This window comes from Eleginops maclovinus, chromosome 22 (assembly GCF_036324505.1).
Source record: "Eleginops maclovinus isolate JMC-PN-2008 ecotype Puerto Natales chromosome 22, JC_Emac_rtc_rv5, whole genome shotgun sequence".
Classification (NCBI taxonomy): domain Eukaryota; kingdom Metazoa; phylum Chordata; class Actinopteri; order Perciformes; family Eleginopidae; genus Eleginops; species Eleginops maclovinus.
In genome coordinates, this window is record NC_086370.1 from 14,928,382 (window position 1) to 15,192,871 (window position 264,490).

A 264,490-nucleotide genomic window follows, 5' to 3' on the forward strand; every position below is an offset into this window, starting at 1 on the left:
AGGCTGACAAAGATTAGCAGTTTAAAAGCCGCTCATTGATGCTCTGATTTATTTGATCGTCGGACATTTAGACCTACACTGTTCTGTCTGGTAGATCCTCCTGCAACTCATGCCCACTCCATTTTCTCCTTTTCAATGGTGTGTTTGTCGTGATTTATAACACTGTTACTTCAGTGCCAGCAAGAATGAATGATGAAAATCTCGATGAGGAGGATAGAGAGAGGCTGGTGAGGGAGGGAGGGCCAATTATCTTATTGTTTAACCCACTCAAGGTAGAAGCCCATCAATCTGAAACCACTTGCTCTAATGACTCATGTTCAGCCTTTATAAAAGTTTAATTGGCTCGTATAATTAAGACTGAAGGGAAAGACATATGTGATGTTTCTAGGAGGGGAAAAAATTACCTGTCTAGAGAAAGATATGCAGGGACTATGGTTTAAAGTATCCTGATGATAAAAAATGTTGTTATAAAGAAACATAAAAAGGCACTAACAGAATATTTGTTTGCTCATCTATCAAGAAAAATAAATCTAAAAATAGTATGAAGTTCGATCTTTGTTCACCTTTCTCTCTCCCTGAGCTGCTGTGTTGGGACTTTACCTGGGTGCACCAGGCTGCTCAGTGCCAACAAGAAGTACCACCTGACACTAGGGGGGCGTGTCAAATCATCCACGCACTCGGTTCCGTCAACTTCAATATTACCTGTCCTACTTAGACTCTCCGGCGATGACAAAAAGGGTGAAGTCAGTCTAAGGTAAATGTAAATTATAGAAATAAAACGTATGTCTGACATTTTTAACTGTCCTATTTCCTGTCATACTGCGCGTTTCCAATGTCAGAGACGAGGTGGAGATTATGAGGATTTAATGTTGACGTCAAGGGATTAGGGAAACTGTAACAGACTCACAATGGCATAGGCAATGTTGTGGCAGTGATGTCGGCGTTGTAGCCTGAAGGAGCCTGTAAAAGCATCCTGCAGGAGAAGGTGAGGAAGTTATAGCTGCGGGTAGACACTGCAGACATCGTCATACTTTCAGCGCGTACGTGCTTTTCTGCTGCTGCAGAGATTTTGCCCAGAAATAAACGGTGTTACGCAGTCATATTTTGTGTTGCAGAGGTGTTAGCCCAGAAGCCTATAGAATACCCTAAAGGTAACATTGCATCGATCGGAGGAAATCCCATCAAAAATTGCAATGGGCATTTCATTAATGAGCAGTCTGCGCAAAGTCTCCGAACAGTGCGTCATTTTATCATACAATCCTTTACTCAGAGATGGTTTGGGATAAATCATCAAACCGAATCTTGCACACATTGTCTGAGTTATTATAAATGATTGACAATCAAAATACCGAGATGTGTCATTGTTGAACTCTTAACCACATGAACATGTTTGTTTTTTTTAAACTTTCTTTCTAGTCATGAGTCAGTTTCGGGCGTTAGCGGGTGTGCTGAGGGGTGGGAGTGTTGGAGGGATTCAGTGGCTGCGAGCCTGTGGAGGGGCCCCGGCCAGGCGCTGGGTCGATCCCAGGAGAAACTGCTCCTCTGGGGCCGCGCCGGTCCTCTCATCGGTGGCGGGTAGCTCCAGCTATATGGAGGAGATGTACTTTGCCTGGCTGGAAGATCATAGAAATGTCCATGAGGTAATATTTGCAACACTTCTTCCCACATTATTTGATAACAGAACAAAATATGATATTAAGTTATTTGGCCTTCTAATGGAAATTTGCAGCGGGATCAATGTCCAGCTTGTCCAGCACATCTGGAAATCGAGTTGGTGTAGCAGCTAAAGTTCAATTAACAACTGTCATGGTTGGTATATAGGACGTATAATAAATGTGCACTAGGTTCTATTGGTAACTCAATTTACTAGTGCATGTGCTGTAGCTGAAATGTCTAGCCTTTGACTGTCCTGTAATCCCCAAAACTAGCAGTCAGGGATATTTGGTCCATGTTGTTGATGGACACTCTTGTTGAATCTCTGTCTTCTAGTCCTGGGATGCATTCTTCCGTAACATGCAGGCTTCCAGTCCACCTGGTGAGGCGGTGGAGAGACGCCCCTCCGCTCTGCTCGAGGGTCGAGTGCTGTCCCACTCAGCAAACATGGCCCAGAAAGTGGTGGAGGACCACCTGGCCGTGCACACTCTCATTAGAGCCTACCAGGTACTCCAACCATACTGCCCAGCTGTGACCCAAACACACACACAAACATCAGCTACGGTGTTGCATAATGGGGATTTATGTTGTTCACAAATGAAAGGATTAATCATATATCTCATGGGCATCTATCCCATCGTAATGCAATTCTGTGTACAGAATTAAGATGTCATCCTCGAGTCAACTGACTGACTATTTGTAACTTCGACATGTGTGTGAAAAACACATCAAACAAAATCCTCTTGACTTCACCGAAACAGATGCAACTGGCATTGAAAGCTGTTTATACTGCCTGTCCTCGTATTAAAAGGAATATACAATTTGTTTGTCGCTGCACGAGGTTATGCAAATTGCAAGATTAAGTCCAACCTACTTACCCTTTCTGCTACTTGAAAACTGGAAATATCAAAGAGACTACTTAAACAAAACAGGTGCTAACATTTCCCCTCGCCCTTAAATTAATTCGAGGAACTATCCGAGGGATTTATTAAATTCCGTCTTTTGGCAAAGGCGTCACTTTTATTCCCAGCGTGTTGCAATCCTAGTGGGAACCTGTGTGTGTGTGTGTGTGTGTGTGTGTGTGTGTGTGTGTGTGTGTGTGTGTGTGTGTGTGTGTGTGTGTGTGTGTGTGTGTGTGTGTGTGTGTGTGTGTGTGTACAAAGACATAAAAGCAGTCCCATCGGGCTCTGTTCTCAGAGAGGTTGACCTATAACTGAGTGTTAGCTTATTCTCCAGCTGTTCACACTCAGTCCCTTGCCAAATCTAATTTTTCCTACCTGTCACTTTCTATTGTTTACCTGATACTTCTCACCCCTTTTTTTTTTCTTCACATATTTGTCCGTCTCTCTGTGTAGATTCGTGGTCACCATGTAGCACAGTTAGACCCTTTGGGAATCCTAGATGCTGATCTGGACTCCTTTGTTCCCTCCGACTTGATCACCACCATCGATAAATTAGGTGAGCCTTAAAACCTGTGTGATCATCCCAAACACATCACACTTCACAAACAACTACTGCATTTTTATTGTAAAAGAAAGACATTTCAGCATGTCTTGAGTCCATTATCGCCATGGCTTTCAATTATTTAGTTAGTTTCATTACCATAGGTTCCATTAAACCCAAATATGTTTCAGCAATACATATCAAAATTCAATGTCTTTCATCTAATTGCCAAGACCACTGTAATTATGCATTGACTTTTTTAGACTGTATATACAATATAGAGCTCTTTAATTTACCCCTCTCTCCCAGCAAAAGGAATATGGAGTTTACCCATGGGCAATAAATGCAGATTAGATGCCTACTATAGAAGTACTTCTTTATAATTACCTATAAGATTCTTGTCATGCTTATTCTTTCATTATCAACATATTATTTTCTCATTGGTGGGTTTACTTCAACTGCTTCATTTGTGTCATAATGAAAACATCTGTTTTGTATTATGTTTTGTTTAATAACATTTATTTATCCCTTTGAGGGTTTGTACAGTACATGCATGTGCATACTGTACATACACACATTATACACTCAGGGTTGCATTATTTATCAGACCCAAGATTGTAAGTGGTATTCAGTGTAAAAGGCCCTATCACGTTCTCCGCCGAGTCTGTATACGGGTTGTTCGGCTTAATGCTGTCATTAATCTCAGAACGAGCCCTTGTCATTCTCCATTTAATTTAGTGGACTGAGCATTGGTTAATGCGGGACGGCCACAGAAAGCGATCGAAGTCTACAGTCATAGCTAGTAAAGAGGAGACAGAGAGACGTTGTTTCTGCTGTTATCAGAGATCAGTGCATGTCAGGACATAGTGTTGCATTATGTATTGTCACCAGGGCTATAGCTCCCTAATGAAAGCTAATGATTGGTCAGCTGATGGTACATGAGTCTATTCTTGGCCCCCTTTGTCTTTGCTGTGTTCCTAATATGATTTGCACCTGTCTCCTCTTATGTTGCTTGAGATCTTGAGCTTGACCAGCTCTCTCAGGTGGGTTTTGTCAGCTCTGAAATGTATGCGGCGCCATCAATACTGAAGCTATATCACCACCTATCCTGCTAGTGTAGAACAAATGCATCCTTTTTTTTTATGAACCAAACCTTATTCTTCACAGTTTTAGCCATCAAATCCAAATGTACTTATTATATCAAACCTAAAGTTAATTGCATGCTTACATTTCCAGGAGGCACCATTTTCTTACTCACTAGAAAACCAGACAATAATTCTCTTCATAATCCATTAATCTGTCGGATATTATGTTTTTCAATCAATGCATTAAGCATTTAAGCTAAAATGTCTGAGAGTTGCTAAAAATGACCATTTCCCCGAGGTGACATCTAAAGATTGCCTGTTTCGCTGACCAATAGTTTGAAAACCTCAAAAGTGATTCAATTCCAGCAGATATTCAATCACACATACTATTACACATACTCATATTTGTTTGGTGACTTATGTGATTAGTGTTAATAGTTATTTAATAATAACATTTTATCTTTTTAGTATTTATCGGCTCAGATTTTTGCTGCCTTCACATGATATTACAGGAAATTGAAGGACTTCAGGTATTAACAATTAAAGGAATAGCATTTTTGTGGTATGTATTTGTGTTATGAATGTTAATTTGTGTAATGAAATGATTTGTTCTGTGTGTTGGGTTTGAAGCTTATGATTTTCCTGGACCCTATTGAATTGCATTAGAATGGCGCTGCCTCCTCTCTCGCCTTCACAGTGTGATACTGCACAAAAACATGATCACAATTGATATGCATGAATACATAAAACACCTCTAACTATAAATAATTGTATCTATAACTTGGGAGGGAGAATGTTTTTGTTAGGACATGGAATATGCGCTCGGGACAATCTTTCGTTCTGTCTCTAGAGTCTTCAACAAAGCTGTGTTTCCTGTGGTGTTATCGTAGGTTTCTACAGTCTTGATGAGTCTGATTTGGACAGGAGCTTTCAGCTGCCCTCCACCACCTTCATCGGAGGAGAAGACACCACTCTTCCTCTTAGAGAAATCATACGCAGACTAGAGGTACTTTATTTGTGTTTGGACATGTGTGTAATGATTTGAACACTGTACCATGATTTATGTTTTGCATGTCTTCTTTTTCAGGCATCCTACTGTGGTCACATAGGAATCGAATTTATGTTCATCAACAACGTGAACCAGTGTCAGTGGATCCGTCAGAAATTTGAAACCCCGGGAATAATGCAGTTCACTAAACTTGAGAAGAGGACTTTGCTAGCCCGCCTGATCAGATCCACACGGTCAGCAATGAATTAACATCTACTGACTTGCAATGACAGCACTATATTTCACTTTTAGTTATCGCTCACATCAGAGCCTCACAAACATAAACTCTTGTACATGCATATATTTAAATATATAAACACCCTATCCTTCATATGAGCTAATTTTCCTCTTTGATAAACGATCCTAGAATTCATCTGTCTAGTGTTAGTGTGCATGTTCCTTGCACTGTTGTCATTCCTAATTAACACACACACACAAACACAAACACTGCAAAATGCTCTGGTATATATTCTTAAAAAGTGTTGTTCCGCAGATGATTTACTGTAATGGAGTTTTCGTTATCATCATTATCAGCCAGTAAAGTGTAATTCTGTATCATCAATTGTGTAAAAAAAAAAAACAATAGCGCTGCATGTGAACTTTTTTTTGTTTAAAGGTTTGAGGACTTCCTGGCCAGAAAATGGTCTTCAGAAAAGCGTTTTGGTCTGGAGGGCTGTGAAGTGCTCATCCCGGCTTTAAAATCCATGATTGACACGTCGAGCGCTGCCGGCATCGACAGTGTGATCATGGGGATGCCTCATAGGTACTACTGTCTTTTACATATGTCCTCACCTCTAGGCTGAATATATGCAAACAGCTGATTCTACTTCCTCCATGTCTGACATAGGGGTCGACTGAATGTGCTGGCCAATGTGATTCGTAAGGAACTGGATCAGATCTTCTGTCAGTTTGACCCCAAGTTAGAGGCTTCTGATGAGGTGAGGGTACTATCAGAGAAAAGCCCTTTAGAGATGCTGTACAACTGATGCTTTAAAGGTCCCCTATTATGCAAAATGCACTTTTTGATGTCTTTTATACATAAATATTTCTCCCCGGTGTGTGAGTAGACTCACAAAGTGTCGGAAAATACGACCCTCTCTCTTTTCCTCTTACTAACATCTCTAAAAATGGGGGTACAAACGAGCTGATCCAGATTTGCTGGCGATATGATATCATAACCGAAATGTGGGCTGGCTTTACATTGAACTCCTTGCAACGTCCCACCCACGTGACACGTCCCAACCTACCGTCCCCCATATACAGTCACGAGCTGAATCCCCTCGAGCAGCACCTCTGTGTGTCTCCTTTATTCAGCAGGATGTCTGCACGAAGGACTTAGAGTAAAGTTGTTATATATATATATTACATATAATGTCTCTGTTCTAGCGGTAAACACTGAGAAAGTGTTTCAGAAATAATGCTTGATATGGTTTTGAACATAATATGGGGTTGAATCAAAGCAGTATTTAGTTAAGTATCTCTGTTAGAAACTTCTCATGCATGGCGCTGCAAAGGGGCGTGGCCAGCTTCAGGTCAGCTCAAATTTAAAGCGACAGTCACAGAATCAGCACTTCAGGAACAGGGCTGAAATAGAGGGGTCTGAGGCATGGCTACAATGGGTGATCTGTTTGGTATTTTGAGCAAAACACTTAACAGACAAGTTTTGTATAGATATTGCCCTACAATATATTGTTCAAATATAGCATAATAGGATACCTTTAATCTCGTCACCTGTAGGGGTCAGGGGATGTCAAATACCACCTTGGGATGTACCACGAGAGGATTAACCGTGAGACGGACAAGAACATCACACTGTCACTTATGGCAAACCCCTCCCACCTGGAAGCCGTGGATCCTGTGGTTCAGGGCAAGGCCAAAGCCGAGCAGTTCTACAGAGGAGACACTCAGGGAAAGAAGGCAAGTCATGTGGTACCAGGTGCACACTAGCTTATATTGTGGCTTGTTCTATAAATGATGATGTTGTTTTTCCAGGTGATGTCCATCTTGATTCACGGTGATGCTGCTTTTGCTGGACAAGGAGTTGTCTATGAGACTATTCACCTGAGCGAGCTCCCCTCTTACACCACACATGGTACGATCCATGTGGTGGTCAACAACCAGGTATTTGACAGTTTGATGTCACCGCAGCATTGAACATCACACATTTACCATTGCCAGGATGTATATCATTTTGTAATTCACTAACATGGTATGGCGGAAATACTAATAATCGTGTTAATACTAATGATCTTGGTGTTATATTGTTATACTTTTTTTTATCACTTCTGCAACCATTTATAATGATAACTGGGCTGGTCGATTATTTACCATCATCTGTCAACTTTAGAATTTTAAAATTGTTTTACACAATTAATACTTAATTTATACATCATTTATTTACCAATCAAGAACACTGACAACATTATTTGTTGTATATTTAGTTTTAGATTTGTTAAAGAGTTTACCTTTTTACTTTTTATGCTGGAAAACAATGTTTAACTATAATCAATCAATCATAGCAGATTATTTGTATATACTTTAAAACATGTATCAAAGGGAGTTTTCCAATTTTACACATAAAAGTATTTTATTTCAGAAGCATGTGATTGTTTTTCTCTCAGATTGGCTTCACCACAGACCCTCGAGTGGCCCGCTCCTCGCCCTACCCCACCGATGTGGCTCGGGTTGTCAATGCTCCCATCTTCCATGTGAATGCAGATGACCCTGAGGCTGTCATGTATGTTTGCCGGGTGGCTGCAGAGTGGAGGGCCACCTTCAACAAGGATGTCGTCATTGACCTGGTTAGTCACAGCCAAGTCTTAAAGCGACAGTTCATCCCAAATTAAAAAGTACATATATTCCTCTTGCCTGCACTGATATGTATATCTACAATGTTTTGGCCTGAGTTGCCAAGTGTTGGTGATATCGGCCATAGAGATGTCTGCCTTCTTTCCAAAATATTGAAAAGATTGTGAGAATTGTCATGTAGGAAATATTTTATTTCAACTGAACTACAGAACCAGCAAGGTCTTTGGGTCATTTTGAGTATCTTGGTCTGGATTTCTCTTATTTTTTCTAATGACTTTTTGGCCACTTTGAGCATCGCAAGCACAGTGCCATCTTGTTCCAGAGAAGGTTCTAGAGAAGGGAAAGAAGAGGTCATCTCTACGGCTAATATCTATGTATTTATCTTTCTATTTATGAATAAGTTAATTAATTTGTACGTTGAACTACAGGTAAGAGAATAAATAAGTATTTTTGTTTTTGGGTTGAGTTGTCCATTTAAAAGACTAACAGGAAACACAATTTTAAATTCACACTTCTACGTAACTTCTGTGTGTATTATCAGGTTTGTTACCGGCGATTTGGACATAATGAGATGGACGAGCCCATGTTCACTCAGCCACTGATGTACAAACAGATCCGTCGGCAGGAGCATGTGCTAAAGAAATACTCAGACCGGCTCATTGCGGAGGGAGTGGTGACTCTGCAAGAATATGAGGTTTGTCATCTAATGCTGTTTGCGCTTGTTAAATATACTGTATATTGGAAGCTGCTACTGTATGCTGTTTTATTTGGTATCCCCATCCGCTGGAGGATGTACATTAAATCACACTATGATATTACCTTAGCCTTCAAGTAAATATGTTGCCCCAGCACTGCTGTGTTTGAGTTTCAATTTACTGCCTCAGTTCAATCACCAAGCCTCACAATCCCTCAGATAGAGTATATATTGCTCAATGAAGTTGAAGTATACCTCAGATTTCGGCACCATTCTACGGAATTGCTCAAGTTCTTCATCCAAAACAGAAATTTTGATTGTAACATCCATTGTGAACATTTTTTTTTTATACCACATGTCAGAAATGTCTTCCAGTTTTTGATGGACATTGTTTTCCGTTGTGTGGCTGCTGTATGGACTCTCGCAAAAGCCTCATCTGTAATACAGCAAGGCAGAACCATTACTTCTGGAGGAGACCCTATCCTTTAATAGCTTTCTTTCCTTGTGACAATACAGTATTGGTTAGTTAGCTGTAGTCCTTTATTTGTACAAAACAAACTCTGGGTCATTTAAATTGCAGGAGTTTTAATTTTCCCTGCTGCACATTCCCAAATGTGATTGCAGGAAGAAGTCGCGAAATATGACAAGATATGTGAAGAGGCATACGCCAGCTCCAAGGATGAAAAGATTTTAAACATCCGACACTGGCTTGACTCCCCGTGGCCAGGTAAAGGGTCTGTTTGCAATCAAGTCATTTAAGGTAAAAAACATATGAATTACCTTTGCTGTGAATACTTTCTGTCCCTATTTTGCAGCTGTCTTTCTCTCTCTGTAGATTTCTTCACAGCAGAAGGAGAGCCCAGGAGCATGAGCAGCGTCCCCACAGGACTAAAGGAGGAGGTCTTGCAGCACATTGGCCAGACAGCCAGCTCTGTGCCCCTGGATGACTTTAAGATCCATCCTGGTCAGTTTAGTTGCTTTTGCTGGAGAATAAAGCAGAGTTACGAGCTTGTTGTCACAATAAAGCTGATGATTGTAGTCCTATTGATATGCTGTGCAACATATCTATGACAGAAGAGCACACTTTACTGCAGCTTTTAGTATAAATGCTGCTTTAAAACACATAAACCTGTGCCACAAATATTACATTTGTTGTCTACAGGGATGATATTAAGTCAATTAAAGCCGCTCATCAGTAAACACAACAGCAGCAGTATGGCCTTCAAAGCTGCTTTGGTGCACACTATAACACTTAGAACTGTCACAATGTTTTTTTAAAAGTTATTTACAACACAGCATTTCAGTCCATTACAATTTACAGTCCCATCCCCAGCGATTCTAAGATATCACTTTTTATTTTTGTTGCTGTGTGTTTGTGTGTTCCCCAGGTGTGTCCCGTATCCTGCGTGGCCGAGCTGACCTGGTGAAGAATCGGCAGATGGACTGGGCTCTAGGAGAATACATGGCCTTTGGTTCCCTTCTCAAAGATGGCATACATGTTCGACTCAGTGGGCAGGATGTAGAGCGGGGCACCTTTAGGTGAGTCCACGTCAACACAACTACAAATAAATGTTGCCTCTGAAAAGCATCTTTTTTAAACCATCTTGTATTAATGCTCTCAAAGGAGCTCCTTCTGTTAGCACGGTGTAGTATCAAGTAGTAGTGTTAAATATGCATCTTGTTTAGCGAGTGGATTTTAAGAATAGTGATTTTGACATCTTCCTTTTTATGGCTTGGGAGTCTTTATTAGTCCTCCACTCGCTGAATAAACTCACCTACTAAGTTTTTCATGTCACTAATTAGCTTTATTTTTCCTTATAATTATCTTTTTGGTGCTATTAGAATTCAAACGCTAATAAACTTTAAACACACTCATATAAACCCCAACCCATATCCTGTCCAATATTATTTTTTTTACAGTTTTTTTACAGTCCTTTTCCATACATTTTTCATATTTTGATATACATTAAATTACATTATTGTTAAACATCCTAAATATCATCGTCTTAATTGATATTGCCCCAGAATGTAATAAAATGAGATAAAATAGGGACATTTGTTGAATCAGTCAGGGTCAGCCGGCCTGACCTGGGATAACATTAGGTAGGAAACAGCCACCTAATGATAGTGAATTAAGCAATAGGGGGGTGGGCGTGGCACAGGGAGTCTGACAGACCAAAGACGTCAGCGTAGTCTCCTGGGAGCCGTGAAGCCCACATGGTGTTGTCATGGTTTGGAGGGACGAGTGACACATGAACAAAACCAGCTCCCCCTTTTGCTGTGCCTGTCTCATCTGTCCCCTATCATTTCTCCACCAGCCCATCTTCACTGACACCAGCCCCCTCCGTCTTTGCTCACAACGACAAACAGTATATCACACTAACTAACCAGAGGCTACAGTGCTTTTTCTTTTGCCTCACATTTACCTCTGACATGTCCTTCTACCAATCTGCTGTCCCCTTCAGCGGGTTAATTTGCCTGGTTGAAAAATTACACCCACCCTACATCTCTGTATCACCTGTATTTAAATCCCCTTCTATGTGAGTTTGTATTATTTGTGTTTCTCATTATACTTCAGCTATACTTTACACCCTTTAGCAGCCCCTTTTTCTTTCCACCTATTTTATTTATTTTATCCCCCACTACTCTGTTTCCCTTCACAGTTCTTAGGAGCTGAGCATATTGGCATGTTGCAGTCGAGTGGTCCTGCTTGCATTTCTATGATGTACGTAGCAGCGTTCACTAATGGTTTCAGTCGTCGTGTTTGGGAGGCGTTGCGCTGCGTCGTGCACCCCTTTCCCTGCCTAATGGGGCCCCCAGGCAGAGCGTGTGTTTGTGTGTGTGTGTGTTTTTGTGTGTCAAATGAATAGAAATATAAAGCTGGGCAGGCGGTTTATGAGGCAATCCTAAAGAAAGACTTCATTCTTGTGAGGTTTTTGGATCCTCTTTGGTTTATGTTTGTGTGGTTCAAGAAAATGAAAAGTGAACTATGTGTTTCACCTGAATTAATGCGGGATGCTCTGGATTTTATTCGTTCATCAAAGGATTTCTTGAAGTGAAAGTGTATATACAAATGTGGGGCAAGGATAAAAAAAACGTTTCCATACATTATGCCCTCATTAGTTCTTAATTATGGATTATATTATTCAAAGGCCTCAAATCACGAGTGTTTGACTCTGTTATGTCACCGTTGTTGGTACCGTCAGAGTCTCATTTCCAAGACCTACAGAAGACCTACTGAAATCAGGAGACCAAAAGTTGAGAAGTGGGTTTTAGATTGCTCAAACCAGGTTTGCATTAGTTACGGCATTAGAAATCAGGGCTCTGGAGAACATCCAATCCAAGGCTGCACTAAAGCAACACATGAAGCAGGCCACCTATCAGGCCGATGTGTGCAGCAAAGCTTTAATACCTGACCCTGAGATGTCAAGCCATTCTGACTAGGGCTGGGGGAAGGAAGCGAAAGAATGGCACCCAATGTAAATGTTTTTAAATAAATGATTATTGACCAGGTGTACCACCTTTTCATACCTGCGAAAAAATGTGAAAAGTGTTTCCAACTGAAACATGTTTAAGGAAACATTGGAGTTTAAAGTTTCATGCTTTAGTAGTACAATACACAATACCTTCCATATACTACATTATCTTTTCTACTTGTAGTCTTCTTGTTGGTAATATATCACATTTTAGATTATGATCAATAGATTTCCTTCAGTTCTTCAACCTGACTCTTACATAACTGTTCAAACTGTGTTCGTGTGTGTGTGTGTGTGTGTGTGTGTGTGTGTGTGTGTGTGTGTGTGTGTGTGTGTGTGTGTGTGTGTGTGTGTGTGTGTGTGTGTGTGTGTGTGTGTGTGTGTGTGTGTGTGTGTGTGTGTGTGTGTGTGTGTGTGTGTGTGTGTGTGTGTGTGTGTGTGTGGAAGTCATTAAAGTGATGTTAAAGGGGTTTAAGTGATTGTCTGATCGTGCTGGTTTTGAAGGCTGATTCCTGCACTACGAGCGAGTACACTGCTAGAGCTTGTTAATGCTTGCCTCTTTGCGCCCATCAACTCTTGTTGGGCCTCATACTGACTGAAGATGAGGAGAGGGGAGAGTACTCTTCATGCAGAGCCTTTATGGGCCGGAACAAAGGCTCCAGTGTATGTATCCTACTGTACAAAGAAATCCCTTTTAACTGGTTTTTTCAGGAGTCAATACTATGATTTGCTTTTGCTGAGATTACACAACAAACTTTACACGAACCCTCCTCGCACACAGTGACTACCTTAGGACATAGAAATAAATTAAGGAAGAATTATAAATAATTAAAGTAAGCTTTCCCATGAGATGCTATCTGTACCACACCAGCTATATGCATGTTATTACAGCACAAAGACACCTTTACAGTATCTTACAGATAGGAACAATAGCAGCACATTACCGATTAAAACTTTATGAACATCCTCTGGGTGAATGCTTTTGCAAAACATGGCTGATCTGTTACTGATACTTATTTATAGTCTTAATTGAAGGGAGGAAGTACAAATGGGTGACAGAGGTCAGTTACGAAGAGCATTGTGAACCTTCTATTCTTTGTTTTTGACTAAACATACAAAAGATATGTCAATGTAATTCTACTAGTTCAATATTAATACAGTCCGTTAATGTGACAATCCAAACAAATAGTAGAGTAGTTTTAGTTAAGGATACCACCATCACCACACCTTACTCATTTTATTGTGAGCATCTTGGCTCAAATCACAGCTGTGTACAGTTGCGTGGCAGCTATAGTCTTGTTCCTAAATGCCTCTTTCAGTAGTGCCTCTGCCCCTCTTATGTTTTGCAGTCACCGTCATCATGTTCTCCATGACCAAGAGGTGGACAAACGTATCTGTGTTCCTATGAATCACCTGTGGGCCGACCAGGCTCCTTACACTGTCTGCAATAGCTCCTTATCTGAGTACGGAGTGCTAGGTAAGACTGAAGCCAACCCCTGCAGCCACACAGCATGCTTTAGTTCATTTTGTAGCTCCATGCAATGATGACTGTGACTTTAGGTTTTGAGCTCGGCTTTGCCATGGCCAGTCCGAATGCTCTGATCCTCTGGGAGGCCCAGTTTGGAGACTTCAACAACACAGCCCAGTGTATCATTGACCAGTTCATCAGCCCAGGCCAGGCCAAGTGGGTCCGCAACAATGGAATTGTCCTACTGCTGCCACATGGGATGGAGGGAATGGTGAGAATGGGAAATAAACCAACTTACATTTATCCATTCTACAGTATTGCAAGATGAATTGGTGGGATTTCTTTTTTTCATTTTGTCATTATGTGTCTTTCTCTTCTGTCCATAGGGTCCAGAACATTCATCAGCTCGCCCTGAACGCTTCCTACAAATGAGCAAAGATGATCCTGATCACTTTCCTGTATGTACAATTAACATTAGGGTGCAATTGGTTATCGAGAACATCATTACATTACTTAGAATCTCTAAGCCGCCACAAAGAGCGCTTCATTCACAGTGGGCTGCAATTAACATCTAATAGTTTCCTGTTTTAGTGGCTATACAGCTCCCATGACCACTTAAGAGATGAATTTTCTTGGGCTGAAAGTCTCTTCATTATGGCCTCCAAAAGAGTTGCTATTCAGCAGTAACTCAGGCCCCAAGGGTGCCCTGGCATGAAGGAGCATTACAGGAGGGAATCACAGCGGGCTGTATCAGCAGAAGCTCCCCAGATTCATCTCCAAATGGGATATTGATCAAACTATAAGTGGGAGCATACTATTGGATTAACATTGAGCTTGTGAGTGTGTGAGAGGGATACAGTGCGCTGATGTGATGCATGATTTGCCTAATTATGAGAAAAAACATTACCTCAAACCACACTACGACTCTTTTCCTTTTATTTTGCCTGCAAGTTAAATGTCTGTTTTCAGAAAAATAACAAGTATAGGTCCTTGGTCATCCATTGTCTTCCTTTTTTTTCAAACGCAGGAGTTTAGTGGAGATTTTGAGGTCCAGCAACTGTACGACTGTAACTGGATTGTGGTCAACTGCTCCACGCCTGCAAACTACTGTCACGTGCTCAGACGGCAGATTCTGCTGCCATTCAGAAAACCGGTAAAGTCTAACATCGTTTTTGTTTTATTTAATGTGTGTCTCACCTAGCTCTAGTTTATTCTGTCATGAAATAATTGATTTTACATTTAAAATGTTGCATTGATTGCATTTAAGTCACTCACATACAGTAAGCCTAATACTGGAAACATCCAGATGTTCTATTGATGACGGATTGCTGTTGTTAGAAGACATTTCCTTTATTTAGAAAACTCAAAGTTGTCTTTGTCTTCCTTGTGGATAACAGTGTCATATTTGTAATTGGAACAAAATCAAACTCAAATAACATCAAAAGCTTAAACTGGGATTATGTCTTCAGGTTGCTTCATCATCAAGCTGTCAAATTAACTATGTTGTTATACAATACTGTCTCACAATTATGCAATTATTATTAAGTTTGCAGAAAGATGACAACCTTTGAAAACATGTGTCTACTCGTTTACAGCACCAATAAAGCTCTGTTAGAAATGTATTAGTAATTCAACACCTCTAAAGTAGAACTAGTTTCAGTATAAAGTTTTGGGTTTAAAGCATTTCTGCTTTTTTCAGTCTCTCACAGTTTTCAGCCACAGTGAATGTCCTAACTGATCCCCTGTCGCACATAAATGCAATGCTTTGCGAAGCATGAGAAAATGACTTTGAGAGCAAATTAGCGAGGGCCTTTAGGGAATAATGTTGTTTGTTTTTTTATGAAAAACTTTGGATTTGGTCGGCTAAGCACAAAGGGTTTTATTTATTTGATTGTTAAAGAAATGTTTTGTTTTCCCAATGCTGATGTTGCAAGCTTTATGGTGGAAACACTTAGCGTGAAAAGAGATAAAAACGTTTATCTCTGGAGTTTTTTCAACGCGCACAATGGAGCTACGGATGATAAAATCAATCTGTTGTTTTTGTCATTGACAGAAACCTTTTTATTTTTTGTCCAAAGCTGATCATTTTCACTCCTAAGTCCCTGCTGAGGCAACCTGATGCAAGGTCAAGTTTTGAAGACCTTGCTGAAGGTAAGGTTTTCATTTATTTCTGTAAACTTTGACATAAATACGAGGTTGATGGACTCCATAGTAACCTGTCATATTTGATGTCTGCAGGTACTCAATTCAAGAGGGTGATCCCAGATGTTGGCCCTGCGAGTCAAAACCCAGCCAAGGTGAAGAGGGTGATCTTCTGCACTGGCAAAGTCTACTATGAACTGGCTAGAGAGAGGAAACAGCAAAAACTGGAGAAAGACATCGCCATCATCAGACTTGAACAGGTTTCATTTCTTTCCTGTCTGTACCAGCAATTAACTGCATTTTGAAATGTGAGTCATGCATTGTTGCAATTCATTCTTTGACCACCCCCTTAGATCTCTCCATTCCCGTTTGACCTGGTCAGAACTGAAGCAGAGAAATATGGAAACGCTGAGCTGGTCTGGTGTCAGGAGGAGCACAAGAACATGGGTTACTATGATTACGTCCGACCACGTTTCCTCACAGTGGCGGCTAACAGGAGGCCCATTTGGTAAGAGCTTGTGTCAATTGAGATCTGATTTGTTCACAAGAGAGTCAAATGTAAAGATTGTTTTCAAGGGCCAGGTGACAAAACCTTCGGTGTTTGTTTCAGGTATGTGGGACGGGACCCTGCAGCTGCTCCTGCGACAGGAAACAAGTTCACCCACTTTAATGAGCTGAAGAGGTTCATGGACACAGCTTTCAACCTGAACGCCTTCCACGGGAAGGACTTGTAATTAAGAACTGAAGAACAAGAACCAGACGTGCTGTTTCGTCATCAATCAGCATAGTTTATTTATGAAGTTTTGATGTTGCAAATTGGCACATTTTAAAACAGTTTTAGCTTTGTGACAATCTGGAGCATAGCCTAGTGCAGGGGTGTCCAAACTACGGCCCGGGGGCCAAATACAGCCCGTGGCCATTTTGAATCGGCCCTCAGTCAATTAAGAAAGTATAATGAAATATGGCCCACAAATTAAACTTGTGCTTGTCTTATACTGTCCCGTCTTAAATATATATGTAAACAGATATTACACAGTAGTATTCATGTGTTAATAAGCCCACTTTTTAAATGAATTCAGTCAATTAAAGATGAAAACATTTTCAAACTAATCTTTGTTGATAAGAAAAAAGCTCAATAACTTATTTAAATAAAAAGCAGGAAATATACTCTTCCTATTTCCTCTTCTAAGCAATGAGTGGCTTCTGTGGGAGGGAGGAGCTGCCAACTAAATAAATTAAACCCTACGGAGAGCTGTGATGTAGGCTTTTCTTAAAGCATTTTCAAGTATAAAGCTTAATTTACCTACATTTGATTGGTTTTTCTAACTTCTAACTTAACTTATGAGGCATATACTGTACCTCACCTTTAGTGAGGGGCCCAGCCCTTCATCTTTTTTTCTGTATGTGGCCCTTGGTGAAAAAAGTTTGGACACCCCTGGCCTAGTGTATATGGTAAACATGATTTTAACCTCTGATAATCTACGGATGCTTCGGCAACCTAACTGACTTATGCTTGGATCAGACTGCACAACTGCTATTTTCAGAACCTTCAACAACTTTTATGGGAGAAGACTTTTGAAAGCACAACAATACACACACATACACACACTAGTCTTCCCAGGGCTCTGAGAGAATAGTAAATGCAGATTGTCTTGTGACACAAAATAGCACAAACAAATTGTTGTAGCCTAGCCCCATGTCAAAGGAAATGTAGTCATCCTTTTTTGAGATGTCCCAACTCACCCTTTATCCTCCTTCATCCTTAAACTATCAGTTAGGAAAATGAAAACATCCACATACTGTATGACCTCTTTTCATTTAGATCAGGCCATTTACAGACCAAAATCATGTAGTCTGAGGAGTTTTCAACGCAGGACCTATAAGATAAACCTGACACCAAGATTTGCAACCTCTAAATAGTGCTTTATTTCCAAAGAAAAGAAAATATTACACACAAACATTAAATATCAGTCACAAAATTGTCACCTAGTTGTGTGATAAAGAAGCAAAAGTACACTCTTTGATCCCCTAATAACATTCACACACCAACATTTAGATTTGTAAATCTCTGTTGTGGGAGTAGCTTTAGTACTGTAGATACCTCCATTGCTTCCATGCTGAATCCTACTTGTAATAAATAGTATAGATTTGTAATTGTATTTATTTTTGTAGATAATTAGAAGAAGCTAAGCAAACAAAACAGTCACTCGTGTTTTTAAACTCGGAATGTCGAATACATATCAAAGGTATGAAAAGTATTTTGAAATTTAACGCGTCAGTAGTTTTAGTGCCTGTATTTCCTTTGATTACCTTAGCTGTTAGTGAAGGAGTGTGTATTTATTGTCACACTTCACTTCACCAGGAGACATGAGCCAGCTGGCAGAGACTTGCAGCCATGTTTTCTACTTAGGACATAAGGCTCAGCTCCGTCTTTGGTGGCTGAGGAAGGCACACACACATAAAACCACAGCAAAGCTTTGATCATTTGAAAGCAATATTGACACTTGTTGTCTCATTAAAATCCCCAGGCATTCAACATAATTGGTATTTGTTACCACTGTTCTTAGAAATGTTCCTGTTTAACTGTACTGTAGCTTACCCTTTCCACTTCCAGCTGGGAGATTTTACAATAAACCATGCACAAACATAATTCTACATATCAATGATTTAAAAAGAGGGTTTGTGTGTGTTTTTAATAAAAGTACAGCTTCCAATATATTAGTGTGGGTATTTAAAGAAACGCAAACACTTATGCTGGGAATGATCAAATATGCATTTAAGTTTATTAACATTGTTTGATCATGTTTTGGTTGCAGATGATGCTAGACAGTTTAAAATGGTTTACAGCAAGGAATATCACACTCTCTTTATTACAAATGAAAATGTGAATTCATAAGCATTAAGTAACCCTTTCCTCATTTTAATAATCTCAAAGACTTTGCTTCTACATATTCTGCTGATATTAAGAGTCAATTTGCTTTATAACCATCCTCTATTTGTGAAAAGGTAATCATATTTTAATATTTTATTTCCCTGTGGTAATTTGTCACTTGTGGCCACAGTAGCTGTTGTTCCTGTTACATGAGGGCACACATTTTTTATTGGGGCCCTGTTGGCCACCAATGCCACCCCTGTCTCCTTCCCATGTGATCATTAAGTAGCGTGCAAACAGTGGACTACTTAAACCATATTCATTATTTCCCCAGAAATGAAAAGGTAAACCTATGCTGGAATTACTGTATATAACCAGCATTTTTTTTGACACCGTTTGTGTCAATAATAATTGAAGATTCAAATAAATAAATAAACCTATAATATGGACCAGATGACAGACTTAGGTTAGAAAATACTGGCTACTAATGCAGGTCACACATTCCCTGACAACAACTGACAGTAAATGTGCAATGTTAAAGGGCCAAGTAACCTTGTCAATAACGCCCCTTGCATTGACATTAATTCAAAAATAAAAAAGCAACATGGATTTTTATTTACAAAGTAAGCTAACATTAGTCCAACAAGACTGGGTTTTTGAATGATAAACTTGTAAACATGCACATGAGAGTTTATACATTTTGAATTCGTGTTATCTTCAGTTAGCGTTCTCTACAGCAGTAACAGCTTCTTGACAAACAGGGTCCAGTTTTCCATCTCCACCTTCGGGTTGAAAGCAAAAACAGGTTTCCAGACAGTGACATCACAATGACGTAAGCTTAACACCCCCCTGCTTCACGTCAAAGCTAACTGAACTCACCAAACTCGAGCTGCTTTGTATTACAGCTGAAGACCACCTCCCCGTTGACCACGAGCTCCACCGTGTTCCACTCCCGCGTGTCTTCCAAGACGCACTGGTGCCCGCGCGCTGTCAGAGCGGCTGCGAACATATGGGACGGACATTTTTGACCTTAGCTGAATCAGTCAAGACGGCACACAAACTGTCCTAATTAGAATACTAAAGAAACATACCCAGGATACCCTGCAGACGGAAGCGCCTGTGAGCTACCACTCCATTTGATTCATAAGGTCCGTGGCACAGCGTCACTCGTGCGATCTTTGGCATTGTTTGTTGTGGTCACCCGGGTAACTGTCACACACCTGTTGCTAACGTGGCCTCCTCTATGAAATTAGTCCAGCAATCCCAATTGCCCCACTTGGTAAAAAGAAATCTCACTTGTTAAGACTATGTGATCTGAAAGTAAGCTTCTCCTTTACTTCTTTAAACGACTAAAACGATCCTATCATAATCTCATTATCTCAAATATCACCTTTTGAAATTTGTTCAATTTGAAAGCAGAGAACCGCAAGAATCGGATTGTATTTTTTAAATGACAACAAATGTCATAATGTGCTTATTTCACTGAAAGGGGGTTGTAATGATTATTTTCAATTCACCTTATCATACATTTGTCTTGGAACTATCATCAGAATAGATTATTTAAAACTCAAAGCAAAACAAACATAAGCATTTTGTTGTTCTTTAATATTTAACAACATACCTCATAAATACAATAATCTCTTACAATAAACACAGTGATCACCTCTGGTTAGTAAGTTTCACATACTTACTTTTAAAACGTACATTTACACTTTGTAACATTAGTTTATTTCATACAAAAATAAATAACTGAATTTATATATTATGCTCATACATTTAAAAATACACACTTATGGTCACATTTAACATTCTTTTATAAGATAATCAGAATCCCTTCAAATTATTTTAATAAATTGATAATTATTGTGTAACACAAACTATCAAATGTCTTGTGTGTCTCTAGCAGCATGCCATATGTACGTTTAAATAGTGAGACATCAGCCATTGACCATAAAACACTGACTACTTTTGCTCATTACCTAATAATTACAAATAAATTACATTTTCTTTGGCAAATAATTTAGTGCAAAACAACAACACAATCTCACAATTTTAAGTTCACACGAAGGCATGTTGACAGACATTTAAATGACTGCTGTATGTTTTTGTGTGTGACAACAGCAGAAAACAACATATATATAAACAAACATCTCTAATATTCCCTAAGAAAAAGTTGATTAGATTATCATCAGCACTTAATACATTTTACATCACACAACAAAACAGCTTTACATAACACTTTGTATCACAGTTACAGTGCATTTTGTAAATGACTTGTGGAATACATTGTGGCAGCACCAAATTCGACAACTCTTTTTACTGCCGGTGACTGTTTCCTATGATTTACTTCCGTTCTTCAAAGCTTGTGTCTCCGCCTGTGACATCACAGGTGGAGTTTGGGTTTGAACCTCCACTTTAGTCTGGTTTGGCTTCCTCAGCACAACCTGTGGCAGTGTTTGCTGAGTCTCGGTGTTATCCGCTGGTCCCTGCGGTGTTTTCCTTTGCCAGTTTGTTTCTGTTTGTGTGTGTGTCTCTAGAGTCTGACCCTGTTCTTTCTGCGTTACATCAGAGCTGGAGTTACATTTATTGCACAGATCCCTTATGTCCATGAGTCCCTCAACCAGACACTTGACAAATTCTGCTGAACATGTCAGTGCGCTGTCGAGGAAACTGGACACTGAGAAGATAATGTGGTCTGACTGAGGGTTGTAGCACGCTCCATATCCATTTGGAAGCACGGGTCCGTAGCAGCAGAACATCTCAACGGTAGTAGGAACCTGAGGGGAGAGTGAATTCTTCACTACTGACAGTTTCAACAGTGTGAAAACTGCTGTAGATGGAAAGCTTGAGATAAGACGATTGAGGGTTGTGTTGTAAAATGTAAGTTTAAGTAATTATTTTGAGCAAAATGCTAAAAATGTCATGCTTCCATGTTATCCAATGTGATGGTTGGAAGTTTTTTTCTTTCCTTACATTATAGAACGTTAAATATTTTGGTTCTGTGCTGATCGACAGAAAATGGCAATAATCATTAGTTGCAGCCCAACTTTATTTGAACCCTCTTTGTTCCTATATGCCCACTCACATGTTCTGTTATAATGCTTACATTTCTACAACAAGCTGAGAAAATTGACTCGAATAGACTTTCAAAAAGAATTTTTGCAAAGCCACACTGGACATTATAGACTGTATTCACTAGCAGAACAGTACTCCTTTAAACTGAACTTCAGATTAAGATTGGTGTAATGTACCTTTTAATACATTTTGCAAATATAGCTTCAGTTTAACGTTTTAAAATCAGGAGGCAATACCTGACTTGTAGAGAGAATGAACTGATTACTGATGAGAAAGGCTTCATCTTTGAAAATCTCCGGCTTCTCCATCTTCAGTTCATGGGCAAGTTCACGTAGTCCTAATAGGTGATTGTCTATTCCCATCCCTGTAATGGACTGAAAAGAAAAATGAAACCATATGTTATTGTGTTTACTTTACTGTCAACCTTGTGATATAAGTTTGAATCAGGCGAGAGAATATAGTCACCTGAATGGTATACTTAGTCTGCGTGGTTATAGCACTGCGTAACATCTCCATCTTTTCTTTATCCTGTAAGTGCAAACAACCGAGAATCAATTGCTAGATTATTGAATCCTTTTATTCACATAGAAGAAAGTAAAAAAATCAAGCAAGGCTCTAATAAGCAAATACTTCCTTATTTCATTATACAGCGTTATTCATTTGAATTGGACTGTATGACTGTATCTTACACTTGTGTACAGTTTCCCATCAGTCATTGCTTTGACAAAGGTCAGGGCTTCTGGTGTGGCAGAGCGAATGTTGTCCACCCTGCCCTGCTTGAACCGGCGTATAGAAGCACTCTCATAGGTCGACACAGGTCTGCCGTGACATCTAGAGCAACACACAAAGGGAAAGCCTTTTAGCTGCAAGCCTGGGTTAAAGTAAGGATCAGAAATCACTCATGTTATAATCATCTTCCACTTACCTGTAGTAGGCTAACTGAAGAGCAACCTGGATGTAGGCGTCAGGACTCATTTTCTGCTTCTTGATAAACTCTTTCCCATAATCACAGAATTTGTGGACATTCATATCGAGATGTTTCACCTGCCTGAGCACATAAGGGGAAACCCTGCTATGAGATGAAAGGATTTATTCATGTTTTGATTGAACAGGAGTCGGAGTAAACCCAGACCTCTGTAGTTTGTCAGCAGAAGAGGAGAGGAGTTTGTGAATCTCTGGAGAACATTTCCAGCGGAGTCTGCGGGGTGCAGGCAGCTCGCTCACACTTGCAGCTCTGACCAGCTTTGATGGGCTGCCAATCCTGACAACACATAGGAACATTATGTCAGCTGGCTAGTTTTCTAGGATGGTATTCAATGGATTTTTTAAGCATATGGCAACAAATATTTCATGCTTTGCATTTCATTTCTTACATATATTTGAGTAGATACTCGGTGCACTGCACAAGGACAATTCCCTCAAATGCTGAGTGTTCACACACGACTCCACAGCAGCCGTCAGCTCCTACAACAAACTGATACAGCCATGCTGTTGTCAGTGGGATTTATTTGAGTTGAAGCAAAATGCAAAAGCAAGATTTAATTCATAGACCGTATCAGTTACATCTCTTATATGTCTTCAACTACATGTCTTCCATATGTTACACCCTGCAGTGAAGGAGCCATTTGGAAATGACCCCTCCAATTCATTCAAGTGATCTGAATTCTTTATCAAAACATCTCCATCAAAGTTCATGCTAATGACACCATGCTGATGGCTTGTTATCCAATGGGGACGTCCACCCTCAGTCAGAAGTTCCTTAAATAATAAATATGTATTTGGCATGAGATTGCTAATTACAACCACTAGGACTGTCAAGGACAACCATTTATTTGTTCAGTTATTTCATTTTCTCAATAAATAGGAAGATATAGTAGCCCTAAAATATCTAAATTCCTTTTATACTCAGTTGTTTATTTTTTCTCAACTTTCTAACATGTTCCCTATATAAGTTCAGGCCAGACTGAGTGGAACAAGTCAAGGAGACAAACAATGATTTTGCCTTACTTCCTAATTGTTCTCACTCACCTGCATGGGCTTGTCATACCAGCGGTTGCCCCCATTCTTGGCCACTCCTCCACCGTGCAGCATCAACATTGCCCGTGTGGTGTCACTTAGCTCGGGCCCAGAGGGGTCATCAAGACAGACCAGGCACATACAACGCTCAATCATGTCCAGAGAGTCCCTGTTGGTAGACTCTGAAGCAAAATACAGGGTGAAAAGAATACATTTGTGGTGGCAAATAGACTTGGAAACATTGAGAGCCAATTGACTTTAAAGGGTCTCAAACCTCTCATTAGTTCACTGCGAGCCTGAGCCCACTCTGTCCGTCCATCTGAAGTGAGGAGACCAATGGGTGGGAGATGTTCTTCTTCGCTGTCAGTCATCCTGGTGATCTTCTCCAGCTGAGTCAGGAGGTCTCTCTCGTTCAGCCGGCGGAAGTTGATCACCACATCCAGAACAAAGAACTGGACAGAGACCAGCCTTATAAATGCACTCGTCCTTAAGGTATTACTTTTAATATTAACTCAGAATCTGGAAAAGGCTGTTTCCTTAATACAGTTTTTTTACAACTTAAGTCTCATTTATTGTTGTTTTGACCATCATCATAAACATGTCGTTAAAAAGCCAAGAGGCTGACTGAAATGCAAATGTCAAACATGTTCTTGATAAATAACAAAGAGTGCTTTTCAGCGGGTTGTGCTTGTTAATCACTCATTGGGTGATAAGTAAGCATGGTGCCCAGTTTACAGTACCATCTGATACATTGAGTGATGATCAGTTCTGTTGTGCTGTAACACGGCTCACTCAAACTGCTGTTTCCGAAGTCAACCATGTATTTTAATGCTTAACTGAGGAGACACAGATGAGGGATCCTGAAAGTGTTGAGCTTACATGTCAACTGAATAATCTCCTTGATGCTGATGATGATGATGAGGATGCCCCTGAAGAAGCTAATAATTTACTACTCTATGACAATTTAGGATTTGTTTTCACTGGGTCTGACCTGGTTTTTACAAGCCACAATGATGTGTTCAGGTTCTGGCATCACGCTACTCTCCTGGGCCACCAGCGTGTCCCTCTCAGTTCCCGGCAGGCGGTAGGAAGTGAAGAGGCGATAATACTGCTCCATACACAAAGGGGTTCCTGCCAGCTGGCCGCGCGCGTAGTCCACAGGTAGGGAACGACTGCACGCAAACACTTTGTCAAGCCTTTTATTTACACGTGAATTGTAAGTGAAGACTCTATTCATTTGAGCTCTGATTGTACATTAACTTACGAGTCAAGAAGAGTCTTGTACTCAAGAACTCCAGAAATCAAGTGTGCCGCAAACCTGAGAAAGGAGGATGTTACCTTGTGAAATTCTTTCCGTAAACACACACTTATTGTACTTGGTCACTCCCTCTCATGCTCTCTGTACTTGTGGTAATAAGTCCCTGCATTTAGCCTTGTTCTTGTGTAGTTTTATTACACTTAAAACTATAAACAACACAAGTCCCAGAACCAGAACCAAACCAAGCTTTCAATGTCTGTTAACCTTGCTACCACTAGCCAGGTCTCAGCCCTCAAGGTGTTTTGGGTAATGACCCTATCTGTCAATGTGTAGCAAGGTAGTGTTCAAGTGAGTATAATCAATCAAAGCTGGTCTCTGAGTAATTCATATAGTTCGCTTGCACTTCTCAAATATGCGTGCCGTAGCAATCAAAAATTGCCTGTCAAGAAGTAACTTTTACATGATGACTCACAAGAGACAATACATTTCTAACTGCTGTCCTGTGATGTTTCTCTCATGATTCATTTGTTTCAGTCGTGCTGTGTCTCAAACCTTAAAGAGTCGATGGGAGCCCTGAAGTGCTGCTGTGGGAAGACCATCACAGGACTGGAGTTGACGGGCAAAGCCAGTCTGTTATTCAGGTACATGTCATTTAACCAGTACTCATACACCTGCAGACAGACATAAAGGGATTCAACTCTATCAGGTAATAGGGATTTAAAAGTTGAAGTAAGATAAATAAAGGTAAAAACACAATATTGGATGTGGCTTTCAGGTTGAAATGTATTGATAAGTCATCACAAAGGTTGTACACAAACCATACTTTTATTTATAGATACACAAAATACAGCTTATTTGCTCATATTTTAAAATATCAATATATCAAAAAGGCCAAATATGAACTATAACAAGACTGTCGCTCATTACACTTGGTGTCACCAGTTGAAAACAGTTCTAGGATTTATAAAAACGTTCTCACTTAATTGTTGTAGATTTTTGATCAAATCATTTTATTTACCCAGTTTGCCTTGTTCTCCCTTCTCTCCATGAGTTTGCTCTGAAGTAGCTCCCCCATTCCTCCTGGGGCTCCAAACTGCTTCACTACATTTTGGGTCTTGTTGAACTGTTCCTCTGTGAGCAAGTGCTTCATGCAGCTCAGGTACATGTCCAGTGTGTCTTTCAGAGCAGGCAGTGGCAGCTTAGGAAGACCCTGAGCAGTGTGTGGCATTTACAGCTCAAGGTTTTTATTTTATTTGGGACAACATATCAACATTCATCAATGTAAAACTCTGTAGTCCATTCTGCCACATGCATTATATAAATCTATCAAGAATATACTTTAAACAAATGATAATTCAGTGTTGAGTTGTAGAGAACAAATGATTGCCCACATTGTAAATCATTCTTTTCACTTGACTCAGAATAAGAGAATAATTCATTAAAATGTCAAATAATCATTCATTGATTGTTACATTCATTTCTATATCTTAATTGGTATCCTTTAAATTAATTTAGATTTGTTTAGCTCCTTATTGATTGTCAAACATTATTTCTGTCATGCATATTGCAGTTTAATGACTCTTAATCCTAATATACAGTATAAATCAAATATATATTTACATCTCCCCCTCCTGAATCCCTTGAGGGCTCTTGGTCCAAAACTGGCATCTTGGCAGTGCAGAGAGACAGACTCTGTGTCCACAAATAAAATGGTATCAGCATCAAACTCCAGCAGGTGTAATTGGTCTTAATCAGTCTCCATTCCAGAGCAGTCAAATAAAATCACTGTCATGACTAAAACAAATATGAATGGACACTTTGGAAGATGTCACCATCTTATTTTTTTTCTAAAACTTCAGCATTTGATGTTTTACAAGCGTTCATAAATATCCTAGCAATAACACATTAATACAAATGGAATAAACCAAAGCATCAAAAACGAAATGTTTTACTCACCAGAAAGATAAAACAATCCGTCCTGGTACTCAAGCAAGGAGTTTAGGATTATGCAGCTAGACTTGCATCCATTTCTGGCGGAAATACTTTTAAATGTCACATCTTTTGTCCTTTTATAATTTTGAGCATCTATCTATCCAGCATGGCACGAGCGCAACTCCCTCGCTGGCTCAGGAGAGATGCTGAGAGGGTATACCTCACCCTCCTGGCTGCCAGGCTCCTCCCAGAAGTCCTGCGATTCGCCGATAAGTTTATTTGGCACTTCACATCTTCACCCCACCTTATTTAGACACCGACTGTGCGCCTCGGATGCTCACATGCTGCAGAAGAACTGTTATGTGTTTTGTGCTGTCTTCCTCCTTTTTGAATTTCAACACTTTCAGTCGAGCTGTTTTCGGAGTATGATTCCACCTCACTGCATTTGACTGGCTTTTCGTATTTCGTATTATCTACAAAGATTTGCAGTTTTTCCACGAGCGTAGCTGTTAGATTTAAATAAAAATATAACCGTAAGGATTATACTTATTATAATCTGTTACAAACCATTTTTTTGTCAGGAAAAGTTACCTTCTCTATAATGGATTCATTTACTACTAAAAAACTTTAGAACTACCTCAGTGTAGGCCTTAACACGTTTTAAATATTATATTCTATAGTGCTTTAAAGTGTGCTTCAAGGCCAACATCCAGTAAAAAACGTTATGAATATAACCATCATTCAAAAGTAACATCATATTATCATTTTGGTGTCCTCATAATTCAAAGGAACTAAATGTGTCGTGCACCAGAATACGTGTAATTTAATTAGGGTAAATGAATAATTGCCTAAATAAATCATTTCCATAAACGGTACCATTCACATAATATTGATTTAATTATGTACATGAATATACATGTATATACATTTTCAGATCACACAAAGAGGCTATGCATTCCAGAAGTACATCATCCAAAACAAACTAAAATGATTAGACAACAACACGCAGACTTCATTTCATCTGTTGTATCTTTCCAATTTCGTCGTGTGACACAGTATTGCATATTGAGTTTAGCAGCACAACTCTGGCAAAAATAAATACATTTCACATTGACAGACGCATACAGTACAGTTGTTCTTTTGTTAAAATACATTTACACATAATCCCTGAATATGAGCAAGATTCTGATACAGTGATAAATACTGGTAATGAATTGACATTTATCTCAACAAATCTTTCACAATACTCCCACTTTAAGACGAACAAACGCCAGCGAGCGCCTTTCTACTGCAAAAGCTTGAAGCTACTTGATTTGACAATACCCGGAGGAATTGACACCAGAAGCAGTACATAATTTATGTCGTTACACAATCCGAATCGTGTTATGTAAGTGATTGGATTGGACGGGATGCACACAACTTTACATTGGCACTTTGATAGTTTTACACCCAGTTAAAGGTCTTTTACGCATACTCTCCTCCTGAGGATTCCTCCTCTGAATATGACCGTTGGGCAAAGGTTTCAATGCCACCCTCGTCGATCGTTGTACACAAACCCTTTTTCTTCTTTTCTCGTTGCTCCATCTTAATCGTATCATACAGTCCTGTTGGGCCATCCTCCAGGAGCATGTTTCGCTCTGAGAAAGATGGCTTCATTTTTGTCACGTTTTTCAGCAGAAGGAGCGCTGGTGCGTAAAGTACATTAGCGAGGCCCATGCCTAAATTGAGCTGCACAAAGCCCAGGTCGTGTACTATCTGGCCAGCCACCACGGGCCCTAGGGCATAGGCCACGCAGTAAGAGATGTCAGCGATGGCGTACACACTGCCATACACTGACACGTGTCGCACATCCACCAGAAAAGCCAATGTTGGCAGTAGCGCCGTGTCCACGAAGGCGATGCCAAAACAGATTCCGCACAGCGGGAACATGAGCTGTCCAAAGGTTTTACAGGCTGGTACCGTGCAGGAGCTTGCACCTATGAACACCATACCTATAGCCCCGTAAAACCACTGGAGGTGAGGGTATTTGGCTGCCAATTTGACAGTGAGGAATACACCTAAAACATGAGGGAAGAAGGCAGGGAACCATGCCAGGCCAATCTCCCACTGACTGGAATGCATGGTTTCCTCCATCCAGTTAGCGATAGTGGGCTCAAGGAAGGCGAGGGGGATGTTACAAACTATCAGAGCACCAGCTACTACAGCTATATAAGGATCAACCATCAGTTTATGCATGGGGGTGCCCACTGGCATGTTTTCTCTCTCTCGGTTAGAGAAGGGTTTCAGCACAGTTAGGCACAGTATGCCATCGGTGAGGCAGATGCAGGCCAGAATCAGGAAGGGAACCCTCTTCCCTGCAAACTCGTAGAGGACCCCTCCAAAGGGGGGCGCCGCCAGACTCCCAAAAGAAATAAAAGCTAAGGCGATACCCAGCGCTTTGCTCCTCTCTGCCTCCTCTGTGTACCTGTCTGCGATCAGAGCGATCCCCGCGGTGTCTGCGAAAGCCGAGCCGAGGCCCTGCATGCTCCGCGCCAGGAACAGAGTCGCGTAATTATCAGCGAAGGCAAAAGTAACAGTGGACAGGAACATGACATTAAGACCGATGAAGAGTGGAATTTCATACCCCACCCTGTCTATAAACGTGCCACTTAACGGGTTCACCAGGAGCTGCAGGATTGCCTTGGAGGCAAACAGAACACCAATCTGTAGGTCGAAGTTTCCCTTTGCTGTTTTGTGCATGGTGCTGTTAGTGAAGTTGGAGTGCGGTGCAATGGCCTCGGCATGATCCGCTGCTTTCTGTAGCCCTTCAAGGTAATCGGGTATAATTGGCACAATTACCATATACAGCATATTGTCTAACAAAAGTGCAACGCAGACTATTACTAAAATAATCCTTTTCTGCCGAACTGGATCTTGGATAACGTTGCCCAGTTGTTGAGTTCTTTCGCTCATCTGGGACAGTTTGGAGGCGGCAGATTGAGCCAAATTAGTGGCGTGTCCCTCTTTGGTCTCCTCCGGCTCCATGATTTTTTCCCTTTCTGTCTCAAGTCTTGTCTTTTGAGAAAGAAAATCGGCTTTCCCCGGTTGATTTGTTTATTAAATTACGCACGCTTGGCACATCTGTTCTGTCTGTTTTTTAATTTTCTTTTCCAGCACCAAAAGCCCTACTAATGAGCTAGATAACTTCCTTCTGCTTTACCTCTTCTCTGTCCCTTGCGCCGTCCGTCATCGCATGCGCTTTTCCACTTCCGTGACTCGGACTCGTTTTATCCCCGACGTCCCTAGTTGCTTCATTGTCTCATATCCCGTCATTCAGGTGACGCGCTGGTCCCGGGCAGCACTCACAGGTTGGGGATTCACCTACAGCTCACTGTGCCGGCTCCATCAGCTTGTTTGAGGTCCCTCTGCTGCGCCCCTTCGGTTCCCAGCTGTCTCCAGTCACCTGTAACACTGTGAGCTAAGTCATCATTTCACATCAACCGGACTGGTTTTGTCGGCCGTGGAAAGAATACACACTGCAGTTTGTTGACTCCCATAGGTGGCCCCCTCCCCCCTCCCATATTCGCCGATGGCTGTGACGCACAGTCTTGCTGCTCTCCTGAAGATATTTTATGTTAATTAAATACAAAATCCCCATTGCGCACTGCTGTCCAGTGAGTTGCTTTAAGACAGACCCAAAGATGCCCGATCTATTTGTTTAATACCCTTAATTTTACATTTTACTCATGTGCAATTTGATAGTTTGAATCTAATAGCCTATCTATACAAACACATATATAACTCTGGCATTCCACTCAATAACAGAAACCTTTAGTGGTCAACTTTACTTCCGAATCAACACAAAAAAACAATACATTCAGAGTTCCCCGTTTCTTGATAAGCAGAAAACTGATTCAGCACCACATCCAGTGGACAGCTCCACACCGGCTGTCAATGAAAGGGTTTAAACTTTAAAAGGATAACAATATAATGTCTATTCATTCTTCGTTCTACTGCTTTTTCATTGAAACAACCGTTTACTGTAGTTTGTTTCTTAAAGAGTGTTTATAAGAAAGCAGGCAGTTTAGGTGAGTTTAGGTTCAAGCCTGTTGAAGTGTAACTGAGCAAAGCAACCCCCCCCCCCCCCCCTCTATTTCTTTCTATTTCTCTTTTCGTCCAGCTCCCTCTCTAACTGCCCTTAAAACAGGGAAAATGCTATTTCTTCATGATGAGTTCTTCACGAACTGTATTGAAAGATCTGACAAAAAGTGTTGTACTGACTGGATTTCATCCTTATCTTATCATCGGGTCTACTTCAACATATTTTCGATCTTTAGCGCCAATCTCTCGGCCCATTGAATTGAAAATGTGCAGTTTACATTCTACATTTAAGCTTTTCCTTTTGGTCTGTGGCACAAATGGAGCTTTTAAAAGAATTCTGCAAAAAACCAAGATTCAATACACATCTTTGTTGTTACATCTAGAGATACAGATCCATCGCTGCTATCATATTCAAAGGAACCTTCAATAGATTGGTTCCGCTTTTTAACCGGCACTGCACGAGTGAGGTGTGGGTTTAAATGTAGCTCGACATCGCCATCTTCTGGTACAGAAAAGCTTCAGCAGCAGCTATCACCTCATTTATTGTACACTGTGAACGCAATCTTCTAATGGGGATAACAAATATGATTTCAAATTCAGATTAACCTCGTGAGATCGTTTTCTTGAATCACTCATCTGATTAGAGTCAACTATTTGTATATTTTAATTTTAAAAACTGATCTTGATGATGATGAGGGAACCTTACTGTACCAGACTTTCCCTAAATGTTGTATTCTATGTCTGAATATAGGAAAACTGATCAATCGTTGCCAAAAATATTTCACAGTGATTGATTTTATGAATGTTTTCAAGATGGAGAGGGTCAGCCTACATGTGAATAAAAAGAGCTTTAGCTTATTAATGAACCCAGCATTTGTGAACTGATCCCTTAGGTTTCAGTCACTCTGCTTTAATTACCAGTCAAAATGTTTTTCGTGTTGCTGTTTCCTCATTCAGCCAGTAGATGTCCTCATATCCCTATACATTTTCACAAAAAACTGTTAAGGGACTTCTTATCTGATTTGCAACTCTTTTTTTTAATCCTGTATAAAAAGTATAAACTGTTGACATTACACTGTTGATACTCGTTATCTTGTGCAGAGGCTTATTTCATCAGCTAGCCTCCTACACCTCAATGCTGCATTCACAAGCGCCTTTCAAAAAACAATTTCTACTGCAAGATACAATACCTTTAATCCAGGAAAGCATTCATCAAAGTAGAAGCTCATCATTAAAGTGGCCAATGTCCTTAAAGCATCATGTTTTTTTGTAAATTGTATTGTCTGATGTTTTACATTTTTTTCACCATAGTTCTTCCTTAGTGTTAGTAACAGCAAGTCATTTCTATGCCGGACTAGCAATTCCCAAACTTTTTTAGCTTGTGGACCTTTATAATTAATAATTATAAAAGTCATCAAGGTTCAAGGGTGTTTATTATCAGATGCACAGTAGCTACAGTGAAGTTATGGCAATGAAAATCTTAGTTCCCAAGCTCCTCCAACAATGCAACATATTATAAAAGGACATAAGACAAAATAATACAAATAAAACAAAAATAATAGTGCAAAATTAGTAGTTTAAATTACAGTAAAATAGTGCAGGTATGTTGTTGGACCAGTCTATAAGTAGTGCAGATGAAATATATACATGTCAGAAAAATAAATAAACATAATAAGCTAAGTTATGCATGGAATGTTGAAAATAATCATGAGGAGTAATGGCTTCCTCATGGCAAGAATGTTAAGCAATTCAATGAGAAGGAATATTCCCCCCCCCCCCAATTGTTTATATTTCAAGGTATTTTGAGCTCTCTAGAGTGAAGATATTTCGTAGGTGTAAATAAACTTACCATCATTTAAATGAATCTTTTTCTATTTATTCTCCCTTTAGTAATCAGCAGGCCCTTAAGACAATCAATAGAATAAAGTAACTAATCACAGTTTTAAAACAGATACACACTCAGATGTGAGAGGCAAGTGAAGGGATTAAAGACTGAAGTTATAACATGGAACAACCATGAACAGGGATCAGGAATACAAGATTCCAAGCACCTTTCCTCATTTGTACACAGAAAACACACTTAACACTGAATATTAAACCCAGGAAATAGCACGAGTTTGCCACTGAAGTAAGAAAAACAGACAGTCAGATAATTGTATAGAGTTAGGAGTCGGAGCTTAAAGCGGCTCTACATTTCCAATGTTTTTGAAACAAATCAGAGAACTCCAGCCATTAGTCATCCACTTGGAGCTTTGTTTGACGTAGACGGGCTAAATCTAGGTAATACATGTTAGGAATGTGACCAAAAAGGGGCTCAGAAATATTTTCAGGAGTATTTTTAGATAACATGTTACGTCACATAAGGGAAAGAACAGCTTTGATAATCACATTTATTTCCCTCAGAAAATACGGGTTCACACCAAGTCTCTTGGTGCTTCATTTCCTGCTCTCTCTCTCTCTCACACACACACACACACACACACACACACACACGCACACACACACACACACACACACACACACACACACACACACACACACACACACACACACACACACACACACACACACACACACACACACACACACACACACACACACACACACACACACACACACACAGATACGACCACAACTAACTTTGTTTAGTTGTTTTTTTATGGGGGGGGAGAGCTTTCTGTTTGTAATTCTGTGTACTCTCCACTGCTGTCAAGGGCGGAGTCATCAGCGTCCTCCTAACTGGATTGGCTGTGTTAGGGGATCAACATTTTTTGCTGTTTTCCCAGTGATTTTGCTCTGATCTGGTTTGAAAGTGGCTCAGGAGATTCAAGATCACCATGTAATCTTTTGCAGTTGCCAAAGTATTATTCTGAACAGCAGTACAAAATCCTAAACCTCTGCCACATAATGCAAACAAAATGAACCTGGTGAACCTGGATTATTATTAATTTTTGGCCGAAACTGAAATGTTTAAATGTTTGGAAAGAATAGATTGGATAAACCTTCATAGAATAAAGTTGCCTGTTGTAGCAGGTAAACAGAAAAGCCAGACAGACACATGTATAAAAGGGTTCAAAAGTAAATTCCTCAATTATCAATGTTCACATGTTTTTTGATTTCTGATTTTACTTCCTCACATAAATACAGCAATTACCCAGTGGCCTAACAAATTAATTACAGATAAAAGCCCCACATCAAAAAGGTAAACAAGATGACAAAGTTGTTGGCAGGGCAGAATAAAAGTTACATTTTTAGGAAGAGAGGAGTTATGGCTTCCCTTCTGGATAAAATCTACAGAAATATTTCTTGCAAATTAACCAGTTAAAGAAAGAAGGTAGGAAATTAGAGAGAAAGGAAGAAGAAAAGAGGAAAGAAAGGAGAAAAGTAAAAAGGATGGAACGAAATGGGCTTAGTTTACATCTTAGATTATTATGTTTAGGGATGCAATGTCAGTATTTTGGTCAGGACTGAAATATCTTTGCAATGAGGTTTAGTACACACATTCCGTTAGCGTTGGTTGCGATACACTAAAATAGTGATCAAGTCTGGTAAACAGCATGTTAGTATTGTCATTGTCAAAATATTAGCATGCCGACATTAAACTGAAGCTGAATCTCTCTGATCTGAAAGCATGACCAGGCCATTATAACCTGATAAATGAAACAGTATTTTAGGATTGTCATATGTTATTATACAATCAGGCATTGCAAAGAAATCAGTACAACCATCAGATAATTAAAGTAGATTACAGAAAAGTTGTTATAGTGCAACTTTGTTTTACTTTTCCAACTATGGTCACCAATGTATGAGCATTCAGTTGGAGTGCAGAGGAAATTGTAAACCAAAAGAGAGGAGGGTCTTTAAACAGTCAAATCTTTGAAGCATTTATAAGTGTCCTTTATGGAATCTCAACAGCTTACCATATATGGAAATTTTAGCAATAAAGAATTACATATATACTCTACATTTAAAAAATAAGTACAGTAAATTGATAACATCCTTCATTTATGGATTAAAAGCAACATCATCCCCATGCGTGAAATCTATTCATTTAATTTCATTTAATCAAAACAGGGCAGCTACAGCCAATGCTGACTGGGGGGTTTTGTAATTGACAAAAGAGGAGAAACGTATGTGAGTATAACATCCCTGCATACACACAGAGAAGTCACATTCAGTTTTAGAAGCCATATCGTAAGAAAACTGCACCTCCAAGCATCTGATATGAAGGAAACAGTGAACAGCATTAAACATGTTTGGATAGATTTTTGCAATGAATTAACCTTAACATCATGAATTCAAAAGTAGAGATGATGATGATCCATCAATGACATTCATGGCTGCAAGACATCCCGTGTGTGTGTGTGTGTGTGTGTGTGTGTGTGTGTGTGTGTGTGTGTGTGAGTTAGGCTGTGACTAGTGTAAAGTGCTCACAATATTGTCCACCCTACACTGGTCAAAGTGAGCTGTTTAATGAATTGAAACAGTGATTTCCAAAGGGCAGTGACGCACAGCTCCGCTTTAATCCAGATCACACTGAAACGCTAATCCTGTAAAAATACTGTGTCTTTAAAACAAATATGTTTTTCACCCTTATATGCAGTGTCTTCGGGGTGTATTTCATTGTTGTATTCGGATTGGATGTGTATATAATGTGTATGTTACATGTCTATTTGTCTCATGTAAATCACGCTGTGTAGAAATGGTGTGATTTCTCAAATTCAATGAATTGATTGGAGGAGCAGCTGTGGTCAGCATTACCACTGATTGTGATGTGGCTGCTCATCAATATCACGCATTTTGGTGTATGCAGTCGCATGTGTCCAGAGTTATATAACTGGCTCCACATCTGACAGTCAATCTGTGGGTTATCAGAGGCCCCAGACTGACATTTCACCTTGTGTTAGCTTGGCAAAACCTGAGGTCAATCAGGAGGTGTTGGAGACAGTGTCTGAGTCTGACAGAGATTGTGAGTCAAAGGGAACGGTGTTGATTTGGCTAAAAATGATACGCTTCAGGCCTGACTCTTTTTTGTTTCACCTCTCATTGAATAGCAAAAAGGATTCTGCACAAGTAGGATGAGGCTGGTTTGTGAAAGTGTGAGCTACAATGCTGTTGTTTTTTTAACTTGCACTAATTTATAGACTTACATCTTTTAAAACGTAGCATAAACATTGCATGTTAAGTCATCTTTCTGACGACAGAAAGTTGTAGTTTCATATTATAGATAACTATAAAACATTAGTGAAATAAATGTAAATAACATTTTCTAAATAATGACTCACCCATGGTTGATGAGTGTTGAGCATGCTAAACTAAGATTCCAATCTTCACACCTCCTGAGCATTAGCAGGCTACTTGATTGATGTAAGCTTAAGAACAGCCTCAGCATTAGCCGCTTGCAAAGACTGTGGACTTGCTTGAAATAGAAGAAAAGGATTAATTCCTGGCTTCTGGAGGCTTTTTTTAATTCAACATATGGGTTTGTGTTCGTGTTTACAGAAAATGCAAGCAAACATCTTTACTTTGGTTATTAGGAGCGCCTCACCAAGTGAGAACACCTTTTCAAATGTTCACATTTAAAACACAAAGAGCATGAAAAGCCAAATATTAAAGAAATGTTAAAACACAGAAATGTAAAATGTAAAGAGTTTGCAGCCCTGATTTGAAGTTCTAGCTTTATTGTCAAAGTGTACAATTAAATATGGTCTTTATACAACTACACTTAGTTCATCCAGAAGCAGCGGCTGTTTAACAGAAAGGTAACACAGCGTAACTTTATATTAGTTCAAAAGTGAACTGCTTGTTATCTTCTCCCAGCGTCAGTTGATTCCATTTGTCTACGATTGATAATTCATTTTCTTATGGCAAGGTTGATTCAGGGAACATTTACACAAAATCACATGATCTGTGGCTTGATTTTGATCGGGGCTACCAGTGTTATCTTGTGTTGCAGCCATCCTTATCTGCCTCTATACCATTTTTAGTTGTTTGCTCCCTCATTTCTCAGGAAAATGCTGATTCATATAACTTTCTGTTTCTTTCTGGAACAGTCTTCACTCACTGTGGTTTTCTCTTTTCTCCTGCACTCGTGGTCATGGTGCTGTGTAATCCTTTCAAAATCCCATATGAAAACTTCATTGGTTGACCAGACATAATCCTCAGTGGACCCTAAGTACCTGAATATGTTTGATTGTAAGAGAGGGAGAGAAAAAAAAAAGCTAACTGTGGTCTGCTGCCAGACATTGGGATTGAAACTATGATATAATCCAGCAGTAGACGTAAATCTCTGGCCATGTGCAGTTTAAATAATTAATCTGTGAGCATCATCTATGACGTTGAAAAATCTGTATTCAATACTAATAAACCAAGGACAGAACAAGTATTTTTTATTACAGGAAAGCGTTTACTTTTTTTTGTTGTTCATTGCATAATGTTCCTTGAATCTCTAAAAATCCCTTTATGTTGGCACAGCTGATCATATTGGCCTGCAGCGGTTTAGGAAGTAGGGTCAAACTAACTCGTCCCACCAGATGACAGCTCCATATGTCCGTCAGTGTCTGGGGATGTTCCCATCATAAAGGATCTGATGGAAGTTTTATATTTATTATAATGACAACAATCTGCTGATGGTGGATGCGTGACGCACATTTAATTCTTTTGCCAAGAGAAATACATGACATGTGAAATGTCTAATCCGTGACGTCTTCCCTGCAGATGATAGAATTAGCTGGAACAAATGAGAGCGACACTGATAGCAACCGAGTTGGGTTTGCCTGCTGCACATCTCTGCATTATTATGCAACAACCTGCTCCACGGACAGGCTGGCATCAATTAATCTGCTTAGAAACTCCAACTGGGGCTTCTAATGTATGTTGTGACCTCTGGGTGTTATCTTTAACTTGCATGTGGAAAGTCTATGTAATTGCACTGACACACGTCAAGTGGTGGAAAAAAACTCTTCAATCAAGCAAAAGTAGTGCGGAGACACGATGTTACACGTAAGTGTAATGCATTCAAAATGTACTGTGACAATAACTTATAATATAAGTGAAGGCTTACAGTACTCAATATACAGAATGGCCATTGTAAAATACTCAATGTACAGATTGGCCCTGGTATAAATTCAATACATAAAATCAATACTTGCACTGCATGCAGTATCATTTTAACTGCCACTGTGGGTAGTTTAAAGCCAAAACTTGTTTAGTAATGGTGGGTTTGTATTGTGTTTTCACTCATAATAATACAGAAAAAAACATACAAGGCAATTACTCCAGACCTCCTTTATTTATAATCCAAAAAATCCTGGATATTTGACAATGTGTATTTGTTCAAGGTTAATCAAACATCACAGCAATTGGGAAAAATAAGATAAGTGAAACATTGAGCAATGTAGAATATTGTATTTCTGGGCTCCGAACATCTGGTGTTCACCACTCACAAATATATAAGTATTTCAAAGCACGACCCACTTTTTAATTTAAACTAGAGTGTTCAGTTGTGAATGGGCCTGTTTGTGCTTCTGAGAATTTCAATGACCTTGCTGTGTCATTGTATAGTAGGTATCCATATGTTTAAAAGATGTCCACCTTCCACTTAGGTTATGATACAGGTCTAATAAGTCAGTCATATGTTGGTAACACTCCTTTTTACTCCATCACGAAAAACATAGGCTGAATTCAAACAAAATCACTAGAGTGGAACGCATGGTTTTTGAAACCTACTGTAGGAATATTGATTATATAATAACCAGTAAGTTATTGTGTATCGTCTAACACTGTGGTTGAACGATACATAAAAAAAAAACATTTGAGTAATGCTGTTTTCAACATATGGTTTAAAAGGAAACATATATTTGAAGGACATTTTTTAATTTTATTTATTATTATTTATGATTTGCAAACATTTAATATAATGAAGCCTCGGGCATGGACGGGATTTCAATAACATGAAGGAGCCACCATAGCTTGTTAAAAACAAGAATCATACATTTTAAATGATTAATTAAACGGCAATAATTAATTTCAACTCCTCTTATTTCTCAATTTAAATATTACACAGACTTCTGTCTTTATTTTATATGTAAATCCGCAGGCCAGAAGCATGTCCAGTTAATCTAAAGCCATCTACTAATCTCCAACTGGTTGTGGGGGCTGTGTATTGAAGAATGGTCCTCTTGTTTAGAGGATTAGTGCAGTTCTACTCTGGATACAAAGGTCACTCGCGTCCACACATCCCATAAAGAGAGGCATGCACACACTTTCAGATTTCCTTGACAGGCGCAATAAACAAGGAAGGACGCCTTCCTGACTGTCAGGCCCAGAGAGATGAAGGGTTTTAAATCTGACACACACTCCGTTAGCTAATATCTGTTTGTTTGGTTTGAAGCTGTTAAGACTACCATCTTTATCTTTTAAATCAATTATTAGAATATTTGGACATCATGAATGACATCGGTTTAAAGAATTTGTTGAGAGGAACCCAAAATGGAAATCATCCATATTTAATAAGAGAAATCTAATCAAATCATATGTAAAACCGAGAAAAAATAGGAAAGATTGTGTGTTTGTTACAGAAGCAGCCAAGTCCAATCTTTTATGTTGCGTTTACATACTATAATGAAATGATGCTGCAATTAGAAGTCCTTCTAAAGAGCAACGGTTGTCATTTTTGTATCACTTTTTAGCAACTCAATAGGCCTATTCATATGTTTGTTTGACAAAATGTACCTGACACACCTGTAGAAACAAAAGACAACTTATCCTGGACAGATTTGAAAAAAGGAAAAAGGCCACCACTGTTCAAGACACAGCACATGCACACACACTCACAAACAGAAACAAAGGTACCTGCTAGAAATCACCAGGACAATAAGTGTATGTATTTTTACATGCTTAGTTTATTTGGACTTGTTCTCAATTTGAGGAACTTCAATCTTTTCCCCAGTGAGGAACTGCCAGATTCCTCCTCTGTAGTTCTCATTTCCCAAAGCATACAGGAAGGCATTGAAGATGGGAGAGGTCTTTGCCAGAATGGGAGCCATCTGCACAGAGAGGGGTGAGTTAGCAAGTGATAAAGCAGAACAGTTTGTTCAGCTAATTATTTAACACCACTGTGTGTAAAATCTTATGAGTATAATGATAATATATACATTCAAAGAACTATTTTATTTTAGAAAAACAGGTCTATTCCTTTGGGAATTGGTGCACTCTGTGTTTTGGAAGAGACAGCTGCATGCAATGATTTCTGCCACTTACCAAAGTGAGAAATCATAAATTCTACACGTGGGATTTACATTTTTAAGATACTTTCTCTGTATGTGTGTCTCTAGTGGAGGGTTTTTGTCTATTGGCTGTCCTTACCATCCTGAGCTTGGGGGAGACCAGGTTGGCGTTCTCCACAGCGGCGTAGAAAGCCAGGGCGCCATAGGGGCACCAGCAGAACAGCATGGTCTTGAGAGGAGTGTTGGGGTTGAACTACAGAGGGTCAAGGATAGAGAGAGAGTAGCAGAGCAGAAGGGATACAAATGAATGTAGTTCAGTCAGACAACTCATGTGTTTCATTTAATATGTTTATTAGAAGCAGTATATAGATTGAGTTTGGTGTCTAGGCTTGGGCCTCATCACTCCACATATTTGCATAGAACAGGGAGTGATGATTAGATAACTATCCCCGAGCCTACAGGTGGAAGCTGGGTGGAAGCTGGGGTGGTGGTGGGGCAGGTAAACGGCAGCCACGAAAGCAGCAGCAGCACAGCATTAGCCATGCGGATGGAGGCAGATCCGGTAGCTTAAATAGTGTGACTAACAAAGGACGCTGCATTTGGTTGGTTGTAAGAGCGGCAGGGGGCGTTGTGCGCTAAGGTATCATTGGTGCTCGAGTTGACTGCCTGAACTAGCTCGCAGGCTTCGCCCCCTTTACCAATCAACCATAAGCAGTGAAGGAGACAAAAATGCCTCGAGTCATGAGGTGCAGTCACACGCCTGGGATAATGTCTGGGAGAGAAGCAGTGTCTGTGCTAAGACCATTCATGCTCGGCTATAAAAAAAAACCTACTAGTGAGTAAAGGGGCAGTCTGAGGGTCAAGGAGGCTAAATTCTGAGTCCAAATGAACACATTCAGTCTCAATTTAACCCCTAAAATATAGGTTCCCTTTTCAAGTAGCTTTGAAGTTGGACATTCTTTTTAATTGAATCCACACATATATGTTGTTCCAGCTTGTTTCAGCTCTGCTTTGAAGTGATATGATCTTTAGACTAAGTTAAATATTCCACACACAGCTTCTGGTTTTGAGTATTCACCAGAAAAGCCAGTTAGAGAAGCATTTGAAGATATTTAAAAAGCATCAGACCCAACTTCTCACCAACAGACAAGCTTTTCATAGCATATTGTGTGGCTATATTCTACATAATTATATTGCTCTCGTGGAGAGCTTGGTGTCTGAACTCCGGAGTCAGTGAGCGTGTGATGGAAGTGTTTCCAGCCAACTCAGATGACTGTTAGTAATGGGCTTATGCAACATAAAGTGAGGCAACCTGATTTAGCCCCTGAGGAACTCCATTATTGAACTCGCCATTCACAGATACATTGTTCTTTCACCACGCACCAGCTACTGTCCGCATTCCCTACTGAAGCACCCAGTCTTCCCCCAGGGGCAATGACCTATATATGTTACTGCCTGCATGCTCCCCATTCACTGTCTGTTTTGTCACTCTGAATATGCCCGCGTATTGCTTCCTATGCTTGCATACACATTTTTAAAGCAAATTTCATACACCTTTCATATATTTGAACTGTTGATTTGTAAAGAAAAAAATTAACTCAAGCTATCCAATAAATGCACTGCAGCAGAAGTACATTATAGAGTAATGCGGTTGAGAGAAGAAAGGATGATGAAAAAAAGACTCAATTTAAGTAACTAAGTCAAGTACTTGATTAAATGCACAAACTTATATTCCACAACTGCTGATGGATGCTTTCAAAGCAGGATTCCTCTTTATGTTAATTGCATATTTGTTAGGATTTGTGCAACTGCTCTCATACTTACAACTATACGTGTCTTGGTCTTTATAGATATTTCTGAATTCCTCTGCATCAAGAATGTGTTTGATATTGATTTCGGAGCAACCTAAGCAAAACCGGTTTGTCTCCAGTTGACAACATACAATATGTTTGTGTGTGTCACTTTATTTTTCTGATCCTAAGTGGTTGGAGTTGTTGAATTTAGTCTGGCTGGTTGTTGTTTTTTTCTACTTACCCTGGGGTTGCCAGTCTTCTTGAATTTCTGTGCAATGGACTGGTAAGAGGACATGACAACAAACACCTGGATAGCCATGTTAAAGATGGACATTGGGATCAAGTAGGACACGTAGTTTCTGTTGAGATAAAAATGCACAAACGGCTGTAAAAGAAATGACTCCCAGTGAGGCACAGAGAATACATTGACTTCTATTTTAATTGTGTTTGCATTGTGAAGTGTGTGTGTGTGTGTGTGTGTGTGTGTGTGTGTGTGTGTGTGTGTGTGTGTGTGTGTGTGTGTGTGTGTGTGTGTGTGTGTGTGTGTGTGTGTGTGTGTGTGTGTGTGTGTGTGTGTGTGTGTGTGTGTGTGTGTGTGTGTGTGTGTGTGTTTACAACACCTGTCTCCTTTAGTGTAGTCCAGGGTGCAGCAGGTCCTGAGGGGCTCGTAGTCATACTCTCCCCAGCCAATGAGGGGCATAGCAGACCAGAAGGCAGTGAAGAGCCAGACAAACACAGCCAGAGTGATGGCGCTGCTCCACTGCAGCTTTGTCCCTGATAAGAACAAGATCAAAACATTCACCACTACTGTTTCTAAAACCTCCAACAAAGATCACGCTATTTCCAAAGTGATGTGCTTGTATATGGTAAAACCGGAGTAACTAGCTCTCCAATTAGCATGGTAAATGGATTATACTGCCGACCCTATGTTGGGCTACATTCTTTTTCTCTTATATTCTGCAAATAACGATGACTCAAAAATAGCAAGAGAGCTGTTTTTTTATGTATCACCATGAAAAGATATTACTTTCTTCTCAACATCATGCCTTCCAGGTCGCAGTTTTACAAATATGTTATTATCTGTTATAACAATGTTTGTTATTTAAAGGATATTTGGTCATTATTTTTGACAGGGTGGGAGAATGGCCTATGGCAAATTAAAAGACAACTGGCAGCTTATTGACCAGCTGGCCTCTGTAGAATAGCAGGAGGTCTTAAGATCAGCTGGAGACCAAGAACAATAACCTGCTACTTGAATGTTGTGTGAGTGTGTGTGTGTGTGTGTGTGTGTGTGTGTGTGTGTGTGTGTGTGTGTGTGTGTGTGTGTGTGTGTGCCTGTGTGAGAGCCTGTGCTTCAGGAGGGGGAGGGAAATTATGTATTTCCTACAGGGTAGGGGACATAGCAGACATAGCAGATGTTGACCTACTGGTGCAGTACTGGTGGTATCTGTCCCAGGCGATGGCAGCCATGAAGTGGATGCTAGAGAGAGCTGTGATGAAGCCATGGAAACCGTGAGTCTGGCATCCCTCGGAGCCATATGGCCAGTACCTTGAGTCAGAGGTGTTCAGAAAATGATGAATCCATTAGTGAAAAAATACACACAAAGCACTCATAGAAATAATGATTTATGAAAACAATTAAATTACTAATTTCAGACTATGGGTCTATAATACAAATAATATAAATAACAATAATCGGTTTTATAATCCTTAGACCCATAAAAACTGAGAGCAGCATCTCATCTCGTTATTCCAGTTTGAAAATCCCCTGCAGCTCACATTATGACACAGGACTTAGCCTTCATTGACCACTCCCCCTCCACTTTACAGCCCTGATTGTTCCTCCCTGTATCGATTTTACAGATGCGTGTGCATTAATCATATTGTGGACAGCTAGCCAAGAATTATATCCACATCACAATTCATTTGGCCACATTTAGTCAGACCTTGGCTTTTATTATGAAAGGGGTGGTTACATCACTCACCTTAGGAAGCTGGAGAAAGCGGCGATGCTGGCGTTCATAGAGATGCCAATATCAGCCATCGCTAAGCTGAACACAAGGAAATTGCTGGGGGTCCTGAGCTCTCTTACTTTCAAGAAAGCAACGATTGTCACCGCATTTAGCAAGAAGCCCAGCATGCCTTTGAGGAAACACAAATAAACAATCATGAATGAAGGCAGTGTGTGGCGATAGATGGAAATCAGTGCGCGCACACACACAGATGCTTTCTGCGGAACATGAAGCATCGTGATATTTCATAAACATGCTGTCTGTAAACATCGCAGTCATGTCTTTGTTTACACATTATATGTGAATTAATTTGCAAGTTTAGAGAAAAACAGACCCTGCCTCCCACAACAATAGCTACACTATCAGTGCCCGGGTGGCGCCAGGTCCTTTCATAGGTTAATGCCTCACAGCAGGAGCAGGCTCGCATTATTTTGGCTCTACTCCAGCACAAAACAAAATTACTCACCCTCCACCAGCAGACAGGTTCCCAGGGAGAACACATCAAAGTCGGAGAAGCCCTCCGGTAAAGGGTACGACGAGACCATCCTGAAGCCGAATTGACACAACAAAGTAGGTACAGCTGTCACAGACTTTTCACTACTCCCAACCCGGTCGTTTACGATGTGCCTCAGTGTAGCTGAAGGAGCCTGCTTTTAAAGGGGCATTTCACGTGAAAAGCATGCACTTTATTATGTAAAGCCCCCCACTCTTTTTCGCCCCAATCCGTGCAGGAATGTCTTAATGAACATAACCACACAAACTGCAACCCTTAATGCGTATTTGACCACCGCAATATAAGCCCTCAATTAGTTACACAACAAGCCTTTGTATCCTCGCGTCCCGGTGAGGATGCAGCCGCTGCTGATGTCAAAGGACTGACGACGCGTTTGATGCAGCCCACATATCTGCGTCGCTTTAAGGAGACACAACAGGTGTCTGCAGAGCCCCAGCCTCCTGCCAATCAAAGCTACACCCACAGTAAGGAAGATAACAAAACCTTCCAACCACAAACGATTCTCTCCACTAAGCAATAACAAAAACAACCCCATTATTTTTAGAATTCCATGTTTCTTGCCAGAGATTGTGTTTAATTCATTTTGATTTATTGATTTATAATTTCAAGCACATTCAGTTTATTCTCAGTTTGTATTTTATATGATGTATTTGATGCATTTCAATTCATTATAGTAACTGTCCATTCCCTGATTGATGACACAAAGTGATTATTGAGACCACGCAGAGGATCCATGTAAGTACTGTTGATCTGTATCTTCATTAATCCTTTGTCCCATATGGCAGGACTCTCCCATGGACTAGTGGATATAAAACGGGACACGTAAGCAGTGGTTTTGTGGACATATTTTAGTTTTTTGTAGGGAATATGACTTTTGAGAGAGACTCAGACTCAGACTGACCTCAAAGGATTAAACAAACGTGGCATCTGCCTTAAAAAATAGATGACAAAAAGTAATTGCCCTTTTTTTTACTCTAGACACAACATGTGTCAACAGAGAGAGTTTCGTGGGTGATAAGAGGAAAATATGTGACGTAAAATAAAAGGCTTTGTTCCTGTTCAGATTTATGTGAATGACATGAAATCCAGCCATCATCCTCAGCCTTCATGGATTTATCATGCTTTTCAGGCCATAGGGATGTAGGGGGCACAATCATGACTTTGTGTTGCTCAAAATGTTCCAGTCCCAGGATTATAAGATCAAAAATCTTAGAAATATATAAGAAAATGTGTGAAAAGTCCTTTCAGCATAATGGTCAACATTGAATATAGCCTACCCTGTTTCCCATAAAGTTGTAATTCAATATTTGTTACCTATTCTCATGAAATGATTGTGACAATGTGATTTATTTTTGATAGATACAGATTGTATCTCCTCAAAACTCTATTGATCAATCTCTTCCAAACATATCACCATCAAAAAAAGAACTAAGAATAAAAAAAAGGGATGTGTCTGAAAACAAAATGATTTCATCTTTATTTGTAACAGTTGATATATATGTTTATATATTTTTTTGAAAACTTTATATCCTGTTGTAAAGTAAATGGCTCTGAACAAATGCTCCTGAAGTCCTTATGCCCTTAGTTGACCGTAACATGAGTTTAAGTGTGCAAGGGTCACATAAAAGCGGTTGGCTATTTTTGGTCAGAATTTGTTATTTTAAAGTCACATAAAAAAAACTCCATCATAAAATTTAATGTTTAATTAAACTAAAACAAAATGGTAAAGAAATGTTGCAACAAAAAAGTAACTGAAATAAAATGTGGATGTTTTTTTCATGTCGTTTTTCTGCTGAAAGTGGTCATACATCAGTTAAGCAAACTCTAAATTTGTATTTTGACAACTGACTTTATTCATTAAGTACTGATATTAAATGATAGCTCAATGTTCCCAAACCCCATTCATTAAAATGCTACTTATGGGTTCTTTGTCGATTTTTTGCACCCTAAGAATGACATTGCTGCTCAAACTAAGTCCATTCTTCTGGTTCATACGATGTAAAGGGCAGCTTTATTTAAGGCCTTCAGCAAATAAGATTAACTACTTGTAGTGCAATATGGAATGTTTCGAACATGATTGCCCAACACCTTCAGCCTCAGTACAGACATGCACCATTGTAAAACCAGTCATAATGAGTAACCTGTGACTCAGTGGGATATAACTTAAGAGGTTAAATGCAAAAAATCTTAAATGTAGGGCAAATACCAAGTCAGTTACTTTTACTATCTCTATTGATATATGATTACCAATCAATAGGATTTATTCATCTCTATCAACCTTTTTTTAAATAAAACCTTTGAACTGGGTCTGTAGTAAATGTGAGATGTAAAGCGAGTTTTTGCTGCCAAGTTGTTCACACACAATAAAGGCCTGGCTTTCGTCATCTCTTACGGACAGAGTTGGCACGCTTTTCAGTGCTAACAAAGTGTAACACTGAACTCCCAGCGCGATGAAATGCCAAGGGGAACACAGATCTTGTGCCAAATAACTTATGCAGTATTTAGCTTTATTGCAAAAGAAAAGCTTTACAGTTGGAGGTATTATCCTCTCGTACTCTGGGACTATGACATCGGTTACTAAAGTTACTCAATCGGATTTAACATACATTCCTTTCTATTTCAGTATCTTTCTTGCGACATATTACGTTCATTTAGAAAACCTTTCTCTGTTTCCTGTTACTGAATTCCCAGGTAAAAAAGGATTCTTCAGACCACTTAATATAAGAAATGAGTATTACACAGTAGATATAGACAATTAGGGTGCTTAAGAATATTTTTGTAATAACGATGTACTTGTTCTATTGTACTTCTCTTGATCAAAATCTTATTGAAGCTTCTTTAAACTATAACTAATAATACACTTATAATATATCACAAATATTTATGATACAGTACCAATGTGTGAATAATACATTTCAAATTTATTTTATTGGGATTGGCATGACTTTCAAGAACACCTCAAATAACAATACAAAACAAGAACATTAAACAGAAAAAAAAGTGTAAAGCAAGAGCATTAAGAAGTGTAGTTGAAACGAGCATCGATATATATTAAGATATTTGAATTATTTTAAGAAAAAAGTTCTACTTATATTTAAGGGCATCTTAATGGTTTCTCACAGTCAAGTACATTTAGTTGTGGTTTGGTTGATTGTGAATGGCAGGTATGTAATAATGAAATAATTTGATGCACTTTTGCTAATTTCTAGTCTAGTAACTTAGGCCCCAGCAGCAGGGTCCTACTTTGCATGAAACATATTACTTAAGATAAATCAAAGTATCTAAATCTGCGTTCTAAAGTTAGCAGTTTTATTTGCTTTTTTAAAAAATAAAAATATCAGAAGTTCTCTAAAAAAAGAAAAAAGGATGGATTAAGACAATGTTGAGTGAGCATCTGTCGAGTGCAAAAGCTCCAAGGTAGGAGCCACAGGCTGTGTTCTAGGGGCCACCTTGTGGTAAAACACAGCGCTGCCCATTTACAGATTAACAGTCACGGCAGGGCTCAAATGAACAAACTACATTGGAGGGAAATAAAAAATCCAAACATCACAGTGGATTATGACCATTTCGGAAGTGTCTTTCTGTGATAATAAATAGGGACGTCTCTGCGCAGCCTATCGGATTCAGGGATGCAATACGCATCCAAATGAAAAGAACGCCAGTCCTTTCGCTAATCCTTGTCTATCCTTTTTATCTCGGGACTCATAGCAGTCGGATCACTATGGGACAGCGAAGCGGTGGGACAAAGCGATGCGGATGATATTCCTGTAAATGAGAGAAAAAAATCCAGTCTGTTTGACTTCAGTGGGCGCAAACTGGGCGCATGTAGGTAAACTGCGTATGCGTAAAAGAGGGCCAAAATGTTCCTCTTCCTGCTCCTGGGGCTCTACATGGCCACAGGTGAGCTTCTCTCCCCAGTGAGCTCCTGCCCGTCGCAGTGCAGCTGTTTTTACCACAACTTGAGTGATGGATCAAAGGCCAGGTAAGTAGGATGTCCAGATGCACATTATTTTAAATCAAGAACATACACAACAAGCAGTTGTTCTGTTTCTTTTTTGCGCACAAACGCATCTTTTAAATAGACAGGTATACTCATATGATGCCAGATGCTTGCAAAGAGCTGAACACGTGTTCAAAAGATAATTCAGGGAGTGCATGTCGGTCCAATTTTATTTAATGCAGGATTATCTCTGAAAGGCTCTTTCAACCTCCCCATCTATGCGTTTTTTTGCGAGTTCGGATGGCTTTGGAAATCTTTTTTTCAAGAACGATTAGCCACACATTAATTTGCTAGTGAATTTGACACTGTTGTCTCCCCTATATTTTAACATTATTTAATATAATACTTCAATGCAAGTTTCCAACTTTGTAGTTATTGCTCACATAATTATATGTGCAATTTGCTCGGTGTTATCTGGAAGTCTACACAAATTAACATATGTCTGTCTCTCTTTAAGGAGTGTGATCTGCAATGATCCCGAGATATCTCTTGTGCCTGTTGGGTTTCCTATTGACACGTCCAAACTGCGCATTGAGAAGACGGCAATCCAGCGGATACCGAGCGAAGCCTTCAACTACCTCTCCAGTCTGGAATTCCTGTGGATGTCTTTCAACACGCTGTCCGCCTTGAGCCCAGACAGTTTCCGGGGACTGCTCAACTTGGAAGAGCTTCGTCTGGACGGGAATGCCCTCACCGCCTTTCCCTGGGAATCTCTGATGGACATGCCCAGTCTCAGACTTCTCGATTTGCACAACAACCAGCTCACTTCTCTGCCAGCGGAGGCCACCACTTACATCAAGAACCTCACCTACCTGGATATGTCCAGCAACAGCCTGCTGACCCTGCCGGCAGAGGTGCTTTCTACCTGGCTCGTAGCAAAACCTGTTCAAGGGCCAGAGAGCTCCAAGATGATACTAGGTAAGGACTTCAGTGATGATGTATGCACGTCTCAATTTAAAATACGATAGTTCACTTTCATCACTCCGCGTAAAGGAAGAGTGTTAATTAATTTTGCGCCGAGCATCAATCTTGAATGGCAGCTGAAAAAAAACAGTTGCTAAGCAACACGTCGTTTGATGTATGGTTGGTCGTAGTTAATTTAAAATTCTCCATTAATATTTGAAAGCATGTTTTGGAAAACCATTTTAGACATTCTACATTAAGGACCAAAGTAGCACTTTATTTTAACAAACTGTTTTTAGGTCGTATATATTAGGTACACAATATTTTATTTCATGGTTGTAAATTAATGTATTGTAAATAATTATGAGTATGGACACCCATACATGGAAGCTTGTTTAAATGAAATTAATAAACAGCATTATAGTAAAAAAAAAAGTGTAATAATTAAACATACAAGAGAAGTCATAATTGCTGACAAATACTGTAAAAGTTAATTTTACATACCATTGCTCATCTTCTGTGTTTATCCAATTCTCATATGCAGAAAAGTCAGGAAAGAAGTTTGAAAGGACGGCTAACCTGTCCTTGATCACAAGACCATCATCATCATCATCATCATCATCATCATCATCATCATCATCATCATCATCATCATCATCATCATCATTGCCGTTGTAGTTTATGAATTAAATGTTAATCCTCTTACAGGATTAGCATCCTAACATCCACACCGGCCATCTGCAGGCTGCTCTATCACTTTGCTCACAGCTGGACGCTGGTCTTCCTTGTAGCCTCACATGTACCTTCACCCTCAGGTCTCCACGACAACCCCTGGGTGTGTGACTGTCGGCTCTACGACCTGATCCAGTTCCAGAAGTCTCCCACTCTTTCGGTGGCTTTCATTGACACAAGGCTTCGGTGTTCAGCTCCAGAGAGTGTATCCGGGGTTTTGTTCAGTGACGCAGAGCTTCGGCGCTGTCAGCTCCCACGTATACACACAGCTGTGGCACGAGTCCGGAGTGCTGTTGGGAACAATGTCCTGCTGCGCTGTGGGACCATTGGGGTCCCTATCCCAGACCTAACATGGCGCAAGGCAGATGGGAGGCAACTTAATGGAACAGGTGAGTCAGCAGGTCTTGGACTATCAGGGTCTCTCTCTGTATTGTGTTGAGATAAGAGGCCTTTGTCAGCACTGTAGTGCTGTTGTTAATTAAACAGAAAGCAACCAGTGGAGATAGTAAGGTTGTATGTCTGACTGACAGCTGTGGCTTCAACAGTGAGTTATGCAACACTGCCTGTGACCATTGCTTCATTTTCGCATCAATGAAAGGGGCTGTTTCATATAAAAGCAACGTCATATCTTATTTCTTTATCATACGTTATCCATTTGAAACCATTGTGTGACAATACTATTTTCCCCTGTCTGTCATCGCAGTCCAGCAGGAGACTTCAAAAGAGGGAATCACTTGGTCCATCCTCAGTGTCCCTGCTGTATCCTATCGGGATTCTGGGAAATACATCTGCAAGGCCACTAACTATGCTGGAAATGCTGAAGCTGTCATTTCTCTCGTTGTCTCTAACTCACCAAAACCAGAGGGGAACCAAACCAGCAATGACAAGAAAGCCAAAGTCAAGAAACCCAACCCTGTGGGCAAAGCTGCATACCAGGAGAAACTGGTGGCCAGATATGTGGTTCCAACCTCCACACCTTCAACCCTGCCTGCCCTGGATCCAGGCCTTCCACCTGGACTTGGTCCTGATCCGGGACTAGCCAGTTACAGCCTAGCTGACAGAGCCACCCTTGGGCCTGCCACCTCCTCCAACCCAGATGCACTTTTGGATCTGGAGAAGACTAATCTAAGCAATCTGGCAGCCAACACGTCATCACTGCAGCAGGACCCTGACAGGGTGGTCCGCTCAGTAAAGGTGGTGGGGGACACAGACAATACAATTTATTTGAACTGGAGAGCCCCCAAGGCCAAGAACACAACAGCATTTAGTGTGCTGTATGCTGTGTTTGGAGAGAGGGACATGAGGAAGATCAATGTTGGGGCAGGGCAAAACCGTGTAACCATCGAAGGCCTGGTGCCAAGAACCAAGTACATTGCTTGTGTTTGTGTGAGGGGGCTGATCCCCAAGAAGGAGCAGTGTGTCATATTTTCCACTGATGAAGCAGCCAGTGCAACTGGGACCCAGAGACTGATTAATGTGATTGTGATCACGGTGGCCTGTATCATCGCAGTCCCGCTCACTGTCATCGTCTGCTGCGGGGCTCTGAAGAGACGCATTCAAAAGTACTGGGGAAAGAAAACCAAGGACATACAAGATTCATATGTGACCTTTGAAACACTTTCGCCTGGTACGAAGGCCAAAGGGCTTGAGGGCGAATATTTGAACAGACAGAACCCAGAGGAATCCAATAGGCTTCTGTCAGCCCGATCCAGCCTGGACTCTGAGGCCACGGCTAAGATAGAGGGACAACCTAATGAGTACTTCTGCTGACGTCATGCTCCAGCTCCAGCACCTGCGCCACGCCATCTTCCTCGCACTCACCCGCTTCCACGTGCCAGTCTGACCCCTAATTCCCATTCACATCCCCATACACAAAACGATCCCCATTCCCATCCCCATCCCAAACCTGACAGCCAAACCGATCCTTATCCTCATCCACATACGCAAACCGATCCGCATCCCCATGCTCATTCTCATTCCCATCATCATCCACATCATCATCCCTATCACCATCACCACCCTCATCACCACCCCCATCTCCATCAACATCCATATCCACATCACTGCCCATGCTCTCGCCCTCAACAACATCCTGACGTCAGTCCCCCTCCAACGCGCTCCCATACGCCGACACCTTGGGATTCCCCCCCACCTGTCCCTCCTCGCTGGATCATGCCACCAACTCCGCCGCCACAGAGAACCAACTTCTATCAAAGGACTTTCGCACGATGCACTATAATGGAAATATCAGTTTAGAGGAATATGTAACACTTTAATCAACTCTAAGAAAATCATGTTTCATACATATCAAAGTGAAACTCACTGGACTGTCCAACAAGTATCCAAACATTAATGGCAAAACAACATGCAAACACACTCATTTTTCAAAATGATTAATTCGCCTGTAAGAGAAAACTAAAGTTAAAAGAGCATAACAATCATTGTAAAACTATGTTTTATCTCACTTTCATGGCTCAGCAAAGAAACCTCTGCAACTTGATCTGACATAAAGGGAATGCACCGGTAGAAAATCTATTGTTTATATCATATATGTATGTGTATTTTTTGTATATAATGTACTGGATGATGTACACTTACATATACAGTTATGTCTGTGCCTCTGTATATATCTGTCATATGTTCTCAGAGAAGATATACACATAGGCATGGTTCAACACTCTGGCGTATGGAGAGAAGCTGGAGCTGGAGAGAAGTACAGAAAGGACTGAACAATGACACAATGTAAATATGGTGGAAATTATGAAAAATGTAATGTTTAAAGACAATCTAATTCCTTTCAGTGAGACACATACTGAAATATCTCCTGTTTTGTGCCACCTAGAGGCATCATTACCCTTTTAAATGTAGATCTATTTATTCCAATGATATTATTTGATTATAGTTGAATAAACTTTTATATATACATATCCAGTTAGTGGTACTGTGTGTTTTTATATCTCCCACCTCAACATATTAATACATCTTTATTTGTACATTATTTTACAGTAATATTAATCAATTTGGTTCAAGGGTTTTCCTGCAATGATATGAAAAGCGTGCTAAATGATGCTCTTTATTAAGCTGATCAAACACATTTCCAGGAATCATTTCAGAATTTAAAAACTTTGGATCAGTTTTTGTCTCTTTTAGGGATTTGTTTGTCGTAATGACTTCACTAATCTTAATGAATCATTTGCTTATATTTTATAAAATTGAAATAAGACTCTGATACAATCAGCTTTTGAACAACTCCTCCAGATATGTACTTTTAGCTCTTTTATTTATAACACTATCAAATTAACCTGTTATTTTGGGGTTCAAACCAAAAACTGATTTATTGAAAAACCTGGTTACTTAAACACTCTTTATTAAGGTTGATTTGCCAGAAAGTGCCTTATATACAAAGTGTGTCAGACCTGCTTACACTGGCATGCATGTCTCACCAAGGAATTAGATGCCACTTGTTTAGTTAGGCGGTCTGTCAGGGATTAAGCTTAGCAGGCTTCACTCGGCAGCCACACTCGACATGTCTTGAGCACGAATGTAACCCTAAATTTAAGGATTTCTCTCGGACTATGGACATAATTTGTTACCTGCTAGTTATAGCTGTGCTTAGCATCAAGGCGCATGAAACTTATGCTCAATGTTTACGCGGATGCAGCTGTGTAGAAGACCGTCATGGAAGGTAAGTGTTGTAGCTTCAGCAAGGCTCAGGTATTTTTAACCCAACTGTGTCAGTAGGTGACGGCAGGGCAATTAAAAGACATATGGTTATGCAAAAACTGCGTATAAAAGTAAGCTACAGGGGCTTTATTGAAGCTGTAATTTGTGGTGTTAGAAAATGTCAGGTTTATAAAGCATTAGGCAACCTTTAAAATCTTCCCCTTAATCACAGGTCGCTCATATGTATGGAGGAGAGCGCGTTTGGTGCCATACCAGAGAACCTTCCAGATGATATGACCAAGATCCGAATAGAAAAATGTCACTTGACTGAAATACCCAGAGGGGCATTCTCAAACACGCCTGCATTAGAGAACCTGTGGTTGAACTTCAATGACATCACAGTGATAAACTCAAAGAGTCTGGAGGGTTTGGGGAACTTGACCGAGCTCCGTCTGCAGGGGAACAAGCTCCGCTCAGTACCATGGACAGCGTTCGAGGACACGCCGGGTCTGAAGATCCTGGACCTGAAGCACAATCAGCTGGATGTCCTGCCGGAGCATGCCTTAAAATATTTGCCGGGTCTGACTTACTTAGACTTATCTTTCAATCGGCTTACGGTCATATCGAAGGAGGTTTTTCAAAACTGGCCTCTCTATCAAAAACTACAGAGCACGGAGGAGCGGGATGCGAGTGCTTTAGGGCCGAACATCGTGCTCGCTCTGCACGACAACGCATGGCTGTGCGATTGCCGCCTGAAGGGCTTTGTGGAGTTCATAAAGTCTCTGAGCCCCCCGATTATATTGATGAACTCCTACTTGACCTGTTCAGGTCCGGACTTTAGGGAGGGAAAATTCTTCCATGAGGTCGAGCTGAAGGCGTGCGTGAGGCCCATCGTCACCACCCCGTCCTCCAACATCAGGCTACCTCAGGGGACCAACCTCACCCTGCGCTGCCTCGCCAAGGCCAGGCCAGACCCTGCAGTGTGGTGGACATATGGTCTGAAGATAATCAGAGGATTTCATGGTGAGGGTGTGATGTGCACGATATATTATCCACACATCCAGAGCGATATATTTTGCTGAATTAGTTACTTTAACACTTTTTAATCGCAGACCTCATAACCCCTCTTTAAGATGAGGAGAGCTAAATCTGGATATTGGCCCAATGCGATATAATCACCCCTGATTCGCAATCTGCACAACACCATCAGTTATGATTAAGAGTGTTGGGAGATTATAGTGTGCTGTAGCCTACCTAATGTCAGCTCTGCAATTAAATGAATATCTGCGTCATTAGACCTTTAGAGTGGAGTGCTTACTGCAGACTGACTGCCAGTATCCAGTTCATTATTAACAAACAGCAACCAGGCTGCTGCTGCCACTACAGACCCTGCTATGTCACTAACTGTGTTGCAGACACACAGCTCAACTTTATAACACGTGGATACAAGTCTTAAGATAATTTACTAAATGAGCTGAGTTTTATTATTTAAGCATCTATGTCCTTTAATTTAACAATTGTTATCATTGTTTTACCCCCAGAGTCTCAGGAACGAGTGGATGAAGAAACCATCAGATCCCTCCTTTTGATCCCATCCCTCCATAAAACTGATCGTGGTGTCTACACCTGCAATGCTATCAACTTCATTGGAAACTCCTCTGTCACCATCTTCCTGGACGTCCCCTCTCAAGATGGCTCCCAGTCATCACTCCTCCCTGGAAACCCTGCTCCACCTGCGGCTGGTGATGAAAATGTCTACATTGACATCCGTATTGCCAAACAGACAGTACGTGGTATCACCATCGAGTGGCACGCTGCTTTAGACCACCCAACTGAAACCTGGTTCACCATCCACTTTGGCCGCACAGGTACTGATAAGAAGGAGATGATCTACATTGGCCCTGGGATTCATTCATACTCTGTCTCTGATCTGATGCCTGCAACCAAATATGACATCTGTGTAACCCTTAAGAACCAGGCACCCCGTCCCGGGCAGTGCATTGTGTTTGTTACAGGAAGTGACATTACTGAAATGGAACAGAGGGAGAAGCTGATTCATATAGTGGTGATAGTTTTAGCCATGGTGCTGGCTGTGCCTATAGGTATGTATGCCTGCACCACTGATGGTAAGTGTTCCCGACTGGAGGACATCATGGAGTCCTGGAAGAACAGGCGGAGGGAAGGCAACTCATCTGGGATGGAGCGAGAGAGGCAGGGCACCTTCGACAGCCTGCAGGCCGCCAGCGACGAGGGCTTGGTCAATAAAGAATCCAGCGAAGACAAGAAGGTGAGGAGGAGGTCAGAAGACAGGCAGCATAAAGGCAAAGCTGACCACACCAGAGTCACAGCGGAACTTTATTAAATTACTACCAACAAGGCAAAACTAATAACTGACCTTGCAATAGACCAATGTTTTACTGTGCATCAATTTTTTTGGGAAAGTCAAATATAAAAGTATATATTCTATATACATATCGTACAATATTCGGCAGAATGACCATGTTCTATTCCTTGGTTTTAATATCATCTCTTCCTTTGTTTTAGGCCGAGAAGAGCTTTCAAAGATGTGAATGATGGCCGTTATGTCGTGAGTGTAATTCAAGGACTTTCCCCACGGTTTGCAAACGATTTCCTGTCTGAAATACATTGTTTTGTCAGACATGTTTCATTGTTATTTACTGTAAATGACACATTTAAAACTGCTGCTTTATATGAAACCTTTGTGATTGTTTTGATTGGAAGAAAGCTCGTATTTGCTTCTCCCAAATACAATTTTTTATTTTAGCAGTGCATACATTATCTTATTGTAAATTGTCTTACCACTTTAATAATATGTCATCCATTTATGTATGTGATGTCAAACATATTTTATTTACGCATTTTTTTTTGGTCCAATATTGTTGATTAAGTTGCCATTTTTGTACTGTTACATGATCTGGAACAAAGAAATCGATTACATTTTAAATCTATTGTTGATGTAATTTGGTAAATAAACAATATGAAATGTTCCAAGCTTCTTATTCTAAATGAAATTCTTCATATTTGTTCATAGTCAAGTTAAAAGGGTAACATTGCATTAGAATGAAATTGATTTTAATTCACTTTGATTCAGTCCAAAAACGGGTGCTAAGTACAACATTTGTTACTGACCTTGAACTGCAGTTACACAAGGAGACCAGTCAGAAGAAACAAACATCATTTACATAGTATTATAGTAAGCTAGTAACTCAAGAGATAGCCACTTGATTTGACTCACTCATGAAGTGCAAGCCTCAAAAAAACAAGCAGCTCTGCACAGAATCAGGAAATCATTAGATGAAGTTGTTGTTCAAGACAAACTGTAACTGTAAAATTTCATTAACATATGTTTAATCCTCTCTGCGTCACAGTACATTTACATCACAATTCCTCGTCTCCCCCATCTGCAAATACCCGACACGGCAGCCACACATGATCTGTGCTGACCATCCCTGACAGATGGCACGTTGGATATGCCTTGGCCAATGGCATTGTTCATTTGACATTAATACCCAAACTCTGGCATCCTCTCCAATATCCCCTCCTGCCGCCACTTTATGAGCATATGAGCCCCAGCCTCCATCTCCATTTGTTGTCTGCTCTGATGCAAGCAGTTCGTCTCTGCCGGAACCCGTTTCTATTGACTCAATGTTTTAAGCAACTGGGCCACAGACATATCTGCGTCCTGTCTTGTTCAAACCTGTTTCTACCATTTGGATGCATAGATGCTGCTTTTTCTAATCCTTATGCATTTTGTATGACACAAGACAATATGGATTTGATAATATCCGCTATTTCATCTAAGAAAATAATGGATGAATTAGATCTTTGTTTATCTTTTCTTTATTTTCAAATGTAAAAGCAAGCAATGCAATATTTAAACACTACACTACATAAAAGACGCAGATCTCCTGGGTAGCAGTGTGCAAAGATATTGAGTTTATGCTGGACATGTGTGCTCATTTACTTTTTAAAACCTCTGTTGCTCAAAACACATACCAGGGTTTTTGAAGCTTTTGCATGGCTATCTTTCATTCTAAAGCATCTATGCTCTTTGCAACTTTTAACTCCGTAATCCTCTATCAAATAGCCCAGTAATCCTGGCTGCCTCTTACATGGCACAACGCATGATCATTTGGGCTGCTTTTCATATTCACTCATTTCATTTCAGAGCAATAACAGCTGGCAACACTGAGAACTTGTTGTCTCAATCTGTGTGACAATTTCGAAGCAAACTAATTGAGTTTGGTTGCTCAAGAATATTTAAGACTGTACTTACCTGAAAAAGCAGCACATGTGTATTGAGTCAGATCTAACTGAGTTAAGAAGCTGTTTTTACTTGGTCAAATAAAAAAATGATAATCCTAAGAGTTCGCTCTGCGTCATCATGATCATGTGAGATGTGCCAGCAGAGGCTGCAGAAAGTTCAACATCTTGTCCGTTCAAACGTAATCAGGGCAGATTGACTCTTGGTTCTTCGCCATCATTACAATATTGTAGAAAGATGAACAAGTTGTTCCTTGGATTAGAGAGGGTTATCTCAAAATGTCATGTTTTATGTAACTTTGAAATAGTGTGCGTGTTTTCTCATGATGTCTACATAAATACCCAGTGAGTTGTTCAGTGTTACTTCATAATTGATAGTGCTCACATTGATTTTGGATCTAAGAAGAGCAAAAGGGATGTAGGAGGATAATATATTGCATATTTCCAGAACATCTGGTGAGGTTTTACTAAATGCAACAGCAAAAGTAATGTGGTTGTATAAGGCCTTGTTCATGGACTCCCACAATAAGCATATTCCTGTTTGGATAAACTACTTATATTGCTAAAATGTATGCTCAAATCTCCCTAAAGACCATATAAGCTGCGGTTCAAGTCATAATCATTTCATTTGGGGATTTGGGAACTTTGATCCCAAATCTTTGCTCACACGCTTTTTATCTTTCTAATAGAAAGATAAAAAGTTTCTATTGTTCAAAGAGCTTCTCCTCTATCTCCAGAAGGAGGCAGGAGTGTATTAGCAGGCTCATTAAGGAGATTTTGGTCTTAAGATAATGGCAACAAAGCTGTCTCTGCTTTTGTTTCTCAGAGCATGAAAGGCTAAAGTGTAATGATTTCAGATCCTGGATCCAGTATGTTGTGATACTGGACAGTTGTAACTGGCTGTGACCAGACTAACACAACTTGTAAGTGAATATTTCCTCCAATACACTTCATAATAATGTGTTTTTCTTCAAAATGCAAAACCTTACTTGAATTGCTTTTGTAACTAATTACTTCCCAGCCTAATATTTTATGTACAAAGGATGGCATAATTTAAAGAAAGATCATACACTGTTTGATTAAACTAATACAAGTGTACAATGTATTGTATACAAGTACAGTTATTACAGTTATCAGTTGTTATTGTGCTAAAATCGTAATGAATTTGGCCACTTTATTTGCACTAAGGTTACTCCCACTTGGGATTTAAATGTGCTTTTTTCAAAGTTGATCTTGTAAAATTGTATTTTCATGGGATTGCTTCTTTCTCTTAAGTACACTTATCTTAACACTTATTGCACACCTGCTGGAATAACATAACAAAAAATAAACAAAGGACGTTATTTTATTTTTTGTAAAATCCTGACAGTTTTTGAAAAGCAACATTTTTTGACAAAAAATACACCGGTTGAAATAGTTAAACCACCACATATTCAGTAGTAAACAAAGACACACAGTCCTTTAAATCAAACATGTCGTGACAGCTAAAAGAAAGGGCTTTAAACAGTGCTTTACACCTGCACAGGCGGATTAAAGGTCTTCTAACATGATCACTTTGGTTCCCTTCCCTCAGGCTGAGCGCTTCAGTCAGTTCAAGTATCATTAAATCTCTTGTAAGGAGCTTGGTCGGATCCCAAATAAACAGTCTTGCTTGTTGACTTTATTCCCGACATGGGATCTGGGGTGAGGAACTTTAAGCCACTAGTGTGTCAACAAATAGATCAAAAGGTGGAATGTATCTATTTCAAAATGACAGAAACATGAACAATGAACGTTTGTAAAACATGGTCTGAATTATGAAACACATGAAGGGATTTTTTCTCTCCATCAAGTAAAATGACATTTTGATACACAAGGAAATTAGCTGTTCTTGTGTATTTTTTTTTCTTTCTGAAAACACACACACACACACACACACACACACACACACACACACACACACACACACACACACACACACACACACACACACACACACACACACACACAAAGGTCAAAGTTCATTCTTGATCTTGGAAAAATCTGTCAAATAATAACATCACATCAAGGTCCATTTACAGCTATTCTGAAGCTTATGTATGATCTATGATATGTGATCTTTATCATTCGTGAATCAAGTCTTCCCACTTGATGTCTTTTTGTCTTCGCGGCAACATGTGGAGACCTTAAAAGCACTGTGAAAAAATGCATAAAGAAAACTTTTCTACGACAACTATGATCTGCTGATGAGGATCATAAAAGCTCCAGGACAGTCGTAAGTGGACCTTGAGGTGTGACTGTTGGGTGAAGCACTTTTAATGTTTCAGCATCTTCTTCTGTTCCAATCTCATCTTGAGCTCTGAAACCAGCGCTAAGTTCACAGTGTCCTGTCTTTTCATCACTGGCTTCTTTTTAGGTTTGATTGCCACTGTTGCTGAGACTGTGGGTATCGACCAGTGCCTCTCCCCTTGGATGTATGGGGGAGGAGGAGGGGGAGGACATGGGGCACGAGGTGGCGAAGGCCAGTATCGCACAACATTACTGATGTTGTTGTTGTAGTTGACATTCTCAACAATGACCTCCGGCTCCGGCTCCGGCTCCGGCTCTTCCTCTTCTACTCTGAATTTTTCTGCAGGGTTTTCTGGTTTCTTGAAAGGGTTGCTGAGGTTCCAAGGGTCCTGTTTCCTCCGCCTCACACGCCGGTTAGGCAGAATCCGGTTGGACTTTTTGTTGCGCATAAATGTTGCAGTGGAGATGATGACTGTGACTACAACCATGAGACTAATAACACCAGCAAGCAGGCCTACGATTTGCAATGGATTGTTTCTACTCTGCATCAAAAATGATCCCAAAGGCCCCCCACTGAGTTGGGTCTGTAAAAGAGCACAAGGAGAATTCATATATGGGACTGAAATCATAGTTTGTCACACAGAGATGAACTAATTAATATTGTCCCATTTATGTTCTGTTGCTTGGCCAAAATATAATGTGTGTAAATACAGATACTGCTAACGTATTGCCATAATAGGATTCACGTTTCTTGTGAATGTCTTACAAATAATTGTACTTAAAATTAAGATTTAAGTTCTGCTTTGTCAAGACAAGATCAGAGAGGTTGACTGGTAAACCTATGGCTGAGACCATCCAGCACCTGAGAATACATGTACATGAATCGATGTGAAATCGAAAACCAGACCTTGGTTGTAGTGTCCTAATGTGAGGTCTAAATCAGGACAAAAACAAGACAAGTTGGAAAATTGCGCTCTTGTACTCTTTTACAGACACAGCCTTGTTCTACTAAAAAATCCTTTAAAAAACATCTGCTATACACTTGTTACCACGGAGTAGAGTACTGCTGTGCTGATGATCTCAAGCTTCATTTATACCACATGCCTCCTTATAATCTTTCTGATCTTGCCTTTAGACTGTACACGGGTCTTTTTCACAGAGTTCCAGTATATAACAGTTGAAATGAAGATTGTCAGTGAAATGGCGAAGGTGACAGCGGTCAAACAAATCCCAAACACAGCCCCTGGACGTTTCCTGAGGCCCAAGAAGTATGAGACAAATCTGGATTTGACCTGAAAACATTGACAATTGCATTTATGTGAGATTAAGATTTGTTCTGACAACAAATCTTTAACTGGTAATTTAGCAAACAACCTGATATACTGGGCTGTGAGAAAAGTGGCACCTATTTAAAATGCAGAACTTTATACAACTCTGTAGAATTCATCAAATTGCATTGATGTTTTAACTTACAGCTTCAGTGATGTCGATCTTGATGACCGCAGTTGTGCTGAAGGACGGCTGGCCGCGGTCCCGGGCCTGCACCACTAGCGACCAGGTGCAGTCGCTCTGCTTGGTGATGTTATGAATGATGGCCATCGACTTGATGTAGGACTTCAGCATGATCTCCCCCGTGTCAACGTTAATGTCAAAGATGTTGTTGTCTGGCTCAGCCTTCATGATGGCATACTCGATGACATTGTTTGGGATTTCTGCATCTTGGTCCACTGCCTGCATGGATACATTGCATTAAAACCAGGGAATTTACTTTATTCTTGGGTTACAATTTATCTGAGTAATTCACCAACAAGCAAATACCTCTATTCTTACTGGTGCTCCAATCACCATGGTCTTCTCAAGGAAGTTTTCATTGAATGCAGGTGGGTGGTCATTCAGGTCCAACACTGTCACAAAGATCTCAGCCAGGCTGTACTTCCCCTCAGCGTCCTCCGCCTTCACGTAGAAGTTATACTTTGACCTCACCTCCGCGTCCAGGGTCGCCCACGGCTGGGTGTAGATGATCCCAGATGCAGGCTGGATCAGGAACCTGTAAATGTGACAGGATTTTAAAGTTTATTGCAGATTTTCCATATCCATTCAATCTGCTGATGTAAACATTTTGATATAGACCCCTGTGGAGGGATGGGTAGCACTTAATTTCAAAAGCATGCATTGACTGGCACCTGTTTACATCGCTGCTCATCCCTCTACCTCCTGTCCCCTCGGAACAACTAAACAATCACTGCTCTCGACTCCACACCCACAATAACAAAACCACACTGTTATGTCTGTGTTTTTATTGAATCCTTCCTCGACTTTTATTCTAATCATTCCTGTGTTTTGTTTAGTGTCTTTGTAAAACACTTTGGTCATATTTTTAAAAAGTGCCCTGTGAATAAAATGGTTTGGTTTTTTTGGACAAAAAGCAGCTGTATTTGAAACTTGAATGCACTAGTTCATGATGATACCACTGACAAATAAATGTAGTCATTAAATATAGAAGTGTTAACATAGAGAACGGTGGGATTAGACTGTTTTTCTGACTGACTTGTTTGGTTTCCCTGCATTTGGTCTGTCACAGTGTAAGGTAGTAAGAAGTAAAGAACAGTCTATTTTCTCCTCCAATCCCATTACAGGATTAACAGAGAAAGAGGGCAAGCAGGCAAAGATCAGGACTTCGTGGATTTGTCATAGTACGCTAGAGTGTTCAAAAAGATACTATAGAAACATTAGATATTGACATTGCATGACTTTGCAGTACTAAGATATGTTGTTGCTTCATAAAAGATTTCAAAGAGGAAATTTGGACTAATCACAAGTGGCATAGTTTTAAATGCACGCACTAAGATAGAAAGGGTTCAAATCCGTCTCTTCTGCTTATTTTGGAAATCTTTTCCCTGGATGCCATGTGGCATCATATACCTCCTCTAATTCATCGCTACAGAGCTTAAAATCTGTGCTGAGAAATTCTCTCCTATTATCTACATTGCATCGCACACAGAAGGTGGTTTATTGGGAACAGCCCTGAGGGATTAAATACATCCCTAACAACACTTGTCTGTTTACGTTGCCGCTGCACTTTACAGGTTCATGTTTGCTTTGTGTTGCTGTTTATAAATCCAGGACTTTTGGACCTCTAAGAAATGCAGATGGATATATGATTTAACAAACTATCAAAGAGTGTTCAGCTTTGACTTTATACAGTGTGCAGATGACCTTTAGGATTGTATCTGAAGTGAAGAAGGCTCGCTGTGGGTCTACTGTGTGTTATTAAGAGTAAACAGTAACCTCTGAGCCTTTTTCTCAGAGGTTAGAATTCTAACTGGAAATCTAATAAAAATCGAGCTGAAAGAAAATACCAGCAAATCCTTCGAGGGACTACAGCGCTTAGGTGCAATAAACAGAACCAAGTCAGAATATGAAAAACAAGTCTGTGGTGGTATTTCTGTGCAGGTTTCAGGCACTTGTTTTTTTGGCTTTGGATGGTCGTTTCAGTATTTTTTTTAATGGTCTGTTTGTTTACTGCTGACAAATAATCAAGGTAGGTTGGTGGTTTTCCTTTAGTATGTTTAGACTGACAAAATGACTGCAAAATGTCAGATGAATAGACTCCGGGGAGGCAAAAAAAGGTGGTGAAGCACAGTGAAAACAAGGTTTGAACATAAAACTTGCATGAAATCTCACCATTGGATATTTTAATGGGTGCTGAGGTGCCTCCTGTAACTAGGGCCTATTCCTTTTTATGTCATGTATTACTCTTCTGTATACTCACAATTCAGCCCCGGATCCATAGATGGAGTACTTCACATCACCCCAAGGTCCTGAGTCTGGGTCTGTAGCCTGTGGAGGAACATAAAAGACTGATGTTAGAGAAAGAACATGTTATGAGTTTGGACTGATATTAGGTCAGGTCATCAGTAAATCTGAAATCTGAGTTTAAGAGCAATATGTGGCTCAGTGAGCTAAGACACATCCCACTAACATCTACTACGTCATACAGATAAACCACAACATATTAATATTAGATTTGTTTGGACCTCTCTACTTAAGCAGAAAGGGGAACTATCTGCTGCCATGAACTCATGAAAACAAATGATTCTGTCCTGGATTGGATGATAAGGTCGGCAGGTCATCTATAAAAATGCTTTTTTTATGTCATAGGAACATCATGATGGGTATCGGCTAATCTGTCTGTCTGTCGCAGCAGGGGTGCCTGTTCGCTGTCTCCATGTGTCCAAGGTCACTTGTTGGCTGTTCTTTTATCTGATTGAAATTGCCTGGGATCAAGGGAATGAGCCTCTGTGGTGTTCACGCAAAGGCAGGATTTATCAGCAGCTACCCTGTTGATTTGAGCCTCTGAAGGGCTGATATTATCTTTCTCTCTATCTATCTATCTATCTATCTATCTATCTATCTATCTATCTATCTATCTATCTATCTATCTATCTATCTATCTATCTATCTATCTATCTATCTATCTATCTATCTATCTATCTATCTATCTATCTATCTATCTATCTATCTATCTATCTATCTATCTATCTATCTATCTATCTATCTATCTATCTATCTATCTATCTATCTATCTATCTATCTATCTATCTATCTATCTATCTATCTATCTATCTATCTATCTATCTATCTATCTATCTATCTATCTATCTATCTATCTATCTATCTATCTATCTATCTATCTATATCTGTCAATATCTGTCTATATATATCCATCTATTTTTCCATGTTTTAAACTAGCTCTCCCTGTAACATGTTGTTCAGTTAGTTCATGTCAGTTCTGCACATATTTTTGGTGGTGCAGCTGCATGTGCTGCTAAGCTTCGGAAAATAAAATCTGGGAATTTGGTGTTACACAACAAAATGAAAGTGATAGCCATCTGGCAGCTTACCTCGCCTAGCTTTTATCTACATGTTTTCACATATTATCCCGACCCTCACCGCTCCAAAAATCTACGTTTAGGGTATTAATGGGCCTCTGGGGCATTTAGTTAAAATTCCTCTTTAGCCCAGAGTGACGTACATTGGTGTTGGCATGTATTTTTAGACAGAATAAAGAATCTCTCACCGTGACTGACACCACATTGGAGCCACCGGGTGAGTTTTCTGGTATTCTGGCGATGTAGTACTCGGAGGAGAATTTGGGAGCGTTGTCGTTCGTGTCCAAGAGATGTATGACAATGTCCGCTGTGGCACTGAACCTCTCGGGCGTATCGATCTCAACTGCAAGTAGCTAAAGAGGAGAAAGATTACAAATAACTGAATGGAAAAAGACAGACAAACAGATGCAGGTGATATGACATGTGGGCATGTGTGATTTCAATATGCTGTGGTGCAATGGGTTAACCTTGTATGTGATAAATTGGTGTTTCTCAAAGTCCATGGCAGCAGAGTCTTCTACTAAGATTGTGACCTGGGCCTCATTGAGGACAGTCTGAGGGACGACTCGCAGCATCCGTCCCGGTCCAATGAGTCTAAGATTGAATTTAGCATTCGCCCCCTGCAAGAGCACAACATAAATCATCACAATAGTCTGAAAGTTTCAGCAGTAAAAATAACTGTTATGTCATAAATGCATGGAAATATTTATAGTAATCTGCTTTTTTTTTTATAAATCTATCGAACACAAAAGGACATTTCTATTATAATCCATGTATCCATATAGTCCCTTTAATCAAAATAAAAGCTTTTGATCCATCTGTTATTATAGTAATGTATAAGAAATCATTAGGATATCAGTAGCAGCAGAAATATCGTTAGTGAAACGTGATATTGCTGGACAAAGAAAGCTCGACCTGTGTTGTAACAGTATTAAAAGAGCATTTAATGAACACCAGCCATTTAGACGAGGCTCATAGAAGGAGCAGACAGACTTGCATAATCCGACAAATGGCAGAGTTAGAGAGCCACCTTTTAATTTGTGTTGGCTTACCTTCAAATTTGTGCAATTTTAAAGGGATTGTCTGTGTTAATGGCAGGCTTAAGGTCATTTCAAACACAGAAGGCCAGACACCAGTCTGAACACAATGTCACGGTACGATGAATGTTGATCACATCAGTTTGTTATTAGATGACAATGTCATTTGGGTAAAATAAGTGTTACACAATCACTATTCTGTATTCCCATTAAACGTGGTAGCTTTCAAAGGCAGTACTAAGGTATCATGACTAATAAATACTAAATTGTATTATAATGCTTGGTAAAAGGTTACTGAAATAAGCCTCTTTTTTTCATACTTTTCAGTCAGTGTGTGTGAAAATATTAACAAAACGTTAATGGTCTTCTCACCTGATCGGAGTCGTTGACAGTGATTTTCAGCCCTCGGAGTATCTCTCCTTCGGGGGGATGCTCATACATGGTCAGCTGAAACATGTTCTGTGGGCCGCTCTCTCCGTAGAAAGTAGGCGGATTATTGTTCAGGTCCACCACACGGATCACCACCGTGGTCACCCCACTGTCCAACAGCCTGCCTTCAGGACTTACTTCTGTTGCCTTGAGACAGAGGTTAAAGGTCATGCAGATAAGCACACCGCTATATCTTAGCCTGGGGAATATTTAATCTACCTACCAGCGGTACTTTGTGAGCTACCACTTACCTTGACTTTAATGTTAAAGATCTCTCTCTTCAGATACATGGGGTGAGTAAGCAGGGTGATGCAACCGCTTGTTTTATTGATGCTAAAAACACCATCGTCACCTGCAGAGACAAACACAAGACAGTCCTATGAGCACCTTTGCCATATTTCAAACTCCTTCCAATCTTCTTTGAGTGAAATGCCTACCATTGTCAAAAGAATACTGGATTGGATTTGGGCTTCCCACATCGCCATCTTTGGCAACAACAGTGAATATTTCAGATCCCTGAAGAAAGGATCAGGAAGTTCTGTTGTTATGACTTTTTCAAAAACATACTTTTACTTTTTTTATTACTTTTTGTTTGTCAAAATGTTCTTTGAGTTATCATGGCATTTTTTGTGGCATCCTTCATAAGGAACTTAAAATACTTTTCTTCTTTGTTTCCTATCATATTGCATATCATATTATATGCAATTATACAAAACTTTTTATGGAAATGTTTATTATTTAGGCGAAGAATAACAAAGCAGGACATTTAATGAGTCACCCTGCGGCTGGTGCACAGAGTTTCAGAACATATGCCACAATAAATATAAACCTGATATTCACTGAGTCTTCAGACATTCAAATGTCATGATCCTAATTATTCCCATTGGGATGAAAATCAGAACGTCTAATCTCTTTCATAGACTGCTGTGACATTTTGGGGCTGAGGAGATAGCTGCTTTCATTTGATGTTAGGTAAGCTATTAAGAAAGCAGCATGGGTTTTACTGCAAAATGTCAGCAACTAAAGCTGTTTGATACATGATAATGCTGTCTTTCTTATGTGGACTCTTTTGTAGGTTATTACATTACTTATACTCTGAATGAAGAAATAAATTGCATTGCCTATGTTAGGTTACCATGTCTTGCAGTACTGCTATGATTTAATTTAAGAAACATGCGCCAGATATTACACAGTAAGAACATATACAAAATGTTTAAAGATTACACTATGAAAAGCTGCAATACAAACCCAAATGTTTTTAGATAAAAGTGTAAAAGTAGACGATCATTGAAGGTTGTTTTAATACTCACTGGCACTGAGATTTCATAAACATAGCCAAAATAAGGTGTCCCTATAAAAACTGGCGGCGTGTCTTGTGCATCAATCACGTTGATCGTCAGAGTAGCAGAGGATGACATAAACTGCTCCTTGCCATTCACATTACCACCACCATCCTGAAACATAAAAAGTATTTTTCATACATTTTGACATCTCAACATAATGTATTCAGCCAGGTGTAAAGAGAAGTTTCATTTTGCAATACATTTGAATAAAGCACAAAGTCGTATTTTTGCTTTTTAATGTTTATTATTGTGTGAAATGATAGCTCTCTTTAAACTAAAATCCATGCCAAAGTTATGTTGTGTCTTTTTGAGGCCTACCAAACGTGTTGAATATATAATTGTTAAAAAAAACATTTATAAAGCTGACTTTTAAACTATTGATAAAGCTGTATTTTTAACTGAGTTTTTTAATACTTCCCATGTGTGCAATAACATAGCTACTAGCAGCCAAAGTTCCACAGGGTATTGTAGCCTACTTCTGTTTAAAATGAAAATGTAATTATTTGACGACAGAAACATTTTTATGAGTTTTGATGCACCATTTACCTTTGCAATGACAGTGACAAAGTGCGTCTTTGTTTTCTCATAGTCCAACGTTTCTCCGGATTTGATACGAAGGACACCACTATTCCTGTCCATGGCAAACAAACTGGTCTGAGGATTCTGTGACGGAGAGCAGGGCAAAAGCAGGATTTTTAAAAGCACACACATGCAGGGTTTAACAAGGTCAAATGAGTAAAAGCCTCTTGCTGAAACACCATTTACAACCACTCACGTGAGATATCATGAAAAATAATCAGATGGATGAATTAGGCCACAGCTATACAAAGTCTATAACATTGTTCATCTGGATGTAAAGAGCCCATATGCTCAAGGACAGTGCAGGCAGGTGAAAGCTGCTGTGTCCAGATGTGCACTGCCTCCCCTCGACACTGTCACTCAAGGCCAGCTGTTCTACGGTCCTAATAGTCCAAAGTGCAAACTAACATTCTCTGCCACCCCCTGCCAAAGCAGCCCTCTAAGCCTTCAATACCTGATATAAATGTGATTGTGATTTAATCCCCATCCTCAGGAACATGCACACATGGGCATCGGAAAATCCTGAACTGATGTTAACCTCGTTATCTGTACATCTATACATATTTCCGTGACAAGAAGATTAACATTAGAACTGGCCGGTTTCAGCCGATGTTTCATGTTAGAGGAGCGTTTAAAAAAATGTCTTTATGAGCTTATTTCATATTACTATTCTGTTTTAGTTTATTGCAGAAGTTAGAGAATGTGGGGTCTGTGAGGGCCGAGTACCAGGAGGAAGTAGGTGACTGAGCCTCCTGAGCCTGTGTCTCTGTCCACTGCCTCCACTTTGTAGATGGTGCTGCCAGACTCAGTTGTCTAAAACATAGAACAATAATACGGGTCACAACATATAGGGCTTAAAAAAATAATTATGCCACACATATTTATCTATTGTTTCAAAAGTATACTGTCATTTTCATTTTATGCTTCATAAAGCAAACCTAACTTACTTCCAGGACATCAATGATTGCCGGCATGTTTTGGAATTCAGGTTTTTCATCATTTGCATCCATTACAAATACTGTGACTCTTTCCACAACCTTAAAAGAGGAAAAAACAACAACCCATGAAACATGTTCAAGATTATTTTTGTTTGATTCACAAGTGATACACCAAGTCAATTATCATCACACATTCAATCAGATTTTGTTACCTTGCTTTGTCCATCTGTGATGCTGACAAGAACGTCAATAGAATCGTGTTTCTGTGAAGAGACAGTAAAACAAAATGATATGAAGAAAAGTCAAATATTAAAATGTACCCTAATGTTCCCTGGGGCCTATGTTTAGTTTACCTCTCTGTCCAGCTTTTCCACCAATGTGATGTTTCCGGTTTTGAAGTTGACCCTAAAGTATTCCTTTGACCCTGGATCAAAGGAAAGGCCATACCTCACCTCCTGGCCCTCAGGGTCTGAGCCATTGAGACAATAGATTTGTGTACCTAGAGGAAGACATCAAAATGTAAAACAAACAGCTTCGTCTGCTGACTGGTTCGAACATGTTTGGATGAGTCAAGTCCTGCCCTCAAGACAAAACAAACTGCATACGTAATTCCTTTCATTTTCTCAGTTTAATAAAACAGCCTCTAATCCACAACCAAGGATTATAGTTAGCCTATTGTTTGTGCCAAACTGCTGTGTAAAAAACTGAGACACAGCAGCCAGCAGTGTAAGTACCCTGACTGATGGAAGGTGTAGAGGGACAGCTGCAACACATAGACAGACAGAAAACTGTCCAACACATCAACAGGAGCAGATGAGCATGTAGGTGTGAGCATACAACCTACATGCCATGCAGCACCTGTTCATCTATCAAAGACTGTTTAACATGGACTCCCAGATATTGGCAACCAAAACATGCCCTTTGGATGATTGATGGTTCCCACCGTACAGAATTAGCTGTTCATGCTAAATGTCCTGCTTGGTGTGTTTGATCTTACCGACAGCCGTGTCCTCTGAGAGGCTGAACAGCGCCATGTTCCCATTGTAGCTGTAGGGTCCATTGTCGTAGAAAAAGGGAGCAAAGTCTGCTTGTGCTGAGGACAGTGAAATAAGAATACCTTAAAAAGATATAATTATTTAGATCATGGATGTTTCACTGAGACTAGAGAAGAATAAATAACATAATCTTTCTTTTACAAAATTACAGTTGAATTCACAAGTTATAAAACAAACTCCTAGTCCTTATAGTACAATCAGGGGTTTTGCTACAACAGTCTTACTTCGACGTGTATGACTAGAAGCTTTTTGCTGGCTAATGTTTGTCCAAGCAATTTAATTAGATATCTTTCCTGGTCTGTTGTCACAGGTTTCACAATGGTAACTGTTCATCAATATAGTTTTAATTTAAAAACGACTAAGTTAACTGTACTGTGCTGTCACCCCTCCTTATTAGTCACTTTGCCTGGGATTACACATGATTTACGTCAACCTCTTAAGATACCTTTCTAAACATAGACCTGTGAGCTCTTGTGGCGGAAACAATGCTACTTTAATGTGTAAAATGAAAGGCATGTAAATATTCAGATGACATTTACAGCTGAAACAAATCAGTCAACATGATAGTCAAACATAATATTAACACACACAAACAGACTCATATGAGATCAACAAACCAGGTCAGGCAATATGAACTAATCGAAAACAGACTAGATTTCAATTATAAACTGAGAAAGGTTTACATTTATCAACCTAAAGGCTGTCAAATATATCTGAACAGCATTAATAATCTGATCACAGCAGCAGGACACATTTAAACAGAGAATGAAAAGAGTAACTTACCAAAGCAGGCATGTACAAACACAAAAAGCAGTGGAAAATGTAATATCTTTACATTCTTCATCCTAAAGAATGAGGTCATTAAACCGCACCATGAAGACGGCTTCGTCGAGAGTCCTGTACATGAGATGCAGCTCTCTAGGTGTTCCAGTGCGACTGGAGAAGGCTAAAGGAAACACGCACATGCTAATCCAATGACACATCTTAAGAGTTCCTCCTGGGCCCTCTCAGGCCAACAGGGTTCCTTCAATAGACAGGAGATGGCCTTTTCTGCAGGCCAGACAAAACCAAGGTATGCAGATGATGGAGAGGTATATTTCAAATCAAATGTATCAAATGTTTTTCTTTTTATTCTTAGTACACAGAAGTTATTTAAAAAAAAAAATACATATATGAACTTTTCTCATCATGTCCTATCTAGAGAATAACGTCATGGAAGCAGTCTGTGTGTCTGAAGGTAACAAAGCTAAACAGTCAAGCTAATATGACTAAATAAATATCAAACTTTACTTTTAATGTCTATTTTACATTGAGATCCTTGCTAACAGTATGTCAACTTTGATATACTGCTTCAATTTGACAGTTTCAACAATTACAATTGAAGCACTGTGAGATTTAGCTTGTATTAAAATGTGGACAATGTCATTGTTTCACGAGATACACAGTCTATTGTGAATTTCCACTAATTATAAATAATTGAAAAATGTGTATTAAACATAAATATACAAAAATACTTTACATAAAGTGATGTGAGCAACGTAGAGGGATTAAAGTATTCAGAATCATTATTGTCATAATACACGCTGTTTTACCAATACTGTAAATGCAGCTCCATCTGTTATGCACTCCACAGCCATCTGTTGCGTTAGGTAAAAGAAAACAACTCCAGGATTTACTCAATTAAAGGAATAGCAACTAAACAGAGGATGACAGTAGATGACAGCAGTAAATGATCTGATTATAATTGTGTGGATTGATGACATGCACTGCCTTGTTTGTCATATAGGGAGTAGGAATTGTTGACTGTTAATAAGATATTACTTTTATTTTACACACATTCTCTTGAAATAAAAACCCAATGATTAACTTAATGTCGGTCTGGGTCTTTTTGAATTGTCACTAGGTCACTGGAGCTGGTTATTCTTTGTGTTTGAGAATCTAGTGTGTCAACAAATGTTGTGTAATATTTACCAAGTGGTCGTCAATTTGAAAAGGATCATCTTTCTTTAAAAAACAGACCAGCAATGGGTAAATATATGTCTTAAATTGAGGAGTAGTAACATTTTTAGAATCTTTTTTATTTACTGAGAAATAAAATAGGCGAATGCAACTGTAAGTGCCTCACATGACCTTTAACTTTGAATATATGTTAAATGAATCTATAACTAGTATTATTTTATGTCCAATATGATCTTTAGTTAAAGAAAAATAACACGTAGGCATTCTTATGTTTTAACAGATACTCTAATATAAAATCCTAACAGCTGTTGAATTTTACCCTTTTAATTCAAAAATTAAAAGTCAACAGAACCACTCTATGTTGGCTACTGTATGCACACCGTTAAAACATGTTGCGTGCAAGAGGATTTACACACATGAATAAACCTTTTACAGTTCATTCTCATACTGAAATTAAATCTACTTTGTAATCTGAGTGCTGCCGGTAAAAGTATGTAGCATGAGCTCAGTAACAGCTTGTTGCTTTGTTGTTGCATTGTGCTTTCAGGAAACTGGACATTGGCGGACAATCACCGGGTGGGAAAGGTAGACACATAATTCAAAATACAAAACTTCACTTTCAGGAACTGTAGTGTGGGATTTCAAATCAGTGACTTTTGGCAGCAGAGCCTGTACAGTGAGACATTTCAGGTTTGAAACATATTGTGTCTACTGTGCTTTTAAGTGTATCAGTTATTTTAAGCCAGTATCAAATCAGAACATGCATAACTTTCTCAGGATAGCCACTTGTCATATTCAGTCGAAAAGATCACCTGTCCGGTTACTTCTGTGTGTTGGTGGTCAAGGCTGTGGCTTCAGGTTTAATTTTCATGGTCCTGGCAGATGGCAGGCCGAAAGATTAACCCACTGTGCTCTAATCTCTCCTCATCTTGTAATGCACAGAGCCTGTCTGTTGTCACATAGACTCCATTTGACAAAAAATATAAAGCACAATTAGCACACACACTGTTGCCACAAGCACAATCAACTGTTGGAGATGAAGCATTAATATGCAATTTATGAGAGTTTTCAAAAACATTTACATTTTAACAACCGTCATAGTAAATGTGACCTTTCTTTGAAATGTTAAAACCCTCAGATGTAGGCCAGTGTTTATATTCTACAATAAAAACCTGCTACTGAAGCTTAAATGTGCAAGTGTCTTTGCAAGGATCACTGCAAAAGAATCATATGGTTAAAAGCTCACTGCTCATCTGTAGTCCTGTTCTTAGTTTCTAATCCCGTGCCTTCAATCACAGCGGCAAATGCTGACCTGTTTGTTTCTGTTGCAGACGGAGCCATTAGGCTGCCCACAGGGAAATTTCAGGGAGATGCTCATCACTTCAGCTTGCTGCTACATGTGCATCATTTGATCTGGATTATTGTGGCCAATAGAAAAAGGCTAAACTGCTTCTAAATAGACTCAGTGTAACCTGAAATGTGAATACCAGTATAGGACAGACATTGAAACCAATGCGCAATATCTCAAATGATGTTGTTCTCTTGACCATATGAGCCTCTTCAATTGTGTTCATGCTATAACATCAACGGGCTCAACATCTCAGGTCAGCCGGCATCAGTCTGCTGGTTCTTTACTGTGACTAAATCCAAACATTTCTTTAGCTGTGCTGTAAACACAATGGGATAAACTTGTGGAAGAAGCTAAAATCCGAGCTAAAAAAGCCAAAGCTTTTCATTACACACTGTGTGATATGCACTCTTAATGTTCTTCTTTAATCCTTTTTTTGTTGTTAATCTCTGTGAACATTTCAAAGCACTCTTCTTTATGTTACATGTTATTTAGCTGATGCTTTATCCGAAGTGACTTACATACACTTCAATACCAAATACTTGCCCACAGGAGCAATTTGACTTAAGTCACTTGCCCAAGAACACTTTGAAATGTTGACTGCAGCAGGTGGTGATCGAACTACCAACCGGAGGATGCTTATTTATCCAATGGGCCACATTCCCCACAAATAGTAAATTGTGAATAAAATGGCCTTTCCTTGCCTTTTGTTAAAGAATAAGTGGATGGTATAAGATAAGATTTTACATAATCTTAATAAATATATACATTAGACCATGATCTAAATGGATCATCCCTTGTTAGTTATATATGAATATATATACATAATCCAAAAAATCTTGGACACATACATATGGATGAGAACATTATAAAAATTGCAAGTTAAATAAATGAAAAGTTACAAAAAACTAAAAAAGAAGTTCAAACTAAAACTAAAAAAAAAATTGTACCATGGTCAGTTATATCATAATACAATTATGGCTGAAACGTATATGTATTCCAATAGAGAATGCTTCTTTAAGCAGCATTTGGGTATGCTGTATGTTATAAAGCTAGGAGGTTAAGGTTTAGAACACATTTTTGGCCATTCAACAAGAAGCAATGTTAAAGCGAATGCTGCAAGTAGAATTAGGTTGAACATGTGGACTACCAAATAACAGTTTTTCATTGCCGCATATCAAGAACATTTCGGATTACAAGAATCCCAAATATTCCAAAAACGTTCCTATCATATGAGGAGTAAAACCATATCAGTAAATATTTCTATATTTTGTCTCCATTTTCAAAGTGTGCAGTGCCGGTGAAATTGTCTATTATAAAATGTTTTGGATTCATAAAAAATGACAACAATGTAAGAATGCATAAAATAATATATTTATCAGGTCAAAAATAGAAAGGGGAAACTTGAATGATTTGTAGCCCACTGTGCTTGTGTCACTACAGGATCACTCTGTCTGTTAGAGCACCTGTTGTCAAGATACCCAATTCAGCTTTACCATTTTGGATTATTATTGATAATCTCTAGTGCAGTTTGCCAAGGGCAGAGGTTCGCTTTTAGTCCTGGTCCACTCTAGAACTAGGTCACTCCTTTAATCTCACCATGTAGAGTATACTGTAGGTTAACAGCCTTTTCATTTCATAAACCTCAGAGAGTGCTAGCAGAGGGAACACAGAGTCATGAATCGTGCAAAATCCCAAAAGCCATGACATACTATTTCTGCAGGATCCATCGGGGTTTGAAATGACCCCAACAGCTGCAAAGGTTGAAAGATCATTTATGACCATATGAGGGGTTGTTGTTGTTGTAGCAATATGCATAATGCACCTTAAACTAAAAAATAAACTGTGTGCAACAGTTTGATACATGTATGCAAATCAAGTCAAAAGACATATGAGCTGTAAATATGATTAAATAAAATAAAAGTGATGTAAAATTGTGAAACCAAATCTAAAAAGTGGATCTCGTAGAAATGAATGAAAATGTTTTTATACATAAGACATTATTATGTGCATTAAATGTGCATAAAGATGATGCCACACATCATGTTGGCCTCTGGTGCAGACCTTCCCTCTCTGATACGCTGATCCAGTCCTCCATATTCTTTTACACTGCTGCCACCAAGTGTTAAAACACTGCTGGTGGAGAAACACATTTTTGAAAGTTTGAAAATGTTTGGAAATGTATATTTAACTGGAACTATGTGTAGCATACGCTGACAATACAATACAATGTGTTAAAACTCACAACACACTGTGCCGCAATTGATAAGAATGTATAAACGTAACTAAGGAAACCTCCTCTAGAAGCAGCTGGCCAACTTTTAAAGGTAGCTTTCACAGTTCTACTCTTGAAAGCATCCTGACCAACTGAATGACCACAGTGGCCCTCTCTTAAACTGCTTCACAAAACTCGGTATGTGCCCAAAATATAATTAAGGACATCAGTCACACAGAACATAACCTGTTTGAGCTCCTCCCATTCATATCAGCCCATACACGCACAAACAGAAATAGAACTGTATTCTTTCCAACTGCCAGGAACCTACTGATAAATGATGTCTCCACAGTCTGAGATATACACCAGCAAAATAAGCTATTATTACTATTTGCAATATCATGTGCAATCCACATCTGAACATAGTGGTGCTCATTCATGTTTAGAGTCATTATTTTAGCTGCATTTATTTATTTATTGTATTGTATGTATTATTTTCTTATTAAAGTGTCTCTATCACTAGCTTTTAAGGGTTGTTTCATTTATTTTATTCTTATTTGTATTTTATTGATATGTAGCATCTACGGGACTAGCATACAAAATACATGTTGTGCCCTTACAATGACAATAATGTTCTTGAATCTTGAACTACAAATTAATTCCTTTTATCTTGCTTTCTTCCCTTAGAGATATTCACTTACTTGCTTGCAATATAAAGGGCAAAATGTTTGCAGTTACATTTTCAAGTTCTAACAAGGTATGAAGAATGTTATAAAGTAAAACAACTGAAAGCAAACTGAGTCAGAACCAAGATAAATAACTGAATTCAGTTACAATAGAAAACTTGTTCTTATTGTTGTTTGTAGTCTTATCATTATCTAAATGTATGAATGAGGAATGAATGGACATTGTATTATTTTATGACAATAATTCCATGATTAACAGTGTAGCCTATTGTCTGTTAAACTAAATGCTAGACTGCATACACAACATGCAATTATATGTGATTTAATGACTAAAACAGTGTGAAGAGTGGCAAGGACTTTAAATTCTGGCGGCACTTCCTGAAACAAGGGGGGGTCTTTATATGTAATTGCAGGGTGTTTTGGGGGATCACGTGACATCGCCTGTACAGGATGTCCCACGCAAAGAGAGCTGTGACGTGAAGCGTGGCTACAGTCAGCTCGCTCAAACAGTAACCTGCGGCACATGGACGAAGTTGGAGATAAAGTTTGAAGATACATTACTTTCTACACCAAACTAATTTTGAGACGAATAGGTTCTCGTATCTTTTCGAGTAGTCGGGGGAACCTTCAAAAACAACAGCAAAACACGTTTTTTTTTTCATTGATCAATATTCAATCAAAAGTTAAATGTACAAACATTCTCGCTTGCGGTCCGTTTCGCACTCCTTTATGTCGGTTTTTCTGCAAGACGTCGATGCCTGTGCGCTGCTTCTCATTCATTCGGCAAAGAAGAGCACCCCGCGCCCAACCATACAATGAAGCAGTGTGTCCTTGTCGGACACAATGCAGCAAGATGCTACGAAGCGGACGACAGTTTCTCGCAAGACTCGGGACGTTTTCGCTCGATTGCAGAAAGAGAGATCAGCTTAAGGTTTGTATATGCAACGCGAACATCACCACATTTCCTCTGGAAATGACTCAAAGCGTAACAAATAATAACCCACCAAGCCACCAGCACACGGTAAAGCTTGTAAACATCCTGCTGCCATGCATGCCCGAAACACGCTTTACATGGTGAAACATAGTATTTATTCCCTGTGTGGTCAAGCCATACAAGTGTGTGATGCGTTACCGTATGTGATGCAGGTATAATGGATATTCCAAATATGGAGACTGCCATGTAGTCCAATATAATCAATATGTGTTTGTATTGGAGATCTGAGTTGTTAGGCTTTACATTTTCTCCGATTCTGAACATTTGAAAGATTCTCGTTTCAGGGCATCATGGATAAATAATATGCAGAAGTATTCAGTAGTCTGTATTCATTCTGGCTCAGTTGTGGGGGTGTTGGAAAGGCTCCTTGAATTGGATGTCCCCTCCCCCCTAATGACTGCTATACACACACACACACACACACACACACACACACACACACACACACACACACACACACACACACACACACACACACACACACACACACACACACACACACACACACAGGGTAATTTTTCTAAATTTCCAAATGGCATCCAAACTAATATCAATCAATCACATTGAAATGAAAAACAGCACCTACGGATATTATAACGGTTTCAGTATTTGCCTGTGACAGTTAATTGTTTACACTAAAACCCCTGGATGAACAGCTTAGCATTCAGTGGGAATTTGGCTTTAAGCGTCTCCATGAGATTTTGCTTCAAGGCTTTGACGGCAGCCATTAATGTAATTTGTAGTGAGATGATAAACAGAGTGATGTGTGTTTCTGCTTGAGCAGATAGTCAGATTTGCCAAACGCTCCAGTGACTCTTGAATATGTAAAAGTGCTCAGCTCAAGTGCTTCAGCCTGACAGTTTGACGGCTATGGCGTATTAAGCTCAGATAATTGGGTGATATTTACTTACAGAGCACACAATCACTCCACAAAACGGTTTCTTTTCCCAGTAATGATATGCTTTGTAGAAATTATTCACTGTCCTGACAAAATTGTGTGTCTGTGTATGCGTTGACGGTAGGCGTGCATAGTCTACATTTCCCCGAGTCCATGGACATTTTATTCCGAATTAACAAATCTGTTGTACTGCATCATTATAAGTTATATCCAGACAGTTCATTTGTTCCTAAGTCTTTCAGTGGAGCAACACACTACATGCGGGCTGGTATAGTGACATTATTGTGGGTTGTCTTCTTTACTGATTCCCCCTTAATATTTATGAGTGCAGGTCCAATGATAGCCTATAAGTGGGCAAAGTAACACAATACCCCCAAAGGATGGTAATGATACCTCTACGTTAAATGATGTTGTAAGATTTAATTATGATACTGTCAAGCTCTGACTTGCCTTTGATCTCTTTGCTGATAAACCTTTTGCATCATCATCAAAACTCATATCCCTGCCAACATGTTGGGGCTTGTGCCTTGATAATGACTTCACAATGTGGACACACCTCTGATTACCAAAATGATACCAGAGGATCTACCTGGAAGATGGTGCAATTCAGAATCACACCCATTTCTTGAAATTGCTTCGTGTTGAAGATACAGTGGCTGTGTCCTGTGCCATGTGAAAGAGTTCCACTGTGTTGGCTGTCAGTGAAACCCGCACTGTTTACATGAACTCATCTGTCTTCTTCCTTATCCCTGACCCCAGCGCAACCAAAAATAAACACTCCTTTTAAGGGTTCTAAGAAATGAGGCGACCAAGTTGCTTGGTATAAACGGCTTAACATGATAAAAGCAAAGGATAGTTTTGAATAAACACACTAGCTGAATTTAGGTTTGTCCATCAGGGCTAAGATGGGATGTCATTTAGTTTTCTCTTTTGTATTTCTCTTTTTTATGTCTAAAGAATAATCCAACATGTGTGTTGTATGATTTCCTGAAAGTTCATGGTTTTTGTCTACCTATTCAGCTTTATACTGTATATACGTACCTATGATTACGATATATATTTAGTGTCATTATAAACCAAGAATCACATCTATTTTGCAAACTCTGCCTTTACTGAAGTGCCTTTCTTTTTGCAGAATGAAGCTTTAGCCTCTGCATGAAGAGCTATGAGCAACACACAGACTAGACCCTAGACGTCCAACTACAAAGTCAGGACTCAAGAATGAAGACCAAATATGCAATTGTCTTCATCTGTATCGTCGCCCTGGTCATCATTGAAAAGGAAAGCAACATACTATCAAGGTAAGAGAAAAAATAATCAGCAATCTGTAATGTAAGAACTTTATTGGCAACTCTAGAACTAACTGATTAACATGTTACTGCTCCCTTGTTCATTCATACAAAGGTAAAATGTAAACAATGACAAGATTACTGGGTGTTGTTCTGGGCTGTCTCTGAAACATGAGTAATAGTTGTATTACTTTTTAACAAAGCCAGGCTAACAGCTCCCACCATTTCAATTCTTTATTCTGAGCTAAGCTAACTGACCACTGCCTGTAGCTTTGTGTGAAATGACATGATAGTGATCTTCACATATACTGTAACTATCAAAAAGAAAGCAAATAAATGTACTTCCCATGATATCAAACTATTTTTTTTAAGTATGTTTAGACCAATGTTGTGATTCTCTTGCTGTGACTCAAACATACAGTAGCTTTATGTGTCAGCTATATAAACTACAAGACATATCTTCTGTGTTCATACTGCTAATTAAACCTTTCTGTCTCATCAGAGTCTCTGATAAACTGATCCAGAGGCAGGCCCCACAGCAGACCCCACAGCCTCCACTGGATTATGGAAACACAACACAAAATGGTTCCCTGATGATGCTCAAAATGCTGCTCTCTAAACTCATTGGTACAAATGGGTATAACACAAGTCTCTCTGATGATCAAGAAGAGGACGAACTAGATGATTTAGGCACGTACAGCTTCAGCGGTGGCCGTAAGCACATATTACTCTTGGCCACAACACGGACAGGTTCCTCATTTGTTGGGGAACTTTTCAACCAACACGGGGAGAACATGTTCTACCTATTTGAGCCTTTGTGGCATGTCGAGCGCATGCTGACCACGGCCTCAGAGTCAAACAACGGGACAGTGTTGTCAGGAATCTACCGGGATGTACTCCAGGGCCTCTTCCTGTGCGATTTTTCTCTCCTTGAGAAGTACATCGCCCCCCCACCTAAAGACCACGTTACCCCAGCTCTTTTTCGCAGAGAGTCAAGTTTATCGCTCTGTGAAGAATCTGTCTGCAGTCCTGTAGTCAAAGATGTTTTTGAAAGGTATTGTATATCCTCTAGATATTCACTGTTTTGGATCAAGCTTAAATTATTTGTTGAATCTTGAAAAGAAACCAAAAAATGTAACTGTAACAAAGTTGCAAAGGGGTAGGGGCAGTCGTTTTTTAAACACTAAAAAGCATTAGTTTAGTTTTACGTTTACTTTAAGATACTGTAACAAAATAAAACTTATTTCAAAGAATGTATCATCTTTTTATACTTATAATTCAGCCAAGAGAGTTCCTGCAAATTCTTAATGCTTTCTAATAATTATAAAGCATCATCCCTTGAGTATATGGACTGTTCCAGCTGTTCCTAAAGTAAACCTAGTCACCTATAATTAATCCTTACCTATTGCAACCTTATCAATTATATTTTATCACACACAAACTATATATAACATCAACCTCTTTTCTTTCTTTTTTAGGTATCACTGTAAGACTCGGCGCTGTGGGCCGCTGAACTTTACCCTGGCAACTGAATCCTGCCTTTCCAAGCAGCACCACGCCGTTAAGACTGTCCGTGTGCGCCAGCTGGACACGTTGCAGCCTTTAGTGGAAGATCGCCGTCTGGACGTGAGAGTGATCCAGCTTGTGCGAGATCCACGGGCCATCTTAGCATCCCGCATGGTGGCTTTCTCTTCAAAGTACCAGACTTGGAAGACCTGGGCGCAGGACGGCCAGGTGCCCGAAGATGACGAGGAGGTCAAGAGGCTCAAAGCAAACTGCGACCAGATTAGGATGTCAGCAGAGGTGGGACTGAGCCAACCTCGCTGGCTGAGAAGGCGCTACATGTTGGTGCGCTATGAGGATATTGCCCGCTACCCCATGCAGAAGGCAGAGGAGATGTACAGGTTCACAGGGATACCATTTAGTTCCCAAGCTCGGGAATGGATCCTGAGGAACACACAGACCATGCAGGAAGCTAGCGGGATTTATTCCACCCAGAAGAACTCATCAGAGCAGGCAGAGAAATGGAGATTCAGCATTCCCTTCACACTGGCTCAGGTAGTGCAGAGGGTGTGTGGACCCACAATGAAGCTGTTTGGGTACAGGTTTGTGGATGATGAAAAGACACTGATTAATAAGTCCATCAGTTTGCTCGAAGAAAAGCTCTTTCTTTAATCCAGAGGTCAAAATGTAGCTGAGAATCTGGAAAACACTGCATGCAATGGATGCAATAATGTCTTTTCCTGGTTTGGATCCATTGCATGGACCAAAACTAGTATGCAAAGGTGCCAGGAGACACAACATGTTTTACTGGGGACAAAAAGCTATTGACCAGAATATAATATTCACTCTCACCAATGATGTGCCTCATTGATACAAATGAAGAGTCACTTCAGAAAGAGAAATATTTATTTGTGTTCAGCGTTCGCTAATAGGCCTGGTATTTAAGCTTTACGTGGCGCTTTAAATTAAGTTTTACATTTAAAAAAAGGCTCTGATGTCAAGCCTGACTTGTAAGGGATTCTTATGTTATATGTCATTGATAGTTGATCATCTCCTAAAGTGAAATGAAGGTGGTGTGTGTTAACTTTGTGTGTGCGTCTGAAAGAGAAGATGTTTCTGTTCATAGTTGATGATGCTAGTGCTTAATTCTGTCTAGTTAAGTGTATATTTGATATATCTCAACTGATAGATCACTTTAGTTCAGACCTGGTGTGCTTTAATAGAGATTTACATATCCGACTCAGGTGAAATGAATGTGGCATTTTGTGGTGTCTTGATTGATACATCTCCGTAAAAGCACTGTGTACAAGTACAGTATGAATCTTAAATCGTATTAACCAAATGCCAGTTAAAGCAATTCAAAATATACCATAATAAAGAGGCTAATCCAGATGGATATTTAATACTCATTAGGTAAGATAAAATAAGTAGCTATATTAATATCTTACTTCATATACCAACATGTGTCTTTAACATACTGCAAGTGTTGTTTTTCCCCAAAAGCTAGTATCAACAGCAGTAATGCATTTTCCAGTGCTGCCTACTCTCCTTTAAGAACACTGTTTAGGTATTATGTAACCAAAGCAGCTTCTGCACTGATATCCTGTGTGTTCACGGACACCGGGGACATTCTTGTGCCAGGAGATGTTTTAATTACTTTACAAGTCAAAGACATAAAATCACCAGAACTTATAAAACCTGCAAAAGTCTAAATGCTTTCTCTTGAAAGTTATTAGTCGGGAGATTAATGTGTGGTAATGGCTATCATCACAACAAAAATATTAAATTGTAACTGTATTAAGGTGGCCTTTTAGTTTAAGTGAAACCCAGGTGCTGCTGTGTTAACTGTCACTCTTGATGGTATATAAAGGTATCCACTGTGACTCTAGCTCAATGGTAGCATTGTGTTCGACTTGGCTGAGGCTCGGTTGAAACTGCTGTGCTGCTCATGGAAAGGGATATGCATTAGAGGTACATATAGTAGAGGGCTTATACTAACTTACTGTTTAAGACATGAATATGAATACATTACATACACATATGTACAGACTGGCAGGCCTCAAGCTGACCAGAGTCACTACTGCAAGTTTTTTGATCAAAAGGGAACACTGTGAAGTGCAGCTGAAATAATGGACGCAGTCAGTCAACTAATTCAGATACCAAGGGAGGCATTAAAGTTATGCGTGACTGTAAAAAGTTAGGGGTTCAACCTTCATTGAATGAAAACTGTTCATGGTGAAGAAAAATATCAGAACAATAGCAGAGTATTAGAAAGTAGCAATTATGAGTTGAGTCTTAATTATTGTTCAAGCAAATCTTAACACAAGTCTGAGTATCTTAAATGAAAAGTTATGGTACACCTCTTCATCAGAGTTGTAAGTCAGAAAATAAAATGCCATATTTGAACATTTTACTTCTAAAGCTCTTAATAGCTTTTTGCATAAAGCTTGGCATCACAACTATGTGTTCAAGTGGTGTGGCTATGCAACGCTTTCATTTTACTCAAGGCCTTATTTTTGTGACTTATCAGAGCAAATCTACAGTTTCGTATGATGTCAAATGTGTGGTTTCATGTAATAACTTCCTGTTTGTGTATTACATCTAGGTCACAGTCATATTGCTGTTTTAGAAGAAACTAAGGGCTAAAGCCAGACTATGCTTAAACATCTAGAAATGTATCACACATATGTAAATGAAAGAGTTTCTAATATTGAAAAGGTGATTAAAATAATGTTCTTGTTGTAAAATGCTTTGAAGCAAGAGAGCCATCTTTATGTTCTTTGGTGTGTAATTGCTGCTTCTGTCAAATATAAGATGATTTCTCTCATTATTTTCTTCAAGGATCCAAAATAATGTTGACGATCAATCAAATGTTGCTGTTGTGTCTGCAGGCTCAGGGCAGAGGACGAGAGGTGACACTGGAAAACAAATATGTTGTAAATGTTTATGGTCTTCTTAGTCAGAGGTTAACGAGCAAGGTGAGAGGACAATCCCGGTCTGGACGTGCAGTTAGTCGCCAGTAGGCCTACAAATAAGTAACACAGTAAGTGCAATCAATTTAAGACTTACATAATGATGTGTTTTGGTTAAAGCTTTCCTCAGCATAGTTTAAAAATAAAACAAAAGGTTGCATCTACTTTTATAAGTATCCAGCAAACACACTAAAAGAGCAAAAGTAAACACACCTACAATGGTGCGAGCATGCCGGGTCTATGACATGCTAAATGTTGACATGTGCAAGGTCGACCCACCAGCTATGTTCACTGAGGAACTCAAACCTTTATTGAGGTGCGAGGCTTAATATTTCGTGTTGCTACACCCAGTGTCCATGGAGCTTTGAAATGGTAGTCATTTTTGTTTAACTATACGATTTTTCTTTATTTCTGGTCACTGCTATACTAAATAAGCCGTTTTATACGCCTATTAATTCAAGTTGTCTTTAGAAATGCACTTTTTGTTTGATAAACATAAGCTGACGTGGTTCCATTAGTGTATAAATTAACATGTATTGCAATGTATTTTGCATCCGGAAGATTTAAGTCACTCATAAATTAACGGGGATGAAACGAGCACTGATGTAGGTGGGTCTGTTGATTCCCTAGCATTCTCCAAGTCTAGCCCTACATTCAAAAGCATGCATGCGGTTGCCAGGGATCCCCAAAAGGCGGAGTTGGAGAAAAAAGGCAGAAACAGGGAGCCCATTCATGTCTGCATTCTTTCTGTCTGTTTAACGCCCCAACTGAGAGAAAGCACTTCAGTGCTCACAGCTGTTGATCAAGCTGATTTTACCCTAGATTGTTTCCCTGATGCTAAATATTCCCACAGCCAACATAGCAGATGTTGCCATCCGAAAAATGAGGGAAAGTCCTGTTGATAAGAGATGCCACGTCTGGCCCAAGTCTCAAGTTTCCTCTAGTTTTTAACCGCTAGTGTTGCTGTAGAGCACTGAGTTTTATAAGTACGTTTATAAGAAGCAAGCTTATGATTTTTTTTTAAAAAGCTCTGTGAAAGTTTTGCAAATGTTTGGATAACATGTTTGTTTGGCTCTTAGGATTAAACATATTTTTATGGAAAGAAATGACCAAACCAAGTTTGTTTACAATGAATTAACACGTCTGACCCGTGACCTTCAGTTGTAAATGTCATACTAAGTGGAAGTAGTTTGTAGGTTTCTAAATGAGGATGACTTATTTACTCATAGTGGTAAAACTTTTGACCAAAAAGCTGAACTGGTCATACCCAATTACATCCATGCATGTAATAGATTTCAACAACAAAAAATACGAAAGAGCAGCATTAAGGATGACACCACAACTTGGTTTTTCACAATGTAGAAAGAAAGTCTATAGATAATGTTAATGTAAAGGTCTCGAACATCCATAATGTATTTGTTGTACAAATACCATAACATGTGACAGAGACAAAATCACGATCACAGTTTAAAGTAGGGATTGTTTTATCAATCATTTATCGCTTCAATATATTTATACAGTCGACGCTTTAAAACATCCAATTTTGCCTACATTATTTATTAATGTGATTTCCTGTCAATTCTATGAATAGATCTTTTGCTAAATTCAACTCTCTACATCCAAATGTTTAACTCTTTATAATCTATAGTCTGTTTTTACTGTCACTAAAATGTACATGTATAAATATAGGAGGCCCTCCTCTCCATCAACTCTAATATGATCATGTGGATTATTTGTTCCTACTGACTTAACAAACCTGCCCGAATTGTCCCCATGCCATGCTTTTCTGCTATTTCGCTATTTACAACACTTTCGCGTGAACGGCCTGACGCTTGCTCTACGGACGATTTCTGCGTCTGCGCAGGCGCGTTTATAGTAGCCTAAGCGTTTCAGAAATAGTACGGTTTTTAGCGAAAATGCATGTCTTTTTGGAAGTTATAAATATACGACTGAATATATAAGGCTTGGATTGTACTGCCCGATTCGTGTGAGAGTTGATGGAAAATGGACGTTGTTTTATCAACAAGTAACCCTGATGGCATGGGAGGAAAAACAAAGTTGTCTTCAAAGCAACACTAGGTGAGTAATTGTCACGCAGATGATCATTTTAAGTGTTCTTTTAAACACCCGAAATACATTGTATTCCACCAATTTAAGTTTAAAATAGACACATGACTTCAAATCATGAATTCTGGTGTAGTTCACGCTGATTACATTATGTAATGAAAGATGGATTATTTTTACCCGAATGGATTTATCTCGTTTGAAAACACGCCAATCATTTTGTGGTTACTAAAATAGGGTTGGCCTCTTTTATGTAAAATCCTACTGGATAGTTACCTACCTGCTGCCCCCATGCTACCTAACTTTAGTTTAAGGTACAAATAGGCATTCTTTGCTTCAAGGGTGACACTGGTTTAGACCTGTCATGCCATAAAACTGCTGCACTAACAGATGCACGCAGTGGCCAATGGCCATACACATACATTCAATGACTCCACTTGTGCTGTATAAGGGAAAGGAGGGGTTGAGGAAACAGGAAACCAACTCCCCCTTATCAAGCTTTTTTGGCTCTCATCTATGTTCCTCCTCTCTTAAACATGCCCTGTCCCAACTCAGTCGTCTCACAGTAGTTGGTTTGAATAGGTAATTATTGTTTTTGGAACTTTTTTTTTTTTTTTTTTTTTTCCTTTCCATCCGAAATGGAATGTTTTTTTGTGTCTGCTTTGATACACCTTTTTTTTCTGGGATCATGACATCCACTTTCTATCTTCTAGTGTCCCACAATCCCTATGCTATTCCATTCCAGCTCTCCACCCCTCATGCAAACACACATACACCTATCTTTTCTTTGAGCACACTCCATCTCGTCTTACTGGCTGCCCCTTACTGGAAGGTAAATAAATCCTGTGGTCAGGGTGGAACACTGAATGCCCTCATATGCCTCTGGAGTCACTCTGCCTGAAAGAGGCCTTGTGTTTGCCTCTGTAAGGGGGCTCCACTCAGCCACAAGCTGCCCATGCACAGATATGCTGCCTTGGAAAAAAGGAATCCAATTTAGAAAAGCAATGTGTTGAAGTAAAACCAGAAAGCTATGCATGGACATTTACTGTACTGCTGTAGTTAAAGATACCACCTGTGACATTTAAAGTGTACACAATGTTCTACAAAAAGATGGGCTGTTGCATTCATTTCCTGTCTGTCCTGCAGAGGGCAGTAAAACCCATCTTATCGTCACTGTGTTTGTGTGTGTACGTGGGTTTTTGTCGTTTTGAGAGTGTGCACAGTGTAAAAATGCATTTATGTATGTTCTATGCATGTGAGCATATGTGCATTTGCATGTGTGTGGGGCCTCTCTCAGATGATTGCTCATATGTGCAGCTGTAATTGTGGTGGCGTTTTATCTTCCTCATTACAGGAAGTTTTCCTGCAGCTAGAGACAAAGCAGAAAATGACTCCAGCTTATGTCCGTTCTTCTCCAGTTCACTGTTGTCCTCTCTGTTCCCCTTACCACATCTTTAGAGCTCAATAGGACGGAAGTGTGAAAGATGTCCACATCAAAGAGGGTACAGGCCATCACTAATCCGCAAATAATGACAGGCAGGCAGGGCTCGACTTAACACATATGTCCCCTTACTTACTAATCTTGGACGGTATAGAGCAATCCCTCTTGAGGATCGTTGTACCACAAAGCACCTGCAAGGGCGATAAAGGCAAGTTAAAGTTATTGTGGGACTTATTTGAACATGTAAAAGATAGTCTAAAGACATACTAATATTTAACATCTTATGTGTTGTTATCATGAAGAACAGTGTAGTAATAGAAGGAATGTACATCACTACATGAGTTTCCATAGGTCTCTGATTCTGCCAAGAGAGGTGGACACCCTCTAGTGGGGAAACACCAAAACACCAATAAAAGAGCTGCAAAAATATATAACATGGCAACTTAAATATATACACACACACACACACACACACACACACACACACACACACACACACACACACACACACACACACACACACACACACACACACACACACACACACACACACACACACACACACACCTTTTAACTGACAGGTGGGCAGCCCTTGAGGCAAAATTCTTCCAGACTCACCTGTACCATTGTTTCCTGTGCTCTTCCTGTGTGAGGAGTCTGTGTTGTTTGAATACAATGGGGTCAGGGAAATCACATCACATGTCGGAAAGACACTCCATCATTGTGACAGAGAGTGGAGTGACAACAAACGGCACAGACACTCACTTCAATCCTAGCCACTTTTTTGTGTTTACTTACTGTTTTATGCCTCGAAATTACAAAGACAATTGTGTATGGACCTCGTAAAGGTCCTGGATATGTTCTTCTTTTAGACTTTGGTTTGTTTGTCTTTATAGCACTACCCTTGTGTACTAATGGCTTAGCAGATTAGTGACACAAAACATCCCCTCCATAACTTTTCTGTTGTTTATACTTACGATAACAAAGGTGTGTACTGTAGTCAGGTCATCAGTTGCACACTTTGGTCAAACTTGAAATGTAAAGAGCTATTAAGTTTAGGCATATGTCAGGCAAAATATGAAATTTACAGTACATCTGAAATAAAAATACTATACTAGGGGACAAACACATCAGAGATTGGTGCAATAAAAAACATTTATTTATTCAGTATAGTAGTATGTTCAAATAAAGTGCATATAGCAGATTTGAAAAATGATATAGATATCCATAGAAACATTAAATACTTAAACACATATATTCAGATGTATTTGATGGAAATTAATTTAAAAATCCAATGTATTAGTGGTGCACAATTGACTTGTTTCCTCATAATAAATGCATATAATGTTAACATGTATTTGTACTCTTTCACATTTAGAATTGATCAAACAGTATTCAAATGTTGTATTTTTGTCTCATTATTGTAATCCAACGTGTAACATTTTTAAAAGAACACGTAACTGATAGCAGCTTCATCCTCAACAGAAATTGATATCATATGATATTGTGCCATCCACTAAGTAATACTAAGCCCTCCTATTCACTCTTTAATCTCTCAGTGAACCTCCCAGAGTCAGCCAGGTGATGTTATACTGACATGAAACAAAAGGCAACAGTGTGCAGCTGAATGTCTTCCAGACGCCGAGCCCCATAGGAAAGGTATATCTGATGTGCCAGAGTTGGGGATTAAAAATCACTCTGGGAATGTCAGCTTTGTCAGACAATACAATCCCATCGCTTCTGCTACCTCCGTCTTCATTAAAATTGTATCATGCTACCGCCAAAACTGTTGCTTTTATCACGCTATCGCTGCCTTATCATGACATGCTATCGCTGCCTTATCATGACATGCTATCGCTGCCTTATCGTGACATGCTATCGCTGCCTTATCGTGACATGCTATCGCTGCCTTATCATGACATGCTATTGCTGCCTTATCGTGACATGCTATTCGGAAAATCATTATTAGGTTTCATGCTTTAGCAATGTAGTTGTATAAAGTTGGTTGAGGTATTGATCATCGAAACCTCTGGTCGAATGCAATAGAATAGAAATAGCATGACGTCACTTTTTCCTTTCATAATGCCTGCGCTCTTCAGTACACGTCTGTCCTGAGTGATGATGATTGTACCCCATGGTCAGCCCAGAGCGGGCCAATGCAGAAGACTCTATAGACGTCAGCGCTACCCTATACTGTGTTGTCTCCTCTGCACCCCGCTGTCAATCAGTCTGCTGGTCTAACCTTCTTGAGTTGCAAGAGCTATGGTTAGCAATTTCTACCATTATGTGTACTCCCTACATAATTCATGCCCTTTCACTATCCCATGAAGTGAACACGAGAGGGGAATCCCACCTTGCTCCAACAAAACCAAAGGGCTTGTCTTGTGGTGGGAGTGAAAAAATAATGTTGCATTTTTAATTGTCCAAACATTGGATGATTTATAATTGATGAGGGGATGATCGTAGGTGCAGGTCTGACCCTTCACCATCAAGGCAATGAAATGGTGCGGAAACTGTTGGGTCATTAGGCCTTCAGGGATCAGGTGCTCTCCTGATCCAGAGAAAAAGTATGACAAAGCAGCAGAGAGGAGATCCCATACACTGCCCAAAGTCAAGCAAGCGTTTTCCCTTCCTTCAGCTGAGTCTGTTATTGTCCTGATCTGTTATTCTGCTGAGAGATGGCGAGGTTTGTCATTGGAGAAGCATGCCCTGGTTCATCGTGGGATGAGCTAAAATGACAATGTATTTGGTTAAAATAGTAAACTGGTCTTGTGACCTGTCCTTGGATGATTAGACTATCATTTTCAAACCTCACTTTCCTTAGCAGCCTTTACGTGCAACTTTACTGAATATTTAAGTGACAAACTGCAAAAAGAAGACAAAATAATCTAAAATAGTTCCTGTCTTTGTGATTTTTAGGTCAACGCTTTAAAACGTTCATGTTTCCTCTTAGTAATTCTTAATCGCTGTGTTTTCATTTCCAGGCAGGACAGTAATGACCAATTCTGAGTGACTGACCATGGGAATGAGCACAGCCTAAATCCCTTCCATCCCCGCTACTGTGTGTGCTTGATTCCTAAACTCTACACACACACACACACACACACACACACACACACACACACACACACACACACACACACACACACACACACACACACACACACACACACACACACACACACACACACACACACACACACACACACACACACACAGGGTTACAGAGTTGAATCTGCTTTATGGTGTAGCCACCCTTTGATTCACCGCTCAATGAAACTTGTGACTGTTTTAATTAAGGGGAAAATACACTGACAGTGTAGCACACGGAAATCCGCCGCCATGCACATAAAAGCCGCTAATGCTTTTCTTCCTGTCGACGCAAGACTGGCCCCCTTTTGTCAGACTGACCATTCACATCTCATTCATTTTCCTTCCCTCTCTTTCTCTGTTCTTAAGTACGGCATCGCATGAGGTCTGTAGCTAATGACAGGAAAACATATTCAGGGCCCAGCCAGGTGAGAGAGCTCCTTGTGACCAGTTCTGATTGACGTTTTGTTAAAACACACACATTTCTTACTTTGTTTTCCGGCCATTTTGGGACAATATTGCCAAAGGGGACTCTTTATGCTGGCCAAAACGAACAACAGGGAATACTTCAGCCTCTTCTGTTGTTTGGTGTGCCTTAGGGCAGGAGGAGTTCATGTTTGCTGTCCTACAGGAAATAAATGAACTAATTGTCTATGTGTCTAATTCTATACAGTTTCACCCAGTGAGAATTTCAAGGCCACTTTGTGTATTCTCCAAACTTGTTCACTCTTTGGACGATATAGTTAAGTAATGGAAACAAATGGTACTCTCTGGTCATCAACCAGCATCCAAAACATCTGACAGCTGTCTGTGGGTTCCCATGTTAGTCACAGAGGTACAGTTCTCTGTCGTTGTGGTATTTTGACAGATGTTTCACTGAGGTTTGTGTATACTGGTGTGTGACAAGTCCTCTCTTCCTCTGGGGATCAATGTCTGTCCTGTTCTCTCGCCGATCTGATGTTTATCTGCTGGTGATCAATCACACTGTTGACAGTCTGAGGGTTAGTGTTACCATCCCCACTGCCTCTGAGTGGGTGTCTGTAGACTAATACAAGGACAGGTGATGACTAATAAGGATGCATATATTTATTAAATATATGCCAATATGTCATACATAATGCCAATTTGTGCGGTATGTGCATTGATATAGAACAACTTTTACCCAAACTTGAAACCAGCTTATTATTAATCAAAACTGAGCTTTATTTTCACATTTCACAGAATATGTGAGTTTTAGTATTGGTATAGAAATATCTATTTTTCTTTAAGTTTTTCATTAGCTTGCCCTTGTAAATTAAGCTACTAATTGGATACATATAAGTTGAGATTTAAAAACCTTTGCTATATATTATTTATCTAATGCAAAATAAAGAATCAGAAATCCTTTATTAGTCCCACAAAGGGGAAATTTACATTTTTTTTTACAGTAAAAGTGGCATAGCAGGTTAAAAAGTCATGCAATAACACAGAATAAGCTAACATATGAGTATAAATTAAACATACACAAAAGTTCAGATAAAGCTCAGGTTTATATCCTCATAAAGAACTGTTCATATAAAGAACAGGAAAGCAATATAATACTTTAATGACCAAGTTTCCCATATCCCAATCCCAGAATAAAGCCTCTCCACACTTAAAAGTGATTAATGATGACTCCCTACTCACAGCAAATGGTCAGGATTTTTTGTTCCTAATGCAGGTGTCAGTAATCCCCCTTTGCCTCTTCAAGTGATGTTTTTAGCCTGAGGAAATGCTCAAACAGATTCCTTCCTTACCGCGTAAAAACAGTGTAATCTCTCAATCCTTGACACAGCAAATAAACATTGCACAGAAAGAGAACCCGGAAACTTTATCTCTTACTTCCTTCCGCATTGTCTCGTTGACAAGTTTCAGGGGCAACATCATGGAGAAGAGAAAGAGGAGACATATTTCTTAGGTAACAAGCCCAAAGGGTCTGTGGATGGGGATTGAAGGTTAAGTGCATGTACTAATACTCACAAAAAGGACTTAACACCTTAGGATATAATGACATTGCATACAACTCTTCTTGGCCTTCCTTTTGTTTATCACTTCTTCCTTAAAAGAGAAAAATGGAAACGTTATCCTATTACAATAAGCAGTAGAACATTTGATCTGATCTGGGATGATTTCTGATAAAGTACTGAAACAAATATAAAATAATTGCTTCACTTGATAATGTGGTGATTGTACTTTTTCTGTCAAAGTAATACATCTACTTTGTAAAATTATTAATTTAATTAAACTACTATATTAGAGAGTAAGGCAAGCCAAGGAAAACTTATTTTGGGCTTCATCTGAAACCATGATGTCACTCACACCGCTGTAGCCACAGCACTTAATTGGAGGTTAATGACTTTTAACCTTTCTCATAAATTATTCCTTCAGATACCTGAACTCCCACTCCTCCAGTTGCCCACCTCTCGTCTCAATTGGTCCAGACACTTTTTTCCCAGGAGATAACCACACCAATCATTCAGGTGCAGACCTTTCCTTTGTTTTCTTTGGTAGCGTCTCAGTTGTCTGTATACTGTTTAAGTTTTCATCAGAAATGATCCCGGATCAGGTCAGATAGCAAATGTATTTTATCAACAAAAAACTAGACCATTTTAGACATATAGACCCTTTGTTTACATTGTTGTTTATGCATTTTTTTGTCCTTTGAAAGACTTTATTGTTCACTATAGGAACTGTTATAGGACCTTTTATGTCAGACAACTAGAGGGGCCACCCAGAGTTTGCACAATGAAGATTGGATAAAATCCTATCACAGTTGCTCAGCAAACTAAAAACCAAAAAGACTTATGCTCCTTATACCAAAAGACACAAATGTTTACAGCATTTATAGTCTGTCTGTTCCAGCGCTGACCTTTGATGATGGTTTGCACCCTTATCTAGTCCAACATTTCCTGTTTTACTTTCAAAGGATCCTTAATATTTCCCTTTTTATAAAAAGATAATCTAATGTGGCACCATAATGAGGTTATATTCTGCTGAACAAATCTAATTTGAGTTTTAAAAATGCTTTTTATCTTTTTAATGAAACTCATAAATGCAAAGATTACATTGGGGAAGTGGGGGAAATAGATTTACAATATATTTCATGTTAATTATAATTCCATTTTAGAAAGACATTATAGCTCAACTAGCTAACATTGTATTACCTTCACCATTACATTCCTGATTTAATTTCTTAATGGGAGGTTATTATTTTGTACAATTGCAAAGCCATTGACATTTAATTTCAGGTAAGCATATCCACAAATCTTTTTACCATGATGCGATATTTGATAAGAGACAAATACATAATCTTTGGCTCATGCCCAGGAGGCAGTATTGGCTCTACATAATCCAAGTAATGCATATTAACCTTTGTAGTTGTAGTGGTTTAATGCTTAAAGATTTCTTCAAGAATCAAATGAAAATAGTTGTTCAGCTTAAAATACAAATTGAACTGTGAAGAGAGGTGTGCAACAAGCCCAAGGGTATTTCTGCTTTTTTTCCCTTATATATAACGTGTAAACAAGATTCTTTAGCTCTGCTGCAAATAAACACAGATTGGTGTTCAACAGACAAAGCATGGAGCAGTTTTGATAAAGACACGACAGATCCAGAGGCCCGAGATCAGCAGCACTAATGGGATTAGATCTGCTGCGCACACCACCGAACTGACAAAGCCCAAGAACTACACTTTTACCCCAAATCAAAAATAAACCATTATTGTCATAAAATAATTTAATAATTGTAATGTAATTGCCAAGAGTCATTTAAATAGATCACATTTAAAAGTCTGGCTTTTATTTCTTAGAGGACTTTTTAATTCTCCTTTTTCAGTCCACCCCTAAGGGGCAGCAGAGGCCTGCATTTACCAGAGGCAGGTCATCTTTGAGCAATGACTGTCAAGTGGGACCTTCTCATTTCCACAGACCAAGAAAACACCAGCAAGGAACAAAAGTCAACAGACAAGTCAACTAAAAGACAAGTCAACTTAAAAAAGTACGGAAATCTGTAACACCTATTTTAAAAGGACCTTGTTTTTAAAATAACACTTTTTCTTTTCTTCTGATAAGCACATTCATATTTATTAGAGCAAACTAAGTTAAACAGAAGAAGCAGCAAAGGTACGTCTTGAGGGAGAAACAAATCCTATTCTCTCTGATACACACACACACACACACACACACACACACACACACACACACACACACACACACACACACACACACACACACACACACACACACACGCGCGCTTCACTTTGTGAGCTCCTTTTCCTTCTTTCAGCAAACAGGTTGATACGATGAGACAGAGCTGCTGGGTGGGCCCTCGGTTCAAGGCTATCAAGTGAAGTGTTCTTTGATAAAGAGAAAAAAAATGAAATGAGCTAAACATTTTAGTGATAAGTGAAAAACATAGCTGGGGCAGATCTCTGAATCAGGCTGTGGGATGCGACAGAGATTAATAAAGAGTGCAGGTCTGAGAAGGCAGAGGGTGACGCTAAGGTTAGCTGGGGGGCCAGACAGCGCTAGATGAAAGTGGGAACTCTCTCCCACAGCTGTCAGCAGTTTTTAATGCAAACGTTGCTATTGATTGGCAGAGCTGGCCAGGTTCTACCAGACTTTTCTGGTTTCCCAATGTTGGATGGATTGTGTGGTATGAAGAGTCCGGTATCAGGTTTGTCATCTTGAGAATGTACTTAAACTTAAACTGGAGTTATATTACTGCTTACTCAAATGAATTGTATCATCATGCTTTTAATTTTATCGAATGAGTCATGTGTTTGTTTTATTTGTGGATGAAATAATAGCGTTGTTTTCATTTTCTGAGCCCTGGAATTGTACTGTAATGGAAACTGTCTAAGGCTCCAAAGAGCAAGCGTGAGTTCGCTTAACCTATTTCAATCCATTTAAAAGTGTGTGTAATCAGCACCTTTATATTTATCTCAGATATACAAGTAAGGTCCATGTTGAATACTGTAATCTTTAGCCTTTACACAGCACTGTAATTGAATCAAGCCATGATCTTTCCTCCCTGTAGTTATTTTAAGACATGAATGACACAACAAAAATTGAAATGCACCCCTCCTCTTTCCCATTTCAACAAAAGGTCAGAAATTCAATCACCACTGCTGCTATTGCTATAATAATATATGTATGGGAAACAGCCACAGTTACTGACCGCCAAATTCTTTGGCTGCCTTTGGTCATTTTGTCTTGCCTAAGAACAGAGGCGTCTCTCACTGGAGTTATCCATTAATCCCAGGAGGCTAAGTACGAGCGTACAACACCAACAGATTCGCTCATTCTTAAAGTGTTCATTTAAATTCCCTCGTCAGCTCTGGACGTGTTCCTATTCAGACATTTATATTTATTATGACTATTCAATTATTATTTTCTTTATTTAATTTTTGATTGTTATTAAATTAATACACATTCACACATTTTTGTATGGACTAAAAAGGGTCAGTACATTTAAGCTTACCTGAAGTACTTCCATTAGAATTCGTCTTTTGTTTTTTTTAATCTATTAAATCTTAGAATTTATACTCGAGATAAAAACATGTTTATGATATAAATGGCTGTGAACTTTTTTTTTTAGCTATGCATCTATGTTAATACCCTTTGAGTCTCAGGCAGGAATTCACTGTAACTCCACCTACTGTACATCAGATAAATTGTTTTACTTTCGCAAGAAAACACAGACTAGCAAAAGTCTAATCTTGTGTTTTTCTAATACTTAGTTTTCTTTTTCTCTTCTTGTACTTTGATCAGCAATCAAAAATGTTTCATATTAAAGAATTTGGCATTCGTAAGAGAAAGTAAATAAGAAAAGTGATTCAGAAAAGTGTGAGATAAGAGAGTCAAAGAGTGGGTGTAATGTTAGCAGCGTGACACAGAGAGTACGCGAGTGGGAGAGGAAATGTGGATTGGGAGAACAAAGTGAGTGAGGTTAATTGAGGAAGTGGAGTTCAGTTGCAATAAGCAGCCTCATTAATGCATGGTCACAGCTTTCATTAAGCTGCACGAACAAGCTGTACCAATATAAAGAGGAGAGGAAGAGTTGTAAGAAGAAATTACATCAAAGTAACTAAAATACAATCAACAGATTGGAGTAAACTGAATCCCTGAGTTTTATTTACAAGGCAAGTGACAGTGAATAATACTGCATCTTAAACACAATTAAAGTAAATCTATAAATTCTAAATCAGAGCCACTAATAAATGAACTCCCTCCTAACAACTCTCCTTATGCAGAACTCTTCACTCGTAGGACACAATAATATGAAAAACAATTGTCCTTTTCGACTTCTAGTTCAAGCAGTGCACAATTTTAGCTTTTACAATACCAGTTACCCTGTTTAAAAATAGTGGAAAATGTTTCTGAAAATAATGTGAATTCAACAATTAGAGATACAGAAATGTAAAAAGAAAAATACCTACCATATATTTTGTGAATTTCATCCTTGCTTTACTTATAAACTGTCTCTTGCATATAGACAGTTTTCCTGTTGCGAAGGAGAAACAAATGTTTCCTAATGTGTTTTTTTCTCTTCAAGTGTGCTTGCTGTTTCTTGCAGGAGGCATTTCTAAACCCTTGCATCTATTACCTTTCACCGGGTACATACCTAATGCTGGAAACATTTGTCAATGTATGCAGCTGGCTGAACAGAATAGATTATTAGGAAGCGAGGGGAAAAACACACTGCTTCTCCAAACAGCACAAAGCGTGCCATACAAAGCGTGTTTCTCTACTTCAGACATAAAGATGCTACAGAAATTGTGGCGTTGTCCTTTGCCGTTATATATTATAATTCATATTCACTATTATATTAAACATTTAATTGTGGTAGTATATGTAAACCTACAGTGTATTTGCCAATCCAAATTAATTATTTACAGCTTTTAAACAGCTTACATAAAATTAAGGAAACAAGGAAAGCTACTGGACGAGAGGTTTTGTGTATGTGTGTGTGTGTGTGTGTGTGTGTGTGTGTGTGTGTGTGTGTGTGTGTGTGCAAAAGGTGCAAATGTTGTGTTGAATTTATGTGGTTTGTATTGTGGTGTTTACATCAAGCCTCATTAGGGATTTATAGCTTACGCACTGCAGCTCATTCATTCAGACATGCTGGGGTCAACACAGTGGCAAGGCATGAAACACTTATTGTAAATAATTGAAGGAGAGTACAATAATACAAATTACTGACTGCCAAATGGGCCTATAATCTGATCAGGGAAACTTTGAGGCACAATATGCAATGACTTTTTTATGGGCTAATTGAAACACTACATTTTTTGAAAATGGAAAAGAAAAGATCCCTTTAATTCATCTTAGAGACCAGTGAAGTAAATTGCAGTACAATTTGAGAAGTTAAGAAGACTATTATTTATATGTCAGCACAATAGCAGTTTAATACTAAGCAGACTCTGTCTGAATTCAAAGATACAATGGCTTGCTGTTGATGAACATAAAAAGAAGAAGGAAAAGCACATTTTCTCTCACAAGAAGCAGAATACTGCAGCGACACATGATGCAGCGATATTCTTTGTTGGATGAAACATTGAAAAGCATCTCAACCATTCTCAATGGCTCAGCCACTGGCGATAGTCCTCTATAGTAGGCTTCACGCAACTAGAATGTGCTTGGCAGTGGTAAAGAAAAACTGAAAACATCAATAGTATACTGGCCTCCTGTTGGGTCCTGTGGCCAGTGTTGTGCAAACAGCAGAAAGTTGCGGCGTGTGAAGGGTAATGGGACATCCAATGCCAGGGGACAGCAGGAGGCAGAGTCACACACCGCTGCGGAAAGAAAGATGAAGTAATCTCAGGAAACAAGTAGACACACTCCACTTCGAATTTCGCCCCAAACAAGATTAAAGTGACATTATTCTATGAGAGTGTGGCAAGAGTATTAATCTTACACATAGAGGCAGAGGCTAGACAAACACAGGCTGGCTGGTACAGTATGGGAGCACATTCATTATTTTGTCAGTGTATGTGGAAGCTCAGAAGTGTCCGAGAGCACTATCATCTCGTCTTGTGATGCACTGGGACCAATACCCTTCCTTTCTAACTACCTCGATAACACCTCTTGTGTTTGAATGTATAATCAGGAAACACTTATGTGTTTTGATGGATAGTCAACTATTTTCTATAGGTTATTCAGTATTCCAGTTGACAGAGGACAGTTAAACTCAAGTTCTTTTTTCTGACCTAACTTGAGAACTCATGTTAAAACACAGAAATAAATCAGTGTCCTGTGAGTTATTTTTACTAGTAGGTTTGGCCCGAGAACCAAGTAGTCTCCACCCATGCCATTTAGGAATTCATCAGTTTCAAATCCACTAAATGAGCGTTACATTGAGGTTTTGTTTAGAACCTGTTGCATAAATAAGCCAGTCCCTAAAACCCCACTGAGAAAGACAGAGCTTTAATGAGAGGGGTTTAAGCCCCTCCACCCATCTACTCCTCCACTCTCAGCTTGGTCTCCTAATGAGCCATCATCATGCAAAACTGCCAGCTTGATACACATTAATTGGATTTTCACTTTTTCCCCAATTAATTGACCAGCATTGTCATGTTGGCCGGCCTCCGAGGGCTTCTAGGAAAATGGGGAAGCTTCCCCTTTTTACTCTCACTGACTCTAATAGCCGCTGACTGGAAAGAGGAAGTATTTTTCTTTTCTTTTCTTCTTTACTACAGAGATCAGCTATCTCATTATAGGCTTATGACATTTGTTGGAGCCAATCCCTTTGTGCAGTGAAAACAGTTTGTGTGCTGCTCAGTTGAAGCCTTTACAGTTTGTTAACCTGCCTCTGCCAGTGCCGGGCCCCCGGGGGAAAAGCCTGATGTGCAGTGAGTGACTCAGATTCCTTGCACCCTAGAGGACAGACCACAGGGTGAGGGAGAGCAATCCCACGCCGCCTTGTTCAGCAAGCACCAAAACAAGGAATGAATGTGGCCACGGCATTTCACAACTGTTATATGATATGTTGACACATCAGTTGTTTTCTGAATGCTGCCAGGGGGCACAGTTGTTGACATGAATCCTTGCAGTTCAAACCCACTTGCGAAAGGTGCAAGTCAACTGAAATGTTAGTTACCCTATTGGATTAAAAAATAAAAATGCAAAGGCAAACGTGACCTTCGGTTAATCATCTACCCAAACTGATATTTGGAGGGCAGACTCCAGTTACCTTGTTAAGTTTGTGTCATGACTTTGGTTGTTTAAATATTAACAAAGTCTTAGTGCTGTTTACAGTTGGGCCCCATGGTGATGACACTGATAGTGGAAAGGGAAAGTATCCCTGTGGCAGTTTATTGTAATAATAGGCAATTTTTACTAAAGAAAAAGCACATTCTCCCTACAAAGACAAAGGACTTCAAACTATTTAAATGCATACACTGGAAGTAGTCACATAGTATTCCCTCTTACATTTTTACACCCTCCTGCACACCTCTTACAAATGATATCTTAGCATTTACATTTTTATCCACTTCCCATTAACATCACTGCCTAACCGACAGCAAAGGCATATTTGTGAAGAAGTCCAGACCTTTTGCAACCCTGAGAGATTAAACTCAGTGAAATGAACAGTAAAGACCAGTGAGGGCTGATTGTTAATCGGATCAACGTGTTGCCATGAAGAGGACATCCTGAGGCTGACCATAGTTTGACCACACTATAGCTCATTATGCCGGCACTGCTTTGCTCCACTGACCGGTGAGCGGCTTCAGGTCAGGATGATGTGAACCATCGATTGGTGCCTTTTGTTGATGCGATGCTTATTTATATAAACATCAGTTATGCTGTAATTGCATTTGCAAACATTGCATGCTTAATTTGTCTCAAAAGGATAAAGATCTTCCATCACAAAAAATTGAAATAAACATTATTTTGATAGAGTGAGTTTTCCATTCCGTCCAGGCAGCAAACATTTCTTTCAAAGGAATCAAATCACTCACATAATAAAATAGTGGAAATAATTAATTACGTTAGAAGTAAAAAATAAACAGGGTATTATTGTGTCTGCATTACAGGGTGGGTGACTTTTTGCATCAGTAGCTTTCAGAGAACAGTGAGTGTTATTGATCTTTCACTTCATTTTGACAATTATTTAATGTAATAGTTGTCTAAATGGGTGCAACCTGATGTTTGATCCGTTCATTCAACCTGAAATGTACAAAAACTATAGCTACAACAACAGCTCTCTGGGGTCAATGAAAGGACACTTTGTCAGCAACTCTTTTTAATGGTAACAACCTTACCTTTCCAGTTGCTGAAAATAAACCATTCCCATCAATCAATACCCTCACAGTCTGAGGAGGTTGAAGGTTAGAGGTCAAAGCTGGATGAAACCTGTGATTGGATAATCAAGGGCAATAGCTTGAATTAATTGATTTAGGGTTCAGGAAGAGGAGCGGTTTATAACCTATAATGTGTTGGTTTCCCTAACCATGAAGGGTTCCATTATTTAAGTAAGAGTGTCCATTATGTCACATTGTGGAGAAAAAATAGGCGTTTTTAATGGCATCAACATTTAATCAAGCAGAACTTCATTAATCCACATAATTAATTGAGCAGGCTTTGCTATGTTTCTTTTGCTACCTTTACTTTCTGGTCGGACGGACATGTTTCACCATTATTGTTGTCCCATCCCTCCAAGGGTTGTGAGTTAATCTGCATGACCCAGCACCTGTCACATACTAATAAACACAGAACTAATTGACTTTGTTGCCCCACTTATCAGCTGCCTCACCAGTCAAAGCAACCTTCGAGATTTTTGTTTGTTTACAGCAGGACTAACAGGTGTGTCTCATGAAGCAAGACAAATATAATTCATTATATTGGTGTTAAAGGGTCACTTTAGTGAGAACAATGTATCAGAAATAAGCTGAAATAATAAAGTACAGGTCCTAATGTGTCATATATAATGTAAATGGATGAACAGATGTCTTTTTTACTTTATAACTAGTTAGTTATATTATTTATCATGAAAAGAAACTGGGACAGTAAGTGAGAGTATGTCCAACATATACTTACTGTTGAAGTAATGTAACAGACATCGACAACAATCTTCCTAAAGAACAACCCAAGCTTTATACAAATGTATCTCAACAGAAATGAAAACTAACAAATAAAAAAACAATTATTTGAACAATTTAATATTTGAAGATCTTGAAGATCAGGAAAAGAATGAATTAAAGAGGCAAACCTCTCCTCATGTTACCTCTGCTCTAAAATTAGTGCAGGATGGCCAAGGTTTTATCAAGTGGTATTCAATATTGCTCCACAGGCATCACAATGGAGCATGTCGTTGGGGTTTTGAGTGTTTATAATATAAAATGGTAGCGAATTACGGCACTACATGTACTATTCAACATACACAATATAGTAGACCCTTAAATCCCTAAAAAACGAGGGCCTAATAGTCATCACAGTAAGTACCACAATATGGCTTTTCAAATTCAAAGCCTTTATTGTCATATTACAGCTACAGCATATTTGTCGGGATGCATTAATTGGGTCAACAAAACTATGAACTGGATGATGACCACAGGAGGACGCTGTTTATTTTCTGTTTCCCAATGACGGTAAATATGAGCTGTCATGATGAGTTGACTATCGATAGATAATAATAACGATATTTGGCAATCTTTTGAATTAGCGATTAATCCGATTACATTTTTCATGCAAAAATAGGCTTTCAAATATGGATATTTCCTGCTTTTCTCTTTTTTATTTGATATTAAACTAAACATCGAAGTGTTTTGGACCAACAACACAACACATTCAAAAACGCCACCCTGGACATAACCCTGGTAATGTTGGTAATATTTTTACATCGTGAACTTTCCCTAACCCGGTTGAAACCAAGTGCCACTGGGTTCCTGAGTGCATTCGGGGTCAAATGTTTGTCATCAAGCTGTAGAGATGGTGGCCTCCTCTGTGAGAGCGCTGAATACGCTGGCAACAAAGACAAGTGCTGACCATGTAAAACTATGGCCGAAGTGCCCTACTTATCCAGCAACACAGCAGCGGGAGAATGTGCCAGCTATATATGCAGTAACCGCATGCCACAGTGTGTACCTCCTATACACACTCTCCCTCTTTCTCCCTCTCTTTCTGTGTTTCCCTTGTTGTCTCTTCCCTTTACACACTTACGTGCACACATGCACCCGCACACACAATGGCTGTTCAAAGTTTTTCCAGGGTATTTCTCGGTTAATTAACAGATTAGTAGTGTGGGGCAGCTCTGAAGTTCAGAGGTCAAGACTAAACCCTCTAACTGGGAGGATAATCAGTGGCAGGTGGGTCCACACTTCTCCTGTTGCCCCTCACAAACCCCTCCTCTCTTGACTTGACTGGCAAAATAAGCCCCACTCTCCACCACCCCTGTAATTCTACCAATGCTCTTGACTCTGCAACTGTTAATGCACCTGAAACAGAATGAGGTGGTGTCAGGGAGAGAGCAAAAGGGCTGATGATGGGATGGAACAATGTATTAAGGGCAGGAGCAAAGGCCTGCATTGGATGTGTTTTGGAAATCTGCCATTCTCTATAGCGCACTGCCAGGACCCATATTTACAAAACTGACCAGTGGGATTCTCTGAACGCAGTTTCACTGAATAGCACATGGACTATAGGACCATAGTCCTAGTGGGTAATGCTATAAAATACAAATACAATAAGAGAAATGGTTGCAAAGAGAATGAGGGCTGGAGTCTCTCTTTTTTTTTTACCCTGTCTCCATTCACTCCTCCCATATTCCATTCCAGGTTCTGCTTGGTGGAAAACTCCATTGTGAGCTTTTGAATGGGAGACTTTGGGAGTGTCTCTCCTTCTATTAATTAGGACTGGCCAGTGTTTCCGCTCCCCTGTGAGCCCCTTCATTATTATTTCTTGACATTCTTTGGCAAAAGTTAACCCCATTCCTTTGCTCACACTTCAAAGAACTATGACAAAGACGCAGTCTCCAGAAAGAGAATGTTTAAATTGTAGGCTTTAATTTTAAGAGCATCCAAGAACTATTTAATTCAATGACAAATATATTTATTGTGATCAACCACAACAAAATAACATATGTGTCATGGTAACTCCGTAAATAGACTACTCAAATATTAATGGTGTTAATTTTCAGAAAATATTTTTTAATAGAGGGTTAAACAACAAAATGAGGACTACAGTAGTCGGAAAGCTTTACAACTTACTGAACTACATATATTTATACGCATTTATTGAAATGCCAACCTAAAATACGCCTCCCCTACATCTATGGTGAACATCAGTGAGCAAAGAAGTCCTGGGGTGCATTCTACCACTGCCCAGCGGGCATCCATTTGCTGGAAAAAAATCACTTTGCCTCATTAGCTACACACACTCTTAGTTTGTCACAATGCCTTTGCTTGAGTCCTGCTAACAGACCCCCCTCTTCTCCTTCTCTAGGTGGAGACTTCAGGGGCCAGAGGCACAGTTTGGGTGAGTGAGGCCTTTTCTTTCTACCCCTCTGCTAGCTGGTTTAAGGGTTGTAATTATCTTTTGCTGGGGGAGGCTGTAAATTGGATTAAAGTGGAGGGTCCCGGCTGAGTGGATCACCCCCACCCTTCAGCCCTTAGCTTCCCCCGCCATCTCACCACTTGGTGGGCCACACGCTGATAAAGTGCGGAAAACCGGATTTGGATTCAGCCTCAGCATTCATGGCTTCCTGCCGGAAAAAATGAAATTTTCCAACAGAAGGGGCCAGTATGCCTGTGGTATCTGTCCGTGTGGTGTATTTCATCTGGCCTCACTCTTCCAGAAACACCATTACCTACGTTATCAGTGCAAACCGACTCAGCCTGACCGGGAGCCTGGCCAACTACTATCCATATAGTCTCTGACCATTTTAGTATTGTAGCTCTCTTCAGAGCTGGCGGGATATATTGTTGTTTATTTGATTTAATTGGCAGCTATTTATTCAGGATTTTTTATAGTGTAAAATGTATGTTTCTTGATATGGCTTATGAAGACCTTGACAAATTGTGTTTCCTAAAATGTATGGTTTAAGATAAAGCAAAAAACAATATATGCAACATACATGCAGTCAACATCAAAATGTGAGGGACAAAACAAGAAAAGCAGATAGGGCGAGGATGACTTTTTGGGGTTGAAGTCGTTTTCCTGGTGATCGTAAAATTCTAATCCTGTCGAGGAATGTCTCCTGGTCTTTACGGATTGCTGGGATACTGGTGCGTGAAATGGCAAGTCTACCTTTCCAAATGATGTGAACCCTGTTTTCACTGAAAATTGCTAAAGCTTTTACAACTCATGGCAGGTGCAGCATTTGCATTGAATGGACTTGTCTGTGGAGATTGGTGCCATATCTGAAACCTGCGTGATTAGAGAAAGTTTGACTTAAATTCATTTATTTGCCCTTGCTAAATCTAACTTCATAGTAAGGACAGAACACATATAAATCCTACGGCAACCGTGAAGTCAAAAATAAATAACATTGTGGTGGTGATAATCATTTTTCTTCAAAATTTCAAGGAACATAATGCAACAAAACAAAACAGTAACACAAATGACTGCAGACAGCCTAGAAGAACAACACTTAAAAAGCCCCCAGACAATTCATATAATACAATGTGATGTGAAATGTACAAAGATTGCAGTGGTTGCATGTAATTCTCTTGAATTGCATTATATATATATACATATTTTTTTATTTAAGTCAAAGGCATGTAAAGATAAGAAAGTTATCTTGACATCCAAAACCTATAATGGATTTTCAATCAATTTACTACCAAACATTGCTGAATCAAAAATGGTTTAAATAAGCTCAACTGAAACCGGCTACAATTAGTTAAATCTTAATTCTTCATAATTAATACTGGAATAAAAAACATTTGTGCATTTGATACTTAAAATACATTTTGCAAACAATTCTTCTGCAGTTTTACTTAACTAAGACTTACATTAGTGTTGTTAACATTGTGTAATTGCTACCTTTAACTTGTAAGGGATCTGAGTATCTCTTCCACCACCAATGAGTGTGCCTATACTCATTTACACTTTATGTACAGTATATGTGACAAATAGATGTTTTCTTAGGGTGACCGTCAATGTTTGTTCTGTAGTGGCAGAAACTCACCTTTGCTTTAAGAATTACAGTAATGCATGACCAGACATTATCTCTTTCATGAACTCCAGCTATAAAATATAATCAATAACGCTTACACCGGACAAACATGTCCTCAATCTTTCTTCAGGTTAAAGGTTTATATCTCTCACTTCCAAACAAAATTTGTGAATGGAGTAAGTGAAGTAGCATAAGGTTTTCTCGGAGGTAATACCAAACTAGGTTGAGTGGTCCCCTATTGCGGGTATAATGGCCTGAAACCTGAAGAGCAATGAAAGAGAGTCTATTGAAGAGGGTTTTTCCATTCATGTAAAATGTCAATGCATTTTCCAACAGACACTTACAAGGGATCAGTGGACCCTCAAGTGTTCATGAAGAAAATAACCTTTGAATACTACACATAGATGCTGCTCGCCTGAGCCATTCTACGACCATAACACCTCTAATGATTTAACCAAATAGCTTTGGCATTTTAGGAAGATAGAGGAAACAAATTGAAGACGGGGTTCAGAATAAATAAAAACACTTGAAAACATTAGCAGCGATTCACAGTTTACTTATGCCTTCAAGCAATTTGCGTGATATGACTGAGCCAAAGGCCACACAGAGTGAAATCGAGTAAACTGTCTTGCTTCTTGGGTTTTAGTTACCAGCGTGGTGGTGTTTTTTTATAAAGAGCTAGAAAAACAGAGCTACATTTATCTGGGATGCTCTTCTTTTGATGTTTTCTCAGCCTCCCTGCCCTTGTTCTCCTTTTCCCGCTCACAGCAACAGAGATAAATGGGTGGGAGTGCTGTTGGTAGGAGATTCCTCAACACAGTGGGAGCTAAGGGCTGTCACTACGAGTGTTTCTCTAAGATATGGACTGTTTGTAGTACTCCCCACTACTTATTCATTTATTATTACACACAAGATATATGGCTGGGAAACACATCTTTATTGTTCACCACCAAAAGTTAGATATATATATTTATTTTAGTCTCTTAAGTGTGCTCATGAGATACATTCAGTGATAAATTGAACACTGCCACTGTATCTAATGACTTTGAAAGAGTCCATTTGCTATGCATTATTATGAAGAGACTTTGGCAATGAGTTGGAAAACAAAAAATGCTTTTAATTTGTAACTCATAATGGATTTGGGAACAAATAAAGTTATATTGATAGCACATTCTTAAAGTTGACAGAGTGCGATGAACTGGCTCTTTTGAAAACACTGTGTACAAAAGGACTTTGCTAATCCTGGTCTGTATGTGGATCACCCACAGTTCCTACATATTCAGACCGGATATGTGGCAGCAAATGAGGGCATTCTGCCTCTGTGTTTATTAGACAGTAGTCAGAACCTCCTTTCATCTTTAATTTCCTGCCGTGTCATCTGAAGACAAAGATCAAACAGGGGACAAAGTGACCCTCCACGCTCCAGACTCTTCTGAGGAGAGTGAAGCACCCCCACTGTTCACTCGCCCTGACCCTATCTCTCTCCACTTCCTCTTCACATACCCTCCACCACAGGCTAGCCCTTAAAAGGTAAAACTTATCAAAGCTATTTGTCCACAATGAGCCTGTTCATCCTGCGTTACTGATTAGGGATTGACTTGGGAATCATTTGTACACTGGCAACTTGATTCTGTCATTGACGGATACCGTGTCACTCCCAGAGATTTAATGTTCCGTACAAGCAACCGTGAATCTGTCACGTTGACTTAATCTGCTTTTAATTTGTATTGTGACTTCTTCTGTATATCTCTTTGGTGTTCACCCTTCAAAATGGCCATTCAGTGAGCCTCTCCTTTCTCATCAGAAAACTTTGATTGCCAATCTGTGCGATCCATGTCAATCAAACATCTGCTCCGGGTTTTGTCCACTGCTGCACCTGCTGACCTCCAAGTGACCTGCAAAATAAGCAGCGAGGCGGGAAACTACAGGAAGCAATTTACTCTCCCAAAGCTACCTTGGAATGGCTGAGCCAATCAGGGCTCAGCACAGAGTGTCCATTTTTGTGATTAAATGTACTCTAGCCCTGGCTTCTTATGTTTGATTTTCTTTCTTTTTAACTGCACCCACAGTGTTACATAGGCAAAGGGGAGGTGAAATTTCTCCCTTCCAAATGGATTGCAATTTCCCCCCATTTAGCACCTGAAGGTAATTAGCTTGAAGAGATTGCAGAGTGAGAAACACGTTCATGGAACATTAACTCTCGCACATTCTCCAGTTGCAGGGAATTAATAGGAAAGATTAAAGTTTAAAGAGAGCAAATGCCATTAGCTCACAAACCCCTTCTCAGGGGCTGCAACCAAACCATGCTAAACCAACGCTGCTTTTCAAATAGCTTTCTCCCCCCATGCCTTTTTTCCTGTTACATGCAAAGTTTCATAGGTGCATTAATGTGCACACTTTAATGTGCATGTGCTGCGTGTTGCCTGCAGCTTAATTTTGTCCTCTTCATTGAGTTTTCCTCTTGTCCTCTCAACTGCCCCACCATTATGCTAATAAGGACCCTGCTGTGCACTAAATATAGTGGCAGGCTAGAAAAATTCTAAACACATAAAATAAGTAACATCAATACAGATTTTGATCCACTATTTAAAGGCACTTTATATCTTAATGTATCAGGTCTCTTTTGCTGGGCCTTCTGGGATTTTTTAGTCTCTATATGTGTATCTAATCATTCATTTCCATCATACATAGAGTTTTTGTTCGGATATACTTTTCCCCACTTATTTGCCCATTTAGCCATTCATCCATCAATCTATCTACCTTAAGGGGATAGAGGAGGAGACGGCAATTGGCAATGAATTTTTAGAGGCCATCCCACTCACAGATTCCATCATTGCCTGAAAAATTCTGTGAGGTAAAAAAAAAATGAAATTGAGACATGGTAGAATTTATTGCCCAGAAAATTCCATTCTACTATCTGATTTGAAAAGTCCAGTCCTCCTAGCTTCAGAAAATCTATTTCCCCACATTTTAATACCCCGAGTAGCAGTCCTCATAATTCATTCGAGTGTGTTAAGCTCAGTTTTATTAGATCTGAAACAAATTTTGGTGGGGATCTTATAGGTCATTAACCATGGAGTAATTTTATCCTTGTTTCCCTAATGATGCCATAATGGTGAGTGAATTTCTTAACTAAAGACCAAAGAACATTGTGAAGGTCAGCTTCATCTGCAGGCTCCTTCAAGCGCTTCTCAGAGAGATTGGAAAAGTCGCACATTTTTGAGGAGTCATTAATAACCTTAAAGCTGAGAGCCTATTTGCGTTCTCGCTCTCTACCTTTTAATTTCCCTGCTTTTTCACATTCTCCCTCTCTCCTGCTCTCTGTCTTTTTTTCCTGGTCTTTGATTGCCCTCATGCAGAAAGGAAGGAATGCTGTGTGTATGTGAATGTGTGAATGGGTTAGTGAGAATCAAGAAAAAAAGAGAGGGAGAGCAGAAATGGTAGTGTAGTGACATACAGATCCCAGATGTGATGCTGCTATAATTTGAATTTTATGCCTTTGTTATCGCTTTAATCATTTTCTTTATTCGTTTTGTTTCAGTGGTCTGGGAGAGACACCTGATAGGGTAAACCACCTAGGGACCCATTTTTATTTGGAATGTGGTGCAAGGTCTAATTAGAATTTGAATTTTGCTGAGCCTTGAAATGGCTGGTACTTTATCCTGATCGCCTTAGATATTGTTCCAAGTCAATCATTTGTCATTGCAAAGCATGCTGGGAAGGTTTTGCTAATGAAGCCCTGGGTTTGTACGCCATTTTTTGCTACCCTGGCATTTTTGCCCATTTAGGCGGCCTGATGTAGAGACCACAGTGGTTATATATCCACGTTACGACACCAGCAGGAGCACTCTGTGGTGTGACTGCTGGTGTCACATCCGTCTGAGGTCTGCCACCTTTCAATGTCCGCACCACATGTAAAGGATTTCGGTTTTTACTGTATGCATTCTGTTTTATCTAAGAAAAATTGTATTTCTTTGTTCATATTCCACATAAAGTTGTGCAAAGTCAAAATAAAATACTTAAATATGTTAAGTTTTAATTTCACTCCCTATTAGAGGGAATTTTCCTCTTTTTACAATTACAGTTACTTTTTTTTTGAAAACTTGGGAAAAGTAAAAAAAAAAAGGTCAATAGTGGAAAGGTCACTACTTAAGATCCTTACTTAAGATCAATCAATCATGTTGTAATATTCATACTTAAAACTGATCTTAAAAAAACAACCTTATATTACCTTTATCTTCTACAATCTACAACATAAACGATGCTGCATAGACCTTAATCCACAAGTATTGATCAAATAAAAAAATGTGAAGCTGACAGGAACCACAGCTTTACTGTATAACAAGTATTTATTCTTTGGATACTTCAAAGCACATTTGTAATAAACATTAAACTAATACTAATACTTTAATACTTGTTCTTTTACTTGGTTAATATTTTAAAGGCAGGAGTTGTACTAAATCTGAATACTGCTTCCACCAATATAAGCAGAATACACAAGACTTAAAAAAAAGAAAATAGCAAAGTAGCAGACCTGAAAGCAGTTTAACGAACATTAGATATATCTTAAATATGTTGTATTTACAGAATTATAGTCACACTTAAAAACTGTTAAGTTTACACAACATGTTGAAAGACTTTTTCTGCCTCAGTGTGTGTGTGTGTGTGTGTGTGTGTGTGTGTGTGTGTGTGTGTGTCTCTCATTTAGATGGATTCCTCGCAGGGACAGGGGACTACAGGCTGTCCTGTACGTCGCTGTGTGAACAGGAAAAGGTAATGGTGTTTTGTCACAGCCTATCTGGGTTAACGTGTGTCCTCCTCTCAGGTCCCCTCCAATGCATTTTATTTCCCCAAGCGCCTCCCTTGGAGAGATTGGAGTTGACAGGCGTTAACATTTAGAAATGTACCAATAAATGGCATTCATGGGTGCTGATATGCAGTTTGCTGGTGGTATATGAAGGGCAGTGCAGCTGCTTTGTGTTGAACACTGGAATATGAACTTTAAAGTAATTATTATCTATTAATTATTATATATTTGCATTTTACTGCAGGCTTATGCATTCTGTAGGAGTTCTGTTGCTTTATCTTTTCAACAGAGTGCTTGTTATTCAGTCGTATTATAAATTGTTCTCCCTAAGATCTGCTTGAGCGGGTAGGTATCTCTCGACCACACATGGGACTAGACTTTTCTGTTAATTGTGTTTAAATCTAATTGGAACTGAAGTAAAAAGTCTGGAAAGCCTGCTTTGAACTCCTTTGAAAATAAAATAAAATTCTTCTGACAAGATGATGGATCACCTGTAAGTCTACCTGACACTGAAATTAGGGTTTTTAATGACATGCTGCCTCCTCCTAGATGTGAAATTCAAATTCCCTCCCTGGTCTCCCTCCCTGTCGTCACCTGTCCCTTTGACTCGCGTACGCCAAACACAGGCACTTTGTCTTTGTCACTGGGAGCAGGACAATGTTTTTCACCAGCAAGCTTTTGTATTAACCAATCTCATATGGAACTGAGGACATAGCTCATTGAGCACCGTGTTGTTGTTACGTGAGCGTATTTTTCCTTTCATAGGGACCAGCCACAGACTTCTTGTACCACTTTATCCCTGCTGCAGAGGCCCCCTTCTTGTTCTGTACATCATCAGAACAGAACAGATTGGAAAAATAGATTAAAATATTCTCAGTTGTTCTGTTGTATACATGCAGTATTTCCCAGTGTTAATATTTAGACATACTTTCAAATCCTAATAATTACTAGACTATTTGTTTGCTTAAAACTACACAGAGTAGATCTAGATATTTGAGATATCCTGGCACAGTGGATGACGCTGGTATGGTGTCACCTGTAATCAGGTGTGGCACCTCGCATGAAGACTCGCATCGGCTCCCTTGTCACCCCACAATGCCTTGTTTCAAAGAGGGCCACAGTAATCCATCCTGAAGCATGAAGGAAAGGCCTGGGCTGACTCTGGGACTGAGGGCAGTGAGAAGCAAATGAAAAATCAATGCTACTGTGACACATTAACTTATCCCCCAATTTCATAACTGGCATTAGGTGTCAGGAGAAATCTGTTGTGTGGAGGTGGCTGGTTGGGCCTTATTGGCTTTTCATGGCCACCGTGTGCTCTCAGCTGGCGGAGGAAGTGGGTGAAACTGGTGATTTACAGAGAAATAATAAAAGACATGAAAACTCAAGGACTTTATCAGTTGAACCTGTTGGGCTCATAGTGAGCAACATGCTGTGCAGGCTGCAAATGAAGCCATGTTTCCTTCTGCATTCATTTACATTTTTGACTTAACCCTGTTAAGTATGGCATTGTGTATTATATCATGGGGAGCCATTAAATAATTTAAAAACAGATATACCTGGAGTACATATCTAAAACATATCCTATGTATGGAACCCCAACTCATAGAGATTATGTTTATATATGTTTTTTTATTTAAGGCCCAATGCATCCAATGCAATCCTTTTTAATGTTTAACCACTATCTTTCCATAACCTTAATCTAATGGCTTCAACAGAAAATATGTAGAAAACACAAGGTGTGGTATCGTTTACGAACTGCCCCTTGATCATAGGCCCTTTTTTCCGCAACACTACTTTGAAAGCAAGAAATTCAGGTGATAGCAGGAATAACGGCGGTATTAAAAGCGCTCAGGTAACATTTGGTTTGTCTGTTCTGGGCTACTGTAGAAACATGTCGATGCAACACAGCGACTTTTTGGATGAATACCTGATCTGTATATAAAAAAGGGCTTATTCTAAGGTAACACAAATAGAACAGGTTCAGGTTAATATACTCTACACTAATAAAGCTATAGTTATGATTATTGAACTGTATTTATCCTGCTAAATCTTCCAAAAAACTACTCAAATTCCCTTTACTTTCTAGAAAACCAGGGTTGGTATATTCATTTACTTTAAAGTCTAGACATACGGTATAATATATTTTTATATATATTTTAGTTGCATTTTCATTTCAATAATCCTTGAAACTGAAACAATTGAGGAGTTTAAAGGAGAAATAAAGGAGAAATTATTTGGAAAATGACAGGTTTTATTGCTCTCTTTGCCTTTGAAGTTCCTCTTAATTCAAAATAGCCTGCCGTTCATCTGTCACATCATAACAATAATAATCTACAGCAAGTCAGTGGAAATAGTGGGGAGAAAAATAGCCTTCACTTGGCGAGCCGGCCTAATCAGTACTCTCTCTCAACTGTTAAATGTATTTAAACACTAAATTAACAACCCATAAAGGGCCTCTGGTACACTACATTCAAATTAGAGCCGGTTCTTATTTACTGCCACAGAACTGCAAAAGTGACACTTTCCCTGATCACATTAAGAAAAGCAACGGAGTGACCTTGGCGTAATGGAGGTAGATGAGATACGAGCTCCACCACCCTCATCCTCAAAAACACACAGATTCCCTGTATCCTCAGCCAGAAGGCGGGGATGAAAAAAAGAGAGAATGATAGAAAGAGGATGACTGTCCTCATCTACAGTGCCATTAAATCATCAGCTAATGGTGTTAGCATCAGTTCAGCTGCTAATGCTGAGGCGAGTCACTCAGATTTATGGGACTGACAGTTGAGAGTTGAAAAACAGAAGAAAGGCAGAAACACTCTGGGTTTTAGTTTTAGAAAAAAGCCCAGCCAGCTTTCAGTTCACCTCTAAGTTCTGTGCCGGGGGTGTTGGTGTCATCTTGTTTAGTGGGAGTTGATCGTTCACATATTTAATGCTTTAATTACACCTCAACAGCTGTGCACAGTGATTTAAGTTTATGGATGTGAAAGCTCTTAATTATGAAGCAAAACGCATAAAGTCATTTCTGATGGTGGATGCAGACAATTAAATTTATTTAAGATTTTCTGCAGCGGCGGAGTAAAATGGCTTTCTGAAAATGACCCTTACTGAAATGCACAATATGCTGTAATGGTTTCCATAATGTATGATCAGTGCGAACAGAAGGCATCAATCAGGGGGCGTCATCACAAAATAAAAAAACAAATTCTTGTTATTCATTTATAGCTTACAAAAAAACAGAGATTCTTAACAACAAAGGATATGAGACAAAATGTGAGCCTATCTCCTATCTGGATATATCTCTGGGTTTGATGAGCCCTGACAATGGGGATGCAGTACTCAGTTCTACATAGACAGAATGGACTGGCTGCTTTAGGGCGGTGGGAACAATGCATCATGTATACATGTAACATACCTATAAAATATGACCTATTATGTAAAAAAAATCTGTTTATTTTGTTCATCACTATGGCCATTGGCCACTCTAGCAAACTCGGATGAAGACTATAAAATGTGGATGAAAACATATAATAATGATTATATCAAAAATATTTAATAATACTTTCTTTTAAATGCAACACTGTCCAGCAAGAAATCGTGGGTATGTATTTCCAAATGCAGTATATAGTGAAGATCAAAAATAAGAAGGGGACAAGACAGGCTATTTGTTTATTCTTAATCCAAACCTGTAGATACAAATGCATTCAAGTAACCGGACTTCAAGACCTAGTTTAAAAACAATGAATATCATCACAGAAAACCTAGAAGCACAAAACAAGTAGAAAGGGATATATAAAACAAAGACTTGTGCATGTGGGTCAAACATGCAGAATCACACAGATGCAGGTGTCCACACACACACATGCACAAATACAATATAAAAAAACAAATCTTCTGCAGAGATTTCATGTGAGGAAATGATGTTCATTTTTGTGCTCAAACAGTATGACTGAAGTGAGGTTTGTTGAGCTCTTTGTGCAGTGCAAAAAGAGAGGGAAGATGGATTGTCACAAGCATCAAAACATCATGTATATAAACACACATACAGGCTTAATGTTCTGGCTTCAATCAAGATGACTTCTACTTGCAGGGAACACAACAGCCAGGCCAAAAAAAATGAAAGACCACCACTGACTGTAAACCCCTTCAGGATAATTCTGTTATTTGTCAGATGAGATATATTTGTCGTCTGCTGGTCACTGAGAATCGTGCACGTTAGCAGTACTGATGTGCCTCTTCAGTCAAGTTCTGCTCGCATTATTTGGCAAATTGACTCACGAGTGCCATTTGGTAACAGGAACATAATGTGGCACATTTTTCTTTCTTCCCCTCTCAGCACGCTTTATTCGCTCTCTGTTTCTGTCTTTCGGCCTCCCTTACAATCTTTTAAAGACTCGGTCCTTTTTTTCCAGTTGAGTGGTCGAGGCCTGGACTAGGACTGATGATTTCAAATAAAGTAATTCCCTTAAATGTTTTTTAAAAGCACAGAGAGCCGTGATATCATGGCCATTATTGATGACATCATTATAATGTATAGGATCTCTCAGTGAATAATAACCCATGATCTGTCATTTTTCCTCTTATTGGCACTGCAAGTTGTAAAGGTTAGGTAATTTGTTTTAATGTTTAATGTGTCAGCTGGCATTGCCATGCACTACAGTCCCGATATATTCCACACTTAAAGACATTATTGTTCCATTTTACTCCAGCTCACAATCCTGGAAAAGTACTTGTCATGAATAATCTACAAAGTCTTATTTAATTGTCTTCAGAGCTTTCTGTGGCTGATACTCTTATCTGTAGGTCAGAGTTAAAACCCAGTAACAGGAATAGATGATAGCGATATAATTGCTTATTATAAAATGGTCAAATCAGAAATTCCACATATAACCTCTATGTACAAAATGTTCCCTTTGCCAGAAACACATTTTCAGGTAATCAGTTATACATATCTTGCTGAAATCAGCCTGCAAATGTGCTTTACGGCTAAACAAATATGCAATCTTGTTGGATTTTTTTTTTTCATGTCGTTTTTTTTATTGCTATTAAACCATGAAAAATAGGTGAACAGCTATATATGAAACAAGGAACATGGCAACAGGAAAAGGCCCCACATACAAAGACATTTCTGTACAGCATATTCCCCAAAGATGAATAGCTGTTTGGTGGTATGGTCGTGCAGAACAATGAGAAGGATTTCAGGAAAATGGGCTTTGGGGTGGCATTGTACGCATACATTGTGGAGGAGGGGGGGATCAGCACGCTTGAGCGCATTTAAATTTACACAAACTCTCTAGGAATGACAGTGATAAATGTTACACTCTATTCTACAATATGTTTAATGCATAGGTCTGAGGAGTTAAGTTTTACCCTCTGGTACGAGGCTGCTGTTGTAGTTACCACTATATGTTACATCAGATTCCCTTCCATTAAAATGCCAAGTGGCACAGTGAAGACAGCAGGAGAATATGACACTGAATTTGTTTACCCGTCACCTTCCTCCATCCTTCATTTTCCCCCTCCTTTTGTGTGCATGTGTTTACGTACTTACGACTTTGTGAGCACATGTGGATAAGGTCAGGCTTGAAACACACTCTGTTTGAATAATACCAGAAATAAAGTGAAAACACTCGCCATAATTAGTCTGCCGATTAAAAGGACACACACTACATGTTCTGTGTTCTGCTTTACTGATCCAACCTCAGCAAATGCATGATGGCGCTGTAAGGATGGACTGTCAGGCTTCTGAAAAAATCTATCCTTATCACTGAAGAAATTCAACTGTGACTGGCCACATAGTGGTGCGTTTCCTGTGCTGTGCCTGTTTCTGTCGCAAAACAACCAGACCACTGCTGTTGACACACACGGAAAAATCCTTGAGCTCTCCCCCTTACTTTCTCTTCTTTTCTTTCACACACACATTCACACAACCAACTTACACGTGTGTAGATTATAAGCAAGTGTATGTTGGAGTCTCTGACCTGCGTTTGATCTCCTGTAAGAAGGGTCTGCATGAGTAGCTGAGTGTACTTCTACTGTACGTGTACCACTGTAAGCACTGATAAGATAGCAAGCTTGATCTCTCTCAAGGATAAGTGTTTTGGCTCACAGTGCACCTGGATAGACTCGGTAACACCTGAGTGGATGTTTTTAAAATGTACTGTATACGATGGTGGCACAGTATATATCAGTGAACCAACTGGGGATTATACACACACACACACACACACACACACACACACACACACACACACACACACACACACACACACACACACACACACACACACACACACACACACACACACACAAAAATACAAAAAGACATTTCATGTTCACCCTGTAGGTTTTCAAAGAGAGTCTGAGTCATAAAAAAGCCTTACTTTTTAACTAATTGTATTTTTTTCAGGCTTTTGCATTTTGTGCTGATTTTGCTCTAGTGAAAAAAGAACAATTGTTCTACTTGTAAAAACTTGTTTACTGAGCGCTTTTCATCTTTCTGTGGCTGTGTATCACAGGTATCCGGATAAACAATGTCTTTTTTGGATTTGAATTGGATCTGTGTGTTGACAATGTGCTATGACTTTTGTGACAAATGATTTTGCCTGCAGCTTCAATCAATCTGTTTATCCATTTGATTCTGAAGAATTAAAATTCCCTTTACACTCACAATATGGACCTGAAAAAAAAACCTTGTTGTTCTTTTACAAATGTTTGTTAGTAACACAAGTTTCCCTCCTCTGAACAAAACAGAATTACCAGTGAACAAGTTCAGGAGTGGGTGCACACAGCCATTATATTCTTTAGGTTTATGACCCATACAATAGCCTGGGCCAAACACAGCTCCTTGTGTTGTGTAGTAGGCCCTCTGTAAAGCCGGTAATATGTAAACAAACAAGCTCAAACTTTCTCTGATTTACAACATTAGCAGGTCTTGGCCAGGGGATCCTTCACCACCTCCAACAGGCCAAAGCCAGCCAGCAATTCCAGTCGCAGACAGCTTGAGCACTTTCGATTTTATACCTCAGCAATTTTTATAGCGTCTTTAGCTCTGCACGCACAGACCTCGCCGTATCCTCTGGAAAGAGAGAGCCTGCGAGAGGCAGAGAGGAAGAGGCAAATAACAATATTGTACACACAAAAAAAGAAACAGGTGTTGATGAAGGATGCTAAGTAGCTGGGTCATGTGACTCAAACTGTTTTGCGCTGCGATTGGACCCTGATGCAGAATGTGGTGCCGTCCTGGCTTCTGATTGAATTGGCTGATGGTACAGCACTGTCTCAGTGCTTCCCGCTCAGATTAAGTAAGGTAGAGTAGCCAAGCCTCTGAGGGTTTTAGCATCTGTGCAAGGTTGCTGTAACTGATACTGTGAAGTTATAATTAAAGGTTCCAACTGAGAGAGCCTCGCTTGATGCAGTTCACACCTTTCCTCTCTCCTTCAGGATAACTACAGGAGTAATGTGGAAGGCAGGATAGCAGCCCAAAACTGCATTTTCAGTACTAAGAGCTTGTTTGTTGCCGCACAGTTGTGAGTAAAGCACTGGGGGGAAATCATGAAGTTACAACCGGTCAATATCTGGATATATCTTCCATTCCAGGAACAATTTTATTTATATGTCTGTTGTTATTTTCAAAAGCTCTGACTCAATGACACACAGTAGAATCATACAACTGACAAGTGCCATTTTGTACCTATGATTGCCTTGTAAAACAGACGTTATTTCTCGTTATTTCTTAATTCAGACTTAAGAGTACTGATATGCACCTTTGGATCCATATTTCATTACCCTGTGAACAAGGTTAGAGCTTTCGATTGCCTCACGCTGTCTCCCATTTTTCATTTACCTGGCAGAGAATCAGATGCGACAGTTACATTTTGACAGTAGAAAAAATCTACTCTTTGCCATTAGAGCTAATGTCATGTTTCTGTGCTAATCCCTCATCATTTTTGGGCCTCATTGCCTATTTTTCTCTATGATATTAAGTATTCAAAGCTCATTTACATTCTTATTTTTCAATTTGCTGCTGCAGTAGTTTAATTTATTCCATATAATTTCTTTTTCTGAGAGGGACATTAATCATTGACTGTACGTTTTAGTGCCTCTGGGATTTTTTTAATCAATAAAATAAAGGGATAAAAGCCTTAGCAATGGGCTAGGTTACAAAGGCTGTTCAGAGGGTTTGTTTTCTTCAATTCCTATCGTTTTACCGGATCTTTATGTTTGTTCAAATTCAATTATCAGTCTTATTGCACCTTATTATTCTGTCTTGTTGATAAATGTGTCTATGTTCATTATTTGTTTTCCCCTTTCGATATTTATACATATCTAGATGTTGCGGCCTACAGAGAACTTTCCTAAAAAGTTATTTCTATTAGTCGGTCTCCGTTTTGTTTGTAAACCAGTGACAAAGGCATGTCTTAGAAATAACACTCATATCAATAAGGGCCTCCCTGTAATGCTTCTGGTAGTCCTATATTTCTGGTCTGTTAAGCTGGAGGCCTAACCACTTTCATCCTCTTTCTTCCTCCCTTTTCTTGTTGTTTCTTCATCCTTTCACATTCATTTTATGCTTGGCTATTCCGTAGGCTATCAGTGTATTAATGCCATGGCTTAAGCCAAACAGCCTCAGTGAGATAAGCCTCCGGGTCGTCATGTGGATGTTCACAGTTCATACTCCGCTTTCCCCCTTAGTTGGAAACCCCAAATCATTTAATAATATTAATCTGTTTTTCTGTGTGTGTGTGTGTCCCATTTTTGTGCATCCACATTTCTCTCATAATTTCATTTTTTAAATTCCTTTTGTCTAGAAGAGACATTGCACATCTTCATTAGTTATTGACTTGTTTGAGAGGCTTGACCTTCCAGAGGTGTGAGTGAAGTGGGGGTTTGATCGTCGGGGTCTGCAGAGATAGAGGGGGTCTGTAAACTCTGATACATAATGCTGTGGGCTATAATACTTTGTGCATGGCTGGTCGCAGGCCTGCTAATCACAAGGCAAAGACCCCACTGTCTCACTCCATAAACCTGGGCCAGTAAGAAGACAGCCATGGGGGCACAATGTCACTTGTAAATCCCAAATTAAACTCAACTGCCCAAAGCTCCCCGGCGTAAAAACACCCTCACCTCAATTCCGCCTTACCATGTCTTCCTCTCAGACTCACAGGGTGTTAAAAAACGGACCGAGCACTGATAGGTGTCTAGGTGTCAACGGTGTCAAGGTTGTGGAGTGGTCAATTTGTCCGCTTGTTGGCCACGTTTGGCTTTATGCATGTATTTCATGGCACAAAGCTCCTGCCGCAAATGTGCCCAATCCCCCACAACAGCACCTCAAAGCCTGGATTCCTGCCTGACTTGTAAAAGTTTGTGTTTACAGGAATACATTTTGGAACAGCGAAAAAATATATTTTTGGTGATTCCTTTATTGCAAACCCTCCTCGATGTTTCATAGAGTGCAAAATACATTTCTTTATATGCATAGTGGCTAGTTTGAGCTTGCTTTAGGGGAGGGGAAATGGTCTCCTTGAAGGCAATCTGTTCATTAAGATAATGTGTTAGTTCCAATTAAACTAACATTAAAACGGTCCCCATAAAGAGTTGGAGTCAGCGTTTTTCCCAACTTGCTCTTTTAATTACATCGTTCCTCTCCTGTCATTAAGGATATTAAAAATTCATTAACAAGAATAGTACTGCGTCACAGCAACAAATCAGAGAGACTCTCATCTCATGTTGTCAAAAGATTATTGCCATTAGTGATTTCATCTGAAAGGCGTTAAGTTTTCCTTAAGCGATGTTTCAGGATCAACAGGTTACTGCAGTGGTGAACTGTCAAGTTGTTAAAGCTTCACATTTATTTGAAAGGTGTTTTAATATAAGATTTAATGGAAAAAGAGGCAGACATTTAAATGATGAATGAGCTTTGGCAACATAGGGCTTTATGTGTTGTATTTATCCATTTATTAAATGTACATTTATTTGCAGCGGCATCCAGCGTCCCCTCTAATGTGATTCCATTGCCGGCTGTTATGTTTTCCGTCAGTTATATTTCTCGCTCCTAATTTGTTTTCATCAAATGTGTTTATGGCTAGCTGAAACTGTTTTACAGCTTCACTATCGAACCGTGCTGCTGCTGCAGGAAATGAGTCTGTCCATGAATAACATAAGCTCTGCCAGTGTGATCCTTGCCAGGGAAAAGAAAGGAGTAAAACTGCATCTCCTTCATATCAAAACTACAGTTTTATCCTTATGCTGCTGCACAGTTTCCAACAGATAGTATATGAAGATGACTTTCTAGTATGGTGAACACCAGTGCATAGCCAAAGTTAACTCACCTAATGATGAAGATTAAACAGAAAGAACAAACATACACACACACGGGAGATGCAGCAGGTGTTAATGTGAAAATAATTATGTGTTTGGCATGAAAATGAAGAATAATTAAATGAATAAATGTAAAACAACAGCTTTGAAATGTTTTTTTGGCACAGGAATGCTTTTTGTGTCCCAAATATTTCCCCTGTGGTATCGGTGAACACCTTCATGCAAATCTCAGTCAGTATTAAGAAAATGAAGCAGAACAACTTTAGGGAATGATCGGCAAAATGTTGTGAAACTGAAATGTATTGCACATTTTTAACATGCATGTCAGACATGGATTTTATAAAGTTCAAACACTGTCATTATAATATCGTAAGCATCATTATTCTCACTCTTTTTAGATAAAGTATCTATCAAAATACAGCTATTTATTAAAAATCTACAAATAAATCTAATTCCCCTTTCCCTTTCAATAACTTTCAAACAGCCTCTTACCGAAGCTGTTCAGATGCAGGATTAGGTTAAATGGGCTGTAAATATAAATCTAACAACTTTTTTCTAAACTCCAAAGTTAGTAAATAAGTAGTTTTAATGATGCAGTTACCGCAGGATCACAAGATGCCACATAACTTCCAAAAATAACTTTTTTTATAGGCAATTTATCAAACTTCACTGCAGGTTCAGTTGCTTTAATTAAATATGCTCATGGCCTTTTTTTTAATGAATTGGTAATATCTGATTATGATATAATGCCAATCAGTGTATTATTGAATCTACTGTTTTGGGCATATTGCTTTGTAATTTGACGTGTATTGTGTCATTTTTGTGAAATGCTATTTAAAAATAGTCCAGTTTGTTAAAGAGCATTTTCATCATGACAATTATGTCAACTATATTATATCACCCCTTGTTTTAATCAATGTAAACAGGTCATTTAAAGAAGCTTTTAGTTGTATTTGATGTCCTTTCAGCTTCAGGTTGCAATTAGTAAGTGCAGATATTTAGTAGCTTATTCAACATAGGAAATAGAAGAGGCAAGCTGCAACATATTTTAATTTAGCAATGCATAAATCTCCACTTGATACATCTTTTATTTGAACAGCTGTTACAAAAAGTATTACACAAATATTCTGCACCACCTATTAAATCAATATAAATGTTCCTGTTTGGATCATGAATGCATGTTTTCACCTAAATTAACCCTCATTACAAAACAATTGTAAGTAAAGGCTTCGGGTTTCAGGTTGAAGAAAAAAACACATTTATATTGGTAACTGACTAGCGCTTTGACCAGTGTGTGAACCCTTTTCACGTGTACACCTTGACTGAAAGCTGAGAAAAAGAAGAACATAACGTCACCACATTATTAATATTCCATTAGGAGCTGTTGTGAATTCTATCTCGGTGCAGCCACCATTGTATCATAGACCACTGAAATATTCATATCCTCCTAATTAATTGGCATCAGAGGGGTGCCTTGTTTAGTTTTTCCAGTACTACAACAGTAAAGTAAACCAGAGATTAGACTGAGTATTCACCACAGCAGGGGATTAGTATTAAGTTATGGAATAAATAGAAACACTCTCTATAAATATCTATAATCACCTTGATTATATCATAGATACAATAAATGCCACTGTATAAAAGTAGGATTTTATTATTATGGCCAGGTTAGCATGTTTTCCCCAAACAAAAACATACCACACACCCACAAGTGCAGTTATTGAATTGCGTTACGTTGCCCTGTGGGGCGCCCATTACTCACTCTGGCTAATCTGTAATGACTGGCTATCACCAACCAGCCGAGCCCAAATGGACTCTCTCATTGATTATACTTAACAAACAAAAAAATCCAGTGGTCCAGCACAATACTGATTATGAGAAACTATCTTCAAAGCCCCTTTCACTTCTCTCCAATATCACTCACTCTATAATCCCACTTATGCATTTCAGCACACCCTTTCTCCCCCACAAGAATATGCTATTGATCAGGCCTGTCTGTGTGCACATATGTGTGTTTGTATGTACGTTTTTACAGCTCTGAGCCTGTTTTTAAATACTGGCCCTGCTCTTATTGGCTTCGGTCTGGAGACCCATATCCCAGCTGTGTTGGAGATCCATCAACCCTGACAGGTCTATTGTACTACCACTCTTCACAGACTCTGACCAATTACTCACACTAAGATATCACTTTCAATTGGAAATACATTCATGAGCAAGGATAGAAGTGGATTTGAAACAACTGCTGCAACTAAGGACGCATATCATGCTGCTAATTTAAGTTTTTTTCGCATCCAAAAATGTATCAATACATCTTTAAAAAAAACGGGAGATTTGAGAGTTACCTTCACATTTTTATATATTTAACCCATTTTGCATTACTATGTCTTGAAACTGCAGTTTATTCCGTTTGTGTGCAAGTGGAGAAACATGTAGGGCTGTGAGAAGGTGGACAACATTTTTTATTTAAAAATTCTTTGTGTAGCCAATTTCACAATAAAGCCGGTTCAGGGTTGCACAAGGCCAAAGCCTAGCACGTATTGGGCAAGAAGCCAGAGTACAGCAGGGACACGGTATCACAATGCAAATGCATTGAGGATCTTTACTGTAAATGGATTCATAATTTGAACATTTTACGGTTTATTCCACCTGTTTTTCCAAAGGTCATCCAAGTACTAACATTTTCATTACAAATTATTATGACTGAATACAGCTCCCATTATTTCTATTAACCCTGATTACAGTACATGTCACTTCAATAAAAGATTGCTATTAAGTGGCTTCAGTGTGAATGACTGGGTTGGCTATCTAAGTATATAGCATTTAATGTACTGTTATCATTTCTATATTAATTATTTTCACGGGACGAGGCTCCTAATTTCTATGCTTATTCAGGGACACCATCTAAACACAGATCTTGAAATCTTGCTTAAGAACAAATTATTGTCTTCCTGCGCAATATTTTTCTTTAGTGGCTATGAATCAAAGAGACAAGCCCACTCCACAACCAAACACATAAACTGGTTCTTGATGGTCCTCGGAGGCATGAGGATTCAGAATTCCAGAAATGAATGGGTATTTGAATGATTGCTGCTGTGACAGGCTTGCTGTGATAGAATAACACATTCTGTTGAACAAATAGGCCCTTGAGTGCCGGCTGGTCCCAGGGGTCTGTCTATAGCCCCGAGGCTAAGGCTTTCACAGAGATGGGCTGCTCACAGCATGGCCGTACTCTGACAAACACTGACTGTTTCTGTAATGCTCTCTGTGTATTTTGTGCGGGCAAATTGTTAAAATACTGTGCTGTACATGCACATAGGGACTTTGTTGGTGTGGGCATGCTGGGTGAGTTTAAACTGTACCTACAGTCAAAGTGGAGACAAAAAATATGCAGAAAAGGAGAGAGTGGTCTAACAGTAAAATATATTACTGAACGTTTGGTCTACTTTCTCTCTCCAACATAAAATACTATATCAAGTATATTGTATAAGTATACTATAAGAAGATATTGCGTTAATAGTCCAAATAAAACGTAGTTTAGTTTAATTTTGTTGAATCTAAACTATATTGTACAAAAACATCTGTCTTTTTTGGGCAGAATCAAAATCCGAACTCTCCTGTTTACCTTGTTGCAGCAGTATGTCAGAAAACGCTCCGGCGGAGGTAAAAGCAGTGGCGCTCAGCGTTGTTCACTGGTGCCTTACGAGACATGTTGCTGGTGTTGTAATGGCATGAATCCTACACTGCAGCCCGGCAGACCCACACAGCACGCTCTTTGATGATGTCACAGGGTTAGATAGGCGCCATTGTAGATTTGGGCTTCCAGAGAGCCACTACACACTGTTCTAGCATCTGTTGAAAAAGAAACACCCTCCCTGGTCCCTTTGACACAGCTTTTTTTAAAGGAGAGCTGGACAAAAGCCACAGTTTCTTCTGTGATATCCTGTTAAGGCTGTTCTGGAGCCAGCCAAGCATGGCCTTCCTTCACAGAGCTGGGGCAACATCATTCAGCTTCCTCCGTGTGATCCAAGGCACACAACAAACCCTGTGGTCCACAGCTCAGTGGCCAAGGAAAAAGACCCGTCACACAATGTCTTTTACCCATACGCACATTCAGAGGCATGCACATTATGCATCACCCCCATTTGGACATAAACAGCAAAGCGCATGCGTGCACACAGAGAGGGCAAGTTAAGTTTAGTTTTGTAAAATTGCTCTTAGTTATAACTTTTTATCTTATCTTTTAGCTATCTTCCTTCTTCTGGTTAACTGAACTTTTCCTTCATTCACACTGGTTCATCACCAATGACAGACAAACCTATAACCTGACGATTATGATCTGCAACAATAACAACAGACTTACAATATTTTGTTGCATTGTTCTCACATTGAGCAAAGGTCTTTGTGCCATATGCTAACAGCCACTCCAATAGACCCTCTGTTTCCACTGCGCTCAATTAGACCAGTGCTAACTCTGTATAATTAACACCCCCAACAGAGTAATCAAACTGAATCTAAATTATTGTCAATGGTGACGTCTTGAGGAGAGGGTTTGAGTGGTGGGGGTAGACAGAATACAGAAAGCACATCTCAGGGGTAAACATGATAGAATTACAAAATGAGCAGCTTGCAAACTGTCTCAGCTTTGATGAAGAAACGTTTAATTATCCCCCTGGTGGAAAAGGTCCCCTATTGTCTAAAGCTAATTTGTCCCTTTTGGCTACTTCCCTACCCCAGAGGCCTGTCTGTCTCAGGTTACCCCCCTCCTCCTCCCTACCAGCCCACTGCCACCCTGGGTATCCGCATCTCCCAGCTCCAAAGACAACCACAACCCTGAGTTAGGTCCAGACAGTATTTTGTTTGTTAAGTGTAGCCCAAAGATCTGGGCCCTTGGGAAAAGATGAAAGGACGAGTGCCGCCTCCCTCTCAGGGAAAGGATCAAGCAGGTCAATTTCCTCTGACTTTGTCCTGTCTTGGAGTTTGTATTCCCTCAGTCCACAAAGGCCACCATTGGACTGCACCGGAGGCTCACTCTCTCTCCGCTGCCCTGTCTCTGCCCCCATTTGATTCACAGAATAATAGATGGCAATGCATGCCTCCTAAGCACAACTCCTTTTTAAAAAGTGAAACAAGAGATAACACTCCCTAGAAAGGAAAGGACATCTAAACAGAAACAGATACTGTATAATTTAACACAAAGTTCTTGTGGGACATTGTAAAAACAAGATTATTGTAAGAGAAAACAATCGTTTCTTTTCTCTTTGAGTCATAGCTAAAATGTTTTACTATTTTATTTCAAACCATCAGTGCTGCTCCTTTTTCCTATTTAGCCCCGAACAATTTCTCATGCTTTCTAGATAATACAATTAAATACATTCACATTAGGCCTGACATTGGATCCAGTTCACATTTAAATGCAATTTAAAAGGGGCATACATTTGCATAGTGAATTAAAATTAACACCTAATTATGCAAATAAATTATCAAATGCGACAGGGGATGGTTTTCAATTCAGTTAATATCTCATTTTGTGAGACAATAGTTACTTGATAGTCCAAACAGCAACGCGCCCATTTGGCTGCAGAGCCATACTATGGTGTTAAATATTCAGGTGGTATTTAATTACAAAAAAATATAAGCTCATAAATTACAAGCATTGCTTCTTAAATACACTTAGATAAATTCTCCTCCCCCGGGAATTAGGTTTCCTTTATGCACCCTCCTTAATTCATTTTGAATGAGGCCTTTGAAAGAAACCAGTGTGTGCTGCCACTGGAGTGAATGGATACTAAAATATGGCAGTAATGTAACAGAAATTAGTTTGAATTGTCAGTCCTGCACTTTGTACTGTGGTTATAAAAGTTGTACACTTTTCAATCAGGATCAGGCATTAAGGTATCATTTGTATTCTTTTTCTGATTTTTGCCCACAGATAATCACTTTCATTTCATTATGAAAGCAAACCAATTGGCAATGACTGAATGGTTAAGCAACATTTGTAAGAATTTTAAAGTTGGTAAACATCTTTTAAATATTAATTATCTGAGAGGAGGAGACGCAGAAGCCCAATTCCCAAAAGAGCACCGCTCTGATGAACATCATCTGAAACAAAATGAGAAACTCTGCAGCCAAACTGAACAAACAAATCCCCACCATCATACCCAATCTGACACACAGCAAGCACAGAGGGTCAGCCCTGATAAGAAATCCTGTACTTTACATGAATACATAATGGGGGGGGAGCTCTTTCTTTGACGGATGATGCCTCCAGCAGGAGTCGTCCGTTATACAGGAAGCAGTAAAAGTGTCAAGAGCAAAAATCTTTAGTAATCTATAGTTTTGCCAGAAAAACTGTCATGTTCATGATTTTTAATTAGTAGCCATTTAAAGCTACACTATTAAAACCAAAGATGCATCTCTTTGGTAGGTGGTTTTTATGTTGAGGACGTCTGTTGGTGGTTTGGTTTAATTAAAAATCCCATAAGGATAAGTATGACTTTTAAAGGATAGCAAGGGGAGAAAATATAACTTTCGCTCAAGCTGATCCTCCAGATTTCCTCCATCAAAGTATGGGAGATGAAGTGCAGTGGGTTAATGAACTGGTCAAACATGACATTTGCTTCAGCATTAATTAACATAGTTGTTAAACGAGGGTTGAGCTGAGACGGCAAGAGAAAAAGACTCATAAAGAAATGTGCGGTCCTCTGACTGTGTTTACTCTCGTGATTCTCGAGATTGCTCTGTTTGAAAGTTCAATAAAAGCTGCTTTGCATTTTCTATTTTCTGAATGCACCTCACACACTGCCAATTTATTTGTTTTCTCACAAAAACCAATCCCCTTTATCAGGCACAAACATGTTCCTCCACTATGACTGATCCACATATCAGAAATAATCAAATTTGGAGAAAAACCTTGAAGCAGGATTCACAGCAGAGGATGAAATACATTTGGGAAAAAGAAAGAATAAGATGAGATTTGCAGTGAAAAATTACAATAATTCAATAACAATAATGTTTTCCAGTCTCCATTGTGAATGATTTGCTCTTCCGTCATTATTGCATCATAAGAAGACCTTTATGAATCAAAAAGGTTGATAAGGCAATAATCTATACAGCTTCAGGGTCAGGATTGGGTGTTCTAAAGTCTTCTCACCCCTCCAAGAAATGTTGGGCAGTGGCGACCAACACAATAATTATATGCGTTTATTAAACCTCTCCTTTATATTGTTATTTATATTTTATCTGCCTTAAAGCTGCTCAAAATAACAAAATAAATATTTTCGTGAAAACAGCAAGAAAAAAAAATGCATTTCTATAAAATGTAAACACATTCAAGTCCCTAAAAAATGTCACATTCACGGACGAAAGAACCCTGCAAACCATAAAAATGTATTTATCATTTTAAATATTTACCGCTGACAGTTAAGCAGGTATCCAAACACAGATCTGCACATTGTTTTAAAGTTCCCCCCATGATGCGACTACCATCACACAGCCAGGCAGAGCATGGAGGGGAGGTGGTGGATGAAACAGGTGGAAGGTAATGAAGAGTATCACGGGGTAATTGATGACCCTTCCTCAGCATTAGGGATATTGTTCCAAGGCTTAATCTTTGTCATCAAAGAGAGACGGAGACAGAGGGAGAGAGATTGTGTGAATGAGATGGAGGATGGAGAGCAAGAGGCTTACTGTGTAAACTTTCTCTCTCTCTTTCTCTCTCTCCTGTGGGTCAAGTAAACAGCCTTTCGCGGGGACAGCTCAGGGGCCGGTGTCTGACCAGCCAGGCTGAAAATGGCCCTTGTCCATTCCTGCCATGTAGCATTTCTTTTCCCAGCTGTTTGTCCTTTGTCATGGACACAGCTTGTAATAAGAAGAGCCAACATATTTATGGAGTGGCCGACCTCGCTGGTACACAGGTCTTTTATCTGTCGGGCACAAAACAGCTTTGTTACTCTTTAACAATTCACAAACCCCGCACAGTGGTGGAGAGGATCGAGTTTGAAGGGTGTTTAGGAGCGTGCACGTACTGCAGGCTGGTTTATGGTATGCGTTTGTTTGGCAGCAAGAACATAGAAGAGAAAGATACATTTCTTCGTCTTGTATTTTTCGCTTTAAACTCTGACTCGCCTCTGACCTTGGGGCCAATTAGGCAGTTCATGGCGAGTGATTTGTTTTTCTGTGTGCGGTAGCCGTCCACTCAGCAACATTTATGAGTGATTAGTTAAGCTTCGCCTGAGCTCTATGAAGAACCTGCGAGGAGTGACAAAGCAACATTCAGATGGCTCTAGTAAGGGGAGTCCAGGGTAGGCTTAGGAGTGAACTTTGGTAGAAAAAGAAATGAATGATGAAACGAACAAAGGAGTCCTTTGACACGTATGTGTGTGTGTGTGTGTGTGTGTGTGTGTGTGTGTGTGTGTGTGTGTGTGTGTGTGTGTGTGTGTGTGTGTGTGTGTGTGTGTGTGTGTGTGTGTGTGTGTGTGTGTGTGTGTGTGTGTGTGTGTGTGTGTGTGTGTGTGTGTGTGTGTGTGTGTTTCAAGAGGCACACAGGGGATTCCCATTTAAGCCAGTCAGCGGTAGGTTAACAAGATACATTGTGACTGCAAACAGTTGTGGAAGAAGTACTCAGATCACCAGTAAAAGCCCTGCATTCAAAATCCCATTTATGCAGAAACATACATACTAAGTGATCTAAGTGAAAAAAGTTAAAGTCATTCTTAAATTATTGATGCTGATGCTTTAATTTTGAGAGGAACATTGGATTTTACTAGCTGGTAAAGGTCGAGCTAGCCTAGTACTTTATGTATTGTCCATTTGTTTCCAACGCTGAACGTCATGTTTAATGGGAAATGTCTATTTGGGAGGACTCTGAAACAAGGGGTTCAGCCCGGCAATCTTTTTTGTACGGAGTCCTTATATCAGTACAATATTTCCTTTTCAAGTGTAGTGCTAAAAAGTGTCATAAATTGGAAATACTTTAGAACCTCAAAATTGGATTTATGTATAATCTTTGAGTGGATTAAGACTGCCTGTAAATCTAGAAAAACGTAGCTGCCTTGGGTTCTTCTCCTTGGTCAAAACAAAACATTAAATCAGTATTTATCTGAAGATTTCCCCCATACTTCATTCGGGCTATTACATGAAGGCTATAATGCAAAAAAAAAACAAATGTGATGCATTCCCCTCATATCTTTAAATTATACTTGATGTGTGTTACATCTCAATCCCAGTACTTTTATGAAGGTTAAAGAGTGAGAATGTGACCTCCTTAATCAATTAATAGTTCACATCACATAATGGCAGTTGAGTGTAATGAATACTGTTAAATAGCCTAAATGCATTTTAATCCTCTCCATCAAAGCATGATTACAAAGGACGGGTATATCAAGTGGTCCTTTCATTTGGTTAACATGATCAAATTGACTCCTGTGTCATGAGAGATGACACCAGTAGTAATTAATTTCTCCATTAAGGGTGGCCGATGTGACAGCCATGCAAACAGAGCGGAGTGACAGGGAGGACACGATAACTTCAGCAAGCCCTACTGCAGAGGAGGAGCGTCGGGTAATCACATTATCCGTCTGCGGGGAAAGCATTGTTCATTAAAATAAAACAACACGGGCTACATTGTCTGTTGCTGCATCATCAGCATATTTGCAGATGCGGCAGATTTCATTCCGACTATGCATTTACATATAGTAATGAACTTTTTAAAATTCATTCCAAATTAGTCAAGTGAGCTATTAGAGCCCGTGGGTGTTTCCACCAGGGGTCTCATTCAGTTGTAGTTGGACAGTGTCTTTCTTTCTTCAACTATTGAGCAAATGAAACAAAGAGATTTATTACATGAAGACAAAGGTGCTGTAATGATGAGGTGTTTTTTAGATGTGCATCAGCCTTTAGCTTAGATCAGTAGGCAAATACCTGATTGGATTTAACACAAATCTTTACTTCAGTGGATTCATACACCATGATAGAATCAGATACTATAGAACTAAATTATTCTTCTCATCCCCTGCAGCTAATACTGGACTCCTTTTAATCCCTTTTTTTGGACTGCAATACTGCTTTACATTTTTCAAATCCTTTTTTGGCCGCCATCTTTAATGGATGTCACTTATAGCTATCACACAGCCTGTTAAATACCTGTGTGTTTATCAATGAATGTGTGTAAGTGTGAGGCTGCCTCTGCCTGCAGGCTGTCTGGTCGCCTACGGGGGTTTTGATAAAAAGTGAAACCAACAGTTTCTCTTCCATCAGCGAGACCCGGGGGCTTCTCCCTGGAAGGGGGTGATTGTCCAGCATTTTCACCACAATGCTGCCATATGGGGAACAGAAGGATCAGCCACTGGCACCCTGCCAGAGCAAAGGCAAACACCAATCCACATATGCATAGAAGTGGTCATTTAGAGCCACCATGTTTTACCATAACAACAGATGAAACACAGGAGTCATTTTGTTTCCTCTAAGAGGCATTGTTCCCAGGGCTCACTGCCTCTTAAGCTGGCTCCATATGAGGCAGGATAAACTTAGGGGCCCAGGCCTCGGTGTAAATAACAAAGAAAACCTCACTTACATGCCTCCTAAATCCTATCGAAAGATGAAAAGAAAGAAAAAAAAACCACTCCATTTCCTCATCTCCTGGAAATAAGATTAACACGAGACAAATGAATTTATTTAAGTGGCTGTCCATAGTGTGTGTGTGTGTGTGTGTGTGTGTGTGTGTGTGTGTGTGTGTGTGTGTGTGTGTGTGTGTGTGTGTGTGTGTGTGTGTGTGTGTGTGTGTGTGTGCTTGTGTGTGTGTGTGTGTGTGTGTGTGTGTGTGTGTGTGTGTGTGTGTGTGTGTGTGTGTGTGTGTGTGCATTGGGGCTCTATGCTTTATCATTCGGAAAACTGATGGAAATAAAAACCCAAATAACTAATACGTAACTAATAGTACGAAATGCTTCAGTTGTTTTACCGTTTTTGATATTAGGCCGCAATAATCAACAGCATGTAATCATATAAGTGAGTTTAGCAGCAATTACCCTGGCAACTGTCATGATGGCCACACACTAAATGAACGCTGTCCTAAAGGAGCTCTTGTCAAATATGATTAACTGTTGCATTTAAGAATTGTTTACAGAGTCATTTAATTGAATAACATTGTCCTAATGGCTTTGTCTGCACAAAACAGGCTTTCTTGCACACAGGATGTGAACCGAGCAGACAGCATTTAATCTTTGTACACAGGGAGGCGGGTTTCAAATGTCATCTTTTAAATATAATAATGACCAACCTTATTTTTGTGACTTTAAATTCAAAAATGTTAATTTAATGTAAGTATTTCTACTGTGCTGCCCCTTTTTAAGGTCAAAAATAATATGCAGTTCTTTTAAAAACTGAAATAAGTGCGGGTTTATAAGGCTGTGCTGAAATACAATTGATTGAATAAAAAATAGAAATAAGTTTCCTTCAAAAGTGTGTCAGGTTTGCGTTGACAAACAACTTTGTCTAAGTATGTGTCAGTGTTCTCCTTGTTGTGAGTTTCTTCATTTTATCACTGGAAGCAATGAGCCAAAAGGCCATTTCGTGCAGGTTTGCGAGTGGTTTAGTGTGTATTTCAAAGCTGGTCAGCCAGTCAGTGAGCTACTTAAGAGCAGCAATATTGTAATAATGAGTCACTGATGGGAAGGTAGCAATGGAGCTGAACTTCTCACATCTCTCTGATGCTGCCTGATTATGACTTTAGAGGAATAAATTGTAACTTCAAACAACCTCATCATTTTAACTCCTTCCGGTAGTGACTGCATTCTTTTGCTTTTTAACGTTTTTTTTTAACATAACACAACATCGATGCAATGCACATTACCTGTAGTGTTAGTCTGGGCAGAGTGATGCACCGTAAGTAAGACGGTAAATGTGAAATACCATTTTTTTCGAACACATTTTTGGGTGGAAGTCACTTAAGTAGAACAAGTAACAATGAAGAAGCTGCCTTGTGTTTTTAGTTCAACCAATAATAAAATATTTATACTATAACAAAGTCGGACATCGTCTTCTGAGGATGGTTTATCATCCCCATGTGATCAAACCCCTATTAAGCTTATTTCCTATGTGCTTTATATTCATATATTCAGTTGAATGGATTGATATGCCGACCTTTGTAATAGAAAAGGAGGATTATGGTCAAAACTGCCAGGGGTCATTTTCTCCTTCTGTAGGTTCAACCTTGATTCTTAACGTGAGGAGATCATAGTAAATCATGGCTAAGGCGTCCGCCAGCCAAGTTTATTGGATACGAAATGTAAGACTGCCAAGTTGGTGGAAGTGTTTGTCAGTGGCACGCTAATGCAGTGTGTTTAAGCCACAACCAATCTCAGTGAAATATTATACAGAGTTTTAATATCCAGAGGGTGTCGGGCTGGAGCGGGAGGCAGTCATCTGCTTCACTATAACCAAATGTTACAGTATAAAACAGCGTGTCGCGCCGCTATTTGACATGGTGGAATGAGATTAGATGGAATTCATTTCTAAGTGAGGGGAAATTACAAGCCTATTGGCAACCTCCCCACACGACGGCTGCCCCCACCAGTGGCCCAACAACGGAGGGGTAGTCGGGCATGAACAGTGACATGAACAGGGAATGACCCCACAAACCACATCCGTAGCCACCTTGAGTACGGCAGTAGGAAGCTGTGTTGTTCTAAAGGTCAGATCAGTCTGAGGTCACACAAGCGTATGTCTGCTGCTCACCGCAACACTATAGGCAAATTGGAATAATTTTTTAAGAAGGAAAATTAACTTGACTCTAAAAGCATGTTTCAATATAACAATGTGAGGACAATAAGCGAGTAAACAATAAACCATTATGAGTAAAGTAATCTTTTTTTTTTAATACATAATCCTTCCAGACAACAGAAATGCCTTCTGTTCAAGACTTTTCTGCTTTTGTTCCTATGGTGCTGTGACCAGAGAGAGGCCCTTGACATCCTGATCCTTTAACACATGTCTCGGGGCTTCCAGCACATCAGGATGACACCTCGTGAAAGGGGAACCCCACCTTTGGCTTCTCCAGGAGAACAACACGTGTCAGTGGCCCCCCGTGGGCCCTGTCAGGGGGTGAAGAGGTTAGGCGCTCTGTGCGGCCGCACACATCCCGGCCTTCTTGAAGACCACCATAATGATTGCTAATTATGCTGCCATCTGTGGGGTGGGCTGTGTTATGTAGACACCTGTTCATTAAGTAGGAGAAAGAAACTTTTCTCACAGCAGTGTATTCCACACAAAACAGTAGACTCAATAGCTTTTCTGTCTCCATGAAACAAAAGTTAAGCATTTTGAGTCTTTTAGTAAATCCAGGCTTCCACAAAAAAAACTCCAAGCTTCACATTAACCCACATCCAAATATCAATAAAACGTCCAAGCATGCAGAATTGAACTCCTCTGCACTGCTAATGATTGAATGAACTTTGTATGATACCTTTCCAGCGTAAGAAGGCATCACCAAGGTTAACCAGGCCATCGGGCAGCATTAGTAGGAGGGTGTTTGGAGGGGAAGCCAATAAAAAGCTCTCAGATATCTGCTGAGGGGGAGCACAGCCTGTCAATTCTGTGGCCCTAAGAGGTGATCTGCCATTACCGACTCAGAGACAACTAATGAGAACCATTCTGTTGCCAGCACCTTGAATAATCTGTCAATACTCATTCAGGCTATGTGGAACGTTACCTGTTTTACTTTTACTTGATGTGATAAAAGATCCTCCCTTATTTCTTGAGAATATTGGGTTGGGAATCTGTCCAGGGAACTAATAATGTAATAATAATTTAGATCCCTTGTAGCCTGAAAGCTCAAAGCCGAACTTTGATATTGAGAAAGCTTTTAAAACTGTCTCCTCCTTAAACCTCTCCAGACACATTAATCTGATCTCTATCTTTCAGTTTAAGATTTATACAAACGGATGATTTCTAAGCATCACATATTTCAACATTTTATCTGTTCAGCTCATGACTCCATTTAGCTTTAGATCCTGCGAGAGTGAGCCAGCACAGCAATCATAAAGTGAGCACCAATTAGGATGTTGACGGATTGATTTTGGAAGATAAATTTGGGATGTAAAAGGTTGACATAGCTGCTGTGTCTCTTTCACTGCGTGTGTGGCTCCCAATTAAGTGAAGAGAGGCATTTTTTCTCTCTCCAGGATCAGAGTGTCTCCCTGACAGATGAGCCACTAATGAGAGCAAATCTCACTAAATCCTCAAGAAACATGATGAATTGAATCATGTTCACCCTGTTCATTTGTCGTGTTCACAGATGAGACAAAATGCAACATTTATCTAGTCAACAAAAAGCAAATGAGTTGGTGGGTCCTTCATTGTTCTAACAGTGTCTGGCTTTTTAACATAATATTAAGCTAGGAAGACTCTGGCGCAGGTTTGCTCCTAATACTGTGTTTCTTATCCTCCTTTTCCATCCTGAAACATAGTACGGAGGTTGAAAGCAGACATATGTTAAGTCCTCAGGCCTCAATCTGTCTCCCTCCCTGATATTTAGAAGACAAATTAAGGGGGCTATCTCTCTCATTACCACACTGCAAACCACCACCATATGTATACCTATTATTAGAAAACAAGCAGAAGATGTCCTATTTTCAAATTTAAATTACAAAGTCTAACCTTAATTGGTTAGAAACGTTGCTTAGTGGCTGGTATTAAAGTTGGGCTGGGGGAGAGAATCCGACAGATGGCTTAGTCTTATGACTTGTATTAGCACCTTCGAAGTTTAATGAACTGTTAATTGCTTTTCTAATACAGAATGGGACCATTGGAATACAAGCGGTAATGCAAACAGATTAGTTTGTAGACAACAGATACACACCCGTCCTGTTCAATGTCACCTTTAAGTACCTTCAAAAACAAAAGCAAGCTAGAGGACAAACAAAGAAAACATGTTAGAGGTGATGGAGGTATATTAAAAGCCCATCATTAATCCACATACATTTGATTTATATAAACACATAGGCCTACAGTGCGTAATTGAATAATCAGACCAAAGTTGTTGACTATTTGGTTCAAAACGGTGCCTTCAATTGAGCCAATATAACAGGCATTGTAGTTCCAAGTGGCAAAAGCGGGATAATAATAAATGCTGAAAGACGGTGTAACAGAAGCACAAGTGGATAAGAGTTATGGAGTCAAAGAAGACATTAAGTCATTTTAAAAATCAATGTCTATCTTAGATCAATGTACTTTAGCTAACAGTGTCCTTCAAACGCTAATGGTAAAACCAGGTACAGCTGTAGCAGTGCCACACCTGAAGCGATGGAATTAAAAAAGGCTGTATTTTATTGTTTCTAAGTTAACTTGGTACACAGTCCTGCTCTAAGCCTTTTTATAAGACCCAAATTGTATATCATTGTTCAGAAGCTGGTTTCTAATGGATCTTGTTTGTAATGTTTGTTTACCCCATAGCCCACACTCGTGTTCCTGGGATTGTTTTTAGAGAGTATAATCTTTCTGCCTCCCTGATATAATTACAGGACTCTAAAAAATCCACATTCACGGCAGTAGTTCATCTATCTGTTTTAACTGTGCTTGTAATGTGGTGTGTGCATTGTACTTGAGCGGCCATAAATGCACTCCTACCTTCGGAGGTAGTGCTTTATTAAATTAAGCCCTCTTTAAGGTCAATATACTTCTGTAATGAGTTGTCTCTTTTGATCATCAGAGGTTATATTGTACTTTGATCCTCACTCCCTTTAATGGTGTTGGTGTGTCACAACTAAGCTAACACCAACACTGATGTTTTTCATAAGTCAGAGCAAGTAATGCTTTGCATGCTTAAAATCCATTTCCATAACTAAGTGTAATTTCCCCTCAGTTTGTTCCTGTTTAATGAGGTGAAGTCTTGTTTGTATGCCTCCCAATGTCACCAGAAAACTCATTCAAGCGGTGGTGTCAGAATTAAATCAAATTAGCATTACTACACTGCCATTTTACATCAAACCGTTGGAGTAAAAACATTTTTGCTCTAGTCAATTCTAAATAAAATTAGCTTTTGCTTTTTTTGTTACTCCTCATTTTTGTTCAAAATACTTGGAGGGGTCTTAATGACAGAATGTGTAAATGACTTGTGTAGGCGTAGTGATGCATGGGGGTGATAGAAGAGGAGAGAAAATGACCAACATTGATTTATCCTGGATGTGCTCTTGTCTGGTTGGTGCCGTCAGAACACCTCGCTGCATCCCATTCCCTCCCATTATCTCCATGCGATCACCGCAGTCCAACGAGTTTCCTACAGGGTCATAAATACTTCCCCCAGACCCCATACTGCTTCCACATCATCCTCTATATGCCGCCTAATGACAGCAAAAGACAGACAATGCATCCTCTCTCTCGTGACTACCGCGCTTCTCTCTGTTCATACACATTTTACAGTGGCTGAAGAACATATACATACACCACGAGAGGCCAGTCGCAGTGTGTCCCCCAGACTTTGCATTTAAAATGGTACATTAAAGCAACATGTCTGAAAACATAGCAAATGATTGATGTTCGTAATGACAGTGTTTTCTCAGTGTGAAAGTCATATGTGTGCTTTTCTCTACAGTTAAGGTCCCCAAGAAAAAGAAAACGTCAGAGGCCCTGAGACAAACAAAAGAATATCAAAAAACAGCGAGGATAAAATACAATGCTGTCAATCATAACAGAAATATGCATTGAGTCAAAAGCATCCAACAAGGGGACAAAGACATGTTGTCATAGACAATGCATCAAATTAATTAATTTCACGTGGTGGTCATCCAAATCAATTAGAGAGCTGCACACAAAGTGCAACTAGCTTAAACAAAGTTTTTTCCTCACAAATCCCCATCAACAGCCTATTAGAGGGAAAGCCACATTCATAACCCACTTACATATGAGTCTGCCCATTTGATTCGCTACAGCTATGAGGCCAAGTCAAGTGGGCGGTCAATTGTGTCATTGTTTACGTGTACATTAACCAGGAAACAAGTTGCTGTTTAATTTTCCTGTTCACATAAGGAAGCAGCACATACAGTACCAGACGAAACTAATGAACTTTGACTAAAATTTGGTAAGTAACTTGGCCTGACAGTCCGTCCGCCAGGGTTGCTTTCTTTCCCAGTGACGGCATTTTGTTTTGACGAAAGCCGAGCAAAGTGGTACAGACAAACAATCAGGAGGAACAAACAAGCGCAATGGCACACTATTATTCTGCCACAATAACATCCCCTACACTAGTGTTCACTAGGTGGCATGGATTTTGTTATTCCACTGACCATGTGTTGAAATAACATGACGTGAAAAATAATACCTTGTGAGAATCAGTGCTGACATTACAAGCAAGGCTTACTTAGACAGCGTAGTCTGTCTGTGTTCACAAACTTAATATCCTGTTGAAGAGTTTTATTTATTCAGTAATGCATGGCTTGATTAGACACTGCGTTTCCTAGCAACCTGGCTCTTTAATGTTACTCAACTGCTATTAAGAGAATTGCCACCCAGGCGATGGTGTTTCCACAAACTCATCCCCAAAACGTTTTTTATTGTCATTTAAAAAAAAATCTCAATGCGCAAATAAGTACAATATATTTTATGTTTATTTTTACTTGCACAAAAAGTACAATATACATTTACATTTGATTTAGTAATATATTATTCTAATAACCCATACACTATGTTTGGCAGACTATATTTAGGAACAGTCAGCTGGCAGATTGAATTGGCCACCCACAGATCCCTTGCATTGTAAAGCTGCCACATGCTCTATTAGTCCCCACTGTTTGAATGTATACATTAATGATAGCGGCACAAAATAAGACACCAAGGCCTACTCTGCGCCGTGAAATCGGAACATGAACATCCTTTGGTCTAAACAACAATATTCACACCACGCTTCACTTTACATCGTTGGAAACCATAGCATGAGTGCCAATGCGGGCTTTGATGTGATGCTGTGAGTGACTCTCCATACACGGAGAACCAGCACTTATTGTGAACTATAATATAGGACCTCTAGTTGAACATATTCTTTGTGGGGTCTCGCAGACAAGCCGTGTACTTGGGAGGGACACGAATGAGTGAACATTGCTCTATTGAGTAAGCCTCCTAATAGAACGCCGTGTTTAGGCCTGTCATTCAATTCAAAGCAGAGGAGCGTTGTGCGATGAGGAGGTTCGGTAAATGAGTATTTTAGCAGGCATAGCTAATGTCTACAAACCTGTGGTGTTTAGTTTGCTGTTAAGGATGACATTAACAGAGACACAGACCCAGGGATGCTGATCAACCCCGAGGTCCTAACACATGGGATGGTGTTTCTGGCTCATTTCCTGCACCATAATCAAGGCTTATGTACCTTTGTGTGAGATTGGATAGAAGAGTGTGTGTTTATGATATTTCAAGGCTTTTGTGTAACTGAGCTCAGCACTAGATGGCAGTTTTCTCTGTATGTCATTGTCCCTGTCTCGCTCTATGTCTGTCTTTGTCTCTTATCCTCTCTCTCTTTCTCTCACCCTCTAATGGAAGCAGGGGGGAATCAGCTAATTAAGGATGTTAATGGAACTGAGGAGTGACAAAGAGCCTGCTTGTAATTCGCATCTAAATTGTCTCTTACCTCAGCAGAAAATTTATCACAGGAGACAATGTCAACTTTTACATGGGGAGAGCCATTTGCATTTTTCAAAATTCATTACATGGGTGGCACTGCAATCATAAGCCGTGATACAGACTCCTACCCACCCTCCCTTCTGCTGCACCCACCCTACCCATTGCTACCGGGTAGAGGATAATCTGATGGGTTCCTCTTCAGTGGTCACTCAGCAGTGGTGGATGCAGGGAGGAAAGAAGGAGAGGGGCAGGGAGGAAAGAAGGAGAGGGGCAGGAGTAACAAGGAAAGAGGTGAAGAGAGTTTGTTGGATGTGGAGCATAGAGTGGTCCACCCACTTGTTTATGTGAGTGTGTGTGTGTTTGTGAGTGTGCATGTGTGCAGCAAAGCCACACCACTCTCCCGAGCGACAGAAACCTTGTTGTGATTTATGCAGCCTGAGATATGAGTGCTGGTTACGCAGTAGCAAGACATCGATCTGACAAAGCAAACCAAACAATAAAGAGGCGAGGAAGATGATGTGCCCAGTGGAGTGGAGAAATGGAGAGTGTACCTATAAGAGCTAATTATCTGAGCACATAATTCTTCAGGTTAAGACAGGAGGGCTGAGAGCTAGCCAAGACACAGCTGTCTGAGGAAAGGCTTGGCTACACAAAAGGCCTAAGGTCCAAGACGGTGGTCAAGAATAACTCAAAATGAAATTGTATACCTGTGCTGCTTGTCAATGAACTAGGCTTAAATAATATGAGTAGAATCTGGATCTATCAGTGTGCAACAAACAAAAAAAACGTATTTGTATGTTGTCTTTTATATGGTCCTTTTTCAATTAGAAGAAGAAGAAGAAGATATATTGTATTGATCCCTTACAGGGACATTTCTTTCCCCACTCTGGAGTGTTTACACACAGGGAGAATATACATGCACAAACAACCACACACATGCAGGAGAGGTGGCAGAGCAGGGAGGCTGCCAGGTACCCGGCGCCAGCGAGCAGTTTCAGGGTTTGGTGCCTTGCTCAAGGGCACCTCGGCAGTGGCTCAGCGAGTACTGGCACCTCTCTAGCTACCAGCTCACTCCATTTTTCTGGTCCAATCGGGACGTGAACCGGCGACCCTTTGGCCCCCAGTCCAAGCCCTTACAGACTAAGCCACTGCCACCCTTTTTTTCAGAAGAAGAAGAAGATTAAAAAAAAGGTACCAATGGTGAATTTACATCCATCAGTCCATGTGTTAAATCCTTTTCCGAGTCATCCTTTGTATCCATTTAATGCATTCTCTTCATATAATTGGTCAGATTTTGAAAAGAAAGTTCTGTGAAAATGTTCTCTTTTAAAATAGTTTTATGTTTGAAATTAATAGAAGGTATCCGTAATATTTGAAGAACTTGACAATTAAATTCATCATTTCTTCTAACTCGAAGTGTGTTATTTAAGCAGTAGGTTCAAAGTTCTTCCAGGAAAACTCCCAGCCTTTTTCTTCTCCAGCTGAAGAGATTATAAAGTCTTGGTCAGAGGTTATATAATAGCTGGCCCTTGGTTTTATCAGCAGTCTATTACAATCACTGAGCAAATTCACAATTCACTCTCTATAAGCTGTGAAAATAATAATGATAATATTTGCAATTATTATTCCCTATCTTGCAAACCCATTCTCTGCTTCTGTAAGCAGCGGCCCTTTAATTAGACACGAGCACACGTACACAAAGACTGGGGCGGTGGGTGCTCACTGCCATTAATAACACGATATAAAAGCAAAGCCAGACAGCCTCTGACACTTTTAGTAGTTTGGGAAACAAGATGTAATCTGCGTTTGGTGCCAGGAGCGGACCGGGGCTGTGTGTGTGTGTGAGAGAGAGGGAGTGTGGCACGTAAGTCAATGCAAACAGAGCACTGTGAGTACATCACTGATGAAGACATTATGTGTGAGTTATACTCAAACAAAGAACTGTAGGAAGAAATGTAAAGGAACCATAAGAAAGAGTAAATGAAAAATGAAATGGGCATTTGCTGTTGCCAAGGCAAGTCACTGATGTGTGTGTTATTAGTGCTGTGAATTAAAGGGGAAATTCACACATAAATGTTAATAAAAATTGTGTCGTACACCAGTAGAATTGGTCTTTTTGTTTTGGTGCTATGTGCTTCCATGTGTGTCGATTGCATTTTGTTTTATATGGCATTGTGTTATAATGCAGTATTTTGTGTTGGGCATGAGAGGACAGAGCAGAGGATGAGGTTCCGTTTAGTGGCACCCTTGGCACCCATCTAACCTTGGCATACTGCTGGGCATGCTCCACTGGCCCTGAACATGCTGAGGTTTGAATCCAGAAATGCCTTTGTGCAGCACAGGCTACCAGAGGAGATGTGGGAGGCTCCATTAATATATCCCCAACTGTATCGCATCCGTCAAGACTCCATAGCTAAACCCACAGATTAGATCTCCATTACATCTGCAATACCTGAGGAGCACATGCTTCCAAATGTGATTCATCTTCAAAAATCAGCAGTAATAAATAATAATAAAGGTCTATAACCAGTTTGCATATATCTAAATCCGTATAATAATTTACTCATTTGCGGAATCAATTGCAGTACGCTCAGTTCATGCAAGGTCAATTTGTGTCGTTGTTTTCTTGTTTGTGTGTTTGTTTGTTTAATATAAACCATGAATTCTAATTCTGGCACCACAGAATAGCCACATTAACCAGGCATGGCAGTCTGGGAAGGGGTCCAGCTGGAAGCATGCAAGGGATGCTGCTTTCCCGCAACAAAACTGGCTTCACTGGCAAGAGCTAAACAGCTTTTCATTTCCACATTATCAGTGAAAAGGAGAGAAATTGGGAATCATATTCATCTTATGGTTTATTGTAAATCATTGGACTTTCTTTTTTTTTGTTGTTGCTACCTCCCTAATAGTTGTAATTGTATATATGATTTATATGTTGGCTTTCAAAGGGTTTATCCCACCTGTGCCAGGAGTAACTGATAAGATGGGGGAGGGATTTTATGCTATATCACCAATGGAATTTAAGAGATATGATTATTTCCAAATCTTTCTTCACTATTCATCTTCTCCCCCCTCCTGTTGTTTTTTAAGCCTGGATGGTTAGTTAGTGTGTTGAATGTTTGTCTGAACTGTGGTGTCTGGGTGAGGGTTGAGTTCAGGAAAAGTGCATCAATGTGTGTGTTTGTTGTGAATCCATGGTGACCATCTCTTATATTTCACATGGCAGTCCTGCTTTTTAACCCTTCTCTGGGTGGGGAAGGGGAAACTCATGCAGAACGCACTTGAACATGACAAAAACATACCAAAGCTGCACACAAACCCACACACATGCACAAACACACCCAACCAGTATACGTGTATATATGCATTGGCTCTTTGGTTGTAAGCCCATTTTCTACACATAAACAGGAATCAAATCAAATGAACATAAAAACACGGGTGGCGATATTGTCACACGACACATGGCTGCAGTACGATTAAAATCTCCTTCCCTCCTGCCATTCCCACCATGCTGCAGAAGCATGCCGCTAATCTTTAGTCCTCTTGCCTTCATTGGCCTTTACTGTGTACAGCGGCCTTTCTCTCACACTTTCATCACAATCCCATTTCCCCCCATAGCCTGAAAGCCCCCTCTGAAACTCTACCCCGTGCTCCTCTATTCTAGCCGCCTATGATGGATGGCCGCACCTCAGGTCCTCTCAGCCTGTCCATCAAGCCCTGCGATTAAAACACTTGGAATGACCAACATTTTTCTCTCCCTCTCCCCCCCTTCAACCCCTTGTCCCCCATGCCAACCCTCCACTCTCAGGCCACCACCACTGCAGCCCTCTGCCCCCTCACCTTTCTCACCCCCCTTCCTTCCCTCCCTCCCTCCCTCCCTCCAACAGTCCTCTCCCACTTCAACTGCCCCCAGAACCCCACAATCCATCTTGTGGAGAAAAAACATCATTTATTCTGTACTTCCCAGATAATTTACTTTTTCTCTCCCTCTTTCGTTCCTCTTTTCTTTTTCCCCTCCTTTCTACAGGAATTCTCCATTTCCCTATAAAATGAAAATTCATCTGGAATTACATCTTATGTCATCATTATGTTTATTAAGCGTGGATGATGTATATGAGGAGCTGCGGCGTGCCGCTGAGTGCTTAATGATGCATAAGATTAAGCCGAGCCTCTCAGCTGTGCTGAGACTCCCCTCTGCTTCCCAGGCTGCAGACACACGCTGGGGGAACAGGCTCCAAACGGCCATCAGGTGAACAGGGGAAAAGGGAAAGACTACATCCTCTTTGTGTGTCAGCAGAGAAGGAGGGAAAGTGTGCAGTTGGTGCACAAGAGTTGTTGATAGGGGAGGATCAGAGAGTTGGCTCCGACTTCAGAGAAAGAAAAAGAGGTGGTGTTTGTATCAGTTTGTTGGGTGCAGTCAAAGCAGAATATCTGAAATCCTGTCCACACATAGTAACTACTACAGTCATTTCTGTTTTGATCAGCATCTACTCCCTGTTACCTCCCCCAATGCCTAGCTACAAAACACTGCATATCTCCTTTTTTCTTCTTTGATCTTTTTGATCTTAGTTCACACGCACATACACAGACACACATTTAGCGGATTTGTTCTTGGCCTCCCTCTAGCTTAGCAGCAGAAGCACCAGCAGTCTATGACAAAAACATTATCCTTCTGGTACTAAACAATCCAATAAACCTCTCCACGGGGAAGAACTTAACCTCTCCTCTCCTCTGATGCTGGCTTCCAGACCACGTGACTGCTGCCACAGTAAATTCAAATCATTAGTCTTCTCACTCCGCCATCACACAGGGAAGGAAAAAAATCTGCCTCTATTAGTAATGGAGACCTCGTCAGAGACCTTCCTCTGAGAGCCCTGCCTTCCCAATTCCCACAGGAAAAATCCCCAGCAAAAAACTAATTCTACTTTTAATAATCTGTCATCAGGACCAGAGGCAGTCATAAATTATGTGGGGAGCATGTGCGGGAGCAGGCCACGAGAGGGAACTCAGGGGGAGAAATCAAAGCCTGAGTTTGACAAACTTTGCTGAAGATAAATAATAACTTACAAACAGGATTAGTTGTAAAGTCATGGCTGAGTGCCCTGCCAAGCAGTTTCCCTAGCAGTCTATGCAGGATGAAGAATTTACAGACACACCTGTCATTAGCCCCCCCCCCCCCCACTCACACCTCTCTCCACACATCCCCCATCCTCTCTTTTCATTCTCACTCCCCCGGTCTCTCTCCACTGTCTCAACAGTCCTGACAGACCCCTTTTTTCTCTTGCAGCAAAAACTGTTTGTGTTTCATCATTAACCCTCTTGGTTCCCAGGGACAGGTGCAGGAGGAGTTGGTGGAGATGTAGGAGAAAAAAGAAAGGTGGTTAAGAGGCAGTATTAGCGTAGTGTGGCAGGGGAAATGGCCTCTTCCTCCACCCTTAAGTAAATAAACAGCAATAACCAATCGCATACACACAACCACCAGAGTACTAATAGCAAATGGAGCTGGGATTTACCCTGAGAAGCTGATGAGACACCATCGATTGGGATGATTGGTTTCTGGGCATCTTTGTGTGCACACAGCGTAACTGTGTCTTTATTTGTGAAAATGTCTGTAAACTGTAAGTGTGTGTGTGTGTGTGTGTGTGTGTGTGTGTGTGTGTGTGTGTGTATGTGTGTGTGTGTGTGTGTGTGTGTGTGTGTGTGTGTGTGTGTGTGTGTGTGTGTGTGTGTGTGTGTGTGTGTGTGTGTGTGTGTGTGTGTGTGCAATACTGAGTTGGCGAGTGAAGCAGCCAGTATGGGAACAGAGGGCTATGAGCCGTGGGGTTGTTCTCTCACTGTTTCCATGTCAATATTTGCTGGAACGATCAACATGCATCATAATCAACTCCCTCTATCAAACCGCGGCTAAAGGCCCATCTCCATCAGGTGACAGAGACCAGTCAGGTGATGAATCCCCCCCACAGCCAACCACGAGGGGAGGAACTGGCTGAAATGAGACAGGCATGTCCCCACAAGTCTGTGTCAAATCTCTATCGATTTAATCATCAACAGGCTCTCTTTTGGCTTACATAGCAAATGGTCACATGACTGCTGCAATAGCTAACTTTCCTAACCTAAAACAAACAGGGCATCCTGTTCTCTTGTTACTGTTCTCTTGTTACAATGCAATATAATTATTTGTGAATGTGCAGGTGCACATTTGTATTAATATACTGCAAGGCATGTTTCAGAAACATGTTTTGTTTGAGTTTTTTTTTTTTAAGGTTTTCAAAAAAGTGGCAGTATTGTATTTTTTTGTCAGCAATATAATCAAGACTGATAATTAATAGATCTCACTCACACGTATGACAGCGATATACATACACATACATAATCCTACATACATAGTCCTCTTTTCATAAAACTGCTCCTAACACTGATGTGTGCTAATCTGCTGCGGAAAAATTCCCCACTAAAAGAGTATTTTAGGACTGTGTGGGCAACATTGTATGTGTGACACACTCATGTATATATCATGTAGTTATCCAAAAAGGACAATAAGGCTTGGCAGAAGGAGCCACAAACAGGATAGGGAAGTTGATAAGCAATGAGAAATAGATTTTCTGTATTTTAGTCTCATTTTTGACATTTTTTTAATGGTTATTTCAGTGGATATGTTTACAATATTGAAAGTTTGAAATAACACCAACCTTATACTGTAATCAAAATGTATTTCACTCAGCTGCAACTGGTTTCATACCTTTTGAAAACAACCATGGGTTCGTGCTAACTTCCAAACACAACCCTAAACATTCCCGTGCTTCTGTCTCATTGAACACAACATAAAGAACGCATCTCAAGCGTGTCCCATGAAAAACCCTGAGAAAATGCAAACATGCAGTACTGGGATTTCAACCCAGCAAAGTCAAGTGCTCAATTTTCGCTCCATTCTCAGGCGATACCAAAGGAGCTCAATCATAGTGGGACAGTAATATGAATCAAGGACAGCTCACTCACTCTCAATTGCAGCTTGGTCTAACTGGGACCACGGGTAAAGCAGAAACTGGATTCTCAATTCAAATGGGAGAGCGAGTAGGCCAGCCGGACTCTCCCGCACGTCTCAGAGCTGATAGATTACCTACTGCACTAAGGACAAAGGGAATGAAGATGACTACTCTGCCAAAGCTGGCTACAGATGAGACATGCACGGCTGAATGACCATGGTACACCTCACCCATTTGTCTATGTGTTCAAGCTTTGCACTACCTATGACAAAAGAGTCAGTACACTACACTGTTGACATATAGTCTCACCTTAACATTGTAGAATATCTTGTATCAACTTTCATTTTGAGTTAGATTTGGAGCATGTTAGAGCATCCATCAACTGGATTGGCCACTTAATGTTCCATACATGCTTATATTTATTACGCAAAACGCCCTATGGGGGCATAAATCCAAATTATTGTCAGTCAATTTTGTCTCAAAAGTTAAACAATAAATCTAGGAAGAACTTTATGAAATATTTTTTGCAACTTGATCTATGTGAAGTCTAAAATATGTTCTTTTGGAAGTACTTTGTTTGACATTGGAGGCCTTCTCAGAGCATAAAGGCATATAATTCTGCGAGGTAGCAATATTTTTTTGCACTGAGTACATGATGTGCCATCCTCAGAGATTAACCTAGATGTTCTTGAGGCCAGGTTCACTTGTATCTGAGCCACAGTCGTATATTACAATGCAGCTGAGGTGGCAGTGGCAGTAACTCATTCTTTTCTATTCTACTCTGCCTCTGCATATTCCACAAAGCTCCCGCTGCTCTGCACTTAGAAGGTCACCTCTTTCATCAGCTATTCTATTTGCATTCCAAATCGTACGTACATGAAAAATGTGCCACTGAGTTTTCACGGCGGCCCTTCGAAGGCAGATTAGATAGAATTTGCCATACGAACCTTATGCATGCTAACCTTTGCAGATGGCCCCACTATTGTGGAGAAATGGATTGCCTAATAAACCATATCATCCGACATATTTGCCGCTTGGCTGACCAAATAGAGGCTGTGTTTTTTGAGCAAATTCCCTTTGTCAAATTTGTCAGTGTTCATGCTGCCGTTTTAGGTTTGGGTCACAGAGAGGAGGAGGCAGGATCTTTAGTGTATCAGGTTAAAGTGCCGAGCAATTTGGACTGTTTCTGAAGATGAGATTTTTCCACAAGATTTATTTCATCAGAGGGACATATTTCATTTGCTCTCCGTTTGTTTGTTGTATGTGTCTTATTCCCTTCTCCCCTCACATAACCTGCATTATGTGCAGTACTGTTTGACAATGATGAAGAGTTAATGGCTACTTATTCCACCAGATTAATTGAGGCAAATAAACAGTGTAGAACAATGGGTTGGCACCCTTCCTGTCTTTTGCAATATATTCAGCCATTTCTCTGTAATACATATAATACCCTTTATTTGACATATTAAATCTCCATGAAGCTATTGCTCCTACATGTCCGTCAGCCATTCTAACATTCATCTTGATCATTCATCATTGAATTCCCAACATCATTTCACTTCTATCTATAATTACCACTGGGCTAGACGGCAGTGAAGAAACAATGCTACTTCTAAACCTTGCACGGTTTTCACCAGAAATCTAATTTCACAGCGGAGCCCTAATTCATCGCTCCCAGAAAAACCTCTTTCATCAAACTTTGCATATGAGCAGCCAAGTGATGCACAGGCTCTTAACGGCATGCTTTGCCTCCTTTGGTGAGTTGGCCAACCAATCCATCTTCCTGAGTGTGCTCAGAGCCGAGGAGTGGGCAACCGATGCTCCCGTCACTGGGCTCCTGCGGGAGATGGATTGGGGCTCCATCGGCCACCTCCAGTCCGGTACCAGCCCAGTGGCACAATCTGGACCTCAGCAAGAGAGCCACGTGGTGGGCCTTGTGGGGCTCTATGAGAGGCAGGATGGAGGATGCTGTGTCTCAGTCACTCATGTAGAATCCAGATCCTCTGCTCCACAGGAGACGGAGCTGGACCTCCTGTTTGTGTATCACAGAACAGAGTGAGGGTGTCCAAGTCATTGCCTGCCCGTGCAGCTGCTAATGCCGGCATTTTATCTATGACAAAATGTCACACTATAATATGATCATCAGCAAAAGAAAAGAAAACTTACTGTCATACTGTTTAACATATTAAAAGGCAGAAATTGCAATCAACTGATTTAAAGTGTGACCTCCATCTTAAGATATGCCCTTCATTGGCTATTAGTCACTGAACTGTCTGACGGAACAACAAATACAATAAATGATGGCCCTGATTCCTCTTAATCTAATATGCCTTTTAAAATCTACATCCACCCTTAAAATAGCCTGTCCTTCAGCGAGAGGAGGAGTTTGGTTGCATCCCTTTGTATCGTTCATCATGACTGGCTTTAAAACTGAAGTGAAAGCTTCTTTTATTAATCACAAAGAACTCAAGTCAAGGCTTTTCACTCCGTCGCTTGCATCCAATTTACAGCAACGATAATTCATGCTATGCTAAACATTTCTTGTAAAATGTCACTTTGTGTTTGTAATTAATTTCTAAATTAATAAGCAAAATCTTTGAGTTATGGCATCAAACCCTTTACCTTGGTCGCTAAACAATGCATCATGGTGCCACCTGGAATGATCGAGACGATAATGAGAATGTGACTGTGGGGAAAAGAAGAGATGAACACTTCACAAACTTGGCAGCTTGTTTCATCCTAGAGTAATGCGACAAAAGTGTCGGCAAATTACAGATGATCTATCTCTCTCTTCTCTCTTATTCCCAAAACTTTGGGAGTTGCAAAAAATAACACGCCTTCACTGTCTTCTGCTGCATATTAGCACTATCACTCACTCTGTCTTCTTTATCTCACCGCTGACCAGGGTGGCCTGGTCCATAGGATTGCAAGACATGCTTCCAAGGAGGGAGCTGTGTGTTAGGTTACCTCCTATATGGGATATCATGTGTCCTTCATCTAATGCAAGCTATGGGCCCTTGATCAAAAGGAAACTAAAGAGTGGGGGGTCAAAATGAGAGGAAGAGTGTGTCTGTGCACTGAGAGCTCGGACATGAGGACCAATACACCTGTCAGATGTGAGACTAGTGCACACATTTCTCTTTATAAATCTTTACTTCAGCTTTGAAGACAAACAGAGATGCTTTGGGATGTTAAATCAAAATGCTATAATTGAATGAGTGTTTCATGTAGAGTTTTTTCATGTAGCCCATCTCCGCTCCTTCAATGTCATTGATGGCAACATCCATAACCTGTCCTCTGATATTTCATTCCCATACGGGTGCCTTGAACCCAAGATGTAATCGATACACAGACACACAAGCCTCCTGTGTTATTACAAGGGGGACAATGTCTGCTCAGCTTCCCGTGCCGTTACACAGTTCAGGCTTCCAATTAACCTGAGCGGATCCCCATGCCAATCACACAGGGCTTCTATCGACAAGCCGCATGAAAAGAATAATGTTGTTAGGATGATGTAGCTCACGGTAGGAGGGCTGCTTCTCCCCCCTCCCACTGCTGACAGGGACGAGTGTTGTAGTCATTTATCACCTCCTCTCTGGTCACTGAGGGGCCAAATGGGGCTGCACGCCTCTCACACCCTCCCTCTGCTTCATCGGACCACCATCTGAATAAGTCTGATTACAATAATAACAAACCAAGGAATAAATCTGGATTTAGTTGGGTCTGCTTTTCAACATCCACCGTCAGAGCTACATTGTTTCAAACATCAACAATATTCATCATCGTCTCGGACAAATGCAGTTTGTCTGAAGGCCCATTGTTGCTATTTACCTTCTTTTTAATTCTTTATTCTACTTGTTTCCCTTTTGTTTATCTCTTGTGTCACCTGTTTTCAACAATTACAGCTTGCTTTTTTTAATCTTGTAAACACAATCTTTCCAAATTACTCTCTCCTTGAAGTTGAGTTTTCATGGTATTTTAGACGAATGAAAGTGCAAAGACATCATACGCACATGATAACAATATAATCCACAAGTTGTGAACATACCTGTTTATTTGTCAGCAGTGACACCTTTTATAAATCCTCTGTGAAAACAGATGTGCTGTAACTGTTGGACTGGGACGGGAGATCAATCCATTCATTTTTCTCACGTCTACTGAGAGACAACATACAAATTGAGACTGTATCTAAGTTACAATAGCAGCCAAGTGTGGCCTACTAGGATTTCAGGAGTGATTGAGAGTGTGTTTAGATGCTCAGGGCCAAACTCTAAAAGCACTGTTACATTGACAAGGCCGATGTAGAGGAAGAATGCTTCTCTGCGTTTACTCCCCCTTTCTTGGGCATTGCTGCCACCGGCGACTTTGATATTGATTATTGTGAAACAAAAATCAGCTCAAGGAGCACGATCATTAAGACAAATGCAGTTCCACTCAATGCCAAACGCGAAAGGACCTGAAATTCACTGAGGTTTCTCAGAGTCACAGTTTAGATACACCAGTCCTCTACAAACTTTTCCTGTATTGTGGAGTCTATACAGACTTATAAGCTCATAAAAATATATATCCTGCATATAGTCTAATCAATTCTGTGCACTATTTGTTAGATAAAAAAAAAAAAATGCTGACATTCAAGGACTTAATCATTTTTTGAAGATGATTTCAAATCCTTTACTTGGAGAAAATGATAATATATATAGTCCTTTAAAGATGTAGTCCTGGGTTGATGATGTTTTATGAGCATAGTGTACTTAAAGTATCAAACATAAAAATACTCATAATGCTGAAAAAATCTTCAGTTGGCACATTAATGCCTGGGGACAAATCATTCCTGTCTGCTGGGGTTTAAAAGGAGGACAACCTGAAGTGGACAGTGTTAAATTGCAGTGTAATCTCAGTACATCACCACATTATGAAGAAACACTATAATATATTACAATTTTAGGACACGTGAAAAATACACTAAATCAGATGTATATGATGTACGTTATTATGAACAGCGATATTCTAAAACTTTACTCATAAGTGTGATCAATTTCTCTTGTTTAGCACAGACATAGCTCTGACTTGAGGATGTCAATGCAGATTTAATGTGGCCCCATACCTTTAAAACTTTCCATTTGTTATGTTTGGTCATCCCATTAGTTGCCATTTATTATCATTAGTGTGATAGAAGCCTCTTCCTTGCAGAAGCAGGAGGAAAAAAACCTCTACATTTTCACATTAGACAGAGCTCCACTGGTGCGTCAGATTAATGTTCCTTTCACAAAAACAGAAAAGGTAGGTGGAACATCAACTTCAGGAGCCCCACAACTATTACATTATGCTGTCTGTTTATTTGCTTATTTCCTCGATGGTTCGCTAATTTCTGTCATTTTTCTCATGATGTTTAGAATTATAGCTCGTCTTTGGTCTAAGTGCCTTTTAAGAACCTGTTATTGATGCTTTGGTTGTTTGCTGATATTGTAGAGTAAACCTTCACTTAGGATATATTTAGCCACAGGTTAAGGAGCTAGTGGGTAGCAACAATTTCATGCCCCAGATTTCAGCGAAAAACACCATTTTGCATAATAAAACGTTGTTTGTTTTAGAAAGCTTTGATTTATTTGGTAAAGATTTATGGCACATTGAATATTGGATGGAATTTGGCTATTCAACAGACGTGCCAGATTCAGTAGTTACAGAGAGGAAAGTGAAAAACTGAAAAGGAAACTGAAGAGAAAGAGGAAGTGTCCGAACAAGTTTCAAAAACATTTGATAACCATGACTGAACTGTATCCATCTTGTTGGAGAGGGCAGGTCTGGATGTGTCCGCCTCAGGTTCATGTTCCTTTCCTGCCCAGTGTGAGTGATCAGTAACACGCCCCCCCCCTCTGTCGCTGATTCGCTCTGTATTCAACGTGATTAATGTTTTTCTTAATGTACTTGTGGCAGTAATAGAAGTCTCTCACGACTAACCTTGCATAAAAATGCAAATGAATAGAGACAAACTGCGGGAAAAAAACCAATGGGCAGGGCTAAGCCTGCAAGCCTTGGGAAGTGGGTGTGCATATTTCTTTATTTCAGGTGGAACAACTTAAAATTGTAAATTAGCTGTTGTTGGGCTGGAATAATTAAAGATCATAAGATTAATTCAGGGTTTAAGAGGAAGGCCACCACAAACTAGAGCAACATGTTGGATCGAACAGTTGTCCCAAAGTCTTTCTATTTTAACAACTTTTTTTATTACATCCAGCTGGGTTACCACTTTATTTTAACCGTGAGTATTAAGTTTTTATAGGCAATAAACAATCAAATTACGTTTTAAGACCTTAAAAGGTTGTAACCATTAATAAAGGCATTGATTTATTTATAAACAACTGTAACTAATTATATTTACCATTTTTAGCAGATAATGAATCATTGTAATAATATAACACAAATAATAAATGTATTTATCAAGTATTGGTCAGTAAGTAAGCACGTAAGTGGATCTTAAGCAGGTTCTTTTGTCAAACTGCTTTCAACTATTTCCAAGATAATTATATAATAATTCATTTTAAAGCTACATTTTGGAAGTTAAAACGTCTTTGTCAGAGCATTTGATATGATAACCGATATTGTACTCAAGCTGAACATATGGTACCATTATCAGTTTAAACATGGTTTTCATGTCTCTTTATACACATCTGAATAATGATGTGCATGTTTAACAGTTGTGAAATACTTTATTATACGGTGGATTTGTAATCACTGTCTATCATTTAAAAATGTTTAATATTTCATTTAAGAAGATGCCTTTCAGCAGGAATTATAGTTGTTGATCAATACAATTACATAAAAGTGTACTCTGAATCGTTTATAAGGCACTATATACTCGTTATCAATTCTAAATATACAGCTAGTAGATATATGCCTGAAATATATAAAACTGCAGTACACTTTTACCATATTTTTTATGGTAAATTATTTAAATAAAATCCATGGTATCTACCTTTTTCAGATGGTGGATACAGCTACACTGGAGCAATTACATGGAATAATAATATTTCAGAAGTTTACTTGATTGCTGAGGCAGTCTGTTCATCAGCAAGTTTTTTTCCCCCTCTTTTATCATCATAAATAATGTTGATTAATTAGTGAGTCAAAATCACTGAGGATAATCCATGTAGAATATATCACTGTCAGGAGAACTGTTGAATATTGCATTTGCACCAGGAGCGTTTTAATTACAGAAATCTTAACATATTAATTAGGACTCGGAAAAGAAACATAGCAGTTGGAAGTAGAGACGTGAAAAATAACTTTTGGACCTTTGTAGATTTTGAATAACGACTGTTTTCCTCTCTTGAGTGCTTTTTCCTCTGCTTTTTTAGCCATGGGTTGTCTCCTATTTGAGTCAGTTATTCCATCAGTGTGCTAAAAACATGAGCTTAACCTCTGCTTTTGCATCTTTCCGGGCATCTGATCAAAAGATAATTTTAAGGATGATTTTTCTTTTGTAACAAAATCCCTATAAAAAATACCAAAACTAACAATGAATTGATATAGACATTAATAGTCCTTGGATTATAACCTGATCAACTGCATTATAGGGTTATCCAGGCTCTCCAAAACTTTTATAAACTCATAAATGAGCAACTCTTTTGCACAAGCTGACATGTTACTTCACTATGATGAACATTGGCACAGTTATTTTTTATGTATCCCACATGCACTGTGCTGCTGCTGAAAGGCTGAAAATGGCCCCCAACAAATGCACTTCGACAGTATCAGTCACTAGATGTCTATGGTGGGAATGCATAGGCATGAGGTCGAGTGCCACAAACTGAATTGTGAAGTATCAAAGCTTAAGGGGTAGGTAGGGGTAGGTTGTTTTATGGGAGTGCTAGACAATAATAAGATATAGAAAGTTGATGCTACAGAATGCAGGTTTTAATGCTGGAAGGAAATTCAATATTTAGTTATATCTTTCAATTAATTCAGAAACTCGCCTTGAGATGAATCAAATTTAGTGGCACAGTCCTCAGTAATTATTTTATTTATAATTATTTTCCAGGAGCCCAGATATTATACCTAGATTTTTTGTTCTTCTGCTAGATTAAACAACTATGTCAGTAAGGCTTTAAGATGAATGTAATAAATCAGTGAAAGTCCTTTACAGCAGGGTCCTTAAATGAAAGATATAGTCCCAACCATCTAGGTAACTGGTTAAGTCACAGTGAGGGGTTGTTTTGTAATAGGTCTGAGTTTAGTCATCTCTTCAGGCTCCAAAAAGCATGTTTTACTGCTTTATGAAGCCATGACACACTCATATCATCCTTTATGAAGCCAGGAACCAGCCTTCTAACACACAAGCCCATCAGAGCCAATCCCATCAGAAGGATGTGGGGCACAGATGAAATTGGGCTCTTTAACTCCCTGTACCGTAACATGCTAATGCAGGACAATGACTCGCTCATTGCCTGCTATTATATAGTGGAGGCCCAACATGAGGGCTGTGACAGAAAGGATTGTATGATACATGAAAATGCAGACTGGGCCTTAGAGAGTGAGTGTACAACTTTTACTGTCAAGTGTGGTGCTGTTGAGGAACATCCTTTAAAGTTGGAAATGAAGATTGATGTCTCATATTGCTATTATTAATATATTGATGGTGCTGTCAAAAACATTACACATAACATTGTTATACTCAATATTGATACATTAGCTAGAGTAATTGATGAAAATCCTGTAAAACTCCTTAATTTATTTCCCCTTACAAGCTATTTGTCTACCATCTGTTCCACTTGGAGTTCCCAAGGGATGTTTCTGATTGGTCGAAGAAATCACTGCTGATGGTAGTCCTGGGTGCTCACCAGTTCAGATTAGCCTCTTTAAAAGCATCATTCTGTGCGGAAAACATATCTTTTACAACGAACATCTTGCATTCAGAATGAAACAGAATGAAACAGTAATCAAACACTAATCAACAATATTACATGTCATTTCAGCACTTTTAAGGTGTCAAAAAACATCAGTTTTAGTGTTGGTATTTAAAGATGTAACGTTCGTATGTAAGTGTTTTGTAAAAAAACACTCATTTGATAACCTAAACTTGTTGCCCCATTCTAACACTGTAAGGGTTCAATAGAAATTCATAGACAATCACATTTCACACCAAGCAGTAAACATTTAATAAACAATGTGAAAACAAAGATACTCTCATTCAGTTTGTATTCAACATTTACATTTACATTTAATCATGCAACACATTTTGTCATGACATACAGACATTCAAATTCCAAAATATGTAAAATCCATTAAATATACATTATTTTAGCAAGATGAGTTTTTCACAATAATCATAAAAATGCTGACATTTATGTTAACTTTTGTGGACCTTGAAAATCTTATTTTAGTATAATTTTAAAATTAAAATAATTGATTTAAGTTCATATCAACCCTAGCTTACAACATTACTCACCACAATAGTTAATAAAAAGTATTTCTGTTATTTCCGTAAGACGTAGAAAAAAAAGTAGAAAAATAAAGTTATTATACTAATCAGGAAAGTTTAAAAATTGCTAGATCACGCTGTGAGTTGTTACTCTAGCAGAAACATCTGCTTTGTAAGGGAGTCTTTGGTGAAAATAAAGCGGACAATGCTGTTTAAATAGAGCAAGACAAGAGCACAGCAATGAAAACACTGGGAGGACGGTGTGTCCTTCGCGGGTTAAATTTCATGAGGTTGTGTTTCATGGTGATGGTAGGAGTTAACCAGTCACAACTCATGATGTTACAGTCAGATTCTTGGGGACAATCAGAGAGTCATAAAACATCACGATGACATTGTCTGAGTTCAATTAAGGAAAATACATTTCACACAGTTTAAGAAACCAGTTTTTGTTGACAGTGTTTGAACTAACATATTTCACTCAAACCAGAGTTAAATTAACCTTTCAAACTCTAATGATCCAAGCGCTAGAAAATATACATTAAATCTAAAATATGTATGCTTATGGGATGGGAGAAGCTGCAAAGTAGGATGGGGGGCATTTCATCTCTCCGTAATCATGAGGTTCGTTGATGTGAAATGAACTGTAGCCACTCTCCTTGACCAGTTCGCAGTGGTCAGCGGTCCACATCCAGGAGACTAGATTGGATTTATTGCTACTGGGCCAAAGGTAACAAATACATGCAGTATGAAGGCAGAGATGGATGTCATTATCACTGGATGGATTTTGTGCCCATCATGAGGGGCAATCACATGGAATAGATTGATACTGCAAGCAATACTTTTATATTAGGCTTATACATCTTAACTGGACAATTCACTAAACTGGAAGCAGTTGAACAAATTGACTCTGAATGTAAAGTAAGATGACTTCTATAAGAAATACACATTTTCTTTACATTTGTTTATGAGTTTCATACATTTCTCTCAATATCTAACTGGGAATTTGATTATCTAAGAATCAGGTCAAACTCTGACTTTTTTTAATACTCTTAAAACCATTATCGCCCAGAGGTTTCCGTTGGCCGAGGTGGAAATATTTTCATGTCATCAACAGGGTCAGCCGGAGGTTCCTGGGATTCCTCGGAGAGATGAGATGAGGTTATGAGAGGTCATGTAGAACAGCTCGGTGTGACAGCAAATCAGAGGCCACCCCTCCGGAGCAGTAACGTGAAACAAAAAGGAAACAAGGAGATCAAACACAAACACAAACCTCTGTGGGCAAAGTCCATCACATCAGAGCTTTCTGCTGCACCGGTGACTTATAGCCACATTACTTCACCGAAGATAGAACACATTTTCCACAATTGATGCTCAATAAACAATTTAATGTGAAACTGCCTGGTTTGTTTTTTAGGAATTATTCTAAATTGCCTTTACAGGCTGTCTTTATTGTGATTTTGTGTTAGGAAAATAAAGAAAGCCTACATATATATTTTAAAGTGTTTGGTAATAGATTTTTAATGTTCATTTGTCTATGCCCCGAAGGCTTGGATCTTTGACATTTGAAATAATTGTTGTTCGAAGGATCATCACCAGGGGAGGGTTGTGAATAGTGTAGGGACGATTTGAGTAAATGACTGTGTCAGCCTGTTTATTTGTAACATGATTGCCTCGGGCGCTGCCGCAGGACAGCTATTAGAGGGTCTGGCCATAAAGAGATAGAAAGAAAAGCCCAGCGATCGCCCAAAAGTTACCACTTAATGTGACAACTTATCAGACAAAAGCTCCCCACAGAGACTGAGAAAATGAGAGAGAGAGGGAGGGAGGACATCATTGCCCAAAGACAGAATTGTCGGCTAATATAATAGTACAACAAAGACTAAGAAACTGTATTATAATCACAATTATCTGAAGTGGCTCTAGTGTCAAAGATCACATGTCTATTCAGAGTCCCAAGCATCGTCCCGTATGTTTTAGCATATTGCACAAAGCTGTCCAATCCATGCTGGCCTGAGGGGGACGCAGGGAGCACAGGCCTGTATTTAATTAGATGACACTAATACCTCTCGCCTGTGGCACAACCTGAAGACTTTTTTCTGTAAGAGCTGCTAAATAAAAACTGCAGGTCCCAGTGGGCCTGAGAGGATACTTGTCATTCTCAAGATATAAACCGAACCAGAAGAAGATTTAAATAATTAGTGACAGAAATGTAAATAAATATAGGCTTGGACAAAAAATAAGTAAGTTAAGATGTGTGTTTTTAAGACAGGTGTTGACTATTTGTTGCTGTTTAATTAAAAGACATGATTTCATGTTTCATGTAAACTGCAGGTATTTTTAGTTATAGAGAAAGATGGAAAGTGTATTTTATCACCCTCTAAATTATCTAGATAATTATTCCTAGAACCTGAGGTTACAATCACTGAAAATAAGAATGGAGAAAAGGAACACTTAACACAACATATTGCTTAATGTGTATTTGTTACTGGAAAACTGTATGAGGATGCTTACTTCCCTGCAGCCACGTGCTAATTTCAACACTTTGGAAAAGTACAAAACATACATTTAAGCCTTGTTCTAGTTCAACAAAATTGCTTGTAGATTATGGATTATGTGTGCCTGCAACAATCGAAACCATTAATAGAAAACGCTGAAAGACACAGTCATGTTCAGAAAAGTGTCCTCAGAAGGCTCCCAGCATCCCAGGTCTCCACGGCGACTGGGGCCTGGCTGAAGAATGCTTGTAATCTCTTTGGCAGGGACGGATCCTGCGGCTCAGGCCGGCTGTGGAGTGGACAGTCCTATTGTCGCTTCAAACCTCAAAGGAGGAGAGGAAGACAGGAGCACAGGCAGGAGGCGGAAAAGAAAAGACTGGGAGGAAAAGGGCTCTGGAGTTAAATATAGTGCAGGGATGGATAGATTAACGGAGTTGACGGTAAGGAGCAGGTAGCATCCCACTTTAATCCTCCTCATAAAACTGAACTTTTCCTGTATCCTTGATGTCCGGGGAATCAATCTAACTACTTCAGTTATGTATCCTAAAAACGTTTGTTATTTTAAAATCACATGAGGGTGAGTTGGATTTGTTTGTATTTATTTATGAGGAAACTACTTAACATGTTCCTGTTGACTTTAAACATTAATAAGGTGACTTCTCAGTCATTCCCAAGTGGATGATAATATGGATGGGAAAAGTTTTAGTACAGAGATAGCTTGTGTGTCTGTGTGTGTGTGTGTTTGGAGGAGGCTGAGGGGGAGGGACCAAGGTTTTTTTGGGAGATTATGCTAAATCAGGGCCAGTTAGCAGAGGGGGTGGAGCAGAAGGCCAGACAAAGACAGAAGAGGATGCTGCCCCTGGCATTTAAATGGGCAAGAGGGTGAGGAATCGAAAAAGAAGAAAAGGGACGAGAAAAAAAGCAAAAAAACAAGAGCGAGAATAAGCATGGAGTTTCTCCAGCATGGCAGACACTTTTTTTTGGCTGTTCAGACAGATGCTGAGGCAGATGGTGGTGAATTAACAGAAGATGGGAGAAGAAGAAATGAGAAAGCCTAAAACGGGCCCATGGAGGGCAGACATTAAAACATTGTGTGTGTTTGTGTTGACGCTTAAGTGTGTGTGTGTGTGTGTGTGTGTGTGTGTGTGTGTGTGTGTGTGTGTGTGTGTGTGTGTGTGTGTGTGTGTGAGTGCACAGGTCCAGGGGAGAGGCTGTTAAACAGTATCTCAGCTGGGAGGACTAAAGAGGATGGGTGGAGGGATCCCAGTCAGAGATAGAGCTCGCGATAATAATCACAGGCGTGAAATTACAATGCTGATATTTGTTGCACCCCAGGGTGTGGTGTGGTGGGGCTACCGGAGCTCAGAGGGCCCACATATCACCGGAGGCCTGCGCTGGCTGACGGTCATCAATGATCAGAAGAGCGGACCCTCACACACACCTCTGAACACTAGATCCAATTCATTCAGCAGAGACGCTACTCCTGCAGTTAATGTAGAACTAAAGATAACTGGGAAATACTTTAACATTAATATGATTCATACTTTTTTCTTTTATTTGCACTTACGGTTGTTGTGGTCCCATTATTGTTACATTAATACATTTAGAATCAACATTTTCTTTATTGTATTGAATACAATGGGAACATTTAGATGGATTTTCAAACTACTGCTACACACTTATCTGTATTTGAATCTATTTAATTCCACCCAACCAAATGTTGTACTTTTTCTATTAACAAAATAGAACATTTAAAGGGATCCTCGATGAGTCTGTTGGGAGTCAGAAATCACAGCTATAGTTGTTTGATTTGGTTGCACCTGGAGAAGAACATAAGTCTCATATACTGCATATTTGAAAGAGACAATATATTATATTGAAGTGTTTTTATTTGCTGTATTGTACTAGAGTAAGATTACAAAAAACAGTGCAGTATGTTATAATGTAAACATTTTTGCAATATAAAAAATTCTGATTTGAAATTTGAAAAAGACATACCATTTAAACTGTTCTTATTTTCTGTATGCTGCGAAACAAGCGGCATGTTCATCATCTTGTTTGACAGTGAAATCGGAGGCAAAAAGGTGGCTGGACGGATGCGGCGTGAATATCAGCATGAATATCCTCTTGGCCAGGAGCCAAGCTCTGACAACATATGACACCACATTTTCTTCCATCCACTCAGTGAAGGGGGGGGGGGGGGGATAGTAGCTCATTTTCATGTCCATCATCTCCTGCTCTTGCCACTGCCTCTGTGATGCCCCCCCCCCATTTTTGGGGTGAAAGTGAAAAGTAGATGTGTTGTCAGGGCAAAACTGATAATGGCATTGGGACACAGACTGATCCCAATTGCCCTGCTTTCAGCCCCTGCCACCCTGTGCTCCCCGGCACTAAAGGGTCCACTGACAGATGGGACGGGGCATTGTGGGACAAAGTGATGAGTTGGCATAAAAGCCAACCAAATAGGCCTTTTTCTTGGCATCGAGAGCTCTGCACAAATTATTTACTGTTGTGATCATTACTGTCTGCATTGTGCCTTGCATTCATAGCAAAGGCATGGAACCCAAAAAGAACTTCAAACTTTTTTAATTACAATATTTATGTTACAAAGAACAAAACTGGGAAACCGTTTACTGATACGTTTCAAAGTTCATGAGTTCTTGTTGATGAGTCATGGCTTTCTACTCCCTTTAGTATCCTTTTTGTTTAATATGCTTCTGATTGACTGCTTATCAGCGTTGGGATACATTCAAAGCTACATTCCAAACTGAGTCTGGGACCAGAGCCAGTTGAGTACAGAACCTCTTCTCTTCCCTAATGTGTTTATTTTCTGCCATTTGTAAAGTAGCCGGGTTCCTTAAATGCATGGTGGTTATCACTTCACAGGCCCATTTCATTCAGGTAATCTTCACCTCTCAGCAGAGGGAGAGATAACTCTGGGGATCTATCACCAGAAGGAGCAAAAAGTGAGGGTCATTATAATGTCATCACAAGTTTTCCTGCCGACCCCGACGTCCCAGAGATTGAATATTGTCCTCTGGAGAGCAGACAGAGGACATGAAAGCATGAGAAGAGGGACAGTTATAGAAAGAGAACAGGACACGTTGACAGACAGGAAGTGAGAGGAGGAAAATACTTGGAAATAATAACATATTACAATAACATACCTATGCAGAACCATGTTGCAGCATTGTAACATAATGTATAAGCTGCCTGTTAGATTTATACCAGAGGGAATAGGCTGGTAAAGATGCACTTTATCTTCAGACATGAAAACAGCCCTTCTGCGTGACACAATCCCAGCAGGGGATGGTGGGAAATTGCTGTTTTTACATTTCTGTATTATTTTCCCATAAGGAATATGGATAACAAATGAAATATTCAGCCCCATTGTCTGATTTATTCCTTTTATTATCCACAAATATCAGCCCGGCAGTCAAAGGATGCCTCGGCTCATTCAGGGGGCTCTTCCCACTTGGGGCCTGACAGCCTATCAAGTCTCCTCGCATAAACAGGTCAGGATCGTGTGAGCGCTCCAATATGTTATACTTTAAGGTTGCCACCATGCACGATCACTAAACAGAAATAGAAAATTACAAAGGAAAGATTCCCAGAGGTGCTCTATGGGCCCCTCTGCAAAAAACTACACTTGAAATAAGAATAGAAATAAATGACATTAAATCCACATAAGAGCCACAGACACTTTAATAATTGGATATAAAATGTTGCTTTCAAACATGTGGTTTCTAGGCAGAAGTGTGTGATCCACCCTGCAGTAAAAGCCCCCGTGTTGTCGTAACGTCTGTTTGCAAAGCAGGAGACAGATGCCCAGTTACGGCGCAGTCGTAACACAATAAGCCTCATCAGATATTAGTAATTGACCATTAATGAACTCCCTATGATAGCCCACTAAGGAATACACACAAGGACCCTGGGGATCACGGGGCGGCGGGGGGAAAGGGCCTCATGGCATTAACATACTCCCAAGGCTACAAGAGGCTTTTAAATGGGCAATCAATAAAGAGCATTAGTTCATCATGCCCTCTGAGGGACCCTGGAGGTGTCTGTTGTGTGTTGAAAGGCAGCACAAAAAGGGGAAAGTGTGCAGTCAAGAGCCCTATTCTTTGTGAATGATGAATGTGAGAAATCCAACATGAGCTAAATGTGTTGTCCATGGATGTAATGTCTTATCATCTTATTGATCTGAGAACAAATTCCCAGCGGTGTTGTTTTTCATGCTGGTGACAATAAATATATATACTTGGCAAAACTAAAGCTTTTCACCTGGGCTGCATTTCCCAAAAGCCCCATGGTACTTTGCTACGAGGGCAAGACAACGTCAACACTTCTGTAAAACCAGGACAAGGGCATCACAAATATCATTTGACATTTACTATACATATCCCATTAGAGAGCTATGAATAAAGCTAAACCTGCACTGCACCGAGCTGTTTTATTCTTAATTTTCTCATTTGTGTTATATGGCACAATGAAATGGATATCATTACATAGAATAGCACAACGTCGTACAAATACCATGCTGTGTCCTTGAAGGCGGCATAATAAATGGTTCATCACTTGCAACCAAATGGCAAGACAGAATTTATGGCTACTCATCCCTCTCATCATCAGAGCAAAGTACTCTGTAAAAATTTCATTGTAACTTCCTGGGAAATAAATAAATTTGCCCCCTGACCTTGAGGGGAAAAAAAAACCCTTCCACCCATCCATCTAGGTGGGGGGTGACTACATCATCCCCCCTTCTCTTTCACTCACCTCAATACATCTTACCTTCTTTGGCACTGTGTCCATACATAGATATTAGGTTAAAGATAGGTGTCCCACCTTCAATTGTCTAAACCTCGACCCCCTGACATTTGTGCAGCGTCTCTTTCTGCCGTCACTGTTGAGACCCCAGCCCTCCGAGGAGTAAAGATAGACAGAAAGAGTACAGGGGGATCAGGGGGGAGGGAAAGAAGAAGAGTGAGAGTCTAAGTGTGAGGGGGTGGAGGTGAGAAATGACAGGAGAGGAATATGCAGAAAGTCTCAGTTTAAATCAAGATAAAAGACAGAAATAGAAAAATAATAGAGGGAACAAACCCCTGGCTGTCTCTAATGGAAACACATGGCTGAGGTGTTGTCAGCAGTCTGCCCGCACACACTGACATTCCTGCCTGATAATCTGGCCTGCCATAAAATTACAATAGCAAATACCCCACTGACAGAGATGCATGTCCTCCCTCTCTTGTGCCACCATAAAAATCTCCTGCCAGTGTCTCCGAACGCCACAAACTTCAATTTAAATTTACCGTGCCGCAAAAAGAGAAGTGATATGCATTCAAAGATTTTAATAACCTATTAAGTTATGACTTCAATTTCATTTTATGAATATTTTCCTTGGGAAGCGCTGCCATCACAGAAGAAAGACAGAAATTTAAAAAGATAAATAGTGCCATTAATCTATAACATTCCTCTCCATTATTCTTGAAAATGAGAAGTTATTTTTGCTCGGATTGTCAGATAATTAGCTCCTTATATTTGACTCACAAGCCAGAAAATGACCATGTTCGAGAAATTTGAAGTCTGTCATTTGGTTGAGAATAAAATCATCCTCTGTCTTAATATATTGTCTTTCTGACAAGCAGAATGTGAGGTTGATTAGGTTTCATTAGCTTTATTCATAACAACCACTGGATCAGAGGGAAGTAAGTCCTCCACGTTTAAGAGCGACTCGCTGTGAGATGGAGCAGCTGCAGAGGTCAGTAAGTCTGCTTTTGTTTTTGAAAGATTACTGCGCTATAAATTCTCAGATGTCGTTTATAACCTAACATCGTGCTTTACTTCATAAACTGGTTTTGAGCCTCAAAACTATTAAACAACTCATCACAACTCCACTTTGTAGAGGGTGAATGTGGGAGTGCAGCAGGGTATAATAGCTTTAATCTGTCTGTTGTTTGTCTCATGGGCATTAAACACCATCTTGATATGAGTGAGACTACAGTGCACACAGGAGGGGGTCCTCATAATATTTAATAGGTCATCAAAGGGAATGGGGGGTAGACTGCTGACATTTGCCTGGATAGTTAGGAGAAACCCCAGGAGTTGTCATATGACTCATTACCAGAGCACAGCCGACTTGACAGTCGGTTGCATCATCGTTCAAAGAGGCTGTCTGGCAGGAAAATCATAATCCAACGCTTATAACTGTTCAAGTCGCAATGGCCCCATTAACTAGCATGATATTTTGATTCTTGTTTCCACCCTGAAAATAGAGACCAATCAGTTAATAAAAGTCTATTACTGCCACCGTGAATGAGATAGCTGCCATTACTGTGAAAACCCTGTGAGTACAGCCATGCCTGCCACAGATATAAATACACTGTATGTATTGAAACACGCTCACAACCTCCTCGCCCACTACCTCTGGTCAAAGATTTAAAAGGGGAGCCTAAAGCTGCCGGATTTGACTTAAAGAAGAAATTAATATGGGGACTAGTCCAACTGCTGACCTCCTCAGGACTGCTGGACGGCAGGTGTCAGATGTCAGGTGAGTGAAAGTTGATGTAAACTCCAATATTTACACTTCAATAACCCTTTGATACATTTAAAGAAACACTATAATGAAAAATAAAGCTGCTGTCTTGTAAAATGCAGTTACTTAAATAGTTGTAGTTCTGACAAAGTTTAGAATTGGGGTTGCATTTAATTGAATTCAAATGATAGGTGCCCTAATAAGTTAATGTTAGCTACGTTGTGATGCAACCTTCAGTTTTGGTTTTAATATATTAAGATTTTATTTGGAAGTTTTGTTGTATTTCCTTGGTTGAGTTCACACAAATCCTTTTGAATTCCTTTGAATGGTAGAAACCAACATAAGGCATTCATTTTTCTATCAATAGCTATGCATTTAATATAACATAACATCAGGTTTGGCATGTCTCAACACAATCCCGTCTTGCTCATTTTGGGCTGCAGTGTTCTTTAATCACCACAAAGAATACTAAATCCTGTTAGTTAGCTTTTGTACAATTGCATTTTGGAGCGTTACACGAAACCTACAGGAAGAAAACATTTCAAAAGAAAAAAGTTGTCAAATCTGAGACCCCTCAAACTTTGGACAATCCCCATAGCCCTGCACAGAGTACCATTGCAGCACTTACATGCCCCTCACACATTGATTCCCCTCCCGAGGGCCCAAACCAATTTCTCTTGTTTTCAGACACTCTCCCTGCCTGAACCTGCAGTGGCCATCAAAGACATTCATCCATCCGCCCAGGATGACTATGACTGATCTAGCCACCAAACGATCAATTTGTATCCCTCTCTCTTTCTCCTTCTCTCTCTGTTGTTTTCTCTTCTCTTTCCCTCTTTGTCTCCTTCACTTCATTCTCTGGCTATTTTGTTGATGTGCTGAATATGATGAAAAAGTGAGAGTACAGATGTCTTTGACACAGTGGCATGTGAGAGTTACAATGCAATCACTATTTGACCTTGGAGAACAACTAATTCACATGTTCATCTATCTATATTTTTGACACATATAACTTTTCATTTTAGTTAGAAGCCTACAAATCATTCATGCAAACACACAATAATAAGTCTTCACTTGCAGGATTTGATTTTGCAGGCTTTGTCATTTTGAACTATACATACTAAGGCTCTACAGACAAAAACGCCCTTAAACCTACACTGTAATATATTTCAGATTGGCATTGGTACCACTTTGTTCAGTTATATGTGTCTCCTTCATTCATTTAGCTGTAATTGGACGTGATTCTCGCCCATAAATGCAGAATCCTCAGAGTCCTCCAAGGCATGCAAGGTGATGATGACAGTGTTAGAAAGAGCTGTTAATCCATCTTGTAATTGCAGCAAACAGACGGCAGGCTTGATCGTGTCTGTGAAGAGGCTGTAGAGAAACATTTGTCACCAGGCGTGAACAATAGGAGGCATTATGGTATTTCGGTGCATCTGAGAAAAAAGCGTTTGTGTGTATTTGTGGCGGTGTGCAGTGTTACTTCAAAGTCAATGGCTGGATTGCACACGTGATGCTCATTTTAGCTCGAGTATATGGCTGTGCATGTATGTTGATGCTAATGTTGTTTGTGTGTGCATGGTGGGGTGTGTGTGTATGTGTGTGTGGCGGGGGTTCTTTTTCCTTGCTATTCACAGACAATTTGTAAGGCCGGCTGTTGAAGCCAGGCCAAACCCGTGGAACAGCTGGAGCCCCTCCATGATTGATAAACGTGGCGGCGAGAACTTCATCTCCCCCTGAATGAAGACAAAGGCCCACAATGTTCAGCCAGTGTGTTACGCCTGCCTGTCGTTAAGTGCGTAGTGCAGACCTGCCCCGGTCCTCAGCTGGGGGAGTCGAGGTGCCAAGAGGGAGGTCGGGACCCAAACTAATTACCATTTTATGACAAAACGGTTCTTTTGTCGTCATTATATAATTGATTTACCTTTCAGGGGGAGATCATTATGAAGTGGCTTTGCGAGGGTGGGATGAAGAGGGCTGAAGGGGATTAGCTTCAGTTGTACATGCTCTCAATGTTATGAAGGTGGGCACAGGCATATGTATTTTCAAATATGAATACAATAATTGGAAGGTTAGAGAGATATTATGTAATGTATGAGTAGTTGAATTATGAATATTTTTAACAAATATCATAAAGGTATTCAAAAGTATGTGACACTATATCAGTTATTAAAAACAGATATAGCAGATAATCGTGAATTAATTCATATTGAAGCAGTAATCACTGACCCCATGAGTGGACATGTGCTTTGATCAGCTAGGTGCATCCACCAAGAAAATGACGGACAAATCAGCATCAATTGCACATGATTAAATATATATCACCATGTTGTATTGATCCCAGCAGATATCACCACATTTCCCAGAGACAGGTTTTAACAGAGAAACGTTCAAAGGTCCACTGCCTCAGTGTCGTAAACTTTTGCTTAGTTTGTGACCCATGCAGGACCAGGTCAGTGAGTCAAATCAGGACCAGATTTGTCAAAGTCACCATGTGGTGGTAATCGTTACACTTGGCTTTGATGAATCCCACACAAGGATCTGTTTCCTTTGACTACACATTGTGCGGTTAAATATGTGTGGTGGCATTTGGATTTTCCGGTTTTAGTCTTCTCTCCAGCTAAAGCTAGCCGGCTTTGCTGCTATTCTTGCACAGAAAACCATTACTCATACATCTATTCAATGCATTATTTGCTTGTGTGTATAAACCCCTGGTTGCAAGCATATCCTTCTGTGTAAAACAAATGATGTTTTGTGAACGTACCAACAACTTTCAGTGTTTGACTCGGAGAGCGATGTAGCCTGGGTACATCCATCCTTGACCTATTTAATGGCTGGGTTCTGTTGAAGACCCGCCGCACAAATTGAAAAGTTTTCAGTCACTAAGTGAAATGTATGGCTCTGCCTCCGGTCCAGAAAAATTGGGGATTGTTCTATTTTAATTCCAAACTCAATTCCAGACATCCTCCACACTGCGACAAAGTGGATTTCTGGCCCATCCATTGTGCCGTGTTTGTCGTCATGTCAGCTGCCAGGACACACGATGAATGAGTGAATATTGATGAACACAAAAGATGTACCAGGGCCATTTTTTCCCGTTATTGTTGGCATGGAGGTAGGGAAAAGAGGAGAGGCGCCCTTTGGAACCCTCCAGGGATTGAGGAAGCCCTCTCCATATTCAAAATATTCCCTGTGAAGTACAGAAAGAGATATCAATCTCACTTTGAGGCTCTGGGCCTTCATTTGTTTGTGAGAGATGCGGAGCGCTGCTCAGATGACTGTGCCAATTCTTCAAATCCCACTTACAGTAGGAGTTCACACACACTAAAACACACACACACACACACACACACACACACACACACACACACACACACACACACACACACACACACACACACACACACACACACACACACACACACACACACACACACACACACACACACACACACACACACACACACACACACACACACACACACACACACACACACACACACACACACACACACACACACACACTATGCACAGCAAAGCATCTGCCACTTAACTCAGCCTGTGTGTCCCAGGCGTCAGTGTCTTCAGCGCTGGAGTCTGCACTGTGCAACTCGAAGGTCTTGATTGAGGAAGCAGTCGCTGCTCTGTCGGCAGCTGAGAGTTAGGAATAAAAAATACACCATGACTGCTTGAGCAGAAGCAACAAAGTCTATATTGGATAAATGGGTTAGTTTTTCTTTGTCAATTTATGTGCAAGAAAAGGTGGGCACATGTGTATTGAAGAAAGAGGTGGTATTGTTGAGTAAAAGAATTTCAACTTGCTTAGCTGGATTATTGTTCTCCTAAAGTAGGGCTTGTTGGTCACTGACTGATTTTTACGTGTTTATAGATTAAATGACACTGCATTTCTGAACAACAGTACACCTGGATAGAGAATTGAGTATTTTTTACATTTTACTTAGATTAAAAGTAAAGGTTAGTAGATTTCCTTTCGTCTTAATATGTCTCGATATCTAAATAAAGGCATGAATCTAAGAACTTAAAATAGGTACATAGAAGAAATGGGCCAAAATTAAATGCAAATTAAAAAAAACTATAATGAATGCAACTCAAATACAGTGGAAATGTCTACGTTCTTCCAGTATAATTATACTGGGTCCTAATCATTCAAATTGAAATCATGTCTCGCCGTTTTTCTAACCATGTTTAGCCTTGCTGCCTATTTGTATAAGATGGAGGAGGTGCTTGGCCTTATTTGGAGCGGTCTGATAATCATGATCAGAGGTAAGAGAGCAATTTGAGGGAAACACGTGTTAGATTGCCACAGTGGAACATTACACTGGTGCTCTGCATGTAGATGTAAGGTTCTTAGCCACTGACAGTAAAGCAAGCAGGGCCAATAATGACTCTAAGAAGTGAAATAATTACATGCCTCCCCACAAATACAGCCATTCCTCACCTCACTGAACATCCCCTCTCTGGGTCTCTCTCTCTCATGCTGTGCTTGATGTGTCCTCATGGAGCCAACCGCACCAAATAGAATCATTGTTATCAGTTACTGATATTTAAAACATAAAACACCCTTTAAAAGTACATTTTTAGTATAACACATTAGATACAGCCGCAGAAATAATTAAGAGACCACTGCAGCATTATCTGTTCCTCTGGTTTTATTATTTATAGATATGTCTTTAAGTTAAATGTTTTTTATTATTGTATTCTATAAACTACTTTTTTTCTCTTTGTTGGAATTCAACAAACACTGGAATGGATGCCATACATAAAGATTTAAGAACAATTTGGAGTGGTCTCTTTATTTTTTCCGGAGCTGTATATGCTTTGACTTTGTTTTCTGAAAATCCCACTCTCTTCTTTCTTTCTGTCTCTATTTGACCATGTTTCCACCTTTCTTCCAAAGACGCCAGTGTGGCAGGCATCTAAACCTGGCTGTGGTTTGGTTTTAGCAAGGCAATGGGCCATGCAGGCCTTTTTTTCCCTACAGTGGGCTTCTGAGCGGAGTCTTTGCCCTCACATGTGTTCACTCGGGCCTGCTTTACCCACACTATTGATTGCAGGTGATGTTCTGGACTCAGTCCAGCTGACCTCGAAGGGGAGTCAGATACATCATTGTCCGAAGAGGAACCTCTGGAGACGGGACAGAAGCTGCACACGTGTTAAGCAGTCTGACTTTGTCCAGCTGCCGAATATGTCAACAAATGCTTTGGACACGTGTTTGAGCTGCTTAGTATGGTCCAGTAATTTCAATAGTGAACAAAAATTATTTAAGAAGCTGCACAGGCAAACATTGATGCTTCAGCTGCGATGTTTCCTGAAATCCATGCACCACATGGCACTGTTTCCTTCTGCTTGCTAATTACAAATCTTAATGTGCAATAATTTTAACATTGGGTCTAATTTGTGCATCTTTGTTTCCTACACACCTCACAGCAATTGATGGATATCCAATGAGACGCAGAGTCCCTGCCAAAGGGAGTAGTTCTGCAGCTTGTGACACATCGCTGAGGCTGGGGGGAAGTACGCCTTAAATTAATTAACATCGGACCTCTTGTAGCTGCTCACTTCTGTAAACAAACATTTTAATATGCAGTAATTAATTAAATCTGCCAAGCTTCTCTGCTCCTCCCATAGATCTCCCTTCATTCTTACTTTCTCCGTCTTGTTAAAGAGTTTATTATCTGCTGATTGAGATGAGGAGTAAATTCAGAACTTTGCCCAGCGCCATCACTCCAACACAAATATTTTTGACATTTCCAACTGCGATCTGATGTGTAATATTGTAATGCTTGTCTTCCATTCCTGCCCAGAACTCACATTACATGTAGGGTGAAAGATATAAGCAGCAAATGTTTGGCACTTGTGAGGAATGGACCAATAAATCGTACATCGCAGCAGTCCTGCCCTCTCTAATAGCTTCTGGGTTCTGGCTGTGAGAGAACAAAAAGGTACCAAAGCCTCTTGGGCTACTCTGAACGACTGCAATGAATAATGTTTGGTCTGACAGACAGTCACAAATGTGTGTGTTTGACATCCAATATACTGTACTTGTCCACTATGAGTGTGTGTCTTATTTTATGGTCCAATAAGATGTTTTCATGAGATACATTCTATTTTTCTTGTGCTTCTTTATATACCTGAAGATTAAGTTTTCAACCTTTGAACGATGCTAAGCGTTGACAGACAAGCAGCTGAATTGACTGTACTGCAACTATAATCTCGAGTAGATAAATAAAACCAGATCAATGTTAATGTGTATGATAATTCTAAAAAATAAACAAACAGGCATTGACTGGAAATTGTAGGCTGACATTAGAATACAACTGTGCCACATATCAATGGATTAAGATTTATCTGGAAAGATTTCTCATTCAAGATGAATAAATTCAAACACTTCAACAAATCCCTCAAATTATCTACAGTGGATAGTTTTGCATTTATCAGACATGGGGTAAAAAAAATAATATTGCATGAGTTTATGGAAATCCACATCAGCAGGGAATGGATGCAGACTCAAGGGGCATCACTGCACAGGTAAGCTGCTTTTGGAGGGTTCATGTAAATCCTAAAGTCCAAAAGTCAATTACTGGGGCATCTCAAGCGTGTGTTACTGAAAGACTCTGATGTTTTATTGAAGAGAGGCTTTAATTCATCAGGCTTCTCAGCTCCCTTTCATGCAGCTTGGAGAGGGAGAGCAAGGCACCTCCTTCAGATGGCCAGTGTCATATATCAGCACACACACACACACACACACACACACACACACACACACACACACACACACACACACACACACACACACACACACACACACACACACACAGAAAGAGAGAGAGAAAGAACACACACTAATGCCCAAAAACAACTCTCAGGTGGTCTGCTTCACTCCACTGACCAGACCATTACCCACTACACACACACACACACACACACACACACACACACACACACACACACACACACACACACACACACACACACACACACACATACACACACACACACACACACACACACACACACACACACACACACACACACACACACACACACACAAACACAGCCCCCTCAGTCCAGACCACACAGACTAAGCATGAAATTCATCCATGCAGCATCCATGTGCTCTTCCCGTGCAGAATTAACATTTCAAATGACAAAATGTAAATGACAAATTTCGTTTACACTAAAAAAAATGATCTCATATTGTGACCACCCACCGTTTGACAGTCACCTTTCCTGCTGCATTGCCGGGCCTTGAGATCTGTTTAAAGTGTTCTCTTTTGATTTAATTCACAACACCTTGGTAGCTCATTTCCTCACAGCTGGTTTAACGTTTTGGGAAGACGGGAGGGTTTTATTTCCAATTGCATTGTACCGCCATTCATATCTGCTGATCACACTGCGTCTCTGTGCTTTGTTCCTTCTGGAATATTCATAAATAAATACTGTTGGCATGCTGACAGTCCCATCACAACAGAACGAGCCCTCTGTCTCTAATGTCTCCACAGCTGGAATGAAGGCTCATGGTGGCATTGCCCAGAGTGAGGCAAACAGACAGCTTATTTTTCCACCGTGATTAGCCAAACTGTGCTTCTCATATACAAGTGGAAATGGGATGTGCATGAGTGTCCTCCTCTCCTCACCCTCTCTCTCTCTCTCCCTCTCTCTCCCATCTGTCAAGACAATAGATTTTAATCTTTAATCCATGAGCAGCCATTGAATACTTGAGAATTACAAATTACAGATGTTTTACTGTGTGTTTTTTCTCAGACGACACGTCCTGCCCGCTGTCGGTCGGGCCCTTTAGCTATCATGACGTTACCGCACGAAGGTGTTCACACTCTCACATTTGCCACAAACAAATGCTCACAACAGAGACAGGGAGAGAGAGAGAGAGAGAGAGAGAGAGAGAGAGAGAGAGAGAGAGACAGACAGACAGACAAACATACACACGTACTCACATTACACACCCTCATTCTGTGCCATCATGGTACCATATGACACTGTCATCATTTGGTAATTAAACCCTTGCTGGCTTTAAATATGAAAAGCTGGCAAGAGTTGATGATGATGATACTGGCTGTCGCTCAGCCCAGATTTCCAACAAACCATCCAGCCACTAGGCAGAAAACATATTGTCCTGTTGTTGTCTTAGTTTGGTCATTTCCCATTAGAATAAAATAAATCTGATATAAACAATATATTTGAAAATGAACATACTGTTTAAAGATAATACTGGTGCAGTATTTATAATATTCAGATATGTGTTAAATGTGTCTGAAAAAAAGCTAACTTCAGACCTGGTGCATGGCATGATAAATGATGGGCACAGCCAACTTACAGTGGCCTCGGAGTGAGGAGAGGGGGGTGGTGCCAGGGAGAGATGGAGGGCATGAAGGGTGAAGGAGGGAGGTTTATTTAATGTTCAGCCCATGAGCAAGTGGGACACTTTTTTTTTTTTTTTTAAGGAAAGGAGAGGAGGGGAGGAGGCAGAGGTGGCTGCATGGTGGGGGTTTGGGAGGATGCAGGGTGAAAGTGCAGGTGAGAACTTTAGCTTTGTGTGGAGGGGAGACAGGAAGAGAGGGTTTGAAGATACTTCAACATTAACCCCCCCCCCCCCACCCCCACTCCACAGCACACACACTCCCTCCCTTTCAGCCCCCTGGCAATCTTGGACAGAGTAGATAGCATTGACCAGTCTAATGGACTATGCCATAAGATCTCTCTCCCCCCACAACGCTGTTCAACCAAAATCACTCCTCTCCCTCAATTTTCAATCTGCCTCTCCTGCAAACTCCGGTCATAACCCGTAAATGTGCTGTGTGGCTCTGAGAAGAGCTTAGGTTCCATTACTGACAGCCCACACAGCTTTATGGCCATTTAAGCTTCTCGATTTGGGTTCCTCCCATTCGGATGTTCCTGCAGACCCCAGTGCATCGCCTGAACAGATAGAGGGGAAAAAACACTTATTAAGATCATTAATGTCAAGATTACCAAGGCAGACTCAGCTCTTACTGCTGGAAATGTATTTTTAATACTCATAGCAATCAACATCTACAATTTAAACACAACACCGAGTGTGTTCGCATGTGTGTATGTGTGTGTCTGTGTACCACCCTGTAAATCAAAGTTCGAAAATTAGCATAAATTAAATGTATTGGTTATTTCTTGCTTGTTGTCGATTATTTTGGAGAATTTGGATAACTACAATTCAATTAACTGTTATTTCATAGATTGATTCAAAGTAATAAAAACATTTAATTGTATAGATTATGAAATATATTTTCCATACAGGATTATACAATTTTAATTATAAATATAGATATTAATGTGCATCTTTTGGATGTTGTGCTGTTTTAAAGAAAGACAGCACTGCAATGTGCAAGGTTAGCTAATGTTTAAATGACATTTCTAAGGAATAAGTAAGGAACAAGTTCTTTTTTAAGCTGAGTGTCTCAGATATAAAGTGTGCCATAATATCCATTACAGGTCCTTGGTCCAGTGGCAGCCTTATTACCATTTCTGAACTCAAGCACTGTAAAGAGTCTTATAATACAAAATGTTTGTTAAATAGCCGATAGAGAAGCTATAATCTTTTAATGTTGAATTTTATAGCTTTACCACGCTCGGTCGTTCTTGTGGATATTGTAATATTGCATTTTTACTGGTTATTCATCTGTTAATGTTCCAGTTACTAAGTTTTATACTCTCCCTTATACTCTTTTTTGTATTCCTTCACACTGTTAAACACACAGAGAAAGTATCCTCTGTGAAGTTTATGTATCTGTGTGATATCTGACTGGACTTAATCTCTTGAGAGGAACACTTTGAGAAAAACTGTGGGCAACGGTCAAAGCATTTGATAAGGAAAAATGTGAAGAAAGTCAAAATATCAGATGTGATGACAAAGTACACTTGATCAATAATATACTATTAAGTGAATTCAGAAATGTCACTATTGTTTTTTGTATACCTCCTTCTTGCCACCACCACCACCACCTTGTGTGTGTGTGTGTGTGTGTGTGTGTGTGTGTGTGTGTGTGTGTGTGTGTGTGTGTGTGTGTGTGTGTGTGTGTGTGTGTGTGTGTGTGTGTGTGTGTGTGTGTGAGAGAGAGAGAGAGAGAAAGTGACAGAGAGCGAGAGAGGGGGAAAGAGACTCATTATAATTTAGTAAATGTTTACCAGTATTCAGTGTTGTCATAAGCCTGCCCTTGAACGTGCCTTAGCTTAGTTAACACAAGTTTATACAAATAAAGAAATCAAATGTTAATAAATCATTATCATCGAGTAGTGTTGCCGAAGCATAGTGCTACATTTTTGGAAACTTCATGACGTATGTCAATTTATTCTGTGTTATTATATCTACTAGAAAAATAATTTCATGGATGTTTTAATAATTTGTAATATAAAGCGTTTGATAGAATAACAAAGATACTCAACTACAACCCAACTCGATATATTTCCTGTATATAAACTTAGAGTTTTCAAAGACAAAACTAGGTATTTGAAATTCAATTAAATCCCGAACAGTGTGAAATAAAGTTGTGTTATTATATAAAGTTATCGATATAGCTGAAACACTGCTCCAGCTTGATTACTAAAACGCAGATTTTAAACACTATTTTAGCAAGTTTAACAGTGTTTAATTCAACACCTGCAACGCTGTTTTTTTATTTCCTTTATCAAATCCTAGTTCATTGGAGCCGGGTAGGTTCTGCTTTTTGTTGTCGCCTAAACCGTTTAGTTTTGGATGATAGGTCAAAGATTCTGACAACCAGCGGGGAGAAGCACGACGCCCAGCCGGGGAGGGAGCGCAGGAGGCCGGACAGATCTACTGGGCTGCATCGGGGAGACGCACCATTAGACAAGGGGAGAGCCATGCCTCACAGCGCTGGTCGACCAGGTAAGGGATTTCTCCGTCGCCTCATACTAATGTCACTGTTTGTTTGCATCTATACGTTGGAGCACTCTGTGGGACATAACTGCGAGGAGACTCCCTACTTGTGTCTGGATTTTATTTTATGTTTTACTTCTGAAAATCAGTCAAAGCAAAGTTTGCTTTTTCTTTCCTATTTTGCTGTAATTCCATGTTTTTGAACTTCGTATTTTTATGTCAGAAATTGCGGTAAATAAAGTATATTTTGATATTAATATTATCATAATTAATTTTCGTTGTTGAAAATAATTGCTCTTCTATTAACATCACCTAAGCTTGGGGCTGTAATTGAAAAACATAGATCACAATCTAATTCACCTTTCAATTTTGGGTTTAGATGGGAAGATCAATGGAAAACAGTTGTAATGATCTAATTAATTATGGCAAAATTAAAAGCAAGTACAAAATCAATCTGTGATGGTGTCGAGGATAGAGTCAAATTGATATCCATCTGCTCCCGTTATAAAGCACATGAATAAGCAATCTAAGGACGCAGCTGATATCCTGCAGTTTGGCATAGCCTTCCCATATGGCTGTGGGTGTCAGGAGACACCAAATCATTGTGGAGTAAAGAGACTCCCGGTAGTATGCGGATGTTTTGACTAAAAGGGAGAAAAATGATCCAAGGGAAATTTACACAGAATTACTGTAAAAAAAAAGAAGAAGAAAAGAAAGATGAAACACAAGAATCGAGAGTGAAATGCATCACATCTTGCACAGGAGAGTTTATTTAGCGTTTACATGACAGACACCTTATCTCAATATAATACTTACATTTTTGAATGGCTTAATATTCTAACTAAGGATCCCATTTGTTAAGATTTTTTTTAAAGTCTCATACTGGTGAAAAAAATACAAAAACGAAACGTTAATAGACCAACGTTCATACAGAGAGCTTGCACAGGACACTAACAAGCTTTAATATAAGATGGAACTTCATGTATCCCCGTGGGGAAATTCAGGATTACACTCTCAGAGTCATACTTTGAACATGCAGTGGGAAATATTCTAGTGGATCCCAAAGTTGGTGAGGCGAGGGGACTTTAGGGGTCATCAAACATGTTCCTATTTAAGAAAAACACTTTTTTTATATTATTGAATTGATAGTCTATGCATAGTCTGCAACTTCCACAAACAGATTTGTAAAATCAGTTCAAATTTCATTAAAAAATTTAATTATTGTGAACGGTGATCAAATGGTCCCTCAAATGAAAATATATGTGAACCTCAGCATCGTCTGAAACTCGCAGTAAAGACAGGAAGATGAAAACAGCCATATCGATTGTTGCGTTAGAGGCCATATGTTTCAAAAAACGGATGAGAAAGATTTGTTTTGTCGTCTGGAGAAATTCATCATCCCGCCCTGTCTGCTGTCTTTCCACCTAAATATTGTTATTTAAAAACAAAATCAACGGATTTTTCAATTATTATCATTATTATTACATTTACAATAGTGATAGTGTAGCCTATTTTAGAGGAAACATGAATCAGAACACATGCCTACAGCTTCGGCTGAAATACATTTTAAAAAACCTAATGTTTAGAAAGAAATGATTTTGTGATTATTCACAGTGTTAAAAAAATATAAGAATCAACTGTTTTCATGACGACTGTGCGGGGGCTCTTTATTGTATAATGCAGTCACAAAGAAATCGAAAACAATAATCGCATTAGGTCCTTGGTGGCTGGGTTTTTAAAGGGTTGAAGTCAGGACTAACAGTTTCTTAATTATCACGCCGTTTGTTTTGCTGTAGTGCTGTGACATGGGGACGTCATCGTAGCAGTGCAAGAGGTACGGGGGGCAAATCGGGGTGTTGTGGGGGAAATAGCAGCAGCTTTAGGGCAAAAGTGCACTGACGTGTGAAATTACAGCCCATGGTGCTACATATTGTACCAGAAGCTCCCCCCCCCCGCCCCCCCACCCCCCCCCCCCCCAAAAAAAAAAAGAGGAATCGTCCTCAAACTTGTCCAGAGGGCAGCTCTGGACGCAACAGAGTCCTTTTCCATAAAGACCACAACCCTTTAAATAACATTATTATTATTCATATTATCTTTCACATAATTATTATTATTTTATTTTTTTATATTATTGGTATTGTACAGATTCCTCTTTCAACAAATACATAAATGATATTGAGTAAAAGAAGATTCCAGTGTTGTACATTGTGAAGCAAGAATTGGGTTACACTATACACAGACACTATCCTGATGTATAAAGATATATTCTATGATATTTTTGCTCGAAAAATTGCAACTAAATAGCAGTAATAGACGTCCAGAAGAAACTGTAAAAATGATCACTTTTTAAGATATATGATTGAGTCTTTTTTTCTCTTTGTTTCCTCTCGGATTGAGTCCTACAGGAAGAGATTAAGAGCGCATAATACAGCTACAGTAGGTTTACCCCCCACCTTTGACCCGGCCCGGCCCGGCGCGGCAGCATCGACCTACCTGCCTGTCTGTCTGCAGGAGCACAGCGGGCTGTAACCTACTGTATGAGCGCCATCTACAGAGCGATGTTGCACACAGGCGGGGAGTGGATGATGATGGTGATGATGATGGTGGTGATGATGATGATGATGATGGCCTTCTGACTGACTCTCCCTCTGCAGGCTGCGAGCTCACCTTGCACATATCATGTCTGACCACACACGGATAAAAACAGTCAGGATAAAAAAAACTGCAGCTCTTTTAGGTGCTGCAAATTGTTTGAGCATCATTGATGAACTCACATGTAAAGACTTTTTTGTTAAGAAATGTTTTCGAAATGATTTAAGAATAGGAATTTAGGGAGATAAAGCATTGAGCAACTGCTGTAAGAACACCTTTTCAAAATAAAGATTTCTTGTCACAATTGCAAAAAAAGTTGTGATATTTGAGAGTTAACACTTTGAACCAGAGGCTCTCAAAGTGGGTTACTGGGCCTCTTCTGGTGATTGCAAAATGGAGAAAATGTTCAATGTAATATCATTTAAATTATAGGAATATTAAGATTCTTTATAATTATGATTTTTTATATATCTTTTTTAGTTTCTTCAAAATCACTTTTAAAAATTGTGCTCACATCAAAAATAATCCCACATGAATCCCAGTCCCATCAAGGGTTTCTATTGGGAGTCTTTCATATGAAAACATTATAGATACGTCGCTTTAAACAACACACAGCAGCCTGACAGTGCGTTTACCTCTCTTCAACCCCCTGCCTTTAATTTCCTTGATTCTTCACCCCAAAGTCTCATCATTTCCCATTTCGTCTCCCTCCCTTTCCTGGCTGTCGGATGCAGGGACCTCCTCATTTGAGCTGCAGGTTTTTACGTGGGCGAATCACAAAGTGTTGGAATCTATTGCCTTTGTCTGACAAGTCATCCATCTCTATGCGAGGGGATCTGTGGGATGGAGGGAGGGGGGGGGGGGGGTGATCTGTGGGACTGCAGCTTTTAGAAACAGACACACAAGGAGAGGGGTTTCATTCTCAGCCCAAAGCTTCGCTCAGGCACAGCCCATTCTGGAGGAGAGGGGGACGCACTGCTCTGTACTTCGCCGTGTCCATGTTGTTGTCATCTCCGCCCCTATCTGATTAAAGCACACAGCCCGCCTGCGCTGCACGCCGTCAGAGGAGAGGGATTTCTCGGCTGCAGACCCGCAAGCGGACCCGTGGAGACTCAGTCATACGCCTTTTTGTTTTTCCTCATGATGTCCTTAAAAGACAAACAGTGACCCGGTTTGAGTCGATGTTGCTGCGACTGGTGCGCTCTGCAGACGCGTGGGTCATGCTCTGCACCTGACAGCTCTTCAGAGAGACTTTTGAGTTTAGACTTGAACAGCAGGAAAACTTAGGATCGCCCTGAGAAGTTGTCCACTCTGCGGACTCTTCGCCCACGGACTGTTTTACGCTACTCCACATTGTAAATCTTTGTTTTGTACAGCTTTAAGCTGCATCACAGAGGCGAAACGGCGACTTCCGTCGATTACCTTTCCTTCCTTTGCTATCCAATGGATATTCACTGCAAAGCAGACCCCTTCTCGGCGATGCACCGTGAGTATATTGAACTAGTTTACACACGTTTGTGTTGTGTCCTATATTTGGAATTAATACAGTCTAAATACTGCAATTTAGGATATGTTATGTTATTTATGTTATATACACGTGATTCCAGTAAGGCTTACTATCTGCCAACGTTTTATTATTGTCTCAAACATGTTCTTTAGTTAATTCCCCCCCTAAAAATGTCAAAGACCTGCAAGAGTCACTTGCAAAAAAAATGTTGTTGTGTTATTTAGGTAGTAATACAAAAGAAAATAATACGTTGAGAAAACAAAAGAGATTGCTGCTAAAAATAATAATAATAATATAAGGATATGTCTGGCTTATTCTTCAGAGAATACGTGTCACAGGAGTTTTGTTTTTATTGTTGTTGCTAAACCTTTATAGTCAGAGATGATTGAATTGAGAACAGTTTAGCTGTTTGGAGCTACATTTTCTTTTAAGTTCTAAATAGAAACTCCACAATTTAAATACAAAGCTTTTATTGACTGTGAATTTGCAGTTGCTTCAGACAAGGGCACGTTGTGTGTAAATGGATGCAACGTGTCACTTTATTTATCTCCCACTTTAGAGTTAGGTGTTTAGGAAAAAAATTGACGCAGTTCATCCAACAGTTAATTTTCTTCATGTTTTCTTTTCCATACGATATGGGTAAAGGAGACCCGGGCTGCGTGTAAATTATTTATTCCTCCTCATTCGCACCATCCGCGTTTGTAATATGAGTTATCAAAGCTCATTTTAATTATTTACAATAATTGTGCAAGGAAAATTAAACAGGTTGAAACATAATATCTGCGACATGTGTTAGGCTGCAGTGGAGGAGGTGCTCTTGGAAAATATTGCCTATTGCCAATGCACAGGGAGAGAGGAGTTTTATTTTTATTTCTGTGGTATCCAAAGAGCTATTGAGGTGTGCGTTTATTTTTGTATATATTTTATGTTGCTTGTATTATTTAGTTTTTAATATTTTCTATATTTAAAAGCAGCACTACAATAACCTAATTTCATTTTACTCTGCTGCTATCTCTATCATTAGTACAATTATATTATTAACTTAATATTATTATGACTAGTATTATAAGTTGTAATAGTGTTTCGATTATTGTTTTATATATATATATATTTTTTTTTTATATATGTTTTGATTTATTTCAGAAATCATGCAGCAAGAAATATTGGTGTCAAAATTAAAATGGGCATTTGTGCAAGTTTTCCTCTGTATGTGTGCATGTGGATTCTTGATGTGGTTTAAATAACAAACAAAAACAACCAATACATAGAAATTAACCTACATGTTTCCACGTGAGGAGAAAGCGTGTCTCCTGCAGGTGTGTAATGTTATGCTCCCCTGTGCTGCTGTTGTGTCCCACGCAGGGCACGGCGGTGTGAACCAGCTCGGCGGGGTGTTTGTGAACGGCAGGCCCCTCCCGGACGTGGTGAGGCAGCGGATCGTGGAGCTGGCCCACCAGGGTGTCCGGCCCTGCGACATATCCAGACAGCTACGGGTCAGTCACGGCTGTGTCAGCAAAATCCTCGGCAGGTAAAAGGGGGGATCCACTACCAACAGAGCCCTATGTGTGTCAAACATCAATCTTCTATAGCCCGTATATATGCGCACCCAGCTCTATTTCAGCCTCAGCCATCGGTTATATAGGCAGGTCATTTTTTTTCTTTCTCTGTATTTGCTTGAACACAGCAGTTCTGCGTCCGAGATTTTCTGTCCATCACCTCCAGTCCTGCTAGAGAAGAGCATCATAATCATGAAATACATTTTAGGCGAGAGTTTACGCATTAAGGATAAAAAATATCACAGAGGCTGTATTAATATTATCAGTGATTACAGGTGATAAAGTAAGCGTATAAAGTAGCATGAGGTCACTTGAAAACTGTCTTATCAACTCTACAGAAACGAATGGGAATATTTCTAGCAGATTAGGAAAATAAAGCAGTCTACGTCCACTATAAACACACGTTTGAGTATCATAATCCTTAACTTTAAGCCCAATAATACACAATTTATTTTCATATATTTTTTCCATCAGTGTAAACGCTGCTCAAATCCTGATAAATTAGATATACATCATTATACATCAGAGCACAAATGCTGTGAGATAATATTTTGAAATATATTTTTTTCAGCTATCAGAAGGCATTTCAGAGGTATTTCATTTCACACACACTGAATGTTTGTCACCAACATTTACCAATAGGTCATGGTGGCATGTCGTGCATGCTACTGTAAGCTCATGGAGATTGGAAATGAGGTCTAAACTGTGCTTTTACAGCTAAACTGTCCTTTGTTCTGTCCGTCTCACTGCTTATATTGTGTGATTTTAATTACACTGCTTTTCGTTGAAAAATCCGCTCTGTTCACCTTCCAGCTGACACTCAATTAGGTCCATATAACAGCACACTTCCACACCAATTAATACATTAAATCCATCATTTAGATATTTTTTTCGCACTGTGTACTAAGGTCGGCGCAGATTTGTTTACACACAAAATACAGTCAAGCCACCTTTTCCATCCAGACAGACTCCATTCAGGACCATTCACTTTGTCCCCATGCAGGTACTACGAAACCGGCAGTATTAAACCCGGAGTCATTGGTGGCTCCAAACCTAAGGTTGCAACTCCGAAAGTGGTGGATAAAATTGCTGACTATAAGCGGCAGAACCCAACCATGTTCGCTTGGGAAATAAGGGACCGACTACTGGCTGAGGGAGTCTGCGACAACGACACCGTCCCCAGCGTTTCATCCATCAACAGGTAGGCGAAATAACCGTTTCAATTTTTGTTTGTCTTGAAAAGCATGCCGGATTGTTACAACGTGCATTTTTATTTACTTCTAAATGTGTGCATGCATGTAAGAGAAGAGTGGGGAAAATAGAAAGGATGAGGAAACAAAAAGAAAAACCCCATGCGTAAATTGGAAAAGTCCGTTTTTGAAATAAGCACACAGCTATTTTATCTATAGTCCCAGCCGAGCCTAACCGGGGTGGTCTCACAAGTGCAATTCAATCTCCTTTGCGGCCCTCTACAACACAGCCAGCACGGGAGCTAAGGCTGAGGCCACGAAGAATCACATCTGTCTCGATAAAAACCGATCAATACTGCGTAACCAGATACAAAGGCGGAGGGAAATACCCAACAAAGTCGTTCAATACGCGGACCACACTGCGACAGAGGCGGCAGCAGCTTCTTTATTGCCAACCAATTGCTCTGTTTTCCAACACAGAGGTGAATGTGTAGCGACAACAGACCAAACATTTAGCCTTATAGTGTTGTTGGACAACTCAAAAATATCTATATTTTTTAATTCGCACATTATATTATTATTTATTATTTATTAGTAGTAGTAGTAGTAGTAGTAGTAGTAGTAGTAGTAGTAGTAGTAGTAGAAGTAGTAGTAGTAGTAGTAGTAGTAGTAGTAGTAGTACTTATAATTAAAAATAATAATGACAACAATAGTATGTATTATTGCACTTAACCTTTATTTTTATATTCAGTCCATAATAACTGTAATTACAGCATGAGTAAAATGAATTCAGAATGTTACAGACCATATACAAATCCCCCTTAAACAGTGTTGATCTATGGGTAAATGGACTATAAAAGAGTTTCTGTTCCACTGAAGCAGCTAAAGCAGCAGACACCCTACACCTTCACCTTTCCACATGAAGCGGGACAGCAGTGGACAGAGTATCTTTAGACAGAGGACGCCGGTGAAAAGCCCTAGTGCATGTGTGCAAAGTGAAAAAAGCCCCATAGTGCCTGCGAGTGATGAACTTTGGTTAGGAGGCACTGTTCCAGAGAGCTGGTCATCAGCATTACATTTTAATGAGCTAAAGAGAGTCTCATAACACATCCAGCTAAATGCAGGAGATAGATGAATCTAAACAAAAAAAGAGAAAGGAATATTATAAAATCAGGCTGTCATGGAAATGATTTCAACAGGTCGTTTTAGCGCTGTTCACTTGTTGTTCCTAAAAGCAGAGGAAAATGTATTTAACTGTGTGTGGAGGATGTGTTTTATGCGTTACTATTAAAAAAACATTTCTGACCATCTGCTTGGTTTTAAGCTGTGTGGAACAGCACTATTACCAGGAATGTTGTGCTTTGAAACTAAGTTGGCCTACGAATTAATCATTAACATCAGAGCTGGTGGCAATGCATAAAACTGCTTTTTTATTCTTAAAGCATGGCCTCACAAACCTTAACTTACTAACTTACTAAGTTACTAATACATTCGTGAATTTCATCCCCTAAGACGTATATTAGCATTCAGGAAAGGTTATTGATATTTATTATTAGATATTTAATAATATATTTTTAAAATGCGGAAGATTATTTTGAAATGTATATTAAAAAAATCAAACCGATAATTTGCTATACCTATAATTTCCATGCTATTTTAAATTTCTACGGATTTTTTTTGTTTCTCGCTGTTGTTCTTAAATAAAGGGAGGATTGGGAAAGTAGTGAGGAAGAGGAATAAAGAGGCAGTCAGTGAGAGAGAAACACACAGTGCACCTCTGGTGGTCTCTGTGGTTAAGAGGCTGACCTCTGCTCTGTTGACTAAAGAGGATGTCCTGGCTTTAAACACATTTTTCCTGCATGAATTATTAAAGATTACACAGAGACTGGGTTGCACTTTGTTTTGTCACTGCAGAGAGGAGTTTCCACCCACTGTAACATGCCCAGTGGACAGAGGCGAACCCATAAGGTCCTAAGCGGCTTTCGATCATATTGATCCACATTTTCATCTTTCTTTGGGGATTCTTTCTTTTACAACACCCAAAAACCAAAGTCGTTAATTCACCCATCTAAATTGCTTATTCAATATCAACAACATAGATTTGAAACAAAGTCCTTGAATTTATGAGGCTCCCTCGAGTCATGAGGTCAGATAACTGTTGTGGTGAGATGTTAGAAATTCAAATAAAATATTGATGTGTGTTTTCTGGAGGAGGCTGGTAGCCTTTGTTGCCCTGCCTGAAGGAGAGAGTATGGAGGACACATGAGATAGTGAGGTGAATGAAAAGAGTCTGATGTACATTATTTGCCCCCGAGGAAGTTAACCTCGTAGCTGACTGATTCAGAATTGATAGCTCATTGCTGGATGCTGCATGCACATGTGAAAGTCATTCGCCTCATCTGCAGTCTGTAAAAAACTGTTTTTGTCACACCTCCCGATTGAGAGGGCTTCCATATGGGATATCTTTCTGTGCACAACACTGCCTGTTATTCAATGATCTCACGTACGCCTGTCAATCAAAAGATTACCATAGTCATGGTTTAATGTAATGCGATCTTGTTCCAAGAGCGATCGCTGAGCTTGTGTAAATCCCACTGTACCTTTACAATACCTCAATTTAACAAACGTAGCATTATGTCGTCTTTTAAGTTTTCAGTTTATTGTGATGCCTACTTTGAATTTTTAGTTATTTAATTCAAAGACCATCCTCGATTAAAATACAGCGGATGTGGCAGTGGTCTCAGGTTGGGCCAATGAGACATTATTGCTTTTCTGTCACAGATAATTTATAGATCACCATTTGCATTTGCTGTTCCTCCCTGCCATTCGCCGTCAACTTTTCTATCCCGGTGTCCCAATCAATAGGCTCTGATCCTCAGTGAGCCTGGAGGATTCCTGTGTGCTACACTGAGCAACAAAAAGACCAAAAACTACAGGAGACGCCCGAGAGGTCGTCAGAGAGAAATAAAGAGATGATTTGGAGAAGAGTGGAGATAGAAAGAAGGAAAGAAAGAGATGAGGGTTTTGAAAGACAGGTATTGTAAAGTACAGTAAAACGTAGAGCACATTGGAAAGTGAGGCAGAAATGAGAAAAGGGGATGAGGTGGTGAGGGAGAGGAGTTAAAGATCAGGTTTGAGAGATGGAGCGAGTACAGAGAGAGTGAGGAGAAAAGAGGGAGTGGGGAGCAGGAGAGGGAGATTATTAGACTTGGCCAGGTAGAGCCAGTGAAGCTGATCATTGAGGTGAATTGATGTGATTTCATGCTTTGTTTGCAAGATCATTCAGACCAAAGTGCAATGAAGACTTTCCCTCCACATCACATCTTACTGGTATGGGGACTTTATCATATTTCTAACCTCAGAATCCAGCTAGATTGAATCCACAATCTCAGGGGGCAGCCCCCATTCAGCCTCACACAGGAGTAGAGAGATTGCCCCTAAAGCCCCGAGATTGGCTATTTGTGACAGAAGCCTGAATATGAGGATACGAGCGCCCCAAACGACGGAGCACTTGTACATGCACGGGTGGAAGTGGAAGTGATGTGCCGTGTTTAAGTGTCCCGAGGCGGCCGGGCTGGTGTGAAATCTCCATGCTCTGGAAGCAGTATTGATTGATCCGTGTCTGTTGTTCACTTTACCAGGATTATCCGCACCAAAGTCCAGCAGCAATTCCACCCATCCCCTGACGGATCCGTTACGCCGCTCTCCACGCCCGGCCACACCATAGGTAAGTTTGAGTGAGGCTAGACACAGATTACTGCACAGTCACATGAGCTGCGGAAACAAGAGGAAAACTCCCAAATATAAACCCGTACATGCATTTTCAAATATATATACACCTCAACACACACATACTGTACACATACTAACTCAGCTTTCTCCATCAGTGCCCAGCACAGCCTCTCCCCCTGTGACCAGCGCCTCCAACGATCCCGTAGGTTCCTACTCCATCAACGGCATTCTGGGTATCCCTCGCTCAAATGGCGAGAAGAGGAAACGAGACGATGGTAAGGAAGACAGAACATCCCTTTGTTTTCCATCCTTTTAAATCTCTCCATCACTCGTCTCCTACTTTTTCTTTTTTCCTGTGTGTGAAGAAGATGGCATTTATGACAGCGCTGCAGCCAAGTGTGTTTCTGTGTGCTGTCTCCAGTGACTTGTTATGTTGTATATCAGGCAGGGCGAGTGTTGAAAGAGTGTTGCGATTCAATCAGCTTTTTGATGCCCTGCGTTTTACCATACGCCTACAGAGCTGCATCTCAATTTTATACCATGCTCAGACGTACTGTAGATATATCCCATATAACTGTCATACAACTCTAATCCCCCTTGGCAAGGCATCAGAGCTACTCCTCCTCTATAACGTAATAAAAAGCAGAAAGAGAAGCTCTGTTGTGAATCTGCGCCTCGATACTATCAGATAAATACTTTACAATTAATATTCCGCACTAGATACTTAGATTTATTTGTATTTTTTACTGAAGATAATCTAAAATAAGCATTAAAATGTTCTATAATAACGTTTTTTTAAGACTACCAGGGCAGGAAATGAGACTTAGATATACTCAAAGATTACGTGGAAGTGGAAGCCCTATCCGGTCCAAGCCAGAATCTCCCATTCCTAGGCGAGGCAAGGCAAGAGAGTGGACACTCACTGCCTGAGGGCTAATAGATTATCGGTTTTGCAAACAATTGGCTTTTTTAATGCCTATGAATTAACATGTCCCCGGTGGAGGCCTGAACAGGTGTAGGAACAGACTGGTGGAGGCAAGGAGGGGGCTGCATGTGTGTGTGAACATGTGTGTGTATGTGTGTGATTCTGTGATACTGTTTTGAAGTGGCTGATGGGATGTAATGGTTGAAAATGATTCCAAAGGGCACTCATCAAAACAAGCCACTTCCTTCTTTTATGTTTCTGTCTCTTTAGTTCTCTGGAGTGGCAACCACATGGATGGAAGGAAAATAGGACATTGTAAGTTGAAGTTAGACAAACTTTTGCTTTTGCTTTAGGTCAATCAGACCACAACTCTGTCTTCTCAATTACTGTTTCTGCTCTTCCAGGGTTATGCGTTTATGGGGACAAGGTGGGGAAGATTATTCCAATAAATACATGGGGGGAAATTGACAGTGGAAAATCAGGTTTTCCATGTAATGGCATGCAGTTCAATATACAGTAATGCACAGTGTAGCTTATTTAGAATTGTTAGGCAGAGATAGCATTTGATTTTACACATGATGAACACATTATTTCTTAAATAATTATAAAATGTAATTTGGCCTACAGCATGATTAATTCATCACACATAAAGGCTTACAATTTAAACTGTTCAACACAAGATTATCTACCTGAGCTTGCTAATACAGTTTCATACACAAAAAGTTACCTAGTCAGACAACTCAGTAAATACATACATGCGTAAACAGAAAAGTAATAAGTCATTACTTAAAAAAAAAAGGGGAGACCTTGTGCCGAAAATGTGTTTAATGTTGTTTAGAATATTTTACCGATGACTAAGTAGACTCTGTTGCATGTCATAGATGTTATGCTTGAATCTTCAAATGTTTGTTCTTACATCTTGATCATTTGTCCATGATGAACATGAAAAAAAGCTATGCACAGTTCTTATACTGCTGGTGTTGTGATGGTGGTGGCATGTGATCCCTGTGTGGCTGAAGTCAGCAGTTGCCCTTTGAGGAAGAAAAAGGTCCCCATTACTAGAGGGCTGTAGAGATAATGTAGTGTGACACGCGTTATGTATACGGGGTCCCCGTAAGACGAGCTTCAGGGACATAGGTGCCATAAGAGCCATTAATCTGTCCTTGTCATGTGTTATTGCAAATTAAAAGTAGCATGTTACACTGGACGGCTTCAATTGAAGATGGGGGGAGGTAAAAGAGAGAAGGTTGAGCAGCTGAATGAGAAAGTGGATTAATGAGGGGAGGAGGGCAGAAGGAGGCCCTGGCAGCCTGAAGAGAGTCCAATTTTTTTTAGGATTTGTGCATGCTTAGGTAGACACCTATCCATGGAAATGTGTGTACTGAGTGTGTTTGTTACTCCATGGCTTCAGATGCTCCTCACACAGTGAAAATAGTGACATTTAAAATAATTTGCAATTCTGCGGAGAAGCTATTAATTCACAAATTAACATCTCACCCCCCCTCCCTTCCTCTATCTTGGATGTGCAAGCTATCGAAAAGACAAAAGAAATAGCCTTAAGGGGGAAAAGAGAGAGTTTCAGCCCTATCTGAGGAGAGATTGGTTTGCATGTCTGCAAGCAGCGATACCAATTATGCCAGTGCTGGGAGAATGCGTCCCCCACACAAGCCCCCCACCCACCCACCCACCCCCCAACCTCCTCCCACCACCACCATCACCACCACCCCAACCCGAATCTATCCATAGCCAGATTTATTTGTGTATCTCATTACAGGAAATGGAATGTTGCTCCTGCCAAATGCATTAATAGTGAAGTGGGGAAATTAGCCTGTTGTACAGCATGCTCTCACTCAGTCATTTAAACCTTCGTGGAAGTGGAAGCCGAGAAAAGACAGAGAGGATTGGGTGACAACTGCTGTGGGATTGTCAAATGTGCATTACGGAGCTAGAAGTCCATGCACTCATTAAAAAAGTTTGGGCCTTCCAGTCGTTTGTCCAAATTGTTATGTAAAACATACCTGTTGGTTCTATTTTAAAAGGAAAATCTGTAAAAGTGCTGTTTTATGTAAATGCAGTGTTTTCCTAGTCTTAGCAAACAGTGACAGGTTACCTCTGCTGTACGCAGGCAGGTTGATGTGACCTAGCTGTATGTTTGTCTCATCGCTGGATGGAGCCCAGTGGAGCTCTGGGGAGGACAGGGAGCTACAGTGATAAATTAGATGGAGAAAGCAAAGGTCATAACTTGTGATTGTAGCGTGGGTGTAGGATGAGTGTAGAAGAAGCTGATGATTGTGTGAGTGGAGAGAGAAAAAATATGGCCCAGCAGGTTGTTCCTTCATGACATAAAAGAAAGATCGCACCAGGAAGCCAGAGTCATATCCAGCTTGTTCAATAGCCTAAGGAAAAATGAATAGTCACTGGTTTGATTTGTTCAAATTTGATACTTGGCCCTTTTTGGAGATCGTCCGGTGTAGATCTTTTAACACATATGACCCATTTGTGGAGTTTGAATCAGTTAGTGTATGGATTTGAACCTGGGCCTACACTGGTTGGCTAGTCAAGCCAGTCCATGACAATGAGTCAATAGAGGATCACTTTAGAAAATAAATGCATCCAGAGCGAGACAGAAATAAATGGAATCATGAGCACCATGATGGCCCTGATGGGGTGTGTGTGAGAGAGAAAAAAGCCCAGGTTTGAGAGGGGCCACAGAGCGTAACATAGAGACAAGAAGCTGTTAGGGCCCCGACAGTAGAGGAGGACACAAAAGGGTCTACATTGCATTTCACCCCCTCCTCCTTCGCTTCTCTATCTCTGTCGTTCTTTCTCTTCAACATTTCATTTCTCCTCTTATCAACCCCTTCTTCTTCCTGAGTCTAGCAGGTTAACCATTTGCATTCAGCAACATGGCTGCGTGAGACCCCACGTTTAGATGTAAACAATACACAATGAGGTCCGTCACAAAAAATATAAGGAGAGGGAATTCACTCAATGAAGAGGAATCATGTCACAGAAAAGTCAATTACGGGCAGCGATGCCCGGAATTAATGGAGCGATGCATTACTCAGCTTGAGGAGGGAGAAAAAGGCCAGAGAAAAGAGGGGATACGTTAATTGCATTTCCACAAATACTCGCCACACAGGGTGGCGACGCTAAACGACAGAGTGGTCCAGAGGAGGACAAAGAAAAACAGGAGATGGGAAGGGAGACTTGGTCAAATTGGGACTGCAAAAATACATTTCCTACCAGGTCATTTTTTACTGGAATTAGTAGGAGGAAAATTATTTAACCATATTTATGAAGAATAGAAGTTTCCTGTGATGCAGCAATATGCTTAATACATTATTGTTTAAAGACAAATTGAAATATAACATTTGCAATAGCGTCACTGCACAGACTAATCTTCCTTTGATAACATATGATAACTTTAAATTAATTTGGTTTTGTTAATATAACTAGCCATGAATCAAATAGCCAACCTTACAATTTAATACCAACTCTGATCTTCTGCCACCCTCTTATTTATGTTATAAACTCACAAACTGCTTTCTAAAAGTGCTGTACTTCTTATTTATTATAAAGTTCTGCTGTGGCCTAGATCTTAGAATTTATATAAGTAAATAAAATAACTAGAGTGCTTCAAAATACTATCAACACAGCCTTAGTGCTGGCAGTGAGTGCAAATATCAAATCAGCATCACTATGCCTGCTGACAGTCAGTACACTGGTTGGTGGTGCTAAATCGAATTAATAAAGCTCTTAAACACGCCACAACATAACAGGATCTTAACAGCCATGGCAGCATTGCTTCTTCTCCCCCTCTCTCTCCCACCCCACCCACCTCTCTCCTTTCCGCTTCAGAGGTTTCATAAATATAGCTAGCTTACAGGGAAGGAGTGTTCACCCTCTGGGTATACCAGTTTGTTTGTGCTCTCTTCTCTTTTTTTCAAGCATAACTGCATCTTTAAAAACATCAACAAATGATCCACAATTTGCGATAGCATCATTTCACCTATCAGAGCGGTTTCCCAGCGTCTGATCTAGGAAACCCAGTGTCATTGATTTACGGAGAGACACAGGCGGTGTGCAGGAATTCATTTGCCTTTTAAACAAGCCCCCACCTCTAGTCTCGCTGAGTTATCTTATCAGAGGGACAAGAGAGATGAAAGAAGGACATAAAGTGCAAACCATACCACCACAGGATGTTAACATCCCCCTTAGAGACAAAGAAAAACAGAACAGCTTTTGATAACATTGTGGTCTGTCTCACAGTAGCTATCACCATTGGTTAACGCTGAATGTGTGTGATCAAATGGCTGAAAGAGCATTTAGGGAGTGTGATTATAAGTAACAAAAGGATTATTTTATCACAGTATTGTTAGACAATGAAAGTCACACTTTCATGTCCATTGACTGAGTTTGCCTTTCCATCTGGTGGTAGTCTACTTAAACGTTGTATACATTTTTTAAATTAATGTAAAGCTTTTGGATACAGCATCCTTCTGTTCAAGCTGATCAAAGAACGTATTCACTGGAAAGTGCGTTTCCTTGATTTGTTCCTAGGGTTGATTTGTCAATGTCCCCACTGAAGAGTCTTGTTCTATCTTGGTTTTTCTCCTAACACTTTGGTGTTAAAACCAAGAGATGCAATCAGCTGGTGCTCTGGGAATGATAAGAGAATACCTGCTGAGACACCCAAAGGGGTTGAAGAAACACTGAGAAAATGAAGCCAGTCAATGAGAACACACACACACACACACACACACACACACACACACACACACACACACACACACACACACACACACACACACACACACACACACACACACACACACACACACACACACACACACACACACACACACACACACACACACACACACACACACACACACACACACACACACACTCACTGACAGTTGGGCTTCACACTCCACTTGACACGCTGACTGTCAAAGGATGAATCTGATTTATTGCTGCTATTTTATGATATATGTCAAACATGAACCTCTAATGGTGAGTTCTGAAAATAAATGATTTAGTATTATTTCCATTTTAAGGCCAAATCCTTAAGTATTTCCTCATATAAATGTAAAATGTATTCACATACCTAACTGAGAGTTAAGGATAAAAAAAAATGTGGCTTAACTGAGCATGATTAAAAAATAAGGCCTTTTTAATTCCAATGTTCTAGTATATTAAAATGTAAACACACCTTTAAAAACACCACAAAGATTGAGTTAATGTTTATTATGTTATAAGGCATGTCAATCAAGAAGCTTGTTCTTTCTTCTTTTTATTTAGGTAGTGAGGCTTTTGTTTACATGACTGGAATGCATGTCCTTTTGCAGCCAGGACAGAAGGCCTGATTAAGCGATGGAAGGTTGCTGAGTATAAGCATGCACCTCCATGGTGAATGACAAACCCTCACTATTGATCGAGCTTGGCTCTTTTCTCAGACCAGCTGATACGTGGTAATTAATGACTCCATTTTCTCCTGTACCACAAAAAACAACTGAGTTTTACAAAGCAAAACTAATTATGAAACCCTAACCCTACATTCAAGGGAGCTGTTTAAAAAAGAAGAAAAAAAGCCTGTGTTTAAAAAATTATAATTGGTTAACCGATGGTAGGAAAAACACATGTGGCAAGAGAAAAACTGATTCCTTCATAAATGTTACACAAAGCTAAAGTCAATTTATTTTAGAAGAGAAACACACATATACACACTACCTTCCATCTACACGTACACACACTCTTACCCAATTGCAGTCCTCCATTCCATTCTCCCCATGGATCTATTTCTTGGTGCGAGTCGGGTTCATCCTATGGCCTCAGCCATTGAAAAAAGGTCAAGCAGCCGAGCAGAATGGCAATAACGCCCCTGAAATGGTACCATCAGTGGAACATGATTGATCAATTGAATTCCATAGCACAGAAAAATGTGGGATTAAGTAGAGTATTATACGCACAATGAGTTGAGGCATGATGTTCATTCCAAGTTCATTTCGCCTCCCTCCTCTGCTGGCGGATCAGGCAATCAATAGCGGCCTTGCATATCATATATCACCGCTGGCTCGCCCAGGAGAGAACATAATCTGCTGCAAATTTAGAATGACAGATTTGTATGGGAGCTAAAGCCCTCATCCACTGTTGGCGGCGGGATATAGGAAGGAAGGGAGGGTGGCGGGAGGCAGGCAGTGGAGTGGAGGTTCCTGGGATGCCGGATGGAGGTTTTAGCTGCAGATTTTTTTTTTTCAGTGTTCGGGACTTGATGAGTGAACAGAGGGAGAGCTGCAGCGGCAGCGGTGGGCTCCCTGGCCGAGTTGATAGGGTCAGAGATCAGGAGAACGAGGGAAGCATAGGCTCATTTGTTTATATAGAGTGTGACTGAGTGAGGAAATGCATATGCTTGCCCTCGGCGCCCCGTCCTTATTTGGCCCCGAGTACCGTCCCCACTCCATTCGGTTTTCCAGAAGACAGGCAATATGTGGGGGATGGAGGAAGAGAAAGAGAGACAGAGAGAGGGAAGGGTAATATGTTCAGGAGGAAATAGTACAGTTAAATAATGGCCCTCCATTTCCCGCTGGCAGAATGAGAGGCTCTGTATGTAATCGCCAGCCCTACTTTCTCCTCCTGAAATACACGCTCTCCCTTACAAGTATGTATTTGCACTGAAGGTAATCCATCAATTACCATAGACCTATCACATGATGACCGTGCTGATGGTGGCCATGGGGAGAGGTGGAGGGGGGGAGGCAGGGAGCTGCTTGAGTGAGTGTGTGAGAGGGAGAGAGAGAAACAGTGAAAAACCGAGAGGGGGATAAAAAGGCAGACATGCTGGTGGGTCTCCCTGAATTTACTGCTGCTCCTCATGCCATCACTCTCACACCCGTTGAGCTAGATAAAAAGTAAAAAAATCTGCCTATGATTTTCTCTCATGGCTAGCCTGCTAGAATATCAGGTAAAAAAACAAGCTGGAGATTTTCCCTGATGCTAAATGTTGTTGCTCTTCCTTCCCCAATTCCTCTCCCTCCTTCTCTAGATGGCTCTGATGGCTCAGGCCCCGGCAGCGACTCTCAGGGCAGCGTGGAGAGTTTAAGGAAGCACCTGCGGGCAGACGCCTTCACCCAGCAGCAGCTGGAGGCCCTGGATCGTGTGTTCGAACGTCCGTCTTATCCTGATGTCTTCCCCACTTCAGAACACATCAAACCTGAACAGGTTGGCCAAACTATTTCTTACTACACTTTTGAATTTTAAGTTGTAATAAAAAAAAAAACGTACATAGATTTTGTAACATCATAAACAGATGAACTAGTGTATATACTGACACAGGTGACAAAAAGCTCTGTGCAACTTCTAGCTCAAAGCAACCTCTACAAGCTACCGCCAATAAAAGTGTATAACCTTTATTTACATTCATAAAACTCAAACAACATGAGACAATTAATTTTCCATTGGAACTCTATGAGGGTGCCCATGCAGCCTTAGCAGTGCCCTAATTGAGTTCATTTTCATCTCTGCGCGATCGCAGGGAATTACAGCGGCGATAAATCAGGGGGACAGCCCCTCAGCCTGCTATACAGCACCTAATGCAGCTAATTACCAAAGTGATTTCTACGGCAAGATCAATACCAAAACGAATTGGAAATGACTTGCAATCACAAAGAGTGGAGGAGAAGGTATTAAAAAAGCGAGAGGAAGGTGGAGGAGGGGGGAGAAAAACAGCGTCAGAATGGTCCAGAAAAATCAGTTTTAATTTAATGTAATATTAATCAGGCTGCTTTCCACTCGTTCTGTGCACCTCCTTTTTTCTCCATGCTTCCAACACCCCCTCCTTTTCTTAAACTGGTGAAAAGGTGGGATATTAGGCTATTAGGGGCTTGTCTGGTGTCTGCGTCAGGGCATTAAAAAGCCATTTTGAAGAGGCCAGGCTGAATAGGCCTCATCCCTCCCACACTTCTGGCAGCCATGTGGTCAGGTCATTCAGGCCCCTCTGTGCTTGCCACTCGCCCTCCGCCCAGCCCTGCCCGTCCCTGCCCACAGCCCATCTGCATGACAAAATGGCTCTTGTGTTACTGAGGCCCAGCGGAATAGAGAGGAACATCCAGCCTAGTGCCAGTGAACAGTTGTAAGCAGACAATTAGAGTTTATCTGAGATAGAGGCAGACAAGACTGAGGTCACCAGCTCACCCCTGTGGGACCCCGTCCCATTGAGGCAAACGGATGCACACACGCACTCTAACACAAACACTCACAGACACAAATGTGCGCACAAACACTTATCCTTTTAAAGAAGAAGAGTCCAGTCAGGAAGTGTCATCTCATTAACAAACAGGATTTATCATAGCTGCTAATGGAGTCTTAACCGGAGATGAAAGTGATAAATACTGAGGGAGTTAGTTCTAACATGAACTTTTCTCTTACAGTACAGCAGAGTATTGCAATTTAGTTTTTATAGGAATTCTTGTAAAACATGAAAGTCTGCTAGGTATGGTTGATCGTAGATGAGCAATAAAAAAACTCCAATATAAAGTAAAACGTACTAATAAAAGTATGAGAGGGGTAAAACAATACACACTATTTTACCATTTCATCAACCCAGTTTTATGTGTTCATCCTATAGGCGAAACACAAAGGTTGATTTTGAGGTTGTTCCCCCCTTTAAAAAACACACCACATGTCTCTCCTGTAACAAAGCCCTGAATGTCTCCTCCCTTGACTGGTCACAGGGATGACTGCAGTGGAGCACAAAGAGCCAGCTGACACCCCGTCCTTTCACTCCTCTCCCAATCCCTCTCTCATCCCTCTCTCCCCTTTCTGCCTTCTCCTCAGACAAGCCCTAATGCATGCATACATCATAGGTCTTGGTAAAGCATGGAGAGCGGGGTCAGGACGGGTTGGTGAAGGGGGGTTACAGAATTTAAGGGAAATATTCACAAGGAAATACAGAGAGGATCACAAGGCAGCTTCCTCAGATACACTAGGGGATTCCTTCAGACATATTCCATATAAGACTGGGAATGCTGTTTTAATGTGGACTTGCTCACATGTGGACTTGCATGCAGTGCATGAGCAAAATCTATATTATGACACCATCTGATGGAATGTGAAATAGTTTTCTATAAAAAGGGTGATTTTTTGATTGCCACCTTTAATGACATGTGCATTCCTTTACTGATGTATTTTGGCATTTGTTGTTTATTTGTCCACAGGCGAATGAATACTCACACCCATCCCTGAACGGCGGCCTGGATGACGTGAAGCCGAGCCTTTCCTCCAGTGCCAGCTCCGACCTCGCCTCCAGTGTCTCCCAGAGCTACTCTGTTGTGACAGGTATAATCTTACTCACGCTACATTGATCCCTAAAACACAGCTGCAGCAGGTTGAAAAAAATCTGCAGCCAGGTGCACAAACTTAGTGCTTGAACACAAACATAGCGTGTGCTTCCCATATTGTCATGGCATGCTCCTGTTTCCCAAAGTTTGTTTTTTTTATCCCAATTTTTCAAATTGCTATCTGACCCTGTCACTAGCCAAATGAATCCAATTCGACGTATTCCTCATCCCCAAAATATAAACAAAACCCCCGATATATTCCTATAATCACTCAAGGCCACATTTGAACTCTTCCTCAGCTATTAAATGAGAGCAGCAGGCAAATAAGGCTCTGCCTTACCTGAACTGAAAATGTAATTTCTTCAAACTTGGTCAACTTTACCTGAGCATTGTAAAAAAATCCTCTTCATATTGCATCATCATAGAGTAATGAAGATTTTGACTGCCGCTTCTTTATGGTGCTACACATTTTCCCAGCTATATTAAATTCTTATCACTGAATGAAAAAGCTCTTTCGAGCCACTTTTTGAGGCACTCTGTGTATTTATTTCTCGGAGACAGAGCGAGGCGATATATCATCTCAGCCCATTAAATCCTACAGCCCTTTCACACGCTGCTCCTAACTGGCTATTGTGTTAGCCCGGATTGGCCCGCTAACAGATTGACTGGGAGCACTTCTCATAAGAGACAGCTGCTGTTCTCGCCGCGACACGACGTTGTCATCAAAGGCTATGATAGCCTGTTGATTGACAGCGGCTGGAGTAGCACCGTGGCTGGCTGGCTGCCTCATGCTGTGGAGAGAGAGAGGAAAGGAGAGAGACCTAGATACAGTTCAGACAGTACAAAAAACTCTCAAAATTTTCCAATTCACGATCTGGCTGCTGTTTTCAATAGTGACTTCCAGTGAGCCAACAGGTAATGGCAGGTGCAGTGTATTGAATATCTAGCTATCTGTATCATATAACCCACACTGACCCACCCTGCTGCACTATGGCTCTTTTTTCTCTGCTGTCCAGGTTGATGGCCGCCTGGTTAATTGAAATGTTGTTTGAATGTGGCTGCTGAGGCTCTTTCCCAGGAGAGGTTAGGTTTACTGACTGCTTAATATGCCATTCTTTTAATAAAACACCCATAATTATGCAGTGGGCATCAGAGTCAATGAGCCCACTGTGTCTGTGTGCATCTGTAAGAAAAAAAGAGAGTAGGTAAAGAGGAGGACAGCATGATTGAAAACTGCAGTGGCCCTTCTCAAATGATCCCTCCAGTCCAGCCCCGGACCCAGACACAGAGCTACGGGAAAAGAAAGACCCCTTTTTTATTCCTGAATATGTGGGAGGTAGATTTGCCCCAGAAAGTTGGGCCTCAAGAGAAGAAAGGTGTGTTTTTGTCTTTCATGCCAGGCTCCTCCTATGAAAGCGGTCTCGCTCTGGGGAGCACACTCATAGCAGGTGGCCTTCCAGCCACCTGGGGGCCGGGGGCCTCCTAAAGCGATACATGTGAGGGCCACAGATTGCATAATCAGGAGGCGAACAAGGAAAACTTTTCTTTGTGTGGAATATGACAGCAAACTTTAGCATATTATTTTTGAGTATTTTGAGCACCAAATTAAAGTCAGAAGTAATTTCCAGTTAGCTTTTATTACTTAATTTTAACGACTATGCAAAGTAATGCATGAAGCACTTGATTGGGTGTAGGTTGTTACTGCATAATATTATTTTTTCTTCCATTAGCAAACCCTGTAAATAGGAATGTATGCCAAGGCTGAAAAATGCTAAATTACCTTCCTCACTTAGGCTGGGATCCAATTATCAATAAATTATGCTCTCACACTGGATGGAGCCACGCGATTATATTCATTCTTTAAATGTTTTCTGCTCCCAATTAAAATTCATACAGTTATTGATCTTGTTGATTTTTATGTCCTGAATTTGCATAATCTATTAAAGATGAATGATTAATGAAGTGCTCAGTTTTGCGTTCCAAGGGCGCTAGGGAAAGCAATGTCGGCCATCTTTTGTGTCCTCTGTTTATGTGTGAAAGAGACAGTTACCTAGGAAGAAGGGCGGCAGCCAAATTAGGGCACTGAAACGCACTGCTGGGATTCAGTGTGAATCACCAATCATTGACAAATGATTTTCTCCTTCCATGACAATCTTAAGATTTGAAAAAGTGTCAATAACTATTTGTATTGAAATTATTTTCTCATCTTCTCCGAAGAGAAATACAACAAACAAAGCATTTTGCAAATTTGGCAACTGTTGTGCATGTTTCTGGTGTGTACAAGCTGTGAAGAAACGTGTGTGTGTTTGTGTCCACTGGAAGAACACAGTGAACTGCTCAGTGTGTTCATGGAGAGAACAGCATGTCATGTTTAACCCCTGGTCTCTGGCTCTGGTCCAGCATTTATGTGTCTGTCCAGTTTTCTATTGATACCTGAAAATAGATGGCATCATAAAGTATCCAGCAGATTCAGTGCATATTGACTTTTAATCCGTACACAAGTTTATATTTAGAACAAATGACAGTATAAAATTGTAGCCGCATGATCACTCTCACCAGAGCCTATGGGAGGCTGGGTGTAAATGGGCACCCCTCTGTTCGGCCAACTCTAGCCGATGTGAAGATCCAATGCTTTTCCATTTCTCTCTCTCCCTATGAGTAAAACAAGACAAAACTGTACAGATGAGGTGAGAAAAAAACTCATGCTTAATTACATATTATCTCCAGCTGAAATGTACACCACACTCTGAGCTCCTTTTATAACTTGGCAGTAACAGCCATTCGCTGCTGGGTGGCAAACAACAAGCAGCCACCTAACCTGCAGAGCTTAGTGTGAGGCCTGGTGGCAAACAATGTGTCTGAGCCAATTTAAACCTGCAGCCCCGAGCTTAGAAATTAATGTTTATATCACCCCCACCAACAAAAGCACACTAACCTGAAAGCACACTTTTGATAACGTATGACCTGTCCTGAATTAAACCTGTGTATGGGGAATTTAAGCCATTTGGCCACGCTAATTACTTACTCTTTGGATGTAGCCTTTGTCAATTTTTCATTTGTTCATTTTTGGTGCCAGTGGTTTAAAACTTCCACCTCCACAATTCAAGAGAGCAAATAGTCTACTTGCTAAGATAAGTGGGTCCCTATCAAGGTAAATTTAACGTATGATTCTCTCTGGCCTCCTCTCCGGACTTCACCTACTCACACAAGACACAAATTTTGTGTGATGGTGATCGTATAGGGTTGGAAAAAGTTCTCTGCAGATTGAATGTCAGCCTTTGTAAACAAGAGTTCTTCAGTAAATGGTTTGCGCACCAAAGTTCCTTGGTGTGTGTTTAAAAATGAAATGCTCACTTGAGAGAAGGCTGTTGTTGCTATATCTGGACGCATCACTCCGAGGACCATTGTAGGTTCTTAACAGTCCATTTCTATGGTTGATGGGGTCTGTAGAAGTGGTATCAGTGTATCATTGGTGAAGCAGAGACAGCTGTTGGAGAACTCTATAGCGTCTCCACTCTCTCAGAGATGTGTTTGCTGGGGAGAAAAGTCCCCTAGGACCCTGAGTTTATCTTCCATCTCCATCATCAGGGCCTGTGATTTGACAGGCTCCCTTTACCCGGGCTCTTCCTTGTCTCCAGGACAATAAGCAACACCATGTCTGATTAGTTTCAGAGTTCAGTGGTCTTGAACGCAGCGTTTGTATCGGTTGTTGTTGCGTCGTAGCCTCTGTCTGTTTGACAACGGTTGCTCAGGCGCTGAGAAAACAGAAGCCTACAGCATGCAGGAAGTCTCTGATACAATGTTAACAGATCTTTGCTACGCTTCGTGTTTGGCACCCTAAGTCTTTCACCTAAAGTACAGAATAATGTCCCAAAGGTTAGGTAGGCCAAGCAGTTTCATACTGATATTAATATAACTGCTCCTAGGAAAAGCAAGATTCCCTTAACAAACACACAATCCACTGCTTAAAATTGTGACAAACTGTCATCGGATTATGTTCTTTAAGCCAACACTTGTTGCGCATCTCTTTTCCACCATATGTTTTGTGTTATGGTTCAGGCACGCTGTGATTGTTGTAAACATCGTAATGCAAGCTGTTCGTGAAATATAGTCCTTTTATGCAAACCCTAAAATTATTTGCCGTGTTGTCTTTTATCAATGCCCGTTTTCTTTCTTTGGAATAATTGGTAGTGTTTTTATGCACTCCGATCAAACTCAGGGTAACTTTTGAAAGCGGTTTGAACTTTAAAGATTTAAACTGAGTACATGTTAGATATAATGAACTGAAAAGCGGAACTGAGGGCCAGCCAATTGCAATCATTCCTAAATGCGGACCTTGTTTCCGATAAATTCATGACATACTTGTACAATGCATGTGACAAACTTTAGGTCCATCCAATTAAATAAAATCCCACTCATTAGAAATATTTCTGTTCATGCCAGGGTTTTGTGTGAACCATCCCTTTAATGATTTGATCGTAAGTTCAAAAATGTCCTCCATAACAATGCTATTTGTCTCAATAAGCTGAAAGTATTCTGAGTAATTGCACTACCTCTGTCTAAATCCCCATTTACAGCTGTCACAAAGACAAAGAGATTTGGAGAACTTCCTTTAGATTTCTATGGGAAAGCAGTCACTTAGGTTCCCTGGCATTAGGTTCATAGGGCTGACAGGGTTGTTTCCCCCTTCCATACAACAGCCCTTATCTTAATGAGGAATCGCAACACACAGTCCTGTTGTAAAATGACAATGATGGGGGAAGCAGCTAATGAGGCTATCATGGTGTCGGGAAAGAGCCATCTCTCCCTGTAGGCCCCAGCCAACAGAACGGGCTCAGCGGCAGACGTGGAGAGGCCGGAGACAGAGCTCACATTGATTGCATAGGTTCAAGAGGCAGAGCCGGTGAAATGAAAGATGCCAAGACTCATCAGCCAAATTAGATCAAAGTGCAGAGTTCTGAACTGTCTGCGAGACGATTGTTTGGTTATTTGTGAGAGTGATTTTGTTGTGAGAAAGCAGCCGTGAGATTATGTTGTTTGTTTTCCCCAGAACCTTTGGGAAATTTTTTAGGCATTTGAGCTTGATTGATCAGGCGCGATGTGCTGTTGCAACATTTCACTGGTGTATGTTTCCACTTAGCTGAATGAATTACTGCTGGGTGCATAACAGATTATTATTATATACTTTGTAGTTGATCAAATGGAGTGCTTATCTATTCAGAAGTCATATGAAATGTCTCGTCTTGATTTGGCAAAAGATACAAGTTAATATATAGTAGCAAATACTCTTTTACTGTTCCTCATCCTTTATTCTTCATTCATATCAGAAATCTGTAAACATATGGAGTCTGGTCTCAGTTAAATTCATTGCCCTGTTGTAGTGTTTGGTAATGCAAGATAAATCTAGAAAAACACGTATGCTACTTAGTTGGTTTGCGTTTGCATTTAGAAAAGCTATACATTCATCCCTACATCCATCTGAGTGAGTGAAGTGAATGTATGTAGAGTATGTGTGGAGTTGCATGTCTACATTATTTCTATTTTTCTTTCTTGTTTTCCACCTGGCAGACTCTCACCCATCATATCCACCTTCCATGTGTGTAAAGCGAGAGCCCCATGAGGCATCATTTGCCCCCTTCACCCCCTCCTCTGTGGGGGACTCTGCTTTCGCCGACATCTTGCCCCACCAGTCCAGCCTCTCAATGGTTGCCTCTGCTCCCAGCTACCCTGCCCATGCCCACGGCCCCCGCTACAGCCAAAATGCCAGCCAGCCTTTTATAGCAGGTACATCCTTACCCATAAGGCCCTGCAGCCAGATCAAAATCAAATCAAACTCTCTATTTTAGTTGATTCACCACTATGTTAATTTTTTTTCGATCATTTACTAAATGTAAACCAAATTGAAGCTTCCACCTCTCATGTTGCAAAGCCATCAATCCCATCATGCTTTGAGGCCTCACTGTTTTGTATACAGGAGTGAAACTGACTGTTTGCCCCTCATTAACAGCCAATGCTCTATCCCCCTCTCGGGTTAACAATGGGCCTCCAGGTCCCTTCAGCCTCGTGACAGGCCCAAGGTCTGAGGGTCCGGAGGGGGCCAAAAGGGGGGAGAAAGCTTGCAGAGGCTGAGACTTAAGGCTGATGCTGCTTTGGACCCGTATCTCGCTATCCTGTTTGCCCCTTATTCTGTCTTGCCCGGTCACGATTAATAGCACAACCAAATGTGGTTCTATGATCCTGTCACTTTCAAAAGCTTCTCAGAGTTGGTGTATTTCCTTTACAGCAGTTGTAGCATTCAGATACAATTTTTCCATAATAAAACAAATCAGTAACTTTCCTCAAAATAGCACGTATACAGACAATAATTGCCCTGTCATATGGACTGGTCTCCTGTTTGGGGGGCACCTTTCACCCCATGCATTCTCCAGCCCCTTGCAACCCCAGACTGCAACAGCTCAAATATTTGTGTTCCTTTTTATTATTTTTGAAGGATTTTACTCAAGAATATTGCAATATGGTCTTGCATACAATATGACATGAAATGGTGTTATAAAATGTGACAGCAACTGCCTTGCCATTGCTTGTTATTTTTCTTCACTATAAACTAGACTTCACTTTGGTGATGTAATAGTGATATCAAAAATCATGGCTGAAGCATTGAAGTAATTCTCCTTACAAAACCTGATGTAAATGCTCAAGCTTAACCATCAAGTAAAAACTGAATATATATTTAACTTTTCTGCATTCAAGCATCATGTAAAGAATTTCCCTCCTTTGTGGCTGCAGGTCGAGACATGGCCAGTACCACCCTACCTGGCTACCCACCTCACGTCCCCCCACTGGACAAGGCAGCTACCCCACCTCCACACTCGCTGGAATGGTTCCTGGTAGGTACCACTGCTCCCTTTTTATGATGCCATTAATTTTAATCTTACAGCTTTTATTTTCAGTAGGTAGTCCCCTTCAGTTGATCTTGGGGAGGTCACTTTAAGCTAAACAAGTAGTAACACTTCTCTGTGATGTCTCTAACAGTGTACATGTAACACACACAAAAAAAAAACATTCACTCTTTGAGTTACTGAAGAAACCTCAAGGCCTTGCTCTTGACCCATAGGATTGAAGAGAGCTTGTTATAGCTTTGTTAGACTGCGGTTAGCGTGTGGTTAGCGTCTGCGGACGAGGACATTAGATGAACTCGATAGGCGATCACCACAATCAGTGGCCGTGTGATAGGACAGTTCCTCTCAGTTACACTCCAGCTCCCAGCGCTCATTACCTCCGCCGTGTCCACACAGCGCACTCTCACCAGCCCCGTCGATAAACACTGCTTTTGCTCCTCTCCTCGCCTCCCCGGACACCCAGGGCTGCAGAGCGTATCTCTTTCCCCTCTACTTAACCTGCAGTTCAGGTTCACAGCAAACAGTTAAGGGTCAAAACACAGAGGCGTGGAGGGCCTGTAAATATTTAAATCACTATCTCTCTCAGGGATGAGCTCAAGTTACACGACCAGCAGTGGGGATGCTATAGCTGGCAGCATGTGTAGATCTCTCCTCCGAACAACTGAAAACACAATTCCTTTTATTGCTCTATCACAGTAACCAATAATCAAGCAGGCGTGCAGTATCTGCAAGTGAGCTCACTGTGAATGAGACTAGATTTGAAAGGTATACATGGATGTAAAAGCTGAAATCTAACATTACTGCTATCTTAGAGTGCTTATGGATATACTCATACTAGCACACAAGCACAAGCTGGGTTTTTAATCCAGAGGTTGCCGTTTTTTTTCATCTGGTGGGGAATGACTAAGATTTATGGACTGGTCCCAAACACTGTTAAAGCAAAGGCCATTCTTCAGCAGCTTCAAATAAAGCTTTTATAGTGTCGTAAAAGAAGGAAACCTGTGGACCCTAAGCATCACTCTCGGAAATCCCCTCAGCCTCCCGTCCTTTCCACCACGACCCGCACAGGGAGGACGAAGAGCGAATGAGAGTCTCAAAGAACCTATTAGGGATTTTTGAAGCGACGCCTCATCGCTTAAAAGTAGGGAAAAAAGCACTGAAGTCCTCACTTAACGAAAAAACAAAGGAAATCCTAAAGACTAACAAAGGATTAATAAAACAATCAATTCACCTGAAGGGCCCGAGGAGACAAGCAGTTAGGATAAAAATGCAGCATTGTCGATTGACTACATTGTCATGTACCTGGATTGTGACTTGGTGTTGGGCTTTTTTAAAAGCTTGATATTTTACGAAAGCTGTCTGTCATTTCATTTTGTTAGCACTTTGCTAATGTTTATTTTTATTGATTTGTTTTCTAGGAGGGGACTTTTCTGGAAACCCTTACTCTCATCCACAGTACACCACATACAACGAAGCGTGGCGGTTCAGCAATCCAGCATTACTAAGTAAGAAACTTTCTAACAGGCAACTTTAACATTTGTATACTATTTTTTTTTTAAAAACACTTATAAATATATCTTCAGGCTCCATGTATTCTCATGTCCTACATGATGTATGGCCTCGTGGTTTCCAACGGCTCGTTCTTCTGTTAACTTTCAGGTTCCCCTTATTATTATAGTGCCGCGTCCCGTGGCTCCGCACCACCCACTGCTGCCACGGCCTACGACCGCCACTAGTTACTACAGAGACCAGCTCAAACTGCAGGCCCAGGGCTACGGCCTCCATATTGTCCACGTCTGAGAAACACTGAGGTCAAAGGGAAGCGAGGTGGAATCCTAAAGGAAACCCTGTGACGTTACACGATGTGGAGGAGGGATCGGCCAGGTCACATCGGGGCATCTAGCCCAGCTTCAGCGTCACACACTTTGGGTCAAAATGGCCTGCGGGACGTTCAGAGCCCACCTATCATGCCCTCACTCTCTCACAGGCCGAACACTTCCAGAATGACTTTAAGAGATTATATAAATATATATATTATAAAATATAAATTGAAGAAAAACAGTGTGAAGAATACCATGTGGAAAAAAATGTTGTGGGTTTTTATTTTTGTTTCTCTGTTGCTGTTGATGTTGTTGTTGTTATTTTATTCATGGATCCTCACATTCCTTTTTTGTCATGAACTGCAGTATTTTTCTGCTCTCAAGAGAGAAGTCCAGGGGAAATAAAAAAGGTCCCATAGCTTGACGATGCAGCGTCTTGAAGCAGTGATTTGAGGGCTTTACTCTGGTGCTTTGACTACGTCTTCTGCTCCCATTTCTCCTGTCCCAGTGACGTCATCAGCTTAACACAGCATGTCCTACAACGTTTACTGACCCTAAAGACACCATTGGAAACATCACACTCCCTGTGGCAAACAATCAGATGTAAAAATGTAAATCATTTTGCAAAGTATTAAAAATGTGGTGACCACAAAATGGCCTCGCCAGAATTTGAAATACTTTAATTTATTTGTTTCCGTTACTATGTTTTATTGTCGGAAAAAGGCTTTCAAAGATTTCTTCAGAGTAGTTCTCACATTTCTCTCATTTTCGAGTCATGTCCGTGCATGATCGTCCTTTATTCTTTTTTTGCACTATACCCTCTGCTTATTTATTTTTATTTGGTACTGTCACTTAACATTACGTTTAATTAACCTTCCAATTGAAAACATAAGTAAAAACTTTTCATGTTGGTGCACAAAGCAGACAGACATCTTTTTCTGAGTAAAAGCAATGCTTTCAATTTTCTGAGGAGTTTGTAAGCCCTATCCCTATGGCTACATGAACAAATTCAATTCTCCTGGGTTATAATCCATTCAGCTTCTTAGTCGTACCACTAGATGCCTACACTGTTTAGAAAGCTGTTTGCAGTTGAGCAAACTAACTGTAAATTAGCTTCAACAATTGCCTTACAAGCCTGTTTTTTCAAAGCAAATTCATGCTTGTTCAACAAAATTAATTGCCTTTTCAAATACATATTCACCACCCTCTTTGATTTACGTTCTACTCTCCATAGGTACTGAAAGGAAAAACTGGTTCCGTTTGCTTTTTGGAAAATATTTTGTGAATGTACTACTAACTACATTTGCCAAAGACTTAGTTTGATATTTAATATTTTATTTACAGTATATGTATACATAAATAAAGCAGTATTATCTTTTAAATGAGTAGTCAACACTGAACATGTATGCCGTGACTTTTTAACGGACGAACAACATGATGCATATGACTGTAATGAAAAAGGTGAAATTCAGTTACTCAATACTCCGTCAGTTGCAACAAAATGCTGCTTTGTAGAATGATTTGTGAATAATGTGTAGACAATTCTTCTCTGTAAATAATGTCACACACACTTGCAGCATCATACTAATGTACTGACTCCCTTTGTAGATATTCAAACTGAAAAAATCATTACATTTGTGTCTAAATGTAATGTTGTGCTCTGAGGAAAGGCACGACTACTGTATGACCTGTGGCTACACATACTGTAGTAGCAGGTTCCAAATGCTAACATCACATAGGTTGTCTTTGTCATTTTATTTTGTTTTCATGATAATGTCATGATAATGTTTTATGTCACTATGCAATGAGTTTAATGGCTTTCTGTATCATCTTTTGTTGTTGGGCTCAGAATAAGTAATCCCCATGGAGAACAGCATATAAATGAACAAGAACAAAAGACCTCCAGTGTGAAATGGTTTCTCTCTCATTTCACAAATTCCCTTAAATGAGGATGCGATCAAACTGAAGTCCTTGGCAACAATCAAAGATATTGTCCTGTTTGCTGTTAGTAGATGTTGTGATCATTATGTTAATCCAAATTACAGTCATCTGTGGCTCCATGTGTAGAAACACATCCAGACTTATTACCAGTCACCCATCTCTCCTTGCTCCCTTCACTCCCTCTACCAATACAATGCTTCAGCAAAAAGGCATCCAACATGAAGTTTACTTTAATTCCACACAAGCAAATACATCATCTGGCACCGGGGTTAGCTGTCGTTGCTGAGAGCACCAGATAAAAGAGAAACTGCGGTCCTGCTCTTCAGGAGAAGCTATCCTCTACAAATTGCACTTGGGATTTGCCTATTTCTGTCTACATGTAGCTCGACATATCTGAAAATGAAACAGTGGCGCAGAGTGCAAGCCACCATCAGTCAGGCAAAGTCTTTGCTTTAGGAAGCAGAGCACCTCTAAAGGAAAGGGTCTTCTGCTGTTGTAAAGATGATACAGGAGATGTGTCATGGACATAAAAGGATTTCTGATGAAAATCTATACAGAAAGCCTTGTGGCCTCAATCATTGTTCTGTTTCAGTTCTGTTCCAATTCTTTTTGTGCACATGAGAAATAAATTCTTTTATATGTCAGTCGTTGACTTGGTGTCCCCTCATTATTAACCCCATAAGAAAATGATTCAGAGTTCAAGGTTTCCGGGGAGCATTCCTGCTGCTGGGGTATTGATGTTTGGTTTTATGAGGACTACAGAAGGCACTCATACGGGTTACAGCTCTCAAATTTGAAATACAGAAACAGATGCAGAGCACGTTGCTTGAGTGTCTATCTGTAGAAATTATATAGATTATCATTCCTGTTAAAAGTAGCCAACAGTAACAACAATGGTATTATGTTAACACATCTGTATGTGTGCGCAAGACCGATGGAAAAAGAGAACATCTTTGAAAAAAATAAAAAGGAGAGAGTAGAGGGGGAAACAAAGAAGCGGGACAGTTGGAGAGGCAGGAGAGCGTTGCCCCGGCTTTTGACTCCAGTATATTTAATGATGCATTGGTTTCAACCTGCCATACCACACTGCTGCTACCCTTTCTCCTCTTCTACCCTCTCTACTCTGGAACACACAATTGTTCTAATTCAATTTCACTGCTTCCTCTGCCTATTGTTTATTTCATGGATCCCCTGTGAAGCATCAAAAAGCTGCTGTTTCTGTCAGCCCCCTAACTGTCCTATGTGTTTGTCATTCAGGCCTTGTTAAAAGATAAAACACACACACACACATACACATACACACTTAGACTCTTTTCTCTCCCAGCTGAGAATTCCCAGTGGTAAAATTATTCCATTTAGATGGGAACTTTTTTGTCACAACCCTGTCTAAATTGGCATATCTAGCTCTCTCGTTGAAACCAATAAACTGTGAACCCGGATGCATCTGTCAGTCAAGCTCATCTTTACTTTAGCGGGCCAGATGACAACAACAGGAGAGGAGACACACACCAGCAGAATGGGGCGCACTGATTGGCTCTCATCAGTTAGACATTACGAGAAGCACCTGTCATCCTCAGGGCTTCTCAAATCCCGCTCAGAGAGGCCCTGCCATGGGGGCCAATGGGCCTCGTGCAAGATTTACTCAAACACTTCACCCTCATTGTCAACTTGGCTTGGTGATGCCCTACAGCTAGGCCTCTTTTGCCATGATTCATGTCTGTCATTGGTAATATATACAGTGAAATAAACCCATTGTACAGAGCTGGTAGATGGACACAGGCTGAAGCAATTCCTTGCAAAGTTTACGTTTTCTTCCAGACATCGAGATGTTGCACTAAATATGTATTAAATTCACTTTTTTCTAAGCATCTCTAATTAAATGAATCATCAACACCAGTGGTGGAAAATACTACTCGTGTACTTTACTGCACTATATCTCCTGTATAGATATATACAAATAATTTCTACTTTAAAAATATATATAAATGATTGGCTAATAAATACAAAACAAAACCACAAAAAGCAAAGTCTGCTATCATAGGTTTTTGTATGAATTGTAACACTTAAGGAACATTTCCCTTTTATCTTCTCAGATGCTTTAAATGATCAATTAGTAACTTTTCAAGGACCAAAGAGATCAAATCATCCCGCTATCTTTTTACTTTTTAAAATTGGCAACCACTGGACTTAAATATCAAACAGTAGGTAAAGCAGGTACAACTAGCTTCACCTTGGTCAGCTACATCAGTAAAATATCATGCACTGATGCGTTCATTGTAACAATGCAATAGGGTGACACATGAAACTTTAACCACTACTCGTAATTGGGTATTTCTTGGTTGTGTTACTTTTTCAGAGCTCAACAGGGTGTTTTCTTTCAACATAATACACAGTGACAATAAGGGTGAAAATACCTACAATTCAATATGTAACGATTTCTCTTTGTTTTAACTTCCACACCATGAGAGAGCGAGACTCCATGAATCTGGAGGTAAGACACGAGCGCGGTATTGTTCAGAGTCAAGGAGCGCTGGTGGTCTAGCAGTGACGTCCTGTCATCTGCCTGCATGGGAGCCTGTCATCAGCCTCATCATGTGGCTGTCATAGCTGATGCAGGCGAGGGGAGAGGCCAACCCTGCTGTGTCAATCAACGGGCCCTCATTAGAAGCGGCTCTAATTAGTGGCTGCACGGGTGCTGTATTGTTCACAACGTCGCCTTCGTTAACTCTGTTAATCCCAAATGGATTTAGGTTGAGAAGACGCAGCACTACAGCCATCCAGAGGTATAATGTGAAGCTACTTTGTGTGTTGAAACAAGTTATCTCTTATGTTGTTTGAATCTTCAAAGTGAATATAGATATTAAATTGCCTCTTAAGAAGCATCTGCGTTTTAATCACCCTAGCCCAAGAATGAACAGGTTTTAAATTAAAATAAAGGTTTTGTGGAAATGTCCAAGTACAAATAAATCATCATCTCATACAAAGATTATTTCAGTGTGGCAGGGGTGTCACAAAGTTCAAGCCCGGTCTCTGATCCTGATCCTGACAGAACGATGATTATGAGGTTATTTTCACTGTCGGCGGGTGAGACCATCCAGGCGACAAGAACATGACTTTGTGATGTTTGTAATGAGTGAGCATTGATTGACTCATGTTCAAGCTCAAAGGATACTCGGGCTCTGTGTGCATTCTGTACTGTAGCATAGTTCGCAATTAGATTAATGAGAAGTCGCAGAGCTGTTTGGAGAAACGCAATTGCTACGTTCCTCAACCCAGGCCTCATCTGCCAACTATATGCTATAATACCATTCCCATCCCAGTTAGATCACTCACCAGCACAGAGCAATTTCCCTTCAGGAGCTAAATTATCATTTTGAATGGCCATTGTGCGACACGTTGTGTAATTAAGCACCAACTATGCCTCGCTACCTGATTATGTCACTTTCCAAAGGGGCTTAGGAGCTGAGAGATGGTGTTTGTGTGAGTACATCAAGTGGAGGGGAGGGATTCCAGGTTTGGGAGGAAGTGTGTAAGGGAGTAACAAAAGGCCAAAATGTGTAAAATGTGGTAGCACTGACCTGCGTGCCCCCTTCACGCTGAGAGAGGGTCTCCTGTCTGACAGAAGCCCAGCCTGAGGAAGGGGGGGAGTTTGAGTCCAGACTGTTTTGATACTGTTTTGCAACAAGAGCATCCAGCCTTCTGCAGCTCCAGCAGGAGGAAGAAGATGAGGAGACAAGGTAAAGAGGGGAGAAAGAAAAGTGGGAGGCCACAATCACCAGCCCCCACCACCTCTGACTGGCTCCCCACACCGCTACATCCCCCCCAACACACACATACACACACACTCCCGGACGCCTCTACCCCCTCCCCTACCCAACACCCAGTCACTGTCAGGCCAAACACATGATGAATTGCCCTGTCAACAGAATTCATTCAGGGACCAATTAATTCAGCAGAAATGAACTAGAGCCATCAGTCGCTGAAAAACTCAGTGCAAAGAGAGCAAAGTAGCCCCACTTCAGAAAACGAGGAAGCGAGGGAGAGAGGGGAGAGAGGGGTGAGCGTAGTGGAGACGAGAGGGCAAGCAAAAGAGAGAGGGAGAAAGAAAAGGAGAGGGAGAGAGAGCGTGGTGGAAGTTAGTCTGACAGAAATTGGTCATTTAATGCTTTAGCGCACTGGAGACAGCCCCTGTCATAGACGAAGGCATGGCAGGGGCTCCCCTGGTATTTTATTTATTAATTATCCTATGCAGCGAGGGGCCTTTAACTGTCTCAGTCCAGCCCCGTCAGCCCAACTCCCTGTCATTTTCTCTCCACAAACAGATCCTTTAACACCGCACTCCAGGTTAATGGAGACAAAGCCAATATCCAACCAACCTTGCCTTCTACCCCAAATACAGTATTCATTTGTACCTTATCCAGGTAATTATGTCTTAGACGATCTCCTGAATATGTCGTTGGGATGCTAATAAACTACTTTGGAGCTGGCGTGCAGAACACGTCTGACCTTTTCAACTCACTGCTTCATGGTGGCTACGCCTCCCAAGGAGGGCAGCAATTATTTACACCTTATCGGGAACTGCATGTCATCGAGAATAAACATACTTCAAGTAATTCAATGATGGCTGCGTATTATTATCCAGCATATAAGCAAGACAAACTCATGTATCCCCTGAAATCTTTGTTGTTAAAATAAATGCTTTGCCACGTACAGCTACCTGTCAGGAGGGACTTTACTCCCAAATATTTGTCATCTCAAGGGCTTCATCTCTGTTTCCTTAGCAGTGTGGAAACAATTCAGCAGAACTGTGCTTGCCAGAAGCTGTTTTGTTGGCGGTGACAAATTAGCACTGAAGGGCGATATCAACACCAGCTAATTAAGGTGTCGTGTGATTTTGGGCTTCAGATCAAGAATCTGCTGATTCATCCCACGGGTGATTATGATGTCCATATGGTCAACGTACAGCACGGTACACAGGGAAACACTATCGGCCCGCTGCAGCAATCACTTTGCCAAAAGTTGGATCTTGTCTTTTGTGGCGGTGTTGGGTGGTGTTCATGAAGGCTCTGAATTATTAACGGCATCTTTTCTTTAAGCCCAGGATCCTCTAGTGGAAAAAAGGGGATGAAGGGCAGCTGGGAGGCTGCCTGCGACTGACTGCCCCTCTTCTCTGACAACAGGAAGTGAAATTCAACGCTATTTCCAATGTTATTCATTGATGGGCTGGTGTACCTTGGATGCCCTCTTCTTAGTGTCACCTGGTTTAAGGAATCATCACAACTCAAGCTAAATAAAATAGATAATCAATGCTTCTTCTTCATCAGATATTTTAGTGTATTTAAAGCTTGACAAACTCCAGGGTCTCTGGAGGCTAATAAACTCTCTCTCTCTCCCATTCCTCTCAATTCAGTCTTTCACTGTAGTGCTAAGCACAGTGAAAATACACCTAATAGACAACACTGGCATACAAGCCAAGTGAACCTGACAAATGGAACAGAAAAGCTAACAGAGAAGAAAGAGGTGCTTAGGCCAACTGTCACAGGTAAAGTGCTTTCCTGATTTCTGTTTACTCACCATGCTTGAAACTTGACTTGTTTTCCTGCAGCTTACTGAACAGATTCTGTCTGTGAGTCAGCTGGTTGTCAGCGTGTCTCGCGGGCAATAACGCTCATTGAGCATCAAATTTGGAAGGTGGTTCTGAAGAGCAGGCTTTTAAAAGTATGATAACTACTATAACAAACACAAATATTGGGTGAGGTATTTAAAGAGTCCTTGATTCAACGAGAAGTCTCATTCAACTTAATGTCTAACACAACCTCATCTGCCTCTCTTACCACTCTACTAAAGAACATGGAAATACGTTTTTCTTTACATAAAGTGCAAAAAAATATAAGAGAATAAGGATGGGAGACCTACAGAAATACACTGCATATGAACAGAGAGAAGATGTGCTGTAGAATATAATTAATTAAATGAGACTAATTAGGAACATGAGAGCAGGTGCCAGGCTATGAGCTGACAGGGAAGACAGCAAGACAACATGCCAGCACAAAAGAAGAAAAGCACTGCCACACACACACACACACACACACACACATGTAAGTGCACAACCAAACACACATACACACTTAATGCACACAAACACACAGCTGCGGTTATGAGGGTGTATCGTGACAGGCACGGGGACAAAACAACTTTCTGCGTTTTGTCATGTGAATCCCCGCAGGAATACTCCTGACAGGAAGCAGAGACCCAGGCACCGTGGGGGTCTCTTGCCTTTGTCTCACACACATTCTCTTTATTATTTTGTTCTGCAATGGTGGAAAGAAGTTTGCACAAGCCAAAGATTTCTCTCCCCTAATTATTTCAGCACTTGCTCCAGACTACAAGCGGTGCAAATTCACAGACTGCTTTTCTTCCACTCTTAAAGAGCTCCCAGAGCTGCCGCAACAGGGTACATTTAAATTTGATATGCTAGAGATTTTTTGGAAAAAGTCACACATTTCCAACATTTCACGTAAAGATAAAAACTCAAGCTCAACTGGAATACACTTAATGAATGTCTACACAATCATATGATACCCAGTTATTGTGCTTTGTTAATTCAACAATGTGGATAAAATACACCTAGGGCATCCATGATTTAGAACTCAATGTAACATAAGAGTTTTACCGTATGTTTGATATTACATATTGATTAATGAATAAAACCCAAACATAATCGGTACCTTAATCAATTTTGAAAATATGTTGAATTTGTCGCCCTTTGCATCCAAATTCACAAATAGTGGTGCTAGTTAGAAAAAACTAGTTCGAAAAAAAATGAATGGACAAACTTACAGCTGTAACAATTTAGCATTAAGCATTGTTCATTTTCATTCACCGGTATGCTCTTTCTTAGGAAAGAAGCTCAAGCTCTTTTTGCACTATTTTATTTATCTTATTTGCACCATGCATGTTGAGTTGTTGGAGGAGCACGCGACATAAGATTTTCATTGCCAACATGTACGCTGTATCTGCTGTGCATATGACAAATAAAACCTTGAAACCTTGAAACCTTGAAGAGAGAAAAAAGCCAACAGCGTGCAGACTGAAAATGGCTTGTACATGCTTTCACTGCATGGACTTGACAATGAGGTTAAATATATCTTTGCAAGTGCCACAAATAAAAACCTGCTCCTGCCAACTGGAAACCTGCTATATGTCAGTGTGCTGCTTGGAATCCCTTCTACACAACTTATTGTGAGGTTTACAAAGTATGCAAGCTGCTCAGGGAAACAAAGCAACACAGAGGCTTCCTGTAACTTTCCATGAACATTAGCAGCAGTTTTATTCAGGTTCAGATTACAAACATGGCATTGTAATAAGGGGATTTAGAAATCAACAATTACTTAAAGACGTCCAACTGGAAAGCAATGGTTTCCAAAGATTACCAAAATCAAATTTCCTCCTTTTTTGATGTAAGAATTAATGATAGCACAAACACCGTTGTTTTAGCTTGACTTAGACAAAGCGGGGAATCATTTTGACAGGAAGAACATGATGAAACCTCAGACTTTCCCTCCGTCAATCACAGACAAACACTCTATACCTAACTTTCTCTCTAGATAAAACAAAGCACAACAGCATTTAGAAAGCTGCGTGGTCCTGCAGCCAAGACTCTGCGAAGCGGATAGCTCAATATCTAGCCCTAGTGCGGCTTGTCAATGCAACACCAAACTCAAGACAGAGAGATGGGGGGTTGGTGTGGGGAAGGCTTTTTTAATTATCTGTGGTTGGGTCGGACTGTGCATCATCATTAGAGAGACTAAATAGCAGTGGTCACTGACTCAGGTAGTGGTAAACGGCACAATTAACAAGCTGAGGAGGGAGAACTGTATTCAATTTGAAAGCCTTCTCTCCTAATCCATCTCCAGTGATCAGCAGTGCTGCTGAGCTACGCCCTTTTACATTCAATTACATTAATCAGGTTATTACCCAGAAAAAGTCAACATTTTAATCAAGAACTGGCAAAGTAGGGCAGGACATTACACCTAGACAGGGCTAAGTGACAGTCAGAAGAGGGGAGTGATGGTATTCTACTGAACATCATCTTTTAGTGTATTTAGTATGGTCTTGATGCATTCATTTTGCTATTCAGCTGATTTTGATATGCTCCATTTTTGTCAGCATTCACCAGAATACATCTGTCGTCATGTCTACATTTGCAAAGGTCTGAATTAATCCCGTTTTTAAGTAGGTACTTCATGGTGTACAGCATACCAAGAATTCAGTCACTTTTCTGTTTTTTTTAACGCTTCTCAGCTGCAAATCCCCTGGATATAATCCTTGCAGGGGTGTTGTTAGCACAGCAGGTGTGTAAGAAGTAAAAAACACAGCTACAGGGCATCCTAATAACTATCCTCAAAATCCTTTGACACACTACACAAGCCATTATTCATATATGGATGGAAACAACTTGTCTAAATGTATGTAGAGCGGTCCGCTGTGGTCAGGTGGGGGATTATTTCATTCACTGCAGAAAAAAGCCAATTTATATGAATATGTGCTTACTTCACAACCAGTTCAAGTTGACTTTGCTGACTGATTGCTGACTGCACACACGAAGTGAATCTAATTTAGTAGAACCTCTGGCTAAGCAGTAGTTTCTGGCCCATTTTTTCCCACTAACAGGGAAGAAATCAATTCTTGGGCATCTATGACATTCAGGAGATGCTTGTCTTGTTTTTATTTGACTTATTTCCACACTTCTTTTTGCATTTTGGCTTGTTAGAAGTTCTGTGATGGCTGACCCGGGAAATGGTTTCTGATTAATGGAGGGAAATTCTTGTTGTCCACCACATAATGAGAGAAGACAGAGGTGAGAACAGCTCAATAGGAGAGATAACCACTCTTTGATCCAAACGGTCATGCAGAACCTATACTCGCTGCATCGTCAGAAAGTCTACTGTCAAGTACGTCATTTTGAAATCTCTCCTCATAAACTTTGAAATGTCTTTGAAATACTTTGTTTTACAAATTATAATACAAAAGTCTGTCTTTTGTTAATAATATACTTTGAAAATGATAGCAAACTGTCTGCCCTTTGAGCGTATTCTTTCCAGATCACAGCCGCCAGACTTTTGCAATATAATAATTGACTTCTTACACTTGATTACACACAAACAGCCAACCAGCGATATGGCATGTTCACGCATATTCAAAATATTAAACTGTCTAAGTGCCATTTCTGAATCCCCACTAACAAGACCCATCTCAACTTAAGATGTCTTGTTAAATTGAGACCTTGTTCCCCAGTGGACTTAAATGTAAAACATATCTCTACCCTTGACAAGCAATGTTAATCCATTTAGTGTAACGAACTAACATGTCCCTAATTAAAATATGCCTTTTAATGATACATACTGACATCCTGGAAAACACTGTCACGCTTCCCTCCTTTAATACAGGAATATGCTAATTGCTTCGGTAACACTGGTGTTCAAATCCCAAGGCTACGGCCACATCCTGAGGGAGTTTCTGTGTTGGGGTTCTTCAAACCTTTCCGATCACAAAAGGGGCCCCTTTAAAATACAGTTTCTTGAAGATTGGTTTGGCCAGCGAATAATGTGAGGCAGCTTCAGGGACTGACACTGTTGATTTCCATTCATTTACAGACATTCAATTTACCATCACTCTACACCCCTTCAGTCCAGCACTTGAACCTATTTGTGCTCGAGGGCAAATAGAGAGCATCAAGCTTCCACCCCATCCCATGGCAGCTCATTTAAAACAAATCAGGCTGATTGCTGAGTTGCTGCTCTCACAAGGCCCAGGTGATAAAGCAATTAAAGCCCTCTAATTCTTCGGATCGGAAAGGGCCAGCAGGTAATTAATTATATATAATGGAATCCTTTTGTTACCTCTGCTCCACATTTGATTTTTGTTTCTTGATGTGTGAGGCTGTACGTTTGAGGGCCAGTAAGGGACAGGTTCATGTGGGTGGAGTCTGCAGCCCTCAGTGGCCGTCACCCTGGATGAGTGAGGCGATGGTTAATAGGCTCTCTCTGGACAGATGAGGTCCATTAGAAGGTTAATTTAAAAATGAATAGAGGACATAGAGGGAGAAACGGAGCTAGTGACAGAGAGGGCTGAGCACATTTCACACATGGGAGCAAAAATAAAATATAGCATGAAATATTTTCTCTCTGTGAAGCAATGCTGCTAATTACGCAAGGGATAATTAAATAGCCAAAGACTCAGACGAACCATTCAACCGATTTTCACAAATGACCAAATGAAAACAAGGAAGTCCGCCCTAGACCGGTAGAACCGAACACATCCATGAGGCCATTTCTTAAACATTGAGGCATTGTTCAGATGCATGGACTGCAGCCCCTGCCTCCCAATTTCCATTTCTTTCCCCCTTGCAGAAAGGCTGAATCTGATCCGGACCCATTGGTGTGTGGATAATGAAGGGGTTACCAGGAGCTGGGAGAGGCCCTGTAATTCCTCGCACCGGGGGAGTGGGTTTTTGGGTGGGGTTTGGATGAGTACCCCTGCTCCGTGATGCATGCACTCATGTGAGCTTGTGACAGCCTTTACCCAAATCCAAGGCCAGACATAGAGGCTGCATGTATTATATAGAGATACAGTACAGGACACGGCTTCAAACATTTTATTGCTTCACAAATGTCTTTTTTTAACCCTGCACAAATGCTGTATAAGTGTTTGTATTATTTTGATCTTCTGTCTGTATTTAAAAAGGATGTAACTGGACAATCATTGCATTGATTTCAGTTGCAGCGAATTATGAATTTGTTTCTGCGTAATGAATCAAACAAATGGTAACGTCATTGAAATTAAATGATGGTTAAAAAGATGTAAATGAAATCTGAATCCCTCACGTGCTGAGCTCATCATCCTCTTTTTTCAGCAGAAGTGGGAGTAACCCAGCTTGATCTAAGGTCACAAAAATTAGCATATCATCTGGCAAAAAGGGTTAGCCAATGTGTGGGCGTCTCCCTAAGGGGGGTCACCTTAAACATCAGTGTTAAGGTACCAAGAGACCCCCTCCCACTCCAGGGTTAAGTATCCCCACTTCATTATGATAAAGATGTGAACAACTACCTAACCTACCAAACGCTGTCAATAGACATTGAGTCCTAGCTCTTTCCAGCCTCACTCGCCCCTCTCTCAGGACTCGGCATGAGCCTTCATCCATCATCTGAATACTCCAGGCCCGAATCATTGCAAATCATTATAGTAACAGTGAGAGTCCCGATGATTGGCCGCAATTGTTAGATCACAGGGATCTAAGGGGTGATCCATCACGCTGGGTGGCACGCTAACACCTCTGTGTGATGGGGTTCAGCTCAGGGGTCAGGGCCAGGTCAGCCAGAAGAGAGCCTCTCCACAGAGAATTCCTCCAACAATCCCAGTTACCTGCAGAAAGTCTCCCAAAGTGAAAGGTAAAATCATTACGATTTCCTATCGCATTACTCTATTTGCATTAGCAATGAGTACCAATATTGATTTGTCCAAATATATAAGAGATAATCCTTAGACAAACTGAATCCTTTAGTATCACTTCAGAACAGCTCTCTATGTTTCACAACGCAAGATGAGGCTGACCCTATCCGACTTGTTTCTCAAAACTGGTGCAACACAGCACAGTAACCTGAGGCTATGTGTTGTCATCCAAATGAGATAAGTTTATTTTCCCTGGACGAGCATTTGTTCCATCAGCCTGTAGGGTCGCAGACCACAGTAGGAAGCAGTGGGGAGTCCTTCTCAGCACCTGCAGCTTAAGCGAGGTGGCCCGCTAGCGAAGAAAGCTTTGGCCGCTGCCCAAATATCTGCCTGTGCCTTCTGTGCAGACGCACCAGCCTTAGGAAACCAGGAGGCAGCAATATTGTGGAACAAATGTCTCCTAATCTCAGCCTGCTGGTCTGGGGTCCTGGGTGAAGCCTCCATGTTGTGCCATCCAAACATTTAGCCTTTTAGCTCATCCTGGAGGGTGGTCACACAGGAGATCATTTATTTAAGGACAGGACACACCTACAGAAGTTTTAGAGCAGCATCACCGGGTGAGTTCTTTCATAGTGACCAACAGTCAATGGGTGCTAATTATCTATTATATATTCTTACATAATAGTGAAAAAGGAATGTAAAATTGTTTATGTGTAATAATAAAACTTACAATGACTTTATGCCCAATTATTTGACAGCAGTTACACATTGCACTTAGCATTATATATATGAAGATCTTATAAAGCATATAGGAGCAAAGCATTGTCTTGCAAATTCTTAAAGGCGGTAAGTTTGGCGTAATTAAAAGGTTTTTGTGTAGACTTGTTTTTGTAGGGGCTATTTACAAATTTCTATGGTATTAATTCACTCAAGTCATCTACTGTGAATGTCTATTCTCAAAATTGTAGAGTTAAAAAAAACATAATATACTTTAATAATAAATATAAAGCTATTTGAAACACAAATTGAGAACACCTTGATAACAACAACCCAAGCGGCAACTTAAACCTCAATTCTATCTAATATCCAGTTGCACCAGACCCAACACCAAATAATTCGGGCAACCTCGCTCAGAGCACTACATCTTCAAACTCTGCCTTGATTTAAACTCAAACCTGTAAAGTTTAGTGACTGCATCAGCAGTCCACTGACGGACTGGGCAAAACACTCAAAACTGCTTCACTAGGGTCCATTTTGAATTGTATGGCATTGCTACTAGTTTCCCAGATAAATGTTTTGTGGGTCTCCAATATTTTAGAAAGATATCGGTGTTCTTTCTTTAGTCAAGAGCATAGTGTGATCATATTAACATTCACAATGTGTATGTATTTATTTATCATCTTTTAAACTCTAAAGGTATTAAATAAACATGATATAGCTGAAGAAAATCTTTAACCATGCTGGCTTTTGAAATAAGTGATCATATAGCATTCATACATTTCTAAACTTTGAATTTATCATTTAGGGGAAGTTACGGCACGCAAAGCCAATTCCAGTCCATTCAGTCAGTGAACAAGACCTGTGTCTTTTGTTGCCTGGCACACAAGAAGTTGCCCTGTGGAGTGTGTTATTGGAAAATAATATTTGAAATTATTTTCCTGATCACTGGTTTATCTCTTGGAATTCTTCCACCTTCAGTGAAAAGTTCTGCGATTTGAGCAAAACAAACAGAAAGGCAGTCATGTACAGTGACTGGAATCTATTTTTACTGTTCCAAAAACTGACTTTCCATTTCTCATAATCAGTTCTAATAGATAACAATTAAACCTTAGAGTGCATGAAAGGGAAATAGTTTTCTGCTTTCAAATTCAGTATTCATGTTACTCAGTGTTCACTTTTTTAGTTTAGTTGCTTGGTGAAGAGAATATAAAGAGAACGGGTGAAACGGATCAAAGGACAATAAAAAGATCCAACATTTCTACTAACTGATCCTGTTAAATTTGAGTGTTCATAAAGGGCCTATATGTTTATGTGTTAACTTCAAATGAGCAGTGGATTGGGGGTGGAGAGTGTATCTATGGCAACGGTCTGGTCCCCAGCTGTCATGGTAAAGAAGAAGATGGGTGCCATGAGCGAGGAGACCACTTAACCTCAGCTGCTCCTCAGCTTATGGGAGTCAAGATGCTGCTGAAACCCTTACAGAACCTCACTTAATATGTAGACAATAACCCCCCTTCAACAGACAAAAGATGACTTCAAACCAGACTGTTAAAAAAAAAGAGAGAGAGAGAGAGCTTTACGGAGACTCGTCTTCCTTGAAGTGGAGTTCACTATCCGAAGCTCCAACACAGCAGATGGAGTGTTTAGGGGTACGAGAGGGGGGAAATTGGCAAAAACTAATTAGATCTGGTTTAACTGGAGAATCGCTTCAATCGTTAACTGTTAACTTCTGATACAGGAATGCCATTTTGCGGTTTTCCCTTTTTTAACTCTGCAGTAACCATCTGCTGGAAATACATACAAAATACACAAAATGAATACAAAACAAAACGATGCAAATCAGCAAGCATTAGTGTTTTTTCCAAACCAATAATAAAATACAGCTGCATCGGAAATAGCAAAACATTTGGTGACAACATATTGTATTTGGTATTTTTATGTGTGGTAAGGTTATGTTTCATTACTCATCACACTTAGGGTTCTGAAAATATGGTGGTCACGGTTAAAATAAAAAATAAAAAGGCAAAACGAGACTGAACAAATACATTTGGTCACATCAAAGTTGGACTGCAAGTAAAAATGATTGTCATTATCGATAAATGCAATGACTGTTTCTTGATTAATGGTTTGGTATTTAATACATCAGAAATGAGTGAATCTCAATTTCCTGATTCCAAATGTGATGTCTCCAGTCCAAACTCAAAATGTATTACATTTACGATGATTCAACAATAGGTTAAAGCAACAAATGTTTACAGTTGAGATGATAAAACCAGCTAAACTTGCCCTAAAAATGATGTTTAACTGATTACATTTCAGCTGGTTTTTATTTTCTGTTGATGAACTTATACACAAATAATGGTTTCTCCTCTAAAAATGTTACCATCAGTTCTTTCTGGTATTACTAAAACTAAAAACTGAACTAAATACAAAACAATATATATATTACATATTTCTCTCCGGCAAAAGTGTAGGTTCACAATAGTTCCACACCTTGAAACACCCCCAAAAAGTTGAATCACAACTAATCACCTCTATCTTTAACCATTGCAATGGAGCAACACTGCACTAGTGTAAGAACAATAACTACCAGAAACATTAGACCTCTGTATTTCACCACTGCTGTTCAAATAGTGAATAATTTGGGGTTCATCAACTGACAAGGTTGGACTGACAGACTTGGTTGGATGGAGGGGGAGGTGGGGGGGGGTTGGTCTGACAGGGTGTCGTCGCGGCTGTGACACGTATTGCCGGTGACAGAGGTTAGGGGGTCAGACAGGAAGGTCTGTTGTTATGAAGGGGAAGCAGGTTTCATTGTTTAGCCCTCACTCCCTCCCTTACTGCGCAGCGATGGCCTAATCAGGCTTTGTCGCCGGCCTGACATAGACAGCACAAGCTCATCTGTGTTTTCTCCTTTATCCACCATTGTGTCTTTGTCTGTCCCTGCCTCCATTTCTGTTCTTCTCTCTCTTCCCCATCGTTCTCCTTTAAGCAATCTTTCTTCCTTTTTCTTTCCTCTTTTTACATTGTAGTCTTCTTTTTCCTCTCTCCACATAAGTCGTCCCCTCCGTACACACTCCTTCTGGCTTTCTGTATGTGCATTTTTGTATGTGTTGTTGTGTGTTTTGGTGTGAGTGTGTGTGTATTTGCCTTGGGCCATCCCATGGGAGGTTTCACAGGCTTTAGAGGCCAAATGAGGTGTAAGTCTATTAAAAAGGCAGAGCGAATGTGCGGATTCCCAGCTTGGCTTGTCATTCAGGTGCAGTTAATTTCCACTTGATCAACAGTAGATGTGTTGCTGCAGTGAGTACGGGGAGTACAGGAGAGTATAGGTCAGCTTCAACACATCTACCCCCTCTCTTAGGTGAAGGGGCTTTTTATGCTCAAGCTACAGCCGTTTATGTAACACAATACTGATCACGTGTAGTGGTCTGATCTAATTCCAAACACTGTCACAAGTTTCCATATAAATTCAGAGAATGACGGATCGGTGCTGCATCTCTTTGCAGTTCATTTGCAATGGAGATTCTATTGATAACCATTCATTGGAAACAAGACAAAACAAGCATGTTTGTAGGCTACACATAGCCTGCTGATAGTGTATATTTGCCATAAAATCCCATGAAAGGACAGAGAGATTAAATAGGCCTGTTTATTCATATGAAGATGACAAATGTAGTAAGCTGGAGGAAAAGGAAAGGCTCGGAGGACACACTATTCATTATAAGAGCGCCTGTGGGTTTTCATGTTTTTATCTAAATCAGGTCCCAGTCCACACCACCAGGCTAGGCGCATGTGTTTCTGCTTAACCTACTTCAGGTGTCCAGGTAGTGTTTTGAATACATGTGCGATTTGTCCCATAAAGTACATATACAAAAACTGAAAATTCATCGATTGTACCATGGCATTAAATTATTGAGGAAATAAAAGCACTTAAAAAGTTCAGTTAAGCCCTGTAACTATTACACCAGCAGTTACAATGGTATGACTTGAAGAGAATATTTCTGCACTTTTCCTTGTAGTTTGAATCTTTACGGTTTTACGCTTTGGATAAAAGCATCAGCCAAAAGAAATGTAAGGTAAGGTAATAAACAGAGCCAACAAAATATGCTGATGACCACCTGAAAAAAAAAAAACAATAATAGAAATTTGATTATTTTAATTAGGTATGAATTATAATCAGCAACTCCTGAGAGTAGATGTAAGCAGTGTGTGTTGGGGCCAAAGTGACACGAGAGCAGCGTAACCAGAGTCTGTCAAGGATAATTACAGGTGATTGTGAGTGTAGCTTGCACTGCTAAAAAATTTAATTTGCTATTGATTTGATACTTAAATGGTCTACGTCTATTCCTATCATTATAACATGGAAGCAGGACTGCCAATACACAAAGACCACTGACTCCTCTCAGGGTGACTCCAAAAGGCTATGAGGGAGTTTTTTTATATACTCAGCAGCAAATTAATTCCAAGACTCTCACGTTGCTAAGTCACACATCCTGGTACTGTCTCTAAACGCAATGTGCCTTCATTTTTCCCTTTAAAAAGCTTAGAAAATATTCAACATTCAAAACAATACAAACACTTCTATAAATGTCATATTAATATATTGGGTATAAATGTGCAGGAGGCAGGAGACCAATACGTAAACACAATCCTAAAAGCCAGACTCATACTGTACAACTATTGAAGAGATTTACCTATGGATTATGATTTGATCTATTTTATCATCATGGAACTGTCAATGCTATCACTTAGCGGATTTACATTAACATGCACTTTAGTATCCTGACTTAGACTCTTATCCCAGCTTTGATCTTAATCAGGATAATATACGTTTACACGGAAAATGAGAAGAGGGATGTGATTGATGATATCTCTGCATACTTTTCATAATAGTATTCACGTTGAAGGTTATCAGCTATCTGAACTCTGCTGCGTTTACCACTCTGATGGATTCAGCTACTCGATCTGATCACTGCTAATTATAGACTGCAGCTGCAATACATTGTGTGCTCTTCATCGTCTAAAAGTCAGACTTTTACCAATGTTTAATCATTTCTCATGAATAAATAGGTTTTACTGACTAAGTACTTTGTTAATTCAATTGACAGTGCAACTGCAAACATGACAGACAGTGATCACATGACCTGAATAAGGAGTCCGATACATTTCTATACTGGAAAATCTGGATAAATGCTTATTCGTGTTTTTAGAACCATGATGTGCAACATAAAAATCTTGATCATAACCAGGATGCTAATTTCTAATTGCAATCTGTGTCCAAATGTATTGCCAACCCAGGCATCAACTCATACTGATTACAAAATCTATGATGTCATGTCAAGCTGACTGAGAAACACTGGTGCCTCCGGTCGCTGGTGCTTCCAATTTGATTCTTAACCTATTCCTGACAGCTTAAAGTAAAGATAGTTCCTCACTGGGAAAGAGTTTCTTACTTCTCCTGAGATAGATGTTTGTAATAAGAAGATGATTCAACTCCATCGTTCCAATAAAACAGAGCAAACTGGTTCATGAATTTAAAAGCCTCATTTTACATGGCGCTCGACAAGATTGCAAGATTTGTTGAACCGTGCGGTGATGATGAGTCGGATGTGACGGCTTACTGACATCACTGCAAAGGTAAATTCGTTTTTGAAAGTCTGCGCGTTGGTATGTTTTGATAAAGGTGGGTGGACACAAACACAGACAAGTGCCACTGCAGTCTGAGTCAGCCAGTGAGCGGTGGCTGTGAGGGGGGCTGGGGTCAGAAGCACAGCTCTGACCTCTCTGGGCCTATTTCTCTGACAGACATTTGTCACTCTGCTGAAAGATGTGTGCCGTAATAGATTATTGACCACCTCAGCAGTCCCATCACTCCACACAGGCTCAGCCACCGTTATTGCCACACAGACGAAAAGACGGAGAGCAACAGTAGGAGAAACACGGGATATGATGAAAGCTGGTACTTTAAACTCAGTCGGAGTCAGTGATATAGTCACGTGAATTATTGTGTCCTTTTTCAAACAAACAACTTAAAATCACAGTAGATGGATTTGCAGAAAGAATAGCAGATTGGTTTAAACGGGGTACAAAAGTAAGCTAGGTCTGTCTCTTTAAAAGAGGACACTGTCTCTGATGAAATAAAGGAAAAGTAGGTCTTTCCTCCATATTGTGTATTGGCACATTCTGGGCTCCTTAATTGTATGATAATTCATCTCGGAGCACTAATTTACCCCCTGCCAGTCGCTTTAAATGTTGGACCATTTTGTGAACCGGCACTCAGAATTAGAAATGAGCCGATAGCTCGAAGGACTGTGTCTTCCAGCTAAGGAGCATATTTATACCCATATTTTTAAGCGTTTTTTCAATCATTAGTGCTCTCGGCACATGAGTGCACATATGTGGTATTTTCTAATAAAAAGTCATTTTAATGGTTGATGTTTCTTGATTTGCCTCTCTTCCCTCTTCCTGAAATACTCAAACAATGATGTATGATAAATTAATGCTTTGGATTTTCACAGAAAGACTTTTATTCTGTGAAAGAAATTATTATTATATTTAAAAGCAAAAATAGTATTAAATTGCGTGCAGCAAATACTTTGTTTTCTACACTGAAACGCACACATAATGAATCCAGTCCAGCACAGTGTGATGTTTTGATGTGGCATGTTGGGTCTGCAATATGTCCCTCTCCAGCCATTCATATAATAACTACCTGCTGTTCTGATTCCTGGGCCCTGTCTCTCATGCGATCGGGGACATTTAGGCTTATTTTGCCATTGCTTATTTAGCCACGGGAGGCCTATTAATTTCAGCAGGTCCTGTCCTCTCCAGGGGCGATAGCTACTCGCAGCACACGCGTCCCATTGTTTAGATCCATTTACATCTGTGGTCAATGAATAATGACAGCTCCGATACAGCAAAACACATACTTGCACACACATGCACAGGCACACAAATAGACAAAAGATGAAAAAAGATTACCCAAATGGTGCTAATAAAAAAGGGAACATTTAAATATTTGGGCTTTCTACGCTTTATCTGTGGAGAATTATGATTAAAAGCTGCATAATGGCAAACGGAGCTGTAACTGTTCTTTGTGATTCTCCACCCCGTTAGAGATTTTGCTGGTACGTCTGTTATTTTGGCACCATCCCAACCGTATTTGACCCATTAAATTAGCCACATTGGTTGATATGGTGCCATGCTAATGTTGAGGGTTTCTCTCCATCGGGTGCACAGACTCCTGGCACCCGCTATTTCACTCTGGCTGTGCAAAAGAGGCTGTGCCACTGCTACCACACATCATAGAATATTAACCCTTTTCTGTTCCCTGGCAAATGCACCAGATGGCACAGCACAATAACAGCTGTCAATTTCAAGGCAGTGCCTCGTTGGTGGATTTTTCCCCCTTGCTCTTTGGGACGCTGGGAGGATTTTTTAAGACATAATAAGCGAACTGATGTGCTGTTTCACATCGTAATGAATCAAATGTTACAGTGGAGCAAGAAGCGTGTTTCCTCCCTGGGAAACCAAAGAGGTGTTGCAGAGTGAGTGCACAGTCATCTGCAAGACACAAACACACACACACACACACACACACACACACACACACACACACACACACACACACACACACACACACACACACACACACACACACACACACACACACACACACACACACACACACACACACACACACACACACACACACACACACACACACACAGCCGCTGATGGAGCCTTGGAAGGGATTTTGCACATTGAAATGTACGGCACCAGGTTGAGGTTTCCCCTCCTTCCACCCGAGCGATTGTAGCAGTCATGAGATGAAGTCCCTGGTGCCCCTTCAGCTGCCACTCTAGTTAAATTAAAACTGAGGCCTCCAAATACATTCCTCATTGTAGGCCTAAAGCGCAGGAAAGTTGTATTTGGCTCAAGTGGCGGCTGGGGAATTGTCCCCCTAACCCAGTCCCAGTCGCCTTATTTACATGATAAAAGCTGGAGTCAGGAAGAGCCACAGGCCCCGGGCTGGGATTTTTTTCATTTATTCATTTCTTTACCAACATCACTTCTCCTTCATCAGGGGCAAGTGACGAAATCATAGTAGCAATTTCAATTTAGTTTAACACACTCCCTGGAAAACAAAACAGGGAATTGCCTCTGTGTCTGTCATGTGTCTCGCCCTACGCCGTCCTGAGAGAGCAGGGAGTGTTTTACATAGCTCCGGCTGCCCCATCATGTTGGGATTTGCCAATAGCAGGGCTTCCCCAGTCATGTTTTGAATGGTGCCATTTCTCTAGTTCTCAAGAAGACCCAACTTACTGCAAGATTACAAGAGTTTGAAAAGAGTAAATGTATTTTTACCTGAGTTCCCTTTTCAGTGCAATCAACTGACTTTCTCCAGCTGGAGTTATGAAAGGCAGACACAGACTGTATAACTGTCACAGAGGTCATCTACCCCCCCTCCCCCCCCCCCAATACTGTGCTTTGTAACTCAATTTCCCACCTGGCTTGAGCTGAGGGCAACACGCAGAAGCCAATTCCAATAGCGACTCCCCCAAAGTGCATGTTCAATCGAGAAGTCTGCAGTTTAACCTGAACGGACTTCATCAATCGCAGAGTTGAGGTAAATCAATTTTGAATTGACTCAAGTCTCAGCGCCCTCTCGGGGTGACACCACATTGTCTATACGTGCTGGCTGTCCACACTTGACTCTGCTAAATGAATCTGACTTAATGACATCACACTGGAGCGAATAACTACCCTGCTCGCCAGATATCTTCGCACTCAATTCTTTTCTTGGAGTCTTTTTATGCTACAGGTTTCTGGCCTTGAGGCTATGAGGAGAGCAGTGCAGTCAGCAGGAAGGGAAATCCATACACATCTCCTGAGATCTCATCACACTCATCAGTGTTAGAACTCATATAATCCTGCTAATGTCTACGTGCCTGTCAATAGCAGCTCTCACTGAGACAAAAGTGTTCTAATTAGAAAATGAAAGTGCAAACACACTTAATCTGTCGGTGTGTGTGTGTGTGTGTGTGTGTGTGTGTGTGTGTGTGTGTGTGTGTGTGTGTGTGTGTGTGTGTGTGTGTGTGTGTGTGTGTGTGTGTGTGTGTGTGTGTGTGTGTGTGTGTGTGTGACAGAGGGTGAGGAAAAACAGATGATGAAAAGCTAGTTAGGTGAGGAACACACTGGAAATCACACATCATTGAATTTGCATGAGAGGATAGTCTATTTGTAATTTTCATAATTAGCAGTATACCTTTCACATCTACAAACGCCCTCTTCATATCCCCCCTGCCATTTCCCCCGAATGGTATCCTCCTCCTTTAAGATTAATTGAAGCTGGGATAAAACAAAATGGTTCCCAGGGGGTGGCCCACTGTTTGTTATTCATGTGGGTATGAAAACAGCAACAGTAAATCCTCTAAGTTGTTGTTAAGCTGGGGATATTACCATATGTGTGCCATTTCCATAGACTGACAGCTCCCTCTGGATCAACTGGGGACTATTGATCTTGCAGCACTCCATTTCAAGTTAATTGTGCTTGAAATGAGGTCCACACTCCCAGGCATACCTTTGTTTGAAAGGTGGATATTCTTTTTTTATTTGGCAGGATGTTGATATCAAAGACACAGGATATATTCTATATTTAGTTTATGTTTATCCTGCCGAAGCAGTTTCTCTCTCAGTGATTGGTCAAACAGTCAAACACTCATAATAGGCTGAAAAGTGCTAGGGTTAGTTTTAGAACGTTGTTTTGCTTGGTTGCAGTTGGACAGAATAGAGCCCCTCCTACACTGATTTCATGGTCCTATTATTTTACAAACTTTGCAATATTAATCTATGTGAACACATGCATGCAATTATTTTGGAACATAGGTTTTTGGGGGTTAATGTGTACATGCATTTATGTATAAGTGTAACAAATTGTTGTATTATATTAAAGTTTGCAGGTGTTTTTGTTATCTTTTCATCTGTCTGTCACAGAAGAAAATGTGTGGTTTCACCCCACAGCGTTTCAAGCCAAGAAAGCGGACTTTCCCACCAATTGCCTAAGAACAAACAAACACTTGAGTCAGTATTTCATCTACTCATTTGCGGCGATTATTCAGAGAAAGTGCTTTCAAAGCTGCTTATGCAAGAGTTCTACCCTGCAAACCTATGCCAGACACAGAGGAAGGTGAACCTTGCTGCTGGAAAACACAGCGAGACCACTGAAAGTTTCACAGCTTTAAGGCTACTGTATGTACAGCATAATCCTTGTCATGATCCCTGTGCAAATCGGATTAGCGTATGTGACATGTGTGTATTTTTACAGCTACTTTTGACAGCCTGGCAGGAACAGAGTGTGAGAGGTAGACTTACAAAGTACAACTTGCAAAGTACAACCTCATTAAGACAAAAGAGAAAGCAGTGATGTAAGCTCTGTTATGGCCCAAATACTGCCACTCTCACTGATTAAACCCCTCAGTCTCAACCACATCATAATCCTGCCTGGAACTCATGAAGGCCGACTCTTTAAGAGGTGAAAAAAAGGGGACACCAAATGAGTGTCAGTCCCAATCTGAAGAACATTTTGGAATATTCCCATTGCTTAGCCCTCCGGGGCAAAACAGACTGTCCTGGGATGAGAGAGGAAGAAAATGCTATCTTTCCCCAGTAATCTCTCCTATACCAATCTGACGTCCCTGTCTGCTGCTGGAACCATCTCTGTATGCAATAACAGACCACAACATATAAAAGATGTGTAATGGAGGACATTAAAGGGGCCAGTGTATAGGCAGGATTTAATTTGCATGGCAGATTAGCCTTATAGTCCCACTGGTGGGGCCACAGCCTCGGGGGCAAAGTCACCCGTTTTCAGCTTTCCTCCATTTCTTTTATTTCTTTATTAATAGGCTCTAGTCACTTCTTCTAGTCACAATTCCATTAAGTCAATTGAGTGGGCCCATATACAGTATAATCTGATTTCAAATCAGATCAAACAATTGGCTGCAGCTGCATGCTGGCTTTCCTCTTCAGGCTACCTAAAAGGTAAAGAGGGGGGATGAAGATGAGAAGGCAAAGCCGAGGGAAGAAATCTCTGAGAATCACTGAGAAGATACAAAAGAAAGTATCATGTTCTCCAAAGAAGCAGCAGTTTGTTTCAGCAAATACTTTGTTTATGTTCGAGTGACAAAGCCCTCTAGAGGCCGTAGGTATTATGACTTTAGTTTGTCAGGAGCAAAGAAGGAAAAATGGTAATGTAGTTTTAGAGCCACAGAAGAAAGGAGGTCAGGGTTGACGGATGGGTCGACAAGCCTCAGACTTTAAAGAGTTTGTTTTCCCTTTCCTTCAAATAGTCAACATTGATTTATGTTGACTATTTTCGCTGTAGTGATTTTTAACTATTATGGACAGCATTTTATGTAAAAACATAATGGATGCATTTGTCTAATCTTATAAAGTATAAAATCTTCCAAAAAGATGATTATTTTATTTTTGCCAGCCACCGAAAAATACGTAAAATGTACTGCCTGAGCATTTACAAAAGCGCAAAAATAAATAAATACATGTTACATCTTCCGGGCTACCTATTTCTGAATCCCAGAGGAAGAGGGAGAGATTGAAAAAGAGAGAGAGGGAGAAAGCACGGCTGGAGGCTTTTTGGTCTCTGCCCTCTGCGCACTGGCCTGACTGGGGCCAAGTTTCGCCTCAGTGCTCCGTCGAGCCTCAGCTTTACACAGGCATACAAATACACACACACACACACACACACACACACACACACACACACACACACACACACACACACACACACACACACACACACACACACACACACACACACACACACACACACACACACACACACACACACACACACACACACACACTCTCTCACAGCTGGGGTTACCAGTTATTAGACAGCAAGAGGAGAGAGCCAAGTACACACTTTCACAAAATCATGCATTCATAAATACATTTACACATCCTGAACTCTTCTCTCTACAACATATAAGTGAGTGACATGGAGGCGAGCGGCTTGACAGCTTGAAATGCTGCATAAAGGCCCAGCCATTATAAAGACAGGGGACTTGTAATGAGCTGCAAGGGCTTTCTGTATCCAAAATAATGGACTGTATGTGTTTATGAAAAGAGTTTGGTTTAAAAAAAGAGAATAAATTTAAACTAATGTTTGGTTGCCATCATTTATCCGAGCTGCTTATGTAAAAATCATCATCTCGGAGCGACTGCAGGGGTGTCTTCTGTTTTGACTTTGAAACTTTGCTTAAGGTATGCGAAATGCATGATATCTTGCACTATAGGTGAATCCTGTGATGTCAACCTTGAATTACATCTGTGCATCCCCACCCCAATCCACGTCTTATTAACATAGAAGGCAACAGCAGCGGCAACAATGTTTTGCTAACAGTTCATGCATTACTACTCAGGGGAGGGTTAGCAACATGCATCCCTGCATCTCAAACACACACACATGTTCCCTAGTGTGATACGGTGGGGGGAAAAAATAATAAAACAACACTGCTGATCAGAGCTGCTCAGCCCGCCTGCTCTGCACTTGGGGCCCCTGACAGAAGCAGTGATGTTCGAGATGCAGGGAGCCCTGAGTTTGTCCATCACTGATTGTTAAAAACTCCTGCTCGTCCTGCCCAGCTGCAGCTGATTTGTGCATCTTTGGATCTTGACACAGGCTCTGAACAAGCTTATTTTTACAATAAGAGATAAGTGGACACACACAAAGACAAAGGCGCACAAACACACGTGCGTGCACACAACGCAATACTCTGCAGTGCACAGGAGCTGTTGTTTAATTTGTAAAACACTGCTCGGCAAAGCCGGAGCAAAGCAGGCAATTAGAGGCTCTTCTTCCTGAGCACTTGACTGTATTCCTTTAACCTTTACACAATGATTTATGTCAAAGGATTTGTCACCTTCGCAGTGGGGCCTTCACACACAGCTTTTCAAAACACACAATAGGGGAAAGGGAGGTGAAAAAAACTTGAAATCCTCCTGTGAGGATTTGGGAACTTATATAACTCCCAATTATCAAAACTTCTTGCAGTCTTTGCAGGCCTCCCCTGTTTGTAAGACCCACAAAATATCTACAGTGCCACTGAAGAGTGTATAATGCCTGTGTGCCCACATGACTGGCGAAAACACTCCTGCTCTTTCTGCCCCGCTGAGTCCTGCTGCATAATGGGGGTCTTGAAGGCTCTGGGCTCAGAACAGGCCTGCCTAACAAAGCCTTGGTGGCTTGCAGCAGACAGGAAAGTGTGTTTGCGAGACAGTTGCCAAAAACTAATTTTCAGGAGGTTTTCTGTGGGACGCAGTGGCAGCAGCATGACAGTGTGAGGTTTAGATATATTGCTGAGCGGGGAGGGCTGGGGGTGAGATATGTAGGTCTTTTGTAAAGGTCCACAGAGTTGGTTCAAAACCAACTCTCAAAGTTCACAATTTGCTAGTTTAGAATACATTTCAAAAGTAAGTTTGGCATTTTCTTCTCTTTTGTTTGTTTCTTTGCAATTAGTACATTTCCAACACTTCATCAGCAGCAGTTTTTGGAATTAATTTCAGATTAACCACACTGAGGAATCCACTTTCACTAGACTGCCAGCTAGCCGCGTATTTATTTCACTCACTCTGTATCCATCTCTCATGAGTATTTTTTATCCTCTATCCCCTCACCGTTCACTTTCCTTTTTGCTGCACAGTAATGTACCTGTTTACCTGTTGGGTGGTCTTGAGCTGGGCTAAACTAAAGCTCCAGTCCCCGCAATCTAAGTGTAGAGTAGCTGCTAATCCGATTTCAGGAAACAGCCAAGCCCCCACCGCTCTACCCTCCAACGCACCCCCCCCTTGCGTCTCCCCATCCAGGCTTACCCCTTCTCCTCAGAGAAGGAAGGAAATAGCAGAAAAATGAGTGACAGTCAGGGAAATGGAGGGAAGGATATTTAAACAGGAGAATTTGGTAATTGGAGTATTTCTCAGCAGATATATTTGAGGACTATATAACTGGGAATCTGGCCCTTTAATAAGGTGCAACACTGAGGACATATTACCTGCTCATTGACTGGTCTCTCCTCTGAGTCCACTCTGCCCTCTCTGGTACGTTACCGGGGCCAAACATAAAGCAGTGTTTCATGGTGCTGGGGCTTATCTGGGCTCTGAAAGTATGTGAGACATGCCAGGAAACAAAGGAGCGTCTCTGCGCCCACTAGCAGGGTGAGCATATCCCTTTCACAGGCCACACATCTCCTTGGATTTACTTATTTGACAGGCTCATGGTGGTTTTCAGGGGAGAAGGTCCGCACCTGGAAAGAGTCTGACCAGCATGGACCACTGTTGCTGGGGGAGAGGCAGAAAGCCCAGTATCATAATTCATTACATTTATGCATGTTGTGTATAAATGCCATGCCTGATTTATACTTTCTAAAGGATGTGTTTTGATAAATGTCCAATGCCAATGTCAAACATATTTTCTTAAGCTTAAAAAACCACAGTCTTAAAATTATTACTTAAGAATGAAAGTGATAACAAACAACAGCTCATAACCACCAACCCGTTCTGGTTGAAATGTGTGTGGTTTTTTTAAAGATTTGAATATCAGTTATCCCTTTTTTAAATGATTATTATTCACAACTTATTACTTGTTGGAATAACTTGCTTATTTTTGAAAGGAAAGAAACTATTTAACTATCTTGAATCCTGAACATAAGATAAATTAACAATGCAATAACAAAAACACTCCAAGTTTTTACTTTAGTAAAACTACAGATTTGATGGAAAGGCCCCTTGGATTTGAACATGAATACGCATCTCCCCGCAGGAAGCATTTTGAAGTGCAGAGAATCTTATTTGCTGTTCTTAACCTAAACATGTTTTCCAGATAAAATCATAAAAAAGTCTACAAAATAATAATTATAAAAAAGAGGGAAATGGGGTAAAGCGAAAGACGTGCTGAGAAGACTCCACCTGCACTGAAGTGCAAAACTCCGTACAGAATTTGGAGTAAATCTTAGTAAACAGCACATAGTTTTCTACTTTCCACCATTCCCCAAATTGAATGGAATGCTACATGAATGTGAAATCCTTCTAGTTGAATGACCCATATACAGGTGTGAGGAAGGAAGTGGGCCAGAGTGACTGTATATTGCATGTTGAGGCTGGAGTCAGACTCTGCTTACCCTGAGGAAAGCATGGCCTCAACTGGCCAAACAGGAGCAGTACAACCAACAGCACAGCGTTCTCCTGTTCACACACACAAGGCAGTTTGAAAGGGTGCAAATCATACAAAGAAAAAATACGTAGCTTAATGTTTTTAATTGCTCAAAATGCTTATTTTGAAGCATGAAGAAAATATGATGTTATTGTAGCAGGCAGATTGCACTGTGAAGGCTCAAAAGGCAGACAATTGAGTGTCATACAACTGACACGAAGCATATTTGACACAAGGAATCCCACAACACACACGCATACACAGTGTTGTTAGAACAGCATTGTGTGTGACATGAGGCGATCGGTGTCACTGTGTCACAGCTGATCCCTGGTGTACTGTCAGACAGCAGAGACCCTCAGGGCCCCCTTTACTACTGAGAATACAAGAGTCCATACGGCATCTGTCGTGCCCACTGAAACACAAGCAAGTGTGTGTGTGTGTGTGTGTGTGTGTGTGTGTGTGTGTGTGTGTGTGTGTGTGTGTGTGTGTGTGTGTGTGTGTGTGTGTGTGTGTGTGTGTGTGTGTGTGTGTGTGTATTAGAGTATGTCATGTGTTGTGCATTTCTGATTTTGCCTCCTGAGTCATGCAAAGTTGAATTTCAATAAAAGTGCTTTTCCCATGCTGTCATCAGACCTCCAACAACCCCAACCCCCCTGCTCTTCCTAACCTGCTGGCCACCTGCCATTGTGGCTACCTAGCTGATTAGCCCCATTTTCCAGAGTTCCTCCTGTGTTTATTTGTCCCATCTTTAACGACAGGTCACCCTGGTTGCAGCCACTGATGACCTTGTTCTAGCACTCCTGACACAGTAGGATTGCTCCATAAACGGTGAGTAAAGACTGAGTGTCTGGGGGTTAAAAGCCTCCACTCTCACAGACAAAAGGTAAGTTAACAGTGACTGGTTGTGATTGTAGTAGTGCTTCTGTTCCTTCTGATACAACAGGTTCCTTTTAGGGGAGAGTGAGACTTTATTACCTGAAACACAGTTACCAAATTCTCTAAAATCAATATCATGCTATTGCTAAATGCTGGAGTTAGGATTCAACACCACTGAGGAGAACTGACTTGTTTTGTTCCTTGTTTGTTTGATAAGGCATATGTGTTGTTTGTGTTCTTGTTTTAAATGTATTTAAGTCATGTTGATGCCATTGACTCCTACTATGCATAGTCAACACAGAATGAATCCTATTGATTTTGTTGACCTGCTAACCCTAACCGTAGTGTCACCAGAAGGTTGAAATTGTTTAGCTTTCAGTGAAAAATCTTGACAAAAATGTGGTATTTTGTTATAAATGTATGTTCCCCACAGGACGAACCGTAAGTTAATTAATCAATTACTCATGCAGCACTATCATCAGATTTATGACATTAATACAACACTTATTTTATAACATTTCCATCCACCTTATGTGTACTTAGTTTTAAGTGCTAATTAGCAAGTCTTAACAGGCTAAACTTAATCAATGAATATGGTAAACATTGTACCGGTGAAACAGCATTTTAGCTCACACCAGTTTACTCAGAGCCTAAGCCTTGCAAGGCCCCTGCTAGCATGGCTGCAAACCTTCATCCCGTTTGAAAAAAATATTACTTAAATATTTGACTCTTCTGAGATCTGAGAATATAATGAGAATACACAGTAAACGGTAAATGTTGTAGGGTTAATTTATTGAATCAGCAGCATTTTGTTAAGAGTCTTCAATCTCAATGAACAAAAAAAGGCCAACCATTTATTTGTTTAACCTCTGTGTCTTCATCAGAGCGACAAAAAAAAGAGCTGATCCAACACTTCTTTAGTTGCTGTGAGGAGAAGCCTCTTGAGAAGGCACCAAGGAGCTGGGTCCACTCCCTGCGTAGACACAGACAAAATGCTCCAGATTAACTGGTTTTCTTAAAGTCTCCTCTCCGGCAAAGTTTCTTTCAGAGTCTGAGAGGCAAACAGACCCGGTGAAAGACTCACTCCCCATTAGTGGAGGTAAACTGCTCTTATGTGAGCAACCAGTTAAAGCGGGGTGGGATAAAAGGCCTCTCCATACACTTCTTCAGCCAGATTAGAGAGGTGACTCTTGTCTCGAGGATGTAGATGTTTATACGCGCAAATGCTGAGCACTCTACCACAGGAACCTAAGCAGTGTCAGCTTAACTTCAGTCATCGGGAATTGCCAAGGCCATCACCAAGTAAAAAAACTCATAATCATGTATTACATCTACATTCAAATCAACTCGAACATAGTCGTTTTATTTGTATTTTACACTGTAAAATATTAAATGGTATTTTGACCACTGCTTTAATACAAAATGTGGAAGAAAAATAGTTTAAAATAAATCGTAAATTGGCCATGAATCTCACAACTATTCAAAATCATTCTTGGAAAACAGATCAAAACTTTTTAGAAGAAATGAAAAAAAAATTGCTTAAGAGTAAACTAGACTTGATCGTTTTTTCTTCATGATATATTAATTATAGTTTTGTATAAAATCTCATGCAGTTTTTGTGGGTTGCCAAACTACTACGATGCATTTTTCCATGCCACTTCTTCACCTAAAACTCTTCCTTACTTCTTACCGAGGAGGAATGGGGTACTGCACCTAATCGCAGGCTCGTTGCTTTCTTGCCAGCTACCAGCCCCTGATTGCATTTCAGCCGAGAAGTAAATACTACATGCTCAGTTACCAGGTGAAATCAAGCAGGCAGATGTGTCTGCAGCCTCAGTAGACACTCGCTGGACCCTGCCTCTGTCTACCTGTGACACACAGCTTCTAGCCAAGTCAGCTGCTGCTGATCCATGTTGCTGAGTAGGTTTTTGTGTGTGTGTGTGTGTGTGTGTGTGTGTGTGTGTGTGTGTGTGTGTGTGTGTGTGTGTGTGTGTGTGTGTGTGTGTGTGTGTGTGTGTGTGTGTGTGTGTGTGTGTGTGTGTGTGTGTGTGTGTGAGAGAGAAAACTTAAGAAAAGGTAGGAATAATTATATGACTGAATAGATACACAATAAACAACTTTTTCTGTATTAACAAACATGGTTTACAGATCTAAGGATATGATTTGTATGTGACTTAACATACATCCTCTATTCAGGGACATCATTTCTACCCACCCTGCAGAATCCATCTGGCCTGTTTGTTATGAAAAGGGCACAAAGGTAGAGAGCAGCAGAGGTATGTTAGCCAGAGAAGGGGTGAGAATACAATAGCCCTCCTTCCAAGGGTCTGTAACCATAGACTCTAATAAAGTCACTGCCTGCAAATAAAGAGCCTCTGCGCAGCTCGCGTTACAACAACAAGGACGGCATTATACAACTCGCCTCTCGTTTTGAAGTACACCACCAAATGATAGAAAGCGACAAACACAGCACAATGCTTAATCTAATATTCATGACCCAGTCATACAGAATTTTTCTCATTTGCAAAACAGCTGATGATGAATTTATATTATTAATGCTTAATCTAGAGTTTGATACTTTCCTGTAATACTTGAAGGTTTGTTAGAACACTGTGTTTTCACTGGCTAATAGACATTCACAGACAGATAGGAAAGTGTCATTTAAAGTTTAATTAACTGACTTCTATTGAAAGTTGAAATATATGTTGATCATTAAACTACAGCATATTTTAACAAAACAATATTAAAGAAAGAGAAAAGTAATCGGATGTTTCCTTAAATGATCTTATGATATCAATGCAAATAATAATGAATGATAAAAAAATGAAATACCAATGCAAACATTCTAGTGTACAACATTATAATGTGTGATGAGATTGACTGGAAGTGACTGCTTGCCCTATTAAACACTTTACCGTGTCAATACAGCCAAAGTTAGCAGGAGCCTCTCTTTCTAAATTTCAGGCCTCCCCGTTGCTTAAGGTTGTGACCCCTCTTTTTATTTTTCCCGGGGCTGTTGGGTTAATGAAGTAACAACAAACTGGGCCTGCGGCTAATTTGGAGTGGCACTTCCTGGCCCCTCCTGTCTCCACGAAGACGTATTTCATTTTCTCTTATCTCTGCCTCGGTCATGTGGCTATCCGCATGGACGCCCATGTCTCCCCCAGTTGCACGACTAATGGAAACTTCGTTAATGTCATTAATCTGCAGACCAGGACATGAACCAAACACGTTTAACCTTTCTGGGCAGGCCTCTGCCACCGAAGCTGTAGCGAATGTCCACACACTCTGTACTTGTGGCTCAGTTTGATGTGTAACGATATGAGATTCTCTTGTCCACATCGATTTAAGCCTCAAGTGGGACTAATATGGGACTAACATCCAACATAGAAAGCCTGATACAAACTAAACCATCTAAAATGTTTTTAATTGATCTGCTGAGTCAAAGTTCTACCAGGAAAATGGTTGAAAGAGTGTTCTAAATAAACACAGAATACGTATCTTTTCTAATCAGCCTCACTTGACTAAAATGGAGTTCATAAATGACAGCACTCTTACTTCCACCATGCACACTGAAACAATGGTAATGTCAAAAGACTGATTAATGACTAATCAGGTGGCTGTGATTCATGCCTCATTCAAAGCCCTTATTCACACATTCCACCATCTCCATGAATGGACACTCTCAGACCCACATGTCATATACTTTCATTCATAAAGAAGAAAACAAGCAGAGGGGGAGAGAGGCTGAGAAAAAAAAGGGAATCTCTCTGGTAGGATGGGTAACCCAGGGGACATTTTCTTTTGTGTGGCGCTCAGCTTATGGGGCCAAATGCCAGCAGGCTTACCTCCGCACTGTCTGTCTGTGTGTCCCCCTTTCCTTTGCACACAGTAATTAGGAGGATCTTAATGGGAAGGGGGTTTATTAGTGTCTGAGGAAGGCTTTAAACGTCACTTTAATTAAGGGGGATTCGGCAGACAGCTTGTGTGGCGATGTCACCCCATTTTCAAAAATCCTTGTTTGGGCACAACAGGAAAATAGAAGTGGGTCTTTAAAAGGAAGGGAAAAAGGGCTTTCCAGAGGGAGGTAGTCTAGACCTGCGGTCAGAAACAGAATGGATAGTCTGACCCTGGCTAAGCATTAAGAAGACGGTCATTATCTGCCACGAAATTCCACATGTGTGCGTATGGGGAGAAGACAACCCCCCCACCAAAGAAAGAAAAAAATCCTCCAAACACACCCCTCGCCACTCTGAAACTGTTAAAAGATAACCTCACTGCTAAAAATTTTGGAGGGATTAATTTATTCTCAACATATCCTCTATGGCCATTCATGCAGGATATAAAATCCTAGATTATTTCCTGCTTGGTTAATCCGCATCCGGCCAGTCCCTCTCACAAAGCCATTCTAATGTTGCCATTAGTTATGCTCCTCTGGTGGCCAAAAGATTGATCCCAGAGACTTGGAATCCAATAAATGTGTACATGAATGGCAGAGGGAGATAACACGTTTCCCTCAGATAGTGCGAGGGGCTGATCCGCGCTGAAACACGATTGGGAAATGATGAATAATGTCCAAAAATTACCTTAACCTTTACCTTTTTTTAAATGCTGTGTATTATATTATTCACTCTTTTCAGAATTCAATATTAGCCACTGACATAATATTTGTTTGCAGCAGGGTTATTTTTAACACATTTTAGTTTTATGTGAAAAAATTAGGAGGAGGCCTTTCAGTCAAACCAAAAAGCGGAAACTACAAACCAAACGACCACAAAACAACATGTACTCACTCATAAAAACTGGTGTTGTCACAGCCATCATGGGGCTGTAAAAGTCGAGTGTTCCACAATAACTGCAGCTGCTGGGAGCCTGCAGAGGGGATCTGATAATGGGCCCGAGGGGAAACGACAGCGTGCTGAGGGACCAGGGATTGTCTGGAAGACAGATAAGGAGGCACAGGAACAGGTTATCAGACAGTTTATGAGGTGTCACTCTGAACAAACACTCACCTGTTCTGCAGGAAGATCATAGAATCACAAACAGGCGTCCCATTAATTCATGCAGGCATCTTGCTGTTATGGATCATTTAAATTCAGATATCTTTTACACCTTTTAAACCAGGTCTCATGAGCAATGATTTTGTTACATTTAGAATTAGAAGTATTTTACCTTAAATTTCACCACTAAAATACTTTTTAAATAAATAAATTTATGAGGAAAAACTGAAAATGTTACCAACACTAAGATATCTAATCGACATAATTAAAACTTAATACAACAGGATTTGCACTGTAACCCCATGTGACATTCCGGGTTTAGCCAATACACTGAAGAAAATGAAAAAGAAAATTGATGCTGTGCTTCAAAACAAGTAAACACAACTCAGAAAATGCTCATGGGACCCCCCAGGAAATCCAGTATGTCGACCCAGGGCTGTTTTTCTTATTGTCTAACAATGTTATAAGAAGACATGTCAAAATAAAGATATAGATAAAGAAGTCACTTCAAGAAATGTATAGATACATTGTCTAACTGGACTAGCTTGTCTAACTAGGTTAGTCAACTGTCACAAAGCACTTTAACAAATTCCTTAATTGGCATCAATCATTCAGCAATACACTGCTTTTGCTGTTGTATAAGGCCACTCAGAAATTGAAGAACATAGAAGCATAGCAAAACAATCTGTCTAAAATCTTTATAATGTTATACAACGCAATTAATTATTTTGTAATTAATTCGATTTATGCTTTGAGTGGACAATGATGTTGAGCAGTGGGAGGAAACTAGCTAAAGGAGCATTTTGACTAAAATAACTGGCAGCTGTAATGGGAGTACATAGCGCTGATTTGCCTTGTGTCTACAGGACAGGTATCTCAAAACACTTCCTGTGTAGGCAGAGAGGTATCCTCTCACCCTGGGCTATTGTGAAAGAAAATCATAATGAAAAAGCTTTTGTTTGCAATAAAAGACAGCAACCATTTATACTTCTCACTATGAATGCTCTTATTCTTGTTTAAAAGTATTTACTTTGAGTTGCTTCGTTTTAAATTACACTCACTGCTTCATTCGCTTATTCAATGCTGCAATGAGTTTTTTATTTCTAGTGCAAAAAACGCTTTTTCAACAATGAAATCACTCTAAATAATAGGAAACAATCCCAAATTCTCTTTTCCAGTGATTTTCTCCATGCATGATAACGATCACCACATCATGAATAATTAAAAGAGTGTTTTTGTTATCATCATAAAGCAGCTTGTCCCTGTAGACTATAATGTACAGGGAATGTATGCCTACTGAAATGTTAAATTGCTTAATATTGGTAAAAACTTTGTCATATCACTCACACACATTATAGTTTACTTTTACATTAAATAATGGAGTTACATGACATGCTTCAACGTGCAGACAAAGCCACTAAATCAGAGAAAAACATACTTTTCCCATAAAAAAAAACTAAACAAAAACACAGACCAACTGTAGACTGCTCAACTGCATGGGTACATCCTCCATATTTTTTATCATTATGCTTTCACCCACATAAATGATCAAAACAAATGACAATCTCTGTGCAAAGAAGAGACGGAGCCCACAAAAGGGAGGCTGACAGCCATTTCCACAACAGATGTTTTTACAGAGGGGTGTCTTCTCTCCACTGAGCAGTCTCACACATGAGAGACCCCCAAAAGCTTCAGAGAAACGTCCAGAAAACCAACATGTAAATTTGTAACTGCCATGTCTCAGACTAGCAGGCCCACGCCAATTTATTGCTTTAGGGGGGGAAAAAAACATGAAAAACAAGAAATACCCAAATATACATATCAGTACGGATGATTTAAAAAGGCGGAGGAATAGAATTAGACCTTCAATACGAGAAAAAGACAACAGACAACATCGTTATGTGTTATCACGGAAAGATAAGTCCCTATTGATCCGGGTTGTGGGCAAAGGCTGTGCTATTGACAGGAAGACAGAATATGTTGGAGGGGCAATATTTCATACATTTGGCCTGTTCACTCCATCACTGTGAGAGGGTGTTTTTCTGGGCTGTATATAATAACACGTGTGCTCTTTATTTCCTTCAGATCAATGGTAATGCGAGGGGGGCCACACAAGATGGATGCCAGGGGCAGGTTAACCTATCGACTGCTGAACAGAGATACACAGAGGAAGACAACCAAAACATTTACTGCCATGAACCTCAGCTACTTGTGTTTCGCCCTACTTATTGTACCAAAAACATGTTGCACTGCAAAACTGAAATTGAAATATTTAACGTATTTTGTTTAATTAATACATTTATTTCTAATGTAAATCTAAAAGTGTTCCTGCATTAAACATATAACAGTCTAATTTGATTTGAGAATAACTTTTGCGTCTATAACCCAACTCTCTTGGTAAGTGGAGGAAAAAGTGTCAATGCTCTGCCTGGTGACCACCTTCTGGAGACAGTACAGGAGGCAGACTGGGGCGGGGGCAGGCCGGATCTGGATCGAGTCAGAGTCGCCCTCGGACAACCAGCCAGCTATTCAAATGTTTCCTGCAAGTCACTAATGTGCAGTTCTTAATAAATTAATTAAAAAGTAGGGTGAAGTTTAAATTCAAAACATATGCCAAGTTTGATTTCACAAGTGTTTTTAATACTAATACAGTTCAATTCTATAGCACACCTTAAAAACAACGTCATCTCAAGGTGCTTCACAAGTCCATGATGGTAGAGTTAAAAATGATCTATGAAACATATTTAAAAGTAAAAAGCAGGATGTACAAAACTAGTGAAGAAATCTACAGAATACCGCTTTGAATCGAAGCTTCAAAACCAAGCAGGTTAGTGAAATTATTAGTAAGATTTGATTAAAGATGGGTAATGATTTAAAAGGAGGCCTTATATTGTAAAAGTTTCTATTAATTAAACTGTAGTGTGCTTGAATTCACTCTGTAAATGCACCTTTTGTATTGCTTTGCAACAGATATGGCAAGTGTTTAAACATTTTAACAAATTCTCTCTCCAATTAATGTGCTGATCCCATCTCATGCCGCACAGGTGATTCAACTGAAAACATCTGATGATACTGTGCCTTTCTATTGTGCATGCAATGCTATGCACTGTCTAAGAAAATACAATAAAATCTAAATATGAAGTCACTCTGGCTGAACTGCAAATCGAACGTTAATAGAATAATACTGTTCCGACAGACAGCTCCAAGCATTATTGTCTAAAGTTGGGTAAAGGGTAATTAATTTGGCAGTAAATCATTCAGTGTTTTGGTGACTCTGATGAGAATTGTAATTTTCTTTTTTTTGCTCAGACTTCCCCCCAGCCAACCCCCAGTCCCCATTGTCTGTGAAAATGGAAATCTGTGCCACCAGTACAATATCCACATTATGTGCCCTGCCTCGACATTGTTGCATGACATGCTTGATTGTACCCTGGCATATAGGAAGGGAAATGTGTAAACATACCATTAGCACATATTAACGTCTGTCCTCCGCTTACATTAAAGTGGAATTCATTAGTTCATACGTTTTTTTAATGATTTTCATCATTGTTTGAATAAAGTACCTTAAACATTTGTTGGACAGTCTTGTTTCTAAGAAGAAATGCATTTATTTATGTGCTCTGAACAAACTGAAACTGTGTATTTCAAAAGGACATTAAATACTTTTTTTTTGAAATTGTATTTAACTGTCTATTTTCACACAGATGCACAAAATAAGATATGGTTCTGTCACAGCATTTTAACTTAACCATTTTACCGGTCTGTTCCTCCCTCTACGCCAGTTTTTTGAAATAACATTGCTTCAGGCTACAGGTGCACTTTGCTCTTTGTCATTATTGGAGTTATATGACATATGTATACATGGATTTGACTTATTATGTGTTTCTATGTTGTACAATGATTATTCGGTTGAATATCTGTGTGTCTCGGTTGTTTGTTTCCGGTGAGACAAACAGCTCGAAAGAATACCTTTATGAGTGGTGCCATCTATTAAATGAAGCTGATTTCACTAGAGAATATTTTTTATATTGCAATGTCTAATTATACACTATTTAAACATGTATTGGATAAGGTCATAATTGGGTAAGGGTGCTTCAATACAGCCAATAGATGATGGCATGTACATTTACCTCTCCCCCTTAATAACTCATAGAAAAGCATAGACTACTAAGCCATTACATGATGGTCACAAAGATGTGAAGGCAAATTTGAAAAACTAACTAAACATCAATGACTGTAGTTGTTCTTAGCAAGGACCAACAGTCAAACTTTCTTCCAGAACAGCATAACACTTCATTTCTGCCAATTGCAGCTGATCAAATTTAAGTAAAAGAATACTGCACTGATGAACTCACAACCTCGCTGTATTCAATTTAAAGTGTGTTACAGATTGAATAAGTCTGGTAAAAAAAAAATCAATGTGAGTATTTCCTCCCAAGATGCTATAAACTATTGAGTATGTGACATAAGTAGCAAATCTCTGTTGTTGTTTTGTTACTAATGGAAGGTGTCAAAAGCAACCTACAGCTCCCGATAAGTTCCTGCTGTCACTAATAACTCAATGCTGCCATCTAGAGTTGGGACGCATTTTACTTTAATATAAAAGGGGGGAAAAAACATTGTCAGCCTGAGTATGTCTGACAGCGTTAGGTCTTATTTACCACTGAATGCTGCAAAAGTAAAGATTAAATATAGGATTATGGGACCAAGGGTTGCTTTTGTATAATTCATTTTTGTTCGGGGTCAAGTGTGACTCTAGCAGTTAAGAATTGGCTATATGTGTAATCAAATGTTGGCTGAAGCTTGAGTCTGTATCACTCCAAGTGTAAGCATGATGTTACAGTATGCCCCTGAGTATGTGTGTGATTGTTAGTGTGTGTTGGTTGCAGGCTCTTCTCAGTATCAGTTCTCAACACACACGGAGAAAATCGAGATGCTCTCATTTGCTGTAGATTTTACACGCTCTCCTCCGATACCTCAGCTCCACCTGTCTAGCCATGATCTCAGAGTTGAAACAGAGTTCAGCCAAGTTTAGAATTGTTCTTGCTTGTTTTATCAGCAACGTGTACCATATATCCCCCATGAAATACTACAGCCGGCAAGAGATACTGCCAAGGCAGCAGGGAAACAATTGAATGGACATTAATGATTTAAAGGTACATATCTGCTATAATACCAACACAGGCGCAGGTAACTGAGAGCAGGATCTGATGACATCATTGATGTTGCCTCAGATAACACCTTGATCATCAACTATGTATGGTTCTGGCAAAAGATATAAGATAAAGTCCAAGTGAGAGTAGACTATTTACCGGCCTAATGAAGGCTAGACCAGTGTTCAGACACTGAGTCAGGAAAGGTGGGTCACAGAAAGTTTCACGTTAAGAAGAAAATACTTTATCAAACATGTTTGCTGTTTATTCATTTAATAGCATGAAACAGATGGTAACATATTAGAGTCATTAATATATGTTTCTGTAGCAGCTTTTATTGAGAAGCAGTAGAATGTATCAAAGACTTACTCAATAGTGTAGAGATCCTTTAACCTATTGGATTTAACTTTGTTTGTTTTTGAGTCCGGCATTTTAACCAAAGCAAAGAGAAAAATAGGTTTATACTTAGATCCAGTTTTTGTTGCCCTAAAACTTCACGTACAATAGCTATGTTTTAAAGGTTTTAGCATTAAAGATTAAACTGAAATAAGGACAACTAATGCACAATTGGTAGTAAATTTGGGGATTAAAAAAAGTGTTTTAAGAGTGATAATCTTTGCAAAAAATATGAAACAAATAGCAGCAACCAAAACTTATTTACTTACCGAGTTGGTTAATTAATAAAGAGTACTTCCAAGAGCCTAATGTGACATCCTTTATTCTCAAGATCCAAAGATGTCAACTTTTTAATTAAACAAAACGGAGAATAACAAAGCAAATTTGGGGGGGGGGGGGGTTCAAATACTGTGATTAAATGAATTTTAATTGTAGTTGCTAATCATGAGTCACTCAGGAGGGTAGTCTGGTCTGTGTCAGTTGTAAAGAAGTCCTGTATAAATTGTGCAGGGAACAAAAAACATACTCTTATTAGTTAAAAACATAATTTTCAAACAATTACTAAAGAATAACTTGGCAGTTCCTCACACTCTGCTGCACAGACATTCGAACAGCTGCAGTTAACCAGGCTGTTTACAGAGGATGTGACGTGCTAGTGTTTTGAATCGTGCAGGCTAACCAGCAGCACGGATAGCCAGTAACCACCTCACTGACCAGCATCCCCTTCACACATTCGGGGGGAACTGTGAGCTTCATGTCCCTATAATATCTGCCACAGTAAGTTTAACTCGCTCCTGTATAGCGCTAATTAACCGAGGTTGGTTTAGCATGGAACGCGTTAGCTTGCAGTTGCTAACAAGAACTAGCCTTAGCAACCTACCGTTATTTACCCTACAGGAGTCAATGATGTATTGTAACCGTATTGATGAATGCACAACGATAATGTTAAGAAAATATGACAGTGAATGGAACAATTGGCTGTGTGTGGTGGATAATAACACACGCCTGCAACGGTTTAACTTTAGCAACTGATAGCTTAGCTTTTTCGTTGTTTATTAAACATTACGTTAGCTGCTAACTATCTTAAATGTCCAAGTAACGTGTGGCCAACAAAAAAAGAACACTAGGAAGGTTGCTAACCTTAAGTTACATGAGTGTGTGGTAAAAAACATGTTTGGTGTTATAAGCTACATTTATAATTATCATTGTAACGTTGGGTCACTGTCACATTAATACCTACTTTGATTTTGGAAGGCGATGAGCGGTTTCCTCGACTATTCAAATGTTTGTTGTGCTTGTTTGTGGGCCTGTCGATTTGTGTTGAGAAGAATCGAAGCCTCCAAATGAGAAGTTCAAGTAACGTTCGGTGGGTCGTAAAAGTCACTATCGCGACAGCAAGGTGTTGCAGTGGCAGCAAACTTTCATCACCAAGCTTTCTTAAGAAATGCTTTTTTAACATCTCCATGTTAAGTTTTCTGAGCTAAGCCATATTTTTTACACGTAAGATAACTGTTGTTTAAAGTTTGCTGTCAGGGCTGCTCAATGCTGGAAAGTAACTACATATGTTATACTACTTTATACTTCTGCTCTACTACATTTTGGAATCAATTGTTGGTAGTTGTTACTCTACTGCAGTTATTTTACAGATTTGTTGTACTAGTTACTTTATAACTTGATGATTTTGACACACAATAATTTGGAAAACTTTTAAAAAATATTATTATTTGGTATAGATTAAACCCTCCAACATTGTATTTAAGTAACTTAAACCACGGGTTGGATAACAGAAAATTGGCAGCAATTTTGCCAAGAAGCTTTTTGTAAAAAAAAATTAAAAAATGTAAGTTCCAGATTGAAGAAGATTTGTACTTTTACTTCTAATACTTAAGTACATTTTCCTAATCGTACCTAAATACTTTCGAGTATTTTTACTGTGTTGTATTAGTACTTTTAAGCAAAGAATCTGAATACTTTTTTCACCACTGCCACTTCTCACTATAACTGCCATGACTCTCTGTAGCCGAACTTCACCACTACTGACCCTCTATTTCTCTATTGCACAGTAGGAGAACGCAATGGACCTCCAAAAAATCATCCACAGTGCGCTGTACGAATTTATTCAGGCTTACATTCCTGATGCAGATCTCAGGTAAACAATTACCAAGCTTTGGTGACATGCTTACAAAAAAGTCAGTCTCACAATAACCCATTTTTTTTATCGCTCTATGCAGCACACTGGATGATGTTCTCCTGTCTTACATCACTGGAGTCCTGGAGGATCTGGGCTCCGAGCAGAGTATTGAGGAGAACTTAGACGTGGAGGACTTTGCAGAAATGCTAGAAGCTTACATACCTGGCTTTGCTGAAATTGACAGGTAAACAGGCGGTCACACTTTGTTCTACTACATAGCTTCAGTGTTTGTTGTTCTTACAATTATGTTTCATATTTGCAGTGTCAAAGTCTGTGAAATGATGTTCAATCTAGCTTCAAAACTGGCCACTGCTCGGACCTCAGGTATTAAAATACATATATTATGTTCAATACATGCATTACGCTTTCAGTTACAGTAATTCTAAGGTATGCTGATTTTAATGTGTTTCCTGTGAAGAAGACGTTGAGACTAAGGCAAAGACAGAAGAGATTTCATTGAAATTCACCACCCTGCCCAATGAACCTCCACCAGCAGAAACGCAGTGCCTTAAAACAGAGACAGAGGGCGCCACTGCCAAGGTAATCATTTCAGCACAATATTTCCTTTAATATAATTTAACTTGAGAGATCTACGATTGATATTGTGTGCGTTTATGTAAAGTGAAGCTTATACGTATGTGTAAATGTCCAGCAACCCGTGTCTGCATGGGAGTCCCAAGAGCAGCATCTGCTGGAAATGTTTCCAAAGTGCAGTCTGTCCGAGGCTCGCAGCGCCCTGTGTATTGCCAAAGGAGACATTGAGGAAGCTGTGCGCCTTATCATAGAGGGCGATGTCCAACTCAGCCCAAGTCCTCTTAACGTGAGTAAATGCTTCACACAGAAACACTGCCACTGTGTGTGTTAAGCTGTGTGATTTGATGGTGTTCTGTTGTTTCAGGTTAACCCCGGGAAGAGTATTTCCTCAGTGGCAGACCAAAAACTTAAAGAGAGCATCCTTGAGAAGTTAGTAAGATTACTATCGTCCTGTGGAGAGCAGAGCTGGCCTCACTTCTTTGTTTCTGTTTTTTTTACTATGTTTCTTCTCCATAGGTACATGTTGGTTGACAGGGATGAGGATAAAAAAACGCACCGGCCTTTGCCACCTAAAGAGGTACATTTTACTTTATATTTCAAATTAAACTGTATAATATATATGTTTCATGCAATAAAACCCTTATTCTGGTGGGGGTTTTTTTACAGGCGCCAAAGAAGCTAGTTCGGTACCACGGTAACCAGGTGGTAACCACAAAAGGAGAGCGCTATCAGCTTGTGAAGAAAGACGAAGAAGAGGACATGAAGAAGACGTATGTCAACCTGAAGCCCGCACGAAAGTACAGATTCCATTGATGACGAGCACGACCGTGTAAGAGCAGCTACTGACAATATTGTTTACACTTTTTTATTATTTATTAAGTTCATTTGGTCCAAGTATAGGAACATATATATTTAAGTGTGTCAGTGGCTTATTTTGAAATGGTGTTGCCATTATATGCCTTGGTTAAAACATTAATCAGTGTTTCAGTTAAGCTTTTAAAATGATGTGTGATATTTTGGTGAGGATGTTGTAACTTGTGTTCCCGTGTAACAGCCTAACCTATCTACTTGTTGCCATCTCAGCAGGTCTGATGTTGCACTGACCTTTTTATTTGTATTTTCCTTCACTCCTAATAGCTGATATAGATTCATTATCATGATGTTGTCGAGATGAATCTTTTATCAGTCCTGTAAATACGATTTTATGGTGCTGTAGAGCTTTTTGTGGACATTTCAAGTCATTGATGCCAATTTCATTTCAAATTCTATTTTTACATTGCAGAAATACAGTGCTGGGAAAAAGCTTGGTCAATCCTTGTGAGTGGGACAATTTGTTGTGCTACAAAATGTTTTTTAAATAAAGAGTATTTTCTGAAACATCTTTTTAATGAACATTTGTACAGGGACTATCTTCAGTATTCCTCACCTAGGCCATAATTTCGGTACAGTGCCGACCCAAAACAACGGCTACCTGGATGACGTTGCAAAACACATCTGGGTTTTTGATGCATTTGTTCCAGATTTGAGCAAAATTAGTCAGGAGATTAATGGCAAATGAAGTTGTGTGTTTCAGAGGCGGATGCATTCAACCTTGAATTGTCCTTGTTACAAATAGCTCTCCTGCTAGCTCGCAACAAGAGGAAGTCCTGATTAAATGGTAATTCATTTTCTAGCACAACAAATTCAATTCTCAAGAGGTGCAGAAACTGTTACAGCACTATCATATTTGGAGGACTGTGGTTGCCCGCTACATTTTAAGCGAAACATGCTGTGGAAGGACTTGATTTTGAAGTTCAATCCAATAGAATTATCTCTATTTTTAGTAAAACTGTTTAGATTTGCAAATTCTCCAGTCATGTTTTTATTGTGAAGAGGGCCGTTGTGTGCTTTAAGGGTCTGTTAACATGAGGTTGGTCCTCTATCCTTTCATCTCATTTGTGTTGTGAATTTTGCTTTGCTTGTAATTGTTGGTTGTGGACATTTTTATTAGGATTGGTTTTCTAATTGTATTCTTGTCGGTTGTATTAGGATAAATGGGTTGGTCAGGTGTTTGTTTTTTCCAAATATATACCGTTGTTTTTTTGTGTTCCACTGTAACTATTACTATAAGTATTGTTTTTGATTGGTGGTTTACTCTAGAGGTAGATGTAATGCAATTGAGTGTTGAAAAGATGTGCTGTAACTGCAGCAAACGTGTCTTTAGTAACAATATGAAGCTCTTCAGTCAGATTTTGAACACTGCACTTCGAGAGATGTCGAAGTCTAACGCACAATTTGTAGTAAATAAATACTGATTTTTGTATATTATTCAGATTGTGTTTTTTTAATTGTTCACTCATATATTTGAGTTCATAGCTTTGTGTATATAAATGATCACATCATTCAGGACTCGGTTGAAGTTTGAATACAAACTTTATTCATGGGAACAAGGAGAACACATACTATCTGTTCGAACAATAAAACCCACGCTGTCTCTATGAACCCTTATCAATCGCACCTTTAAAGCTGTTTAATACCAGAGTGAAAACAAACAAATGAGCATAAAATACAAAAAATCAAGTCATAACATTTTGTGCCATGCCATTGTTAAGCGATGCGCACACAGTAAACAGGGTTAACCAAGCAATAGAGGAGAGACGAAATATCACTCTTACTTCATAAATTCTTTTTTTAGGGAAGAAGTATTTCTTTTTTCATGATCTTGTGGTGTAAGAAAAGGATATGCACAATATTAGCAATTTAAAGGGGAATAATGAAGCCCTGAAAATGTATATATTCTTAAAATTATGGATGTTGAGTTTTTTATATTTCACTTCATTGTCAGGAGGACAAAGCTTTCTGAATATCGAGATACTGTCTCCTAAGTTGTATGTTGGTTTGGCACAATCAGCACAACACTTTTTTAATGCACATTCTTTAAACAGTTCTGAAGTGCACTTTTAACCTGGAAATAAAACAGCCATTATCCCCTTGTGCTTTTAGTCTTTTAAGTTATGTTGCATATAAGCAAGAATAAGTGCATTTCAAAGGATTGTAAACCGACAGAAATCAAAAGAGCAAGTACAGGTTTCTAAGTGGAATCAAATGTTTGTACACATCGCAAAGAGATTTCATCTTAGATCTGCTGCATTTAATACAGCATAGTGAATATTTGTAATGCAGCAGTATAGTGGATGGACCAGGTAACTAGACAACTTCACCACTAGATGGCATATTATGTTGAAATGCAAAGGCTAATACATACAGTAAGCCTATCCAAGCAGATGGCATTGCTACTTCCGTCTTTTGAAAAGAGACACAAATTAAAAATGTAAGCAGTTCAGTTTAAACACTTCTACAGTTTTAAGCTTAGTTTTGCAAGAAAACACTGCCTGCAATTACTTTTTTTTAAATGTATTCTCTGCACAATAGCTGCCCACTGCTCCTAGTACTAGGATGAGGACCAATTTCATTGTGTGTGCTCTGCTGTGTGCATGTATGTGACTAATAAAGAGGGTTTCATCCTCCGATTCTATCTATCTAACTAACATTGCAGTGTGTCTTTTATTTTTCAGTGTTCCCTCACCTATTACTGGTACTCGGAAAAACACATTCATAAAGTCAAATAAATCAAACAAGAGCATAAATTAACACAAAGCAGCATTGCTCGGCTTAAACATTTTAGCTGCAAGCAGTCACATATTCTTTCAGCTGTATATACGAGCCCCTTTTTTCCTCACACATGTTTTTTGATCATACTCTTCCCAGTTTCATGTCAGAGTTCTCATGTGTTTTATTACCGTGCCTATGCTGTCTTCACTGAAACAGAACATTCTTGTAGATCCCTTCCCAAATATCATGTAGTAAGGCGTGGAGATGGCTGGATAAATAGTTTTGAAGACCTGTCATCTTTGAAGCAAATCTGTTTTAAAGCTGTGATAAAGATGGAGAATACAATATGATCACTCCACACTTTGTAAGGTAACCCACAACTGTGTTATTATATTTGTATAAGAAAATTAATTTTGCACTATTTATTATATTCCATGACTCATCCACTAGTAATTATAGTATAGAGGTTGTTTGAAAGGTACCATCTCATACAACTTATCAACTGGGTGAGCAAAACAAAAACTTGAATTATGAGAATGCTGTAAAGACACTTTTCCACATGAACGTGTCTAGACTCAAGCCAAATTAGGCCTGCTATTCAAGGACAAAAGGCTTCTTCAAGAAGGGAAATTGTCCTTAAATTAGTAGGTTGGCACTGGGAGACCACTGTGCAATGGAGCTCCAAAGTCAGAAGGTGTTTGACGCACACAGCAATTTTACTTCCACACAGCAAACAAAAGCTGCTTTCCAAAGCAGTTTTTAGAGTGTCTCTAACTGTGATCCTGGTCATATCGCCCGTTGATCATCGTTTTCAGTAAAGGTCCAACCTAAAGAAAAACAAATGGACTCTTGGTTCAGAGAGGCTACTTCACATTGTCAGATGTATTACATGGTCCCAGAATGCATAGATTTTTCCTTTGTACTAAATCAGGTACGCCATAAATATTCACAGTAATTAGGTTGCTGGAAGGGTCAGCATGCCCCGGGGATTTCATGTAATGAATGTTAATTTCATAACAGGTGACCTAAATGTGGATCTGATTTGATGTTCTAGAAAGTGACTTTGGACCATAGTGTGTGACTTATGCAGTTGATGATAGAAAAGAGTTTGTTAAAACTATATAACAGGAGGTGCTTATACCTCGTGTGTGTCTCCAAGTGCTTCTCCCAGCATTTTCTCGATATTTCTCATGATGGCCACCTTCTGATGAGCTCGCAGAGGGTACTCTATCCTCTTTGGTGTGGAGGCCCCCTGAACAAATGAAAAAATAAGTGAGTGATCATAAAGCAACCTGTAGTGGCAAAGATAACACAGGTGTTAAAGTGACAAAGGCTCAAATATACGTACTTTGTACCAGAAGTTTACAGTTATCGTCACTCCACCATTCAACAGGGATTCAATGTGATGCCACCTGAGGAGAAGATAAATATAAACAACTTCATTAATCACACTCTGGCTGTAAGATCAACTTTTCCTGCAGTTCATCTTTCCAGTAAAGGGTATAATATAGAATTACACCAAAACCCTGCACTCACTCTGGATCCATGCTCCACATTAGCTTATGGAAACTGCATTATACAATAGTTACATTTGACTGCATAAATCTCTATCAATAAAAGCCTGAACAAAAAATGCAATAAAACCATTGAGGAATCATTTTCTAAGAGCATGTTGAGGCGTTCAAAATAACATACTGGAAACCACAGAGAGATTAAATAAACATCAGCTGGCAGTGCATCCCAGAAAGTCAAAGCTTTAGAGATAATCATCTGATGTCGAGGTGGAGCTCACTTTTCCACGAAGTAATACATCATTTCTTTAGAAAGGCCATGCAGAAGTAGATCTTACCAATACATGGGGATGTAAAGCACATCTCCGGGGCCCACAACAGTCTCATAGCCAACGACATTTTTAAAATTCGGAAACCTCTCAAAATCAGGTTTATCAAAATCAACCTGAAAATGAAAAGTACAAAAAACGTGAACAAACAATTTAAAACAAATTTGGGAAAAGCAGAAAGGAAAAGTCTCATTTTTGAATAATGTTTATCAAGTTTTATGCATTTTATTATCAATTGAAATACCACAAATTAATCTCTATTACTTTCTTCAAAGTACAGTCATTATTCTCCATGAGACTTTACTGTGAAAAATCTCTACCACTATAGATGAAGGTTACATCATAACATTTTAAATATGCTAGGTTATAAATTCACATATCATTAAACCAGAGGTTTCTGCTGCGTACTTGGCTCTGCCTGTCACAGGGGTGGTGCACAGGGTATGGGTAGAGACACTCAAACTGGTCCGGAGGGAAGAGAATGCATCTTTTATTGCCTTTGATCTGCGCAAAAAAGTTCTGCTGCTCGTCATAATGCGCTGGTGTCACATTGCCTGTGGGGAGAGAATATTAACAGAAATTATGCAGCAGACAATGTGCAACTTGTATTATGTATAGTATCCTATGAGTATATTTTTCTGTAGTAGGTTGGTCTAATAAAGGCTATTCTAAATTATTATATATATTTATAGCTCTATGGACACTTTATAGATATACAGTATATGTTCTGCAGTTGAAATGTACATATTTACTTTTTATGTATGTGTTATGACTTGTTCACAGCTGCTGTAACCGAACAATTTCCCAGATTTTGGAACAATAAAGTATATCTAATCTAATCTCACTGCCTTCCTGTAGGAACGCTTACCCTCCATGCCTATGAGCAGCAGGTTGGATGTCAGTTGTCCCCAGTTTCTCTTGGCTTGCTGCTTGTTGATCCAGTTCCAGTTGAAACCGAGGAAGTCAACAACTATCTTCTTCCCGACTGTGTCATTCAGGGTCTGCTGCAGATAAACCCTTGAAATGCATAAGAAAAAACACATGCAACATTTATGAGCCACCTTGTTTTTCTCTCTTGAGACCTGAATCAAGTCGCAATACAGCTCATTTTCACAAGTTCTCTTAAAGTGTCTGCAGGGTATAAGCTTGTTTACATGTCACTTCTATTTCAGCAGACCACATGTCTTTAAACCCTGAATAACAATATGACATTGGAGGAAGTGCACAGTAAAATTCATGACATAAGAGCCACTGTAAGCGCCAGCAAGCAAAACAGCTTTAGTAAGTGATCAGTTTGTGTGCTGCAGGGCACAGTAACAGGCTTCTTTCCCCCTGTAAATGCTTTGTCATTTGCTCCATCCTCCTGCGCCAATTTATATTCCAAAAACGCCCTTTATTGTTACGCACACATGCACCAGTCACTTTTAGTTCCTGACACTTGGCTGGCTATGCTTCAAAGCGACAACTTTGTTGTGATTAAGCATCAGCAAAGAAGTTAATATAAACAAACTGTAAATAATTCACTTGTTCTAATTAAAGTGTATAAAACTTACCTCTCCTCTCCTCCCATTTCCTCAGTTTTATGCATTTTTTCTACAAATTCAGAGAATTTCATTTCCATCCGTTGTGACTTGGGGACAAAGTTCTTAAAGTTAGCCATTTTTTTCTCGTCATAATAGAGGAATTTGTGGTTTTGTGCAGTGTAAACAGAGAAGTCGCCGTTTCCAATGTTCTCCTGGAGATAATCAATGTCCCATTTGAGTGCTGGATAGACGAGGTTTGTGTCGGTTAAAACCACTGGCTCCTGAAAACAGACAAAGAACATTTCAATGTACACACACATAATACAATAATATTCCAGAAAGCCATGTGTAGTGTATTTCATGAGATTTAGCATATACACTAGCAAATGCACTATAGAAAAATCACTGCTGTAAGGGCTGGATCACTGGTTTTCCATACTGATTTTAAAGTGACTGCTTCTTTCATTATTATGGGATTCCGGTGTGTTTGTCTAAATCTGGTTCAAACAGTTGATACATGTATACTTTTAATACAATATTGAATTATTTTAAAGTAAGAGATGTGTTACATTAATATCACCGCTTACATTTTGTAATATCACTTGTTTCATCTTGATGATGACACTTTTTTTCACAACAGTAGGCTTACTACTGATAATTATATTTATCTTTAATAAACTTCTTTGCGAAATAGGCACATATATCGCAACACCTGACGGCGTTGTCCGATACTGCAGTCTGTGGCATTGCACACACGGAGTTCCGAGGGCTACGTGACTAACTGAACGTAGACTGGTGGGCGCGCTCGCGTTGCCTCTCGCTCTCTCTCTCTCTCACACGCATGCGCGCACGCACACAAACACACACACACTCCGTATCAACCGCACTCACGCTTCCTCTCTATCTTCATCTCAACCGCTCGGTGCTTCACTTTTGCCCGAGAGCACGCGGACTCTGCGGTGTTAAAGACTTAAATAATGTTGTTCTGTTTGTAAAATCGGCATTACGTGTGTTTTGGATCAGGCTAACTAAAATGTATCATAGGTCTTGATTCTGCCTGGATACGATTGGAAGCGCACAGGAATACGTTTTATGTTTCCCAAGGGTGCAAGTGATTTTAACAGTTAACGTTATCTAATATGGCAACGTGGACGAGCCACATTTGGACACATCGGTGCTGTTCTTAAAACACTCTGGCCTGTGTAATTTGTTGTTAAATTACAACTAGACACAAACATTATTTAAAACTTAGTGTTATATAGTTATCTATTCATTCATGTTTCACAGTTATTGTTTAGAACTAACCAATGAGAGCCAAAACATTGGTTGATAAGGACCTTTTCACTTAGGGAAAACCAATCAGTGTTAAAACTGGAAAATAAGAGTGCATACATGCTTTTGGTTTTATCTGTCACTTTAACTCCTTTATAATATTAGTTCAAATTGCTCACTACTGTATAACAAAAAAATATTATTCTCCCTGACTGATTGTGTTGCCCACCCTCACATATTTTGTCTGCATATCTGCATCTGCCAGTTCATACTCATTCATTTCATTTCTAAACATCAGCCTAATGAATTCATGAAAGCACACTTTAAAACTTAAGAAATAACAATTGTTGAAATATGAATGCAAATGATGAACGTCATTGTGAAAAGAAAAACATACAATTAGGTCGAAAGCACAAATCCAGTTAAATCAGCCCAAGTTACCGGTATCAATACATAAAAACACATTTTGGAAAATACATGGACTGAATAAGTTAATGTCCTTAACGTACATATTCTGTCTTTTTGAAATTGGAAAATGTTTTTACTTCACTTGTTGTAAGTTCAAATGTGGTGCGTGGGTTTACATTTCATAAGAGTTTTGTAATTCTTGTAACCCATTTATCAAGATCTTAAAATGAATGAATGTATGAATCATCCAAAACTGAGTGAAAATACAGAAGATGGTCCATTTTGGGAAGTTTTGATGACAATTGTTTCCTATTTGTGTGTACAATATGAATCATTAGACAGAAGAGAAAGCTTCAGTTCTGATAATCTAGACAGAATCTATCTATGTTAGCATCTTTGTGCACCTGTATAAGAGACACTTTAATAAAGTCCTGGCTAATTGTTTTCATTTTTCTCAAAAAACACTTGCTTTATTCAAGTTTATAGGTTACTGCATCACAACAAACATAATTGGTTGTTAATTAATGAAAATAATAACATGATGTGCACAGCACTAGCATTCTGCAATCATGAGCCAACAACTTAATCAGAAAAGGCACCAAGATACCTGTAACACTATCAATAACTACTGTTTTTATCAGCAGTCAGCCAGCCTCAGGAAGCCTCTCCCTTTATTTTTCAATATGCTTTTTGCCACCATCATGTTATTGCCTATCTACACTTAATATGGCACCCCGATTTACCCCAAGACACCAAACTTAACTTACAATTCAACCCCATATTCAATTCCTTTTAAACAGACACAATAACAAGTCACAACACATAGTCCAGTATTGCATGTCCATGAAAGCCATGTTCTTGCCTTATCCGGAGATTTGTGTGTTGCTAACTATTGTCTTTGTTTAACAGTTATAAGCCATCCTGGGAAACGCTCCACCTGACTCTGATACTGAATAAAAAAGAATGAAATGGGAGGAAGTTTGTCACCACAAGTGAAACAAATGGTGTGTGTTCCTATTGTAAGCCTTCATGGATGTCAAGGAAGCTTTTTCACTCCTTATAAAGGCAAATAGCCTACCACTCCAAAATGTAAAGACATCATTCATACAGAGTAATACTACCTTGTACCTGTCAAGTACAGCTAGCCTCTTAGGATGATTTGTCATGTTTATGGATGAACCTACTGCTTTTTCACAAAAAAATGAGATGGGTAAGAGGAAATCAACATGAGTTCATATAGCCTACAGTTAGACTTGTGACATAACCCACTAAGCTATGGCTTTTCTGACTAAGCAACAAGAATGTCCGCTCAGCAGGTGGTTTCAGCCAGTCACACTACCTGATGTGACATTGGCAAAGGGATTACTTTTGAATTTGAAACCCCAATACGTTTTGCACTTGTGTTATGTTTCTCTCATTCCCAAACAACAAAAACCCCAAAGCAAAGTCAGGCTTAAATAATAATAAAAACAATCTATACTATATTATATGTATCCTAATTTTAACTACCCACTATCTTCCTCGTTTTCAGTGTATTGGTTTATTTTGTAAATAGAAACAGAAAATGGTTTATGGTTCACAATACTACCTGGATTTGGTTTCCTGGAATTACTCTAATAGCCTTTACTAAGTGCTCTACTCCAAAACCAGGAAAGGGTTAATACACTTGTAAATTGTATAGCAACATTTTACTTTCACATCCTCTTTATTAAAGAGATACTACACACCAAAGAATGTTTTTGACCAATAATCTGATGTTTAGGGTTTGTGCTGAAGGTTTCCCTTTGTATGCTCATGCTATAGAAAATCTGACAGATCTCTACAGTGTGTTTAAAGTTTCAGCGAGCTAACTGAGTGGCTTTACCTCATTGTTTATTAGGATCTCTGCTCTGGGGTCTGCATGAGACAGTCTGGGGATGGGCTTGGTTTGGAAAGAGTATTTTCGTAGCTGAGACTCATCCCAGTCCCGGCTCTGGACGCCAGTGAAAGCCGGTCCGCCTTCGCTGGCCGCCGGATCAGCCTCCGCGACGGACGCCGCTGCCATGGTCGCGGACAAGCGCTGGTTCCCTGCCTCTGTCCTCCTCACAATGAAACACCCACACACCTCCCTGTCTTCCGGACTCTGCCCTGCTAGGCCACAGAGACTATCATACAGGCTTTCCCATTCACCGTTACATTAATGAAGCAAAGCCGTCCTGCAGCAGCCCCTCTCCCAGGCTGTTCCGTGTAGGTGTTTACACTCCGTGTTGACAGCCAGAAAGCCAACGACGAGAATCTCAGAAATCAGGAAAACACTCAGATAGTTTTAAGCCTTTAATATGGGACAGCGACATCTAACGTACTGGATGCTAGAATGCTCATGGTGTAACACTTTCTATTCACCACCAGGGGGCACTATTGCACTAGGTTTTCTTGCAATTTTTCTGAAAATGTATGATCAAACAGAAAATATCACAAGTGATACATTAAAATTATCATAATTATGTGTTTTATATGATTCTATATTTTTTATATTGCTATATATTTACATATGATGCAATTCTATACCTCATTATGAAATGATGTGTGCAATAAGGCCATGTGTTGCCCATGCAGTGGGTATAGATATGTTTTTTTATTTGGTCTTTATATTGTTTAATTTCTCTTATAAGTTTATAATTTTTTCTCTTTTTTGGCTGCTGTAACAAAGTGCATTTCCCCCATAGGAACAATAAATGTGGTATCCCATTTCAAGTAAAAAAAAAATCAAAAAAAGTTTACTTTTCTTGAGTATTTCATTTATATGCCTCCTGCACTGCATTTCAGAGGGAGTTACTGTCATTTTTATCCCATCAAATGTATCTTACAGAAGGCTTGGTACTCGAGATGAGGGACGCCCAGTCTGCTGATTATTTTGACTGCAATAGACAGCAAAGAAAAAAGTGTCTTTAGACAAAAGATGTTATTATTTTTTAAATAAAAGGCATTGTTAAATTCCTAGCAGTGTAAACGTTGAAATCAGCTCCAATTCTAGTTGCAAGAATGTTTGAGTATCATGATGAAAATAACAATAAATATAATGACAGTGTTTTTTCTTCCAGTTTTGATGCTTTTCTGCTTCTGTTGATAATGCTTCCTTTTTTTAAAGTCTTTCGTGCAGACTACCATGCTATTTTAAATTGTGGAAGTAGTTATTTCATTTAATGAAAGATTGAGGAATAAAGTACTCTAACCTGAAGTGAAATTCAAGAGGACTTCCTTCACAGTAAGCCACAGGGGGCCCTCGTTGTACTCAACCCCACAGCACGCAGTTCACCATCCTGCCTTGTGATTACAAGACATGTCGAAAATCATCTTTAAAGCTTTGGTTTTTACTGTCAATGCGTCACAAAATCAATACAATGTGCAGGGAAATAAAGATATTTAATCATTTTTTTTGTCAGAAAAACATTTACAGCCCTAAGGAACAGTACATTACACTCAAGAGTGAAGCAACAGGCAGCGACTGAAAGTATGCATTGTAGTAGAGAAAACTGACCAAAAGTATAAGATTTACAAAACTGTTTCAATAACATTAGATTACAGCAACACTGTGATGGATAATTCCGCATGTTCGGTATTTCCGTTTATTTAGCTGATAATACATACTTTTACAAAGACAATCTCAGTCTGAATGCTTCCATCAGTGCTCATCAACATTGAGTTACAGTAGGACGCCATGATGCAGTCATGCCATCGATAAAGTTTATAAGAGGACACATTATCTTTCCATTGATCATGTTTAGAAGTCATCCCTGTAACTTTTTCTCTCTTTTTGAAAGACAAAGCAAACAGTTTTGAAATCCTGAAAGTCAATATTTACCTGTGGTCATCATTGCCTCAGCACTGAATTGATAACTCTTGATGAGATAGCAGTTCACACTGTACCTTGCTCACTGAAATGGTCAGCTGATGGAGCCTGGTTCTGTTTTCCCAATGTCATGCTGGTATTGAACTCGATGGAGTGCATCTTGTCAATCACTTTGATCATTGTCTCTCTGTGGTGTTACCATTTTTGTGATATCTTTACAAGCCATATACAGAAATGAGTTTATCTCAAAAGCATTTCCTGATTTGTTTTGTAAAAACCTGATTCATCTTCTGTTTTCTCTTCACTCAGGCTTTATCAGCAGATTTCCACTGTGGGGACTAGTTTTGGCTCCCTGGTGGGTTCCCATGCTCTGTGTTTCCTGTGCAGATCAGTGAGCTGAGCTGAGTTGATCCCCCTGATGCTCCCCTCTCCCCATTCTTTGCAGAAAGAGCCAGGAGATTGACCACCCCGGTGAGCCTCAAGAAGCTTGTATCTCAATCCTGCTGATAGCAACAAACATACACTGCCTTCTCCCCAGCAGATGGACTGCTGTCAAAACAAAGACTCTCTTGAGGAGATACTGTTACAATGAAACAGTTTCCTGATGAGTAGAAGCGTTTAATGTTTCTGGAGGTTATACTGCAAACCGACACAAAGACGCAAAATATGTAAAAACAGAGTTTTATTTCAAGAGGCCATGGAGAACGTCCCAATCATATGTATTCATCTGTGTTGGCTTTCTCTCACATTCATACTGACCCTCGCCCCTGTAGGTGTTGTAGGTCCAGAACCCCTAAGCCATAAATCCTATTAGTCAAGGATTCTCTGAAGCATTATAAGTCGTTTTCCCATCTTTTGTTGATTGTATTATCTCTTGCTACCTGAGAGAAATCTGCCTCTGTGTAATTCATACAAAAAGTTAAAAATTAAAGGAAAACATACATCCATCCACCATCATTTCAAATTGTATAATTGTTTTTAATGATGCTCATACTATAAAGTTAAGTGTACACATTTATATCAAAAATATGTGTTCCTATAAAAGTTTTAATTCATTTTTCATGCTCTATGAGAAAGCTTAAAGCCTCACTCTTCCTCTGGGGTGTCCCCTCTCCCTCCGCCACCTTCGGGCTCAAGTGTTATGGCAAATTGGACATGGCAGGGCCAGCCCTAGAGACGGAAGTTCAGACCCCTCGGTCGGAGGTCGTGTCACTCTCTGGGAAATTATGTATTATGATCAACGTTTTGTGATTTTTCACACACCATTATTACGTGTGCCCGATCCAGTTCACCTTCCTCCCTAGTGCTTGTTCATTTTAGGGGAAAAAATTGACATAATGCTGGTGATTATTAAGATGTTTGACTCAAACTGTGGCCTCTGGTTGTACAAATCTGCCAATAAAGACAAATTAAGATATTATAGTGCAGCAGGGTAAAGGGTAAGTGGCAATTTGGGCTTTATAACCATTCATTTACTCTTTCTCTTTGAAGCTGAGATATTTAGCTTCTCCAAGTCCAGCACCTGACATTAGGTCTCCAGGTTAAGCACATTATTATTTTCATGTACTGCCCACCAGAGCAATGCACTCTCTTTCATCTCCGCTGCTGATGCACAACTGATCCTGGCAGAACAAGCTAACAGTGTTCCAGGTGTGTCAAACTGCTGAACACAAAAAACAGTTAAACATGTTTTTCGGTCTGGCTTTCCCACACATTAACTGACTTGATGTGTTGGCAGTTTTTTTTCCTTTGTGTGATTTATATTTACATGTGGGTATAAGCAAGCAATTTTCTGCTGATAGTGAGCCAGAGCATGACAGCATGACTCACAAACTTAACTGCAGAAAAAACTCTAAATAAGAATGCATTCTAAACAACCAGTTTTGAATGTCTTTGTTAAGTTTAATCCAAAATGCATGGGCTAATTATAATTCTGTATTAAAAATCCTGTGAATTGACATTTTTAAGTGCCTTTTAGTACTTCCTATCACAGTAAATTGCAGAGCTTCCACAGAGCTGCCAGGCGAAGACTTGGTATGTTGGTTCTTTTGTTGGTGACAGGGCTTTCTTGCATGCCAGGCAGAGCAATCCGGCAAGCCCACAGGGGTCATCAGAGGAGGGAGGAGTTTCGATTATGATCATTATTTGGTAAATAAGATGTCAACAAGGTGTTTCCTTGACACTTTATTAAGTAAAAGGAGGAAGGTGCAGAAATGAACGCCCCCTTCTCAATGGGAACTCTAATCTCCTCTTTCATGTCTCATCTCGTCTGAAGGGTTACGGCTTCAGCTGCCATGTGCTAGTCTGCCTGGGCCTGGCACTTCTTACTTGCAGGTGGGGTGAGTCTCCTGGCAAGCATGTGTTTATAAAACCCACTTGTTTGGGCACAATACTTGAACTAACTTCTTTTGAGAAAACAGTGTGAATCTGTGCAAAGCCTTTTCCCAAAGTCCTTTAGAAGGCGACAGCCCATTGAGAGTAGAGAAGAAGGGATTACCTTCCTCGACAGTGGTGCATTTCCGAGAGAGCTGATTAGCTCTGCATTCATTGTTAAATCGAGCAAAGGAAGGCCCTAGAGGAGTGAAAGG

The 264,490-nt window shown here is 40.0% G+C and overlaps 12 protein-coding genes and 1 long non-coding RNA gene across 22 annotated transcripts; 7 read left to right on the forward strand and 6 right to left on the reverse strand.

The window, feature by feature from the left end:
• Positions 1-726: 726 nt before the first annotated feature.
• On the forward strand, positions 727-18,966 carry ogdhl (oxoglutarate dehydrogenase L). Of its 4 annotated transcripts, none has more exons than XM_063875559.1 (23): positions 727-985; positions 1,417-1,640; positions 1,990-2,160; positions 3,009-3,111; positions 5,072-5,187; positions 5,269-5,423; positions 5,846-5,992; positions 6,077-6,167; positions 6,967-7,146; positions 7,222-7,350; positions 7,851-8,030; positions 8,579-8,731; positions 9,356-9,458; positions 9,567-9,695; positions 10,120-10,270; positions 13,557-13,684; positions 13,768-13,946; positions 14,062-14,133; positions 14,703-14,828; positions 15,754-15,826; positions 15,914-16,077; positions 16,171-16,325; positions 16,428-18,966. In XM_063875559.1, exons 2-23 carry the CDS (start codon positions 1,419-1,421, stop codon positions 16,549-16,551), a joined length of 3,051 nt encoding a protein of 1,016 aa, XP_063731629.1. In that variant the 5' UTR covers positions 727-985; positions 1,417-1,418; the 3' UTR covers positions 16,552-18,966. The 4 variants fall into 4 exon arrangements, with proteins under 4 accessions (XP_063731629.1, XP_063731628.1, XP_063731630.1 ...); XM_063875560.1 differs by having other exon boundaries at positions 731-754; XM_063875562.1 differs by having other exon boundaries at positions 731-754; positions 2,020-2,160.
• On the reverse strand, positions 18,345-20,022 carry c22h10orf53 (chromosome 22 C10orf53 homolog). The gene is made up of 3 exons (XM_063875563.1): positions 19,781-20,022; positions 19,569-19,688; positions 18,345-19,471 (listed from the first exon to the last, which is right to left on the reverse strand). Exons 1-3 carry the CDS (start codon positions 19,872-19,874, stop codon positions 19,407-19,409), a joined length of 279 nt encoding a protein of 92 aa, XP_063731633.1. The 5' UTR covers positions 19,875-20,022; the 3' UTR covers positions 18,345-19,406.
• A 339-nt stretch (positions 20,023-20,361) lies between these two features.
• Positions 20,362-27,147, reverse strand: chata (choline O-acetyltransferase a). Its single transcript, XM_063875230.1, has 15 exons — positions 26,995-27,147; positions 26,659-26,730; positions 26,057-26,248; positions 25,591-25,709; positions 25,045-25,098; positions 24,772-24,952; positions 24,055-24,232; positions 23,793-23,962; positions 23,138-23,238; positions 22,897-23,025; positions 22,690-22,812; positions 22,454-22,595; positions 22,230-22,292; positions 22,001-22,138; positions 20,362-21,466 (listed from the first exon to the last, which is right to left on the reverse strand). Exons 2-15 carry the CDS (start codon positions 26,704-26,706, stop codon positions 21,026-21,028), a joined length of 2,079 nt encoding a protein of 692 aa, XP_063731300.1. The 5' UTR covers positions 26,707-26,730; positions 26,995-27,147; the 3' UTR covers positions 20,362-21,025.
• A 774-nt stretch (positions 27,148-27,921) lies between these two features.
• slc18a3a (solute carrier family 18 member 3a) lies at positions 27,922-30,417 on the reverse strand. Its single transcript, XM_063875234.1, has one exon. It carries the CDS (start codon positions 29,992-29,994, stop codon positions 28,435-28,437), a length of 1,560 nt encoding a protein of 519 aa, XP_063731304.1. The 5' UTR covers positions 29,995-30,417; the 3' UTR covers positions 27,922-28,434.
• Positions 30,418-39,931: 9,514 nt separating this feature from the next.
• On the reverse strand, positions 39,932-44,957 carry rgra (retinal G protein coupled receptor a). Its single transcript, XM_063875272.1, has 7 exons — positions 44,549-44,957; positions 44,056-44,212; positions 43,498-43,619; positions 42,691-42,844; positions 42,312-42,429; positions 40,417-40,530; positions 39,932-40,097 (listed from the first exon to the last, which is right to left on the reverse strand). The coding sequence occupies exons 1-7, from the start codon at positions 44,625-44,627 to the stop codon at positions 39,954-39,956; spliced, it is 888 nt and encodes a 295-aa protein (XP_063731342.1). The 5' UTR covers positions 44,628-44,957; the 3' UTR covers positions 39,932-39,953.
• Positions 44,958-48,153: 3,196 nt separating this feature from the next.
• Positions 48,154-52,451, forward strand: lrit1a (leucine-rich repeat, immunoglobulin-like and transmembrane domains 1a). 2 transcript variants are annotated; one of them, XM_063875171.1, is made up of 4 exons: positions 48,154-48,578; positions 49,054-49,514; positions 50,315-50,620; positions 50,935-52,451. In XM_063875171.1, the coding sequence occupies exons 1-4, from the start codon at positions 48,457-48,459 to the stop codon at positions 51,999-52,001; spliced, it is 1,956 nt and encodes a 651-aa protein (XP_063731241.1). In that variant the 5' UTR covers positions 48,154-48,456; the 3' UTR covers positions 52,002-52,451. The 2 variants fall into 2 exon arrangements, with proteins under 2 accessions (XP_063731241.1, XP_063731242.1); XM_063875172.1 differs by having other exon boundaries at positions 48,154-48,496.
• A 1,280-nt stretch (positions 52,452-53,731) lies between these two features.
• On the forward strand, positions 53,732-57,006 carry lrit2 (leucine-rich repeat, immunoglobulin-like and transmembrane domains 2). Of its 2 annotated transcripts, XM_063875361.1 has the most exons (4): positions 53,732-53,916; positions 54,127-54,917; positions 55,436-56,181; positions 56,439-57,006. In XM_063875361.1, exons 1-4 carry the CDS (start codon positions 53,807-53,809, stop codon positions 56,466-56,468), a joined length of 1,677 nt encoding a protein of 558 aa, XP_063731431.1. In that variant the 5' UTR covers positions 53,732-53,806; the 3' UTR covers positions 56,469-57,006. The 2 variants fall into 2 exon arrangements, with proteins under 2 accessions (XP_063731431.1, XP_063731430.1); XM_063875360.1 differs by having other exon boundaries at positions 55,436-57,006.
• Positions 57,007-59,505: 2,499 nt separating this feature from the next.
• Positions 59,506-71,644, reverse strand: cdhr1a (cadherin-related family member 1a). Of its 2 annotated transcripts, none has more exons than XM_063874155.1 (17): positions 71,503-71,644; positions 70,662-70,757; positions 70,018-70,163; positions 69,877-69,927; positions 69,674-69,763; positions 69,453-69,539; positions 68,694-68,810; positions 68,115-68,258; positions 67,242-67,320; positions 67,056-67,156; positions 66,748-66,951; positions 65,806-65,958; positions 65,527-65,691; positions 64,219-64,286; positions 62,265-62,493; positions 61,920-62,177; positions 59,506-61,030 (listed from the first exon to the last, which is right to left on the reverse strand). In XM_063874155.1, the coding sequence occupies exons 1-17, from the start codon at positions 71,579-71,581 to the stop codon at positions 60,473-60,475; spliced, it is 2,625 nt and encodes an 874-aa protein (XP_063730225.1). In that variant the 5' UTR covers positions 71,582-71,644; the 3' UTR covers positions 59,506-60,472. The 2 variants fall into 2 exon arrangements, with proteins under 2 accessions (XP_063730225.1, XP_063730226.1); XM_063874156.1 differs by having other exon boundaries at positions 60,794-61,738.
• A 5,781-nt stretch (positions 71,645-77,425) lies between these two features.
• chst3a (carbohydrate (chondroitin 6) sulfotransferase 3a) lies at positions 77,426-84,360 on the forward strand. The gene is made up of 4 exons (XM_063874157.1): positions 77,426-77,858; positions 79,955-80,120; positions 80,611-81,162; positions 81,587-84,360. Exons 2-4 carry the CDS (start codon positions 80,041-80,043, stop codon positions 82,281-82,283), a joined length of 1,329 nt encoding a protein of 442 aa, XP_063730227.1. The 5' UTR covers positions 77,426-77,858; positions 79,955-80,040; the 3' UTR covers positions 82,284-84,360.
• A 2,075-nt stretch (positions 84,361-86,435) lies between these two features.
• Positions 86,436-157,692, forward strand: LOC134858417 (uncharacterized). Its single transcript, XR_010164958.1, has 3 exons — positions 86,436-86,662; positions 104,639-104,671; positions 157,559-157,692. It is a non-coding gene; the product is annotated as an uncharacterized LOC134858417 (long non-coding RNA).
• Positions 157,693-181,810: 24,118 nt separating this feature from the next.
• Positions 181,811-208,530, forward strand: pax2a (paired box 2a). Its single transcript, XM_063875642.1, is given in 11 exon segments — positions 181,811-182,010; positions 183,042-183,239; positions 186,870-186,955; positions 187,116-187,235; positions 188,156-188,200; positions 194,934-195,109; positions 197,104-197,224; positions 204,013-204,063; positions 204,066-204,113; positions 205,544-205,630; positions 205,804-208,530. Coding segments are annotated over 11 exon segments (1,254 nt in total). The 3' UTR covers positions 205,926-208,530.
• Positions 208,531-247,313: 38,783 nt separating this feature from the next.
• Positions 247,314-251,820, forward strand: cuedc2 (CUE domain containing 2). Of its 4 annotated transcripts, none has more exons than XM_063874660.1 (9): positions 247,314-247,491; positions 248,778-248,863; positions 248,946-249,089; positions 249,168-249,229; positions 249,327-249,445; positions 249,558-249,725; positions 249,804-249,868; positions 249,956-250,016; positions 250,106-251,820. In XM_063874660.1, the coding sequence occupies exons 2-9, from the start codon at positions 248,790-248,792 to the stop codon at positions 250,250-250,252; spliced, it is 840 nt and encodes a 279-aa protein (XP_063730730.1). In that variant the 5' UTR covers positions 247,314-247,491; positions 248,778-248,789; the 3' UTR covers positions 250,253-251,820. The 4 variants fall into 4 exon arrangements, with proteins under 4 accessions (XP_063730730.1, XP_063730727.1, XP_063730726.1 ...); XM_063874657.1 differs by having other exon boundaries at positions 247,317-247,491; positions 248,781-248,863; positions 249,324-249,445; XM_063874656.1 differs by having other exon boundaries at positions 247,318-247,491; positions 249,324-249,445.
• A 12-nt stretch (positions 251,821-251,832) lies between these two features.
• Positions 251,833-260,328, reverse strand: hif1an (hypoxia inducible factor 1 subunit alpha inhibitor). Its single transcript, XM_063874655.1, has 8 exons — positions 259,938-260,328; positions 256,424-256,674; positions 255,739-255,887; positions 255,279-255,424; positions 254,880-254,986; positions 254,379-254,442; positions 254,172-254,282; positions 251,833-253,857 (listed from the first exon to the last, which is right to left on the reverse strand). The coding sequence occupies exons 1-8, from the start codon at positions 260,115-260,117 to the stop codon at positions 253,801-253,803; spliced, it is 1,065 nt and encodes a 354-aa protein (XP_063730725.1). The 5' UTR covers positions 260,118-260,328; the 3' UTR covers positions 251,833-253,800.
• Positions 260,329-264,490: the final 4,162 nt, after the last annotated feature.

What these genes read in the sequence shown, in the direction of transcription:
- ogdhl (XM_063875558.1), top strand. Translation starts at nt 1,419, where the DNA reads ATGAGTCAGTTTCGGGCGTTAGCGGGTGTGCTGAGGGGTGGGAGTGTT. An exon ending in ATCATGGGGATGCCTCATAG is followed by an intron (nt 5,993 to 6,076) that starts GTACTACTGTCT and finishes TGTCTGACATAG; the next exon opens with GGGTCGACTGAATGTGCTGG. An exon ending in GAGACACTCAGGGAAAGAAG is followed by an intron (nt 7,147 to 7,221) that starts GCAAGTCATGTG and finishes TTGTTTTTCCAG; the next exon opens with GTGATGTCCATCTTGATTCA.
- c22h10orf53 (XM_063875563.1), bottom strand. Translation starts at nt 19,874, where the DNA reads ATGCCAAAGATCGCACGAGTGACGCTGTGCCACGGACCTTATGAATCA. An exon ending in CCGTCTGCAGGGTATCCTGG is followed by an intron (nt 19,689 to 19,780) that starts GTATGTTTCTTT and finishes ATATGTTCGCAG; the next exon opens with CCGCTCTGACAGCGCGCGGG. An exon ending in TACAAAGCAGCTCGAGTTTG is followed by an intron (nt 19,472 to 19,568) that starts GTGAGTTCAGTT and finishes TTCAACCCGAAG; the next exon opens with GTGGAGATGGAAAACTGGAC.
- chata (XM_063875230.1), bottom strand. Translation starts at nt 26,706, where the DNA reads ATGCCAGTTTTGGACCAAGAGCCCTCAAGGGATTCAGGAGGGGGAGAT. An exon ending in TCGCAGTGAACTAATGAGAG is followed by an intron (nt 23,963 to 24,054) that starts GTTTGAGACCCT and finishes ATTTTGCTTCAG; the next exon opens with AGTCTACCAACAGGGACTCT. An exon ending in GAGTATCTACTCAAATATAT is followed by an intron (nt 23,026 to 23,137) that starts GTAAGAAATGAA and finishes ATGTGTTGTCAG; the next exon opens with GATTGGCAGCCCATCAAAGC.
- slc18a3a (XM_063875234.1), bottom strand. Translation starts at nt 29,994, where the DNA reads ATGGAGCCGGAGGAGACCAAAGAGGGACACGCCACTAATTTGGCTCAA.
- rgra (XM_063875272.1), bottom strand. Translation starts at nt 44,627, where the DNA reads ATGGTCTCGTCGTACCCTTTACCGGAGGGCTTCTCCGACTTTGATGTG. An exon ending in AACCTGTCTGCTGGTGGAGG is followed by an intron (nt 44,213 to 44,548) that starts GTGAGTAATTTT and finishes GTTTCCTCAAAG; the next exon opens with GCATGCTGGGCTTCTTGCTA. An exon ending in TCTCCCCCAAGCTCAGGATG is followed by an intron (nt 40,098 to 40,416) that starts GTAAGGACAGCC and finishes CTCTCTGTGCAG; the next exon opens with ATGGCTCCCATTCTGGCAAA.
- lrit1a (XM_063875171.1), top strand. Translation starts at nt 48,457, where the DNA reads ATGTTCCTCTTCCTGCTCCTGGGGCTCTACATGGCCACAGGTGAGCTT. An exon ending in AGTGATGGATCAAAGGCCAG is followed by an intron (nt 48,579 to 49,053) that starts GTAAGTAGGATG and finishes TCTCTCTTTAAG; the next exon opens with GAGTGTGATCTGCAATGATC. An exon ending in GAGGCAACTTAATGGAACAG is followed by an intron (nt 50,621 to 50,934) that starts GTGAGTCAGCAG and finishes CTGTCATCGCAG; the next exon opens with TCCAGCAGGAGACTTCAAAA.
- lrit2 (XM_063875360.1), top strand. Translation starts at nt 53,807, where the DNA reads ATGGACATAATTTGTTACCTGCTAGTTATAGCTGTGCTTAGCATCAAG. An exon ending in GTAGAAGACCGTCATGGAAG is followed by an intron (nt 53,917 to 54,126) that starts GTAAGTGTTGTA and finishes CCTTAATCACAG; the next exon opens with GTCGCTCATATGTATGGAGG. An exon ending in GATAATCAGAGGATTTCATG is followed by an intron (nt 54,918 to 55,435) that starts GTGAGGGTGTGA and finishes TTTTACCCCCAG; the next exon opens with AGTCTCAGGAACGAGTGGAT.
- cdhr1a (XM_063874155.1), bottom strand. Translation starts at nt 71,581, where the DNA reads ATGACCTCATTCTTTAGGATGAAGAATGTAAAGATATTACATTTTCCA. An exon ending in TCACAGATGGACAAAGCAAG is followed by an intron (nt 69,764 to 69,876) that starts GTAACAAAATCT and finishes TCCTCTTTTAAG; the next exon opens with GTTGTGGAAAGAGTCACAGT. An exon ending in CTGTCAACGACTCCGATCAG is followed by an intron (nt 65,959 to 66,747) that starts GTGAGAAGACCA and finishes GTGCTCTTGCAG; the next exon opens with GGGGCGAATGCTAAATTCAA.
- chst3a (XM_063874157.1), top strand. Translation starts at nt 80,041, where the DNA reads ATGAAGACCAAATATGCAATTGTCTTCATCTGTATCGTCGCCCTGGTC. An exon ending in GAAAGCAACATACTATCAAG is followed by an intron (nt 80,121 to 80,610) that starts GTAAGAGAAAAA and finishes CTGTCTCATCAG; the next exon opens with AGTCTCTGATAAACTGATCC. An exon ending in GTCAAAGATGTTTTTGAAAG is followed by an intron (nt 81,163 to 81,586) that starts GTATTGTATATC and finishes TTTCTTTTTTAG; the next exon opens with GTATCACTGTAAGACTCGGC.
- cuedc2 (XM_063874657.1), top strand. Translation starts at nt 248,790, where the DNA reads ATGGACCTCCAAAAAATCATCCACAGTGCGCTGTACGAATTTATTCAG. An exon ending in TCAGCCCAAGTCCTCTTAAC is followed by an intron (nt 249,726 to 249,803) that starts GTGAGTAAATGC and finishes CTGTTGTTTCAG; the next exon opens with GTTAACCCCGGGAAGAGTAT. An exon ending in GGCCTTTGCCACCTAAAGAG is followed by an intron (nt 250,017 to 250,105) that starts GTACATTTTACT and finishes GTTTTTTTACAG; the next exon opens with GCGCCAAAGAAGCTAGTTCG.
- hif1an (XM_063874655.1), bottom strand. Translation starts at nt 260,117, where the DNA reads ATGGCAGCGGCGTCCGTCGCGGAGGCTGATCCGGCGGCCAGCGAAGGC. An exon ending in AGATCCTAATAAACAATGAG is followed by an intron (nt 256,675 to 259,937) that starts GTAAAGCCACTC and finishes GTCTGTTTTCAG; the next exon opens with GAGCCAGTGGTTTTAACCGA. An exon ending in CACTTGGAGACACACACGAG is followed by an intron (nt 253,858 to 254,171) that starts GTATAAGCACCT and finishes GTTTTTCTTTAG; the next exon opens with GTTGGACCTTTACTGAAAAC.